Raw genomic sequence first — 288,358 nt, forward strand, 5'->3', positions numbered from 1 at the left:
GTGTGTGTGTGTGTGTGTGTGTGTGTGTGTGTGTGTATGTGTGTGTATGTGTCCTCTATCTGTTTATCACACTTGTTCTGACACTGTCTTTTCATGCATAAACAAAGGATTTACACGCATACATGAAATACACGAAGACACTATTGTCATAAATAACCAAATAACCAGATGTTGCCCACAGATTGCTGGTTGCATCAGGAAACATCACTTTTGACCAATTTGGAAAACTGCAGTATGGTTGATATTTTTGGGTCTATATGGAAACTGATGGGACCAAATGGATCTGCATACCAAGTAGCTCGTGTTTGGAGGATTTGAAGGCTGTGTAATGTTTCCAAGAATTCAAAAAAGTTACACAGCTTTAAAATCCTTCTAATGGGAAATACTTGGTGTGCAGATCTATTTGTTTCAATGATATTTCTTTAATCCAGCACCCATCCTATTGGGCATGTGTATTTGCATATTGTCTTTTTTACAGTTTTAATATGGAAACAGGGACATCAGGAATCATTGTACCTTTACTGTCTCTCTCTTACCCTCTTACTTACTGTCACATGCACATCACACACACCCACACACACACACACACACACACACACACACACACACACACACACAAAATGCACAGCTATATTTTCTTTCATAAAATGGGTGCAGAAGCACACAGCTCTTTACTGCATAGAGCACCTAGCATCTGGATTCTGGAAATCAATTTATACCGACACAGGACGCTTCTGCCTACACAGCCCTCCAGCTCAGGATCAGGAAAACACACACACACACACACGGAATCCTTCATTCAGATGTACGCAACAATGTGCACATATAAAGACGTCACTGAACGAACCATTAACGGAGATGAAGAGGCATACACATCTACATATACACCCTTTTCTCTACCAGGATGATTCATGTATTTTCAGGGTCCGCTGTTAAGTGTTGGTGAGCACATTATTGCAGATGTGCTAAGGAGTGGATTGGCGACAGCAGGGCCAGAGGAAAAAAAATGTAAAGAAGAACCATTACAACAGCTACAGTATTTGATACCAAATATAATTAATAAAAACAAGTATTTATTTCCATCCCTTCATCTGATTTGATCTTACGTAAAGCAAAAGGGAACTGATGTTGAGATCAAGTTATATTTTTCCTGGATATTGATAAGATTATTTTTTATGTTGTAATATTGCAGACCTGTCATCTCTTTATACAGCACTTTTTTTTTACATTTGTTGTGCACGATCATAGTCGGTCATAGTCATCAATCACAGCAACATTTAACCTCATAGGTGTTTAAATCAATACTGTTCTATCCATCACAGTTAATGTAACGTTAGTGTTGAGCACTCCTTCAATAGGAACCCCTCTGTAACAAACAGCACTCCAATCAACAGTTGGCAATTAAAAATAATTAACGCAACAAGCATGTGTTTTTTTTTTTCAGAACGGCCAGCAGACCAAACTATATTTGTCTGTAGCAGTAATGGTAAAATAATAAAAAACATTGGAAAGCAGTTGCTGCTGCCAGTTCCTAAGAAACTAAAAGTGTTTCATGCCTATTTCTGAATGTCTTAAGGAGCCAAGTTGAATGATCGATAGCCAATACCCTGTGCCTGGTGCACACTGGAGGATTTTCATATATTAACTCAGTGGTTCCCAAACTGAGCGCTCCCAGGGGGGGACCCAGCAATGCGAAATATAGATGAATAATGCATGGTTCTGCTGCACTGCTAGCAAATCATGGACAGGTTTGTGAAAGGACTACTAGGTAAACGTACTGTAAAGCAGACAATAAAGCTGCACCAAACGCCACAACTACCAAAACAAAGACAAAAAACATGTAGTGGTGACCACAATTCAATCTTTAATTGAAAATATTTTTACCTTCAAAAGGGGTGCTGTGCAGAAAAAGTTTGTGATCCATTGTCTTAACTGATTTTAAAAACATGGAAGACCACAGACACAATGACAGATGTAACCGTTTTTTTAATATATATTAATAATAAGGATGCACTCACCAATTCAGTCAAGACACAGGACCACCCACTTGGCGTTCTCCTGAACAATTTTAGAGTTGCGACAGGGACTTAAAACAACATGTAGGCAAACTGTCGTCATCAGATGGTTGCACTTGTGTGTGCGCTATGTTTTGCACTGGGGAAAAAAAAAAGGATGACATTAAACAAGCACTCATACTGTGTCCGTCATTCCTCCGAAGTTACTCAAAAATGATACGTTTTCTTTTCTACCGTCCATCTGATTGGAAGCCATGTTTCTGATTTACGCAACATCCGGTAGGTGACATTTACTGGCTCCGAGCCAGTCGGTAACATTAAGATTATATTTGTAAACCCCTCACACTACAGGATAATTTGGGCAGATAATCTGTTCAGACCAGCCTTGAATCGGAAACACCCCCGCAATTGTTGGGAGGGGCAAATCGAACCCAAACTCTGCAAATTATACAATACTATATAGTGTGGGGCCAGCATTACAAAACCTTGGATACCTCCTTTAAATGCTATTGTCATCAAATTGCAATCGACCAGGAGGTGGTCAATTCTCTGTACTGCTGGTCACATTAATAACACCATAGGGAATTCAAATGTCCCTTTTCCTCCTTCTCCGTCCTGTTCTCTCGGCTTCCTGCAGTTTCCTTAGAACTAATTACTGTGTTTAGGCTTATTTGCGTCTTGCTGTCCCGAAATATCGCCTTTCTGGAAGTAATTATGCAAAAACAGACAAATGCTCTGTCAAGCAAGTAGAGCTCCTTACAATAAAATGAGTTTTTTCCCTACACACCCTGGAGAATAAATACATTTGTTTACTTCATTAATCATATTTACTCAGTTTATTTAAAATTTTTTCAAAAGGAAACATAACTAAATTCACTAATTAATACGTGTTGGATGTCCAAGGCCTATTCCTAAATAAAGGGAAGTGGTCTGCAAATACTAGTTACACAGGTAATCTGTTGGTCTTTTCAGCCAGCCTCTGACGCACACTTTTAAAAAGCAGTCATCTCTTTCTTTAAATTTGACACCAGCTAACTACAGTATGTCTTTCTCAAACCTTATATTGTGGCTGTCGGAGGAGGTAATGAAAAGAATCAGCGGTTAAATGTAGTGCATTTTTCTCTTGATAGACAGTATGCCTTCTGCTGTGTAGGAAATTGTGTTGTATTTCATTTCTTAAAGAAAATTCTCCCACAGCAAGTGTGTTTTGTGGAAAATCTTTCTTATTCTCATGTGTAACTGGCTGAATGAAGATGACATGATTTCATGCTGAGGTATTTCTAGGACAATGACAACTACGACAAATACTTCTTCTAAAAAAACAGCAAACTTCGGATTTTGGTGTCATTACTAAGGCTTTTCTTATCAATGAAAATAGAGAAAGCTATGTCTTAAAATACTTTTGCAATACAAAACATCCCGCAAAAAAGTAGATTAAAGGAACACGCCAACTTATTGGGAATTTAGCTTATTCACCGTAACCCCCAGAGTTAGACAAGTCGATACACACCCTTCTCATCTCCGTGCGTGCTGTAACGCTGTCTGACGGCTCCAGCATTAGCTTAGCCCAGCACAGATCCTGCAGGTAACTGGTTCCAACTAGCCTACTGCTCCCAATTGTGACAAAAGTGACAAAATAACGCCAACATGTTCCTATTTACATGTTGTGATTTGTAGAGTCATAGTGTGTACAAAATACAACGTAACATGAGACACAGCCGTCTTCTAACTGTAAACAAACCAGGAACTATATTCTCAGACAGGCTTGCTGCGAGCATATCACTCCGCCCAAGTACTATATTCTTCCGCCTGAGAATATAGTTCCCGGTTTGTTTACGGTTAGAAAATGGCTGTGTCTCATGTTACGTTGTTTTTTGTACACGCTGTGATTCTACAAATCACAACATGTAAATAGGAACATGTTGGCGTTATTTTGTCACTTATTCGGAGCAGTAGGATTACTGGAACCATTACCTGCATGTTCTGTGCTGGCCTGATATCGCTGGAGCCGTCAGACAGCGTTACAGCACACACGGAGATGAGAAGGGTACGTATCGACTTGTCTAACTCTGGGGGTTAAGGTGAATAAGCTAAATTCCCAATAAGTCGGCGTGTTCCTTTAAGGTCCCAATGAGCAAACTGTTCATCAGCCCCATAATGAGTGATGTTTTATGCTTAAAACAGCACTGGGAACAGGCTTTTTAAAGTAGAAATGCTTAAAGTTGTAATTATTACCGCATTTGGTGCATCTTAAGCGAACCCCAACAAACTGATGATCTATGATTGAGCTGGATTTAATCTGACGGCTGAGGCTTTGTCCTTCTCTCTGCTTGCTGTAGAAGCATGTGGGTACCTCACTTGTACCCTGTGGCGTAGTAGGGGGTTTGATAAATCCCAGTTCAAAAGGGCCACATGTTTCCTCCCAGAGTGTAATCCTGCTCTGTGGCCGAGTTGTTTAATCCAGAATCAAACTCTCCTGAGGTGGCAAACATCACAGCGAAGCCTTTTATGAATTATTTCTCTGAGATCAACAAACAAAGCGACAGAGGGACCCATGGAATAACACGCGCTCATACAAACGGTATTTATGGAAGGCCCCAGCAGCCTAGGTGGCTGATTGACTTGATTAATGGCCCAGCGCCCCCTCAGGCGGGAGCAGCTGGGATTAAAAAAACTGGATGTTGGATTACAGCTGCAAAACAATAATAAAAATAGCCAAATTTTTTCTTAGCAGGTCTACAGTCGATGGGCTCAAACTAATTATGAACTCCTTGATTCAACACTTGCTGCTGCCCTTGATCAAATAAGTAGCTACACATCCAAAAGTTTTAATGCTGCAGTAGCTTCTCTGCTGTGGGGAAAGTTTACTGCTAAATCCTCCAAGAACCCTGCCTGGGATCTGTACTGGTTGAGTTTAAATTCTGAAAATGAAGTGAAAATGATTTGAGACTGAGCAGCAAAGAACTCCCTACAGGAAAAGTTTCCACCAGGGACTTTTTAAAAAATCAAGAGAGAGCAATCTGTTCATTGGCTTCTTAATGTCACCACATTGGACAGTCTCTCTCTCTCTGTAACTCTGGCACAGCTACTCATTGCCTTCATTCAATTATTTTTGCCTCTTACTGCCCCTTTATGACTGTGGTTATGTCACTGTTTATTTTCATTATCAAATATTTTGTTAGACCTAGTTTGCAAGTCTCCAAAAACAACAATAAATACAGTAATATTTGTAATATAGGCTGACTGCTTTTACTTTTATTATAGACTGGCAACATGTCCATGGTGACATACTTCTTACCCAGTGCATGCTGGGATATGCCTCACCTACATTATCCTACTTTAAAGGTATAGTTCCGTATTTGGGAAAATATGCTTTCTTTCTTGCTTTGCTTTCTTGCCGACAGTTAGATGATGTCCGGTCGCTGAGATTTTCTGGCTCAACCAAGAAATAGTTCTAGTATGTAATGTCATGTCATTTTTACATTGCAGTTCTTCACTGAGCCCAGCAAAGAAATAGTTACAGCAGGTAACTGGTTGAATATATTCATTCATTCATTCATTCTTAGAGGCAGCCTACTGGCATGGGGAAGTTTTAGCAGAGCCTGGCTAGCTGTTTCCCACTGTTTACTGTCTTTATGCTAAGCTAAGCTAACCATCTCCTGGCTCTATAGCTTCACATTTGGTGTACAGACATAAGAGTGATTGTCGATCTTCTGGACTTGTTAGAATCTTCTCATCTACCTGCAAAAAAAAGCAATTCAGCGTAGTTCTATTCTATAACTATTCTATGTATATATTTATGAAACAGAATATTATGTTTAGTAGATTAAGTGCCCTAAAAATATAAAGAAATTAACAACTTAAACGTGATGCTATAGACACGATACATAATATACAGTATAAAAAGCCATATAGTATGTCATTTGAAACACTACCCACCAGCAAAAAAAATAAAGAAGCTAATCAGTTATTCAAGTTTAGTTTTTCAGTTATTTTTTTAAATGTACTACAATGTGATTTTATTCAGTTTTTTTATTTATGTTTTTGCAGCATATTACAGGTATTCATGGATGGTTCTGTAAATCACTGTACTGTACTGGTCAATGTGCGTCTACAAACTTTAGAAGAAAGGCATATGTGAATGTAAAGTTCAGGTTTTTACAACATAATACATTTATGACATGTTATTCAGTTCACACAAGGACACTTTGATGTACAAGAACAGTTTTATTAAAGAATACTCTCTGTGGCTTTTGTAAAATACACATGAAAGAACAGTATAATTGTTTTTGATAGTATTTAAAAAGTAATTAAAAATAGTTTTAAAGGAACACACCGACTTATTGGAACTTTACCTTATTCACCGTATCCCCCAGAGTTAGATAAATCTATAGATACCCTTCTCATCTCCCTACGTGTTGTAACTCTCTCTGGCGCACGCAAATAACGTCACATGATACACAGCCATCTTCTAACCGTATACAAACTGGGAACTATATTCTCAGAAAGGCGAAGCACTGCTGCACCTCTGCTCCTCACCACGGGGCTTCTCAGGTGCTGCGAGCAAATCACTCCGCCCAAGTAGCAGAAGTAGCAGTGCTTCGCCTTTCTGAGAATATAGTTCCCAGTATGTATACAGTTAGAAGATGGCTGTCTCTCATGTGTCGTTGTTATTTGTACAAGCTGTGACTATACAAATCACAACATGTAAATAGGAAAATGTTGGCGTTATTTTGTCACTTATTGGGAGCAGTAGGCTAGATGGAACCGGTTACCTCCAGGATCTGGGCTAAGCGAGGCTAGCGGTGGTGGCGTCAGACAGAGTTACAACACGCACAGAGATGAGAAGGGTATGTATGTATAGACTTATCTAACTCTGGGGGATACAGTGAATAAGACAAAGTCCCAATAAGTCGGCATGTTCCTTTAAGGAGTGCTTCATGTCTTAGACGGTAACAACTGCCAACTGTCCTGATAAGGAGCACAGGAGGTGGATAATGTTTGACAGGACTTTTGTGACGACGGCTCAAAGGTCCAAGTGTGTTTTCCTGTCAGATCCACCTTCACACTTCAAACGGATTTCTGTCAGTGGGGGAGTGTAAATCTGATCCGGGTGAGTGTGTCTCTGAAAATACTTTTGCTCAATAATTCAGTGGATTTTGCTACTACTTTCCAACATATGTTCAATTGCTAAACCCAAAGGCTTTCTAGTGTCTGGGAGCATCCTGTCTTCAGCATCATGGTGGAATTGGCCTTCTACCCAGGGGTGGCACTGATGTATTTTTTCGGAGTGATGAAAGCCACACAGGACGATCGGGTGGAGCTGGATGACCGTGCGTCGATGAACGTGTTCTGTCTGTTCGTGTTGGCACAGCCGCTGTGTCTGGTACTGGGAGGATACACTGGCATGGCTACATACCTCCTCACAGCTTTAGTCTCGTACAACTTCCTGCCTTGGAGGAAGACAAAACAGCCTGCGAAGGGAAAAGAATCCAAAAAGAAGACAAAGTGAGAACAAGAAACGTACACTGTATGGAGATGACAAGACAGTGGATTCAAACAGGTTGTGAAAGTAAATAATATTTAGAGAATATTTAAAGAATAAGCATTCAATGTGAAAATCTTATATGAATAAATGATTGTGTTGCTCAACCATGCAGTAGTTATTTAACCTGTTTACACAAGGCTGCCACGGCTCCATTTCTTTTGAAAAGGGAATAATTTGTAGCCAACTTGGTGGCTCCTTCCATTTCAGCCAACAACACATATTTGTGTGTGCATCAGAAATACATTTGGGAAAATGTGGATTTTATGTACAACGATAAATATTTTTATGTGTATTGAAAATATTTTGTGGAGAGTCATTTATACATACAGTTGTGTTCAAAATAATAGCAGTGTGTTTAAAAAAGTGAATAATGCTCAAAGTCCTTAGAATAGCTTTTTAATTCCATAATATCAATGTTTGTGTTATGCCTTTACAGAATGTGAAGAAAAAAGAAATATTAGGCTGTTCAAAAAAATAGCAGTATTTGCATTTTTCTTTACAAACTCAAACATTTACTGTATAAACTGAAAAATGTCTCAAGGGTTTGCTTTACTTTGAATCACTGCACTAATATTTAGTTGCATAACCATTATTTCTGAGAACTGCTTCACATCTGTGTTGCATGGAGTCGATCAACTTCTGGCACCTGTGAACAGGTATTCCAGCCCAGGATGATTGAACTACATTCCACAATTCCTCTGCATTACTGGGTTTTGCCTCAGAAACAACATTTTTGATGTCACTTATGGGACTGAGGCCTGGGAATTGGGCTGGCCACTCCATAACATCAATCTTGTTTATCTGGAACCAAGACTTTGCTCGCTTACTGGTGTGTTTTGGGTCATTGTCTTGTTGAAAGACCCATTTCAAAAGCATTTCCTTTTCAGCATAAGGCAACATGACCTCTTCAAGTATTTTGATGTATTGAAACTGATCCATGATCCCTGGTATGCAATAAATAGGCCAAACACCACAGTATGACAAACCTCCCCATAACATGATTTTTGCACCACCATGCTTTACTGTCTTCACAGTACTGTGGCTTGAATTCAGTGCATGATCTTCTTTTATTTTCCTGGAGCTGATCATTGGTTGAGCCTTTGCCATTTTGGCTCTTCTTCAATCCATTCGAATGGTAGTTGACCGTTTTTTTCCCATGTCGTTCAGGCTTTGGATGCCTTTTCAAGGCATTTGAAATGATTTTGGCTGAGCAGCCTATAGTTTTTTGCACTTCTTTATATGTTTTCCCCTCTCCAATCAACTTTTTAATCAAAGTCCGCTGTTCCTCAGAGCAATGACTGGAACGACCCATTTTGCTAAGTATTTCAGTGTGAAATGCACTATAACCAGCATGCACAACATTTGTTTCCTTCCTTCCTTCCTTAAATATGGGCCATAATTGACGCCTGTGTCTTCACAGAATCAATCACCTCACTAAGTGAACACAACACTGCTATTATTTTGAACAATTACAGACTCGATTACACAGAATGAGCAGCATGCATGTCATGACTGTTGGGTCTGTTGGTTTTCTATGACTCAACAACACTTACTAGTAAATAATTTACCATGTAGAAATATCACTTCTACCAAAAAAATGGATTTATGAGGTTAGTGATGTTGGACTGCTATTATTTTGAACACAACTGTAAATCACAAAATAATTTGTGAATCCAACTCAATGGATACCTAGCTCAACATGAATATGACTGACCATTAAATGAATGAAATATCAAACACATTATACACATTCATGAGCATTGCCTGCAAATTTCACCCACAAAGACATAATTATTACTCACACTTGGGAACAAAAAAAATCTGCATTGTGTTTTTTAAAATTATTATTATGCACCGTATATTCATGAATGACTGTGTCCCTCTGATGTGCTTAAACCTGGTAGTGTGGAGAGTGTGATTGTGTGCTGTGTAAAACCGGGCTCAAAGAGAGAGTGTATGGGATTAGACAGTGTTATTAAAGTCGATAGTCCGAGGCTTTGTTCAGTGGTTGTGCAGATGTTCACTGTGTGCATCTGAAAAACAGCTGGATTTTTCTTTATTGAAGATGCTTGTGACTTCCCTCAGCATTAACATCCTCTTTGAGTTCATGTTGTATGAAGTAATTTTATAGGCCCCCACAGTATCGCACACTCAGTTTTCTTACTATAAGCATGAATTTATGTAGCGTAAATAAGGTATCCTATTGTCTCAAGCATTCGCTACAAAGTTTGCATTTCCATTGTTATTAGCTTCGAAATCCTGTTTCAAAGTTATAAGTCCACGAGAAAATGTTTGTTCGATCTCCTATACAAGCTGTACATGTGCAGTATGTTCTCAGTTCACCTTTCTTTATTGTCATGTCAGTGGTGCTGCCTTTTGCATCCTCCATTATTTAAAAATATTATAGTCTGCCCCTCCTGACCCTCTACTGCTCATTTACTGCCTTTTTTTTTAGAGCATTCTTCTTATTCCCCTGCCAGTCCTCCTACATCCAACTTTGTTTCCATGATGCTGCTAGTTATCTGTCTACTAAATGTATTTGTCTGTTTCAGTCTCTTTGCATAAGCTGATCTCATTAGCATTATCAGACAAGAGCTATATTTACCAATCAACAGAAAAGGTATTTTACATCCATAAAGTTACAAGCTAAAATTGTTACTGGATAATATACTGTCTTTTTCTTTTTATGACCGCTTTATCATTGTTATTTCAAGTTATATGGGGAAATGATTTTCAGGCAAACATTACATTTTGGACTGAAGTGGCGACAGGTGATTAATTTTCCATTTTCTGTTTGGGGAAGGTTTTTAGGCACTGTTTATTCACTTGAGCACTTAGCAAAACATTTACTTTCTATTGTAGTTATGTACTCTACTAAATCCTTTTTTTTAAAAGATTTTTTTGGGGCATTTCAGCCTTTAATGGAAAGAACAGATACGAAAGGGGAAAGAGAGGGGGATGACATGCAGGAAACCATCACAGGTCAGACTCGAACCCTGGACCTTCTGCATCGAGGAATACACCCATGTGTGGCTGCTCTACCGACTGAGATAACCCAGCCACTACTTTACTAAATCTAGTACCTGCACTTATGGTATTGTTACCCGCATTAGCTTTCAAGAGAAGTGTTAAGCAAGCTGTAACTGATTAAAAAAAAAACATTGGACTCATAAGTAAGGTTAACAATTAATTATGGCAATATTATTTCTAAAGAGATGTTTTGGCTACATAGTGGCAGCAGAAACAACCTGTAAACCAAAATAAATAATGATTTATTACATTACAATGATATATTACATATATTACTGACATTGGCATCCAAAGTAAATTGCATTATTTTTACTATTATTGGAGTTAAATTCATTTTGGTTTACTCACTAGTAAGCATAATCAATAGGGGACATTTACTATTCTCTCTGGGTATTTGGCTGAACTTCAAATTGATTTTTACAGTTACAAGGGAATTGAGAGAGTAGGACAGAGATTGATGGATCAGCAAGTAAGAACAGACTTACTGGAGCGTTGTCGTGTAATGAAACAGACAAAGACATTCAAATGGAATTTCAGGAATTTGTCATATTGAGAGAGCAGATGGAGCACATATAGCTGGGACGTGATAGGGTTTGTGTATGGATGTTTATTTGTTTGTGACGGGCATCTTCAAATGGTTTTTGCCTCCTTGGAGAAGTTAATGGCCGTCGTACATCACAGTGCTTGTGTCTCCCGTCGCGGCTGGGACATGCGCAGCCTGACACAAGTTAATGATCAGAGTTTGCAAGGGGAAATGAAGATGTATGAGTTTTGAGTCGGTTTCTCTAGTCTCTGAAGTAGAAATAAATGCATCTGGATGAAAAACATCTCCCCATGCCTACATATCATCCCTTACAACCGTTTTGCCCGTTTATTCTGAATGATCAATATACTCCTTGTCCATCTGCATGGTAAATGATCAATTTCTTTCTCAGCTGCTTTGGTCTTAACATTAGACAGAGGAGATCAAGAGCTAAATGTTTTAATCTGGCAAAAAGCTGGGTAAATACACACAAATCCCAATCAATCTGATTAAAAAACAAATCCCCTTAAGATAATCACAGGAGTGTGATCTGGTGAAAAAAACATCTCTCCTCATTTTTTCTTCATGATCCAAAGCACAATATGAAGTAAGTAAATCTAAATTATTCACACCAGAAAACACAAAAGACGGTGGTTTTTAACTTATTTATTTTCTTGAGGGAATGTTGGATCCTTCATTAAATATTTACTTACACCATTTACAGCAGTATATTTTACATGGCTTGGTATCATGCACATTGTCATATAAAAAAAACTGTACACATTTACACTCAATTAAGAGGGAGTAGTCTGTGCAATAAAAGGCACAAACCTTTGACCCTGCATTTATGTCTCATGATTACATATTTCAAGGACACTGCCACATATTGTGTTACCACATATGCACACCTGGAGAAAAATTACTTGAGCAGCTGCAAAGAAGACCTGTGTTGGTGTGTGTTGGTAGCAATTAGCTGCCGAGCAGCAAAGCAGTAAAGTGCCCTCTCCGTTGCGTCTAAATGTGATCCTAACCCCTCAGCAGCCTGCGGCAAAGTGAAAAGTATTTTCAGCCATGCTGATAAACTGAGCTGAGACATCGTCTGACTTACAACAGAGTTCCACAATCTGTAGGATAATCTACAATCATCAGAATAAGTCTGTTACAGATTCAAGATATTAAGTGAATGATTATCAATGTCCTACAAACACATTCTGTTTCTTTAAGGCAGTAAGGCCTGTTGGCTGAGGCACAAGGCTGAAGCTGAGCTGACTACTTGGTTTTTAATGTCCTAGTGGTCATAAGATGGTTGGGCTGGAAATGCTACAGATAGTAATCACACATCAGTTTGACAAGCAGCTCTCCTGTGGTCCTATATCTAATATCAGCCACTACACATTAAATATTTTTGCCAATTGACCATTCACTAAACAACTGTCCAGACAGAGCTTAGCAACCTTAACTAGTCACTGCGGACCTGTCAAGCTTTGGATTTCTCCACATGCTGCAGGTGTGCACGGGGCTCGAATATGAGCAAAACTCTGTCTATAAAGAGTTTGGAGGGCAGTGTTTTTTAAGCTTTTCCAAACGTTAGCATGTCTGGCTGACTAGCTACCTGCAGAAGTAAACCAGTGTTATTTTAAAAGCAAGATGCATGTCATTAAGTAACTATATTATTATGTTTGGTTACAGGTTAAGTCAGAAAAATATCTGTTCAGAGTTTAGAGTAACAATTGGCTCTTTTCCGAAAAGTTTACACTGCACTAACTCCAACCAAACTTGCATTACAGTAGATAGTACTATGTCGGCCAAACTCATTGGTTAGTCCTTATTCTAAAATCCTTTTCTTTTGTAAAAGTGGAGCATACCTATTAAAATAATACAATCATTAAAGCACAGAAGTGTGTATTTTGAGTTGCAAATCTGCCACTGTTGTTACTGTAAACTGCATACGTTCTGTGAAGGAACGGAAACTTTGACAGGGAGGTGGCTAAGTGAATGGTCATTGTATCCCCAGGTGAGATTCGTGGGTGCATTGTTGTTTGCCACAATGCTTTTTTATACTACCACTGGTGGCAACCAAAGTCAGACATTTTCAATTACACATACAGTAGCAGCTTTAAAGAGTGAGCAAGGCATCAGCTGTTGAAGTGATATTTAGCTTTGGTCAAACAGCTTTCCAATTTAAACTAGATGCTAATAGGGGCTACGGGAACCTTTTCTACAGTTGATTGTTGCAGGAGAAACAGATTACAGTTAGATCTTGTCATCCTGCATCTCAGATCATACCTTTCATAGAGTAATATGGCCAGTATTATTAGGACAAATGTCCAAATACCAGCTGACAGCCAGGGAAATAAGGCTGGAGATGGACTCTCCTGCGCGTCTAGGTGTGCATGCTGCTCTGTCATATTATCATTCTCAGGCAACATTTGCTATACAAAAGGGTGACTTTAAAGGCAGGGATATACCGGGGGTTTCTATGTCTTGACTGTTATCTTATATACTGTATCAGCACACATATTAATAAAACTGATTTCTAAACCTACTGCTGAGCTAAACAGACGTGATCCTTTCAGTACAATTTCAGTGCTTTAAGCCTCGTTTGAGACTCATAAACTCCATCTTTGTAAACTAAGTCTAAAAATAGGCTTAATACATATCTAGAAAAAAACAGTTCACAGAGTATTCACAGCAGTGTTCATTATCCAAAGTGCATGTAAATACTAACTTGCAGCGATTACGCTGTAGATTTCTCAGAGGCCAGCTGATGAGGAAGACGTCAGTTAACCTCGGCTAAATCTCCTATGTAATATTAAAAAAGGTACGACACACCTATTTACACATCATCAAATAATGAAGTGGTGCTGACATTGGCAGAATACAAGACTCAGAACTCGGGCCAACTTTGGGTGGGGGTGATCCAAGGCCAGATAATAATTTAGGTCTTCTGCTTGGCTATACTATATCTTTTCATCTTTTGTGAAGCACACTCAAAGTTACTGACTGTCAATGCTCCCGAATCCAAATAAATGGCCAAAACAAAAGATTTCAGTAGCAAATCCACTCAGGCGTTTAACATTAAGATTGACAATAGCAATTGCCTACTAAATTGCTATGTTTTGAGGTGACCAATCCATCGATGAGTACCACAAACAAAATGCATCAGTCAACAAATGTACAAGCACAGGGCACCAAAGAGAGTGCCTAAAGCTACAGTACTACAAGATCTTCTCTAGCAATAAGTAGGAGTCTGGAGAAGAGAAAAAGCCAGCCCTCCAGGCTGGCTTAGCATTCTTATCACATGAAACACACCACACAGCAGGTGAGAAGGGTCAGTTTGGCTAATGAGCACAGATATATACATAGTATACAGTGAAGGGCAGAGTGGAGTCTGACTCAAAGTCAAAGTATATAACCCATTATGTTATGGAGGTTAATTTCCCTACTGACCACATTATGTACACTCCACTTTAACTACTATACAATTACCACATTTATACATATTTTAAACAAGTAATTATGGTCAAAAATCAGTGCACATCTTCTCAGAGTTGCAAGACTTTCAGCTTTGGCCAGATTGGGAAGCTATAATGTAAGATGTGTACATTTTGTAGAGGAGAGCACAGTACATAGATAATAAGTAAAGGGAAACAAATGCAAAACCAAAACATGGAAATTAGTCTTTTTACAAAAAGGGGCGATACATAATAGTACCTTTTTTTTCTCAAAGTAAAAAAACAACAACTTTCAAACAAGGCATCTGGTCAAAGAGCTACCTTAATTCACAGGGTCAAGTACAGTAATGACACATGTATGACTAACATCCTTCATCCTTTACCTGAGTTGGCAGAATATTAAAACCAGGAATGCTTCAACTAATTTTGTCCATCCACACAATCACCCGCAGCTTCAAACTCTGTTTTATGATCCAAGCTTGGTTTGATTAAACTATAGGTTTCTGGGTCTTTTATACAAAAAAGTGCACTAAATGACCAAAGTATTTCTCAACAGGAGTGAGATTTCAGGGCTGAAAAAACTGTGCCGTGAAACTAACACACATTAATTGATTTTTATCAAGCTGTAAGACATAGATACTGTATGTGAAGGAGCTTCTAAATGCTGCATGACATTTTGAACTGATACAAAGAAAGCCCAAGATCATAAATTGAAAGTAATGTGAATGCCTCAAAATGCCAGACAAAAATGTTAAGACTTCGGTTATTATTACTGTTACCTGTAGGAGTGTAAAAGAGTGAGTGTTTGTGTTTGTGTGTGTGTGTGTGTGTGTGTGTGTGTGTGTGTGTGTGTATATACTGTGTATACACATATATCTGTGTGTCAGTGCATTGCTGCAGTGCTGAATTTGTTTCATTAAAGAGACACTAAATCAACACAGTGAGGGATGCCAAGACCTATCAGGCAAGATGAATAACCGAAACATCCACTGAAATCCTGTGTTTGTGTGTCCATGGTTTGTGCATACACATAATCTGCAGATTTGTACATCAGTGCACGGGTACCGCAAGTTTCTCCCTCTCTTTAAATGTAGCAGCAAAACGTGGGTGGAGGAAAATTGGGATTTTAATAAGAAATCCCTCTCAGTTATGACCTACTTTCACCCAAGTAATCTTGCCTGACAAGCAGCCGGTAGAGCTGCGAGACCTCTAATTAAATTGGCTTCCCAGAGAAGTTCAGTAGCTGGGAAGGAGGTGGACTCCTCAGTATGGCTGGTCAGTCTGATACAGTCGCTAACCTCAACGATCAGAGTGGAGCTGAAAGCAGGCAGGGGGGGAAATGGTGAGGCTCCTATTACCATTTGTGGAGGATAACTGGCAGGTATGGGCCACGTACTGTAGGATGGGCGAGATAATGGTCAGGCACTCAATGGAGTATCCGACTCACAAATGTCTCAGGAGTGTGTGCTGTAGGTATGTACTGTTTGTGTTATGTGCATCTGCAAGGGTGTTTTTTTTTTCTGTCGTAGTTAGCACTTTGCAGAGCAAATATTACAATGCAGGCAGAACCTCCGGGCCTTAGTTGTGCTACTGGATGTGTGCTTTCTTGTTTGCAGGGTCAGCAGCAAGACGGCCACAGAGGACACATCCTCACAGAGATGAAGAGCCAGGCATTAAATAAAGACTTCAAAATGCCAAGAACTAGGTGTTTGTACACAGAGAGACCCGTAAAAAATGTTCCCTCACGCCAAAATCCAAAACAACTGAGGTAGGGAAAAAAATAAATTAGTAAATGTCATTAAAAAACATTGACACGGCTTGTGGAACACAATAAAGCTTCAGTGAGCCATGTGAACTACATTACAAGTGAATGGAGGGCGTTCATCAAGTGATGGCGTTTTGTGTAATTGTCCAGTGATGTTTCAACCACAATTTTTTTATTGATCATCCACCACGATGAGCTTATCGCATGACCCTCCAATGTGTTCAGTATCAGAACAATCACAGCGCTAATGAACACTAATGGTCCTGAGCGGAGGAAAAGGAGGAAAGGGTCAGAGGTCCCAGTTGTTAGTTAACATCTCTCTGGGATTTAAATTCCCCCCGCGTCATGACTTTCATACAATAGATACACAAATGCATGTCTCTGAGCCAATTCATCGGTCGTTGTTCCACAATGACAGCAAAACCTTGGCGAAAGAACAGAAGGACACTTTTTATTGTCCTTTTAATACCAGACTGTGGTAGTTTTCATGCCAGGAGAGAGAAATTGTTCCGCCTAGTCTATCCAAGGCTGGGAAGATGCAGTTTATCTTGTCCAAGTAACATCACACCTGAATGGCACTTTCAAATTGGCAGTAAAATTTGCCTGAATACATATTCAACCTTGGCTTTGTCATGTTTCACCTTGACAAAGAAAAAAAAAACCTTGATTGCCTTGGAAACAGAGTTTTCGGTGTCACATCTCATTGCTGGAAACGAGCAGGTCAGAAAGTTGCAGCAAGATGGCCGACAAAGGAACTACTTCGGTTGTCACCTTTTCCTCCACACCTTTGACGACCAGATCTTCACTGTCTTGTCGCTAGAGAGAGAGAGAGAGCGAAATAGAGAAAGAGAGAGAGAGAGAGAGAGAGAGGGTTGGGGTGATGAGCAAAGGGAAGCAAGGAGAACACAACAAAGTGAGAAAATAACAGAACATCAATCAGGCAATCTCTTTCTAAACAACCCATTGTACATCAGACACAACGCAAAGAGATTGGCTTCAAAGTACACTTGACACACACATGCCCACACATACTTCATTAAAGACCCTTCTCATGGTGTCAGTTAAAAAAAAAAAACACCTCTCCATCCTCTCCAAAAAGTAGAGAAATAAGAAGAATTCATTACTGCAACAAGTAAATCTAATCAACCTGCCCACAACTCTAATCCCAACTAACCAGGCAATTTAATTTTCACTTTCCTGCACGTTCCCAGGGTGCTAATCATAACGCCTTGCACTGGTCAATTAGGCAATACCCAGGACAGCATCACGGTTCCCATTAACACTAGCTAAAGAAGTTGTGAAGAAGCCGTGCTCTTTGGTTGGTGTGGAGGAGATGCTAAATGTCAATTGAGTGGATCCGGTCTGAAAGGATCATGTTGAACATGTTAAATAAACAGTTCCATTTTGAGAAATACACTTCTTGCCCAGAGTTGGATGAGAACAGTGACACCGCGTCCCGTGTCTGTATGATAAATATGAAGCTACAGCCAGCAGGCTGTTAGCTTAGCTTAACATAAAGTTAAAACAGGGGAAAACAGCTAGCCTGGCTCTGACCAAAGGGGACATAATCCACCTACCAGCACCTCCGAACCTCACAAATTGTATCTCATTTGGTTAATCCCAATGAAAGCTCAAGTGCACAAATGTCAAGTTTTCTGTCTTAAGGGGGGTTAAATGCTGGGCTAGATAGCGCCAGGCTAGCTATTTCCACTGCTTTCAGTCTTAATGCTAAGCTAACTGTTTGCTGGCTGTTGCCTTATATTGAACAGACAGACATGAGTGTGGTATCGATCTTTTCATCTAAGTCTTAGTAAAAAATAAATTAATTAATAAATAAATAAGTGTATTTCCCAAATAAGGAGCAACAGACTAACATGATTTGGACATATGAGAAAAAGTTATTCTGAGCAAAAACTATAAATCACTTGTTTGGTCAATAAGAAGCTGTTTGTCTTAGCGGAGGCGGTGATCTGCAAACAAACCAGCAACCACAATAAAAACAAACATCAGCAGCAGCATGCTATTAAAAAAAAAAATGATAAAAGAATCGGAGCAAAAATGTAAAGAAGGATAGAAACAGAACAGACACAAAAACAGAAAGGTGCAGGTATTACCCAGGTAAAGAAATACAAAAGTAGGAGAAACAAAACGCAGCCGGGGGAAAAGGGTGGAAATTAGTTAAGAGAGTACCAAAGGAAGGGAGGGCTGCTGAGCGGAGAAGAGGCAATCATGGGAGGCTGGTGGCTCGGCCCTTGATGGCCAGGACCCGTCGAGGAAGACACGGGGTCAAGCCTGGCACATAGCTCCACAACTTCACCCTGCAGTCACTGGGGTCAGGGAGGACGAGGAGGAGGAGGGTTACGAACAGGAGGAGTGGGAAGGCAGAGTTTAAGAGACCAGACGAGGAAATACTTGTCAACAGAAAAGATGACGGTAGGCAGTAAGAGATGATAAAGAGTAAGGACAAGTGATGAAACAAGAGAGCAAGAAGAGGAGAAGACAGGGGAGTGATATAACTGTCTTTCCAAAACAATGCCAGACAAATATTCAGCCGGATTGTAATCTGGCTATTCTTGTTTTTTTCTGACGTTACGGAGGCCCTTCCTCCACATCAGAAGGCAATTATTAGAGCAGGCATTGTTGCAGATAAAAAAATATAATACTCAATTGGAAGTCTCCACTCTCCCCATGTTTCAGGAGGTGGCTCAATGAAATCCTTTCTATGGCTAACGCTTGATTTATACTTCTGCGTTAAATCTACGCCGTTGCTACGTACTTAGGTACGTGGAGACACGAACCTACGTAGGACCCTACGCCGCCATAGCCTGACGTGCACCTCTCAAAAATGTAACTAGACGTCGTGGCAACGCACGTCGCTCGGCCGTGGCTTGGTAGCGTTCCATTTCCCCCAAACTTCTCCTTCTCCATAAACAACATGAAATCGTTAACTTTTGCTGCTACATATTTCCCAGTGTAGTCAGAAAGCACAGGGGAGACACTTTGTTTCTCTCACTATGACTCTAGAGTCACTACTCGCTCCGCAGCTAATTGCCGTCACTCTCTCACCCGCTCTACTACACACTCCTCCCCCCCCACACACACACACACACACACACACACATGCCGGCCCTCCTGAGATCGCCGCACACACCAGCGCACAAGTAGAATAACTGTTCAGGCCACTTACGCGCGCTAGGGCGAAAGCTCTGCGTGGAGCCTCCGCAGAACCATAAATCAAGCGTAAGATGGAACAAAAGGAATTCACAAAAATACATTTTGAAGGTGTGGAAACCATTTTTGATATTGCTTGATGAGACCTAAATTTCTGATTTGTTCGTTTGCTGCTGCGCTACACCCTTCATCTGAGCAGCCCTCCACCTACAGTATGTGTGTGTGGCTTTTTTTTCCTTTTTGTTTCGTCTGTTTTTTTTTTTTTTTCTCTTTTTTATTGCCGTCTTGTCTAGTTCTAAATAAAGTATTTAAACAAACAGAAAAGAAGAGGAGAAGGAAGAAGAGGGAGTGGAACGTTAGTCAACGTCAGTGAAAGCCTACCAGCTGAATGAGAAGTGAAATGAAACTTAACACAGAATGTCCCACTCAGATACACGTAAACAGTAAACAAGCATTGACCCTGTCTGATGCAGCTATGAGCTCAGCAAAACACAGATTTGGAGAAAAACAGGATGTACAGTATGACCCTCTCTGAGCTACGGAGGCTGACACACACCTGCAGATTAATGTTTAAGATGAAACAAACATGACTCATAATGCAGCATTTCACTCACATTTTCTCTCTCTCTGTACCAGTTCGAAAATATAAAATATAAAAACATTATGTTCTCTGGTCCTCAACCTCCAAAGCCTCCAGATCAGGCTGGCATTATTCTATAGTTTTGCTATTGTCAACAAATTCCACAAAAAGACCACATCAAATCTCTAAATTAGTGCCGTCAGTTAAACGCGTTAGTAACGGCGTTAACGCAAACCCATTTTAACGGCGTCGATTTTTTTATCGCAAGATTAACGTTCTTTTTTCGGCCTAGCAAACTTTGTAGTTTTTTTCACATGCTGTTGCAACAACTAGTAACGTTAGAAAAACTACAACACCACACCGGATCTAGCTAGACCGGAAACAAAACAACAGGCACGACGCACACACTTGTTTGGGCTTGCGAGCCGGCCAAAGAGTAGTAGGCTAACGTTACGTTTTGAGTGGATGGCGAGCGTGAGGCGCTGAAATGGATGCCAATAAGATTCTGAATGGAAAGTTTACTTTTAAAAAGTTGCCAAATGGTTCCATCGACAAACCAAAGCGATCTGTGTGTTTTTTCGTGGTGAACTGAGCTATGGCAGCACGTCCAGTCTGAAATACCACTTGATGGCCAAGCACACAGCTGATGCCAATTCTCCGCCCCCTCGTCAAAGCCAGACGACAAAAGCACAAAGCAAGGCGATCCACTTTTCTATGTTGATAAGAGCATTAAAATGAGGAAATAAATAATGGGACAAAAATAAATCAAGGGACATTTAGAATAGATAAAAATGTGTGATTAATTGTGATTGAACTGCGAGTTAACTATGACATTAATGTGATTAATCGTGATTAAATCTTTTAATCGTTTGACAGCACTACTCTAAATACTTTCTGACTTCCCTACCCTGTCTATGGCTCTAAGCTCCAAGTCCATTTGTTCCTACTGATTATTCAAATCTATAAAAAAAATGTTACAAAAATGGACAGTTTCATTTTTTAAAAGGCCAAGTAATTTCCTAAAACAGCAAGGCACTGTAGTTTTAAGCACACATTACTCAAACAGGAGTAAACAGTGCATATGTTGGGAACTATTTTCAGGAGTGGATCAACACTTATTTGTTCTAATGAGTATTTACAGCAGCAGATGGTGTGCTGTATGAGAGACTGATGAACAATGTTTTTTATTACCTTTTGGACAACAATCAATCTCTATGACAGATTAATATGACATATCAGGCAGCCAATACGTGTAAACAGGATCCATTCATTGTTGGTTTTTGTCTTCACACAGAATTAATTGACAAAAAGAAAAATGTAGAATATCACCAGTCTTATCTTTTAATGCTTGTGTACGTATCAGTTAAAGGTGATGGTACTTTAATCTACACACACTTTCATCAGTTATTTAAATAATGAATAAATAGCATTTATTAAGACATACAAGGTTTCTTTAACTCTCAACAAAGGTAATAATATTCTAAAGAAGAGAGTCTTTTGGCCCATTAATCCCTTCACTACATCAAGAGAACGCTGGACAGATAAAGAACAAAAAAAAATTAATACCATTTGATGGACGCTTTAACAGTACAACAATAACAAACTAAAAATTGTTAGATTAGTGGTGGTACAGTCCACAACATGTCTTTTCTTACCTGGATGCAGTGAAAATCTGTCTTGAGTTGGTACATATGGCGTTAATGGGGCTTTCATGACCTCTGACCTCTCCTATGGGGGTGAAGTTCTCTACGTTCCACACCTTCAGCATGCCGCCCCGACAGGCGCTCAGCAGCATGGGCCGGCCCGGGACATATGCCAGAGCGCACACCCAGTCCTTATGGGCGTTGGGGATTTGCTGTTGAGTCAAAGCAGAGAGACATAAAGTCAGAGAGAGATGAAGATATTACATCATGTTTTTACATTAAAAATACAGGAATGTGAGTCATCTGGGTTATTGTGTTCTAAAAATAGCAGCAGAAAAACATACGTTTCATTTTTAATGGATTAATGTAAATCATCGTCAGTAAGGCAGTTTGTTTCTTGAATGGAAAATGCACATTGTTGCTAGGCAACATACACTAAAACTGTACTGAGACTCAATATTGTAGTTATTCTTAGCTCATGTGTCTGTGTGTTTATAATAATTTTACCATGGGTCCAAACATGATTTGTGAACTAAGAATGAAATCACCGGCCTTGTGTTTACCAAGATAACAACACTGGCATGGCAAAGAAATGGCAAAGGGTAAGAGCATTTGTGTAGAATCATAAAAGCCTGTACGAAGTGTTCCAATTGTCTTCATTTTTAATTACAGAGCAAGTATTTGGCAAACTGGGAAGGTTCATTTATGAGTAATTTCAGCCCTATGGGCAGACCTAATACATATGGCCTTTAAGAGATTTAAACAGTACAATTTGCTGCTGTTGTATTGGATTAAATGTTCCTGCAGCTAATCTCCACACTTCTGCTGCGAGGAACAAACCATAACACACGGACAAAAACATCTGACAAGTAGCTGCTAAACTGACATCATGCTTTTTAATCACAGTTTTGTATTCATTAAAAGAAGAACAGAGTGAACCTTGTCTATGATGACGCAGCACTGCAGAGGTGACATGTTAAACATAATCAGCATCTTAAAAACAGTGGTTCTCAAACTTTTTTCAATAATGTACCCCCTGAAGCCTATGTAAAGCGATACGATGCTGTGCCTGTTTAGGCTAAACAACCTTGTAATTGAAAAACAATGTTAGCCTAAATTTTAAATGGTTTGGAATCCAACACTAAATTCATTCGTTATTATAGTATCATTATTTTATTTTATTATGTACGCCCCGCAGTACTAGTAGAGAAACACTCTTAAAATACAGAGCATACAAAAAGCAATTTGGATCTTACACAAGGCTTTAATAAAACTTTATCACGCCGACACTGGGTTTTGATTCTGTTGATCTCAACCAACTGGGCTGCAGATTAATGTAGCTCGAAACAGAGGAACACATGCACAGGGAGATAACTTTTTTTTTCACATGCTGTTGATTAGAGATTAAGTTGATTATTTTTTCCTAGCTCCTATAAAGTAAATATGATCTGCATTTCCTTTTCGGTTGAAAAGTTGATATAAATGTATTTTTAAACTAATCATTTTAAATGGTTTAAAATATAGCACCATTTCAGTACAATCTATATGGAGCTCCCTCCGTGACAGCTGACAACAACCTAATTCCGATGGTCAGCAGAGATTTGTGATTCGTAGTTGGGATCTAGAGGCCAGAAAACGTTGACAAATTAGAAAGCCTTTCTCAACACAAAAGGAAAAAGGAGGAAACCTTTGGCGAGGCAATTCCTCCCCCGCCCCCGAATCCACGGGTAGTTGAGCGTGCAATAAAAGCTGAAGAAGGGGAATAGCAAGTACAAAAAGTAAAGAGAAAGTTCTCACATATATTACATCTAACTCGCTATCTGTAACAACTTAACACCAGTGGGTAAAAATGTGTCAGCGCTTTTCAACACCTCATAGAGAGCAACACCACCCTGCAGCAACAGTTGCATAAGCAATATATGAACCATATTTTTCAAGCAATTGGGAAACCTTAAACTACAGTGTTGAGTAATTATAAACAAATTGCTTCACATATTCCCCCAAGAAAACACACTATGGCGTATGCATTTTAACAGAGGGGTCGGAGCAGAACAGCTCGCAGCAGCAATCCTGGAGGAGGCAGAGTCTTCTGTAATATATTCTATTGTACCCCAAGCCACAATTTGATCCTATTACATAATAAGACAGGGACTACTGAGTTAGAGAGGCTGTGAAATGGATTGTGTTGGCTGCTTCACAAAAGAGGTTAAGGTCATATGCTGCAGACCACAGCACTGGCTAAGTTGATTTAATTCCACCTTTGAATGGAAATAATAATGGCTTACGTTCTTGTTTTCCATGTTCGGATAAACAAAGGCTAAACAGAACTTATGCAAACAACAAGAAAGTGCTGCTTACTATGCACATTACTGAGCATGCAAATGAGTAAGCCACCTCCACCCTCAAGGGATATTATTATGCACTATTAACATATGCAGCGGCAACAGAGGATGCACAAGAGACACCGCAGGAGTCAACACATGCATTACGAAGACACACACACACACACTCAGTGACTTTTCTCTCTGGAACCTGTGGCTCTGTTGCGTGTGGGCTCTAACGCCTTGATGTTGACACAGTGCTATCCTGCCACATTACACATGGCCACACTCTGTTGACTTTCTCCACAGAGAATCACTCTAGGTAAAGGAAGACATGAAGGGAGCTGTCCACCATCGGGCAGGCAGCACAGTTTTTAAGTGTCATAGCCAAGCCAGAGTCAGAAAACGAGTAAATTACAGTCTCTATCGGGACTGTATGGACACAGAAGGTATGTGTGTTTTTGTCAAATGTCTATACGACACCTAATGGTTATTTTCACTCTCAATTATTTAGTTCTTTAATTAATCATTTAAACATGTAGTCTGTAAAACGTCTGAAATAAGAAGACATCTTCAAATTGCTTTTTTTTTTTTTTTCAAGCAATGGTTATTTCTTAATGAAATAAACCAAGAACAGCAGCAAATTATCACATTTGAGAAGCTTAAACCAGCAAATGTTTTTGCTGCATTTTTAGCCAAGCTAGTGGTGTGGCTCAACAGCAGCAATGTCAGTCTGTCTGAAATATCTCAACAGCTATTGGATATGTTGTCATTGTGGGCATGTTAGCATGCTGGCATTAACATTTAGTTCAAAGTACTACTGATAGAAATTCTTGTTGCTTGATAAATTACATAAACTATCAACTGATTATCAAAATCAGTACTCTACACTAGAAGTAGTGAAGCTGTCTTTTAAATGTGGCATTCTCATCTTTTTTCCCCCACAATATTCTCCTATCGGCACTACATGCACCATATGGAAAGATTGGCATTGCTCACAAGATGATAAGGGTCAAGGGATCATGAATTAATAGCCTCAGAGAATGATGGACTCTGCATGCTCCTACCTGCAGGCTCATGGCAAATGATGTCAGGAGCAGCACTGAAGCACAGCCAGGGTTTTTGATGTATCCACATGAATATAAAATCATTGCTTCCTGCTTAACTCAACCCTGCTGACCTCACGCAAGCATACAACACATGCAGTAATTGTAAATAACCCTTCATGAGTGTCTGTATGTTTCAGCTTGGTGAAAGAGATGGGTTTTAGGCTTTAAGAAATAGCCTCTTCTTCATCCATAACGCAAATCTAAAAAAAACAACACATATTATACACGCAGGCACACACCTGAGTGAGTTCCTGCTGCTCCAGATCCCATTTTTTGATGCCGTTGTCTCTGGACCCGCTGAACAGCACATCTCCCTGTACAGCCAAACACTCGATGCCATCATAATGGGGCGGCTCAAAGTTATGAGCTGGACCTACATTACCCATAGTTCCCTCTGTCACGTCAAACACCTGAGGAAATAACAGGGAGCAAGAGACTGTAAAAGACGGTCATCTGTGTCACTCGGGTATGGTCTGAATGTGTGTGTGTGTGTGTGTGTGTGTTACCTTGACATAATGGTCTTTGGAGCCAGTGATTACTTGGTCTTTGCCCAGCAGAGACTGTCCAACTGTCAGACACATGACAGAGCCGATGTGGCCTGTCAGCTTCCCCATCCCTTGCATCCTACACACGCACACGCACACGCACACGCACACGCACACACACACACACGCACACACACACACACACACAGCAAAGGAGGTGAAGCAAAGCAAAGGTCTGTCTGTGAAATTCATTACTTAAAAGAATTTGATTTTCAAGGTTTCACTAAATGAATCACTAGCTATGCAATAGACAATGAGGATACTGAAGAAATGTTTAATACATTCATTTTTCATTCCTGGGGGTTGGTATGCATCATTAATTGGGTCTGAGGCCCTCAGCATAAACTGTCTGGTCCAATCTGTTAAATCATTTCCCTCTAGACACATAAAACTGAGGAGAAGACTGCGATGCCGCTGGATTTCAGAAATGGGTGCCTTGTAGAAAACATACTCATATACAAACCAGTGCTACGCTCCTGTGCTTTCTTTTCACATCCTTTCTAATCTCTTAAGTCAGATGTTAATCAGCTCTCTGGTTGATTAAGATCAACATGACAAGTAAATAAATACATCCACATCTAGATGAATTTACAGCTGGCTGCCATGAAACTATCTGCATGAGTGAACCAATGAATTCAGGTATGACTTAGCATACAAATCAGTGAAAGAACTCATGAATGCATAGATACATAAATGACGACTGACAATTTGATGAGTAGTTCAATGAATAAACTGATCTATGACTACATTAATGTATAGACAAAGGTACCTGTTGAGGTCCCACATGCGAACGGTGTTTCCAGCAGCAGCATATAGCACAGATCCTGATGGGTTGAGGGCTATCTGGTTAATTTGACACTCGCCCTGTGCAAAGGTTATTGTGCGGGTGGTGGTGCCAGCACATGCATCACCTGAAACCACCTGCCCCGATGAACTGCGGGGGTAAAGAGAAGCCAAAAAGTATAAGAGAGAGGGACAAATAGGAGGAGAATAAAAGAGGTGGAGAAACTAATGTCAGAAACAGAGACCAGTGTAAGAACAGTGCAGAACTGTACAGCTGTTATCTCCTCTGGATGCATTTCACATCAAATTCCCCCACATATAATTTGTCACTTTTCTGCAACTTAAAACACAACGTTCCATCTGGCTGGTTGCAGGGAGGGAACTTACGTAAGCGTGCGGACACACTTGGCAGAGTCACGGATGTCCCACACCTTGATGTAGGAGGTGGAGACAGAGAAGACCAGACAGGAGGCAGGACAATATTTGACTGACACCACATTGTTTGGGTGGCCTTTGAGGGTGACAATCTCTTGACCGGTTACTAGGTTCCACATCTTACAGGTGCGATCTGCAAGAGGGGAGAAGGGCAGTTAAAATACTTTCTTCGGTTTGACACCTGCATGCATATTATATTGTAATAAATGGATCAGATTATAGTATTCTTGCACATATTTTTGCTACATGCCTCATTGTCAGTAATCTGACTTTTTTGATACATTTACAGAAGAAAATGTATACCACTTATTGAAGGAATCATTTAGAACTACAATAGGTTTAATGCTAAGCCTAGACTAGTAGAAACTTTTTATGCTGAGCCTAGCCGGGAAAGACCCTGGAAGCAGGGGAGAACAGCTAGCCTGGCTCTCCTCAAAGCTCAACAATATCTCTAAAGTTCACTAATTAACACGTATGGCATTTGTTTAACCTGCACACAAAGCCACAAAAAAACAGAAATTGTCTGTTTTAAATTTAGGTTTGTGAGCGTACTTAAGGCATTGTTTTGTATTCTTGCAGTGAGATGAGAAGATCAACACGACTCGCACGTCTGAGAGTAGTATCAATCTTCTCATCAAAGAGAGCGAAAAAGCGTATTTCCCAAAATGTTGAACTAACCATTTAGCTCTGTAATTGTTTTGACATGAAAGTTTTTAAATAATGATGTTATTTCCTTTAACGTGAATAAAATCCATTTAAAAAAACTATATATATATATATATATATATATAATGTGAAATAATGTGAAAATATATTCACATATACAGTAAGTGGTACAGTATGTGTACCTTTAGATCCAGTGAATAGCAGCTCATCGGTAGCATCCACACACAGAACCGGCTTCGAATGGCCCTCGGCTACAGAAACACACTGCAGGGGCGCCGTCCGACCCCCCTTCACACCTCCGATGGGATTGATCACACCCCTAAAGATCACACACACACATAGTGTCACAGTCATATCAAAATAAATCAGTGAGGCTGATTTCTTCCCACATATCTACAGATGTATGCAAAACACAGGCTGATCACAAACATGCACACAAAAACACAAATATTCTATCCATTATACAGAGACAATACAAAACACATACAAACCTCACCGAATATATATACAGATGATGTATTCCCCTAAAATAGCTATGTACCTATATGCAATCAAACAACTTCCTGTTGATTCTCTGAGCCTAGCTGCTCCATCTCTCTTTTCTGCCTTCACTCCCCCCTCCATGCTTTCCTTTTGTTGTGGAACAGACTAATTAAGGCACTACCACAGTAGGAGCAGATTTCCTATTCAACTTGTCTATCTCTCGCTCTCTCTCTGTCAAACTCACACACACACACACACACACACACACACACACACACACACACACACACACACACACACACACATCTATGTTATGTGCACTCAATCTGTCTAGCTGAACCTTTGCACCCCCACCTCCCAATCTACAGTATGTCCCACTGACAGACCAGAGTCAGAGACCCTGGAGAGCAATCAGCAGAGTGAAACAGAGCAGACAGAGGGTGAGAAGAAGAAGAGGAAGGAATGTGGGGAAATTGGTCCCCCGTGGGCTTCCTAACAACGCCAGTGGTGGTCAGTGTGTATGTGGGTGCATACGGTATGTGTGAGAGAGAGTGAGGTAGAGAGCAAAACAGCAGTGAGGGAGAGCCAGAGGATGTGACAAAGGAAAAGAGAATCTGTGATTACACACAAAACTCGGGTCAGGTTTTGTTTCTGCACGGAGTGAGAAAAATATACAGAAGGAAGTGCTTGAAACTTGTCAAAGATGGCAACATGCTCCTCTTCTGTGCCTGCACGCACACTGATGAGCAACCAGACAAATACACACGTCAAATCAAAAATTAAAAAATACTGTGCATTGAAAAATGCCAACCAAAATCCAAAACTGTGAAAATGAAAAAACAATCTGTGAAAAAAATGCGCATGCATGTCTGCAAAGTCTCATGAAAACACAAAAGAAAATCGACTTGTGGAGCCACAACCTGGAAGACCAACCACACAAGCAGCCTGCAACTCAAAAATAAACCACAGCACAACGTCCTGAGACGTCATCATCACCACATGCAGCATCCATTCTCCGCCAGTCAGGTGGGAGCTGACACTCAGTTCAGCACCTCCACAGCCAATCGCCTTATGGGGCCCAGGGAAAAGGGTATGTGGGGGTTAGGTGGAGAGATGTAACAGCCTGATGACAGGTGTACGGAGTGAAAAAAGCTTCACAAACAATCTTTCTCACTCTCTTTTTGGTCTAATTCCAGTTTTGTAAAGGTTGATGATATAACTAAAGTATTTTTTTATTATTACAAAAGAGGGGAAATCAATACATATGACCGTTCTACTAATGTGATTTTTTTTTATAAATAGAGAAGGGAAGGAAAATTGAAAAAAAAAAATAGGAGAAAAGGATCTGAGGTGCAGTTTCATTTGAATGAACCTTGACACTCTGAAGGCTGTTAACCCTTTCATGTTGTCTGAGAAGGCCTTACACTCCACCCTCATTGGTCAAAATGGGAAGTCAGATGAAGTAAGGTGCTAAAGCTATTATATATCTTGTGAATAAAACATAATTTCTTTGACTGTATTGTATTATACCAGAGCCCATATACTTACAACCACTTGCATGCTACTTTGTTCACCTGCCAAGGAACCATTATGCTGCATGATTTTAAATACTTTCTTTAAACCTTCACTTAAAATTTCCTCTATAAAAACTGCCCATATTATAATATTGCTTAATGCAGCTCTCTATTTCTCACAGCACGGCACTGGTCCAAATGGCAGAAAGTGTTCCCATTCTATCAGCGTCTGTGGAAGATATCATAGTGTGCTGTGTTATGCACTATGAAAGGGCTGCTAATGGACTTTGCTGGGCCAAGCACCAAGAGACAAGCATAATAATAAAAACATGGAGGAGGGGGGAGGGGGGTGTCAGTTTGTGTCCTTTGCAATACACAAAAAAAAACAGACAGAAGGGCCTTGGTGAGAGGTGCATCAATTTGTGCATGACCGTGTGAGATAAATACACAGAGGAGAAATTTTTGTTTTTATCATTATTATATAATTTCATTTTTGTCTTAAATAGTTTGACATTTTGGGAAAACATTTTGCTTATTGGCTTTCTTGCCAAACGTTAGATGAAAAGGTGGATATCTCTTTGTTTGTACACTAAATTTGATGATACAGCCAGTAGTCAATTAGCTTGGCACAACAACTGCACACAGGTTAAAATAGCGAGCCTGGTTCTGCCCAATGGTAAATCACTTAGTAACTAACTCATTAACATGTTGTATTGCTTTCAATACATACAAAAACCGAAAGTATAAAAACTAAAGTCTGCTGTTTGCCTGGCAAACTCCCAGTGACTACACTGCACCCGGTCAAGAAACAGTCCTGCACATTACCCCCCACCCCTCACCCATAAAACCACAATTTGTGGTTTACGCTTCAGGTTTTGTACAGATTAAACAAACAAGATTATGTTGTTTATAAAAGTTTTTTTTTATTATTATAAAAGAAAGATTTTTATCTTTAGAAAGAGCCAGGCTAGCTGTTTCCCCCTGCTTCCACTCTTTGTGCTAAGCTAACTGGCTGCTGGTTACAGCTACAAATCTAAGAGACAGGCATGAGAGTCACATCAATTTTCTCATCAAACACTTGACAAGGAAGCCAATAAGTGTATTTCAAAAATGTGGAACTATTCCTTTAACTCATGTATTTCTAAACCTCTGTCAATACTGCAGCCTTTACTGGCAATGAAGTATCTAGGAAATTACTGATCGTAGTTTGTTTAAATAACGTTTGCCCATTTTAGTATTTGCTTCTTTGTTTTTCCTGCAGCCTGCAGAAAAGTGGTAAGGTTCATTCCGGTCTTGTGTGCGAGCTACACCACAGAGAAACAAAACATCACAGGTGGGAAAGGCCGGCGGGTCCAGAAAGCTGCATGTGGTTAAAACATGCACCACAGCAACCTCACCCACAGGGGGTGGAGGTTGGGGGGGGGGATGGGGGTGTTTGGAGGAGAGGCCAGGCGAGGCACTGACTACCGGTGGAGACCAGATGAGTTAACAGGCAAATGGGAAAAACAGAGAGTGACAAACACAGTTCCTCTACCTGAGCACCTCGGAGAGCGAAGAGTCGCTGTCATCCGACCTGGAGGCAGAAGAGGAGCAGGAGAGGGGAGGGTGGGGCGGGAAGAGGAAAGGGTTAACCACGCTAAGGAAAGACAGAAGGGTTACTGGCAAAGGGTTAATAGGAAGGAGTGACTGGAGGAAGGGTTTTTTAGATATAAAGCAGTGAGCAAACCTGCAGCAAAGCTCAGTCAAACAATAAAGCTTGTCCAGTGATTATCAGGCATGAAATGTGCTTCTTCCCAAAGATAACCACTGGACAGGCTGTATTCCTTAACCTCTGTCTGCAGATGTTTTCCTTGGTAGAGCATGTTTACTGTAGGTACACCCACACTGAGCAGCAATAGCTGTTTTTTTAGTGGACTTTTCCATAGGGCTAAAATTAAAAGGTTAAAGGTTTAAAGAAATTGTTCGACATTATGGCTTATTTAATTTCTTGCAGAGAGTTAGATGAGAAAATTGATACCACTCTTTTGTCTGTCCGTTCAGTAGAAGGTTACAGCCAGCAGCCACTTAGCATAGCGTAAAACATAACAGTAAAAAGTAACATCATTTGCCTATCAGTAACTCTAAAGCTCACTCACCTTTGCATTAAAATAATAATTTGTGGTTTTATATGTGGTTATGTGCTGGGCTACAACCACAGCTTGTCATCGTGTTAATTATTGAGCTTTAGAGGTGCTGACAGACGGATTGTATTACCTTTCGAACAAAGTTAGCTGTTTTACCCCGTTTCCAGTCTTAATGCTAAGGTAAGTTAGCCAACTGCTGGCTGTAACTTCATATTTGACTTACAGACATGAGTGGTATCAATCAATCAATCATCTAACTCTTAGCAAGAAAGTGAAAAGGCCTGTTTCCCAATATGTTGAACTATTCATTTGAACATGGCAGAAAACAAAGGTACTGAAAGGAAGAAGGAAGTAGTCAAGGACGAAACACTGATCCCAGGATAGTCATACACAGAGGTCAAAGAACTGCACATTAGAATTTCTACACTTTTGTAGCCCCAATGTACGACTCCCCTGATGCCAGTGTCGGCTCCCACATCTACTCTTTCCAGCCATATACAGGGAATTAGTACAGAAAAGAACATAAGGGACCGCAATCAGGGTTAACAGAAGGGAAAATCCAGAATGGAGGCTGAGGTTGTCGATCAAACTCACAGGTAGGCCTGCTCAAAGCTGCCGAGGGAAAAATCCAGACCACACCAATACAGTACCTCCACTATGTGTAAATGTGCAATAAAAGTGTTATTAGACTGTAAATAATTTATAACCTCAGGTTTGTCACCATAAGAGCCTGTGCCTTACACTCTGAGCATGAAATAATAAAATAAAATGGTTCTGGTTACAGTATGTCCGGAGGGAACAACTGTGTTAAAAGGTGATATAAATGTGCGGTTTCTTGGTATTTACTGCCTGCCACAGTGGCTATTAGCATAGTGATATCCTCTTTTCTTTCGGACTCTCAAGACAAAATCCTTTTAAAATGCATTGGTTTTGGAGGATGCAAATGTAATGTGAAGATTGAAAAATGGTTCTGGGATTCAAAGCCCCTTTATCCATCAGAAGACAAGAAAACATTGTTTGAAATTCATTTCCCTCATTCCCATGTGTATTTGAAATCCATGTCAAATGCCTGATCCCTGCCTCACAGGCAACCAATCTATTCATATTAGGGATAGAGAGAGAGATAGATTGACATGTATACGTGATACAAAAAATGTTCTTTGATCATGAAGCCGATTGTTACTGTTCAATTATCTGGTTTATGAGTGAAGTATATGAACTACACTGCAGACTGGCATCTCCACTCAGTGACGAACAGAGCGAAGGCTGACTCATATGAACGGATCCAACGTGGGTTCAATGCACATCCGTAGGTCATAGAGCTGGGCAATATAGCGATACTATATCAATATTGTGATATGAGACTAGATATCGTCTTAGATTTTGGATATCGTAATATGGCATAAGTGGTGTCTTTTCCTGGTTTTAAAGGCTGCATTACAGTAAAGTGATGTCATTTTCTGACCTTACCAGACTGTTGTAACTTTTCTATTATTTGCCTTTAGTCCTACTTAGTCATTATATCCACATTACTGAGGATTATTTATCAAAAATCTCATTGTGTAAATATTTTGTGAAAGCACCAATAGTCAACACTACAATATCGTTGCGGTATCGATATCGAGGTATTTGGTCAAAAATATCGTGATATTTGATTTTCTCCATATCGCCCAGCCCTAGTAGGTTATATACGTCTGGTGTATGAAATGTCTGTATGCTTACTGTGCAGCAGATTTGGTTAACTATGATAAACTAATCACATTTCCTGCCCGGGTCCAGGCACCGTCTCACTACCTCTTTTGGAATGTGTCCACATGTGATGCCGCTTCCCAGCATTGGACGATCGATGGGCTTGCCACTAGGCGGTGTCACGATAGATGATTGACAGGTGCCCTCCTTTTTCCTGGCTTTATTTCAAGCATTGGAGGGATAGTGGTAGTGTACTTGCTGCACCTGATTGGACGAACGCTGTCCCTCGTTGGCTGTCCAATTTCAAACCAGACCAACATTGTGGCTGGCTTAGAAACTGTCTCTTACATAACAAAATAGTTAAACATTTGAGGCAAAAAATAAGCCACGCAGGAGCTGAATCTGTCTTCTATTTAGATTGACAACAGTTAGCTTACACGTTTTTTTTTGTGAGTTTCCAGAGGCGGGGAGTCGCACTGCAATTATCTGCTGCCTTATGTTCGAAACTCAGCTCCGCTTGCTTGTTGAAGCAGCTTTGACCATCAGAGGGATGCTATCCTTCAGTGGTGTTGATAGACTAGAACTCGCTACAGACAGAGACAGACGGCTGCATCAAAACCAAAGAAGCACATTTCAAATTCATTTATTTTATCGGCAATGGATAAAAAAAATTATCAGATAATCATAAAATCCTGAATAAACGTTAAATGAATAACGCAGGCGATAATCGGTCGATGCTTCAGTCAAACATAAATCGGTCAAAAAACCGAAGCAGAATCCATCCATACAGTCCCACAAAAATCTCTTATTGCATTTTAATAGATTTTGTGAACTTGCAAAGATGCACTTGAGAACATCACTATCTTCATCTTTGCAAAGCAGACAGCTTCTTGCTTGACATCCAATTACACAGAATTCATGCAGACGATTCAGACTGGCTTTGCAATTACTTTTTAATAAATTGGCTCCATTTAGCTTTGAATTTACGCTTGTGATGATGAATTATGTGTCACAGTTACGTCAGTAATGTTGAAACCAAACAAAGTAAAAACTATGATTTAAATGATGAATCTTGAATCATTGTATCCAGTGTTCATTTCAGCAAACAATACATTTACCCCACACTTCACTTTAAGAAAAAATAAAATAAAAAAAAAAGAGTAGAAATGACAAAATTATGTTAATACCTTCCATCAGACTGCAACAAATGCAAATGCTGCCTGCAACAAAAGATGAAAGGAAAAACAAAAACTCCCACCATTTGATCCTCCTGCATCATGCTCTATAGGAAGGCTTCTCCTGTGGGAACTACAAACGCGACCCTAAACATAAATAGCCTCCCACACTGCCAACCTGAGTTAATTCAAAAGGGCTTGAATCAAGAGCTGCATGGAAAGATGACAACAGCCAAGTCATTTACCTACCCCGGCTCCACATAATGAGGACCCACAGGCTCCGACACACAAACATTCACACCTACAGCACACACAAACACAACACCCTATTCTCACAGCATTCTCGCTAACGATTAGGGGTCAATAAAACTGAGAAATGTTCCGGATTAATAAAGATTAGAAAACAAACAACTTTAGAGCAGAGCCAAACGATGACTGAAATTAACAAGCTGGAATTGATTGTGAAGTGCAAGGGAAAAGGGCTGTTATTCATTCCAGACTTTGCAAGTTCAGAGGCTGACAATAACATGCATCTCATATCCACATCGTGTCTCCATCTGATGTAGCTGAACTACACACTTACACATTGAAAAGTGTTCAGAACATTCTTTTAACCTTTATGTATGTAAATAGGATGAAAAAACAATTAAGAAAAAAAGGCCAATTCGATACCACATCTAAGTTACCATAAATGGGCGCCTGGGTAGCTCACCTGGTAGAGCGGGTGCCCATATATAGAGGTTTACTTTTTTTACACAGCGGCCGCGGGTTCGACTCCGACCCGCGGCCCTTTGCTGCATGTCATTCCCCCTCTCTCTCCCCTTTCAAGTCTAAGCTGTCCTATCAAATAAATAATAAAAAAAAAAATAATCTTTAAAAATTACCATAAATTTAAATCTAATTCTCTCCGACACGGTGTCAACAAACTTGAATTTCATGAGATAAGATTTATGGCAGGGCTGCTTTTTATTGTATTAGATTAGATTGTACAAGATGATTTCTCTTTCTCTTGCCCAAATGCATGGCATGCACATCATTATCACGCACATCACGTCAACTCAAAACAGACATACCGTATTATACCACAGCGTGCTGTCCCCCCCCCTCCCCACAACCACAATTATATTGACTAGAAACACACTACAATTACACCTTGTTGTTAGTGTTGCTAAATGCAGCCTGTGGTTGTGGTTTGCGTGGTCAGTTCTTCGATGGGTCTTGAGTGCACTACACCTGGATTCAATGAATGTTTTGCACCATCTGTTCTCCAAGGAACTACATTACTGCCAGATGAAAAGTATTTTTGTCTAAGAGGTGGGATTCATCTGAAGGTACAGTAAACAGTTGGAAAAGCACACTCTTACATCTACACCGCGGAAAAAAGCACTTTCCTCTCAAAAGGCCTGACCTTCAGCCTATATACAGTGCCAGTTAAGATTTTAAACCACTGAAGAGAAGAGAAGAAAGACAAAGAAAAGAACGATTCAAAGTGAGACTGAATTGATCAGAGAATGCGGGGACAAAAGAAGTGTGTGAGAGTATGTATCTGTGCAAGAGTGTACTCACTTGTCCAGAGCAGAACCTTGGGTTTGGTTGCTGGTGAGCCTTGAGAAGACGTTGCGGTCGTTCCTGGTCCTCAGAGGAGGGGAGGAGGGGGGAGTATAGCCGTCAGTGGGCCTGATAAGGAGGAAGGTGAAGGATGAGAAAGGACGAGAAGAGGTTAAGAAGGAGTATGAAAATTACACTACACAGTCAAAAAAAAATGGATCAATGTGCCAACAAAATAGCTCAAAATTGAGCATTACGGTGAATGTACCTGTACGCGCGGTCGTAAGATTTCCTCCTTGTTAGAGGGGAAGTGTCATAACCTCGAGACTGCCTGGGACTGACACACACACACACACAAAAGCAAACTAAGCAAATCTTTAAGGGAGTGCACAGGAGGACGATACACGAATATGTAATCTTTGGGGAATCTATAACTTAAGCTACAAGAATTGTATGCATTTTCTAGCAGACTAAAGCAACTGGCAGACTAATTTCTTTAAATAGCAAATCGCACACAACCAGGCTTCATATCCCAGAGGACTAATACAAATTTCATTGGCTTGTCCTTTTATCTCCCTGAAGCAGTTTTATAACCTAAAAAAATTTTCAGCCTCTGGCAGGTTTTCAGTGGTTGGTAACTTGAAAGTGTGCAGTAGGAAAGAGACACAAAAAATTCTTGACAACTTTATCAGGACATTTTAAAGATGTTCCGTTTTTCTTGTTGATTTGTGATATTAGTTTATGGTTATGGAATTATCCTTATGTTTCTATCCCGCGTGTTTGTTTATCTCAGCAACACCTCCTATGTTAAAATAGTTGCAAATGTTCCAGTTCAACCCATGTCAACGGCATTCAATGACTTCATTTTGCTAACTGGCAGTTCAGCAGAATACATGTTTACCAACATGGGGAATCGAGATGAGGTTCTCGAATTGAGGAGGACTCTAACCAACAGGCCACCCCGCTGGCCCACACAACAGCGCAGTGATTCCCAACCAGGGGCACTTGTACCCCAGGGGGCACTTCTGCAGTCGACAAGTGGTATTTTGAAAGATTTGTGGAGAAGCTCAACTAATTTGATAGCAGTGTTTCCTCTATGTTGATTTTGTAGTGGCGGCCCACCATGGCAAAATTTCTGCCACCACGGTATCAGAAATAGGGGTGTACAAAAAAATGTAGTCGCGGTTGCCTTTTAAATTATCCTGCCGACATAATACACCCCCCCGTTGGCTGCCGCTCACATTCCACATACTGTCGTGTTGATGTAATTTATTGTCAAAACGTTTGCTTTCTTCCGAGTCAACTATTAAACGAACAGCTCCACTAAAAACGTCACCGCTGTGGGTCCGTTCTAAGTGTAGACCTGTTGTAGATGTTAAGTGCCCTATAGTTCCTCAACAAATACAGTTCAAGGGATGTTGTTGTTCGGACAGACCTGCCCCCCACTGCTAAAAAAAACAAACAATGGATAGAATAGAAATTACAATTTGATTAAAAAATATATATCCACATACAGAGTCAGCTGTAATACCTGTTACACTGTTATAGTCGAAACAGTTATGAAAGTAATGAATAAACAGTTACAATAGTTAGGTAAATGTAATGGATACATGATTAAAATGGTTATTGAAAAGTAATGACACAATTGTGAAATTGCTACATGTAATGGAAAAATGGTGGACATACAGAGCTAAAAGTAATGCGATAATGGTTGTGAAGTGGACTACAAAGAGGTACCTGAGCTTATTTGATAGGCTGTGGGGGTACAAAAAAAGTTGGGAACCACTGAAGTGGAGAGTGCAAATACAAATGCTCTACCATCAGACACACTGCAGTTAATTGTTACTTGTGAGGTGTTATCATAATTCAACATGGCTTAAATACAACAGTCAAGTCTCCTTATTTCCCCAGGTAACACTTAAATCATATGTATTGTCCTAGATCATCTCAGCGGTCATTATATTCACTTACAAGGTGTGTCCCCTGACAGGTAGGCTGATGGTGCGGAACGCCCGGTCCCTGTGGTAGGGGTCTCGCAGGGCCAGGCTGAGCCCCAGACTCGTTGTCCCTAGGCTCATGCCGTCCTCCTGGATGTCTGTCAGCGAGGCCAGAGACTTGGTGATGTGCTGCTGCTTGCTGCCTGATGAGGAGTCCAGGATGGGACCCAAATACTCCGCAGACACCGCCTTCATCTGAGCTGACAGACGAGGCTCCATCTGGTTGTTGATTTGCGGACCATAGACGGGGGAATGATATAAGAAAAGGAGAAGAGATATGAAGGGATATGAAAAACTGAGACATAAAATAAAGATAAAGATTGCATTTAATAAAAAGCACAAGAGGAAAAACTTGAAAAGAGAAAGAAGCCAATGTGGGGTCAAACAGCTGGATAGAAAAAAAATAACATCAAAAACCCAATAAAGACAACAACTTCACACAGCATTAACAAGATGACAGGAAGGGTTGGTGTCACATCAGGGGTTCCTCTTCAGAAAATCAAACCAACACTTTAGTAAGTAGAAGAATTTTAAAGTGTTTGCTTATACTGCCACCTCATGGTTCCAAACAAAAATGGCAGCTGCTCTGACAGACAAACTGTGGCATGTGTGTTGACAGTGGAAATAGAGCAAGGGTCTAAACACAATCACACTTCAGAAAAAAAACACCAATTCCATCAACATGCAGTGCCATCATGATTCATAAAGGTCTGACAGGCTTGGCTACTGCAAGCCGCAGCACTACCTGATGTTTTAAACACTGACACTGTGTGTGGGGGGGAAATAGACCTATTCTGAGAAATAAAACATGGAGGTAATGTTGACATGTGGATCTAAAAAGAGGACGCTTTTGTTGTGTTAAGAAGAAGAATGAGGATTCTAACAGCCAAATAACAACTACAATATGCACTTCACCAACACAAATCAGCTGTACCTTTATTTTGAAATCATCTTGGCTGTTGGATTCTTTCATTTGAGATACACTGCGGAAAGAGAGGAAATGAGAGTTCGAGAAATATGCATGGATACAAAGAATTTTTCAGATAAAAATATTCCAGGATGAACACTAGGTTTTTTTGCACAATAAGACCAACTTTAGCACATTGTGGTAACTACTTAAACAAAAACAAAAATGGGTCAGAGTGAGAGGAGGATTTTGTGTGGGCGACTGCAGTCTCACCTGCTGTCAGACGCCTGGCTGAACTCCGAGGGCTCCTCGTCTGTGCTGGTGTAACCATTTTCTGGAAGCACACAAAACAAACCTTGTCGGCCGCCCGCACACCGTACGTACACTGCCACTTGCTAAGTCTGTGTGTGACAAAAGCTAATCCACTACCACGTTTTATACCGTGCATTTTTTTCGTTTTTAATATATTCTCTCAATCAGATTAAGTCAAGGGAACATACAGAATAAGGTCGTACAGTACACACTGCCACACAGACCCTAAACATAAACAAAAAAACACCACTCACCCTGCTGTACATTGTGGATGAGAGCCTGGAGCTCAGGGATGTACTCTGCTTTTTCTCGCAGGGCATCAAGGATTATGTGATTGTGAGATGAGCCAATCACATCTGTCTGTCTCAGCTGACCCTCCAGCAGTCGCACCTGAGCCTCCTTCTGAGCCACCTGTAAACTCTGTGTACACACAATGACAAATCAGACAAATCAAAAATAGTAATGCACACACAAACACACTCGCACACATGCACGCACACAACGTACTATAGGAGTCAACGTTTAGACTAGGGATTAATCTTACAACAGGGAATGAGACTATCTAGTTAATAAAGTGTTTTGGCTTTCTGAAAGGGGATTTGATTTTTTTTTTGCACCAAGAAATACACCCGTGACAACATCTTGCAGTACAAAGAGACACCACTGGATGGAACCACAATCCATTGTTCAGGGCACCTGCACTTTACTCTCTTCGGGACATTGCAACATCAGTACATACAAATAACATGATTAGATGTTTGCCAGTGGCATGATATGATAACGGTAAAAAACTAATTTATTTTACGGTATTTAAACACTTACAATATATGCTTTTATTTTTTTTTTTTTTTTCTTTACATATTTTCTTTCACACCTTCAAGAGTACGGATTTAAATAGTTTCAACACTATTGGTTTTACAAATGTTTCTAAGTCTGCAAGCCCACCTCCAAACCCAACCATATGGACTTTTAAGTTTTCATAGCCCCCACAACACCTTTATGATAACTCACTTTGTCTATGGAAGCCTTCAGGAAGTGGTCCAGCAGGTTGCGTGCTTCAGCCAGAGAGCAGGAACTGATCACCACTGAGGTGTCCACCGAGTCCAGCTCATCCTGCAGGACAACACAATCCTAGGCATTACTCCTCTCATTTCTCACAGCTGGACTGCAAACATTAGTGTGTGTGTGTGTGTGTGTGTGTTGTTTTACCTTGGTCTCTTCTATCTGTACGATGGTGGCCTGGCAGTCAGACAGGCTGTCATTGATGTAGTCTATGTTGGCGTTCAGCACCTCAATCTCCTCAGTAATTTCCTGAAGGAGGCGGTCCTCTGCTTCTGGTCCCTCTCCGTCTGCCATTAGTACCTCCCTCTTATGTGAGAGCGATTCCTGATGGACTGTCAGCTCCTCTCGCTTCTGACTCATCAAAAACACAAATGCACGCAAAAAAAGGTCAGACCTATACTTACGGTACCTATACAAAAAGATGCAAATGTTCAAGATAAGGACACAAAATAGAGGGAGTTACATCCACAATTATAAACTTTATTTACTATACACATATATATATATATATATATATATATACACACACACATGTGTGCCATACGATTTTTTTCAACAGTCTCGGTCTATGGAGAAAGGAGGAAGGAAGAGCCTCACTCACTTTGCCTTCAGTTGTCAACTACTTAGAGGAAGAGAGCCAAAAAAGTCACTAAGATGTAAATCTCTGAAACTAGTTCTGCTGCTGCCACTAGTATAAACATGTGTAATTTTGATTCCTCATCTCATGGTAGGGCTGCTCGATTAAGGAAAAAATCCTGATAACAGTTAGTTTGGTCAATACTGAAATCGATTGATATTGATTATTTAACACGATTACTCATTGACTTTTCGAAAGATGTTGCATTTATTGAACTTAAAAAACAGTGAAACAGTTAAATAAATCAACAGTGACACACCTTGAACTGTGAAATGTTCCTTAACACTTTTCCCGTTGAAATTTAAGAATTCCACTTCAGAACACAAGACAAAATAAGAACTTGCTAAATGTAACGTGCAATATAATTGTTTTTGTGATTGTTATGTGCCAAAATCGAGATCAAAATTTTATTGATTGCCCAGCCCTGTCTCATGGTGTATATTGGTTTTGGCTAATTGTATCACAAAACACTTTTCCACGTTGTCTCAAGTGATACAGGTCAAGACCATGTCCCGGTTTAACAGCAGAGTCCTGTGGATGCCATTTTACTCTATAGCCACCAAACCAAGTGTAATCCCAGTAACAAACAGCACAATTTCCCACCTTAATCTAGAATAAAAATGTGAAGGCCATTCCTACCTTTATAAGGCGATCCATGTCAGCTTCCACGTTAGCGATTGTCATTCTCTGCATGACAATGTCCATAATGCGACGCTCGAGCGCTTGCCACTTCTGACGGGCAGACTTGGAGAAGCTGCTGGCTCTGCCCGCCACTCCAGCGCTTCCAACGCCAGCTGGCTTACGCTGCAACTTCTTCCTACTGCTGGGAAGGGACAAAGGGAGACTGATTTTTTTCGGCCACTTGGCCACAACACAACACAACACTGACATACCATCACCTTTTAACATATATATTGTGAACCTGTTAGCAGAACAGTTTACTCATTTACTGAGCAACATTCTCATTCATTTGGTTGTGTTGTTTGTGTCCACCTGAGATAAAAACATCAGTCTCTTTAGCTGTCAAATTCTCAACGATGTTTAGTAGCCATTAGATGACTGTGACTGTCTGCTGTTTGGTGCTGAGCAGATATATTATATATTGGGTTTTTGGAGCTTTTTTGCTGCAAACAGCTGCCTGCTGCAGCTGAAAACGACACTATAAGAGCAGTGAGCACAGTAAAGTTGCGTCCGGACGGCTAAACAATGAGCTAAAACTCACTATAAAGCTCTGTAAAGCTGAGGGGAGCTCCAGATTTGGGTGATAACTCTCTGTAGTTTCATCACTACAAGTGACCCTTTTTAAAATAAAAAAAATAAAAATCACTTACAAAGACAGCGTTAACACATGCACATGTAAAGGAGAGGTCATTGACTACATCAACCCAGCTTACCCAATGACCCTGGTTCCATCCATGCTCCCTTCACTCTCTGCCAGATATCCAAACACATTGTTTTTGTTGTTCCACTGTCTCACCAGCCCACTCACAGTCCTCCCAGTCTCAGGTTCAGAGCTGCTCGCTGTGGTGCTGGCTGACAACTCTGCTCCAGAGTCTGTAACTGGGGGAGTCTGGTTCCAGCGGGCCACACGCCCCGCCACACGGTCTGACATGGGCTTGGCCAGGCGCCGCAGGGCGGTCACTTCCTGGGTCTTCCTGCGCAGCACCTGCTCCTGCTGCCGCTTCTGAGACTCCAGCGCTCGAATCTGGTACTGATGGACAGGACAGACAGAAAGAGCTCTCTCAACATGTTTGTTATTCATTTTTCCTCTACATTTTTTATATTGTTCTTCTAGCGTTAATTAGATCCCTGAGCTGAATAAGACTGCGCTTTGCACAACAGGCTGCACACAGGGAAGTGTTGATCAAGAGGGGATTTTAAGACTCAAGACAAAACCCTAAATAAAAAGGATTACAAATGAGGCCCACGGTATGACAGTGTAAATGTTTCCATGCTCATTAATAAGCCCTCTCCTCCAGGGAAGACAAAGATGTAAATGAACACATTCAGGGTATGTATGTGCTAATCTTCAACACGTAGAAGCGATACCAACAATCTGTGTGCAATATGTGCATGATCCATAAAAGCAGGGTTTTAAAGTGCCAGGCTGACAAACAGAAGGAAAAACCTCAATGCAAGCCACTCATCAGCATGAGTCATTCTTTAAATACAGTTGTGAAATTAGTGTTGTTGACAACAGCTGAAACATAGATTAAACAAGCTCATACTGTCTCACCTAGCACTCATTTCCCAATATTTCTATTTCTGCATGAGACATTAGAGGGTGCTGAAGCACATATGTTAATATGTGCTTCTGAACACTGTAGTATTGACTGTAGTTTGCAGCTTGCAGGGTCGAATATATCTGTCATAAACACACACAAACAGATGCAGTCTGACCTCTTGGCGGCGCTGCTCCTTCTTGAGTTGGGCGATCTCACGGTTCCTCTTTGCCTCCACCATCCTCCTCCTCTGCTGCTCCTCCTTCATCTGCTTCATCAGTGTCACCTGGGAACAGCAGAGGTCAGGCTTCCTAAACTGCACTAGTATTCCTGCTCAAACAATGGCATTTATCCATGCTCCCGCTCCTCCCCCATTGCTCTTCTTCCTCTTACCTTGGCTTTCTTCATATCGTTGACCTCGGTCTGGAGTTTCTTCAGCTCCCGTTCGTACCTCCCCTGGTTTTTCAGGAGACGCGCATGTTCTTTCTGTGCCACTTGCAGCTTCAGCAGGTCTCGATTCATCTCCTTAAGACGTTTCTCGTAGTCCTGCTTGATCCGGTTGGCCTTCTCCTCTGTATAGTTCTCCATAGACACTGTGTAGCCACGTAATAATGTCAAAGGTGCAGTAGGTAAGACTTATAAAACTAACATTCTGTCATATTTGCTGAAACTGACCCTATGTTCGAGTAGAACTACATAAAGCAGGTAATTTAAAAAAAAATCCGGCTCCTCTGGCACCTACAGTCTGTAGTGCGATTTGCAAAAATCCACCACTCCCTGTTCAGATGCACCAATCAGGACCAGGGGGCGTGTCTAACTGCGTGTCAATCACTGCTCATGCACACGTATTCATTCTCCCTTGTTTTGGGCTTTAGCGGAAAGGGGGGAGGGAAGTGAGAAGTTGTCAATGTTAAAAAATGTTGGCCAAGTCCTGGATCGTCGCAACCCTTCCTACAGCACCTTTAATGGTCTGTTGTCAGTAGGGCTGGGTATGGTTAAAAAATATTCAATACCAGTACTGATACCAATATCGTGACTTCAATGCCGGTTCCTAAATGATACTTTTTGCGATACCAACTTCATAAAACAAAAATAAATCGCAACATTGCGGCACAAATCTATTGTCTGAGCCCCGTCAGACAGCCGATCACAAACATTATTAGATGTTGGTAGAAGCATGCTGCATGCTTATTGGCTCACTGACGGTGATGAGATTTACTCCTTAGGTATTGAAATTGGGTATTGAATGACGAGGCATTTCTCAATTCACGATACTTTAGAGGCAATTCGGTCAGTGCCTAAAAAGTATTGAATTCGGTACCCAGCCCTAGTTGTCAGGATGCTTTACCTTTAATTACACCTTTTACTGATCAACAACTCCCCAATCCAGGTGTAATTTACAAATCTCGTGATGCATGAACTCACTGAGATTCTGCAGTACGCGGTCTCTCTCCAGCTGAGTGTCTCGGATCTTGTTCTGCAGTAGAATGAGCTTCTCCTCGTACTGCAGTTTGAGCATCAGCAGCCTCCGCTGGCTGTTCTCCAGCTCGTCCATCAGCTTCTGTTTGATCTCGATCTCGCAGGTCAGATCAGCCAGGTCCGCCTGGAAGTTGGCTGCAGGTTGGAAGGGAAAGATCAGACTGAGTGCCAAGAAGAGCTTAAATAGGAGTTTACATGAAATAAAAATTTAGGATAATGAAATTAATAGCAGGAAATGTCAAAAACACACCAAATCGGAGACTTAATTTACGGTTGTGATTGGCATCAACTTAAACCTTTGGCATTGGTTGATTCATGTGTTGCTTCTTTGTGCTTCTCTCAGACACTGTCCATAAGAGTGCACATTCAAATTCATCTCTATTCTATAAAATATCTTCTTCTGTCTTCATGGTAAACCATCTGACAAACTGCATAATGTCCTTAAAGAAAAAGGAGATGTAGGCAACCTTGAATAGGACAAGCAATGTTAGCAGCTCTGTGAGGCTGTACTTTATGACTTTGCTTTAAGCCAAAGGCTTACATTAGCATGCTTACATGTTCATAATGACAATGCTAACATGTTTACCATGTTCACCATCTTAGTCTAAACACAAAGTACAGCTGAGGCTAATGGGATTGTGATTAGTTTTGCAAATATCTGGTCATAAACCATAAATAAATTTAAATATAGACCAGTAGATGGTGCAAGAGGATAAGTCCGGGGATCATGGAAGGAATCATGGAAGGAATCATGAATGTCTATGTAAATGTTTGTTGCCAAGTCATCGGATACTGTAGCTGGGGGCACTAGAGCGAAAGACAGGGATCACCAAAGTCATGGGATTCATCCTCTGCACACAACAAATGTCTGTACATAATGTCATGGCAATCCATTCCATAGTTGCTGAGATACTTACCCACCGACCTACAGACAGACATTACCATCTATGGTCACTAGCATGGCTAAACACAGGACACAAAAAAGAGGGAAGAGGTCTGGCCATTTTGTAGCAGCAGCTGTCAGAAACACACCTTTCTCATCGGCGTCTGAGTCTGAATCCACCTGGCTCTCGTCACTGTCAAAACCGTCCTCCTCCTCCCTGCCCTCCTCTTCATCTTCCCCTTCATCTTCATCACAACCACTCTCCTCCTGCAGTGGGGACATGATATCCTACACACAGAAACACACAGATACATTAGACTTTGTTCTGTTTGTTTTTGTTTGTCGTCCGTATGAACGCCAACACTGCGCGTACCATACCTCAGTGTAATTGTCGTCTGAATCAATCTCTCCATTCTGTCCGTTTTGACCATTCTGCCCGTTCTCTCCATTCTCGTGAGTGTGCAGCTTCACTCGTTTCTTCAGACCTTTCTCCAACTCGGGACTACAGGAGCAGAAAAGCATGCTTGTTGAGCCAGGTGACAGTTGGCATTGAGAAAAGACACAAATAACGTCACTTGTCAATATATTTTTTATCATGAAATTATTTCCCTTTACTATTTTCAAATGTAGTTGATAGTCTATCCAATTCACGTACAGTAGCATGAGTGTTTTTGTCCATTACCATGCATTACAAACACTTTATATTTCATGTATGTGAGATCTCTCACCCTCCTAACAACCACCATTAAGGCTTTGGGAGTGTTGCCAAGTGAAATGCTCGAGGCAAAGTCAGACCTGTGAAGTCATTAGCAAAGTCTTCTTCAGCTCATCCTGCCCTCTCAGCTCTTTCCATTTGATTGCCAATTTTATTCTCCCCTTTGCTCCCTCTTTTACAACCGTCCTGCTTATCACCCGTACAATCTCTAAAATTCTCTTCTACCTCCATCTCTATCCCATTAAACCTCAATTAGCCTGTTAGGCTGTGTACTCTTCTCTCTCATGACCCACTGGCCGACTGAATGAGACCTTTTTGTGTCCAAGCCAGCGGTACTACTCAGCTCTGGCTGCATCCCAATTCTATTCAGAAGCTGGCCGTCCCAAAGCACTAATCGACTTGTGCTGTGGCTCTTAAGCTAGAAGAGAGAAGCAATGAGGAGGGAAGAGTATATGGGCATGAACAATGATGTACTCTTCATGCATCATTTATTGACAAGGGATTAGAGGAACGAAAGAGAAATAAAATTTACATCAAGCTGAGATGTTTGGATGTATGAGGACAGAAGAGCTTCCTGGAACTCTGTGGACCTGGCTCCTCCGGTGACTTTTCTCCGGATTTCTTTTATATTGTATGAAGTGTTCACATTATCACGTGATTCTCCCCTCACCTCATTCTCCTCTGCCTCCTCTCCTTCTTCTTTAGCCTCTCGATGTCCATCTTGGCCCGGCGCAACACGTCCGTCATCTCCGCCTCCATGGACAAGGGAGCAGGGGAGGAGCCAGGGGGGTGGCCCGGGGCGGGGCTGTGAGCGGAGGAAGGGAACGGGGAACGCGAGGAGAGTCGCGGCGCCTGCCGTCGCAGCGACTCGTTCATGGCCTCGCTCTCAAGAAGCTTGGTTCTGACAGAGGAGCATGAGAGAGGGAGAAAAAGACAACTCTTTAATCTAGCATTTCTTTCTGCTGGGTTCTGAGAAGGGGGGAAAAAAATTATTCTGAAATTAGAAACAACATTCAAACTGACTTAACACAAGCTAATTAAAGCCACTGAGTCTATTTTAGCTAACATTAGCAAATTTAAATATTGTCGAGTAACGGACATCACTGAGTCAGTTCACTGACCTTATGGCTCTTCTCTACTCTAATTAAACATTATGCCATTATTGTCATTTGTGGTCAACATTGTCTGCTGATCAGCTAAAGGGGTCCAACTACATACCGAACAGAGTAGCAGACATCATCTCATGTAACTCCCTACATAAGCATTTTTCCAAAAATGTCATTCCTTTAAACAACAAAGAATGCCCTAAGCAGGGACTGAAGTTAACTTTTTTGGCCACCAGCCACTGTGGCAGGTGGATTTTAAAATCCACTAGCCACACAGGAAATGCACAAGCATCGTTCTTGAGCTTGTTAAGACTACACATTTAAGTGCTGTCAAGTTATTAACGAAATCCATACATTTAATGACTCTCAAACATATTTTTTATCTTTTTATTTAATGATTTTTTATCATATATCCTCTGAGTCCACAAAAAAGGAGCAGACACACTCCTCTTCCTCCACGTCTTTCTCTGAGCCATACACACGACCGTCACAGCAGTACATTTGTTCTGTACTGCCGTCGTAAATCAGCACCTCACGAACCTTGCCGTTGTCGCCAACTGTCCACTTGGTAATAAAACGTCTTCTTTTACTTTTCTTTGAATCATCCTCATCTTTTTGTCGGTTGCTTGTTTCAGCCAGCCTCTTCACCCCAGTAATGTGCTACCACATTTTTAGCTCAAATCCAAGCAAATGGCTGACTTGGTTGAAATGTGAAAGAACAACAATTGCAAAAAAAATCAAGTCTGAATCACTCAATTCTCATTGGCTGCCAAGGTGGCAGGTAGATTGACCATTTTACCCGCCAATGGCAAAATTCACCCGCATTTGGCGCGTCGTCGGGTGTTCATTTCAGGTCCTAGTCCTAAATCAGGTCAAGAAGAGCGGGCGCACAGAGGTTCATGCCTAAACGCAGAAGGTCCAGGGTTCAAGTCCGACCTGGGACGATTTCCTGCATGTCTTCCCCCTCTCTCTCCCCCTTTCATTGCTTTCCTATCATTAAAGGTGGAATTGCCCCAAAAAAATAATCTTAAAAAAAAAGAAGTTTGTAAAGTAAGTGCTGTCCCAGATTTAGGTTTGATTATTTCAGTTAGTGTGCTGCTACAAGTGATGGCAGTAAATAAAGGCATCCCACAAGGTTTAGAGCTCTTACCTAAGTTCTTCAACCTCTCGGATGTAGTTCTGGATTAAAGCCCCGATCTCCTCATTGCCCTCACCTAGAAGTCAAAAATCAGGTTCGGGTAAGCACCCGATTCAAAAAGGATGCATCAAATAAAAAAAAATAAACGGTAACTTAAAGCAACACTATGTAACTTTTCCCTCTTCGGTCCCCCTACAGGTTGGAAGCGCAATTGTCCATTACATTACATTGTGCAAGGTTGCCAGATCGGGTCGCCTCGGATCTGTAGTTGGAATGAACTGGACAATGGAATGTAATGGACAATTACGCTTCCAACCTGTAGGGGGACCGAAGCGGGAAAAGTTACATAGTGATGCTTTAAGATAAACAGAGATCGTATGGTGTTTAAACATTCAGAGCAGTTACATGTCTCCCTCACGTACTTGACTTGGTCAGCAGAGCGCTGACCTCATTGGCCAGCAGATGCGTTACACGGGTGTTGAGGTGGTCAATGGTCTCCTGCATGGCCTTTACCCTCAGGCGCAGTGTGTCGCTTTCTCTCTGCAACATTGCATTCTCCTGGTACAGGTCGCTGAAGCCCTCTGAGCCATCCTCACCTGCCACACGCTTCCCCTGCGCAGAGAAGCAAAACAGTCAGCATGACCGTGACCCTGAACATCAGAAGCATTTTAGGGATGAAAACATTACCAGGGCCTAACGACCTGAAAAACTAAGCAGATTCTGAATCCACACTCTTGCATATACTTGATGTTGCAGTCCAACCAAACACAATGCTATTGTTTTAAAATTAGTTGGTCTGTCTGTGGCTCTTCAAGCAACTATTGTCATATTCGGAATGAGTAACGCTGAAAAAAATCCTGTTGTTTACGCTCCGAACAGAGAGTCACTGTCTAATCCAGTCGCGGCTCGCAGACATAACCAATCCATCCATCCAAACACTCCATTACTTCCAGACTCCAGTCACATCACATCCCTTATTAGCACATCGAGGTCAGCTCGCAGTCCCTGGGCATAGTTATGCGTTCACTTCCTTTTAGTAACCGTGGTTAAACCCTTAATCGCATAATAGACTGACAGCCCTGCTAAATGATTCCTTGCTTCTTGTGGCACCCGGAGGAGCGAAGACTCCTTGCAGACTTTCTTTAAATCTTCTGCCCATTTCTTGTCACATTTCCTTGTATCATTATTGACTCTGTCTTCTTACTGCAAAAGGGTCCATGTTATGTAAACCATGATACGAAGAACACATACACTGTAAGGGGCTTCTGTGTACATTCAGCTACGGGATCAATATATATCTGCATTACTTTGGAAAATGCTGACGTTTGCGCTGATTAATCTTCCTCATACTCTGCATGCACTATAGTAAAGGTATAAATGTATGTGTGTGTGTTCCAGTAAAGATCTTTGATTTGATATAAGAATTAGCTGCTGCAGCCTCTCATGCTGCTTTTCTTACTCGCCCTTCAATACCAACCTCACTCACTCCCATTCGTGTTGTCTTTTTTCTTCTTCTGCTCAGTTACTATTCTCAATTTCATCCATTATGTCAGCCCTCTCTTACCACCTCATTGCATCAGTTACACTGACAGCCATGTGTTGTCTTTTTTGTATTTTTCAACCTGCCACATTAAACATCTTCAACATGCCCCCCCCACCACTCCCCAGCTCCTTTTATCTTTTTTCTCTGAGCACCTCCTCGTCTTTATTTTTTCAAGTCTTTTTTTTTTCTCCATTTCTCTCCCCCACAATGTTTCCTTTTTCCTTATCGCCACCCATCCCTCCATCTCTCACCGCCTTGTACTCCATCAGTTCCATCTGAAGCCGAGCTATCTCGGCACGCAGGGCACTGATCTGCTGGCTGGTCTTGTCTTGGTTCACCACCACCTTGTTCTTGATGTTTCGGGCACGGTTGGCGTACTTCAGTGTGTTTAGTGTTTCCATGAAGTCCCGGTCTGACGGACTGATGCAGGCGATCATCAACGTGCGACTGGAGAGGAAGGAAACGTGAAGGTTTTTTTAGACGACTGTGCATACAGTATAACAATGCTAAGAATGTCTTGTTGTTAGCATGAACATAACAGAAGCCCTTTTGATAAGCAGGCACAACAACATCAACGGCTCTACAGCATGTCTTGTGTGTCCCACTGAGGGCTTAAGGAAAACTCTCGGACCTCTGTCAATAAGCAAACCAGAGCACTGGGGCTGCAACTAACAACTATTATTCTTTTTATTTACATATGGCATAGAAAAGCATAGAAAAGTCCTCACTGGAACCATCAAATTGGTGGCATTTTGTTTAGAAAAACTTCAGAAATGTAATCGACTATCAAAATAGTGGCAATTCATTTTATATCAACCAACTCCGTGTGTGTGTGTGTGTATGTGTGTGTGTGTGTGAGAGTGCATATACCTGTTGCCTCCCAGTGAGTCCTGTAGTAGACGAGTGAGTTTGGAGTCTCTGTAAGGGACGTGTCCTCCCTTCTTAGCCTGGTCTCCTAAAGCACTGATCACATTTCCCAGCGCCAGCTACAACACACACACACACACACACACACACACACACACACACACACACACACACACACACACACACACACACACACACACAGAAATTGATCACAAACTAGTTCTATTATTAACATGCTGACATTTAAGAAAGCGGAAGAGAGATAAGCATACTGTATCTGAGTACAGACAGACAGTGGAAGAGCTGGTGTATGTTTTGTCATGTTCTTTGTTTTCTATCATACCACCCACAAACACACACTCATTTTGTATTTCTGTCTCACCAGTCCACAGTTAATAGAGATTCCCTCGCGGGCTCTCTCTCCTGTAGCTCCTGTGCGTTTCAGCCTCTCAGAGCCAGCCAGGTCCACAAAGTGGAACTTTGCCATCAGAGTCTCGAACTCCGGCTGAGCGATGGGGCTGGAGTCCACGCCGTTCAACTCCCCGTTTTCTCCTCCTCCTCCTCCTCCTCCTCCTCCTCCTCCTCCTCCTCCTCCTCCTCCTCCTCCTCCACCTCCACCTCCACCTCCTCCGTTCTGCTAGCAGGGGTGGACAAAAAAACAATTGAAAATGAGTTCATGAACTTGAGCGTCTTACTCAAAAATTATTATTTCATCACCTTTAATGCTACTATGACTGTAATACTACATTAATTGTCTTTTTTTTTTTTTTATTATTCTCAGTTTTTTCTCCAGCCCTCCACTCCAAACACCAAATCTCACCATTTGAGCCTGCGGGCACACTCTCATCTGACAGAGGTAGATGGTGAAGATGGCGTGCGAGCGGGAGCTTGTGGCGTTCATCTGGGTACTGGCTGTGGTGCGGGACAAAGCACCGAGCTTCAGGCACTGCAGCAGCTGCAGCAAACACACAATATGGAGGACATTTAGTTAGGACTTTTTAGTTTGAACTGTAGAAGAGAAACCTATGATTAAAAAAAAAAACAAGTAGACAAAAACAAATGGTAATCGTTGACACCACGCTGTTTTGTTGGCTCACCGCCTGTGATCACTTGCTGATTTCTGAGAAGAACTCAACACCTGCGTCAACATATTTCATAAAGATTGGAAACTCATTTTGTTGATTTTAACCTTTCTTTAATCCGTTTTTTTTACATCCCTACACACTCAAAATGCTGCCAACCGCAAAAATGTTCTTATTTTTGTCCTAACTCCTTTTCTCTTTCCACGCTCCATCACCTCCACACTTCTATCTCCTCCCTCCCCCTGCTTTGACATTTTCTCTCTTCCCATCCACAGGAGTGCCCATCTGTCTCTACTTGTCTCTCAGCTATCTGATTTTTTGGGGAATTTAAAGCATGGATGACCTCTCCTGAATTCAGCCTTTTTCCTCTTCTCATTCTGCTTCCATTTAACAATCGGCGCACATCTTTCTTTCTACTCTGTCACCTATTTGAGAAGAAACCAAATAATAACAAGTGTCTTGTCCCAGACCGCATTTACCATAGCCCTCCCCCTAAATCACCACCTGACACCTCTGTTAACCTCTTTGTCACTGGCTCGTCACATCTCTAACAGACATTCCTCCTGCTCTCTTGAACCAATCACATCCTCCTTCTTCCATTCACTCCTTTTATCTGGCAAATTCTCAAGAAAGCCACCCTGAAACAGTCTGGTATCGCTCACACAAAATAGCCTGATGGGTTTAGCCAGTCTGGCTTAGAAGGCAGCATGTTAGCGCAAAGTCTCCCTTATCATCCTCGACCTATTTTTTTTGTTTCTGACTACTGACCACCAGATGGTTCATGCCAGAATTTTCAGGGTACTGGGGATCTCTGACAGCTCCCATGCTCGGCCTCAACCATTCATTAAAGTCTTCACAGTTAACCCTTTGCAATGCAACACTACTCTATGGCAACAGGAAACTTATCAAAGCATGTATGATCTGAGATTTGCAGTCGTTCCTTGAAACTGTTGATGCCAAGCACTTAATCGTAAACTTTAGCTGAAACAAAAGCTCCAGTTTTTTTTTTGTCATTTTGAGCTTCTGTGTAAAATTTAAAGGAACACGCCGACTTATTGGGAATTTAGCTTATTCACCGTAACCCCAAGAGTAAGACAAGTCAATACATACCCTTCTCATCTCCGTGCGTGCTGTAACGCTGTCTGATGGCTCCAGCATTAGCTTAGCCCAGCACAGATCCTGCAGGTAACTGGTTCCAACTAGCCTACTGCTCCAAATTGTGACAAAAGTGACAAAATAACGGCAACATGTTCCTATTTACATGTTGTGATTTGTATAGTCACAGCGTGTACAAAAAACAACGTAACATGAGACACAGCCATCTTCTAACAGTAAACAAACCAGGAACTATATTCTCAGACAGGCTTGCTGCGAACATATCACTCCGCCCAATTACTATATTCTTCCGCCTGAGAATATAGTTCCCGGTTTGTTTACAGTTAGAAGACGGCTGTGTCTCATGTTACGTTGTTTTTTGTACACGCTGTGACTCTATAAATTACAACATGTAAACATGTTGGCGTTATTTTGTCACTTATTCGGAGCAGTAGGATTACTGGAACCATTACCTGCATGTTCTGTGCTGGCCTGATGCCGCTGGAGCCGTCAGACAGCGTTAAAGCACGCACAGAGATGAGAAGGGTATGTATCGACTTGTCTTACTCTTGGGGTTACGGTGAATAAGCTAAATTCCCAATAAGTCGGCGTGTTCCTTTAAGACTGATGATCTCATTTTATTAAGAAAATCTGAAGGCATTTAAAATTGCTATACTGAAACTTAATGAACGCATTATTAAATGTGCTTTTGGATAAAAACAAAGCAAAAGAAAGCGATGAAAAAAGTACTGTGTTAGGATAAGCATAAAATATGATACAGCCCGAGCCATAGCAAAGCAGTGGGTTAAATTGAATGAAAAATGACCATATTTTAAATCGTTTAATACATTTTTATGATCCTTAGACCAAGAAACATTAGCAGAAGAATAACTGCTTCCAATATATTCATACAGTGTAAAAACACACTCCATGTTGAACAAGACTGAAAGAATTTAAGGACTACAGATGACGCACATGTGAAACCAACACCAACACACGGAAACAAGCACCCACCTCCTCCTCTGACTGCACCAGTCTGGACGTGACTCCAGTGGTGTAGATGCTGCCACTGGCGTCTTCATGGATCTTAATGTTGGACTTCCTGTTCCGACTCTCTGGATCTCTGGTTCCGTCAAACAAATCGAGGACCTCTTCATTGTACAACTGTAATACGACAGAAGCCACAAACACGCATGCATCATTATACAAATTATACATACCCTACAGCAATACTCGGTTTTTATCAGAACATAACCATTAAACATAATGATTTAATGAGCAGGATTTCCATATGCTCCTCATGTTCTCCCCGTTTCTCACAGCTGCTTCTTATTTACACACAGGTCAAAAGAATAACCTCTCAGAAACCAAAGAGGGCAAGGGCCACACAGGTCAGCTGTTCCCAGCTACTGCCAAACACACACACACACACATCTGTTTACCATCAACAGAGATAACCTTGTGACCTGAGAACGTACAAAAACAAACACACTAACAACAAAGAGCAGGACCGACAGAAAGAAAGAAAGAAGAGAAAGCTCCAAAAATGAGTGATTTTGTATTTATCTTATTATTACAGAAAGCTGATTAAAGTAATCAGATCATGCACCTTCACAAACACACCCAGAGACAACCCAAACATTTGCCTGCCAGAAAGCTCTGGAGGAAATGATTTCTTGTCAAATTATCTCATTGCTCCTACACAAGCATCCCTGCCTCCCTCCCATCCCTCGCTCTTATCTATCATCTACCCCTCAGTGATGAGGAATAATGTCAAAGGTAATGGACAACATTAATCAGGACCAACAAAGCACAAGCAGACATTCCTGCCCATCTGTCATTGGGTTGTCACTTCCTGTTTGTAGTAGAGGGGGTTGATCCTCTCGCCTCCCTGTTTTGTCCCATCTGGTTAGAGTTAATATGGACTAATATCCATCCCAGCACGTCACACCAGCACATTCAAGCAAGAACATCAATACTGCACTGTTAAAAATGTGAGATCAAGTGTGGTCGTTCATGTACATCCGTCCACATCTACACGTGTGTGTCGCCTACCTCTAGGAACTGGGCGCTGACTTTAAATTCGGGTGGCTGGCTGCCGGCCTCCTGGGCGCGCACCCTCCTGTTCTTGATTCCCTCAAACAGCTGGTGAACAGCCCGCGTGATGATGCCCTGCTCCTGCTGGCCCAGGCTCACATCGAAGCCTGTCCCCATGGTGTAGGTCTTCCCCGAACCCGTCTGAAACACATTTCATCAACCACAATGAAGTCCCATTTCCTGAGTGCTCCAAACATCACACGTCCTACATCTATGTACAGTAACCAGTTTTTCCGTGAATGTATTGGCAGGTAATTTGACTTGAATTAACTGTGTGTTGAGGTGTGTGTGTGTGTCTTTATTCAAACAACCCATTTAAGAGTTGTTTTGGGTAACAGAGCCTATGCATACACAGCAAAATTGCGATGTCATTATCAGTTTTCCAATAAGGACTAGACACATAGATAGCAAGCCCCTAAAGGATTGCTGAACTTCCTTGTAGAGACATTTCAGAATAAAAGTGCACAATAAAATGTAAAACAGTAAATATAACACAATATATATTATACATTATATATTATATAATATTCAATATTAGAGTTGGGAACATTAGTAAATGGTATGATTGTGACAGACAGTGTATGATGTATAAACCCTGTGTCACCCCCCACTACAAAGTGTTTCAATTAGCTGTAATGATTTTTCAGTTCCAAACGTAATATAAACTGATAATTTCATCAGAAATCAAGAAAACATATATAGTTGTTTTTCCAAGAAAGCCATGGAACTCTGGATTAAATGTCTATTGGGACTATCTTGACTGTGTGTTTAAGATGTGGTTTTGTTCCACTAGATTTGGGAGTAGAATTGGTTGGGTATTCATTGTTGTGTATTTGTTTGTTATCTTATAGTTCATATTAAAAGGTACTTTATTGTCACATACACATACATGTAGCAAAATTCATTCTCTGCATTAAACCCATCCCTCAAGGGAGCAGTGGGCAGCCATATACAGCCCGGGGACCAACTCCAGATCTGAGCCAGTGCCTTGATCAAGAGCACTGATAGGAGAACCTAGTACATGTTTTTTTTTTATGGTGGGGGAAACCGGAGCACCCGGAGGAAACAAACGCAAACATGGGGAGAACAAACTCCACACAGAAAGGCCCGGAATCTTCTTGCTGTGAGGCCACAGTGCTAACCATTGGGCCACCACGCTGCTCTAAAGCTATGGAACTCTATTCTATCAATTAATCAATAAAATTCCTTACATCAAAATCTAAGCATGGGTGACATACCTGACCATAAGCGAACACTGTGGCGTTGTAGCCCTCGAAGCAGCCCTCGATGAGCTTGTACACACAGGTCTGGTAGATGTGCTGCTGCTCTGAGTTGATGTCAAACACAAAGTCATAGGTGAAGGCCTTGTCTTTACCCAGGAGAACTTGTGGTTCTCCAGGTGTGACAAGCGTGCACACATGACAGCCCTCTATCTTCTCCTTGGCCATCTGAGGGCGAATCCTGAGAAAAGAGAAGAAAAGAAAGAGACAGTTAGTGAATGGATAAAAAGATGATATCATAAATCAAAATTGTAAAATGGGTGTCACTGATCAAATGTTTTCATGGTTTTATGCACTGTGCAGATCAAGTATAACAATCCATCATCCACACGCTAGACAGACTCCGCTTTGACCTTATGATCATTCCAAGGGGAAACATTTCAAGTGGGATAATGAAAAAATCCACATATAAGCCAAGAAAAATAATAATTTATTTGAGAAATAGGACCTTAGAAACACCATATGCTTTATTATAGTAGATGTTTAATCAAAGACAGCTCTGGAACGATTACTTCAAACTAATTTGTATTCAGTTTTTTGCTGTTTCCAGGATAATGAACTTAAGGACATTTTGAAAACTTTTATTTCCCCATGGAACTAAGTTCTATTGGAATCCATTAAAAATGTTGTGAATCAAAGCTTACTACAGGTTTTGTGAAGCTGGATCCGCAAACATCACTGCTAATCCACAGAATTATATCATTTTATTAAAAGTGTTCATTAATTTAGCGTTATACTCCTATAACAATGTCAAATTCCCGATGGACAGTAAAAAAAAAAAAAAAAGGATAAAAATCGATGCAGCGGGACCAGAGATATAGTATTTTATATTCCATACATTGTCAAAATCTTGCACCTGCATCCCACACCCACAATTCAACGATTCACTGTACAGATTTGGGTGTGTTTTGCTAGTAGCCGCTAACATAGCCTCAAGTCGATAGCCTGAGGCACAGATGAGGAGCAGACTACAGAGGTCACTTCTCATACTTTTAGTCTTCAGGCCTGAGCGACACTGATTCAAGTGAAATTACTTGAGGAAATGTATCCAACTTTGTGCATCTCCTTCTGGAGCCGCAAGAGGTTATTTACAAGTTTGTTCGCATGTGCAGTAGTACTACGCAACACCTGTAAACAGACTATGTAAAACATATTTTACATACTAATTTTATAGGAACCCTATAATAATGCAAAAAATGTATTACAAAAACCCATTTTCACCCTTTCATATCAAAGTCGAGCAGCGTCAGACATACCTTGGTCAGCTGCAGGGTCACAAAATAACACCACATATAACGTGTTTACCCATTCAAACAAACACCTCAAACACAGCTTTACCCGAAAGGGGCATTAAAATGAACCATCAATTTGATTAACTGGTAGAGGAAAGTAGATGAAGTGGTGTGTGATACACAAAAGACAAACAATACATTCACACAGCTTTATAGAGGGGAACTAAACAGCCCTGAATACAAAGCTCATACATAAACAACAGCACTTTTTGTTTGTGCTGTTGATTTAGAACGTCAGAAAATGTGTAGGAAATAAATAATGAGGCATAAAAAGGCCAGTTCCGGGAGAAACTAGTGAAAGTAAGGCCACTGAAGATGATGTAGCAGAATTGGCTGATTTCACTCATCATCAGCTGTTAATCCTGCTGCTCAGGACTCATAGTCCTGCTGGGCTTCCCATCCTGACAGTGAGTTCATTGCGGTTAATTGCCTTCACCTGACATAATAATTGTAAAATAATCCCTGATTAGATGAGTCTAAAGGAAAGCAGTTACTGCACCTGAACATATTTGAACTCAGTGAACGAGGGCTAAGTATTTAAATTTAGGATCAGTTGAACTTGTTTGCCAGCAGTACGACAGAAAGCCTTGCAGGCAAGGCGGCTGATTAGAGGAGATGTAGCTGTTAAAGAAGTGAGGGTACAATGTTCTTACATATCGTAATGTTCATAAAACAGAAGATCTGGAACACGGCACCGTTGTTAATCTCAGGCTTTCAGAGGGTCAATGTGGACACAGTGGGGAGGTAATCACTTTAAACTGCGGAAAAAAACTGTGAGCCAGCACTATCAGAGCACTCGGTCCACCTCCACACATGCTAACCCCCGTTAAATTTTCAGGGGATGCAAATCAACTCCCACTCACACACTGAGACCGGACCAAAGACTCCCTATGGGATGCAGCAACAAAGACAGACAGACAGACACACACACACACTATAGAGTCATTAAAAAGCAAGAAAAATCCCCATCCACATACAGCTGCCGTAGGGACAGTGGGCACATCACAAAGACACCCACAGTAACTCTAGAAACAAATACTGTACACACACAGTTTAAAAACAACCTACTGTACTAGCTCAGGTTCACACATGGTTCCTCTCAACCATGCATTAAGAACCACACCCACTTCTATCACTCACAATAATCCTTTCACCACACGTCGTTATGGTGCTACAAAAAAACACACACAGAGCTGACAACAGCACTTTTTGGCACTCTTTCAGGCCTTGAGGCGTCATTGAAGAGGGTCTTCCAGGAAGGAATTAAAGACATTAGAATAGTCCAATTCAGCGGCAGCACACTGACTCAGACCACCTTATAATAGACAGTGGGACATAGAACACAGCTTGCAGACAGATGAGTCCCTTTTATTACTGGAGGAGACCTTGACACGGAGGTTAAAGTATCTAAAACCACAGATCCCACATAAGCCAATTATTAACGTAAAGTGGATATGACAGGAGGAGGTGTGTGGGTGTGTGTGTGTGTGTGTGTGTGTGTGTGTGTGTGTGTGTGTGTGTGTGTGTGTGTGTGTGTGTGTGTGTGTGTGTGTGTGTGTGTGTGTGCGTGTGTTGCAGCTGTATCGTAAAAGGGTGGGTGGTCATTCTTCTGTACTTTTCTCTCCGTTTACACTCAATTCCGTCAGTTTATTGTGTGCAATATGTATAGGTCAGAAGTGTCATGTGTAACACTTGACAGATAAGAAATAACAAGAAAGTATGAAAGAAAGAGAAAGAAAGAAAGAAAGAAAGAAAGAAAGAAAGAAAGAAAGAAAGAAAGAAAGAAAGTATATACAGTATGATGTGGACTACAACATTGGTTGGCAATTTAAATATAGAGAAGAGAACTTAAGTATTTTAAGTTTAAGTATTATGACTATCACATCTACAGTATTTATTTGCACATTTTGCAATAGTCAGTCCTTCCCCATTAAGATATTTAACTTTTCGTTGTCACATACAGTAAAAAAAAAAATAAATAAAAAAAAGGACATCCCAGGAACACTACTACTGGATTTTGATTTGGCATGTTTCCTACATTTCTGTCTCTACTTTGCTAATGACTGACTTTACTGGGCAGCCACAGCTCTGTCTCTGTTGTCGAATCTCTGACACAGTACAGACACTTTGGTTCTTGCCAATTAAGAATTTTAACGTACTGTAGGCCAAAACAACAGTTCGGTTTTACATTTTTGTTTTTCAAGAATTCCAGATAGAGAACTATAAGGTATTTTTTGCAAGCTTGAGTTTAACTGAGACCAGAATGCTGTAGTATATTAGTTTTTAGCCATTCTAGCAGCATTGCTACGGACAGCAATGTCTGTTGGTTGACTGGTCCATTGGCTTGGTCCAGATTGAAATCAAACAATTATTGGAGGAATTGAAATTATTTTTCTAAAGACATTCATGGTCCTCAGAGGATAAAGCCTTCAGACAGACCACACAATAGGTAAAATTGTTGGCTGCTGACCTAAATATTGCATGACCAAATATGTGTGTCAACATTTAACGAGTATCTTCTCCATTATCACAGAGAAGTAAAACATTCCCAAGACAAGTATGGCTGAATTCAGAAAAACCCTGACAAGCTCTGCATGAAACAAGAATAGACAAATACACACACACACGCACACACACAACAAAGAGACACAAAAACAACAATGACAGCCTGTCAGTGAGCCACAGGGAGAAGAAATGGAACAGCTATAAATAATCAATCAAACACACACACACACACACACACACACACACACACACACAATCACTCATCTGGATTAACATTTGAGCCAGCTGCGCCAACAAAAGACGGGATCCATAACATTGATCGAAACAGCAAACATCTCACACACACACACAGATCCACACTCAGACCACACACTCACTAAAGAACATTAACAGCTAAAAATAGCTCAAAACACTGTGATTAAATGTCTGTATGAGACAGAGGCGTAGAGGGAAACAAAAAGAAGCAGATTGTGGATCCCTGATGCGGCAAATTAAGGCGTCTATCTCTTCTCATCTTTGCACACTAAGAGCAAAATTGTCTAAATACCCAGGAGACTAAACAGAGGCCCTGAAAGAAGCAACACACACACACACACACACACACACACACACACACACACACACACACACACACACACACACACACACACACACACACACACACACACACACACACACACACACACACACACACACACACACACACACACACACACACACACACACACCTTTTTTGTACTTGCGTTCTTTATATACAGATGGATGTATAGGTACGAACATGGTATCTACACTCATTACCCCAGTCTTCTGTCAGGGGTCTAAACTAGTTCTGTCAGTCAGACACACACACACACACACACACACACATACAAAGTCAGAAACTCATTATCCACAATCTCTGAGGGAATTCACTTATTACAATAATTATTGAACTCAATAGTGCTAATTAGGACCAGACTTAAAAACACACACACACACACACACACACACACACACACACACACACACACACACACACACACACACACACACACACACACACACACACACACACACACACACACACACACACTATAGCTGCAAAAGGCATTGATGCGTGACTTGAGAGTGAAGTAATCCGTAACATGAGGGAGGCAGCGGACCTCTCACAATACTGAACACAGTCCTCTCAACCTTCCTGACATTTGCCTTTGACATTATAAAAGATTTTCTTTTAAAACTCATCAAGCAAGTAGACAAACCGATGTATATCAGAATGAGGTTGAATGGGGAAAACATCAGACAAACCAAAAAGAACCTGTGCCTCTGAAATTTCACCAGCCAGGCATGTAATACGACAGCCATTACAGATCAGGACTTCAGCACTATAAAACAAGAATGGGTATGACTGGATTTAAATTAGACAGGGGTATTTGATTAAGAAACATTTGAAATTTTTGTGAAGAAAAGAAATCTAGTACTGTGTCCTATCCTTAGGCACGAGGTAACAGTAAGCAGAGTATCCTACAACTGCCATAGAGTGCCAGTGGGGCTCCATCATTCACACATGTAGCTTACATCACAAAACATACTGTGGATCAGAACCAGATTGGCCTCATTAAAGCACAATGAGGCACTGGTGCAACTGCAATGGGAGTACCGTGTTACATCCATGGAGTTAAGATGGTGTCACGTTTGTGTTGGAAGCATAGGTACAGTAGCAGTGGCTTATGGGAGAAAAATATGGGCTGGAAGAAAAGAGCAGCAAAGAGTCAGCCAAATGTGATGCTTAATGTGCTGCTCGTGTTTTGGACTGAAATCACAGTAAGTATTAAAATTGATTGAGCATTGATTGATGTTGGCATCAAATGTGTGAACATAGTGATATTTTGAGAATAAAGTCATAATATTTCAATACAAAGTTGTGGTTTTAAGAGAGAAAATATATTTTATAAATATATTGTAATATTTTGAGAAAAAAAGTCAATTCTGAAGTGATTTGGAAGAACATAATTAAAACAGAATGTTATATTGATGAATAGTAGAAATGTACATGTTACTGTATATTACTAAAAAGGTTTTTTGCTGCATCTCTTGCAATACTGTAAAAAAGCCTTTTCTGATATGAAGGAACCATTTCATTAGTATCACAATATTTTCAATATGGACACACTATGAATGCTAACAGAAATGGAGTAGTAGTCTACTTTCCTGTTTTTTTTTTTTTTTTTTTTCCTTCAGCTGGCAAACTTTAGGAGGGTCCTGTTTCCTTGGGAACTGCACACACTGCTCAGGGACTCCTAATGTGCAATGACTGCAAGTGTGTGTTCACACCAGTAAAATATATGATGGTATTCTAGAGGTGCAAATTACTAAATGGCAATGCCCCTAATTATACAGTAATACTTACCTGAAACCCCAATCACAATCCAGAAAATAGCCAGGACCAAATGCCAAGGCTGTTACCAACAAGCTCATAGTACCAATAAAATCAGCCCGCTGTGACTGCTGCCAATGACAGCGAGCGTCAGTAATGCCTGTGTGTTTGTGTGTGTGTGTGTGTGTGTGTGTGTGTGTGTGTGTGTGTTTGTGTGTGTGTGTGTGTGTGTGTGTGTGTTTTTACGGTCACTCAACCTTCAAAGAAGAGGCCGGTGATAGCCAAAGAGGCTCATTTCCCTAATGTAAACACTTCAGTAAAGCCACAGTACACACACATAAAGAGTTAATCGTATTCTCTTGAGCTGTGAGTGTTACAGAGCTCTGTTGTCTCCCCTCTGGCACTGAGCCAGGGGAGGAAGCCAGTCGCTGCATCCATGTTTCCTTTAACACTCTACGGTCTATTTATCAGAGGACAACATCTACTCTCATCAAGTTTCTCAATCAAGGACTATTCCATCGTTACCTCTCCCTCTCTCCCGGTTATTTGTTATCTTTTTAGCTTTATCATCACTGTACAGGAAAACGTCATTTGGCTCTTCTTTTGTTACTGCGCTCTTGTCCTAATGCTCACCTCTGCCAGTTCCGTAGCCCTCCCACAGTTTGTTGCCAGTGAAAACAAGCCTATCAGGACAAAAGCTTGAATGATAGAAGCAGCAGAGGGGCCTGTTCCATTTTCCCTTTCTCCTGATAACAGCAGAGACTAATCGCTAATGTGGACTTTTCCTCGATGCCTCACTTCCTCTCCCTTTCTTTCTATCGATCAAATATCGCCTTCATAATGGAAAAAAACACACACATCCATCATTTGGTGTGAGAAACAACACGCTGCGTCTGTTCCTTAACAACTGTTTTAAATGCAAACACACAGTCGGGTGACTGTGTGTCCCTGCTCCCGTCACACAGCAGATCCAATAACTGTTGACAGACAACTCAACAGCCAGTCTGCCATGCAGGAAAGGTAGCGCTGACAGGTAGATAATAAAAGCTCTACAGGTGACTAACTGTGCTGTTAAGACATTGATGGGGTACAGGGTGGAAGATACATTAGGAAACCACATTTGCACAGTAAAGCCTGTATAGGCTGTAAATTAGAAATTATTTTGTGTTTTCAGGTTTTACAAAGCAAATCAAATCCCCCAAGATCCTCTCATTTATGACGATCAGAGAGGCCGAACTCTCCTGATTGATGAGGGACAACAGACAAACAGACTTTTTGTTTCCTTACCCCTGTCTCATATTTTACCTAGCAGTTCAAAGACAGACACACACTGTTCATTGTTCTGATTAATGTCACATACATATGGATGTGTGAAGCAGATGAATGCAATCAAGCAGAACTCTGTGCTGATGGGAGCGTGTCTGCATATACAAAAGATTGATTTTCCACAGCCAAATGCAGTAAATAAGACAGCATCAACAGCATTAAAGCTGCACTAATCCTTTGTTTTAACATTAACAGTCATTAAAATGACTGTGTAATCAGGAAAGACAATTATCAGATAATTATCATCAAACTCTGCAGGCTCTCTAAGGTCAACATTTTACCGTCTTACAGTTTATTGCTTTGGTTTAACAGCCCCAAACTTTAATGTCTTGGTTCAGTCTGGAAACTTTGCGGCATTTTGGGGTGCACCGGCAGCTATTTTGATACATCTGTGCACTACAAATTCAGCTCTTGAAATTAAATTTTTTTATTAATAAGAGGTGGACAAATTATAGATACATGGTTTTCAAAGTGAAATATTTATGTCTCTTATTTGCTTCCATATATTTCCCTCAGGACTTGGTGGAGAGAAAAAACAAACTAAAAGAGGGGTGGATACTGGATGAACAGACAACAGTTCTCTGCACACAGCTTGCAAGAATAACTGGCTGGAATAAGATTGTTTTTGTACATATGTGTGTGGAGCAAAGACTAAACTTTTAATTCTGGATTAATGGATGCACTGCACCTGCATCCTAAAACCAAGCCCTGCCCGATACTGATGCCCTGCTCTCTCCTCTCTTCTCCACATGCGCTGCCAAAGTAGCAGGTGGTGAGACTTAATATCCTCTGTTGTCATCCCACTCATTACTAACCAGTCAGCAGAGAGACAAGTGTAAAACCTGTCATCGCATCCCCTCCCCTACTCTCGGCACCTCTCGCACACCTCATTTTCTTTCTGTAATGAGTGTTCACTTAGTGGCCATTGTCTCCTAAATACTGACCCAGCAGTGTCCATTACAAAATATTGTCAGTGGAAGATGGGTAGACAGCCAGGAGGAATATCAATGTTCTTTGTATATTCATGCCAGCCTCATGCATTTATGTTATTATGTCCTCCAGATTGAGAACACAGTGTGACAAGAACACTGTCCCTTTCCACAAAAACCTTTGGAGAAATGTTGTGATGGACTGCATTGCAGGTGAAGCCATCTTTAATTATTCTTCTAAAGAGCATTAACAGTGCTATATTATGTTGTCCTCTAATTCCAAGCCTGTCAGTGCGTGTCGGTGGTAGCAAAGTGGTTTCCCAAACTGCTTCAGGATGCATCCCTGCTGACTTCACCGCACCACAGCCCCACCACACTGCTGATGGGGTGTTGGCTCCACATATACACCACAGGCTTGATTTCTCATTAATGTGTACAGAACTTTGCCATGAAAAACACTTACAGCAGTGGCCTACATTTATCAAACAATTCACTGAAATTGATCTTAAAATGTACATGGATATAAAATTAGTCTTTATGCTGCTGCCAAACTCAAAGCTGGGCTTATGTTTAAATTGCAAATGAAAACCAACTACCAATGACTAAAGAAACAATCTTGAAGTAAGTAATCCACAGTCATATTACACACAACAAAATCACGTTAAAATGTCCAATATGTAATATATTTACTGTGTTATACCAAAAACCACGATATGTCACATGCTAATTTGAAATATTATTTTCTCTGACAACAATGCTAAAGCCAGTACTAGTACTTTGAAATTTCTGTTCCGTGACAGCATGTCTGTTTTAGTTTTAGCCTGTGTTATCGTCAACTGCCCATTTTGACACCCGGGTTGCTAGACATGAAAGGCAAACACGCTAAAACAACGAGCCATGGTAACAGCCACCAAACGAACTGGATTAACAGAGATAGATTAATTCTACCCAACCTAAAAGAAATGTGGCCTCTTTCTAAACATTTGCATCACCACAGATGTGGTAAAACACGGGTAGATATTGGAGATGCATTTAAAGGCCCCATGACATGGTGCTCTTTGGATGCTTTTATATAGGACTTAGCGGTACACTAATACTGTATCTGAAGTCTCTTTCCCGAAATTCAGCCTTGGTGCAGAATTACAGCCACTAGAGCCAGTCCCACAATGAGCTTTCCTTAGGATGTGCCATTTCTGTGTCTGTAGCTATTGAGGAGGAGAGGGGGGGGGCAAGGTGGAGGGTGGGGGTGTGGCCTTGACCAACTGCCACTTTTCTCGTTTGAAAGCCATGATGTCTCTCTCTCATGGGTGGGCAAAGCAGAGAAATGGGAGGTAACCTTGCTCCGTATGACCTCATAAGGAACAAGATTCCAGATCGGCCCATCTGAGCTTTCATTTTCTCAAAGGCAGAGCAGGATACCCAGGGCTCAGTTTACACCTATCGCCATTTCTAGCCACTGGGGGACCATAGGCAGGCTGGGGGAACGCATATTAATGTTAAAAAACCTCAGAAAGTGAAATTTTCATGCCATGGGACCTTTAAAAGATGGGGACAGCTTAGAGCCCAAAGGACGCCTAGTTGCTAATTTGCTCCTGAACAGGTAAGCATTGAGCTTTATGCTAATTTATCATGTCTAATGTTACTAGTAGGGATGGGCATTTTCATTAATTTCAACATCCGTGTGCTCGCGTTAAATACTTGAGTTAGTTACTCGCAAAAAAATTTAGACACAGTCGGTAAAGTGATCGTGACTGGTGCAGGCTAACGCCGCCATGCTAACACACTAGCCGCTAACGTTGCCAGAGGACTTTTTCATAATGGAAACATTTAACTTCGGCAAAACAACCGTGTAGCTTACATTCTCTACAGGTCGCTCCGCAATGTATAGTATGTTACGTTATGGAATACTGACGTTACATGGCCAGTTTCAAGGTTATGATATATTGGACAGTAATATGATTCCCACTTTGTTACAAACTGAGTTGTAACCATAATGTGTAATATAGGGTATAGACTAGCTACGTAAATTATTTTGTAGATCACGCAAAAACAAATATTTTTATATAACCTGGCAACCCCCATGAACTTGGAGTCTGGGGAGGAGTGGATGGCAGAGATGACTCTCTCCAGTATATGAACTGCATAACCATATTAAACGCTAGCTGTCAGTATTGCATATTGCACCTTTAAATGGCACCGGGTCAGTGACAAACATTTTTTCAATGATAAATACTCAAAGTTCTTCTTATTTTACTTCTGTTAACCCAGTACAATGACGTGAGTACTGGGTTTACAACCTGATGAATACCAAATACAAGCCACACCTTAACTAAATTTAGAAAAATTACAGTCTTTCAGCGTTATTTAATGAGCAGAACTGTTTTTTCCTTTCTGAAAAAGATTAACTTCATGCAACCAGCCCAACAGAGATTACGTAGACAGGAGCACAGTGTATCCATCTGGTTCTGTTCTGTTGCTTGTACCATACCTCCGATTAGTGCTTGTCATCGTCAGAGTTCAGATTAGGATTAACCCAACTGGCACAGACAGCGACGTGTGTGTGTGTGTGTGTGTGTGTGTGTGTGTGCCACAGACAGATATACACATACAGTATACATATACACATCATTTTCAGGTATGACAATATATTTTTATTTATATATAAAGACTAAAATGCCAGTATGACAAGACAAGCATCCATGAAGTCATATCGTCCTTTAAGTGACACATCAGTGTCATTTCCAAGATTAGAGTCCAAAGGAACTAAACGTCTACTGTGTGTTCTCTCTTTAACTTACCGTGACAAACCCAGTTTCGCTCTTATCACTGTCAATGTGAGCACGTCAAGGTCCCCATAGCAACCGGGACAAGATAACTCAGCAGATACTCAGAAAGAAGTTCACGAGTGTGGGAAAAAATTAAATGATTAGTAATAATAGTAATTTTTTTTTTAGTAAATGACATCAAATCTGGATAAATGTATATTCACCAAGGAAAAGAAAAGTAAAGGACAGGAAAGGAAAGGATAGTAAGTATAAGTCAGCATCTTGAACCTCTTTAGGACATAGGATGTCTTTGGAAGTGTCCTGCCAACATGCAAAAGTGTCCTCTGTCACACTGTACACCTGATACAAAACTTGTGAAAAGGTGTCGAGGTGGAGCTGATTAACGCACTTTGAACCATTTATCTCCCTGTTGCTCGCTCACTGTATCGGCCCCTATCTTGTTCAACTCTTTAAAGAGTCACACATAGAAAGACAGAGGAAACAAGTGAAAGAGAAACATGAGAACAAGAACAGGGAGGGGGGAATGATATGGCAATTCATGAAGATTTTCGCATGTTTGACAAGAAAAGCCCTGAGAAGCCTATTTTGGGCATATCAGTGACTGTGAGATGAAATGAGAGATGCCCTGAGGTGCAGCAATAGATGGATGGAAGGAAGACCAGTGGCTGTAAGGTCAAAACTGAAAGAAATGAATACCAGAGCAGAACAGATATGAAGAAGTGTGAAGATGTGTTTCAAGGTCAATTGATCAGTAAATTGTCCAAAAGTTATTAGTTGATAAGTAAGACTCACAAAGGGCTTTTAAATCTGTACTGGGAAAAGATTTATGAACGTTTGGTCTTTCCTCTACGGAACTGGGAATTCTAAGTTGACTTATATGCCACACAGTGTTAAATTGAGGAAAAAGTAGGTTAAACATATAATGCATTTTAAAAATATATTATACTGTATGTTAATGTCATTTCAAACACTACATTAAAAGTAGTCCAGAGTTATTACAATTCCTTCTGGGGAGGGGAAATGAATGTGTGTACCAAATGTCATGACAATCCATCCTAAATCTCAGTTTGGCACTAGGTGAAAAGTCAGGGGATCATCAACGTCAGTAAGATTAATCCTCTGGGAACCATGAATATCTGTACAAAGTTTAATAGTTATCCATTTATTAATTGTTCAGATATTTCAGTCTGGATCTAAGAGATGGACCGACAGACCAACAAAAAGTCAACTATATTCGGGTATATTCTAGCTCATCTAAAATATAACATCACATAACATAAATCTTTTTTTTTGCATATCATATTTCTCCAATATTTAAAAATATGTCACTAAATAAATGTAATCACAAACATCGTGAATACTCAGTAAATAGTGTTTTGCATACTAATTAGTCAGTGCAATTTTGTTGGCTGAGAAGAAATTTATATTTCTAATTGCAATTCCTCGCCTTAATGTAAATGTATTCAGCACTAATTAATAATTTCTCGTATCTCACAGCTCCCATTAATTAAAGCCTATTCATTAAAAACACCGTAATACCAACCCCTTCTGTAAAAACACCAGAACAGTGCAGCTGAGAGGCTCCATATTTTATTATTGAGCTACAGCAGGCATTTCTGTCCTGCTACCCATTTAATCAGTCCTCCCATTGATTTCCTGAATCAGCTGTCGGCAGTGATTCCGCACATAAAACCATCAGCTGTCCCTCCAATCCACCTTCTCGTCTCTCCGTCTTTATCCATCACAATCCATCTGAGACATTCTTTCCCTTAACGTGTGTGCCATGCTCTTATAGGTCGGAGTCGAACCCGAGCCCGCTGCGTCGAGGAGTAAACCTCTATGGGCGCCCGCTCTACCAACTGAGCTATCTGGGCGCCCTCCCAAATCGGTCTCTTGCCAATCCTCCACATAGGTCCGACATCACAGCAGGCTAACAGGCTGGTAGCCACACACACACACACACACACACACACACACACACACACACACACACACACACACACACACACACACACACACACACACACACACACACACACACACACACACACACACACACACACACACACACACACACACACACACACACACACACACACACACACACACACACACACACACACACACACACACATGTCTTTCTAAGGGGATGGCAGAAATAAGCAATAGGCACCGGACTGTGCCTTGTCCCTGGCAAGGTAGGTCACATTAGCTATGAATGAAATAAGCTGGCATCAAATAAAATTGAATTAGGGGTGAGAAATGGCATTTGGTGAGCCTTGGCCTCTGATTTATGAAGACAGAATACGAGGATAAAAAAAGAGATGAGTGGACACAAAGGCAGCAGGGTTCAGAGAGTAAATGGCTGGCTCGGGTAGGAGCACTGGAAGAGAAAGCACTAATGAGGAACACTTGGACAAAATGAGGCAGTGATGCATTAAGTAGATGGAGAGAAAAGCTGACTAAGTGTGAAATACGTAAATGGCAAAGCAAAGAAGGCAGCGCACATTATAAGCAAGCGTGTGTAGATGAAGTGGGACAGCGGTCACAAGAGGCTGGGAGTGGACAGCTGGCTCACCCAGGTGGTGGCAGGCCGACTCGGAGTGGACACCTTCTGCCACTCCCATTTGGCGTCTGTCTCGCCACACTAGTCTCACTTTGCCAGACCCTCCACCAAAGCACACTGAAGGGGAGTCTGGCTACTCCACATAGCATTCGGGGATGGGAGGAAAACGTGCTCTGGTTTAATGGCATTTCTTTACACCAATCAGAATCGTCACGGGCGCTGCTAAACTCCGCACAGAGCCACTGCAAAATAGTCTTGCGAGAGAAAACTGAGATTGGACAGATAGTCTAGCTAGCTGTCTCAATTTACCATGCAGAGATCTGAGGAGCAGTCAACAATAGTCCTCATAAATCCACCAAAATTAAAATTGCAACACAAAGAAAGTGAAAGGAAACGCAAAATACATGCATCCAGCGGAATTTCCTGCAGCACCGGAGTAATCCCCGAAGTGGAACATGAAGGATATAGACTACGCCACACTGACACACACGTGCTGATTCTCTCAGGGCACCATGGTGCATTTCAGTGTGCCACTGTAATGACCACATATTAAGAATGACATATTGTGGACATCACCCTCATGTTTACTTGTATGCAAGCTAGAGCTAAAATAATTAGTCATCATTTTAAGGACTCCTCGTCCATGTTGACTAAATGATTAACTGGTTAATTGAAAAAACTTGACAGATGAGTCAGCACTAACAGTGGTTGCAGCCCTACTCTAATGTTTAACCTACATCCCATGTGATAAAAACATTAATATCAATTCCATCAACTATATAATTCTATAAACTTGTGTTCAATCCCATCCAACATGGACACAATGAAAAGGCAACATGGAGAACGATAACTGAAAACACACATTTCTGGATTACACTGAAAGTCATCTGATACTGCACTAGCAGTTTATGCACCTCCACACTCAGACACACAATACACGCAAGCCACTGTTCATGGCCTTCATATTAACCTTGTCTATCGAACTAACCTCGGAGACTGGCGGCCATGTGGCCCGAGGCACTGTTGCCGATTGGTAACTGGCGAATAGGGAGAGCAGGGCTCACATATACTGTGCTCATTGGGTTGACTGGTTGTGTTAGCATGCTGTGTCGCGGACGCTGGAGCACAAATGAGCGAAGTGGTTCATCCATGTTAACATGAGCGTTTTATTAACTGAGCCCGACTTCATGGACAGAGTTGTCCTGCATTGTCTGAAAGGGCTAGGTCAACTGTTCCAGAAAGATCAACTCACTATCTCCACCAGGAATTTATTTCCAAAAAGACATACATACTGTCATCGTAAGTTTAAGGTCTGTCTTGATACACAACTTTAGCCTCATTGCTTTCTTATTTGTCTGTTGTCTTTGAAATCGAAAGATGAATAGACATCCATGTCCTGTGACAACAAACTAGTAAAGGCCAAGGCTTTAGAGTGGGATCTGTGGGAAACTTCTGGGTCTCAAATATTGCATTTTTATGCTGACTGTATCAGGTAAAGTGGGACAGAGCTAGCCATTAAACTGTAATACAACACAAAGTGGTGAACAACATCAGCTGTGAAAGACGTTGGCCTAGGCTTTAACAACCCGAGCCATCACAGATTGCATTTATTTACTGTCTGAACTTGTGTACTTGCCCTCGGGCTTTTCACACAGACAAACACTCCTCATACTGAAAGTCTGAGAATGGTAAGTACATAATACTATAATTAATTCATGAATAATACTGATAATAGTGATAACTGTGTACTAATAGAAGAATAATTCCAGTGCAATTTCAATTTCTTTTTGATCATCACAGCGTGAACTCAGTCAGTAAGCAACTAACTTCTCACCACTGTCAAAGACTAGTAACCATCATTCAACTTCAGATGAGCATCTCTCATTGTTACAAGGGCACATCAGTCCGCATCATTGGAGCTAATTCTGGGTCAATCCCCACCCCATTTCCTCATTTCCCCTCCATCCCCCCTCGTCTGCTCCGTCTGCTGCTCCATGGGGGGGGAGGTGGAGGCACAAGAAAGATTCAAATTAGCTTCCTTTCTTCATTTTTATGACAGACGGGATTGTCAAGGTCAGGGAGGTGCTAGCCGATTTCTGCTCGAGTCCAGTTAACTTCAACGGTCTGAAAGAGGAAGCACTGGTCATTAAGATAACATTCCTTTTTTTTGATGGATACTGGATGCTTTTAGTGCTTCTAACTACCGCCTCGGCTGTGTATTATTTTAGTATGGACCACCATGTGAATACTATCTGGAGAGTGTTAGTGATATACTCAACTAACAGACCACAAACTATGTTGCAAAATTGATCCATTGTGACACTGCTAAATTATGGCAGTGGCACTGAAAGACCCAGTAAGGAGTTCATAAAAAGGTCAAAGATTAAAAAGGAAAGTGGCTACAAGAAGCAGTCCTTAATAAAGACAAAGAGGCAAAAAATGTGGTTCAGGTCACATCTTGCTTTTAATTACCCAGGGTTTAGCACCCTTGCAAAGCACATGTGAAATAAATGTTTCCACATGTGAAATATATGTGCCTGTATCATGCACAGTGTTTTACATAAACCACATCAGTCGTGAGTTTTTTCAGTCATACATTTGATAAATCGTCCCTATATGTGAATTTATCACATGTAAAATTTATCAATGTAAAAATGTTGACATGTTTTGCATTTGACATGTAAGATATCTGAAAATCACATGGGGCCTATATGTGAATTATTTAAATGTGAAATGGTGTTTCACATGTTATCATATCATAGTTTAGATAAACAGGTCAAGACAAATAAAGACACCAACTGCAGCACACTCAATCACACAAAATACAGGGATCATACAATATTTGTATTTTTTGGTGTGTGTGTGTGTATATTAGAGCTGGGCAATATATCGATATTATATCAATATTGTGATATGAGACTAGTTATCATCTTAGATTTAGGATATCGTAACTTTGTGATATGACATAAGTGGTGTCTTTTCCTGGTTTTAAAAGCTGCATTACAGTAAAGTTATGACATTTTCTGAACTTACCAGACTGTTGTAACTATTCTATTATTTATCTTTTCCCACTTAGTCATTATATCCACATTACTGATGATTATTTATCAAAACTCTCATTGTGTAAATATTTTGTTTAAGCACCAATAGTCAACACAACAATATCGTTGCGGAATTGATATCGAGGTATTTGGTAAAAAATATTGTGATATTTGATTTTGTCCATATCGCCCAGCCCTAGAGTATATATAGACTATTTCAAAAATATAAAAGGTTGCAAATCAAAACAAACACACAGCTGCCAAAACCTGTGGCTGTGTTCACCTTTTTCATTCACACACAGTGTACAACACACACTACAGAGCTACAGACTGCTGCCATGACTGCTGTCTGTCTGCCTCCCTGGAGGGCCAGTTAGTATTACCACCAGCCCAGCCGCCCACTCTGTCATACAACATTTAGCATGAGCGCTAATGTAGCAAGCCACCGCATTGGTCTCTCTGAAGGTATGTGAACTTAGCCAAGGGGCTGAAAAATCTTGCTCTTCTTTCAGGTACATGCACACACACGTATATTCTCTTTAACTGGCTGCAAAACTATATGAGGTTAGGAGAAAAAAAAAAGTCTGACACTGGAATGATGATTATTATTCTGATGAACGGTGGAGCATACAAGATAATGTGCTACAGCTAAATTTAGCTAATGCTAATTTTTTTACCAGAAAGGAAGGGCTAGCTAACCCTGCTGTTTCCACGTGATTGTATGTTTATTAAAGCCACTTCCTGAATCAGTCTAAACAATTCACAAGCTGATGTAACTGCTAATTAGTAGAAAACTTCCTGCCGATTAGTAAATGCTGCATCCTATTGATATTCTATTGACTTTTCAGACCCTCTTAGCGACTCTATTTCTAAAAACCAGACCATCAGTGGAAAAGCAAGACATATTATATTGTAATTTATTCCCATGCATAATGCTCAGAGTAATCACAGTCCACAGCTCTTCTACCAACGGCACGGGACATCTCTCTCTCCCCTTTGAGCAACAGGTATTTAGCAGACACAACCACTAAGCTTTATGCAAATGACACGTGATGATGTCACGATGAGCGTTTGACTTCATCCTACGACTTTTAGCAACTTTTGGAGCTACTGCTGCCTACTTTCATTGGGAAAGAGTTGGCAATAGGGCTGGGCAATATATCGATATTATATCGATATCGTGATATGAGACTAGATATCGTCTCAGATTTTGGATATCGTCATATCGTGATATGACATAAGTGTTGTCTTTTCCTGGTTTTAAAGGCTGCATTACAGTAAAGTGATGTCATTTTCTGAATTTACCAGACTGTTCTAGCTGTTCCATTATTTACCTTTTCCCCACTTAGTCATTATATCCACATTACTGATGATTATTTATCTAAAATCTAAGTGTGAAGATATTTTGTTAAAGCACCAATTGTCAACCCTAGAATATCGCTGCAATATTGATATCGAGGTATTTGGTCAAGAATATCGTGCTATCTAATTTTCTCCATATCGCCCAGCCCTAGTTGGCAACACTGTGCACTGTATGGAATTAGCCAAAGGTGTAGGCTACAGCTTATACTGTCGGTAGTGACAGTCTAGGCAATGTCCTAGACTTTTCTATTCATATATTAAACAAAAAATTAATTACAGTGTGTTTGACTTTTTAATACATGCAAGAGTGTCAACAAGACGAAGAGTCTACTGCCATGTTAGCAAGCTGTCCAAGAGGCACAGTGTGCTAACATGCTTACAAAGACGATTTTAACATTCTGATGTTTAGCAGGTATAATGTTACCATGTTTGCCATTAGTTTAGCGTGTTAGCATACTAAGATTTGCTAATTAGCACTAAACACAAAGTGTGGCACATAGTTTTGCAGGTATGTGGTCATCAACCGAAGTACTGGACAAATTAAAGTAGATCATTTCAGTTCATCAGTTATTTACTGCTGAAGTCAGCCGTTTTAAAGCCTCGTCCTGCTGTCATCTCTCTCCATTCACACCAAACTACACAAAACAAACTCAGAGACACAAACTCCAGCAGTGATTAAGCTACTTAGCGCTGAAGGTGATTATGTGCCAGCTGGTCACACACTCACACACACACACACACACACACACACACACACAGAGGTCTGGCACAAATTCAGAGGTCTTCACATCTTTTGTTTTGTCTATAATATCTACACTTCCCCATCAAGCTCAATCAAGCTGAATATGAATACATCAATTTCAGATGGACACAGACAGAAATTCTGACCTTCTTACAGTGTGCAATGCTTCAGGAGACATTTCAGAAACTGAGGAAAGGTGTGTGTGTGTGTGTGTGTGTGTCTGTGTGTCTGTGTGTTTAGGTGAATGTTTAAAGAGACACAAAAGAGATAAAGTGAATAATAATGGCACACTCCTATCATTTGTTTACTGGCAATGTTATATTTCTAGTTCACAGCTTAAAAAAAAAGCAGAAGAGTATATAATTGTAGATTGTTTAGAAAGAACATTCAACATTTAGGGAAATATATAAACTCTACACAGTCTAGACACAACACCTCCATCTCTGTCTCTTCCTCCCTCGGCGGGTATATGGCAAACACGTGCAGCTGTGCCCAAATTATTTATACACACGATGCTCAGACGCACACCCTCACCCACGCACACTTCTACGCACACATGGACGCACCCAGGCTGACACGCACACACACACACACACACAGATGCATGTTTGGTTAAGGGCTCATATTTTGCACACTACAGTAGACCCTTTGACAATAGAAGAGACACTTGCTCCTTTTACCACTCTGCCCCTTTTGTCCCTTTTTATGTATGACGTACGCACATCTGTCCGTCTGTCCCATTCTTGTGAACGTAATATCTCAGGACCCCCAGGTGGGGAATTCTTCAGATCTGGCACAAACGTCCAGGATGAACTGATTAGATTTTGGTGGTCAGAGGAAACTGTGGCCTCAAAAAAACATGTTTTTGGCCGTAACTCAAGAATTCATACACTAATTATGACATTTCACACAAATGTCTAATAGGATAAAATGATGAAGTGATGACTTTTTATAACCAAAAGGTCAACTTCACTGGGACATCATAATTTTCTGTAAAAAAGGTTTTCCGGCCATCATTCAATGCCCTAACTCAGAAGGGGAGACATTTGGTCAGATAGTGAATTGGTGACACTAATCCTGAAACTGCGGGGATTGTAAAGATATTCTGTGCTGCCGAGTTGAATATGGGTGTGAAGCATCCATGTTTTGCCAGAAAATACACTTAATACCTTTTATTAAATTGTTTCAAAGTCGTCACTACATATGTTACATATGAGTGTGGACAGACATGGATGTAAACTGCTACTTACCTGGCTGGCGGAGGCATGCAACCGCAAGCCGTTAATTCTAGTTCTCTTTGATTTTCTTTGTATTTGTTTTGTTGAATTGCAGGAAGTATTGCTCTTTTCAGGGGAGGGAGCACAGTTTATAAAACAAAGACAACATCAGAAATTGACTTTGCGAACCTCTTTCTTTCGCCCCTTCCCGTTTACCATACTCTCTAAAAATATAGCGCGTTGTTCATCCCCATCTGCCCTTGCAGAGTGTCTTTAGATGCATGTGTGTGTGTGTGTGCGCATGTGTGCAAACTCAGCACAGAGCACAAAGACCTGCAGTGACATCAGACTCATTCACACTGTGTCCTCTGTTTAAGCTCACCCGAGAGGTGCTCGGTTTAAAGGGCCTCTGCTACTCCTCATCCCTCATCCCCCCTCACACACACACACGCACACGCGCACACACACGCGCACACACACACATGCACACACACACACACACACACACACACACACAGTGTTTTCCAAATGACCACAACAATGTCAACATGCAGATTGCAAATATGGTTTATCAAAATATGCAGATCACAGAAGGTCTGCAGATAAATGTATTTAACTCTCACCAAAATGCTAAAGAATGAAAAAATTAATTTTTCTCTGTGCTGACCACACAAACCATAAAAAGTTTTTTTTGTGTCCGAGCAGCATGAATGATTATAGTTAGGACTGTTTAGAAGGCCAGCTCCAGCTGACATATGATGAGACTCTGATTACAGAAAAATGCAAATGTCCAGACTGAAGCGCCTTTCATTCCTCACTGAATTCAAATGGATGAATTCAAATAAATACAGATCTGTGTGTGTGTGTGTGTGTGTGTGTGTGTGTGTGTGTGTGTGTGTGTGTGTGTGTGTGTGTGTGTGTGTGTGTGTTGGAATAGGAGGTGGAAGGAGCTGAGGAGGGGGGAGGGGGGAGAAAATTCCAGCATTTTGGTCACAGTTTCACGCTGCTTTATTTTGCCCACAGTGCAGAAGAGCTTGAGCAAGAGAAAATAAAAGGATGAGGCAAACATTAGAGGGAAGATTGAGATGACCTGTCGTCAACAGAGAACAAAGCACACCCGAGACCAATGTGTGTTTTTTCATTTTTGAGTCGGGAACAACAGGCCCCCTTTTTCTAAAGTAGGACTTAAATGGATGCTCTCATTCAGGCTACAGAGCAGAAGACTGATTCCTAGAAGGGTTTTTTAACGGCCTGAGGCTTCCATTTCCTTTCAGTATTACGCTCTCGCTGAGGATCCAGTCTTAACTGAATCGCGGCAACGGGCTCATCAGCAGTTCACGAAGCAGGAAGTGAGCAGGAAGTGTGGATAGTCCAGTGGCAGCCTCACAGGAAGTCATTCTGCAACAGCAGCACACCATTTGGGAGTGCTGATGCACTTAACGGGGAGAAGTTCATCAACAGACAAGTTGCACACAGCTCATTTTAATGCCAAAGTCTGTGCCAAGTCCCTAATATTTCTGATCTCATGGCAGAGCTATGGGGTAATAAATTCCACTCTATCAGGATCTATACACAAGCAACACTTCCCTGATAGTCAGGCCATTTCAGAAACACAATCAACAAGCTCCATTATTCACCAGTCATCAGATGTGTCACTGAGGAGTTGTGTTATTGTTTGGAAACCCAGGATTAAAAGGCGTAGTTTGGCAACCTCACTGACTTCTTTGTCCTGCAGACTTTTTTCACCTCCTCAGCCACAGTCTACTCGTAAAGCCCCTGAGCCTGTAGAGACCGATCATGCAACAGTTACTATAAGTGATGAGCAAAACGGCCAGCATTATTCTTTTTAAGCCCATTACGGTCATGAAATGTTCCGATTCTTGCCTTCCACTATGTCATTTGTTTCGAACATGATGTTCCTATCAACTTTCAGGTCTCATGTCACGGGTTTCTTTCATCTAGGCGGCAGGGACTGTATATACAGAACATACTGCACACACAATGCTAAGCCATTCAAGACAGGGAGCCTCAGTAGCACTCTTGCCACAAAAGACATGCACGCAAAACTGTTAGGTCTAAAAATCAAAAAACATGCAACCAGCAGGCCAGCATGAGGAGGAAGTGATGCACAGCTGTGGACACCGAAATTGGGTGTGTGCTCTGTCATGTTTCCTGCTCCTCTTCCCTCAGTTGAGGCCAAATTGCTGCTTAAAAACCAACTGGAACGGTGACTGTAAATCTGCGGCAAGCCACTCAATGGGGGGTAGATGTGGAGACCAAGTGCTATAATGCATCGCTGAGAAGATTACATTGCAGCACTACCCTGTGACTAGTACATGCACTGTAGGCTCACAGCCTAGTCTCACACACAAAACACACCATTTCCCACCAGAGTCCAGTCATTTTAAAAGGCAACCCCCCGGGGAGGTGTGTAACCCAGACAGAGCCTGTGTGGCAAACTGTTAACACAGACAGGAAACAGGCGAGACTGGTAGCCTACACAGGACATACGTCTGACAACAAAAAAACTCCCATTTAAAGCCTTTGTGTATCAGCTGTGAGGGGCCCCTTCCGCAGTTGTATTCTGCTGCTTCGGTTTTGTTTTGAAGCCAGTGTTTTGGTCATGGGGTGACCCTTTTTTTTTTTTTCTGCAAAGCACTATTTTTGAACTGGTTGATCAACACGTTAGCCGGGGACCAGGAGAGATAAAAGCTCATCTTCTTCTCAGCTGAGCTTTTATGTCCTTTAAGCTGAAAAGGCCCTGCGTCATAACTCTCCACAATAACCCGATCATCCACCTGTAGGGGCTGAAAAAACACTAGCTATTTTGTGCTCTATTTGCAGAAGATATTTTTTTTTCCTTAAATGTCACCACTAATGCATGAAAGCCACAGGACTGAGGAATCATTTATTGGTGGTTCCTCAGGTCGTTAGTTTTAGAAACAAATCAGACAGAGAGGAAAGCCTTGAGTATTAGTCTGTTAAGGTGGGCGCATCAAGCAGCGGTCACAAGGTTAAAGACGACAACAGCACTAAACAGATTTGCCTTTGTGTTTACTGATACACAGCTACGGACGGAGGCTGACTTAGCACTTCAGCGGAGTGACAAGAGTCGCTCGCTGGTCTGAAATGAGTAAGTGGCTGAGCTGCAGAGATCGATATGCAAATGAAAATTTACACACTGCACGTAACTTTCATGTCAAGTTACACCCAACACACATGCATACACACAAAAGCTGAATTATTGGCACTCATAGCAGCACATGCACGCTCAGAGCCAGCCCTAACGTAGAGCTTTCAATGTGGGGCGAACGCAGCACTCAACGTAACATCAACGAGAGGAGGAGGCAACCACGAGGTGAAGTAAAACCGCGCGTATGTCTGTGTGAATATGATTGTGAGCGTGTGTGTGTGTGGGGGTTCAAATGGGTGAGACTCAGGAAATGCATGGGGTCTTCTCATTCTTATAGCCTGTTTGAATCAGACTAAGCTGTTCTGTTAAGTGAATGCAGCTGTATAAAGATGAAACAGCCAGCCAGAAGCAAATCTAACAACGGCCACTTAGTCAGGAGTTACATTACATGCATCCCGTCATGTTTGACTTGACTGCAACCCAGAACCATTTACTTGTTAGTGTGTGTGTGTGTGTGTGTGTGTGTGTGTGTGTGTGTGTGTGTGTGTGTGTGTGTGTGTGTGTGTGTGTCTGTCATATCCACATCCATTTCTGAGGCAGTCAGGTTTGAATGCAGGATTGTAGGTCATGTCTCTCGCTATATGGCCATTGTTTAGGGAAGGCAGTGCAGACATTTAGGAAATGGATGCCGGCGACTCAGACTGTGTGTGTGTGTGTGTGTGTGTGTGTGTGTGTGTGTGTGTGTGTGTGTGTGTGTGTGTGTGTGTGTGTGTGTGTGCTGGCCCTCAAGACAACCTCATTGCCCTTCAAATCCATACTCACACACACACAAACAGAGTCCTAAGCTTTACGCAGTCTGCCCGAGGGCTGCCCAACAACATGGGAGCAATTAAACACCATCCTCTCTTATCAGCAGCCGACGTTCTCAATAAAAGATGTTTGGCGGTCATTGGGAAAACCATCGCTTATAAGGCAGGAAGTTATCCTTCTCCGTGTGTTTATGTGTGGGCTTCCCATTTCCTGTCAAACACACAGAGGCTTTTGGTGGCACTCGCAGGGCATGTAAATACACACACAGATCACACATGATGAAAAGGAGCAGAGCTAGCTCACCCACGAGCGCAGTCATGTAATTTCACAAACTCTGTTTAATAACAATGGGAAGTTTGCGCTAATAAAACTGATTAAAATGTACTGCTGCAATTATAATGCCCCCTGTGTTGATTTGACCCTCTTTTGCCGAGTTTGACAATATGCTTATCACACACTGATGATCATGTCAATATTGCATCACCAAAAAAGATGAGGAGAGCTTAACAAACAGAAGTATGTACGTTAGAGCTGGGCAATATATCAATATTATATCGATACCGTGATATGAGACTAGATATCATCTTAGATAGGATATTGTAATATCGTAATATGTGTTGTCTTTTCCTGGTTTTAAAGGCTGCATTACAGTAAAGTGATGTCATTTTCTCAACTTACCAGACTGTTGTAACTTTTCTATTATTCGCCTTTACCCACTTAGTCATTATGTCCACATTACTGATGATTATTTATCAAAAATCTCATTGTGTAAATATTTTGTGAAAGCACCAATAGTCAACACTACAATATCGTTGCGGTATCAATTGAGGTATTTTGTCAAAAATATCGTGATATTTGATTGTCTCTATATCGCCGCGCCCTAACGTACGTGTGGTGCGTGAGATCTGTCACCTTCACTCAGTAACACTTAGCTACACAACAAGCCGCTGCTCTCCACACTTCAATCAATAACTTCAGTTGAGCAGCAGCCACCAGCTGTCTCAGTGGCTTCTCCTTTCACCTTTTCTTGTCACCCACCCAACTTCCTGTTACAGTTGCCGCTGTGAACAAGCACAAAAGGAGAGTCACTCAACGGCTGATTGACAAGTGACTCTGAAACCTCCCCTGGGGAAATGGGGCCATCAGTTGTAAGGTTAATCTTAAAAAGGCTGCTCTACTGGGCCAACCCCCATCCTCAACCCCCACTAGGTTCAATCAATGGTTCCCAAACTGGGGTCGGAGGATCTCAAATGAGTCCTTGGTGAAGAATAGTTACATTTAGCTATTACTTTGTTGCAGTTGCTTAACTAACTAAATAACTAACTTAACTAACAACAGGATCAATAAAGTATGTCTTAATCTTTACATTTGCACAATAAGAGAGGGTGTAAGGATCTCTGTTTTCTTTAATCTCCTCACAAAGGACTCTTAGTATGACCAAGTGGGATTTATTAGCTGATGTGACCGACTCTGGGAGGGTCTGAGTTAAAAGGACAGTCTGTCAGACCACCGCCTCAGCCCCACACACTGCAAAATGAGCATGATTACCGACCCAGCCCCAATCACACTCAAGTCATGCCTTCCAGTTTTAGAGGCTACCCAGTGCCAGCACATGCACATTCATGTGATCTCTCTCAATCTGCATTTAGTCTTGGCACATAGGCCTACAATTGATGGGCTGCTAATATCTCCTGATACAAATCCTAAAGCTGCTCTGCTGCCCGAGCTTTTGGGTGCATTTCCAACAAAGGCAGTAAATGACACAGCTCTGAAGGAGAGCATGTCTTTGTGCTCGATTCATGCACAAGCCCCTGCTTTCCAAACCTAGTTGTGAAGCTAACTCAGCCATACACATGCGAGGTGCTCAATAGACTCAGTTATGATAAGGTGAGACTGCAGGTAGACTTTGCCTCTGAGAATAAATAAATCAAATTGGTTTGAGGAGAAACGCCCATTCTCCTCCCTGCACCTGGCTGCAGCTGTCCTTGTCACTTCACCCAATGTTAAATCATGAATGCAAGCTGCTGCCTCACATAAAACAGACCAATGCTGGAGAACGTATGCCCTCAAACATGAAAACAGTCATATGGAGATAAAGTGGTGCGGGACACATGCTTTGCATTATCAGTAGCCTACTGTGCAGCACCACCAATGTATTGTAAAACAAGGTGTAATGCTCTTTTTTTTAGTAACTGTCCCTACAATGAGCAGAGACAGTAAAGGAGTGTTAAGCAGTGAAATAAGACTTTAGGTGTGCAGGATGCATTTAAGTGATTGCCAGGAGGCACAGACACAATGTGGTCTGCTCAGCAGACGGACGTCGGAGTCTTACCTCAATGCTACCTTCACACAGCAGTCGCCCTGGTTCGCCATTGTCTCTTTTAAGGTTCACCGATGGGATGTGGAGTATTTCGGCTATGTTCGGTTTTCAGTGTGTGTAACCCGCGCGGGGCGTCTCAGGTCAGCGGGAGCAGCCGTCAAGACCTGCCGGCGGTGAGCTGCCTCATCGGGACTCCTCCTGTCTTCTTCTCCTCCGCTGTGGCGGTCATTGCTGGCTCACTGGTGTTTGTCACATCGCAGTGTTTAACCCGCTGTTTTTTTTCTTTTTTCTTTTTTCTTTCCGTTGTCTGTCTCAGTCGCTACATCCTGTTTAAAGTGCGTACGAGCGAAGCAGTTGAGCGCTCACCAGAAACCACACCGCTTCTCTGAGAGAGACGCGAATCGCGATCACGTTGAATCGGCGCTGAGACAGTACACTGGAGGGGGTAATGCTGCCTTCAGGGGCTGTCGGGAATATTGCAACTACCGTTATAGCGTTCGTGCCATAAAAATATAATGGAAAGAATGGCCAAACCCATTCAAATCACAACTTAGTAGAATAAGAGTAGAATGAAATGGTCAGAGCGACAGCCATTTGTGTACAATTGCCATGGTAACGTATACAAATGTAATGCTTAATCCACACAAAGCACATTGCTATCGCCAGATGAGTGACAGCTTTGTTCGTTTTCTGTGACCAGTGGGGTGCAGAGTTAGCAAGCTAACATTAGCCAACTAACAAGTCATCCACCCACTATGCTATATTGTTATATAAACTGGAGTATATAATGTGGAGGTATAATACAATATACTGATTATGATTCTGTAGCTGACAGAGACAAATACAATAGGCTACTTGTGTCTGAAATTGATGGGTCTTTGTAAATTATAGAGTGTGGTCTAGACCTACTCTATCTGTAAAGTGTCTTGAGATAACTTGTTGATACTATAAATAAAATTGAATTGAAATATAGTGGACTGGAGTGGCGGTAACATGAAATGTAAACAATTAAATAAAATACAAGTATCTCAAAATTGTAATTAAATAAAGTAAATGTATTTAGATAAATCCCACCACTGCACAAAGGTCACATAGGAAAGTGTTCTATGATGCCATAATAATACGAAGAGCCCCTGAAAGCAGCATAATCGCATTCGATTGACATGCAGTTGAGCCAACTGCTGGATTAGTTTCGCCTTTATGGAATACTAGAGACCAATCAGCGGGCTCGACGGGATTTTGTTGTCCCGCCCACAGCGGGCAGTAAAGCTACACACCTACAGCACACCGAGTGCTAGCGGCAACATCTGAGGTCCGTCTGCCGTAAACAGAGGGAGACTGTTCCCATGATGAAGAGGAGGGGCCACCGGTTTAAACGCCTTGAGGTCAAAGGTTGAAACTCATGTAGAGGTTATTATGTTCTAGCCTAGTTGTAATAGTCTGTGGTTCTAGCAGAAGATGGAGTTAATTTGCTCTGGTTTGAATGGGAAGTTGCACGCTGCTCACTTCCCTCTCCTGCTGAGTCAGATTTCTTGAAAAGGGGAAATTGAAATCCTTTCTTTTAGTTGCGTCAAACAGCATGCTCATCAAGGTTCCTCCTCAAATTCTCTCTCTCTCTCTCTCTCTCTCTCTCTCTCTCTCTCTCTCTCTCTCTCTCAATACTGTCTACTTGTCAATATTTTATATTACTTCAAACCTCTAACATTGACTGTTGATTTGTGTCTATGCTACCGTCTACTTTATTCCCTTCTAATGCCCACATTTAATGCTGTTTTTTTTTTAAACTTTATCCTTGCACTGCTATAGTTTTTATATTACTATGTCTACATCATTATCTTATAATGTCCATATTTAATGCTGGTCTTTAGACTTTATCCTTGCACTATTGGATTTATTTGCACTACCACCATGACACCTTACCATACATACTGAATCACAGGATCTGAGCATGAGCATGAGACTGCAAGTGTCTCATGCTTATACATCTCTTAGTACATTCCTGTGGATTTTTTATTTAGTATCTTTTCTTTTATTGTCCATTCTATTCATGTGGATTTGTTATTTTATCATCCTGTTTGTGATGTATGTGTATGTTGTGTGTGATATCTTTAAGCTACTAACTGGAACCTTGATTTTCCCCTTGGGGATCAATATATATATATATATATATATATATATATATATATATATATAATATCTTTTTTTTTTCTCAGTTTCCTCTCACAGCCATGTTTCTGTTGGATCCATGCAAAGTGACTTTACCACATGTTCTGTGCTACTGCAGCTGTCAGCGATGTTGGCAGTGTTTTGTCCTGGTTGGATTCAAATGTACACTTGCTGAGGAAACTCAGCCTTCTAATACCCTAATATGATTTATGTTCAATACTGACAGTTAGCAAATGGCAGTCATGTCTGAACTGCAGCAAGTTATTTCCCAATACAACACAGACACAGTTCAGTTAACTATTTCACAACTCCAGAAACATAGGCTACAACTTAATCTACTGTAGGTGGCTTCTTATACTTATTCTGTGTGACCATATAGATGCCAGCTCAACCAACTGTCGGTGTATTGATTAATAGGAAACACTCCTTTTTGTCTGAACTCAGAATAAAAGTCCCTCCAGTCGCAGGCAACAATCACTTTTATGTAATGACACACAGTCCGTGAATGATTGCATGAACTATAAACCCAATCCGTGTGCACAGAGGAGCTTATGACTCTATAAGTGTGTGTGTGTGAGTGTGTGTGTGTCGAGGACCAGGTGGTGATGCTAGCACCGCGCAGGCTACGTTCCCAGGAGGCAGTGCTGGATTCCACACAAGATTAACATCCAGTTATGTGGATAAAGCTACAATCCTCCTAGATCTGCTGGGAAACTGGCCACCAAACAACAAAACACACAAACATGAGTGGCGCACACACAAACACACACTCACCTCATTACGTCTGGTGAACTTTTAAGACCATACCAACTATTAAATAATTAGGCTGCATTGTGTTCCTAAGCATATGTTCGGTGCCTTTCATTCCTCTTCAGGCATGTTTACAGTTTTCAAATCCACTCTGGCAGATTTGTTCCTGCTTCTCAGCGCATTCCAATGTAAACAGCACATTTCATAACCGTACTGTGTGGGTTCTAAAACCCTGAAGATATTTCATTATTGCAACTGCCAAACTGCAGCATAATCCCTATATTTAGGGCTTCATATAGTCAAAATAACAGCATCCTAAATAATAAGAGGCGTTCAAATACAATCATTCCAGCCGCCCTCGGGTTCTGTCAGTCACGGTAAAGTCAGCAATTCAGTCTCCCTCCTTGGATCTGACACTTTTCTTCTTCCAGCAAACATACACACACCTCTTCATGAATATTACTTGATGACCCATCTTATCATTTCTGCAGCATGTAATTAGAGTCTAGCCTGAAAACAAAATGACTCATAACTTAAGAAAGTCATCTACTGCAACATTTTTGTTATTAATTAATATGCCACCATGTATACACTATGACGTGTAAAACCCATATCAGCCTTGTGTGTTGAATTATGCAAAGACTAAGATGCATTTAATGCCAATGAAGTCCAATGTTCTCTTCTCACTGCTCCAACCTGTGTGTCACTTTGCTTCATTCAGCGAAAAAGACCAGAAACGATACAGAGAGGAGATGGAAGATGAAACTGCACCCTAATGTATTCTCCATCCTTATTCTTTGATGTGTCTATAATCCCTCACATGCGTTTTCTATATTTGGCTTTGAATCTTCATCAACTAATCCCCCATTCTTTACCGTAACAAAACTGTTTGAATTGGCCGGGATTACACAAGCACGCATTTGACGACTCATCGGCTCACAGAGAGAGAGGTGCACCGCCAAAAAGTTGAATAATGCAGTTGTTTCCATTTTTTGCTTCCCTCCTACTCAGTCGAGTCTAATAAGTGTGTGCGCAGATGTATGATGGTGTCTGTGTTTTATGTTTGCATGTGTGTGTGTGTGTGTGTGACAGAGAAGCTACTTATGTGGTTTAGATTTATGTGTGTCAGCTGCAGTGGCATAAAGCGGAGCAGCTCCTTGCCAGTTCTTGGCAGGGCTGGACCCCCACTGTGCTTTGTCCCAGAGCTCCGCGGTCACCGCTTACAGTGGAAAGTAGTGAAGGCATGTCTTTATTGTCAGCAGTGATATTAAACATGACAAATATCCCAATATCTTTGATTCAAATCTTGATTTCAACAATGTGATGATAGCTGAGGTGGAGTATACACTCACCTAAAGGATTATTAGGAACACCCTACTAATACCGTGTTTGACCCCCTTTCGCCTTCAGAACTGCCTTTATTCTTCGTGGCATTGATTCAACAAGGTGCTGGAAGCATTCTTTACAAATCTTGGCCCATATGATAGGATAGCATCTTGTAGTTGATGGAGATTTGTGGGATGCACATCCAGGGTATGAAACTCCCGTTCCACCACATCCCAAAGATGTTCTATTGGGGTGAGATCTGGTGACTGTGAGGGGCCCATTTTAGTACTGTGAACTCTTTGTCATGAAACAATGCTCATGTAGGCTGTGGCATTTAAACGATACCCAATTGGTACTAAGGGGCCTAAAGTGTGCCAAGAAAACATCCCCCACACCATTACACCACCACCACCACCAGCCTGCCCAGTGGTAACAAAGCATGATGGATCCATGTTCTCATTCTGTTTACGCCAAATTCTGACTCTAGCATCTGAATGTCTCAACAGAAATCGAGACTCCTCAGACCAGGCAACATTTTTACAGTCGTCAACTGTCCGATTTTGGTGAGCTCGTGCAAATTTTAGCCTCATTTTCCTATTTTTAGTGGAGATGAGTGGTACCCGGTGGGGTCTTCTGCTGGTGTAGCCCATCCGCCTCAAGGTTGCGCATGTTGTGGCTTCACAAATGCTTTGCTGCAGTTGTAACGAGTGGTTATTTGAGTAAAAGTTGATCTTCTATCAGCTGGAATCAGTCGGCCAATTCTCCTCTGACCTCTAGCATCAACGAGGCTTTTTTGCCCGCCAGGACTGCCGCATCCTGGATGTTTTTCCTTTTTCAGACCATTCTTTGTAAACCCTAGAAATGGTTGTGTGTGAAAATCCCAGTAACTGAGCAGATTGTGAAATACTCAGACCAGCCCGTCTGGCACCAACAACCATGCCACTCTCAAAGTTGCTTAGATCAACTTTCTTTCCCATTCTGACATTCAGTTTAGAGTTCAGGAGATTGTCTAGACCTGGACCACACCCCTAAATGTACTGAAGCAGCTGCCATGTGATTGGTTGATTAGATAACTGCATTAACTAGAAATCTTACAGGTGTTCCTAATAATCCTTTAGGTGAGTGTATTGTGTCATGCATGCCAAGAGTTAGATGAGAAGATTAATACCATATTAATCTTCTTATCTAACTCTCAGCAAGAAAGTGAACAAGTTTATTTCCCAAAAATGTTAACTAATGTTTTAACCTAAAATAGTATTATATATTTGTTTAGTTTTTTTACTTTGTTTATTGGGTTTTCTATGAACATACAATTGTCATCAGATCATTTATCAAACTAGAAAAGTATATATTATATATTTTATATTTTTACAAAGACATTGTAAAAATATTACAATTGACGTGACCTTTAAAAAATATAAACATGCACTGCTCTTTTCTCACAGCTACAACTCATCAGTTAAGAAAATCACCTCCAGGAAAACAACATTTAAATAAAGATACAACAGTGGTGAGTGATTAGTAATGGGTCCTGAACACGAGCCCCTGTAGAGCAGACCTACATTCTAGCTTCCTTCCCCAGGGCACATGCTGACCCACACTTTGCTCCGTTTCTTGCCTAGGCTCTGATGCTGTCTGCTGGGCTGTGATCGGGCGGCGGCTGGGGTGGAGGCTGGCTCATAGTGGCTGCTGCAGCCTCGGGGGTTTCAGAGAGGTAGTGACACTCACTCAGTGCTGCATCACATGGCATGAGGCCAGTGTGTGCATCTGTGTGTGCGCGCGTGCGTGCGTGTGTGTGTGTGTGATGAGTGGAGTGGTTGTTCTTCAGCCCCCTGACCCAAGCCCATTGCATGCTGTTACTTACACATTTACAAAAGACTAATCGAGTCCATCTGTGACAGGTGACCCCACACCTCCCAACACTCCAGGAACAAACCCCAACAAAGCCCCAACTACTTCAAACATTAAAAAATATGCACGATACTCTGCATTACACGATACTCAAACGTTTGGTATTATATACACACTCAAAGTACATCAGGGTGGAACATACTGTATTACCCATACTACCTATGTGAATGTTTAACAATGCACATGACTAAAAGTCTTCCAAATTTTGGAATTCAGGAATAACATCCACTTCCTGAATCCAGAATTTGAACCAAATCTGACTGATTTGAATGGTTCATGAAGCTAGTTTCACTCACTCATTACTGTAGCAAACTGTCATTAAATTATTATCATTACCAAATTATCTGTTACTTACCTCAGCCTCTAAAGAAGGCAGGCAGAAGGGGACTGGAAGAGATGCTGAAATGTGCTCTCAGAGGCTTCCAGATCCAATAGGTTCATCACAAACACAACTTCCACTCAAGGCAAAATGGAAGATTATGCTGAATTCGCCCCGAAGCCACAGAACCAGAGCTCCATTGATAACTTTAAAAACATGTTTTTTTATGTCAATACTTTCTGTGCGCACCTTCTGTTAAAAAGTTTCTGTGGTAAAAATAGATTTATTTTCTTGCTCGTGATTTGCCGTCTTTTCACGGTTATGGAACATTATAGTAAAACACACAAGAAAAGCATTAAATCCCAGCATCCCACAAAAAGACACACACAATTCTGTATCAGAAAATTGGATCACTGCTCTCGAATAACTTGATTATAAACAACCTCCCTCTCACTCTGGGGTGGTATCATTTAATAAAGCTAAGTGCATTGACACGCTAGCGCCCACACTCATACACACACGTGTGCACACACACCGCTGCAGGTCTATATATCAACTTATTACATGTACCAGATCAACTGTAAGAAAACAATATTAAGTGGGACTTAAAACTATGAGTAACCAAACATTGCTAACAGGCCTCAGGGTAAATAATGGATTCTATAGGTCAAAAAATCAGGATCTAAGAATATTACATCATTCAGTCAGCAAGGAGCTTTGTGCACCTAAGTATTGGTTGATTAGGATCTAAAAAGGTCAAATATGTCAGCATTAGGCATGTGAAAGTGCTTCTTTAAGATCAGTACATTCATGTGTTGTTGCAGCGCAGCAGTATGTGGGCCAACACTGAGAACAACATTGTGGAACGGACATGGAAAAACACTGTGACAATGTAATGTGTTACGTTAGCCTACAGATATCAGCACAACTTTACTTTTTTTGTGTGGGAAATGTATTGTGAAAATAAACTGCATTTAAAGCCAATGTGTGACTGTAACAAAGCACCACCACAAACATGCATTTTTACTTGCTTTGTCTGACCTAATTTAATGCTGCTTGAATAAATTTAGCAGATGCGAGATATCATTTTGAACAGGACACCACACACATTTTGTACAAATAGGTTAATACACAGCATAACAATACACAGCATAACAAAAAAAGACAATAAAGTGGAACATCCCCTTACACTAGGCTTATAGGCCACTACATTTCAGAGGAGAAATTCTGTTTACTAAATTTATTTGAGAGCTATAGTTAATAGTCACTTAGTAGATATTACTAGAAAACAAATCATCAGCTTATTAAATATAATATTATAGTTTTAACTAACCAAATGTATATAAAGGGTTACAATTAGCACCTCGACCAGCTATAACATTTAAGTGCTTACACACATGCATCAGCAATAATAATAATAATTCAATAATGTATTACTAATAAAATTACATCTGAAAGTGTTCTCTCTCTGTGGTTCTTCCACCACTGACCCAGTAAGACTTTGACACCTACCCTCAACACCACCGCCACCTCCTAACATACAAAACTCCTGTGGTGTTCAACGGAAACATGTCTGGCCTGTTTGGTAGAGGTACAAGGTTCCAATACGGCCAGTTTCCTTTAGATTGGGGATTTGGGACTTGTCTAAAGAGTGATTTGGGGCAAAATGGGTGGTGATGCAGTTACACTGAAGCACTGTAGCTCCATCTAGTGAAAGACTGTAGAACATGTTACTCAGACCCTCCCACTGTATCGTATACAGTCATTGGTCTCTTTCCATCATTGGCTCAGTATTTACTTTTGACCGAAAGGGTTCACATTTCTTAAGTCATTACATATTGAAAAGAGTTGGTGGTTGATGCTGTAACTGTTCTGTCATGTTCCAATCATAATGGCTTTGAAGAGATCCCTTCTTAACACGATTGGTGGGGGTACAAAATCCACAGTCCTTGTCTTCTGTTCGATTCAAGCTCTACCGATTCAAAATCGATTCATAGAATTCCAAAAATATATTCGTGTTTAAAAATAAATATATATTATTATTTTTAAATTGTAGGTCTACTGCAAATCACATGGGAAAAGTAACTACATTTACATACTGTGAATTCTTTTTTTTTCTTAAATCGAGAATCGTTTCTGAATCGAATCGTGAGCCAAAAAAAATCCATATCGAATCGTGACATTTTCTGAATCGTGCACCCCTACTTTCTGACTCATTATGGACAGGAGGAACAATTACATGTGCGTTTTAACTCTTGTGTTGTCTTCCCATCAACCTTGGAAAAAAAAAAAAAAAAAAAAAAAAAAAAACGTTTAACGTTTTAAATTGTAAAATTTTTCTTCTACACATTTTCAGCACTTATTTCTACATCCCATATTTTCTGATATAAAACAAAAATTCAAAACGGGTCAATTTGACCCTAAGTCAACACAAGTTAAGTCTTGACACAATTAAAATATTAACCTCCACAATGTTTAAAACATACACATTAAAACATGAAACTAGAAGTAGGTCTGATCCCAATGCGTGGCTGAGTTACTGTGCATCTGTATGATTGTTTCTTATCTGAACGAATATTTTATGTAGCCTAAACTAAAAAAATGAATGAAGTCAAATAAAGGAAAGTGATTACGGCCTATGCCCTTAAGAGTAAAAGGAGACTTGCCTTGCTTGCCACGTGTGTTACTCTATTCTGCGGATCCTTTAACCATAAATCATTCATTAGGCCTACCTGAGACCCGCAGCCTTACCTGGAGAGGAAACACTTTGGAGACTAATGACTTGTGGTGACATGTGTAATGTGAAGTTATCAGCAGATAAACGTCTTTAACATACATACGGTCACAATTGATCCGGGAAACTAAAGGCGGCTCCTGTTCATTCTAACAGGTTTAAATAGAAGAAAGAAAATCCAAGAAGAAGAATATTTATCTCCTCTTTTTAGACCATCCAAGAGACATTTAAGAAGCCCTCCCTGTCGCCATGCTCCCGGCTCAGGAGGCCGCTAAAATCTACCACACCAACTACGTGCGTAACGCTCGGGCCGTGGGCGTGCTGTGGACGGTTTTCACCATCACGTTCTCCGTAATCACCGTGGTGGTGTTCATCCAGCCATACTGGATCGGGGACAGCGTCAACACGCCGCAGGCCGGATATTTCGGCCTCTTCCACTACTGCATCGGGAACGCGCTCACGTCGGAGCTCACCTGCAAAGGGAGCGCGCTGGACTTCGGCTCCATCCCGTCCGGCGCCTTCAAGACGGCCATGTTCTTCGTGGGGATCTCCATGCTGCTGGTGGTGGGCAGCATCGTCTGCTTCAGCCTCTTCTTCTTCTGCAACGCGGGGAGCGTCTACAAGATCTGCGCGTGGATGCAGCTGGCCTCCAGTGAGCACCAGGGTTGCCAGTTTGTAGCTGCACACGTAGACGTTTCTACAAAAGAGTTCCTGGCAGTTAATAGGAGTCATATACAAACATACATTTAGTTTTACATAGAGCCTATTACATTAGCATTATAATCCTACAGTAGGCTATTCGATCTTGTAGGCTGTATTTAATATGTAATATACAAAACAGAGCTCAGTACAAAAATATACAAAAATACATCAACTGTGTACTTGTTACAAAGTATTCTTACAAAGTATGGGTTGCATCAGTGTAAGGGCATAATTTGGGGTTCAACATAGGGGGGTGGGGGGTTGAGATCCCCACTTTTGAGCAAAATTGACATTTTGAATGTCAAACACTTAATTTCCTGCATTCTGGTGATTTTTTTTTCCTGCAACAATTTGTGCCTTTTCTGCAGCAATTTATGGTGCAAATGTCTTTTATTTATGTAAAGAAAATTATAATAGGTTGTTGGGGTGGGTTGCACTGGTCAGTTTTAATTATTGGAGGAGTTGTATCCCCCCATCCCCCCCTATAAACTACGCCTATGCATCAGTGTCTGGGTATATTCCTAAGTTTATGTTCATGTCTGCACACCCAGCACACTAGTGAGGACTGTCTCATACCACATTAGTTTAACACTTCCAGCGTTGGTATTGTGCTTAATTTTACCCCCACACCATGGATCCAAACTAATATCAGTTTCTAAGTTTAAAAGGAGTTGTTCAATCAGCTCTCTATCAGTCAAACTTTACAGACATAAACAGGAAAACCTTACTGGTTCTAACTGACAAATGAGCAATGCCACATCAATGTGAATATGAATGGAAACATTGGTGTTCAGACCTACATTGCAAATCCCACACTGTAGAAATACTTTTTCACAAGTAAAATTATTATTCCTTAACAATGTATTGTCTTAAAACACATTAGTTTTTTGAAATTCCCATCTGAAAAGAAAAAAAAAAACGCTGTGGAGTAAAAAGTCCAAGATTTCCCTCTGAAATGTGGTGGAGTTGAAGTTTAAAGCAGCATGAAATGGAAATACTCGGTGTACGTACTTTCGTTCCACCACTGGGTAGAAAGACAGAACAGTAAACCACACCAGATCTCAGGACACTTGGCCCCACTAATTGCAGGAAGTTATAAGCTGGCCCCATTAATTTCAAGCCCCTTTTTATACAGAGAGAAAAGATGAGAATGTTCAGGCCTCATACAGAAACAGAATAAAAGCTATGTCTTGTAAAATAGTCGGGAGAGTAAAATAGAAAGAGAAAGACCACGTCTAAAAAAAATAAAAATAAAAAGATTTAAGCTGGCAACTGCAGTGCAACATCATCTCATCATCTTCAGTAGTTTCCTTTACCAGACGCACACACTGATAGAAGTGGAACATGATTCTGTTTTTGAAACATGAAGCAGCTTGGGAACAGATGTAGCTGCAAGTGAAAGGACAAACCTGTAATGAGATTAACCTGGAGGTGTGCTGTTACACTTTCTCCTCTTCCTATTTTACACCTGTGTGTGTGTGTGTGTGTGTGTGTGTGTGTGTGTGTGTGTGTGTGTGTGTGTGTGTGTGTGTGTGTGTGTGTGTGTGTGTGCCAATGAATGCCATACTTTTTATGTCTGTACACACATACACAATATGCCTTTTTTTTAATCTATTCAGGCCTCTGAATTAGTTACATCTATGTTTGCATATTACTCACACAGAAGCTACCCAAGCCTCTAAATTAGTCTGAAAGGTTTACTTTGTTTACTTTACTACTAATAAATTATTTCCCTAAATTAGCCTAAGTGGAAGGATATTTGATGAGACTTATTCAGGACCAACTCAATATGTGAGGGCGTCACACTAGCGACTGAAACAATGTGAGTGAGGGGGAAATGTAAAACAAAAGCTGATGAGAAGTTGCAGTTTAACAATTATTTATCTTGAAATTAGGGAAGAGACTTGAGAAAATTGAGCATGAGAAGTTTGAGAAAGTGAAAGTGTGCGTTCGTGTGCTAACGTTTCACCTCGTCACCTGATAGTTCACGTGGCTCTACATGCTGAGGTGAGACGGCACGAGGGCGGCTGTCTTTCTGCAGAGTCAATAATGGATGAACAAGATCATCTTTCTGAAGATGAGATGCTCGGCAGTTGCTAGGCAACGTGTGTGTGTGTTGCTGTCTTTTTGTTTCAGCATTGGAGGTGGAGAAGGTGGTTTGCTCATGCATTAATGTGTAAGCAGTATTTTACTGTTATTGTTGGTTGAGGAGAAGCTAACTTTTAACTGTTTATATAGGAATGCAAACTAATGATTATTTGTTATGGATTAATCTGCTGATTATTTTCTCAATTACTGTAATTGATTGATTGATTGTTTGGTTTCTAAACCTTCTGAAAATAGTGAGAAATGCCATCACAATTACCCAGAACCAAAATTGACACCTGCACAATGTCTGTTTTGTCCAATCAACAGTCCAAACCCCTTAATTCATAAAAGATAAATTGAAATTATTAAAAGGAAGAGCAGTAAATCCTTACATCTGAGAAGTTGGAACCATGAAATGTTTGGCATTTTTACATGTAAAATGACTAAATGGTTGCCAGTTAATTGTTTAGGCTCTATTTGTATGTACTGTTGGGAAGTTGGTTTCATAAGCTCTTCGTATGTTTTGCATGCAAAAATCTTAATTTGTTAAAAAGTAGTAATAGTAGTACTAAAGCGGTCAGATAAATGTGCAATAAAAGGTGCAGCATTTAAGTAGATTACAAAGTGGCGTGAAAAGAAAGTATCTCAAATTTGTACTTGAGTAAATGTACAATTTGTAAATCTAACATTCCAAAGGTTTCCCACATCAAAATACGCCAGAGTTTGTGCATTCGAATAAATGGCTAAGAGTGACTGTTGATGTTGAAGTACCTGATTTAAAAACCAAAATTCCTCGTCCTTTGCCTCCCCTCTCTTAGGCACATGCATGGTGATTGGCTGTATGATCTATCCTGACGGCTGGGACTCGGACGAGGTGAAGCGCATGTGTGGCCAGCGGACCGACAAATACACCCTGGGCAACTGCACGGTGCGCTGGGCCTACATCCTGGCCATCATCAGCATTATGGACTCGCTAGTCCTGTCCTTCCTGGCCTTCAGCCTGGGCAACCGGCAGGACAAGCTTCTGCCAGAGGACTTCCAGGTGGAGGAGAAAGGTACCAGAGTGAAGAAAAAACGGTGGGCTGGGAGAGGAAGACACCTCCTGGACGAGGATATTTAGCTGGAGAGAAGAACAAGAGAAAGTTTTAATTGTGAGGCAAAGATGCAAGAGGAAGGATAAAGGGTGGATAACAGGGAGCTAGCAAGGGCCAAGGGGAAGGTTAAAGGCTTCAGAGGGTCTGGTGTAAGTGTTGAGAGCTGGATGGAAAATGGAAAGAGGTTGAGCAGAGGCTGGGCTGCCTCGAAATTTCACTCTCCGTATAAGTGATGAATCACTGAAGTCGGGTTAAACGGAGAAAAAAAAAAATGGATGGCAATGTTGTCCAGTCCACCGCTTTGGTGCGAACTGAAATATCTCAGCAACTATTGAGTGGATTGCCATGAAACTTTGTACAGACAAGCATGGTTCCCAGAGGATGGATACTACTGACTTTGGTCATCCTCCGACACCAGCAGGTCAAAGTTTTCACTTATTCAGTGAAATATCTTAAAGGTCCCATAGCATGACAATTTCACTTTATGAGGTTTTTTAACATTAATATGCGTTCCCCCAGCCTGCCTATGGTCCTCCAGGGACTAGAAATGGCGATAGGTGTAAACCGAGCCCTGGGTATCCTGCTCTGCCTTTGAGAAAATGAAAGCTCAGATGGGCCGATCTGGAATCTTCTCCTTATGAGGTCATAAGGAGCAAGGTTACCTCCCCTTTCTCTGCTTTGCCCACCCAGAGAATTTGGCCCACTCATGAGAGAGAGAGACATCATGGCTTTCAAATGAGCAAAGTGGCAATTGGTCAAGGCCAATTCGACTCTGTCTTATTGTATAGTAGGTGTTAAAATCCAGCTGAGCTACTGACATATCTAGGTCAGCGTCTGAATGGACAATTACAGTACATCTCTTTTAAGTAATGTTTTTTTTTCCTCAATTACAGATAACGCCTAGGCCCCCCGTGGACAACTGAGGGAAGAGATGGACGAGGCTTTACGAGGAGCACTGCCGACTCGAAGGATTTATATGTATTCCAAGGCTTCAGGACATAATTAAAATCGAAAAAAAAAAAAATAACTACAAGAAGTACTACATTCTGTCCTTGAAATTGTGCCAGCTAATCAACAGACTTTAAAAACATGGGAAGAGTCACTGTCCACCTCCCACTCAGAGTTTAGGATTTGTAGCGGATTGCTATTGTATTTTGGACTAAAACAAGTGAATGAACATGCTGAGCTGAGCAGCTCCTTGTTACTTTGGAGACAGAGTTGTCATAAATGCTAAGCAGACTGCCCTAAGTGACGCTGTTTATTTCAGTGCCAGAAAGTGTTTATCTAAACAGGTCACATTTTATCACAAAACAGGTGTTCATCATTTGACATGCAAACTAATAAGAGTGATGTATTTAAGGAGCATTTGGAGAGATTTTGGTTAGACATCCTAATAAAATATGCTTCCAGATCAGTTAGTACTCACTGAAAATAAAATCTGATCCCACTCTACTGTACCTGCCCTCTGGAGGTCCTGATGATGAATTAGGTTAATGATGTGTTTTAATACAGAATCTTTGGGGATTTACCTATTTATATGTCAGAGAATGGAGACACTGCAGTGGTGACTTATGAGGAAAATACAATCTAGTAAGGTTTTGAAAAATGTTTATTTATTACCTACAGAAAAAAATTAACAATCAAATGAAGAGCGGAGACATGAACAGAAGGAGAGGAGACTGTATAAAAACGAGCAAAATGGTTTTGAGGGGATTCAAAGCATTATTACAGCATTTGTTTTTGGTACAATCCATTTTCAAATCCAACACACCTCCATATACAGTGGAAACACTTGAAGTTTCAGTTAATACAACTGGAAATCACCTCAACATTCAAGGAATTTCTAGAAAGTAAAAGAAAAAAAGAAAGCTCAAACCTTTCAGCTTGTGCCTTCACCTTACATTGTTGACAGTCAGAATCTGTGCAAAGCTTTTTGCTGCATCGAGGGAGACTAGAGGCTGACTCTTTGGTGCACTGCACACTGGACGTGGATCCACATATAGTTTGATTTGACCGTAAATGTGGGAAACGTATGAAGCCTTTCTTAACATGCAAGAAGTGATCCAGGTATGAAACGGCACAAAGTTGTCCACTCGTGCATGAAGTAGGAAAGGAATCTGAACGTTTTTCACATCATTTTGTGTATACAAGTGCTTTTTAAAAAGACAACAATGCTGAAAAATTTAAAGATTAGAGTTTCGTTTTCCAGAAAAATAGTGAGTCTCTCAGTCTCCAGACCTTGACATTTATGCTTTCTGATCATGTAGTTCCACCTGTATACAAATGTACAAAAGATGTTTAGGATAAAGCCAACTTGACGGCGCTAAGAACATTACTAGTCTTTCATTGTGGCGGTTAGCATTAATAATTCGGGGCACTTTGCACACATTTGACAGCCTAAGGCATAAAAGCTGGAACGGCTAACATGACTAGCAAAGAAATATTTGGCTTATTATTGACCTTAACGATAACAGTATGTGGGTTTTGATGGCAATCTTTATGTTTTTGTCAACATCCTATCTTCTTCTGCATTTGTAGACAAGGGCAACCTTCTTTTTCAGTCCATTATCTAGAACTAAAAATACAGAGAATGAGGTGCTGCAGAGAAAGAGCTGGAGTCGGGAAAAGAAACAAGAGCAAGGTCAATAAGTCCTATACAGCCATTAGAAAAAGAGCCATTCATATAGGAAGAAGACCACAAGTTCACTCTATCCCCACAGTGTAAACCAAAACAGGTCAAAGACTCAGTAGCAGTCTCTTTTTATCGTACTCATGAAAGTGTGTGTGGGAAGCCTCTGAGCCATGACAGGAGGATGCCAGCACGATGCAGTCACAGGGTCTTGCAGACGTTAATGTGTTAGTTTACTCTATGTTTTCAAGCCCAGGAACTTCAAACCTAATGTATCCTTTCACAATATGAGGGTGGAGGTGTGCATGCCGGTCCTCTAGGATGTGAGCCATGGATGGGAGAGGCACTGGGCCGCGGTGGCCCTCCTTTCGGGCACAAGGTCCAGCATGGGCAGCAGGAACGTGCTGAAGGTGTGGGCCTCGTCTTTGGACCACTCGTACTTTTCTACCAACACGTCGCATAAACCCCACGGCTTCAGCCTGGTGATGTGACGCAGGTCGCCTGGGAGAAAATATAGGGTGCGCAATTATGGTTTGATACAAATAATGTGTGTTTTTGGTAGCCATAAATCCACTGCACTCTATGAACTGGAAATAGCTGCTATAAAAATGTAATTAGCAAGTTCTGCCCACAAACCGAGCAGATGGCTGATCCCTTGAGCCGTCAGGTGGCCGTCTGAAATAGAAACTTCTGCACCAAATACCTGAGCATATTTTAAAAGGATGAACTGGATTTAGCTACAGCAGACAGCCGGTGGCGTGTTTACCTTTCTTGGTGAAAAACTCCTTGGAGTATTTGCCTGCCAAGATCAGCTTCCGAGGAACTTTACCAAGCAGCTCAATGATCAGCGCTATGTGATCTACAGGAAGGCAGAGAAACACACAAACAGCTGATAAAGCACTCAGGAAAACAGAACCGTTTTAAGTAAAGTCTGAAATACTGGAGACATGTAGAAATGTACACCATTAAGGCCGGTTACACACCGGCTGCGTCATGTGAGCGTGTACGCTCCCATGTTAACAGGTTAGAGCTTACGCACTGCCTGCGTGACACGCACCTCTCGAAAATGTGCGCCTGCTAGAAATAGAACCAACGCCTATTTTTCACGCGACAAGCAAGCGTGTTGGAAGTGTTTCCAGGCAAAATATAATAGGAAAAGATGTTTGTGTCATTTAGACACAAATACGTAATAATAAATGACATGATGTTTGAACGACTCTAGGTTTTGATATAAATGCAGATATATAAATGTAATTAAAAAAAAAAAATTGCAACTGTCAATACAGAACGAAATATTCTGCAGCCTATTTCGCCGTCAACACTGCCGACGTTGCCTTTCCTGTAATCAAATCAGTATATATTTATGTTTAACATGGTATTTCATTTTATCAATGGGAAACATACATGTGTCCAGACAAGGCTAGCAGCAGCAGCACCGCGTCAGACACGGTTCTGGTGTGTAAAGACAGAAAAATCCACGCAGCTGACACGCAACAAAAACGCCACGCTCACGCCACGCAGGCAGTGTTTAACCGGCCTAAGGCTACAACTTCCCATGTGAACCTGGCATTCACACTCATCGCAGCGTGCCTTGTCGAATATAAACAATCTAATAGTTAAAGCCTGGCGTCTCAGGGGAGGCAGACACTGACCTTCATCTCTGGAGTAGTCTTCTCCAGAGTGGGGTTCAAACAGATAATCTCCAGTAGCGAGCTCAAAGGCCTGAAGAGAAAAACACACACATTAACTCAATAACTGGTAGATGGATGGCTTTAATCAAATGCATATAATCATTAGTGTGGTCAATGAGGTCAAGATCTGGACTCCCTGACTTCTGTTGTTTTCCTTTATCTTAAAGCATGCGAGTGTGTGTCAGTGCTGTCACCAAAACATTAAAAAAAAGGCTTTGCAAATGTTTTATGGCGTAGGATAACATGTTTGTATGTTCTGAAGGACACACACACACACACACACACACACACACACACACACACACACACACACACACACACACACACACACACACACACACACACACACACACACACACACAGTGTTCAAATATGGTAACAAATATTGATTACAAATAAAACTGTGCTTGATCACGATAAAAACTCTAGAGGCTTAAAGGTCCAATGTGTGGGAACTTCTCCCATCTAGCGTTGAGATCGTATATCGCAATCAACTCTCGCGCTACAAAAAGCCGGCATCTTGCTCTTTTCAATATCCTTTTTCTTTTTCTGGGCGAAGAAGACGACTCCTGTTCCTGAAATCTGGATTTTGAATACGTGTGGTCCTCCATGTTTCCTTCTTCCAACTTGCCGGGGCCGGGAAGCTACGATACCCATTAGCAGCACCTGTGAGTTTATCATGTGACAGCGAAAACGCAAAAGGCGCCGCAGTATGTCCTGTATGTCCCTTACCGGCTAACGTATTTCAAGATGGCGCATGAATATGGTAGCCTCGTGAGACCGTCCTGATCTCGCGAGCTCCAGTTTTCCACTCGCAGATCAGTCTGGCATCTTGAGATAGAGAAAATTTCGAGCCGTTCGCCAAACGACCGACCAATCAGCGTTGGTTTTGAGGCGGGTGTAGGTGTGACGCAACGAGAAGCGACCGTTCAGTCTGAACAACACGGCAGCTTCCACGGATGAGATGAGCGTAGCTATCGCGCAAGTTTTATCCAAATTAGAAAGTATTCCTTCATTGAAAGAAGATCAAAAAACGGCACTGGAAGCTTTTCTATGAGGAAAAGATGATTTTGCTCTTCTCCCGACTGGTTTCGGCAAGAGTTTGATCCGATTGGTTGATTTGGCCCGTCTATCACCAACATAGGTGGTGATAGACAGATGGTTTATCCGATCAGCTAACCAGTATTTTCACTCCTTCCCAAAAGTTCTCCAAAGGAAAGTTCCCAGATGGATATGCCAAGCAAATGTGAAGCAATCCATGTGACATCTGAGTCAGGTTATGAATATGGAGCGTTTACCCCAGTTCATGCAAGTGTAAATGTAAAATGTCAAGCCAAAATGAATACTTGGAATTGATGGTGGTGGTAAATATTCATGAAAAAGGACAAGTTTGTGAACGGGCTACACAGATTTTGATAATGAACAACTAAACACGTTACACACTGGAACTTTACAGAGTTAAAATAAGTTTCTATTTAGTTGATCTTTTCAGCCAATGTTAACGACATTGACAACTGCTCATAGCTGTGCAGGTGCTCTGAGTGTTTGGGACTGCGTGTGTTTTACCATGCAGGCTGTGCTCCAGATGTCTGCTGGTGTACTGTAGCCGGCTCCTGTCAGCACCTCCAGAGAACGATACTGCCGCGTCTGGATGTCGTCTGTGAAATGTTTGTTCTGCGAGAAGAAGAGGGGAATAATTGAGCCCGGTGTTTACAAAGATTTTAAAAAAAAAGGTCGGATTTAAAAGCACAGGTAAACTTGTCTGCCAACAAACCCTTCAAGTGTGCAATAAGAGTCCCTCATTGAATAATAAAAAGCTCTAATGTAAATCTGCACTCACCACCCAGCAGGCGTTGCCGAGGTCAGCAATTTTAACCTGCAGCTTGTCAGCGTTAAGAGGGTCCAAGGGGTTTACTAACATGTTGCCTGATGCTCCTGTTAAAGAGAGGAGAGGGAGACAGGGACAGAGGAGGGTGACGTAGTGAAGCAGGGGGAAGAATGGCGAGAAACATTTAGAAACACGGGAGACGACCGAGACAATCTAAGATGGCAGAAAGCTCATAACTGCACTGGGTCCTTCCAACAATTGAGAAGAACACTCCCAGGATCATAATAAATATGACAAACCTTTTTAACCCAAAGTCTGGGTTTGCATTTTGTTGCCACATTCAAACTCAAGAGTGGAGGCTGCTACTGTAGCATGTAGCTTTATTATGCCTCACATTGCAGTGTATCCTCTAGGTAATTGCTTATCAGAGGTTGTTAGTGATGTGCCGGGATAATTCATATGCATTAGCCTAACTAGCACTGATGCAGTCTGCTCATTTCCAGCTCTAACTGAAAACGGTTCCGCCCACGCCTACTGTGCCACTCCAGTTCAAACTATTGTGAAGTTGTTTTTTTCTCATTGTAATACTCGTGCGCTAATGTGCTATTTGACAATCACGTGGTGTTAAATGTGATATGAGAAGTGTGAAAATGTACTGTATATTCCACAACAAAACGGTTTACACACACACACACAGCTGTATAAAATGATGTACGAAACATCCAACATATTTTCATTTTAAAGTGATTTCATATCCAGAACACCACAGCATACTCAATATGAAATACTCACTACAAGCTTCATATGGCTTCATTAAATTGCTGAAACCAGAAGACACATAATTTATATAATGCATCATCATACAGTGTGTGAACAAGTTTAACTAACCATCCTGGCTGTCCACTTCTTCATCCCCTCTTTTGGTCTCCCCCTGAGTGTCCATCTTATCCTCCTTCTTCTTCTCCTCCTCCTCCTCGTCTCCCTCCTTCAGCTCCACCGTGACAGAGTCTGGGCCGAGAGAGGCAGGGAGCGGCAGCAGGGCCGAGGCCCCGAGTGAACCGTTACAGGTCTGTTGCTCTTCTTTGTTACTTAATGAGCCCTGGGTCTCAGTGTTACTCTCTGGCTGGTTTGCGTTCTGTTGGTCCTCCTGCTCCTCTGTCGTCTGCTTGGTCCCTTGTGCCTCGAGATGGGTCTCCCTCTCCGGTGTGGAAGCGTGGCCATTGCAGTTCACCTCCATCCCATTCTCCTCCTCGGCCGCATTCTCTCTCCGCTCATTTACCTCTGGTATCTGCTGGGGTTGCTCATCAGGAGTTGAGTCTGTGGTGAAACACACAGTGTGTATTCTTTAGCTCTTGACACTGCCAATAAATGACCTATAACTGCCTGGCGCTTAATCCAGATGCCACATGCCATTGGACATCCCATCTATTCAGATTTTATAAAAACCATAAACATTTTAACCTAAAAGGTTATCCGCTGTCCTCCATCTCAGTCTCACTTACCTGTGATAGTATGGTTAGCAATGTCTTGCAGCGTGGCAGACATGGAGAGGGTGGCTGTGGAAGTTGTATCATTGGCGGTCTCTGTTGTCGTCTCCTCATCCTCCTCCTCCTCCTCTTCTCCTTCAGCTGCTCCTCCCTCCATCTCCTGGATCCTCTTCTCCAGCATCTCTGCCTGCTTCCTCTGCTTCTTCTTCATCTTCTTCTTTTTGTTCTTTGACATTTTGGCCATCTTGGGAAAGAGAACAAGAGGAGAGGATCAAATCTAATTTGTATCCTGACTTTACTTGTATTCTGTTCCGAGGTCCTCAGATGACTAAATCTGGTAAAAATAAAAAATAAAAATAACTTACTGGTTTGGGTACTGGGGCTGTACTCACTGTAGGGAACAAGAAAAATCAGAGGATTGCATTAGTGAACAACATATGTGGCATATCCTTCGCCTCTCTATAATTAGTATTCTGAGCGGGTTGCTGAGTTGATTCACACCAAGCTGTACTAATAGACTGCCTCTGCAGCGGCACAAGGCTCAGCAGGAGTCACACACTCCTCTGAACAAGACGGTAATTTCCATAACCAATCCACTGGTGACTCATACTGACACACGGCTTAGCGCTCCTTTTTTTATTAGAAACTTCATAAACTTCATAGTTTTTCACGTCTCAGACACAGAGACAGAAACACAAAGACAGACAGACACATAGACAGACAGACACAGACAGACAGACACAGACACACACACACACAGACAGACACGAGGATTATTATTTTATTATTCATTATTAACAGTGCTGGAAAATCTTCCAAATTTATTGCCGGTTTTCGCCTCTTTACAATGCAATCGTAAAACTGAGTCCAATTAAAAACTAATACACCTAATCAATGATATGTCCTGCTTAAGTAGTATCAGTTACGGAACACCAATCACACCAAATAAGTAACACGTCAGTCAAACAGTGAAAGGCACTGGACCTGCTGATGAATCTTAACAGCAAATTCCCCGTTGTCTCAGCAACATGCCCATCAAACCACAGAAGTTGCTTAGTGGAGTGCTGAGGAAAAGAAAGGCTGTGACCTGCAGAACCCGAGGGAGGTGCCGCGCCAGTCTTCTGCCACTGCGTAGCTTCAGCCGCCATTTTCTTGATGTAGGGCTCGTTGACGGTCAGCAGGATGTTCTCCGGTTTGATGTCTGTGTGGATGATCTTACACTTGGTGTGAAGGTAGTCCAAACCCTGCAGAACCTGCAGTGCAGAAAAGTCAAGAGTGTCAAAATGAAGGATGTTAGGTAGTAAAGGTGAATGTTGTTCACTGAGAACGGTAAAATACATAATTCTCGACCAATCTTAAACATGAATAACTCAAATACTTCTGATGTGTCTCCTGATTTGTAAAGAACTGGTAACTGTCTCAGGAAGACACACTATTTGTTTTCTTTTTGCCAAAACAGGAAAAAAAAAAAAAAAAAAATCCTGTTAATAAAGATAACAAGAGATCAGGGATATTTTAAAAGACAAATTGAGCTGTACAGTACCTGTCGTATGATGCTTTTAACACAGGGCAGGGGGAGGCCTTGGTAATTCGACTTGATGATCCACTTCAGAAGGTGATAACCCAGCACCTCAAATACCATGCACACATCTGAAGAAATACAAGGTCAAGGACTAATAGAAGAACTTCTCAAATCTACACTGGACCTAAGCCAATGCAATTTATAATATCATACATATAAACATAACTACACATTTCTATTGATCAAACGGCAGATGTTTTCCATTTTCTCTGAGGGAAAGTACACAAACTTGTACCAGCTGAGCTCGACACTGATTTGACAACAAATAAACGTAGATAAAATTATGTCAATGAGTCTTTCCACACACACACACACACACACACACACACACACACACATATAATTGCCCTTTCCTAGGTACATACTTGGACTTCAATGACCTTTCTAGGTTTTGAAAAATCTTTCAGTATACACCACAAACATCCAGAGGATGTCTGAGGATGTCTGGGCCTGAGGGCACAGCTGTAGACTGGGTGGCGTGCGAGAGACAGGGATGGAGCCAGTGTTGGTGCATTGGGGACTGGGACGCTTCAAGGCGTGCCAAAGCACACAGCTAGCCAACGTCAGATGAACATCTGTGAACCCCGATTAGCAGGGCAGTGTGAATCTGGGGGTGTAATGAAATTGCTGGAGACTTTATATTGCCAAATGACTGGCACTGAAATTGCATCTTGTCACTGCTGTTAGCATTCAAACTCAATAATTATGGTAGAGCTCTGGCTAAGATATGTTCATCTTTAAAAGTAATGCAGACAAATGTGGCCTTCAAACACTAAATTAATGTCTGGTCTGAGGTGATGCAGTCTTAACCTTGGATGTTGAACACTAAAGTAGCTATTTGGCCTGGAATGAGTGTAATCAGTATATCCAAGCCATCACACTGAGACAGCAGCGGAAGGGAAGACAACATAGAAGAATGTCAAGCATTTAAATTGCTGTTGTTGCACTGTTCCCTTCCTTCATCGAACTATAGCACCGGAAAAACATTCTATAATCTTTTGGCTGACACAGTCAGAAAACTGGTCAGTATGCACCATTCACAGTTCATCTTATAAACATGCAAACAACCACCTGAAACTTGATCAAACGTGGACAATGATATTGTCTGTATTGCTTTATCGATCATTCATACTCAGCCAGTCTGATTAGATGTAGGGCAAAGTGAGTTCTGTATTTTACAAACACATGAAAGTTAACAACAAAGGATACGAGTGCCATTTATGCCAGAGATTTTGAAGTCGTCTAGAAGCTGCACCACTCTCTCTCTGCTGGGGTCACTGGGATCTGTGTTTCTCACCTGGAACAGACACACACACACACGTTGTGGGCACTGGAATCACTGGAGTGAAAACATTCATGTCATGGTGACTGATGGTGACTGGGTGCCTTACAGATTTGAGCAGCTTGATCTCATCCAGAGCTGTCTCTGTGTAATGTTCAGCACTTTTTACAACCTTCATGGCCACAAAGCGCTTCTCCCTGAAAAACACACACACAAAATTAGCGATTTAACTCATCAAAACCAAATAACAACAATTACAGTAACATTAAACCTCTCATGCATATATCCATAAAACTTCTAATAATGTCCAACAACATTATTAAAACTAAAAAAGGCACCAGGCCTTTAATAGAGCCTATAACCATGATTTATTATAGGCCCATGATACTCAATATGTGCTGCTCAGGGTTACAGAAACAGCATATACTCTATAAATATCACATATATAGGCAGCATCATGGCGAAAATTCCTGTCCCTCACGGTCGACCATTACATACTTCTGCACACAGCACTCCATAGCCACTGTTAAGAGCTCCCGACAGTTTCAAAACTTACTGGATGTCCCAGGCCAGCCACACAGTGGAGAAATGCCCCCAGCCCAGCTTACGGATCACATGGTATCTCCCGTGGAACAGATCTCCAATCTTCACATGGTGATATCCACCTGACCAAAGAAAGATGAAGATACACTCAAACCATGTTGTTCTATTATTGTATGTTGAGTGTACACACACACACACACACACACACACACACACACACACACACACACACACACACACACACACACACACACACACACACACACACACACACACACACGAAACTTTCCAATTTGGAAACTTGGGGAAATGGGAATTAATGGAAATTATGGGAATTTGGATGGGATGTAGTCCTTGGGCTCAAATGCAGTACTGTCTTCAATCGTTCTTCAATCTGCTGTAGAATGTTGGATTTTAGAAATGATCTGTGCAGTGGGTGTGGCCTCAATAGCCCTGCAGTAGGTTAAGTAGTAGCCCAAACCATTGTCCTTTAGCTTAACATATGAAGGTAGCTAGCATGCTGCCTTTGATTTACTATGGTTATGGTTATATGTGTGCTAAGCTAACCATCAGCGCTGTCTATTGTTTCCAGCCTATCAACAACAAGTGGGCTATAGAATTAACACACATAGCAATGGGTTATGTATTACCCCCCAAAAAAAATAAGTAAATGTTGGCAAGTATGTAGTAGCCTATGCCGATTACTGCGTGCGTGCATGTCATTGACAAATATAGTAAAGACATTCAACTGAAGTTGCATTAAATCAGGTTGTTTTAACCAAGATTATGCTGCAAGATGGTTTTTTTTCCCCAACTCCATTTAAGTTCCCTGTTATAGACTAACAGTATTATAACAAGCAATATTAAAAATATTCAGTTTATTCCCATTAATTTCTGTTTATTCCCATGGAAAGTTTCCAACTCTGAAAATTCACGGAATTTTGCAACCTTATGTACTAATACTATGTTCACACACACACACACACACACACACACACACACACACACACACACACACACACACACACACACACACACACACACACACACACACACACACACACACACACACACACACACACACACACACACACACACACACACACACACACCCCTGCAGTAATCGTTGGGGTCCTCCTGCTCATCGTCATCAGAGCCCAGGATCTCCTCGTCCTGCTCTGGGAGTGGAGAGTCTGCCTGGCCCGGCTGAGAACCGCCTCCACGACCGTGAGGTTCTGGTCTGAGTGAGGACGACAAACGGAGAGAGGGGGGGCGGTAAGGGACAGAAGACATTGAAAAGACAGACAGGAACATAAAAGACATGGAGGAAGTGCAAAGGGAGGGAGAATGAAAAGGGGTAAAAGACCTCGTCAGATTGGCTCAGAGAGAAATGGAAGTGTAGTTTCCATAATATCTTATTTTCAGGCAAGACATTTAATAAAAATGCTTACAGTGTTGGTCACCCACAAAAAAGTAATATAGTGGATTATTTCACCAAAAGTACAAGTAAACAAAGATCAGAGCCTGTTTAATATTTCAGCGACAAGATAGAACAGTCATGTAAGCACAAAGGGACAGAGAAGAAAGCAGCTAGAATCAATAAAAGGCAGAAAATAAAAGCTAATATACAGTAATTAAAGCAACAATGTATAGGCATAAACATCTCAAAATCAAGTTAAAGGCACTTATTCCTTGTTGTGTTGTCATGTTAAGATATTTCAAGCAACTTCAAGAGTACAACTGCAGAAAATCTTTAATCAATTTTTTCAACTGACATCCTCTTCTATGTTGAGAATTAAAACTCATGTTAGCAATTACTAAAAATGGGAGCTTGCACTAAAAGAGCAAAAAGTGGACTCAGTAAAAGAACACTTGTACATTTAACACTTCTCCCCCTGATTGTAGAGCATTTAAGCATATATACTAATGATATACAGTACAGGCCAAAAGTTTGGACACACCTTCTCATTCGATGTGTTTCTTTATTTTCATGACTATTTACATTGTAGATTCTCACTGAAGGCATCAAAACTATGAATGAACACATGTGGAATTATGTACTTAACAAAAAAGTGTGAAATAACTGTAAACATGTCTTATATTTTAGATTCTTCAAAGTAGCCATCCTTTGCTTTTTTGATAACTCTGCAAACCCTTGGTGTTCTCTCAATGAGCTTCATGAGGTAGTCACCTGAAATGGTTTTCACTTCACAGGTGTGCTTTGTCAGGGTTAATTAGTGGAATTTTTTCCCTTATTAATAAAAAAGCAAAGGGTGGCTACTTTGAAGAATATAAAATATAAGACATGTTTTCAGTTATTTCACACTTTTTTGTTAAGTACATAATGTGTTGTATGAATGTGTTCATTCATAGTTTTGAGGCCTTCAGTGAGAATCTACAATGTAAATAGTCATGAAAATAAAGAAACACATCGAATGAGAAGGTGTGTCCAAACTTTTGGCCTGTACTGTGTATCACACACACACACACACACACACACACACACACACACACACACACACACACACACACACACACACACACACACACACACACACACACACACACACACACACACACACACACACACACACACACACACACCTGAGATCAGCTACATGTTTTTTTTTTTAATCAGGGCAGCAGTTTTCAGATTACATAATGTCCTTAAATAATTGCAAAACGGTTCTCCAATGTTTCCTCAGTTAGCCTTTTAAAATAATATCAGATTAGTAAAGAGAATGTGCCTTTGGAAAATTGGATGAATGGTACCCCCCCCCCCCCCCCCACACACACACACACACCCCCACACTTGAGACGCACATTAAAAGCGCATTTCTGGAGTGGAATTTGAATTAATTTAAAACAGCGTGGATGAATACGATAGTGTCAATTTGACAGAAGTGAAGAAAAAGTGCATTTTAAAGCTCAATAATCTGTACTGTCAGTCTGCTACACAATAAGTACCAATGGCTGAGTAGGAAGTACAGGACTTCTTCGACCAAGACCTAATATTATTAAAGATTAATTGTTTTGTTGAATAACTGATGATTGCACAATGCTTAAATGTGCATGTTGTGTGAATCTGAACAAAGTGGAATGAATTATTAAGTTGTTCATATACTAGGACAGCTCATTGGAGAGTAACAGAGACCATGTTTGTGTCCATGTAAATAATCACACACAGGACTCAAGTTAGAAGTCAAACAAGTAAAACAAGAGGCCCCTGCAGATGGTAACGGTGCCTGGTGGTAACCACGTCCAGTGCTCCGGAGGAGAGCATCCAGCTTCCCAATCTATTCACTGGGAACACTGCATATGCTCCCTAAGTTCGTTATTAAAGCATGCCATGAGGGACACACAGTCAAATTATGTTCACGCATCATTTCTTCTTTGTTTAGTTATCTATTAAGTAAATTACTTTTTTTTTTTTTTTTTTTTTTTTTTTGTTTTGTTTCACGAAACAGATTTTGGTTTGTTATACCAACTATTCTCTTGGTGCTGTCCATGGTGCTGAAAGAAGAGACTGCACACTCACTGTCCCCCACTGAATCCAAACCACAGAGTAACAAACATGTCATCAATCACCAATGAATTTAGTCAACACTCTTCAACCAATTAGCAACTAGGGCTGGCCTAGATATAAGAAGTTCTTAGCCGACTAAAACAGTCATATGAATTTGTCGACTAATTGATTAGTTGATTTAACCGACAGATCTGTAAGACCAAGTTTCTCCACAAAGAATCATGCAAAAGCACCACTTTAAATCTTGTGTTCACCAGAGATTTGCTCAGAAGTTTCTTGGCAGTAAGTGACACGGGGAGACACCCCCTCGCCACAAATTGCTTTCTAATCTGTGGGAAACACTGTTTTACATAGAGCTGGGTATCGTTCAAAATCTTTCGATCCGGTGCTAATTTCGATACCTCAGTTTCGATGCCGGTTCCTAACGATACTTTTTTCGATACCATATGTTTTAAAATCCATTTCAACATTAACAAAAATACATTAAACACAGAGCTTTTATTTTCCACTTTAATTGTGAATCAAAAAACGGTTATCAGAATTAAAGAATTCTGGTAAAACTGCTCACTCAGAATAACATTATTTAAAAGTGCCTTGCTTTGCAAGCTCCGCCTGTCAGTCAGTCATCAGGGCAGAGAAACCACCGTTCTGCCTGCTTTTCTAAGAGGAAGTGTAAAGTCAACAGCACCGCGTTTGTTTTCGGCTCGCCATTAATATCATATCGCAGCAAACGCTGTCTGCGTGAAGTTTTGAAAAACTGTAACTACACTTGAAACCAACCGTGACTCTCTGTGACTTCAACAAAACTGCAGACAGTTTACTCCGTCCGCACCTCTCCGTGTGCGTGTGCGTGTGTGTGTGTGTGTGTGTGTGTGTGGTCGGAGCTCTGCTCTGTGTCAATATGCAGAGAGGACAGATAAGCCTGTGCTTACGCGCTTTTGGAACCGAAATTTGGCACCGAATAATAAATAATTCTTCGATACTCATAGGATTGGAATCTTTTTTTCCGTGCAATAAAAGTATCGACGTTCGGTAACCAACCCTAGTTTTACAATGCCTTGCAATGCCTAAAACAAACAACTTTTTGTTCACCTCAAACTTGTGATTTTAAAAATCACAAGTCCTTATGCTGCCTCACTGTATTACTGCAGAGCTCATGGTGCACTGTGGAGGTAAGAACAGCTAACAGCTCCCAGCAACAAATCATTTTCTCTGCATTGCAGTGCAGACAGAGGTTTACTTCACAAACAACATTGTTTTTCTTCACACCATTTCAAATAAACAGACTGTGGTTTTACATACAAAATCTCTTATTTGAATTTTTCTAAGCACTCATTTCAGATTCTTGTAGTCACAATTTGATTCTCGATTCCCAATTAAAAACCCATTCAGTACATATCAGGTGCTAATTTCAGGATCTACTCCAATCCACTGTGCATTAATAAAGACGGTGTAGAACATTTTGGCATGAATGCAGAGTAAAGTGCCTTTTAAAGTGCCAACCTCCTGAAGCATGATGGTCTCCACCCAAACCGACACGGAGCCAGGATGCTATCTGACAACATAACGACCACACTGATAGCACTATACAAGTGGATGAATCTGAAAATGTTTTCTGCAGGATAACATGTAGTACTAGTATTATTCCAGTAACATGTAGTACTAGTGCTATTCCAGTAACATGTAGTACTAGTACTATTCCAATTATAATCAACAACAGACCATACAAAGTGTGAAGCCCCCAAGTAATAAGAAGTTGACTGCAAACATAGTCAATTTAGCATTCAGTTCACGCAAGCCACAGCCTGTCCCAAAAGAAAATGAGACTGTGTCTGTTCCTCGACTAAGATCAGTTAAATCAAAGGTAACCAAGAGAGGGGCAATACTTAACAACCTAATTGGAATTAAAACTACCACTGCAATGATAGAAAAGGATAGGAAAATTAGATGTGGATTACTAAATATCAGATCTCTGTCTTCTAAAACAGTACTAACAAATGAATTGATATCTGATAATCAAATTGATCTATTCTGTCTTACTGAAACCTGGCTGGGCCATGAAGAATATTAGTCTAAATGAAGCGACTCCTCCCAGTCACATTAATACTCAAATTCCTAGAGGCTCAGGCCGAGGAGGGGGAGTTTCAGCCATATTTGATTCAAGCCTGTTAATTAATCCTAAACCTAAACTAAATTATAACTCTTTTGAAAGCCTTGTTCTTAATCTTCAACATCCAACACGGAAATCAGTACAGCCAATTATATTTGTTGTTGTGTACCGAGCTCCAGGTCCGTATTCTGAATTTTTATCTGAATTCTCAGAGTTTTTATCATGTGTAGTCCTTAAATCAGACAAAGTACTTATTGTAGGTGATTTTAATATCCATGTGGACGTTGACAGCAATAGCCTTACTACTGCCTTCAACTCACTACTAGATTCTATTGGCTTCAGTCAGAGTGTGCATGAGGCCACGCACTGTTACCACACCCTCGACCTTGTGCTGGCATATGGTATCAAAATTGAAGATGTATTAGTATTCCCGCAAAATCCTTTATTATCAGACCACTTCTTAATTACTTTCAAATTCTTAATACCCGATTATACGAAATTAGATAAAAGCTACTATACTAGATGCCTATCTGACAGTGCTATAGCTAAATTTAAGGAAGACATTCCAACAGCACTAAACGCATTACCTTGTTTTAATACAACAGAGGACCTTTATGTAAACTTTAGTCCCTCTCAAATCGACAATTGTGTAGATGGTATTACGGCCTGCCTACGGACTACTTTAGACTCTGTTGCGCCACTCAAAAAGAAGAAGATGAAGCAAAGGAAACTAGCACCTTGGTATAACTCCCAAACTCGTAAATTAAAGCAAAACTCGCGAAAACTTGAAAGTAAATGGCGCTCCACCAAAATGGAAGAGTCTCGTTTGGACTGGCAAGACAGTCTGAAAACCTATAGGACAGCCCTCAGACATGCCAGATCAGACTATTACTCATCATTAATAGAAGAAAACAAGAACAACCCAAGGTTTCTTTTCAGCACTGTAGCCAGGCTGACAGATAGTCACAGCTCTACTGAGCCATCTATTCCTCTAGCTCTGAGTAGTGATGACTTCATGAGCTTCTTTAATGATAAAATTATAACAATTAGAGATAAAATTCATCACCTTTTGCCCTCAACTTCTAATGGTTCACCTTTCAACGCAGGACTGCTAGAAAGAACGACTAGACCTGACATATACTTAGAGTGTTTTTATCCTATAGACCTTCAACAACTAATGGTAAAGGTATCTTCAGCAAAGCCATCTACCTGTCTCTTAGACCCCATCCCAACGAGGCTACTCAAAGAAGCATTACCCGTGGTTAACACCTCTCTACTAGATATGATCAATATTTTTTCTATTAACAGGTCATGTACCGCAGTCATTTAAAGTAGCTGTGATAAAACCTCTTCTGAAAAAAACCACCCTCGATCCTGAGGTCTTAGCAAACTATAGACCTATATCTAACCTTCCCTTTCTCTCCAAGATCCTTGAGAAAGTAGTTGCTAATCAGTTATGTGATTTTCTCCATAGCAACAGCTTATTTGAAGACTTTCAATCAGGATTTAGAAAGAATCATAGCACAGAGACGGCACTGGTGAAAATTACTAACGACGTTCTAACTGTGGCAGACAAAGGACTTGTCTCCATACTTGTTTTATTAGATCTTAGTGCTGCTTTTGACACTATTGACCATACAATCCTGTTACAGAGATTAGAACACTTAGTCGGAATTAAAAGGAATTGCACTAAGCTGGTTTAAGTCTTATTTCTCTGATCGATCTCAATTTGTTAATGTTAATGATAAATCCTCTAAGTACGAGTAAGTTAAACATGGCGTTCCACAAGGCTCAGTGCTTGGACCAATTTTATTCTCCTTATATATGCTTCCTCTTGGTAATATCATTAGGAAACACTCCATTAACTATCACTGCTATGCGGACGACACCCAATTATACTTATCAATCAAACCAGACGAAACAAGTCAGTTAGCTAAACTTCAAACATGTATTAAAGATATAAAATCCTGGATGAGCTATAATTTTCTGATGTTAAACTGTAAAAAAAAAATGAAGTTATTGTGCTGGGCCCTAAACACCTCCAAACTTCATTATCTAAAGATATAGCTACTCTGGATGGTGTTGTCCTGGCCTCCAGCACTACTGTCAAAAATCTAGGAGTTATTTTTGATCAGGATATATCCTTTAACGCCCATCTAAAACAATCATCGAGAACAGCCTTTTTTCATCTTCGTAACATTGCCAAAATTAGGAATATCCTGTCTCAAAACGATGCTGAAAAACTAATCCATGCATTCGTTACTTCCAGGCTGGACTATTGTAATTCCCTACTGTCAGGTTGCTCAAATAAGTCCCTTAAGACTCTCCAGCTGATCCAGAATGCTGCAGCACGTGTTCTGACGAGAACTAAGAAAAGAGATCATATTTCTCCTGTTTTAGCTACTCTGCATTGGCTTCCTGTGAAACTCAGGATTGACTTTAAAGTCCTTCTCCTGACCTACAAAGCCCTAAATGGTCAAGCACCATCCTATCTAGAACAGCTCTTAGTACCTTATTGTCCCACTAGAGCACTGCGCTCGCAGAATGCAGAGTTACTTGTGGTTCCTAGAGTCTCCAAAAGTAGAATGGGCCAGAGCCTTCAGCTACCAGGCTCCTTTCCTGTAGAACCAGCTCCCAGTCTGGGTTAGGGGGGCAGACACCATCACCTCATTTAAGAATAAACTGAAAACTCTCCTCTTTGATAAAGCTTATAGTTAAGAAGTGAGGAGTTGCAGCGTCTGCCTAACCCGGCCCACCTGCTTCTCTTCGTAGTCATCAGATTTATTGATCATATAATCAATAATATAGTGAGAGTAGAGGGAGGCAGGCCAGTACAGCCTCTCAATGTTTTCATTTGTTTCCTTTTATATGCATCCTGTCCCAGAACTGCTTGTTACTAACCTAGCTCTGGGGAGTTTACTCCCCGGAGTCCTTATGTTTCTTCTTCGCAGAGCTATGCTCTGCGATTCCCTTCAACGCCCGGCCGCATCCTGCTGCACCCACCCATGCTCTGCAGCGCCACGTTTCATCCCGCAACGTCCTGCTGTGACATCAACTACAACAACTACCTTCAAAGTCACCGTTCCACTATCTTTAATGCGACTATTATCGCCATCACACCCCCAACCGGCCCCGTCAGACACCGCCTACCAAGAGGCTGGGTCTGCCGAGGTTTCTTCCTAAAAGGGAGTTTTTCCTTGCCACTGTCGCAATAGCCACTGCTAATGCTTGCTCTTGTGGGGATTACTGTAATTGTTGGGGCTTTGTAAATTATAGAGTGTGGTCTAGACCTACTCTATCTGTAAAGTGTCTCGAGATAACTCTCTTATTTGATACTATAAATAAAATTGAATTGAATTTACAATTCTTTTTTACTTCAGAAAAGTTGTATCAACTGATTGCAAAACTGATAGCACACAAAGGCAAATCTAAGCATGCATCGACTAGGTAAAAAGTTATATTTCATCTGCAACTGTGTATTCAAAATGAGCATGCTTAAAGTAATGTGCCATGTGCTTTTGGCCAGGCAAAGCAACCTATATGTATTTTTTTTTCATAGAGGTGATTGCTTTGGTTGAGTGTACTCTGTTGTGATGTTAAAAGGTCATTAGGATTAGCATTCCTAGCTAATCAGTTCATTGTCTTAAGTCTGAGCAGGACCATTTTGGATGCATCATTGCTAAAACATGCGCACAAAGCTGTGTTATGCTTAGCCGCCTGCAGAACTCAACTGTTTGTTACCATTCCTGAGGGAGGGAAAGGCAATTAACGATGTTGAGTTAAAGTCAGAGGTGCAGGGATTATTTAATGAATTAGGTTACCATTATATTTTTGTCAGGAAATAACTGAGTTCAACCAATTCAGGGTTTTTGGTGCAGACACTCAACTTCAAAGAGTACAAAATATATTAACAGCCAACTTGTGCTTGCATATCTGCTAATATCACTACAGTATATCTGATATATCTGCAACATTCCAAATATGAACCAATAATACTGGCCTGATGATATATGCCTGGCTCATATATGAGTAGCGTGTAGGAGGCATCCTCCTAGGAGAAAAAGCTGAGACTAAAAGATTTTGAATATTATTCATTCTGTGATTATACTTCTACATATTCACCCATCTGCTGGGAGATTTTTCTCTCAAAAAGAAAAGGTGTCACTGGAGTGGGCACTCTGAATTTTTTTTAATTTTAAGGTCTAACTGCATGTCAATCACTGCTCATGCACACGCATTCAATCCTACCTATGGCACCTTTAAATATATCACATTTACTTTAAAAAATGTGAGGCCTCCAAACACACTGTGTGGCGAAGGCGAAACATCACTACATGTATTCATTTACTCGCAGGCACAAATATATTTAAACATTTGTTAGGTTGGTCTACGCTCATCCGTTATTCCCTTTGCTTCCCTCTCATGCTTTCTGTGTCTCAAATAGGGCTGTTGGAACGAATTCCGAAAGTTGAATATAATTCGAATAGTAAAAAAAAATCAATACTATTCAAATGTGATTTTTATAAATAGGTTGGCTAACGTTAGCTAATCTCCCTCTTCTCATGTCACGTCTGATGAACAAAAAGTTAGAGCATTAAATATTTGAATATTATTCTAATATAAAAAATGAAATTTGAATGGTATTATAGAGGAAGACTGACAGCTCTAGTCTCAAATACTCAAAGACACACAAGATTTGGAGCAGGCATCACTAATTGGTGACCCAGACTGAGTGACGTTATATCCAGACCCAAATTGAACACTTTTAAAGCTGGTTCGCCTGTTACTCCTGTTATTTCCTTAAAAGTAAAGTAGGATTTAAAAGGATATTTTTTTAAACCGAGTCCTGCACAATGCTCACTCCACATACAGCAAAACGCTACATTACATCACTTCCAGCAAACTTCAAGGAAAACAATGAGAGCAAAACGACATTGGCGATCTGTTTTAACCAGATAGTCTCTGGTCGAGCTAAAAACAACACCGAATCCATCCGCATGTTAGCGTGTTGTTCACTATCGAGCCAGTTTGTTACTGTGCCGACAACGTTTAAACTGACTTTAGTAGTTTAGATAACACACTTGACTGTCCTGCTGTTACAGACATGAACTAACCACAGATGGTTGCCTCGATCATGGACTCACAGTGGTGCCGTTGCTGCAGTTTATGGAGGTTTTGGCGTTATTGGGACAGGGGTTGCCACTGGCCTGGTGGCCACAATGACACAAATTGGACGCAATTTAGACATTATGTGGTTTGGACCTTTGTTGGAAGGTAATTTTAGTAACTGGACCTCTTTAAATGTTATTGAATACCCCCTGCTTTAGAATAATGATAACTACAATGAACAATCACATTGGTATCGGCTGATGCTAGCTGCCGTTGTGTGTCGGGGTGGCGCCGAAAAATCGAAGTGTGAAGATATTTTGTTAGAGTACCAATTGTCAACCCAAGAATATCGCCGCAATATTGATATCGAGGTATTTGGTCAAGAATATTGTGATATTAAGGACGATATAGGATTAAGTTTAAAAAAAAAAAAAAAAAAAAAAACTTGACACATGGACCTTTGATCCTAGGACTAAATCTAATTATGGCCTAGCTGGCAAAAACAACACTATTTTTAGTTAAGTAGGGAGTAGAAAGAGATGGAGGGAGAGAATGGTAGAGGTTACAGGGAAAATGTCAATGAGAGATATATGTATACTGTATAAGGGAGAAATGTTTAGCAAATATGCATGACATAAAAAAATGACATTTCGAACCCAACACAAGCATTCTCAAATTTAAGACAGTAGACGATTGTGCCTTTCCAGATCGTGCATTCTAGTTTTTTTTAAATCACTGCGGTACGACAGATGGACAGAGACAGTTTAATGCCCCCTGACGGCCAGACAACAACAACAACCATGAACAAAACGCAGGATACTTCAAGGACTTCTGCAACACTCAAAACACCTGGAGCTGTTTCAAGACAACCTCAAACGGCCTATGGTTGACCCGCCTGCACACGCACACACACCTCTTACCTGCAAGATGCACGGATGCCCATGGGACGTGATGGAGGGAGGACAGAAGAGTGGAGTTCTTAAAAGAAACCCTTTCACTCCATCCGCCACGAGAAAAAAAAAAAAAAAAAAAAAGGAGAGGGATGGAGAGCGAAAAGTAGAGTGGAGGAAGCGATCAGTGCTGATGACTGAAAAAGCAGAGATTGTAGAGGAAGGGGTGGGGGGAGTCTGCAAGCAGAATGAGAAGAGGGGAAAGAAGAGGAAAGAGTGGTGGGAAGACAAGTGCAGAGAGGAGAGGAAGAAGAGGAGAATCGTGCAGGCTTTGCTGCGGGCTGAACACTGAGGCTGAGTCCTGGAGCACGCTCGCGGAATCTCTCGCTCACTTTTTCTCCCTCTCTCTCTCTCTCTCTCTCCCTCTCTCTGACCGAGAACTCTCCTTGGCTGTCGTGAGCCGCTGGCCCGGCCCCCTTCACTGACAGCTGGGGGATGATTGGGTGATGTAGCCCAGCACTGCATTGCAGGTGAGGGACGACATCAGCCCCCACCCCTCCTCCTTGTCTGACCAAAACAACATCATTCATCTTTCCCCTCTCTGTCAGTCTGTCCATCATCATCATCATCATCACCCCCCCACCTCCCCCCAATTTGGTACGCCTGCCATACCAACAATGTTTCACTCATCTTATTTTTCTTGCACTGAAACAGCAATGCAGTATTCTCAGTATTTTTGTTGCACAGGCATTATGCTCCAGCAGTGTTTGCTCCTCATGTTATAGGGCTAGGTGGCCCATGTTAGCAGCTTCTGCTTCACAATCAAAATGATTTGAACCCCTAGATGTAGAAAAGGAATCAGTAGGGAACCCACAACAGTATAATTCCATGCTTGAGACAATGAAACTAGATTCATTATTACCATAAGTCAAAAGGGAAAAAATGAGGTTGCAGTTATTAATTTATTTTAAAAGACGTTTTGTTTTTCAATCTGTACACAAACCCTGGTTGTACAGAGGACAACCGCCCCCAACCAACACCAGAGGCATGTGCCCAAATGTTTGACCACCCTCTCAACTGAATCACTGTTGTAACTTCATTTATATAGTGATCAGGGCTGCCATTGTATACGTCTTAGGTGCAGTGCCTATCAGTTCATTGTTAGCTGGTGATTTCGTTGTTTGTGTTCTTCACCTGCTAGCTAGGTTGGACGTGGCTGTTGATTTGATATAATGGCAACTGTTGAACGCCCTTGCTCACGTTTGTATTTTATGTGCATTATTTACATGCTACAGTAGTAACACTGCATTACGATAATGTAATTAATAGTGTGTTTATTGTTATTATTTGCTAGCCTATATATAATTCCTATGCATTGTGCATGGTAGCCTTTACAATGTTATTTATTTACAGCATTTGACCGGCATAAAATCGGCATACGTCAGACTGACCGGCCGGTCATGGCCGAGCACGTGAAAATCAGCCAATTCCAGTCACCAGCCGGTCTATCGGTGCATCTCTACTTAATTCATTGTAAATGTATACACCCAAGACCAGTTTACTGATGCACCTCTACAAAGGAGCGGTATGCACCTGTACAATGCAACGGCAACAGATAGTGTTGCCGTACATCTAAATGTTCAATTTTAAAATCCCATTGCTAATCAGTATTCGATTTCATTTTGAACACATTAAAGGGCACACACACAAGTCAACAAGGATACAGATAGCATGACAATATAACCAGTGGTGAATAGTGGCCGTTTCTGCACGTTAGCACTCACTGTGCAAACCTGATTTGCACACATATGCAATCCTTGCTTAAGAGCATATCTACAGAACAATGCATACCGCAACACACACACACACACGATTTTGGGGGTAATGCATAGATAATAATAAAATAAAAATAACCAAGCAGTCGAATACTGATTTGGTAGTCGATTACCATGGCAACAATTGGAGCTTCGACGCATTCGGGTCTGCCCTAGTACAATGACACTAATGAGAACATGAAGTGTAGGAGAGAGCTATTTCAAAAAGATATTTACTGCAGCCTCACTTAGTCCTAGAGCCCTGCATTTCAACCAAAGCCCGACGGGGCCCGACTTATTTGCGGCCCTCATAGCTCACACGCGGGCAGGACAAGGGACCTGTATTAAGCTATGTTTTAGACGTCCAATAAATTACTACGAGATGTGCTGTGCTTGGTGGAAACAACACAAGACCAAGCTACCCCGACTGGTCTTGCAGAGTGTTTATTAGGCCTGGGACGATATGCTTTTGTCCCGATTCGATTCTGTCACGATGCATGGGTGCCGATTTGATTTGCGATTTTCATTTGTTAACTCAACTCTTCCAGCATGTGGCACACGTGCTGCTGACGAATAACGTAGGATGTGCGACAACAGTGAGAAATTCCAATCCAGCTATTTTGTCAACAGATATCTGATCTTAATATCGGATCGGTGCACCCCTAACTTTCTGCTTTTTCTGCTTTCGCTCCGTTTTGCTGGAAACTGATATGATGTAGTCGGGGTCGGCGGTACTGTATAAACAGAACATATTAAGGTCAATCATTGGTTTAAAAAAAAAAAAACAAAAAAAAACATCACAATTCTAAAGGAAAAAAATTGATTCTAAAATCTCAACAAAAAAAATAAATCACGACACATACGATTTTCGATTTTTTTTTTTTCTACACCCCTAGTGTTTAGTGTCCCGCCAGCATCAGCTAACATGACTTCAGCGCAGCTAGAAGAGTTATAGAAGAAAGGAGGACTGTACTAAAACCCTCCACTGTGGAGTCTGTAGCTTAAGGAGGCTAAATTTTTTCGTTTGGGGTTGGTCTTGGGTTTGGCCATGTTCTGTGGTGAAGCCTGGATTTTTTATGCATAGCCTAGGTGTAAGGTAAGACAACCTGCATGTTTTCTGTATTATTAGTTTAGATTGTATAGCCCTCCGTTGCGAGCAGCAGCCTGCCTCAGCTTGTCAAAAACGCCTTTTTACTGCGGTGGTGATAATAAAATGTTTAAACTGGCTTGAAGTGTTTTTTAAAATCTATGGAAATGTATTGGAGGCAAGTCAAGTGTTGATTTGAGAGGCTAAACTGATCAAACATGTGGTCAACTCACTAGCGGCTTGGTCGGCACTTGAAAAACAAAAAAAACATTAATTTAACAACAACAAAAATGCTCCAAACTTTTCTAAATTAACTTCATTAATAATTGAAACAAAATATAATCACGTTGCCATTAAAAATAAAACTGAACCATTTTAATGGCTGTAACAGTAGTATAGGCTGTGTTAAAGGGAGGAGAGAGCGGGGGAAAATAACACAGGCTCTAGTCTGGCTCGGGACGAGAATTCTGATAAGCTGCCGGGCAAGGGCCTGAACGTCTTGGGCCAGGGTCGGGCTAAAGCCTAGACTTTAGGCCAGTGGAGGGCTCTGCTTAGTCCAACAACAAAGATTCTACTGCCAAAGTCCCTGATATGCTTTAACAAAACTGGTCATACTTTTACACATTAAACCTTTTTCATAAGCTGATGCTGAAACTGTCTTACACACAAAGAGCCTAAGAAATTATCTCTTTAACTGCAGCCTGAGCCACATTTCCGTACGGGCCAGTGATTGTGCCAACGAGGCCTGAAATCTAATACAGAGCCACAACCACTTGACATCTCCATCACTCCTGCGCACACATCGGACATGACAGTGTGTCAGTGTCTCCTGGTTTCTCTTGGTTGTATTGCTTCCACCCATCCAGCCCTATCAGATCTTTACAGCAAAATAAACAAGGGCACAGAGTTGGAAAAAGCTCTTGGGGATGGAGTGTGGCCAAAAAGTGTACGTCCTCCTCTCCGCCTCTCCTCCCCCCCCCCCCCTCCAGACAAAATCAATGACAAGTGCCTGGGCAGCAGAATGAAAAAGCAGCACTAGGTAACTGTACCGAGGGTGCAATGCACACAGTGTAAACGAGTGTGCTGCAGCACCTTCACTTTAGCACTCCAACACCTGCTGAAAGTATGCATGTCTCATGCAAGAGAATGTTTTTTTACTTCCAAGCAGATACTGCATGACATAGGCTACTAAGAGAAAGAGAGAGGATACTGCAGCTTTGTATGCTACAGCACCTATTGAACCACTGCAGGTGTTCTTAGTAGGGCTGCCACCTCTTAGTCGACTATCGGTCGTTTTGGTCTTAGTCGACTAAGATTTCGTTAGTCGATTAGTCATTTTTTATGCTTATTCATGCTTAATTATTCATTTCCAAGAAACTTCTGAGCACATTTATGGTAAACACAAGATTTAAAGTGGTGCTTTTGCAGTATTAATTGTGGAGAAACTCAGTTTTACAGATGGTTAATTAACTACATTTATATTGTGCTTTTCTAGTCTTAACCACCTCTCAAAGTGCACAGCTCTGTCAATTAAATCAACTAATCGATTAGTCGACAAAATCTCATAAGTGTTAGTTGACTAAGAATTTCTTTAGTCGAGGACAGCCCTAGTTCTTAGTTCACAAAAACAAAGCTCTCTGCACAAAAAGCTGAAACACCAACATCTTCTGCATGGCCTGAAGCAACGCACCCCTTATTTACAATCAACACATGTAGGCTTATAGTTATAAGAAGGGTAGTGGTTCATCTGCAGGGTGAAGACAGAGAGCACTAGAGAAAATAGCAGGACACAGAGCTGTAATGGGTTGCCAATGATAAAAGATTATGTAATGAAATGCAGCTATGGAGAGAAAGAAAAGGGAGAGATAAGAGCAAAATGCAATACGAGTGCAGATGTGTGGGTAAATACTCTGCAATGCTGGCTATTCCTGTTCAGTCTCCTGAGTGCACAAGTAATCCTAAAATTACATCTGAGGCACAGAAAGTTAGATAAACGAGTGATTTCATGTCTGAAGTGATGCAAAATAAAGCAGGATATTGTAATGCAGTAATAAAGAGAAACAATGGGTGGGCGATAAGCTTTTTTAAAAAGATGGCAGCACAAATCAACCAGGTACATCATTAGTCCCATTCTCGCTTGCTTGCACACACACACCAAGCCAAACATGAGGAGGTATTCAGGTACCTCACAGAGCAGCAACAGTCAGAATCTGATTCTTAAATTTTTAAAAATGGATCAGCCCATCAATAAGTCAGCCAAACTGTGTAAACTGGCATCTGGCGCACTCACCAAAACACTACTCACTGAGCTGCCATCTTCATCATCACAGATTCAACAAGAAGTAGCCTACAGACACAAGCAAAGTCTGAGTTTTACTCAGAAATCTCTTTCTATCAGTCTTGCCTTCTCTCCCTCATACACAAACATGAGACTTATTTCACCACTCACTTGCATGTGAGACCGCTGGCTAGCTTCACCACAGCTGTATTGATGGAGAAAATCCAGTCCAGGAGCCACATGACCCAGAGGACACTTGGTTAAAGCTATTTTACACTAGTCTATACTGAACTAAACTTGGAAAAGGCAAGTGGCACTTTAAAAGCTAGGTCTGGTACTATGTCTGCTCTCCTCTCCCCTGGCTCTTCGACTGAACAGTGGCTGCTGCGTCCTCTCAGCAGCACAGCAGCCACAACAGAGAAAATGACACACAAGAGGGGGAGGGAAGGAGTAAAATGGGTGCAAAGGAAAAAGAGAAGGGGGGGGTTATTGACAGAAATCATGCATTTCCAAGTGTAAACTCTTGCACAGCATCACTGTCAAGAGGGGAGAGGGGCAAATATACTGCTGTGTAGGGTAAAGGAGACAGGTGCATGCTGGTGGGGTTAGTTAATGTAGTTTGGCCTGTATAATCAACACTGTTAGCAGTAGTATGAGCAGCAGCAGTTGCTGTGACAGCTCATGGAGGCAGTGGCGGTACTAGCCTACAGTACTAACAGCTGGAGAGACTAACCCTCCAGCTTTGAGTATTAATTTTGGATCTGATGAGGCTGCTGCGTCAAGCCATGCAGTTATTAAAAAAGCACTAGCTTTGGCCAAGAGATTAATCCCTCATTTGCCAAGAGACAACTGTCGAGATTGTTGAGCAACAACGCAAAAAATAAAGCTTTCAATAAAAAAAAAAAAAAAAAAAAAAGTAGGTGGACTGGCGTGGTGGTAGAGAGGAGGGAGATGAGGGGTATATTTAGTATATGGCTTGCTCCTAAGGAGTGAAATGGAAAATTTAGTGAAGCACCCACAGGCGAAGGTTGAGTCTCATGACATGTAAAGAAGAGAAGTGGGGAGGAAGAAGGGCAAATGGGTGAAGTAAAGTTCACCGCCCCGACCGGGACACAGGCGTTATCAGCGGGTAACCTCTGTATGAGTAGCTGTGTAATAAGCGAGATAATGTAGAGCGAGTCAGTCATTATTGTATATTAAACCCCTTCAGGCTGATTCAGGCATCACCCTGACGGGGTTCAAATACACAATAATGATCGACTCGCTCTGCATTATCCCTTACATATGTCACTGTTATAGGCCTTTCAGACTAAAAGGTGGCAACGGCACCGCTGCTCTCTAAAACCCATTATTACCACAACGCTTTGCACGATGCAGCAGCAGCAGCTACCGCCATGCTTAAAGTTCAACCTGGTTTAACTTTGAGCGCAGCGTGCTGTAGATGTGCACCAAACCCAGAGGCGAGCACAGCTCAAACCATGTTGTGTCTGAAAGGCCCATTATAGCAGTAGCTTTTGGCAGAAATATAGCATTTAACATTAGGGCTACAACTAACAATTATTTTCATTATCAATTAATATGCCGATTATTTTCTAAATTAATCAATCCTTTGGTCCCGAATAAAATTTCAGAAAATTGGGGGAAATGCTTGTCCCTTTTTTTTCTCAAAGTCCAAGGTAATTTCTTTAAATGTCTTTTGTCAGTCCAAAACCCAAAGATATTAAGGGGCGTTTTCACACCTGCCTCGTTTAGTTCGGTTGGATTGCACTAGAGTTCGTTTGTCCCGCTGGTGCGGTTCTTAATCAAACTCTGGAGTGGTTTGTCTGTGGTGAGAACGTGAACTGTACTTGAACCGCCCCAACTATATATACTCCTCCAGTCTGAGCTAATGTCTCCTGTAGTCAGGTGTGTTTAGCAATCTGCGATGCAGCAGAGCAGCAAACTGTAGCAGCTTGCAGTGTTTCTATCACAGAAATAGACTGCGGTCAAGCTTGCCGTCCGTCACTCGCATCTCCGTGGTCATGCCAGCTGCCGCTAAAATTGGAGACACCGCACAGCAGAGCGAAGTCTCGGTAAGCAGAGCAGACGTAGTAACGTCTCTCGCGAAACAATGTCTGATAATTTAAAAGGTCCCATGGCATGAAAATTTCACTTTATGAGGTTTTTTAACATTAATATGAGTTCCCCCAGCCTTCCTATGGTCCCCCAGTGGCTAGAAATGGCGATAGGTGTAAACCGAGCCCTGGGTATCCTGCTCTGCCTTTGAGAAAATGAAAGCTCAAATGGGCCGATCTGGAATCTTGCTCCGTATGGAGATCATAAGGAGCAAGGTTACCGCCTGTTTCTGTGCTTTGCCCGCCCAGAGAATTTGGCCCACCCATGAGAGAGAGAGAGACATCATGGCTTTCAAACTAGCAAAGTTGCAGTTGGTCAAGGCCACACCCCCACCCTCCACTCACCAACTGATTTGGACCAAAGCAAGCTAACTACAGGTGTGAAAACGCCCTAATTAATATCATATAAAATCTTGATATTTGAGAGGCTGAAAACTGCATTTTAATGTCATTTTCCGTTGCATCCCTATTTGACATTATCACTAGATTAACTCTGCCTCAATTATACACAGTGAAATAAAGCCCTGTTTTGCCATTTACTGGGGAGTTGTAATGTTAAATTGATTTAGTTCATATCGCAATAGCAAATTCCAAAAGATTTGTTGTTGTGGGGCACCTTGAGGTAATTTGCATTATTTACACAGGCTTTTTAATCCAATTTGCATAAAAGAGAAATGCCCCTGCTTTCCTGGTGTCTCAACATCTGCTAAAAAGACTATTTTCTTGATTATTCGATTAGTTGTTTGGTCTCTAAAATGTCAGAAAATGGTGAAAAATGTTAATCAGTGTTTCCCATAAGCCCAAGACGACAACCTCCTTTTGTCCACAACTCAAAGATATTCAGTCACTACTTGACAGCATCAACATGCTTTTAAATAGGATTAAATGACTTCCTTACCATCCATAATACAATACTTGAATACTTCAATGTCTATTATGTACTTTTGTGTAGTTTTTTGTGTGTCTTTTATTAAAATAATATTATTTTTTGGGCTTTTCCACCTTTAATTTGACAGGACAGCTAGGTGAGAAAGGGGAGAGACATGCAGGAAATCGTCACAGCTCGGATTCGAACTGCATCGAGGCATAAACCTCTCAGTATAGACGGGTTTCTTGTTTACAAACATTACAGGGTGCGTGCGCATACCAGGGGCAGAAAGCCAGATTGGTGAGCTGGTCCGATAATGCAAACGCATTTTTGTCTCAGTGCACATTGTCTTAGTCCCTTCATTTCGTCATGGCATTTATACAACACATACTCTATGGTCTTACAAAGCTAACGTTTTTGACCGATTACAATTTAATCATTTTTTGTGAGCTGGAGAGCTCTCGTTATGAGAAGTTAGCTATAGCTCTGTTTGCCATTCATTCCAATGGGGAAACCTCGCAGCTAGACTTTCGACATACATTGCATATATTTACACTTTGAATTTCGTAATGGTATTTATATAACACATACTCTATGGTCTTACAAAGCTAACGTTTTTAACCGATTACAATTTAATCATTTGTTGTGAGCTGGAGAGCTCTCGTTATGAGAAGCTAGGTATAGCTCTGTTTGCCATTCATTCCAATGGGGAAACATCGCTGCTAGAATTTCGACATGCATTCCGGTGGCGTATTCCTTTAAGCTTTCCTTATTGTTTGTATATAACTGCTGACTCAATAAAACATGATTTTAGTTGGATCCGTTTGTCGGTCTTTAATTTTGCAGTGTTATTACTGTGATATATATGTATGGCTATAATTATCATTTTAGGCTAATGTAATAGCCCGTGTTAGCAGCAGGGTTACTCCTGAGTGTACCCTTATGGTTGGTTTATGTCTTAAAATAATGGCCAGGATTTCTGGGAAAAGGTACGATATGTTAGTTTCAAAACATCACTGCAGGTTGATTGTTTTTCGCAGCAGAGGTTGATTGTGGGCGAGAGGGCGACAACACTGTCTTGGTTAGCTCGCCGAAGCTCTACTGCCACTGTCTCGGCAACGTTAGCTAATGTCCGCTAGCTAATGTAGGCTAACTATAGCCAGTTAGCTTTGTATGTAACGTAACAAAAACCCACCCATCTCAGAGAAGCGAAGCTTAATATTTCATTCAATAAGGTTATGTACAAAAGGAGCACTAACGCAACAGGTCCTATGTTGGCAACGTGGACGCAGATATAGCTAATAAACTCCGAAGGCAGTCGTAATATTTACCTAGTATGCTAGGCTAACACTGTTGCGCTAACGTTAGCAAAACATAGGCGTAGCTTTAGCTAGCTGTCTAAACTTGTCTCGAGTCCGGACCTTTAATTGTCTATGGTCCGGACTCGAGTACCACAGCCCTGACAGGTAGATATCACTTAGCTGAACAACCACAAGCAGCAACATTTCTGATTGAAACAATGGGAGCCTGACTCTTGAATATGACCCCAATCTGCCCCTCTTATGGCTTGAAGGCATAACCTCCGCCGGTTTTTGGCAAAAGCATGCTTCCCCCTAGGTATGTTAAACATCAGGCACCCATCACTGGCTCTGTTTGTACAATTAACTACGCAACAACTCCTTGGCATTTTGATTCACGCTATGCCGCTACTAGCTAGCTAGCTACACAAAACCATTGACATATATACAAGCACAAAACACGTCTTCTTTCTGCCCCCCGGTTGCGTGCGCAAGCAGCGATGACGTTGCCGAGAAACCCATGTATATGTGCGCCTGCTCTACCCACTGACCAACCCGGCCACAAACAATAAAATATTTTAAATGATAATGTAAAGGGGTTGTAAGTCACACAGTTGCAGATACATTGTGATGATGCATCCACCAAGTGGGACAACTCCAAATCACAACGTTGCCAAGTTTACAGCCAAGTGAGAAATTGCAGCTGCGCAGTGTTCTCATGAGTGAGCCTCCTGCTTTGTGTTTCCGGAACAGAGAGAGTAAACCGTAATAGGACATGAAAGAAAAAGGAAAAAAAACTTACTTTTTGCCAGGTTTCCTGGGCCTTGTCCTCTTCTTCCTTGCTTGCATTGCGAGTACTAAAAGTAGAGAGAAAACAGTTAACACACAGCTACTTAACTCGCTTTTTTTTCTCCAAACACGACAACGTGTTGTTTCTTAAAAGCTATTATGGTTATTTCGTGATTTTAGAGAAAGAGGACCCAGTAGTGTGTTCCGGGGCTGCAGGTGTAAAAAAAACCATCATGTTAAGGGTTACAATAGCAACTGTGAGTAGCTAGCAGGTTGCTAAGTTAGCTGGAGTAAACGCCTCTAAAAAGCTAGTAAACCGGCCTTTGTGGTGTGTTGCCCCAATAGAAGAGGTATTTTAAGTTAACGTTAGCTGCTAACAGTAACTTGGTAATTTTGACTGCCAATATCATACAGGTTTTGTCCATTATCATGCCGAGCCCTGGTAAATCTGTTTATAGTTTTGTTGGGGACAATGGGGCTTATTTTGTACTCTAACCTGGATAAAAGTTTTGGCGCATAGCTACTTAACACGATCAGATGCTAACGTTAGTCTGAGAACCTTAGCTAGAGCTAGCATACTGTTAACATACACACAGCAGAGCGCATGGTCCACTTTTACTTTTCATCAACTGTTACGCGGCTTGTTACAGTTGTTAACATCACTATGAGAATTAATTTGCCAGAGAAATGTCTTGAAGAAACGCGTATGTGTTTCAAGTACTATGTGTAAAAAGCATTTTGTAGTTAAGTTACAGCGTTACCTTTTCTTTCCATGCTGCTATCCAGTCAGGAGATACGCTGCGTTCACGAACTGTTGGAAATGTCTACTCTGAAGTAGCGCGAAAAGGAACAACTCAACAGAGTTGAGCTGTAGGGGGCGGAGTGTGTATAAACGGTTACAGTTAATGGTATTTGGGATGTATTTGCTATCATTTGGCGAATAAATTAGAACATTTGCCACATTAATATACAGTTTTCTCATATCCGTTATTTTGTCCAGAGATTGCCATGGCCACTAAGAGCTCTATATTATGTCTATGGGTAAGAGGCCCCATGGCTCTTTAAGAAGCCCCAGGGAAAATTGCTTTTGGGATCCTACTGATGCCCCTTCCACCACCATCTGTGTAGCATGTATGTAGCCTACATTGTTACCTGCATAGTACCCAAACTTGTGTGTCTAGTATTTATTTTATTTTATTTAAATTTGTATCTAGATGAATAAGCTATTTATTTCTGTTTTGCTTCAACTTCTCTCTCTTCAGGTTTGATCATTCTCACGTTGACCAAGATTTTGTTCTACTTGTGATGTGCTGCCGCCCAGTGGTGGCATATTGACTTCCAAAACTCACAACACACTGTTACAGGTTTGAAAAATAGTAGCCTTTATTTCCTAATGGTGGTATTTACAGGTGGCGTGCTGTCTTGGTACATGTGATAAAAGCACATAGTAAAAAGATATGAACACATCTCAGGCAAAGAAAGCATAACCAATAACCAAATTAACTACTGACATTTGGATATGGAAAAATTTAAATATCCTATCTAACGTATGCAGTTGTTTTAAAACTACAAAGAATGAAGCTTCAGCATTGCCCTTCAGCATCCAGTGAGTAAACTTACACTCTTTTCCATAAACATGTGCCCTGCTAAATTATTCAAATGAATGACAAGTACAGTTCTAGCATTACGCAAAAAAAACAACAATCAATATTAAAAGAATCACAGAATAACATCCAATCTTGATTTAACACAAAAAGAAAAAAATAATACATTAGAAAAAGCACTACATGAAAACTAGCTGTTGCAAATGAAATTGTGAAGACACTGATATTTGACTTTAGCCAGAAGAACCGTGGTTATAGCTTGTATGTCACAAGGTAATTTGACTCCTAACATTTTTTTCAACAAATGTTTGTAGTACACTTCAGAACTAGGAGATTACGGTTTAGTGGTTTGTATGTCAATACAAAATGTGGACATAGTTGTAATAAATATTTTTGCTTAATGTTTATTGAATTTATTTAAAGAATTAGGATACTTTCAAAGGGCAGTACCTAAATAATAAAGAAATGCTTAAGAATGGCTTAAAACTAAAGAAAAAATGAACTGAAACAACTCCAGAAATAAGCAGTTGATCAAACGGATTAAAACTATATGGTTGTTTGCAACATTTTAATAATATTGTTGGCTCTGACACACAAGCTGTAACTTCGGCTTAACTGACATTTGAGATTATTGAAGATACATTTGGTTTCTGATACAGTATGCGTTCCATAAATAATAAAAAAGAACCTTAAATTCTGACAAATAATATTCTCTTTTACATTGATATACAAACAACATAACAAAAGATCATAAATACAGGACAGACTGGTGCCCCCAACATTCAATAAACATTAATAGAACTGTGTTTTTATAAATGCAATGATTAAAGTACATTGTCAGTTGGTGTTATGGTGGGAAACATCACATTTCAATAAACAAATAAGCCAAATCTGGCTTTATCATGCAAAAGTATAGATTGTGATAATGGGGACTGTAACATTCTTCTGAAACAACAGAACGGAAGTGCTAAAAGAATAATTGATATGGAGAAAAGAGTAGAAACTAATGTTCAGCAGGTGAAATGGATACATAGGCTGAGTCTCCATACTCATATTTTGGTTAAAAAAGGGACACTGTAAGCCTTCAAATCCAACAATACGAAATATGAAGCCTTGAATTTGTAGAGGTAAATATTTTATATTCTTTCCTATCCTATACATACTTGTATTAAATCACATACTTTATCTTTGTATATGTCATTTTAGGCTAAACTCTAGTAAGAAAATTCATACTGTCAAAGGTGTCGGCTGAGGCGTGACTCACCAGTAATGACTATTACACAAATACGGTAACTGGTTTGAGTGAAGTACTTATGTACAAATACTGTTTGTCATATTTAAACAGTTTTATGTGATGATTGAAATAACATTTAATTTTAATGTGTGGAGGACTCACCGCAGTTTGAAACTCACTAAAAATATAAGGACAATTTAAAGTCTACCTTGGCGCCTTGGGATGCAGAGTAACAAAAACAGCAAAGTGGGGGACAGAAGGAACAGGATGTCAAGTCTTATCCCTGATTAAACAACGTCGCCCGGAGATGAATGATGGCAGGCACTTGAATGTTGTGTGTGTGTGTGTGTGTGTGTGTGTGTGTGTGTGTGTGTGTGTGTGTGTGTGTGTGTGTGTGTGTGTGTGTGTGTGTGTGTGTGTGTAGAAAGTGGTGGATAGTCACAAGAGACTGATAGTCCTTAAAGAGTGTTTCTTGGAAAACAAAAAGATGGAAGAAAGATGCCTCCTCCTCAGGATTCCATCTCATCTCCATCAAACGACTGTGGCTCGAAACTTACTACCTCCTCATAGGTTAACCCTGAGAGACGATAGTGTGAGAGGTTATTTACAAATGACTTCTGAAGCAATCTATTGGATACACAACTTGCATCTACTTATTTTCTTCCCAGCAGTTATAGCAGGATATAGCCAGGGGAATCAACAATGTGCCAACTTACTCTTCCATTCCTCAATTTCCAGCTCACGGCTTTCAAAGCTCTGGTCGTAAGGCTCTGCTTCAGGCTCGTCGTCTGGATCGTGGTACTGGGCAAAGTACGGGTGGGCCAGAGCTTCAGATGCCGTGATACGTTTGTCTGTGTCCAGCACCAGCATTTTCTCCAGCAAGTCCACCGCTTGAACACACCAACAAGAGAACAATGAGTATGTGAAAGGCAAAAAAACATCCGTCCAAACTTTTATCTATAATCCAATACTGCTGGATAGGTGTTAAAAATGGTTATTACATAACTGTGGTCAATATTTTTCATGGGGGATGATTTAAATTGCACAAACTTATAATAATTGAGGATAACCCTGACCAAAAATAAAATAGAAACAGTGATTTTATGATACCACTAGAGGGACTCAGTGAACCAGGAGTAGTGTCAGCCATAGTATGATGGTAAAAACAAGGGAACTTACCAAGAGGGTTGGCACCAATAAACACATCAGCAAAGTTCCTCTTGGGCATGTGGGGAAGTGAGTTAATGTAGTTCCTCGCCTGTGACAAAAGATGAACAAAACAGCTAAACTGTAAAAGACAGCACACGTGCTACAGTTTAAAATGGACATTGATGTACTACTTTTGCCTAGGGCAAAAACTATTATTGATGTACATCCTTCCAGTAAGGCATGCTTCAAGCACTTTAACAACCACCCAAACCACACTCATTACACAAACGTGCCCTAATTTTCATAATCAATTAAATGATTCCAGCTGGGGTGGGGAAGAGCAGGGACTCGTAGAAAGGTGGAGGGCACGTGTCTCACCTCGTGGCTGGGCATCCTGCTTATGAGAGAGGCTGGGGGCGTCCCAGTCAGGCGCATTATCTGCTGCAGCTGGTTTATATCTATAGCTTCTGAGTCAAGGGGCATCATAACATGGAGGTCAGCATGTCAAAGAGCATGGGTGGTTAGAATAGGTTGTGTATTGAGGGGTGAAAATGGGGGGAACACACACGCAGGTTGAGGATTAAGAAGATGTAAGAGGAGGAAGACTGTTGCGGAGCTTCAATATACAGCAATCTTCGTCTGACTATAACCAAAATGAAGTATCCAGGTATTTACAGAAATTGATGGACGCTGTAACCCTGCGCTGCACTAGAGGCCCATATAGTACATGCTAGAAAGAAGTGGGAATCAAAGCGGTGTGCTAAAGGGCAAATGAAGCCACTAAGAAAAAACACAATTTCAGGGCAAAACAGGTGTGGCTTTAGTAGCAATACAAAAGTAGTAAAGTAGACTGTAACTCTTGCCAAAGCAACACAAACACAGGCAGCCCAACAGAACTGGGCGGGATGGTAAATTACACTCACAGACTCCGAAGAGATTTTCATCAAGAGCTCGGGCCCTGGAGTTCCGACAAGCATCATTATAAGCTTCAACTGATCAATGTCTACCACACTCACATCAAGGAAAACAGGAGGGATGGAGGGTGTTGGATAAGGAGAGAGGGGTTAAAGTCACAGCTGTCATTGGTGAAGAAAATTGTCTTTCATTCAATCAAAAGTAAGAGAATTAAAAAAAAGTCAACAACTCAAATGAACTCAACTCATATGTGTACTGTGTCACACACTGTGATGCATAATTGATAGTTACTGATTACAACATTTGGAAGTTGAATAAAGACTGAAAGAACAAGAATCCAAAACTCCCAAGCTCATAACCACTATATTATTTATTAATAAGGGTTAGCTTGTTCTGTTTAATCAGGCAAAACTAAGGCTCTTTCTTTATTGCATGCCATGCAATATTAGGTCATTTTGCAAGTTTCCAGGCAAGAAAAAAAGAAGAAAAAAGGCAAGCAAGTAGGGCTGCAACTAATGATTATTTTCATTATCGATTATCATTGGTTTCCGCATATTTGGACTATGAAATGTCAACAAATAAAAAGTAAAAACAAAAACCAACCTGACAATGCATTTTTGCTTTAAAAATAAATATGATGGGCTAATTAATTAATCTGATTAATCTAATCGTTGCTTAGACAAGCAAGACACACCAAACATATAAGCAAACAGGCTAAAGTACATTTTTAAAGTCTTTGAACTGTTTGAAGTGATCTACTATACCAAACAAAACTAAATTTGTTATTTAAATTTGAGAATATCAGCAATCTTTAGTGAATTAATATACGTGTGACTTTATTCCTTGATTATGTTTGGATCAAGCTCGTGCGCGCGCGTGCGCGCACACACACACACACACACACACACACACACACACACACACACACACACACACACACACACACACACACACACACACACACACACACACACACACACACACACACACACACACACACACACACACACACACACACACACACACACACACACACACACACACACACACACACACACGGCTTGATTGAACATTCACAGCAGGAATCACAAACATAATATGCAACAGCAAGCCTGTGCTTTTGATTTTAAAGAGCACCATGAACTCAGTAGTGTGTGCCAACATCTGTATTTAAAAGTGTGTGTGTGTGTGGTGTGTAACACAGTGTCTTCCGGTGTGTTTTTGTATTCAACATTGTTATGTTCTGCTGCTGTGCATGGGAAGCTTTGTGGGAGGGAAACAGGAAGGTGTACTGTATTTTGAAGAAGCAGTGGAGACAACAGTGGGCAGCGCTGAGTCATAGACTGCAGGGGCTTCTTAACTCCCATAACATGCATGCACACACACAAGCTTCCTTGACTATTCTGGCATGCAGCTCACAAAAGTCAATACTCAGCAATGCTTTTGAGTCAGCTTGAAGTAGATATCATTGTGTGTGTGTGTGTGTGTGTGTGTGTAACACTGTGGTGTTAGCAACAAAGCAATAGCTAGTGTGAGAACCTTAAATGCAGGGAACAATACATATACACAAAAGAAGCATATGCATCCATTCACTACCTCTTCCAGATCTACCAAAGACCTACAGTACAGATTGACTACCAAGGAGCCATTTTATTTTTGCATGGTGATGCCAACGGTGGAAGGATACGGTCCGTGCCAGGGAAGAGCGTCTGTCCAGTAAGTAGTTCAGCCATGATGCAGCCCACCGACCAGATATCCACTATTACATGTAATGAAGAAAAAAATGCAGTATAGTGAATACTTTAGAATATGAAACAACTTTGTCTGTTTAAAATTCAGCATCCCTTACATTACATTTCCCCAAGGTCAAACTTTTCAAAAGTCTAATGCAGACCAATGAGGCTTCCCATTGGACTCATATGGGGATTTAACAATAAGTTGTATCATTTGTAATGTTTAATACAAGGGTCTTCAATACTTGTGGCAAATTCAACAAATTCAGCATTGATCTTTTTTTCAGAATTTCTTAAACATGCAGTGTTGTCATTGTTAAGCAGACATTTCTGTTTTTGTCACTGTCTAGTCACATCTGGTTAATTTCCATGGTACTGTACATCTGCTGCCAAACCACAAAATTGAGCCAAACTCCTTTGTTTTATGCTAAGATCTATGCATTTACATTTAGTGCACTAGTAAAACAAAAAATTGCTGATGGGGAAAAAAATGCTACACTTTCTATCTGGATGTATCATATTCAAAAAAATTATAAAGTGGAGCAAAAACATTATCTGTCATCAGTGACATACAACTGAAAAGGCAACTCATCTATTGACCAACACCACATACATGACAACTGCTTTGGCTGGTGTTGCACCTTAAAAAATAGAAAAGCTAGTTTTTCAATAATCGGCCTAATCATTTCTTGTGTAACAAACTCTTAACAAGTGACGCTACAGAAGAAACAGCTACATATACCTGGGGAAAGTATGTTTTTTTCTATAAATAGCAATGTATACTGCAGACAACAAAAACTTTCTTTTCATTATTTAATTTGTGAATTATGATAACCCCTAAACACAGATGTCAGCTGTAAGCTATTTCAATACAAGCTATTTCAATTGTGTGAAATTGCATGTCATGTTACTAGGGGTGTGACGAGACACTCATTACAAGACAATACAAGATATTGGGTTCACGAGATCGAGACGAGACAAGATTTTAACACTATTTTAAAGAAAAATTCAATGCCAAAATATATATAAATAAATAAATAAATAAATAAATATATATATATATATATATATATATATAAAACTCAAATGGCTTCTCTCCTGTATAACTAACCTCTTCAGACCTAATTACTGCGGCGTGAACTTCTACAGTAACTTCTAATTGAAGCTGTGTGTGACCTTCTAACTGAGCTACTTTAGTTTCTTCAAATAAAACATAAAAACAGTAAAAAAAAATAGAAATTAATTACTACATTTTTTTTGTCTTATTTTTTTAAGTGCAAACCACAATCAAACTACAAACAGACACTGACCTTTTTTTTATCTTCAAGCATGGTACACTGCTCAGCCTAACATATGGTCACATTTCACAGTGATTACGTTCTAAAGCACAAATAAATAACCATCAAACACTCAACAGATGACTTTTTCGGAGACAGATGCTCTTTCCTCCTGCTTTGCATTTCATTAATTGCAGCAGTAAACAAGGACGTAGCTACTCTAATATCGATTTATAACCATTTTAAGACAAGGTGAGAACATTTCTTTTTGTTTGATATCATTAAAAGTAAAGTTAGGCTTTGCTGTCGGCTTCCTGACTTTTGTCTCTGGAGAAAAAAAAAAAAAAAGGAGAGATTTGTGCAAGCCAGCAGCCCCACTGGACTGCAGGCTGCTTACATTCAGTTGTGGCCCAATTATGATTAAATCTCTGTGTGTACCTGTCATGTTGTAGTGCATCCAGTTGAGCATGATCTCTGGGGCTCGGTACCACCGGGTGGCTACATAGCCCGTCATCTCATCATCTGTGTGCCGTGCCAAACCAAAATCCAGGATCTGAGGGACAAAGTTGTTTGATGAACTCCACATGATCAGCTAAATCCTATACGGTGAACTCTGTTTCAAGACGACCATTTCTCACCTTGAGCTCACAGTCTTCATTCACAGCCAGATTACTGGGCTTTAAGTCCTGGGGAGAAAAGAGGGGCACAAAGGAAAAGTCAAGACAGGATACAGAAGCAACGCACAGGTATCCTGCTATCCGCCTTTCCTGGTTTAACCCAACACCATATAGGGTAGCTGATCTGGCATTCATTGTTTTGGCCTTTGTAATGAACACCTCTTCAGGAGGTTAAGCCATGTAAGAGAATCTATCAGACTTCATAACTAAAGTGTATAAAAAGGACATTAAACATATCATCATAACTTACTCTGTGGATGATATCTGCAGAATGGATGTACTGTGGGGGAAAGAATAATAATGATGGTTAAGCATATATTACACTCTCAATTTGAACACAGCACCACTGACCGTGTATTTATTTAGCTATTTTTGTACCTAAATCATAGTTTACTGTTTGTGTATGTGTGTAACCACATGTCGCAGCTACAGTTACCATACTACTGTTCTGCCAACCATTTTCGTACTAATCTCTTCTTTTGTGCTACATTTTAAATCTACAATGGACAATTCGTTGAGCGCAGTTCTTGTGTTACGCTGGGAGCTTCACTGACCTTTAAGCCTCTGAGAATCTGGTAGATGAGGAACTGGACGTGGTCATCAGTCAGCTTTTGACACTTAACGATGTTGTTGAGGTCTGCACCCATTAGGTGGGTCACCAAGTACCTGCAAATCATACAGCACAGCTGGTGATATGTGATCTCTAAATGTCTGTACATCTGTCTTAGTCTTCTGCACCTTTCTTTTTTTTGTATCTTCCTCAGCTTTCTTTAATTCATTTTCATTGGTTTTCTTACTACCATTGCTTATTGTGTTGTCATAGCTGATGAAGTGCTTTGTAACTTTATTGTGAAAAAAAATGCTGTTAAAATCACTTTACTTTCTACAACAAAGACATATGAAACACTGACTTCATTTACAAGTTGTTTACTATTCTGTGAAGAAAAGCCAGTGGTTCATGCAAAATTCATACACTTTAAGAAAGGATTGCGGGGGGACTGATATGAAAGGAAAATGTGTGATTGTTTCACTTATATTTTTTTGATAATGAAATATTTATACAGCCAACAGATCGGCTGAAGAAGGCCAAATATAATAAAAGTGCACATGTGAAGTTATTGCATGATACATCTGACCTCATTACGCAAGAGACCAGTTGTTGGCTCGCCTGTGAACATGTTAATGCATCTACTGCTCTTGCAGTGCGATGGAAAGATGAGGTTTCACAGTTGCGCCTGTCTTTTTTATTCTACTGGTCACGTGAAAGAGAAGTGTCACATCTTTATGCTGCAACTTCAGTGCTGGGTGTCTATTGTGTGTAGCTTCATCTCACATTTCCACAAATGTGCAACCTTCCGATGATGCCACACCATGCTGAGAATTCAAGGGCACTGATTGAGTATTCTGCGCACACACACACACAAAGTAACCCCAGAGACTGCCAGATGGCTGTTACCATGGAGACTAGCTGTGGTGCACAAGTTCATCCAAAACAATCACCTTAGTAAAACCTGCCACGTGCTGGACTCGCATGAAGTTATGAGCTGCGAGGTTATGATTCGTTTGTAACTCTACTTTTGCCATCATGTTGATCTTGCAATGGTCTGCTGATATGAAGGGTTTCATTGTGTGAGAATGAGGAAAGAAAGAGCTTAAGACAGAGGGGAGGCAGGGAAAGACACAAACACCAAGGAGACAAAGGCAGAGGAAAAACTAAAAGACCGGAGTAAAGGGATGAGAAAAAAATGTGACTTACACATCATTGAACTCCTCTAAGCTTGTTGCTGGTGTGAAAACATCTAATAGACCAATCACCTGATGGCAAAAAAGAGAGGACAAAAGGTCAGAAAACAGCTGTAGAAAATGTATTTGTGACAGAGATTTCAAATGAACAAAAACGCAGGTTTCATTTAGTGTTTGATAAACAACCATTTAATAAATTGGAGTATCAGCATGCATGCTTCTAATGCAACAATATGTTTGACAAAAAACTGACAATAACTATGACATTTCTACCATTTCCGAGATATGATATGTACAGTATGTTATTATTCTGTTCTGCAATATCTGAAGTATAATTTTATTAAGTCAAACAAGCAGGTAAGTCTTGCCTTGTTACACTACTCCAGTTACAAGGACTCATGCTAGATTTTATGTATAGTGACGTACACTAGGTTATCGTCGACTCTGTTTTGGTTACTGTGTGGTTTAGTTACATAAAACGGGGCTGATAACAACCACAACCGATATTATTTCAGAGGAAGCAGCGAACATTATCCTGTGAAGATTGTCCATCACACAGGCACCAGCAGTGTTATAAGATGTGTGTGAACAAAGGAAAATGTACATTTAACACACTTAAAAAGGCACAAAAGCAATGCCTCATATAGGATTGGGTTACATTTAATTGGTTTGACATGCTTGTTCCAACAACAGCAAGTTGTTTCTAATAGCTTTGAAATGTTTAATTGTGTTTGTTTTCATTAATTAACATTACAATTGCTTTAATTAGATGTTTTAAACATGCCTTTTAGTTGGTGAACATGCCATTTGCAAGATCTTTTCTACTACAATAGATAAGTGAGTTTGTGACTGCGTGACGGGAATACCAAAAAGAATGTGTGACAGTGACAATAAACGTTGATATTATGTGCACATAAACTTATTTTTAGGTTTCAACACAGCAAAACAAAAAAGAGAGATCAAGAGAAGAGAGACAGGAAGCACATTAGAGGATAATCACATGTGTATCTATTACAGTACTTATACAGTATATGCACACATTAATGCGTACACATGCATGTTAGCACACTGTAATAACACAAGAGCAGCCCACCCACACAGGGAACAAAACCACAGCTGATTGGTGGGCCGGAGCCACAACAAACAGCTGATTGGTCCACACAGGCTTTCCAAAATCGAAACCCAGGGAGTCTCCTGGCAACAGCATGAGCACAACACAGTATCCCTCTGTGTAAAGCATAGGTAGGTAGGTATTACAATGCTTTGATGATTTAAGAACAAAAAGCACAGCTTTATGCAATCTACCCTGTTATGATGAAACAGAACCTGGTAATAACATGCTCATTAATGATCACAAACGGCAATATAACCTTTTAAATGAGATGTCTGGACCACCACATTCACATAAAAACGTATTTTATTTTGAATATGTTGTCACTTTTTTTTTACTGACGTGTATATATCATTGATCAACATTTTGTATTTGGCACAGTGATATAGGCACTGATTCTGTATAATCCTAAATAATCTTAGGCTAGTAAACCCATGTAAAACCAAATGAATGCCTGAGATATTTTACCAGTAGTGTCCATGCACCATTCAACACTAATTCCTAAACTGCTTAACAAGAGAGTCCAAGCTGTTGTGTAGCAGGGAAATAAAACAGGATCCAGGAAAATAAATGTGTGAAAGCGATGCAAAATAATGTTCATATAAAATTATAATAAATTGCATGAAATGGGCTTTCATTTCACCATGGGATCTGCTGTACTGTTGGTCTTAAACTGCTGTTGAGACTTTTTCGAGCTGCAGTTTCTTTTTTCCTCTGTGTGCGCGTGTCATCTAAAACTGTTGACGATACTGGAGAAAGCACCAGTCCACCCTGTCACTCATCAGTGAGCTCTCAACAAGCTATTTCTACCCATTACAATGGCCAACAGAAAACTATTGAGTCAACTCTTTACAATGTAAAATTCCCCACTTTTCCCCTACAAAGAGCACAGCACCAACAGAAACATCTAGTCTTACTAACCCACTCATACTATTCACCAGTGGACCTGTGAAGCCCATCACCTGCACTCCAGCCTGAGATATCGTAACCACTGCGGTTACATAACACAAGAGGATCCACACTATTTGGTCAACGTGTTAGATGGATGCACCAACAGCACACAGGAAGTAGGAGCTGTGTTTGTCTTTTGTGTGTGGGAAAGTGTCTGCAAGTGTGGTACCTACCTACACATAAACACAGAAAACCAAAACACAAGCAGAGATTGCAGGAAGGGAAGTAAAGTCACTGCCCTAAAGTATTAAAGTAAAAAGGCATGAGCCAAAATTGCTGCATCGTCAAAATGAGATGACACCACAGAATGCGATGGGACTGCAGCTGTAAACCTGTTTGGTGACTCACGGCTCACTAAGCAGCGGAGCACAACATGCTTTGCATCACTTGCAGGGAAAAGCTCTTCTTACAGGACATCACACTGACCACAGTCCCCCTTGCTTGAGGCCAGTGTGCATTTACGCGGTCACACATAAAACTAAAAAGTTGTTGCTATTTCATAAATCCGCCTATACTGTTTTAACGCCTGGCAAGCACGGCGTATGTGTATACCATGTGTAGATCACATTACAGTCCCTTCAAATGGAGTTGTGTTTACCTTCTTCACATAAGAAGTCTATGTGAACAGAAACTGGAACCTTTCTGACACTCCCTTGCAAAAATGTTACAAAATCTTGAGCGGAACAGCCTGAGCTCTGCCATTACAGGTGTTTCTCAGTTGTGGTTTCTAGTTTTTGCTCCTATCAACTCCTAATTCACGTGGGTCTCCACACACATAGCTACAGTCCTGAGGGCAGATCTAAATGGACTGAAGCAATCATTATAAGCTACAAGTCGACAAGGATACAGAGAGTATGACAATGTAACCAGTGGTGAATAGTGCCTGTTTCTGCACGTTAGCACTCGCTGTGCAAACCTCACCTACACACATATGCAATCCTTGCTTAAGGGCATATCTACAGAACAATGCATACTGTGTACACACACACGCACGCACGCACGCACACAAGCCAAGCCCTGGCCAGAGATTTAAGGCCAGGCGGTGGAGGTGAGGGCGAGATGGTTGCAGGTGACTTACATTCTCGTGCTTCATGTGTTTGAGCAGCCGCAGCTCTCTGTAGGTTCTCTTTGCGTGGATGATGGACTGGAAGGGTCTGGACAACTTCTTAACTGCTATCTTCAGGCCTGTCTTCACATCATACACCGAACTGAAAGACAGAGTTTGAAACTGGTAAAAAAATAAACAAGTACACAGATTGTAAAAACACATTACATCAGGCTAATAATTGCCCTATCAAAACCTAAAACATTTCCCTTCATTTAACGGAGGATGAGATGTTTCACTACTGGACTGCGTAGGTTGCCTTAACCGAGTAAACAAAGCAAATAATTGCAGAACACCTTGGTCAAGTTTTGGTTCAAGTCCCCGTGAGGACCAAGTACAGACTGCGGAGTGGTGGCTGGAGAGGTGCCAGTTCACCTACTGGGCACTGTCAACTGTCAACAGCCCCCTCACTCGGACATCTTTCCATTATTGCATGTATGTGTCCTGGGCATGTGTGTGTATTTTGGGCCTGTGTGATAACCTAATAACTAACAGAGTGAAAAATGTAATTTCCCCTTGCAGGATCATTAACGTATGTCTTAATCTTATAAGAATGTGTTTCTATAACAAGAACGTAACAATTGAGGTATTACAAAATATTTCATGGAACAGAAACAAACGAACTAAATAACTGTCAACGGTGCCAATGCAACAGTCAATTCTAACATATCTAAGTTAACTAAGTTACTGTATGTCTAAGTTAACTTAAAATCAGCACCTCCCCTTCTGATGGAGAGGTCCATGTTGAGTGTGCATGGCTGTGTTTGCTTTTGTTATCATTCATCCTTTTATAATTACTTTATTCATTTTATTGTAATGATACTAATCTAACTGAATACAGCATTGTCAATGTGGAGGCAGAGTGAAAGGAAAAAAAGAAAAATAACAGGTGTGGCAAAAAGAGTCAAAGGAAGTGTAGCATAATTACTGTAATTGTTGGGTCTTTGAAAATTATAGAGTGTGGTCTAAACCTAGTCTATCTGTAAAGTGTCCTGAGATAACTCTTGTTATGATTTGATACTATAAATGAAATTGAATTGAATTGAATAAAAGCGAAGACTGAAAGTGCTCGGTTTCTATGGCTGTAACATTAGCAAGCCATGTTAAGCAAGCCCTGTTACTAAAAACAGTACAATATATTAACCATTTATTTGCCAGGATATAGGATTGATTGAACATTAATAGTCCACAGACAGACAGTAAGACATTTTGAGAGTGGTGGAAAGAGAGACAGATGGGCCTTGCCTCCCCAAGGAATTGTGACATTGCTGCATTTCCTGCATCTGTAAGGGAACACAACCCACTCACAGTACAATAAACCACATTCCTTCCAGGTCAATCACTTGCATCACAAATGGATGATTGCAAAATCAAGACGAAACAAATCTGTGCTCGGTTTGTGCCGAAAAGTTTTGTTTCCTCTGCTTGTGGTCTAAGCACGTGGGGGGTGAAAAATGTAAATGAGGGTTTTTCATCATACAGTTTTTGCAAACTACCGGATACACAAAATAAATCCAGAGGACCTGCAGGGAGTGGTTAAAACGTGTTCACATATTGGTGCTACAGACCCAGTCTCCGCTGCACTGTGGCCTTTCAGTTTTAAGAGCTTAGTTCAAGGCCATGTCAACAACATTATGTGTTACGGGAAGAGATCAGAGTCATTTCCTCTGGACATATTGCACAAACTAATTGAGAGATTTGAGCTGTCAACCTATCGACCGCACATGACCGGGAATTTAGCATATGCACCTGCGTTTCAGTGTACAATGCGACCAATAGTTGCATTAAATCAAATCTGCATTGGTGCACAGTTAAGTTATGGCCCTTAGTGCTGCACATTCATAAGAAGAACAGTAAGATAAGCGGTGTGTTTTTCCAGTAAATTGGAGATAATCTCCCACACCCACTGCACCCTATGTTCCAGGCTTGCAGAACAACTGGTATATGTGTCACTTGGGGAGGGAAAACCCATAGTCAGTAAACACAGAGTATACCAAAGCTACACACACACACAAACACACAAACACACACACAAACACACACACACACACACACACACACACACACACACACACACACACACACACACACACACACACACACACACACACACACACACACACACACACACACACACACACACACACACACTTTAAAAACTGCTGCTAATCTGCAGGACAAACAAGATGGGTCTAAACATACACTATCCAATTAGTCTGTAATAAATGGAAGTGCAATAATAAATGGCCATAAAAATGTGGGCTGTAAAAGGAGCGGTGTTATGAGACCGGGAGCACGGGGAAGGAGTGATCGTCAGCAGTATGTCGACTAAATGACAGACAGGGTGAGCAGACAGGCAAATGTGTACTTGAAATGACTAGCGGAGATGTCTGTAGTTAGTGTCATGTCCTTCCTCTTGCCATCACCTCACTTGAAAAATTAGGCTCACAAGAGATTAAAGAGACAAAAGGATAAAAGCTATCACATCATGCCCCACTCTTGAGAGCATAAACTTCTACACCAGTCACCAGAACAGCGATGCATTTGTTGTGCAGCTTAAATTAACTGGTGCATTCATGACATTTTTCTCTACCTTGTCTAATCTGCACATATACTAATGTAGATATAAGATTGCTTATCAGAGTCTGACATGTGGACGCATTCTTGCTGATGAACATGGCTGGCACAAGCATATACTGTACATGTTAACACTACAACATGCTGTATACCTTCTTTTTTTAAAACCTCTGTATACAAATTATTGATACTATGAGCATAAAATCTGATGTCAAAGTCAGCACCATATTGGAACCATATACTGACAAAAATGTTGAAGTATAACCAAATTATTATTCCTTCAGCACATATTTCAAGTTGTTCATGACTGAATTAAAAAACATTTGAGCATAGAGACACATATCTGTGCTGTGCTCGCTTTTTAAAGCCAACTTGATTATAAATTGCAAAGAGAAATAAAATTAAATCTGTCCATACAAATCCGCTCAGTCATCAGGGAAAGCAGGTATACGGGCCTGTAGTTATTAAGACTTGTTTTTTAATCGGTTTATGTTTATGACAGGAACTAACAAGTGTGAGATGACAGTCGGAAAGAACATTGTGGACTCAAAAGCAACATAACAAGTGGGGAGAAAGGGAACGAGTTTTTAATGAGTTTTTAGATGTCAAGCAGTAATCAGTTCCACGTTCCCTGTCATCTAGCTTTCCTGTAGCTAGGGGACATGTAATCAGAGCTCACTATCACGATGCACCTTAATCTTTAACAGTAAACGTTTTGTTATGCACACAGTGACCTAAGGCACACTTATGCTTCTGATATAGCTTGATTTCACCCGTTCCACTCACACAATACTAAAGGCAAATGGGTTTTAATGCGGACCTTTTTATCAATGTACACATGGCAAGCATAATGATCATTAATCCGGCTCTGTTTAAAGAACCACACATACTGTGATTATGACCTTAGTGAAAGTAAGATAAAATGGATAAGATGTTTACAGGGCAGTAGCAATAACGTCAGTATTTACATAATCCATCTTTAATTAAATCATAGGCCACATCATCATTTTCCGATCTGCTCTGCTAACCGTGCTACTGTATATTAAAAAAGATTTTATGGAGAAATGCATTGGTCATACAGAGTATATACAGGCTGATAAAGTGGAATTTACTCAATTGAATAGCAAAATGTTCTGTCTTTTACGCATCTCGGCACCCATGATGTCTGCATGCCAAAGACGTTTTGAGCCTGATCTAAAGCCTTATCCGTAATTTTGTACCAAAATGAATGGTTTTACTCTTCTGACATCACCAATGCATTCAGTCATGCAACTCACATCACTAAATGCTGGAGCTAAAGTCATTTCAAATTGCTGGTTTCAAACTTAAGCCTTCTTTTTTGTTTGGAGAGCTGACAAGTCAGTGCACATTTCTCTAAGGTTAAAACCAAGTGCGTCAGCACCTTCTCAACACATTAGCTTCATCATACAATCTTTTCTTAATCAGCAAAACACCTAATGCTGTATATTGTCTGTAAAGACAAAGTAACAAGGCTGTTATTGGACATAATGCAATAAACACACCTGTGAAAGCTGGCAAATATAACAAAAGAAGGAAATTACATTTGATCTAAATATATTTTAAAAAGGAACACGCCGACTTATTGGGACTTTGTCTTATTCACCGTATCCCCCAGAGTTGGATAAGTCCACCCTTCTTATCTCAGTGTGTGTCGTAACTCTGTCTGACACCCCCACCGCTAGCCTCGCTTAGCCCAACTAGCCTAGTACACGCTGTGACTATACAAATCCCAACATATAAATAGGACTATGTTGGCGTTATTTTGTCACTTATTGGGAGCAGTAGACTAGATGGAGCCGGTTACCTCCAGGATCTGGGCTAAGCGAGGCTAGCGGTGGTGGGGTCAGACAGAGTTAAGACACGCACAGAGATGAGAAGGGTATGTATAGACTGTATAGTCTAGAGTAGTATAGATTATCTAACTCTGGGGGATACGGTGAATAAGACAAAGTCCCAATAAGTAAGTAAGTAAGTAAGTAAGTAAGTAAGTAAGTAAGTAAGTGTATGTATATATATATATATATATATATATATATATATATATATATATATATATATATATATATATATATATATATATATATATATATATACACACAATGTTCAGCAACAAATGTTTTACTGGTCTGTGCATAGTTTATGCTATGTGTTAAAGGCTGGGGAATTATTGTTATGATTTCATCAAACCCTAAAATACTAATGTAGCCATGATTCAATTCCCTGCCCTAAGCTTAAAATGAGAAATGAGAAATTGATTTAATATGCATAAATGCGCCATGAGCTTGTATGGGTTTCGTGCTTGTTTCTTTTCAGCTGAGAAACCTAGACTGAACAACACAAGGCAATCAGCGCACAGTCCATACTGTAATCCCAGCCAGTGGCATTCTCTGTAAACACTTTCTATCCACAGTCAACCTGGATTGCCTCCAAATCTGGCATTTAGAAAATAGAACAAAAGGTCAGAAATGAGGAGAAAGTATTAGTGTTTTTCTTGCCAGAAGTCTTGTATCTTGTATCTGAGTGATAGGTTGATGAGGAAAATAATTGAAACCCCCACAAATACATGCTTTTCATATTTAAAAGTTGGGTACTAATTCCAGCCGAGAGCCTGAGGAACGTCATGGCAGCAACAACAAAGTCCAGTTGACCCAACAGCAGGGACATGCTGGAGTAGGTGCTGTGAGGTTATTTATACATTTCAGATACCTTCTGAAGGGTTTTAATAACACCCTGCTGTTTGGACCACTGTGCATGCAAAATGTATTGTAAGTTATTTATTGTAATTATTGTATTCTAAAGGCTTTGTGATCATATGATGTTTGGGGATGGATAGGATAGGTTGACAACTTTGTCAAATACCGAGTAAAACAGGAATTTCCTCGATGACAACTTCCAAGTAGCAGTGACAGAAAGAATGAGACAATTGGTCTTTTTTGTATGGGTGGGAATCTTTGAGAATCCTATGATTTGGTTAGGCAGTTAAGCTAACTGGTCACGATGAAGGTCACTTTCTATCCAGAAGCAGCTTTTTTTTTCTTTTTCTTTTTTTAAAGTTACTCGCATTAACTTGAAATCATGCTACAGTCTTTTGTCTGTATGAGAATAAAATTAAATGTGATTTACGGACCAACATTGGGGTTAAAATGGACATGATCTCTGTGACATCACCCATACATTTTTATTTTTTAAGATAATACAGACTTCATCAGGTGGTTGTCCCAGCTTATCATTAGCTTATTAAGGAAGGGTCTAACAGTATGACCCTTCTCTTCTAGGTCAAACTGAACAGGTGAGGAGTAGTTGGGCTCATGATTCTGACTGTCCTCCCTTGCGGGATTCTAAAAATCAAACTATTTTCTAGAAATGGTCCGATACCATTTTTTGCTTCCCGATACCGATTCAGATACCTGAACTTGCGTATCGGCCGATACAGAGTACCGATCCGATACCAATTTGACTATATTTATTATGTTTTAACAACTGTATACTACTATCCCTGTATGGATGTGATTTCTATCTTTGTTGTCGGTCTGGCTCAGGTTAAACTCTCTGTGAAACATGAACAAACACAAACAATGAATGCCACAGAACTTTCTTTTATTCTCCAGTTTGACAGTCAGTTATAACGGAAAAAGAACATAAACTACTTTAACGTAGATTTTCTTCAGGGCTTTATTACGCGGTATCGGATCGGTGCATAAACTCCAGTACTTCCCGATACAGATACTAGCGTTTTAGGCAGTATTGGAATCGGAACATCTCTACTATTTTCCATACTGCACTGTGTGCTCTTGGGCTGAGTTTTGCTTTTTTTCTGTTCAGTTAACATATCTTTATTAACAACAAACTTGATTTTTGGCATTTGTGTATCGATACAGAATTGTACAGGGATTTGTGATTCTAATGTGAATCGATTATTTCCCCCACCCCTACTTTTTTACACAAACTGTGGAGCACCAAGGTAAGGTAAACCACACTTTTTTCACTTACAGTAGTGCAGGTAATTAATACAAATCACAGTAATTAGTCTTACAATTCTATAATGAAGAAAGAGGCTGTATACATTATTGCCTTACATGTGCATTGGCAGATGTATGCCCAGTATAAGGTCATAGTATACCCTTCATTCACCACTAATAACTGCAAAACCCACACATACTCAACAGTTGAAGGTGTGGAAGTAGGGTCAAAACCAACAGTACAAGTTAAAATTACGGCACGATGCCATCCATGACTTTATGATGACAAAAAGGCGTCACAGCTGAGGCCACTACCTAACCTCGGGACTGTGAGTCATGGGTGTACCACAACGGGAGAAAGGATGACATCATTCTAGAGTCATCATCGTCGTCGGATGGGCTCCTGTAGAAAGCCCTCACTGTGCACGAGGGGGCCTACTTTCTGAAAACCACGTGACCTTCTGGTACTCTGCAGGCTGCACCCAACTGGAAAATGCATAATGCGTGCTATGTGCGGATGTGTAAAGTACCAGGTTGTACGTACCGGACGACAATAGTATTGTAGTGGAAGGCGATTATTTCGCTAGGTGCATGGACAGCAATGATCATCCTTCTTCAGAAGATCTGATAAACGATTAAAAAGCAGTCCGTCGGCATGTTTAACACTGGGGATCTAGTACAACTTGATCCTGGAGCTGTGGGTGTGCTTACTGGAAATTAGCGCTACATACAGGTGTTTACAAGACAAGACAGCAAAGCAAAAATGTGCACAACAAATATAATCCCCACCCGCCGGATAAATGCTACAGGCACTCTGAAGCGTGCACGACGTTCATAACAGTAGTATGAAAATGTAAACAAACGGCATAACTGATATTTTCCCCTTTCTTCCACTGGCACCCTTTACAGACTGATAAGCAGCCCGTGGAGAGGCAACTCTGACGGGCCTTTGTAGGTGGTGGGAACCCGTTTGGCCGTTGTGCAATCGTGCTGTGTGCTTTCGATAGTGCTCTGCAACAACTGCTTACCATACGGATCCGTAGGCACCGGAGCCGACGGGAGACAAGTTCTGGTACCGCTCCGGGACCTCCCACACGGTTTTGTTGAGCTCCTGTCTGTAGAAAGTGGGTCTCTCCTTCTGCGACATTCCTGCGGATTTACCAGCCGCGCAGCGACAAAACAAGCCAGCGGAAACTTCTGCCCTCTCTCCTCTCCTCCCCGTGTGGCACGACGTGCTGCTCCCGAAACCAAAAACGGAGAAGGTCCTCAATCACTCAAACTTCAGCCGCCCAGTCGTGCAAATTCGGTGCAATTGTGCAAAAAAAATCACCACCTCTCCGTGCACGTCGGGGTTCTTGGAGACAACTTCCTCCACAAAACGCGCTCGAGTCAGGAGGAAGCTCTGTCTGGACTAGCTTTCGCTGAATTTTTCGCACTGTTCTGTGCTGGTCTCGCTCATGTCTCACTTCGCTGCTGGCTGGGCGCGCGGAAACGTGAACGCGTACGTCCCTTCGTCACTGTGCGCTCCCGGCAATAATTATTTTCTCGCGAGAACTGGGTAGCTACTGGGAAACCCATAGACAGTAGGGGAAACCAGGGAATATCCGTTCTCTTATAATACATACATGGGAATATCCCAAAAAAGAACCTATAAAACAGGTCCCTTGCTCCTACTGAGGACATGAGTGGGAATCTCCCTCCTGTCAGTGCTGAACACTAAACTTCTTTTACTTGTTTAACGTTACATGTACCTCGGATATAATGACGTAATACTACAATCACACCAGTGATTAGATAAAGATATCTGACTGGGAAATCAGGTCACGACTGAACAATACATTCAAAAATACATAATGTACATTGCCTATAATATTGGACTTTATATTTTACAACTAAATCACAATGATGCAATTAGGATTTTTCAATACTGATCAACACTTAGGACTATGTAATGCCAAAATAACAATATATATAACATAATTGATTGCACAAGTATCAGTATTCACCCATTTATTATGGCACAAAGCTAAATAGGCCAAGTGCAGTCATTTGTTTTTATTAGCTAAACAATTAGTTAGAATAAAAAACACCTGTGTAATTAAGGTGTTGCAAGCCACTGTGAGTTGATTACAAGAAGGTCCAATAGCTAATTAGCCAATTTGTAAAACTCCATCTTAAGGACAAAGGAACATGACAAAAAGGCATTTTTCCTGAGATACTTTATGGTTTATCACAGTAGGAAAAGCACAGGTGTAAATAATAGATGCACGATGGCTGAATTCCATTTAGCTGCTTCCATTTGAAGGTCCTGGTATTGTGCTTACTGGGACACTTGAATGGAACAGAGCCATTGTTAATGCTATTAATAACACCTGGGCTTTTTCAAATGTGACAAGTCAAAATGTGTGCTGTGAAAAAGGTATATCCTAAGACAATTTCGAAAGCAGTGAAGTACAGAGTACAGTAAGGCAAATCATAAAGAATGGAAATATGGCACAGTTATAAATCTGCTTGGAGCATTTCAATCACGAGAGACTTTGTTGCAGATATGCAAAGATTTATTATACATATGCATAATATGAAATGTACAGAGTCTTTGAAGATTAGACTCCATTGTTATAAAATATTTTTTAAAGGGGTAGAGAAGCCAAGACATTTCCCCACCAATGGAGCCCAGACACTGGTGATGGTGGAGAAGGAACCCAAAGACCAAACAAAGGAGCTGTCTGCCAGAAGGGGACTCAGGTTGCCGTGGTTGACGATGACCAGAGGTGGAAGGGGAGGAGGAGGGTTGCATGTTTGCCTTAAAAGACAGCTGACAGCAACGGAGAGAGGACATTTAAAGCAGGATGTCATGCTGTGATTGAATCATGAATTTCGTGGCCAATTCTGGTTGGTTTACTGAAAAGTGAAGGCCTCTAAACAGCTGAATAGTTTTAGGAAGAGAGAGCGGTGATTGAAGTTATTAAAGTCTTCCTGAAACAATTTACACTGAGCTTCTTTAATGGCAGAAGCCACCAAGAGGCTTGGGTGTCTGGCAAGTGTAACGGAGGTACAGGGTTCATTGGGTGAGATGAGAGACACTGCATACACATACAGTTGGCTGTGCGCTTCTGCAAGCACAGTTGGTCAGAAAACAACTTCAATTGACATCTGTTCTGTTTGCAAAAAGTATGTGGAAGAATGAAGAAAAAATATGGAATAAAGTATTATGGCCTGATGGGACCAAAAAAAAGAAGAATAGACTATTACGCTACATGCTGTGTTCCGTAGAAGTCCGAAATCAGAAATATTGAATGGCCACCATGATGCCTGGTGGGGACAGCCATATGCTGTGGCTATTTTTATGGATTTCTCTGCAGCAGAAATAAAGATATATTGGAGGAAAACCTGAGAGGAGTTATTCTACAGCAAGACAACAACCCCAATCATGGAGTAAACGCTGCACATAGATGGCTTTAAAAAGAACTACATCAATGACCAGGAATGACTCAGTAATAATGCGACTAGACGGAGCTTCAGCAGTTTTGCAAAGAAGCAGACATGTAGGGGCCATATTGCAATACAAGTACAATTCTGATGCAGATCTATCCACAATACGAGAGACTCAAAGCTGACTCAACTAAATATTAACTTGAATAATGTGAATATGTATACATTCCATTATTTCATTTGTACTTCATTTTAATTGATTTGTGTCCTGTTGATTTGAGCAAAACAAAAAAAACAATTACACCCACTGATTAAATTTATTTTTAAACATGAAAAACATCCAAATTGACTGGGGTGAATACATTAGGCACTGAATGTTACTTGAGATGTTTTTTTAAATTATTTAAAGACAACAAACACAGAAATTGTGTGGTTAATGTTTTACTGAAAATTACATTGCATCCCCTATCAAAACAATGTCTTCTTTTAAAAATATGAAATAAGGTGGCAGAATTAAACAGAATAACAGTATGTAATTTATAGACATGAGAAGCACCGTCCCTATTTGGCATTGCATTTAAATATTCAGGCGGGTCTGATATAGCTATTATATTTTTTTAACAGTATGTAGAGATACGACTCTTTGAAATTATTCTCTCTGCGATACTCTACAGTTGTTGTAGAACTTTGAATCCTACGTGTCTTACAGTTCAATTTATAACAATTTGTGAAATGTTAACTATTATTAGATGGCAACGTTGTAAATACAACATACACCTGTGCAAAATGTGTATTTCAAACCTAAAACAAAGCTTAAGAGATGCCAAACAGCACTGTTGAGGAAAAGTAAGAGATCCCAGAAAAAGTAAAGTAGTACACAAGAACATCTTTATATATTAGCTTTGTTTATCTTCCCCTCACCCTTGACACAAGAGGTGATACAGAAAAAACAGCATAGCTGGGAGCAAGCAGAATAGATCATTTTCAGTTTGATCACACATAACCTCTGGCAAATCTCTATTGGTCATATCTTTTTCCAAATATATACAGCTAGGCTAATTTTAGGTTGTATACAGGTATACGGTACAATGCACACACTGCCCTTCAATCTTCTGCATCCTTTAATATAAATATGCATGGGGTGTGGATGGAGACAACCAACAGTGTTACCCTACAATACAATGATAAAAAGAGACCGAACTGGCTCTCTCCTCTGTAACAACTGCAGAGTTGATTCCGGATGCCCGTCATGTCTGTAGTGCAGTGTGCACACACATCAAGGGAGGAATTATGTACCCAGTCACCAGAAGGGGGAAGCACTGGCTAGTCTTTCACATGGATCCACAGGGCCAATGGGGTTTCATCAGTCACGTAATCCAAGAGGTTTCTCCCCAACAACGATTAGTACATGACCACAGAGAGGAGTCCATCCCCCGCCTGCACCCGTCTGGTCCTTTTTAGTCCAGTCTGACTGTATCATTTCAAGAAGACAATGTAGAACGCCATAGCCAAACAGGAAATCGCCACGGCAATGTGAAGCCGCGTCCCAATTACCGCAGCTGAGAAGAGAGATGGAGGATAAAGAAGATAAGTGAATACAAGTACAGGTCAACTACAACCATACAGAACAAGGACAATATAGCAAACCATGTAAACAGAGGTGTTATCAGTGAGGCAAGTGTTGTAGACAAAGACAAGAGTTTAACATTACAGTGTGGTCTGTAAATATTAATATTTGGCCAGTGCCACATTATCTGTTGTTTTGACAGAACACTATATTTGAAATGAAACAAAGATTGAGATTAAAGTTCTGACCTAGGCCTTTTCACAGTTTACATTCGTACTTGTTATAGCAAGAAGAGCACGTGGAACTGACATTGATGATGGCTTGGTTCCATTAAAGTATCCCAGTATGCCAGTTAGACAGCTCTCCCCAGAAATATACACCAACGATGTGAAAGACACTATTGACATCTTTCGCCCTTTCAGATTTCATTTCGATTAAACCACTCGTTAAAGAATGAGTTCTCAAGTTTTAGGTATTCCCATAGGGACATTTTCTGTAGAAATGATATATCTACCTTTATAGAAGACGCCCCACACTCCTTTCTTCTCTGACAGCAGCCAGCTGTTGAGGCGAGGCACCTTTTTGAGGTATGCACAAGTGCAGATGAACAGCAGGCCGAACACCAGGATGCCATCAAAAGAGTACACTATGGAAGAGGGGGAAGATAATATCACACAGTCTGCCTTACCTGCCAGTTAGCTGAATGCATTACTTGTTCACACATTACAAAACATGTTAGCTAAATTAAATAAGACAAAACAATCGCAAAAATAGAATACTCTTGAATATGAAAAAAGCATGAGATATCACCAGTCCACATTAATTTAGCATCATAGAATCTAAATGTACCCTGACTACAACCAGTTTCCAAGTAATCCACTTAGATTTCTCATTCTTTCACAGGTTAGTTTTAATTTGTGAATTTCTTACTCTTTGTAAGAACAGCAAAGAGACAAACTGAAGAGAGGGTGTAAGGTAACATATACTGCTGCTCCATAAACAGTAAAAACTGTGATTTTACAAAGATATGAGATATTCTTTTTATTGTACGGTGTGTCCGTGCTCTTACGTTGTTATGTCGCTGCTGCTTTATACGTCTGATATTGTCTCCACAATTGAAAGTAATTCAAACAGTAACATATAAGCCCTGTCTAGTTTTGGATTTTCACTTTACACTAACGTTACATGTACATTAACGTTACAAGCTGTGTTGTTGACTGGTAAGTCCAGAGTTGCTTGCAGCCACGTTCAAAATCTCGTGTAGCCAAATCAGCGATGAACGAGAACAGAAAAAGGTTGTTTTATTAAGGACCGACGTCAGTTTGCTTACATACTAACAAGTTTTATTGCCCATTTGAATTATTATTGTGGTCTAGCTAGCTATCTTGATTTGTTAGCATTGGCTAACGTTACCGATAGCCTAGCGTTAGCTAGTCAAAGCAAGTTAGCAAGAAACCTTGTAGCCGGATGAAGAGATAACATAAGAAAAAAAAGCTGTTCACAAACGATGGCACAACTATGCAATACATCTATAACGTTAATTGTAACAAACAAGTTATGTGTTAAAATTCGTACAGACAGTGTTGTCCAGGGCCACGTCTACAGCTGACCTAGCTAGCTTTCACGTTAGCCTTTCGTCCTAGAAGTAAAGTTAGCTAACGTTAGTTGCATAACTCAGTAAACCTACCATTTGTCATATTCGCAGTTTGCTCTCTGACGATTTATTATGACTGCTTCTTCCTTTAAATTAGCAATCCATCATTTTATAGAAAGTAGAGTTATAATGCAGTCTCTTATTCGCTTCGCAGTCACTCAGTTGACATGTCCGGTTTCACTGGCTTCTTCTTCTTCATGTAGGATTCCGGCAGTGTAGACGCTGCTATGCGTTTTACTGCCCTCCACAGGTCAAATAATAAATAAATAAAATAAAAGTTTGAACTAGATTCTTACATACAGTCAAATTATTTCTAATAAGGACCGGCTTTGATACAATCCTGTATCATGCACGGATTAATTGAAGAACTGCCTTGGATAACAGTTGATGTTTCTCACCGTGTCCAAACAAAGATAAAAAAGAAATTGCTTCAACTCCAAGTCCTGTCAGTCTAACTAATACTTTCTATTCTGACCTATACTAACTTTTTACATTCTAGGAAAACATGCTTCACTGTCTCAAGACTCCCACATTCACACAAGCCAGAAACATCTTTTCCTAAATGCGTTTCACTGGCTTACTTCTTCTTTTACGTTTTAAAAGGTGTGTTGTTGCCATCTACTGGTATGTACGAGCGATATTCTCCCTGTACGGCAGCCTGCTGAAATGTATCCACAAATCACTTTATTGATAAACAATAAAAATGCAAATATATCCAGGAAGTGTATCCTGAAGGATTGGAAGAGTGTCATCCCCCCCAGCCAAAAACACTGGGCTAATGAACTCCTGTCGTACTGCACACCAGAAAAAATTCTACATTATATCCGAGGGAAACTAAATGACTTTGAACTGATTTGGACTCCTTTTTTGAACATCCTGACCCAACTTGACATGACCTCAGACTAGATGTAAACCTATGCTTATTACTGTTTATTTTTTATTTTTATGAGTATTTAATATCTTGTCTTGCGGAGAGAGGGTTTTTGTAGTTTGAATTTGTTGTTTTCTTTTTGTATTTTGTAAAAAAAATTAAAACTATAAATAAAATATAAAAAAACAAAAAAATGCACATTTTATATCTCAGTCATCTGATAGTACTTATATTTTATGCACTCTTCCTGTAAATTTACATTACCATTTAACTCAGGGCAATCTTTATCTCGGTTTATACAGTATGCTTTAGGGCGGTGGCTCCCAAAGTGGGGTCCCCAGCAAAGAGGGGAATCATTTATTTTCACTATAATTCCATCCATAAGTAACACAATGACATAATGAATGACTATTATGGTCATAGGTTTCATACGCACACTTTCTGTAATAAAGCACTGGAACAAAATGTTATCAAATGGAAGTCCGTGATCTAATTAGTGTCAGTTTAGGGGTCCTTGATGTGAAAACGTTTGGGAACCACTGCTTCAGATGTACAGAATTAGCTTTGTTGTTGGGGAAAAACGAGAAATTGAATTGTAACATGTTTGCATATGATATTTCTCAAAGTAAATATGACCATGGTCATCATCTATAATGAATGCATTTATATTGTTTGGAGTATGTATTGCTAAAAAATGGACAGGACTGGTAATATCAACATACTACACATTGCTCATTTTTTACAGGATGTGGCCAGCACACTGAATTCTGCCATATATAACATGGAGGCAGCACCTACAGTAGAAGGGGGACAAGAGCTGGAGGTAGAAGGCAGTAGAGCGTGTCATCGGGACAACACTACCCCCCCGGGAGACATATACACTGGCCGACTCCAAAAGAAAGCCAGCTGTATCATAAAGGACCCCACTCACCCTGGACATCACCTGTTCTCCCCCTTGCCCTCTGGAAAAAGATACAGGACAATCATATCCAGAACCAACAGACTGAAAAACAGCTTTTCCCCCCAGGTAGTCAAAAGCACAAACCCTCCTTTCCATCTCCTCCCTCTATAAAGACCCCCAAAATTGAAAGTGCAGTAACATTATGTATATATGTGCCACCTCATTGTCTTTATTTATTTTGATGGTTATATTTTACTATTTAAATTTTATATTTTTGTTGTAATTTTATATTTTGCTATTTAAATGTTCTGTTTTGTTATTTTATATTTTACTATTTATATTTTATATTTCTGTTTGTCTGTGATTTAACTGTCATATTGAGAGCTGCTAAACTGCGTTTCGTTGTTGAAAACAATGACAATAAAGATCTATTCTATTCTATATTCTATTTACAATTTTCTCCAGACTAACCCATAAACCCTTTACAATTCATAGCATGTTTCAGTAAATATCTACCAGTTTATCTGTTATACTGGGCACATGCTCAGATAAACTCACACCGGCATTGTGGTCAGTCTGAAAAAAAAGGAACTGTTTCTAGAACAATATGATACTGCATGTTCAAATGTATCGGCATTCTGTACACACTCAAATTGAGTTGTGTAATGCATATGTAATGCCTATATGCACATGCCAAAATCTAATAACTGAATCTATACTTACTAACTATACTAACATCTGTTATACATCACATATGAATGTATTAGTCTCAATATACTTATTTATTTTCACTTGTTTAATTCTGCACATATTTTGCACCACTGCCACTATTTGGAACATCCTCTTATCTTTATCATCTGCATTTACATAGTCTCTCATTGCCAGACCTATCTGCACAGCGCTGTAAGTAAGTAAGTAAGTAAGTAAAGTTTATTTGTATAGCACCTTTCACAGATAAAAATCCCAAAGTGCTTCACAATAAAATGCAATACAACACAAGAAGTCACAATATAAGCAAATTGAAATACAAATAGAAAACATAACAATAAAACTCACTCGACTAAGTAAAAGCCTGCTTGAACAGCAGAGTCTTCAGCTGCTTTTTAATCTCTATTAAATGTGTTGTTGCAGGGCTGAAATTGTCACTGTCTCTATCTCTCTCTGTAACTCACATAATGTTGTGCCCAATTGTTTACTGTTGCTATACTGACCTAATTCCACCTCAGGACCATGAAGATTTCCTCATTGATCTCTGTTTTAGTATGTTAACTTTTACATCTGGAAGGCATCAGGACAGAATAAAATGTGAATCTGGAATATGCTTCCCTCCCTTCAGTTGGATTCACAAAGTAGAGATACAAAAGTTCAAAAGGTCCATGTTGCATTATCCTAATCATTACATTACATTATCCTAATCCCTACATGTTGCTAAGGGAACAAGGCTGGAATAAAGGGTCGTAAGACAGTTAATAAGATTTGACCACAGGACAGTGTAGCACACCTAGATCAGCCACACTGCAGCTTGCTGTGCACCCTGAGAACAACAGTTAGCTTATGCTCCTTCTTTTTTTCTGCATTTGCTTCTGCAAGAACAGATTTTAGCACATCTATCTTTTCAGCAATGCATCTCTACCATAGCACAAAGGTAAGACTGGTTTTTATCATTAATTCTGTGTTTTCATCGTAAGCTGAGAGGGAAAACGTTGCCTATTTAGTCATATTTGAGATGGTTAGTGTTTTTTTTCTGAAGAATGGAAGAAGCGCATTGGGACTTCAGACAGGACTTCCAAAACAGGAAGCTCACAATATATCCTTTGTATGTATGGCTGTAAATAGTCACAAACCATGTTGACTTTGCTTCTGGTATGGCTGTAGATAAGAGAAGTAGAATAAAAAACCTCATCATTTTTATCCATTAAACATATCATAGCTTCTTGTTTTAGAAAATATTCATCATTGGGCATTTATTTTAATGTAATGCACAACTCCCTACAGCAACTCAATGTGATACTGCTGTGTCATTTTGACGATTACTTGTCTTTATGTGGATACGAGCATGTCTGTTTGACAGATTTCAATTTGACGCTTACAGTATGCTGACGAAGGGCAGAATGGTCTGTGATTGCCATTGTGATTTGCATTTTGCGTGCTAAAAAACAATCTTTGCATTATTTCATTATTACATTTAAAGGAATTTACTTGCTTGCCTGCTGTTTTTCATTCAGGAATCACAAAAAGCGGGTCTTTGAAGAAAAAGAGGTGAGATAAAATCAAATAAAAGTCAAGTTTAAAGTCAAATTTCCATTGCTTTTGGTTTCATGGTCTTCACATTTGCTCTGAAATTGTAGCCCATCACTTTAAAAGTCACTCTCATGGCAACACATCATATCACTTTAAAATCAGCAGCATCATTACTTAACATTTAGCTACCAACAGAAGCTCTACTCATACTGGATGAAAGACTGCCAAAGATAAGTGACTGTGTGTGCTGGCTTGTTTTTATGTGTGTCAGAGAGACATCACTGCTGGATGGTCCCGCCACGCCAGCAGGTCACTGAGAGTTCACAACAGGAGGGCAGTGACCTCATCACAACCAGGAAGCTGCCAAATCCCGTCCTGGCTCCTCACCAACACAGAGCCCTTCACCGAGAGCTGCTATTATGCCACAGAAGGTGAGAAAACAATGAGCTCTGTACCTGCTGTCTACGATCAGGCAGCAGGAGTCAAGAAATATTTACCAGAGTTTTATACCATGAATCGATGCAGGTGAGGGGGGATTCATTTTTCCATGGAACATTTTTCAGGACTTTATTTATTTATTTATATTTATACTGTTTATTGATCCCCAGTGGGGAAATTACAATTTAAACTCTGTTTGTTAGTGTCACTACACACACAGGCCTGAAATACACACACACACATGCTCAGGACCTATTCATGCACAAATGGAGAGATGTCAGAGTGAGTGGGCTGCCAGTGCTGGACCAGTGCCCTGAGAGGTTGGGGGGGTACGGTGCCTTGTTCAGGTTGTGACTTCTCTCAGAAAGCAGTAGCTGTTAGGTTTCCTCCGTCCAGCTGACTCTGCGGCCGGGGAATGAGCAACATGTTTAGGTGTTGTTTAACACTGATCAAGTCAAAGGTACACCTTTGACTGAGATTACTGCTAATCTCTCTCAGGGAACCAGTGCTCTGGCCACAGTGTATCAATGTGTGTGAATGGTTCCTGTACTATGTTAAAGCGCTTTGAGTAGTAGTTAAGGGGAAATTACAATGTTTTTCCCTCTGTTATTACACACAGGTCTGAATTACACACACATGCTCAGTACCTATACATGCGGTAATGGAGAGATGTCAGAGTGAGGGGGGCTGCCCATGGAAAGGCGCCCCGAGCAGTTGGTAACGGTGTAATTTCAAACTATCTGCATTGATGATTAAATAGCACTCCAGGGAATAAGGTATGTTATTTTTGGGGTTGTTTATCTCCATCTATTGATCCATCATGTTATCAGTATTTTTTCCATGTGTCCTCAGTGGTCTACTGCCCAGAGAGAAGCCGGAGCTGCAGTGTGTGCTGGAACACAGACAGAGAGAGCAGCACAAGCAGAAGGAGGTGGCCCTCTGTCCTCCCTCCGACTTGGAAGTGAAGCTACGCACAAGGCTGCAGAATATACAAGTTGTGAGTATGCTATTTCAGAAGAAAGAAAACCACACAGCCGGAGGAATACAGCATTTATATTGATCCATTTCCTTTTTGGGCATGTGTGAGAAGCCTGCAGACATTGGTCAATCTTATTAGGGAGGATGTCCAAACAGATGTATCCTGTCTTGCAGTACGAGCTGGAGGAGAAGAAGAAGAGCGAGAGCCTGCAGAATGTTCCGGAGTTTGTTCGTGTGAGAGGAACCCTGAAACGTATCCAAACTTTTTCCTAGTGACAAGAGCAAAGGGACAAATACGCTTACTGTGGAGTCCAGACAAGTTCCTGCTTAATGATACTGTCACTTAAAAGGATCCTTGATTGACAACTGCATATATTTCAGATTGGAATAATAAAAATTCATCAGTATTATTTTGAGAATAATGTTTAAAGGTCCCATGGCATGAAAATGTCACTTTCTGAGTTTTTTTAACATTAATATGTGTTCCCCCAGCCTGCCTATGGTCCCCCAGTGGCTAGAAATGGTGATAGGTGTAAACTGAGTAGAGCCCTGCACGGGCCAAAAACTCCAGCGCTAACCCGGCCCTGGCCCGTGGTGTTCAAGCCCTACCCGACCCCAGCCCGACAACGCCTGCAATGTTTTCAGCCCGAACCCGGCCCGACCCCAGACCAACATCAATCACTTTTAAGGGCTTGCAGGGCTCTAAAACTGAGCCCTGGGTATCCTGCTCTGCCTTTGAGAAAATGAAAGCTCAGATCTGGAATCTTCTCCTTATGAGGTCATAAGGAGCAAGGTTACCTCCACTTTCTCTGCTTTGACCGCCCAGAGAATTTGGCCCACCCATGAGAGAGAGAGACATCATGGCTTTCAAACGAGCAAAGTGGCAGTTGGTCAAGACCACACCCGCACCCTCCACCTTGCCCCCCCTCTCTCCTCCTCAATAGCTACAGACACAGAAATGGCACATCCTAAGGAAAGCTCATTGTGGGACTGGCTCTAGTGGCTGTAATTCTGCAACAAGGCTAAATTTCAGGTAAGAGACTTCAGATACAGTATTAGGGGACCACTAAGGTCTATATAAACGCATCCAAAGAGCACCATGTCATGGGACCTTTAAGTGTAAGTATTTCCTCTAAAATCTGAATTGTGTAGAGATAATAAGCAAAAAAGTGTGTTACGCTAGAATCATTCCTAAATATGGCCATAGAAAGTAGGTTATTATATGTCGTAGTACTGTTAAAAAACATTTAAAGACCTCTTGGTAGCAATTCTGCCTTTTGTAGAAGATCTTACAACAATGTACGCATTTGACTAATGTATCCTTTCAAACAATGAATATATAAGAATAGAAATGACAAGAATACACTTAGAATTTTTAATAAAACATCCAGGGAGACTGACCATGTACGTAAAAACAAACACTGATATTGAATCGTAATCTGCTAGTGACAACAGTGAGAAAATAGTCATGTCATTGTTCACAAAAACGTAACAGACACATAAAAACGAGCATGGACGTACAGTAGCTCTTTTTGCAGCATTCCTCAACTGTTGGTGCTCCAACATATCGTACCCTTTAATCAACACTAGTGTATTTCACAAGTTTCGGGACACAGCTACTGACATCACACGGTAAGTTCAGAGAGCTTAACATCAGAAAACAAAAACAAGTAATCACTGAATAATGATTTATGGACTTTAAAACCATGTATGTGGTTTACCAAAGTGACCAAGTGACAGCTGGTATTCTATATCAAGTTTCTCAATCTGAATCTGTGGTGTGCTGCAAACAAACATTCACAAATAACTTGATATCTGACCTAAACTTTAAAGTGTGACTGTTTCCTTGGAAATGTAAATATCCTCACATAGGCTCCAGTGTAAGGAATAAGAAGGCCTGCTGAATACAACACATTCAACTATTTTCTCTCACACATTCTTTGCGCCTCCGAACACATGAAACCTTGTCATACAGACAGTAAACTCGTTTTACATTTAAAAAGTGAACATTTCCTTCCCATTAATTCTGTGAATTATACATGATTTCTCCCAACACTTTATAAATACAAATTTCCCTTGCAAGCAGCAACCACGGCCACTGTTCTTCTATCCCAATACCAGTGTGTTGTGTTTGCTGCAGAATAAATTAACAATAAATAAAATACAAAATTTAAAAAAAATGCTTTCACAAATAAAATTCAGACATCACGGCAGGTTAAGATTCTCCCGTCTGCGGTTCCCTGTATTATCTACTACACTGAAATAAGCGTAAAATAAAGAGGTTCAGCAGAAGAAGCACAGACAGAGGAGAGACATAGGCCACCGATGTAGTAAACTGGTGGGGACATGAGCACGGGTCCGAACAAGAAGGCAAAAGGAGTTTAATGCTCGAAGAGGACACAAGGCTGAAGTTGGCTTCCTGTTCTAGAGTTAAGGGGTAATATTTTTCAGCCCATTAAGTTACACCACTTAAAGTTGTAACACTGGTATTAGACATCATAGTAAAAGCTTTAATGTTGTTTAAAGTGCTCATATTGTGCTTTTCCCCCTTTCCTTGATTGTGTTATATATCTTTTTGTGCAAATTATAGGTTTACAAAGTGAAAATGCACAAATTCCACCTCAAAGGGACTTACCATCTTCCAGAGAAAACACTGTTCACCAACTGCTCCAAACAGCTCTATTGTAGTCCAGCCTTTACTTCCGTGATGAACGTGCGTCACTTTGTAACACACGTTATAATGCTCGCCTAGCTGCTAGCATGGCACTCCCTCATAGTCTGCAACTGACAAGCTAGCAGTACTTACTGCGCATGTGCGACTCCCAACAAAGACGGTACAGAAGTGAGATGTCTCACTCTGTAGCTAAAACAGAGAGCTCAACACACAGGGTGAAAAGAGGAGTTGCAGCAACAACAAATATATGGTGTTTTCTGAAAATTAAACCACATAAACCTATTCTGGTACAACCTCTAAATACAATTATGAACCTGAAAATGAGCATAATATGAGCACTTTAGACTGAAATGTCATTTATTTTCCTCTATCCAGACCACATTGGACCAGGTCCATATTTTTTATTTGTCACACCTATTCTAAATTAACATTAAAACTCTAAAGACTGAGCTTAGACCTGCTCCTGCGTGATGTAAAATCAGTGAAATTATCCTTCTTTGTTTTCACAATTAGTAAAAAAGGTTTTCCAAATCTGGAATGGGGTTTCTATCAACATTAAGGCATTTGCTTTGTTTTCTGGAACCTGTTACATAACTTTAAATTGTGCATCACTAGAGAATTGGTCGAAAAACATTATTCCCTTACTTCTTCCTGACCCGGAAGAATCCATCAGGCAAATCAGGAGACAACTTCAGGGCCTTGTAAAAAGGACAAACATTAAGGAATGCCATCCTTCCTTTGGCAGCACTGAGAGGGTGGCACACTCCAGTCATACACATAGGACAGCCGCAGCTTGACTTCCTCCTTGCAGAGCCTGCCATCGCGCTGCAGGGTCTGGTGTTTTTCCAACATGTCCTCCAAGCTCTGCTTATGCGTCACCAAGTATTTGTTGTTGCAACCACGCGATTTATACTCGGTGTCAAAGCGTGGGTCATGCGTCCGACGAACATCCACTGGCGCCAGCCAGGCGCCCAGCGACACATCCTCACTCTGCCACGTCTTGAAGTAGCCTGCGTTAAGATGCACATAACGTACTAAGTCAGCAGAGAGGACGTAGCCCCCACCCAGTGCGTAGGGCAGGTAGTAGTCACAAAGCTCCCAAGAGCTTTCCCGCCACTTCCCAGCTGTTTTCACTCGCCCTCTCCCTGAGAAGAAGCCCCAATAGAACCGGTTGGGCTCTTTCCCCTTTAGCTCCTCCTTAAGGAGTTCCAAGCGAGCAAATGTGTCATCATCTGCTTTAAGGACAAACTTGAACTCTACATTCTGGTCCAGCCAGGTGTACATGTGCAGCAGCTTGAGTGTTAAGTTCTCATAAGAATCTCGCAACTCAGGCAGTAAGAGCAAGTCCTTGTGCCTTCCGTGCTCTGTGTTAAGGTTCTGATGGTCCTCGTTGGAAAGTCCCTGAGTTCCCACCACAAACATAGCCAGAACATCAGAGTCCCGCTTGGCCAGCCAGGTGCTGCGGATGATACTCCTCCGCTCTGTGTACTTCGGCCCGGTTGTGATGAGGACCACAAGGAATGCTGACAATTCTTTGGATGTGGAAGGGGGATTGTGCTGCTCTGGATGGGATTGCAAAGCACTGGCATGAGGGGCTAAGCCTGGAGGATCCTGGTGGCCCTGTTTCAGGGTTTCTGAGGTACATTTGGCCAAGAAGACCAGAACGACAGCAAAGCTGCACACAGTGCCAATGACCAGGGCTGTCTTGTGGCGGCATACTAGACGTAACAGATTCATGGTGCTGAATCTGTGGTGAAAAAACACAAAAGACGGTTAGCGTTAATGCAATTCAAAATATCAGGTTAATCATCAACACAACCCCATTAAACTGCAGCCATACTTTCTGCAAGCATTATCAGAAAACGTGTATAAGGTGGCTGACAGAGAATGAGCAAAGAGTTTGTCTTATACTGCCAAATCTGCATGTTGTGTGTTTATCATAATGATACTTTACATATGTGCTTGAATGAAGGTGCAGTTAGTCACACTAACTAACACGAACTAAATATTTGCTTCGGCTCGTTTTAGGCTGTACAGACAGTACAGATGTAAACAAACATAAGCACCAGAAAATATGTCTAGTATGTTGTCTAATGTCAGTTTGTTTGTTTATAGTAGCAAATGACATTACATTGATCGTAGCACCTTCAATTCCTGTTTTTAAGTTTGTTGTAGTGAGGTCACCATTTTTGCATTTGCATCACAGATTTTGCCTTGAATAACGGTAGTTATGGAGCAAGTTAGCAAAGTTACCTCACCTCAGCTGCACACCCATGACTTTGTAGCACCACCTGCTTGCTAAGCTTAGCTAGTAATTGAACTGTAACGTTACACTGTGTGTACGTAAGCAGTAATAAATGACAGAGGATTTGTTAATTTACCGTAGCTAATTGAAAAGTACCCTTTGCCGTGATTGATACAGCCAGAGCGGGCCACAGATGGCAGCTGTGCAGGGCTAACGCTAGCTAACGAGATAAGACCCTCTGCGTACTTTGTAAGCTCACTCCTCTGAACGCAAACACACACAGGCTGCTCATATTGGTCTAAACAGGAGATGAAAAACACTACGCTAGCTTAGCGGCGTCGGTCAGGCAAGGTTACAAACAGCAGGTTAAATCGTTCGCTGGGCGAGTTGAGCGGTGTCGATGTATTCATTTTTTTTGTCTTTTCACTTTTGTGTGGCAGTGACGAAGAGGAAACGGAAGTGAAGCCCCCCGTAAGAAGGGAATTAAAGTGCCGCAAAATAAACACTCATATGGACAACTATTTTTGTTTTCTTTTTATAACTGATATTATTAGAACAAATATAAACCTACACAAGAGGAAATGGACTAACTCAAAGCCTATCGCTAACTTTAAAAAAAAAAATGTACTAGCCAAGAACTGATATGACATCACATAAAAAATAACGGAGCAAAGTGTAAAGTTTTCTTTGTTAAATATATCATGTGTAATTAGAAAAAGTATTTGGTAAAGGAGAATGAAAAGAGGGGCAGCAGTTTGAGGACAGCTGCCGACCAGAGCATGCGCGTTATCGCCATTGGTTATCGCCAGTGTCTAGTTTTTGCCTTTACGCAAATTCTTTGGCAGCGTCAAGTTTGGAGTCTAAGACCAGATGTTAAATACTTTTGCTTCAGAATAAAAGCACAGAAGTAGCCTTTTGGACTTCAGTTACGACTTTTGCCAGGTTGCTTAATTTATGTTTTTTTTTTGTACAGTAGGTCACAACTAAAAGAATACACATTGAATCGATGAATTAAACATGAATTAATGCATCAGAGTTTTGTTTATAAATGAAAATATCAAATTACCAATTAAAGAAAATAACACTATTAATTATTTTGCTATATGGTTGCGAGTTTAAACTGATTCTAGATCTGCACTCACTAACTCACATCATTAACAAGTGTGAAATGAGTGTGAAATGCCCACTTCAACAATGTTGAGGCATTTCACACACAAATGCAAATTCGTTAAATGTAACATTTTAAATAGCCCCATATCTTTTGTCTTTTAGCAGTGTGTGCATTATCTTAAATAGGCCCATATGTTATGACAATTTAATCGTAAGTAATGGCCAAAAAATACATAATTTACATTTGACATTCATAAAGAGCTGCCTGAGGATGATTTTGTTTTGAAATATGCAAGCGGAAGTTCAATGTTTCATTGCGGGTAGGGCATGACGTTAACAGATTGCAATAGCTAGAAAAATAATGGCCTCATCGTAGTTAAATACTAGCTAGTATGCCGTCTGTATTTAATTTAACATTTAAGAAGTCCACATATTAGCTTGCCATATTTGTCCGTTACAGAAAAGCTTTGTAACATTACTTCACGGGAACCTCGGTAACGTTAGCTAGCTACCTGACGTTAACGTTGGCCGAGGACGGTGGCAAGCGATGACGCTTAGGAGAACCAGCCGACATCCTCCTCCTCGGACATGTCCAGTTTTGCCAGCCATCTTTCTGCTAATTTTGAGTGTGCAGTTGGTGAGAGCAGCTTCTGAATATGACCCCTACAAAGTCCTTGGTGTCAGCAGGAGTGCGAGTCAAGCAGAAATCAAAAGGGCATACAAGAACCTCGCCAAAGAATGGTAAGTGATTGACATCAAGTCCCCTGACACGGTAGGCCAGCACATCTTGGCAGGAGCAGATCAGCCATATTCAGTTGACATGGTACATTTGACACCTGAACTGGTGCTTGTCATCTTAACCCATCACGAGCCTTTTTAACTCCGCATGCCCCGGCAATGACTTATGATGTCCTGTATGGGCTTTTCTTTAGGCATCCAGACAAAAACAAGGACCCTAAAGCTGAGGACATGTTCATCAAGGTTTCTAAATCATACGAGGTGAGTGAAAATTCATCACAACATTTCATACAAGCTCTAGCTGACATTCAGTATGTTTTCTATGTGGCCTACTCAGTCTGTTACACTTTCTGGATCATGGTCTTTGCAGTCATTAATAGACCTTTTTCACGGTAGACATGTTGACATGTCACAGTAGGAAAAGCACAGGTGTATTAGTGTATTAATGATGGCTGCATTCCACTTAGGAGAGGCCCTGGTATTGTGCATGCTGACTCACTGAAATACCTTACTGGGACACTTGATGGAATTGATCCATCGTTAAGGTTATCAATTTCAGCTGTGATTTTCCTACTATGACAAGTCAAAATGTCTGCTGTGAAAAAGGTCCATACATTAATAGCAAAGTCCTCTCACTTGTGCCTTTCATTCTCTTTTGCACACAGATTTTGTCTAATGAGGAGCGAAGGTCCAACTTTGACAACTATGGCCAGATGGATGAAAACCAGCCCTTCGGCCAGTCACAGCATCACGGTTTCCGCGGCTTCCGAAACAGCTTTTACTTTGATGAGTCTTTTTTCCATTTCCCCAGGTACAGGTTCAGATTTTTTTTTTTTAATCCATAAGCATTGTGACTGCCATTTAGTTAGGCAATAACTGGGTTAAATATGTCCTATTGTCGCACACTTGTAAAGACACTAGAGGAGTACATTGTCTTAGGACAGTCAATCCTCTTTTCAAAAATCAAAGCACCAGCCTGCTTCCCTTTCTCTGGCTCCTCTGACAAAACATTTCTTTCTCCACATTCCTATAACTGTTCCTAAATATGTATTTACCAGCATGCTGCTGTGTCCATTTCGTAGTGAGTGGTGTAGTGTTTGCTTTTGATATAATAATGACAAAAAGACCAAACTTAGACCACCAAGATTCTTAGTTGCAAGTAGTTATTGTCCCATTTCTAGATTTCAGTCATGTTTTGCAAACTGAACTGGTATGATAAAGTTCTGTAGTGTGGAAACATTAAGTTAATTATACAGCTAATCAACGACAGATTGATTAGATTGAATTTGTTTGCTGGCTATTAGCTTCTCAAATGTGAGGATATGCTTGTTTTTCTCCATTTCATGCTTTTCTTTATATTTTGATTTTGAGACCAATTGGAGGAGAAAAAATATTGCACTCTTTTGTTAGATAAAAAAAAAAAATGTGTATGTATATATATATATATATATATATATATATATATATATATATATATATATATATATATATATATATATAAATAATTTTCTCTCTCTCTCTCTACCGGTCAGAGAAGAAGTGACTGATCTACATTGCCCATTATCAGTAACCATTCAATTTTTAGTTACTAATTTGATATCATTTTAAAAGGCTAACTGAGGAAACACTGGAGAACCCTTTTGCAATTATGTAAGCACATAATGTAATCTGAAAACTGCTGCCCTGATTAAAAAAACAATGCAACTGATCTCAGCTGGTATTCTGTCTATAATGGAGTGGAATGGAAATTTCTAAGTGACCCCAAACTCATACATACAAACAAACAAACAAACAAACAAACAAACAAACAAACAAACAAACAAAGGCTCACTGTCTTGCTTCTGACCCTCCTCCAGGTCCAGGGACTTTGCAGACAGCAAGTACCTGCTTCACCACGCACAGTTTAACAGCGATGTCCTTCCAGACAGCCACAAGAGGCCGTACCTAATCAAAGTGACCTCTGAGTGGTGCTTTGCATGTATCCACATTGAGCCTGTGTGGAAGGAGACGGTGCAGGAGCTGGAGCCACTGGGTAAGTCCGCTGTCAAGAGACTCCCATCTGTCCAACCCCCCCCCTCTCCAACTCCCAGGATCAGGGTTGCTTTTCCTAAAAGCATCATAACATAAGGTTGATGTTTGCTCAGTTGCAGTCCATTAGGACAAATGTTATTCCAAGTGCTAAGATGCTTCACATAGAGCCAGCCATTTAATTAATCACAGTATTATTTATTAGGGTTTATGTTTTCTTCTTGGTTTCCTGGAACAAAGAGGAAAGCCAAGGGAGGAATTCAACCCAATGTAACAATTATCTGGCACTGGAGATGAATTTAAAGTTGTTGAGTTAGTTCGTTAATTAGATGTACAGTTCCCAGTCCTCTACCGACTCATTATTAGTACAAAATAACTAAATGGCCTGCGCTTGAAAAAACATCCTGCATATTAACTTCCCCCATAAACCTCAAGGTTGGTTACAAAAAGTGATAAAAGGCCTTTGATTAACGGGGCAAGACATTAATAATACACTAGTCTATATCCTTGACGTTCCACTTCCGGGATTGCTCCGGTGCCGCGTGAAATTCCGCCGGATGCATGTCTTTTTGTTGTTTTCCGCTTTTTTTGTGTTGGAATTTTAAACTCCGGTGGATTTATGAGGACTGTGTTGACTTCTCCTCAGATCTCTGCAGGGTAAATTGAGACCGCTAGCTAGACTATCTGTCCAATCTGAGTTTTCTCTCGCTTGACTATTTTGCAGTGACTCTCCGTGCGTTCATGGACATCGGAAAAACGTTTTTTCCGAGTGAAAACGTGACCATTCACGTAACGTCCTGTGGGAATCAGAGGTGGGAAACTCGGGCTGGATTTTGATAACCGAGTTTCCCCAGTTGGTGACGCGTTGTTGACAACTGACATTTGATAGAGGCGACTTTGGTTCACTGAACATATTTCAATGATAATAAACTGTTTGTTGTGGACAAATGCCTCTGCCAAGAAACATACACAGACATACAGTGGGGGAAATAAGTATTTGACCCCTTGCTGATCTTGCAGGTTTGCCCACTTACAAAGAATGCAAAAATCTACAATTTTAATCATATGTACATTCTAACAGTGAAAGACAGAATCCCAAAGAAAATTCCAGAAAATCACATCATATGAATTTATTAAAATTGATAACCATCTGATGAGGAAAAACAAGTATTTGACCCCCTGGACAAACAGCATGTTAATATTTTGTAGAAAAGCCCTTATTGGCCAGCACAGATGTCAAATGGTTTTTATAGTTGGTGACAAGGTTTGTGCACATTTCGGCAGGGATGTTGGCCCACTCCTCCCTGCAGACAGCCTCCAAATCATTCAGGTTCCGAGGTTGTCGCCTGGCAACTCGAATTTTAAGCTCCCTCCAAAGATTTTCAATCGGATTCAGGTCTGGAGACTGGCTAGGCCACTCCAGAACCTTGATGTGCTTCTTCTTCAGCCACTCTTTTGTTGCTTTGGCGGTGTGCTTAGGGTCGTTGTCGTGCTGAAACACCCATCCTCAACCCATCTTCAGCTCTCTCACTGAGGGAAGGAGATGTCGGTCCAGAATTCCACGATACATGGCCCCGTCCATCCTCCCCTCAATACGATGGAGTTGTCCCGTCCCCTTGGCTGAAAAGCACCCCCAAAGCATGATGTTGCCACCACCATGCTTGACGGTGGGGATGGTGTTCTTTGGGTTGTACTCGGTGTTCTTTGCCCTCCAAACACGACGAGTTGAGTTGAGGCCAAAAAGTTCTATTTTGGTCTCATCTGACCACATCACCTTCTTCCAGGCCTCTTCTGAGTCGTCCAGGTGGTGAAGGGCGAACTTCATGCGGGCCTGTACATGTTTCTTCTTGAGCAGGGGGACCTTGCGTGCGCTGCAGGATTTCAATCCATGATGGCGTAGTGTGTTACCAACCGTTTCTTTTGTAACTGTGGTCCCAGCTGCCTTCAGTTGATTCATCAGTTCCCCCTTGTGGTTTTGGGATGATTCCTCACCGTTCGCATGATCAGGGACACCCCACGAGGCAAGATCTTGTGTGGAGGCCCAGACCGAGGGAGGTTGGCGGTGGTGTGGTGCTTCTTCCGTTTCCTGATAACTGCACCGACAGTTGATCTTTTCTCTCCAAGTTGCTTTCCGATTCTCTTGTAGCCCATCCCAGCCTTGTGCAGATCAACAATCTTGTCCCTGATGTCCGTAGAAAGCTCTTTGGTCTTGCCCATGGTGGTGATGTTGGATGCTGGTTGTTTGGGTGTTTACAGGTGTCTTTTATACAGGTAACGAGGTGAGGCAGGTGTATTTGATGTAGATAATTGGTTCGGATTGGGGCTGTGTCTTAAAGAAAGACTAACTGGCTTGTAGGAGCCAGAATACTTGCCAGGCGGTCAAATACTTGTTTTTCCTCATCAGATGGTTATCAATTTTAATAAATTCATATGATGTGATTTTCTGGAATTTTCTTTGGGATTCTGTCTTTCACTGTTAGAATGTACATATGATTACAATTGTAGATTTTTGCATTCTTTGTAAGTGGGCAAACCTGCAAAATCAGCAAGGGGTCAAATACTTATTTCCCCCACTGTAATATGTTTAAAATTATTCATAAATAGGCCTATGTATAAAAAAACAACACATTATCTGTGTCTTTTCCCGTTGGTTGTCCTGCAGATAACACAAACACCTGGCAATGTGCTGTTTGGATGCTCGCATAAGAAAACAGCAGAGAATCTTCTGTTATTGTGGCCTCCATGTTTTCACAAACCTGATGCTCTAGGCTACTGCCAACTGTTGGTGGCCAGTCATGCAAAAAGTTGTTATGCCAAACGCCAATATAACAGAAGAAGAAGAACACTGATCCCGACCATGTGAACGATGATTGTGATTGGTTTAAAGAAATGCCAATAAACCAGAGCACGTGTTTCTCCCATGCCGGAATGGTGTGTGGCGTAGCCAGACCCTCCTCCGCTCCGCTGCGAGCCTAACAATACGCCAACGCGTATCGGCTTGAGCCTTCCTCAGGGTGTAGTGTAGGTTTCACGTTTGTCGTATCTGTATTGTTTTACTGCTCAGTTTTAATATGTGAATTTGAGTCCCACTTTCAACAACATCCATTGTGATGTTGCTGGAATATAGGTGCATTTTCTGACACATTAGACTTAGACACCTTAGACTCTTTTGAATAGAAAATAACTAAAAGTCTATGAGCCCAAAGTTATGTCACAGGTGTCAGTAGGGAGACAGCTCTCTGTGTTAACATGTACTGCTTTAGTTGTCCTAAATCACTGGAATAACACAATTCAATTGTATGCAGTACAATAGCAGTCTGTTTTTACTATTACATCAGGTGTTGGCATTGGCATTGTGGACCTGGGTTATGAGCGTCGCCTGGCCAACCAGCTGGGAGCTCACCGCGCTCCCTCCATCATCGGCCTGGTGAACGGCAGGGTGACCTTCTTCCATCAGGCTGTGGTACGGGAGCACCTGCGACAGTTTATTGAAGACCTTCTGCCCCAGAAACTGGTGGAAAAGGTAAACGCAACTGATGTAAATATACTACTAATAATACTACTACTACTACATACTGTATGTGTGTATCTTCAAAGCTCAGATAATAGGAATTTTATTTCTCAGCTCATTATAATATATTTTTCATTATAATTGAAGATATAGGCTTGATGTATGTTAACATATATTTTCAAGTATTACTCATCAAGTGTAGTTTGTAAGTGTTGCGCTGTGTTATTTAATTTAGCAAGAATACATTTTGAACTAATTGCTATGGTTTCATCAGATCACAGATAACAACTACCTGCCTTTTCTGGATAGCTGGCATGTGGAAAATAAGCCCAGTGTTCTCTTGTTTGACCAAGTCCCAATTGTTCCCCTCCTCTTTAAAGTAAGCAATGGACACACACACACACACACACACACACACACAGACACAGACACACAGAAAGATGTTCAGTTTGGCTCTTTAAGCTTGTTGATGTTCTGAGATCTGCTGCAGTTTCCACCAATACACAAGAGAGCAGAAAGATTACCCCGGCGGCAAACTACAGAGGCATCTGTGTGAGCAGCTGTTTGCTAATAAAGCAATCTTTCCTCCTTTGTTACATGGACCTGTACCTTTTTTAACCTATCACAGTCAAATGTCCTGGCAGAGAGAGAGAGAGAGAGAGAGAGAGAGAGAGAGAGAGAGAGAGAGAGAGAGAGAGAGAGAGAGAGAGAGAGAGAGAGAGAGAGAGAGAGAGAGAGAGAGAGAGAGAGAGAGAGAGAGAGAGAGAGAGAGAGAGAGAGAGAGAGAGAATTGGAATCATGTTGTTTGTGTTTTTTATTTTTTTTTTTATGGCTGCAGCATGGGTTAGAGAAATTTCCCACCTTGTGGGACAATAAAGATCCTAGTTATAACTATCTAATGTATACAGTTATAGTAGAGTTTCTATAAAAGCAGCTATCAGTCTGCCCAATTGTCATGTTTTTTAAATCTCCTTCTATTTATTTTAATGTATTTATTTCGTCTTCCCACTCCACTCTCCAGTTAACCGCTTTTGCCTTCAAAGACTATGTGCGTTTCGGCTACGTGGACCAGGGTGACACACACAACACTCGGCTACTGCGGCAGTTCAACATAAACACATACGCCCCCACCATGCTGCTGTTTAAGGAGGATACGGAAAAGCCCGTTGACATCATCCAGGTACAAAAATAAACAAGTGACCCCTCTAACCATTTTGAAACGGGAGTCTAAATATGTTTGTAATAATAAATTGTTAAATTACTGAAATGGCTTAAAAGTCTGTTTGGTCATTTTTGCTAAATTTCACACCTGCTCTACTCAAAACGTTTCTTGCTTTACGCCATTCACACCCCCCTGTGCTTTCTCTCTTTCAGGCCAGAGGGATGAAGCGGCAGATAATGGATGAGTTTGTCTCCAACAACAAGTTCCTGCAGGTGCCACGGCTGGTCAACCAGCAGCTTTTTGATGAGCTGTGCCCTGTCAAGCAGTTCCACCGACGGAGGAAGTAAGACATTCTATGAGCGGAGTCCTTAGCCTCTGAGCCTGTACTTTTAGATTCAATTAGATTAGATTCAACTCTATTGTCATTGTGCAGAGTACAAGTACAAAGACAACAAAATGCAGTTTACGTCCAACCAGAAGTGCAAAAAGAACAGAAAAGTGCAATGTGATATACAAGTATAGACAGGAAACGAAATATAGTGCAGTGTAGACCGTAGTATACAGTTGGTTTACAGATGGTGGTTTAGAGTAATATAAATATCTCTTAAATTAATCTCATGTGTAATAAGACTAGATCAAAGGAGGCGTCTCTCTACTGCTTGTCTACTCTTGCTGAGTGGTTGTAGATAGGAAAGGGGGGAAGCAAAGCCTGAATTTGTCTTTGAACATCGTATGACAGCTAACGTAAGAAGCTGAAATCCAAACCGAACAGTCGGGGCAGGCATTACAGTGGTTGTCACTGTGAACTTAAATGTTGTTGTCTAGTTAGGCTGCTGCAGCCGGTGGATTGACTGTGTGAATGGTTTGCAGGTACTGTGTGCTGCTGATCACAGGGGAGGACCAAGCCTTTCTTCCAGGCAGTAAGGCCTTCCTGGACTTCGCATCAGTTAACAGAAAAGACGTTCTGCGGTTTGCCTACGTCTACCAGCGCCAGCAGCAGCCTCTCTGTCAGGCACTGCTCCATAACCAGGCTGCACTCGCCCCTCAGGTCAGTGGCAGAAACACACGTGCATCAATAGTATGCTCGTCTTGTACAGAAACTCACTTAACACAAGCCTAAAATCAAATGTATGCCACAAATGAACCCATCTGGAGAAAAATAATCATTTTTCTGTCATCCAGTACAAACTACCATCAAGGGACAACGTGCACTTGCTGCAAAACCTTTTTATATCCAGAACATCCAGAATTTGATATGTGTCAGATTACCGATATGTGCATCCCGAGACTCCGCATAGCCTCAATGTACAGTCAGTAAAAGTGCGTTTGAACACCACTGACAGGTGGTGATTCTTGAGAGGCGGAGCCACGGCGGTAAGGTCATGTACCGCTCTGTGAGTGGTGGCTGGAACGGCAGTGAAGAAGATAAGTACCGCCTCCACGAACAGCTGGAGCTCCTTCAGAAAGACCCCACCTATCTGAGCTCAGACGCCACCCTGCCAGAACTCAACAACGAGATGGCCCCCGTAAGACACTGCAGACACACACTCACCTTAGTTCTGAGAGCAGTGGGCTGGGGCTGCTGAGGCTGACAAAAATGTGAACCGGAGGTATTTTTGGATTAATGTCATTGTCATTTTCATTTTCCACCTCCCCAGATTTTCATTGTTCAGTGGATGAATGCTGCCTATGACTACATCCTTCAAATATACGATGACCTTCTCTACTCAAACTGGTAAGACAACACTCCCTCCGAGAGACTGCAGCCTTTAGTGCAAACAAGAGAGAGACCGACGCGGTGGCGTTATTGGTTGATATGGGCTGCTGCGTGTTTTCTCCTGCATGTTTCAAAAATAACACTTTTCTATCCTCAAGGCGCGAGATGATGCCCATCCTGTCGTTGATCTTCTCAGCTCTCTTCATTCTTTTTGGCACCGTCATCATTCAGGCCTTCAGGTGAGAGCAGCATGACCCTTTTTCATTCTGCAAACATTTGAATCATATGCTCGAAACATTTGACTTGAAATTACTATAACACTAGAAAGGCCAATGGGTAAAATTTACCGCCTTGCATTTTTTACTGCACTAGCTAAAGTTATTATAAATATATTCTTTATTGTCGGCTCATCCAGTTCAGGAAAGAAGTGTCTGTGCGTGTGTGTTTGTGTGTACTTTTTGTTTTTGATCTGTGATGAAAGAGCGTAAAGGCCCTAAACTGACTTTTAAATAGTTACTTTGTCAAGTCATACTTATTGTTTAAAAAAAATAGATAAAAATGAATAACTTAACTGTTACAAGAAATGGCATATTTGCGAGTGCTGGCGCTGTTTCAGGTAAATCTTACCCGCTCAGTGGTTTTAGGAGTAAATGGAATGCTGGCCTTTCTAGTGTTAATCAAAAAATGTCTAATACCAAATGATACTGACTATATCTACGATATAAATGTGTTATTTACTAGGGGTGTGCAAGAAAAATCGATTCGTATCACGATTCAAGCTCTACAGATTCCAAATCGATTCATATTTATTTTTTATTATTTTATTTTTTTCGTTTTGTAATGGTGTGTATACTATTGTCCTGAAATGAGTTTAGCTTGCCATTCCCATAGATGGCGCTGTGTCGAATTCACACTGACGCCTGGGCACTCTTGTCATAATCAGAAGAAGACTAGTGCAGCAGAAGTAGTTTAGTTGGCGCAAACAATGGCAAACCTCACAGAATTATTCAACCTGCTCCATCCTCATCGAAGGCGAGAGTTTGGGCACATTTCAGCTTTTATAACCTCGAGGGGAAGACGGAACTTGAAAGGAATCATGCTATATGCAGGCTTTGCAAAGCGAAAGTTAAGTATTTTGGAAACTCCACAAACTTGAGAACTCTCATGGTAAGCCATCACCCAGAGATTAACAGTAAAGACGTGGATGAAAAACAACCTCAAGTATCTAACATGCCAGTCAAGCAACGCACTCTCTTTCAATGCTCTAAATCCCACTCCCACCGAACTCTGAACAAAAAGTACTTTTTATTTAAGTTTTATTTTATACTTTTATTTAAATGTATTTGAAAGCTGGCCAAAGCTTGGCACTTTGCAGTTTTTAGTTGCAAAAGTTTTTATTTTTGTATGAAAACATAAAGTAATATCAAACTACATTTAATTCGTGGTTTCTTTTCTTTTAAATTGTATGTCTACTGCGATCACATGGTGAAAGTGACTACATGTAAATGTAGTTACTTTGAATTGAGAATTGTTTTTTGAATCAAATCTTGAGCCTAAAAATCAATATCTAATTGTGACATTTTCTGAATCGTGCACCCCTATTATTTACCATTTGCTTGTCTTATTTGTTTTCTAATTCGAAATGACTATCCCTGGTTTTGACTCCAGGTGAGGCAAATACTGGCTGGATGGCATTGCCCCAAAGGAGTCCGAGTTGCTGGTGTCCACACTGATGATTTCCTTTTTGTGGTGCCTTTTTTTTTTTTTTTTTTTTTTTTTAGTGAGCCAGGTGAGAGCAAACCCCGGAAACCAAAGCCAAAGGAGCAACAGCAAACTGAGGAAGACGCATCAAGTAGAGCCAGTACTTCAAGGTAATGCAGTGAAATGAATTGAACACAAGATGGACATAGAATACAGCAGATAGCACATCCGCAGCCAAAAGCCTGATTTTTACGTCTGCAACCTACTTTACTCACAATATGAGACACAATAGCAGAAAATAAGGGCACCAAAGAACAGTTTAATTCCCACACAGACTGCCTGAATGATGGTTTTTAAAACTTGTTTTGCAGTTGATGGCTGTTTATCAAAAAGGCAGGACCATGGAGGGGCTCTAACTTAAGCACGTCCTTGAGTTGTCTAAGCCCCATAAGAAATGTTCTCAGTAATAGTTAAACATGACTCCGCAGTATAGTGTTAATACATTTGTATTTTCTGTCATGTAGCCAACGGGCGGATGCATAGCGATTCATTGTGACGATCAGGTGTAGAGTTTCACACCCCCATCTTTGCTTTACTTGTGCTCTATCCACTATGCAATATTTTAAACTCATGAACTCTCAGTGAGTGATTATAATTTATCTGCTGAAGATAAAACCATATTGCCTTGATAGTCACTTTATGTATGTATCTATGGCGCAATTCATTTATTGCAAACACAAATTGTTGTTGAGCTGGTTTGCATTTGAGAAAAAGTGGCAGCTTTGTGCACCTCACATGGACCTGTTTTATAAGCACAAGACTCACATGCCACATGTACATTGAGAGAGTTATTCTAGCTGTAATCATTCCTCTCCTCCATACTGGCTGCGACGCGATCCCCTCCTAACACAATTAACACTGAAAAACAAATAAGAGACAAAATCCATTTATCCATTTGAAAGTAATTCCCTCTTTCGTTTTCCCTCCCTGTAACTTTCCTTTTCTGTTCTTGTTGGTCCACGCAGCCGTCCTCCCAAGAAGGACTTTGTGGAAGTGACGGAGCTGACAGACATCACGTACATCAGCAACCTGGTCAAGCTGAGGCCTGGCCACATCAACGTGGTGCTGGTGCTCACCAACACCTCCAAGAATGCCCTGCTCAGGAAATTTGCCAAGGAGGTTTTTTCTTTCTCCGGGTAAGTCTCAGCACTGCAGGACAGTATTTATTTATTTTTTTTAAAAAAGGTCCCATGGCATGAAAATTTCACTTTTATAAGGTTTTTTTTTAACATTAATATGCGTTCCCCCAGCCTGCCTGTGGTCCCCCAGTGGCTAGAAATGGCAATAGGTGTAAACTGAGCCCTGGGTATCCTGCTCTGCCTTTGAGAAAATGAAAGCTCAGATGGGCCGATCTGGAATCTTCTCCTTATGAGGTCATAAGGAGCAAGGTTACCTCCCCTTTCTCTACTTTCCCCACCCAGAGAATTTGGCCCACCCATGAGAGAGAGACATCACGGCTTTCAAATGAGCAAAGTGGCAGTTGGTCAAGGCCACACCCCCACCCTCCACCTTGCCCCCCCTCTCTCCTCCTCAATAGCTACAGACAAAGAAATGGCACATCCTAAGGAAAGCTCATTGTGGGACTGGCTCTAGTGGCTGTAATTCTGCACCAAGGCTGAATTTTGGGAAAGAGACTTCAGATACAGTATTAGGGGACCACTGAGGTCTATATAAAAGCATCCAAAGAGCACCATGTCATGGGACCTTTAAGTTTCTATTATTATTTGTTTCTATCAGGTTATTCATATAAACAAATAGCCTAAATTGGCCTTGTGAATGCAGACTATGGCTAAACACTGTTTCTGGTTTTAAAAGTACATTTGTGTCTGCTTGCCTTAGGGATGTTGCAGTAACTTGCTTTGAAAAGACAGAACCAAGGGTATATCATGGAATATTATTAACATAATGTACAGTACTTCAGTATCTATCTTGCCACTAATAGTGCGTTCCATTTACCTCGAGACTCGGAAGCCGGAGCTGGGAATGACGTCACACCGAGTTGAATCGATCCATTTACAAGTCAGACTTTTCATTGTGGGGTTAGCTCTAGCCAGGTTAGCTATTGTTAGCAATACCACTAGTTAACAACGCTTTACGCCGCGTAGCAACATGTCCACAGATAGAATTTGGACAGGACTGTGTGTACGATTGATTAAGTGAGACACAAATAAGACAGATGTGCTAATAACTGTATGTTACCACCGCTTTCACAACTGTTGATGCACGGGGCAGCCATGTTGGATTTTGAACTCTGGGTACTGCGATGTGGTGCGAGTTCTAAGCTCGGAAATCCGAGGTCATGGGGCGTGTTTCCAACTTTGACCTCGGAAAATCTGACTTCCGAGTACAAATGGAACGCTCTATAAGATGCCCTGATTGCATATTTTTCTTCTTTGACCAATTCTTGGTCCACTTAATAATTATGAACCTCTTTGCCACTACAGGACTCAGACCCTCCACTTCTCTTTCCTCAACGCTGACAAGCACCGCCACTGGATGCCATCACTCCTTCACTCAACCTCTGACTCGATGCGGAGCGAAGGCCATTCGGACGTGGACGAGGAGTCACCGGACTACGCTGGCCACGTCCTGGCCCTCAACGGCCACAAGAAATACTTTTGCCTCTTTAGACCCGTGTTCACAGGGGACGATCCCAACGACTCCTCGTCTGAGACCTCGTTCTCCTCTGACAGCAGGAGAAAGTCCCGGTCCAGGTCCAGGTCCAGCTCCAGCTCCCACTCTCGATCCAGGTCCCATTCCAGGGAGGATGGGGTCGGACCCAGGAGGGGCTCCAGTAGGGCCACAAGCATAGAAGTCCACCACAAGCTCGACAGGCTGGGACTGTGGATGGAGAGGCTAATGGAGGGCACCCTACCCAGATTACAGGTGCCTGCATGGCCCTCTCTGGGTGAAACCACTAACTCCTCCACAGAGACCTGAGCTCAAAGTAAGAAAGGTTGGAACGGTAGTGGATACACACGTTGTGGGCTTGCCTCAAGATTAAGTTCATTAGCAAGAAAACTGCAAAACGATGATGCCATTTTCAAATAATGATTTAAGTTCTCTGTCACAGAGGGAGGTTGCCGCGCTGAACTGTTGTGACCCGTTTACAGAATGTCTTGTTTTATCTGTGAAGCAGATGGGAAATGATGGCGTAGAGTGCTACCACAAACCTTTTTAAAATGAGCTCATTGAGGCGAAGGTAAAGGCCACGCTGCATGATGCCGCTTCATGTCTTCTGTACATAGACCGAAGGAGGCAAAAGGAGAGACTATAGGAAAACAACCAAAGCTGTAGTACAAACATTAACAGTCTGTCTTCACACACACAGGTGGTGTTGTAGGCGGTGTACTGTCCCTGGTTATAGGCCAATAAGCATCATGGTACAGACGTCCGCCGTGGTTAGCTGTGTGTGTGCCTATGACTTATGTGTATGTTACAGATTAACTCCAGTTCCTACTGTTGTTTCCCTCTCTTTTTTAACTCGTCTCTCTACATTTATTACGTGAATTCATACAGCTCGGAATAACGCAATTGTTTTGCTCTACTTTGAGCCCTCTATAGCCTCTGTTAGCTTTGAGCCTGAACACATCTTTACAATTGACAACCCTCGTTTTATGAGTTTTTACTTTTACGTCAGTATGTGGAAGGAGGTTAATTCCAGGCATTAACATATAGAGTATTTCACAGCATCGTAAGCAAATTTAAGGGATTTAACATTAAATATGCTACCACCTAAGTTTAAATTCTTTTGGATAAGTAGTACCCAAAATGTTGAAATCTGCCTTTTTATCTTTACACTTTGTTTCCTGATTTCACTTTTTTTTTTTCAATTGTCTGAATCAGGGTAAAAAGATAAATCCTACCATAATATACTTGCCCATTTTAAGCCTGTGCCATAAACGACTGTAAATATCAATGCATGGGATACGTAGACCTAAAGTCACTAATAAATGTTTTAGTGAATTTGCACTGGCAACTTAAATGCTTCACCCTGTCTCTCTCTTACTTTTACTCTGTAATTGAATAATTTGCTCCTCAACAAATACTGTATGCGGTACACTGTAACTTGTAATCATTCTTGTATGTCCTTTGAACTTCATTTGTGTCTATATGTCAGAAATGAAGTGTAAATTAATAAAAGAAACTGTTAAAAACATTTAAAATAATGTTTGAGATGTCATTTTGCATCATGCTTCTTCAAACTAAGAAATAATTGTATCTACAACAACACCGCATTAAATATGTTAGTGTAGGTAAATCAATCACTAAGGCACAATGAATTTTCCAGCTTATAGTCTGGCAATTAGCTTGATGCATATATTAATAACAATACATTTAAGTACATCACACAAATCAAATCAGCAGATAACAAGAAGAAATATTTACCATAAATACAGCTGCTGCTAAACATGAATACGTTTTCAGCATTATGTTATACACGGTACATGTACTGGCAGTTTAAATAAGCAACGTGTGCGTTCTGTACTACAATACAGGCTCAGTATCATTAGGAATGTCAAACACTTTCTTCAGGGACAGTTCTTCAGGGCCAAAGGAGACGGGCAGCAGCTCGTCCACCTTCATCTTCAGGTATGAGCCATCAGGCTTAGACAGGTACACATCGCAGTTTGATCCAAACTGTGAAGGAAATTAGAAAATGTAGACAAATCCTCTTGCAAAGCAACCCTTTTTAGTGTGTGTGTGTGTGTGTGTGTGTGTGTGTGTGTGTGTGTGTGTGTGCGCGCGCGCCTGACAATGAAAAGTTATAAGAATTTCATTACAGACAGAAAACTAAAAGCTCCTTGGAAATCTTCACCACACCAGTAAAGCAGCAAAAACTATACCTCTCTTATGAACTGTCTGCAACCACCACACGGGGAGATGAACTGGTCATTCATGTCACTGCAAGAAACATACGAGGACAAACGTAGAACTGTATTAATGTTGAACACAAAGACCTTGTGGCCTCTGATTGATGTTTTGGACTGATGCCAGTGTATCACAGTGTTACTTTTATAATGAATCATACTGTAGCTTCCCCAGTTCTTTGAAACATTCCCCACTGTCTCCTAATGATTATTTACTCTAAGTCTTCTTATTTCTTCTGATTCTCTGCTCTGTTCAATACAGTTTTCTCACAGCTTACGGCTTATATAGACCTTATCACAAGACGTTAAAGCTATAGTGCATAGTTTCTGTCTCCCCCATGAGGAATTCTAAGTAATGACAACACTGTCGGCGCGTCCACATGATACATGTTGTTTAGGTGACATGTCACAGGTCAGGGACCAAGAAGATCTATTCGGCCATACTTCATTACTAAACCTGTCCTGTGTTCAAATATGAATTTTTGTCTGTCTCTAGAAGTTTAGGGAGTCAAAGCAGCTGCATGATAAGGGAATATAGGGTTCCAGGACCGTCTCCTTTGAAGGTTAGTGGAAAACAGGCTAGAGAGCCCCACACACCTTACCGACAAACACATACACCTGCAGATAGCCTATTCTCCAGAGAGAGATAGACTGAACTTTAGATATTTGCACAACAACAAGATTTTGTTGAGCACCTATGTTTGCATTGCTTAAGTTAGTCAGCATTAATATCCGTGCACAACCCAAACTTAACAGCTTCAGCGGGACATAAATGCCTCATAGAAATACACATATCCTTAGAGTTGTGATTGGCACCTCATTGTGGTTAAACTGTACTGTTTAATCCTAAATCTCTTCATCAAATGTTTCTGTGTAAGTCATCAAAGTCTCCTGAACTTTATTCACATATCCAAAACTCAGCTGCTCCTGATTTTTCCTTGACAAAAGACAGAAATGTATCCTGATTTGGTGTGTTGAAATGTGTTACTGATACACAGATCCACTATCAGGGTCCAACTTTTTCTCTCTTCGCGTGTTAAACTGTGGAAGTTGCACTTAAGACAGACATGTGTTGTGTGAAGTAATGGGGGAAGGTTTGATACGGTTTTGTGATGTACAAAATGTGAGCACAAGTTAAGTGAGTTGTGGTTTGGTAACACGTGAATGATGACTAACCAGATGGATGCTTTCGTTTCATAGGAAATACAGAAAGGTTATTACTAAGACGGAAACCTTACCTGGCAATTGCAATTGCCTTGAAACTTCTGTAGCCTTCAGAAACTGCCTTTGAGATAGCATTCCTTTCAGCACACACACCCAGGTTGTAACATGCATTCTCCACATTGCAACCTGCCGGGGACACAGGTATAATCATCAGTATATGTTAGTGTATTCGCTTTATTGAAATGAAACTGACAAATTAAGGGGGCGTGGGGAAGCTGGAGTTGCAGGAAGAGGCCTTTATAAGGGTCTGTCTATTTACTTAAAATCTCCTGGTAAAAAAGTAACTCAACAGGTCTTTGCACTCAGCTGTTTGTTTGCCAGCTATGGGCCCCCCAGACATTCCTGCTGAGGTACACGTGACTCGCTAAGCGTTGAATTGCCCAGCAACATAAACAGGAGAGTTGCATCTTTGCCTTATTGTTGACAATTATTTAACATCCTTGTCAATGTGTATACAGTGCTGTTGACTCAAGTGACACAATGACAAAAGGTAAGCTCAGCAAAGTTAAGGGAAAGTTAAGATTTGTCGATCCGGAGAAACGTGATTTTATTCAACCAATAGGTCCTTTTCACAGCAGCCATTTTGACATGCCAAAGCAGTGCAAACACAGGTGAAATTGATCAAATGAATTATGGTCCCATTCTATTTAGTATGTCACAGCCATTCCAGTGAGCAGGGCCTGCATGCTAGCTCATACCAGGAACTAAATGGAACAGGGACATAATTCAGATTATTAATTACACCCTTCTTTGCCCTGCAATGGCATGTCAAAATGGCTGCTGTGATAGGGCATATTGGAATGATAAAGACTCATCCTGTGAAAGATTTAACAATGAGCAGCTGTAGGGAGACATGTTAAAATGAAACCCTCACTGAATCTAGTCATTTCAACTGTCTTTTGTCAGGTAACAATTAACATGTAATCATTAAGTGCAATAAAATTAAACTGATCCGGCAAATGATCTATTTCTTTGTACTTTTAATGAAATTCTGTTTCTCCCCCCCCCCATATGTCAAATGATCTCAAACAGCAACAAGGCAGCAAGAAAAGACTCAGAGTCACAAACAAGTTACACAGAGCTGTGGCTCTTTCTTTTAGATGTACGGCATATCATTTTAAAGTCTACTTGCTGATAAGGGCAAATAAATTGATAGATTAGTTTTAGGAAAAAAACCTAAACAATAAGAATGCAGAATTTAGTATTGATACATAATAGTAGTGTACTAAACTAGCTTTCTTCATCCCAAATATGTACTCTAATAAAAAATTCAGATACGTATGTCTTACCTGTAAACACACAGTTGTCTGGAGTCAGGAGAGCAGCTCCCACTCTGAATTTGCTGTAAGGGCAGTAGGAGTGCTGCTTTGCCTCCTGAGACTGGTGGATCAGCTTTTTAACTGTTTCCTGGGACAAGTGTGTGGAGCCACGGTCCTTAGTATGCATCACACCATCGCTGAACTTGGCTTGGTCCATGATTGCTCTTGGGGTTTGTAAGGTTGTTTTTGAGACAGTGTATGAGTCTATTGTAGATCAGCTTTGAATGGTAATGTGTCAAAGGGAAGGGGGAGAGTGAGCAGTCACGGCCAATCACTGGCTAGGATTCCAGCATGCTGTCATGAGGCCATCGGAGGCCGTTTTGTCAGGCAGGATGCTGTGACTTACCTTTCTGACTAAAATGTTGTGTGAAACAATTTTCCTAATTGCTTTTCTAATTACTTTCCTTATCTATTGTGTATTAAGCTGTGATAGATGACCAATACCAGTGGAGACAGTTTGAGAAAATACTGTTATGTATCTTTATTGTTAAGTCCAGCTTGTATTTGAGCTCTAAGTCAGTAGAGAAATGGAGGCTTCAAAGACCAAAATGATTCCTGAAATGACCCCCAAAATCTGTGGTTTTACATCACTTCTGGAAAACATTATCAACACAGTAGAATACCTATAAAATACAAAGTGCTTTTAGTTGTAATAGTATATGTCAGAATTTTTTTCATAATAAAAAAAAGTAATAAAAAAGGTTTTCTCGCTCAAGTGATATTCACCCAAATAAGTAACTTCACTGTGTATTTATGTAATTTTACCTGTGTGTGTCATGGGGTGTATGATACAGATAATATATTTTTAACCAATGTATTATTGTTTATATTAAAGTACTGTATAAAAGACAACAAAAAATATCCATTAAGGCCTCAGGGTTCATTGGGATCCATTTACATCTTCATCCCAGTAGAGTATTTGGTGAGCAAGTTATTAAGAGTCTGATTAGTTGTTCTGTGTGACCAAGTTGATCCATCCGAGGTAGTTTCTGACCTTGGTGTAGACGCCAGGGTAGTAAGCATCGGCACAGCCGATGCCCCAAGATACAATGCCCTCATATTTACCGTTACAAACAAGAGGTCCCCCTGAGTCACCCTGGATGCAAAAAGAAACAGATACACATATTTGTTCAGATTATGTGACAGCTTTTAAGGCAAAATACTCCCCAAAATGTTTTTTCTTAGCTGAAAATGTGTGTCTTGGAATGGTTAGTGTAAAAAGCTTTTAAAGCTGCACTAATCAACATATATTATGTATGTATGTATGTATGTATATATATAACCTTTCAGTTACCGCAGCTACATGAAGCATTTCTTTAAAAAAAAAGATCTATAAACAGCTCTTATAAACCTTGTGTCCAGGAGCAGCAGGCAGTTGTTTTCAGCAAAAGAAATTCTAAAAAAATGCATACACTATGTGCCCACCACCAAACAGCACACAGAAAAAAAGCCTGATTCTTTTTCTCAGTTGGTGAGTTGGTGAAGACAAACACAGAGCTACAAGGAGAATGAAGATTGGTCTTAAATTTGTTCCACTTTCCCCAAGTGGCCAAAGAAATATATTAATGCAGCTTTTAACAGTACCAGAAAAAAATAACTCAGATGAATTGTTCTTTGCTGTCACTCAATTTTAGTGTAAGACAAGTTTCAGTCCTGTGTTTTGAATTTCGGTGGTGAAGCTGGTGGGACTCCTATGAAATATTGTAGTGAATGATATTGTAGCAACCTCCACCCTAATGTGACATCTCATCATAACAGTTCATGATCAACATGGCCTTTCATTTAAACCTTAAATATTGCCTAATAATGTTACATTAGACTCCTAAGTATTTTTCAGTATTACATATTACAGAATCAGCCATCACATGTTTACTGCCATATTTGTATTTCATTTTGACAACTGTAACATTATCTGGAGGTATTCGATTATCAGTTCCTATGAGAGTCAAAAGAAATCTCTCGAACAAACACTTAACTTTGGATGCCTCACCTGACAGGAGTCTTTCCCACCATAGAGAGAGCCAGCACAGACCATGTTCGCTGTGATCCTGAAGTAGTAGTAGTACCAGCAGTTGTTGATGATATCCACATCCACAGACCTCAGTACAGGTGACAATATGTAGCTGTTGAGCCAGGTTACACCCCAGCCGCTGACTGTACACCGGGCAAGGTTGGCCAAGGGTGGTGAGTCCGGGTCTGGCAAAGAGGCTGGCTTGACCCTGGCGTTGATGATAGCTGGACGGTCCAACTGACCCACAGAGAACATATCCTTTAGTCAGTCAGTGGTGGAAGAAGTATTCAGATCCTAATACCACACTGTAAAAATACTCCGTTATAAGTAAAAGTCCTATATTGAAAATGTTACTTATGTTAAAGTATGTATCATCAGGAACATGTACTTAAAGTATTAAAAGTAAAAAGTACTCAATGCAGAAAATCTCACTGTTTAGAAACGGGAAACAATCTGTCACAGTTCTGTCAATCAACTAAGTGTTTAATCGGCTAATCATTTCAGTTGTAGGTCTATAATTTATAATAAACACATTTTATAAACTACGTGTGTTTTGTGCGCAAAAATCTTAATTGGTAAAGTAACTAGTAACTAAAGCTGGCAGATTAATGTAATGGAGTAAAAAACAATATTTCCCTCTCAAATGTAGAGTAGAAGTAGAAAGTAGCACGAAAAGAAAAGACTCAAGTAAATTACCATTACCTCGTTACCATTACCTTAAGTAGAGTACTTGAGTAAATGTACTTAGTTACATTCCAACATTGCAGTCAGTCATCACAAAAAGCAGATGCTGACAGTAGCATTTAACATTTTCTATTTGCATGACCCACTCTGCTGTCTGTGCTATTGAGTGATGACTCACAGAAATGTGTCACCGTATAAAACAAAATACAATGAATAAAGACGGAGGCAGAAAATGATAAATAAGTACATTAATGTGAATCAGATTATGTAATAAAGGGGTTGAATGTAACTCTATCTCAAATCGGGCCACTAGTTCAACAGGTAGTAGGGATCACTTGTAGTGTGTTGCAATGGCACAATTGATACAGTGCACTGGAAATTTGGTTTAAATGAAAATCACCAATAGGTGCAATTAAAAGCAATGAGTCAGTGTTTACTGACTGGAAGTGAAGTCACTTGACTTCTAAAGGAGCCTTTACCAAACCCTGAAACTACAAGCTGGCTGTCAGAGACTACACATTTATAACAGACAACCTGCATTTCAATCTGGCTGTGTGGAGTTTGAAGTGCATGGGCATTACCTGGGCAGGGAAGGTCCAATTAAAAGACACTATTGAATTGTGTTATGGGAAATACAGGATTCAGCTTTTTGGAAATTTGACCTTTATAGAGATCAAAAGTCAGAATATGTTGACCACTACCGGACCATTCTTTTTAAACTCTTTCCCCTGACTTTATGAAAATGCAATACTAAATGGCTTGAGTAGCCCTTTAAGTTGAATTTAGTTCTTCCAATTAGTAAGCAAGGACACTATATGGCTTATATAATTCATACATCAACATTTAAAATGTAATGAATTGCATACATGTTTACCATAATATGACACATCTGTGTGAAGGGTCCTATGGCAGACCATGCATTATTTAGAAATGTACATATTTGTTCAGCTATTTAGGCTATTAAAGAGTTTGCATGGTTTATTGCATATTCGTCATGACGTGTTTATGTATAGTTTGCCTCCAAATTGTGCTGCAGGCCACTGACTCATCAATGTCAATCATTAACCTAATCAGTGTATGGCATTTGTTTCAACTCAGGCCCCAGATCACAGGATCTATATCAAATCCATACCTGTATCAAAACACAACCCTATGTCATAATCATCCCTTACCTTAAGCAGCATGATATCATTGTCAAACATCCAGGGTTGGTACTGGTTGTGCTTGACTGCTAAAGTGACGTTGAACCTCTGTTCAAAGCCCTCCACCTCGATGATGTTGTGCTCACCCAGGACCACTTGGATCAGCTGACTCCTAAAAGAACACAGTGGAAGGCAAAGGAGAATATTCTTCCATCAACTACAGATTAGACAATCCAACACTTTTTTAAAAAGTCGCGTAGTTGTTCCAGATCATTCTAATATTCGTTTTCTACAGCTTTGAGATTTAAGTGCAAGGTGCAGCGTGTGCTCCCATGCACAGGAGGATTACAGTATGAGACGATGGGCTCCTGGGCAAGGAGGCATACAAGGCCGCCCCACTCCCCCAAAGACAGGCACTTTCCTGCCTGACCTGCAAAAGATCTGCTGTATGGCCATGCAGTTGCACTCTAGTCCTATAGATAAACTGAGGGGATAAACACTCAAAATGTATCATGATATCATCTTCAAAGTGATTGTTTAGGCTACTTCTTCAGTTTTCAGGACTTTTAGGGCTCCGTTATTGACATGTATGACAAAGCCCTTTGATTATGCGACAATAAATGCTAAGTTAATAACAGCAACTTCACACAGAGGCACTGGCTTAGGGGCCATCTGCGCCCTTGGGCCCGGTACGCCCATTCGGTAATCCAACCATGCTTCGATGGACGTTAAGGAAATTTGGCCCTGTGAGGACCACATGTGTAAAACTGCAGTAACTTACGGTCTCCAGCAGTGGGCAGCAGACACCACCCACTGCGGGTGGATGAGGGTGCCTCCACAGAAGTGGTAGTTCGTGAACTGGAGGGAGGCTATGTGCTTGATGGAGTAGGGCTGTACCTCTGCACCCCCGATGATTCTGTCCTGGGACGCATCTAAGAGCCGAGGAGGGGATTAGACACAGAGACAGAGAGGTTCTATTCTATAACATAAAATAAACTCATAGCTTTTAGTTTTTACTCAGCTAGAGTTACATGAAGTCAGCCCTGTGTGACTAAAGGTTTAAAAGTTAAGAAAACAGTATGTACTGTAAATGTATTGTCAGATGCTTCACCTGATAGGTTTGCAACGAGCAGAAGGAGCAATGAGAGGTGACAGGATGGAGCCAGGCTCATTTTAGCAGCTACCAAAAATAAGCAAACAAACAAACAAACAATAAACCGGCTTTGTTTTGAAGATAGTATTATCAACCACAGTAACCAAAAGGTCAGGCAGCATAAATGTGTTCACTCCTGGGTTTATTCTGTGGGATCCCAGCAGGACAAATCAGTGCATCTTACCGCACACCAAAATGTGTCCAGAAATTATTCTTGAATTTACAACCTTTGAACTACTATAACTAAGGTCATTTTTGTTCAGTGGTTTACATTTTATAATTACAGCGCATAGTCAGAAATACAGTATAAACAGGGGCATTGCTTCTTCATAGTCACTCAGAAATAAGCACAAGTTATGTTTTCCAACTGGTTTCAAGTTCCAATTGATTCATTTGAACTGATAAAACTCCTTAATCCACAACATTACACAATCAAAGTCAACTCAATTTGATACGAAGATTTCTCACCTTATCAAGAGTCAAGTGAGAAAACAGTCCAAGCATCCACACACTGGCACTCACACTCACATCTTATACCGTGAAATACAGTAAAGCTTGATAACTCTCAAGCCTCTTTTATACTGTAAGCATAGCTGCAACTTTCATTGTTCCCATTGTCCGCCATATATCTAAGTGTTTCTCACACACAGAAAGCCAAGAGTGTGACCTAGTACATCATTTTTTTAAACAGCAGTCTTCTCTTTCATTACAGCTCTCTTCCCAAGGCATATGTTCTCATAGATTCAGCCTATTGTCCAGTAGTGGAGACAAAGTGAAGCTTTACGGAGATGAAACCCAACAAGCCAGATAAATGATAGACTATACTAGCCAGACATGTTGTTAGTGTATCCAATGATGTTACAGAGACAGACAAGCAGGACAAATGATGTGTAAGTATGATATATTTGCCCCCAGTGCACTATCAACCTGAGACATAGCAGGCCAATAGCATGTATTCTTGTTGAACAAGGAAAAACCTTTTCTTAGAAATCTCTTTGGTTTGACTGAGAGTTAGAGTGGCTGAATATCTTTTGTACTTCTGTTTTCCCCTCACGTTAACTTAACAATCAAAGCAAATAGTGTCAAATCAGTGTCACATCTTGGCCTGAATTCACACGGATAAATCTGATCTTGTAACTCTTGTCTGCAGTGTCCTTCTTCTCCTCTCTCAGCCTTTTCCCATCTCTCCAGGTGTCACCCTCACTTAGTTTCCCAGCAGTTTGTTTTTGCCATTCTTAGTTCCCACACATAGGGGCGTTTGGTCTGTAACTCATATAACTCATAGCCTCTATACAGTTTACACTCCCAAAGGTGTCATTCCAACTGTTAGGGTGAAAGGTGATAGTGTGCTCCGCTCTCCCTCAGGTGCCCAGCTGAGATAACAAATAGGATGCCTTTGTGTTTGCGTGCGTGCGTGTGTGTGTGTGTGTGTGTGTGTGCGTGAGAGACAAAGCAAGATAGAGATGCCTTGCACAGAACTGCATGTGCGGTATTGACAAATGAGTGGTGAGTCGGAGAGGAACGTGTCGCTGAAATAGTCAGTTCACAGAGACTTGTTTGCCACAACCAGACTTTTGTGTTGACATAAAAAAGACTGAATGGGTCTTTATTTCTCTGCTCATTTAATCTCTATATTCACATTATGTTGTGTTTTCATTGACAAAGCCACACTAAATTATGGATGCATGGTTATAAAACAGCCATTGACATTGTGAGAGTTTGAGCTCTACCAAATATAAATGCTGTGTATTTAAAGGCTTAGTTTACCCATATTGCAAAAAAACATAGTTTCTCATTTTTTTCTATAGCCATACATGCTGTAGTCTTGGAATGTCTGCATCTACTCCAAAACAGTGAATGTAATATAATTTGTGGTACTCAAAATAGCGGTAATATTTTACTTTCTATCCTGATATTGTTTCTGTAAGTTTCTGTAAGATTTATACTAATCTTGCATCGGTCTGTCGAAGCTAATGGTTAGCTTAGGAAATGTGTAGTTTAGCTTAGCATAAAGACATAAAGCAAGAAGAAACTGGCCTGGTTCTGTTTCTAGGGTTAATAAAAATCTGCCTAACCGTTTGTTTAATCTGTACAGAAACTTAAATGTAAAAATAACTAGTTGTGGCTTTATGGGATTTTCATGCTGTATAATTCTAGGCCAGGAGCAGTGACTTCCTGAAAATATAGAAAAACTATGAGATTGGTATAAATGTTCTCATCTAACTTTTGAAAGAAAATATGCCCATTTCCCAAAATGTCAAACTATTCATTTAAAAAAAAATTAATGGTAGTAAAGCAAGTAAAGTTTATTTACATTCTAGATTAGACGTCACAAAGTGCTTCACAATAAAAGATTAAACCAAAACATAAAGCAGAGATACAATAAAAAGGTAAAGAATAAAATAGAGATAAAAGTAAATAAAACTACACAAAAGCAGGTCTAATCAGGTGACTCTGCCAGACACATTAGTCTGGATAATCCACAGACCTGGCTGTCAACAGTTTTCATAGGGGCAACTGGTATTAAGTCATGTTTCATTGCTATAAAATGAAATTGCATTCACCCCCACAGGGGATAAGGGAAAAAAAATATGTTTTTGTAACTTGCTTAAACATGCCCTTAAAAATGTCTTCATATTGTAAAGACAAAATTCAGGTAAAATATTTCCATTATATTTGCATTTGTAATAACCTGATGTTTGAGGGTGATTGCCTGTTGGTCCAGGAAACACCTGACAGTGGGAGGCCACACAAAGCCGTCTCTCCCATTCTACAGGGTGAAGCATCAATTATTCAGCTCGCTCTAAATGTGGGACAATAGGAGGTCAGGCCAGATTCTCCTCCCATGCTGTGGATGACGCTGATTATAATAGTGATGATGATCAGGCTGATGATAATGAGTTATTATTATTGCAGACATGATGATTCATACTCATACAGAGGAACACGCGTGCGTCTCGGCTGCGTAGAATACCTCTGTGTTGTCTTTCCCCACAGCTACAAAACAAAGGCGCACACACACACACACACACACACACACACACACACACACACACACACACACACACACACACACACACACACACACACACACACACACACATATTGAAACATTTCAGCACGGATAAGCCTGGATGATGACACCAACAGAGCTTGCTGATACAGTCTAGATGAACCCGCTCAGCACAGTACTGTGTTGCCATGGCAACATCATAAGGCTTTTCAACAAGTCAGGCGGGTCAGGAGAAAGAGTTGTGATATTGCTGGGATGGCAGAAAGAAGGGGAGGTAATTTTTGAAGGTGAACTTTGTTCCTCTCTTTCCTTTTCAATCAATGCTACAGTGTTGGACCATGGTCCTGCATGTCATGGTGAAGGATGAAATTAAACTCGAGGACAAAGGTTGATGTGACTGACTCCTACTGTTTCCAGAAAGGAGTGGATGCCCAGTGCTGGGCTGGCGGACAGGAGCAGAGGACACTGGTTGTCTGGCTGCAGTGGTTCAGCTGCTGGTACAGTATGGTGTAGGACAACGAACTTAAACCTCCACAGCTATGATGAGCCTGCTCATGTGTTTATGTTGTGCGCTACTGGACCTCACAGCAGTCCACAGTGAGTACATGCTTTTCAGTTTTGCTAACAAAATATGTGTTGATTTATTTAATTTTAAATGTTTGATTCTGTTGCAGTGTAATGATCTTAGCTTTTTATTTAAATAATATTAAAGAGGTGGATATTTTAAAATGTTATTTCAAGGTAATACTTATGAAAGGAATATGACAATTTGGGAAATATGCATATTCGCTTTCTTGCTGAGAGTTAGATGAGAAGATCAGTGGCGTAACGAGCCGACACCGGGCCCCTATGCAGGATTATCAAGGCGGGCCCCTCTACTACAGCACGTGATGACGTCGCAATGTCCACGAGTAGGCTACCATGAATAGGACAGGATCTAGAGACACAGCATATAAGATATGAGATGACTGACAAAATCAGGAGTAGCCTACGTGCACAACAACAACAAAAAAACACTGGTGAATGCGTACCATAACACATGAAAAAACACACAAGGGCAGTCCTTCCAGGATTTCACGGCCTTTTTTTGGACATTGTTGCGGCCCAAAATGCCTGATTTCACGGGAGCTTTTGTAAAAAATAGCGATAAAAATTGCAATGTCTTTTGTATGTTTGTTGCAATGAAGTTGCAGAAGACAATGAAAGTCGTAAAAAAAAGTTGCAATTTTTTTTATAGTTCTTTTTTGGGGAGAATAATAATTATTACTATTAATTAATTACTCTGGGCTGAGACTTCCTAGGAACCTTACCAAAAAGGCTCAGGATGCTGCAAATGTTGGTATAATATGAAAATGGCTGGTGGATTTAAGACAAACAATAATAATTTATTGAATGAATCAAATATGAACATATATGTCACGGTCAGTGGCTTGTTGATCTTTACATGGTTAGTTAATTTCCTATCCTGGCCACACACACACACACACATTCATACGGTTTGATAAAGTACTTATTAGACTTAACTTGTCATTGCACTTACAATAATGAGTGTAGCTGTCCTCAATTTAGGTCATCCTGTACGTCTCATCTGCGTTTTTTCCTGCATCCACTGTGTGTGTGTGTGTGTGTGTGTGTGTGTGTGTGTGTGTGGGGGAAATGGAGCAGCAGCCCCGCCCGCGGCAGAGAGCTGACAGGATTGAAACAGCAGCCACTTCAGTGACTTTATGGTGAAAAACCGTTACAGCTACAGTGATGTTAAAATGTATACAGGTTGACAGGACGGTCTGAAATGTTTTCCACGGTCTTCCGCTGTAAGTTTTGTTGGTAAATGTGAGATGTTCGAGTCACACACACGTCTCGTCTTCATAACATAAACAAGGAAATTAATTTGACCCGTTCTCACTCCCGCTTGGTCAGTTGCTGCACGTGGGACTGCTGGGATTGTCACGAATAATGAAAATGTGATAGGTTGATTGGTCCGGACCTGCTTACCGATAGTTACGCGTCTGGAGAAGATGAATACCTCTCGCTGTCTGTGCAGTGAATATGAGTATATTAAAAAGGTATAGTGGAGGATTTTCCCGAATTTCAGAAAAGAACCGTCCTCTGTACTTTTGGAAAAAATGCACATGCGCAACACTCTGCCTGCTCCCGAGAGGGAACGCCTATTAAACGTGTGCACGAGATTGCACTGTTTACAAGTTGCTGTCGGCATGGCTCATACAAGCCTACTTTCCAAAAGAAGATTTGCACTTTTTCACAAATTGAGATGTTTACCGTGTGTTCGCGGTGCGTGACTTGTGCCAGGGCTAGCATAATCATAGCTTACATCAACTTTTACTAGCAGTGATTTTAAATGGATTTCTCCAAATAGCATGCCAAACTTTACCTGTGGAGTAGAAACTTCACGACTGAGGCATCAGTGGGAAGCCCAAACTGCGATTTTAGCGCACGCCAGCGTGTGAAATATTCTCCCAAAAGCTTCAATGCTTCAATGAATGGCTGAAACCGTAGCTCAAGCTCACCACACATACTCACCTGAAAGCTAGGGACGTGCACGTACGACGGCCTTACGTAAACATATCACCAGAATGATTGACAACTAGGAGGACCAATAGTCTTGATGATCCACCCGGAAAAAGAAAATCCTCCACTATACCTTTAAGCCAGCAGCCAGTTGTTTTAGCTTAGCATAACGACTGAAAACCTCTAAATGACAATTCAATGTTTTACACAACGGTTATTTGCCAGACTTCTCGGCTGGGAGCAGTAACTTCCTCACACACACAGATACAGACACACACCCCACCCCATACAATGGTAAAGTACAGTGTTTGTACGGATTCAACAAAAGAGATTGTGGCAAAAAAGCAAATAAGCAAATATGCACTAATCATTTCACAGTGTCAGTAGTTTGTGATTACTCCTTAACTGTGTTCTTAAAAACTTAAAAAAAATTCTTATATATTTACACCCATGGTTACAGCAATGATGTATAGCTATTTCCAGGAAATAGTCTTTATGGTTCCCGTCATGTCTCCTACTGTATAGTCTGAAGCCAATGTACAGTAGTTGAGCTGTTGCATAGGGCAGGGAGAGCCCCCCATTCTAATGTTTGAGAGCCCAAAGTGAGGTGGTGACACTAGAAGGTCAGGTTATATTGGATTACCTTTTAAGCAGGGCCCTCCAGATGACAGAAAATCACTAATTGTCAGGCTGGGTCAATGGGCTTGAAAGGGGGATTAGGAAGACCTCACTCTTTATGTTATGATGGCTGTTTTATAATATGGACTTTTTAAGCGTGATTGAAATCCATACCTCTGGAGTTGGATGTTTGGAGTATTTAACATTTTAGATGAAAGCCTGAAGGAACCATTCCAGTATTTTATGAAAACATGATGACATATTTGTGCCATGTTAAAAGTATGGGGAAAGTGGTTTTAATGTCCACTCTCCATCAGCTTTGTGAGCAACAACTTCAGCAATTGTCAGTCTCCACCAGTCAGTCAGAACTGAAAAGGCTTTTTCGGATGAGAGGAGAAAACATCTACAGTACAGCAATATTAAACTACTCTAAATCGATCTGCCATAGCTCCTTTTTACGCTTTGTCCTGTAAATGTTTTTGTTTCCATACAGGCCATGTGCTCATGCAGGGCCGTATAGTAGGTGGTCACACCGCTGCGCCAAACTCCATCAAATACATTGTGTCACTGCAGAGCACCCGGGGCCAACATTTCTGCGGTGGATCACTGGTTCACAGGTACTGGGTGCTGACAGCAGCGCACTGTAACATCGGGTAAGATTTTTCAACAGTCGTCATCAATAAGCTGTTAATCCTTTTTGCTGCTTTTGTTTGATGAAAAATCACAAAACCATGTTTTGTGACGTTTTTCCTGTTGGGGAGGTTACATGCTTGTTTATGTTTTTTGATAAAGCATACTGGCATATTGAGATGAAGAACATGATAAACACAATACTCATACTGACATAATCCCTCATAAAGCTAAAATGTGACCTGACAGTGTTTGAACTTCGCTCAAGGTAAAGGTCAAACTGTTTCTGAAACACTTTGACATTCTTCTGACATTCTCATAGTGGACTCTGTAGAAGTCACTGTGTAGAAGCAAACTTGGCATGATTTTATATTGTGAGCAGATGGTCCCAACAGATGCCTAAAAGCAAACATCCATTCTGCTACGGGTAGGTAACGTCAAAACGATGCCGCTTGATCATGACGCAAAGTAAACCTGTATACAGGCCACTCAGAAGTCAAACAGCACTCAGATGCGGTCGAGTCAGCTGACCTTGGCACATCATCAGTGCGTGTGTGTGTGTGTGATCTTGTCTGGATCCAGGAAATTGGCCATATTTCTGTTATAATGCCCCGGCCCTGCCGGCACACAGTAAGCCATTGTTCCCTGACGGACAAACACTTCTGGCTTTATGTGTCTTTCTGACTTTGAATCATGAGTCCCAATTTGTCATGTATGTCATTTCACATCACTCCCACCTTCTCTGCCTGTTAACATACTATTCAATTCAAAACATACTATTCAATTCAACTAAGATCGAAAAAATGTTTTCGCAAATATAAAATTAAATTAATTTATGATGTTGAAAACAGGCCTGCATGTGTTGATGTGTCTTCTCTGTTTCCCTTTAAAACTGGTGAGTAACGATCAAATATCAAGGCCCTGATCTACCTAGTGCTGTATTTGTTGATACCTGTGGTGTAAAATGGAAACGCCCTGTCTTTTAGGGCAGAGCACATGATGATAGTGGCGGGCGACTACATTGTTAATACCTTTGAGGGTACTGAGCAGTACGCTAAACCCCACAGGCTGGTCACCCATCCCCACTACAACAGGAGCACCAACAATGCTGACATCATGCTCATTAAGGTACTGCAGACACAGTGCAGACATGTAGCCACACAGCAATGCTTATCAAACTTCACAAATCTAGAGCGTTACATTTAAAATGTATTGATTAATGTGTGTCGTAACATCTATTTAGACATATTTTGTTATTGAGCCACAGTTTGTCTTTTTGGGCTTTGTTCAAATATTTTAACTGAACTTTCAACCTGGGACATTAACCTCTTATTAAGGTCTCCTAAATCAATAGTTCTAAGCTCTTATCACTAATGGTGTAAAGGTTTAAAACAGCACCAATGCAAAGGAAACAACACGTTCTGATTGCATGGTAAACTACTGATGTTGGAAACACTTTCATCATGTGAGTGACAATTATGAAGACATTATTATCAAGAGGAATATTACGTCTTTACTTCATTAGTGTTCATACTCAGAGGTGGGACAATAATTTATGTAACTCATATCTCAGTGATAAAAACACATGTCTACGGAGTGACCTCTAGCTCACCCAGTAGAGTGTGCTCCCCACGTAGCCTGAGTCCTTAACAGCAGAATCTGACCCGCGCCCCTTTTCTGCATGTCGTCCCCCCTCTCTCTCCTCTTTCCTCTCTTCAAGCTGTCCTGTCAATTAAAGGCCATAAAAAGCCCAAAAAATAATAAAAAACACAAGAAAAAACATGTCTATCACACCACCACACCATTTATATTATCTTAATGACGGAATTGCAATAACCAGATGCGGCCATGTAAAAAAGCACCTTTTGTTCTTTGTGACTCAGTTGTTTGTCACTACAAACCCATTTCTTGTTGATCCACTGTTAATATAAAAATACTGTCAAACGTTTATTAATAATTGAGATAATATAGCATATATGAATAATATTTGACAAGATAGACATTTTTTCTTCACATGCCCACTCTGAAACTCTCCTCTGTCCAGTTGCGGGCCCCCATGGTGCTGAACAAATACGTCTCGCTGGCACCTCTCCCCAGGCAAGGGACAGGAGTGTTTGAAGGCTTGGTGTGTCGGGTGTCCGGGTGGGGCTACAACAATCTAGATGGAGGCCAGGCCCCCTTCACCCTGAGGACGGTCACAGTACCCATTGTTTCATCTGCAAGGTGTAACAGCAGCGAATCCTTTAATGGAAACATCACGGCAAACATGATCTGTGCTGGCTACAGGACTGGAGGAAAAGATGCATGCAAGGTAAAGGGGACAAATATTATATATCATAAACTCTCTCAATAGTACTTTTTTTAACAGTTTCTACTATGAACTGCTAGTGGGCATTGCACATCAGTGGCTGCCCAATCTGCCCCATTGTGACACACATGATCATTTGATCATTGAAAGGCTATTAAATACATTTTTAAATAATAAATTCTCCAAGGTACCAGCCGTGTGTAACGCAGGGTGATCCTCTTTTCATCAGCTCACATCAGAGCAAAACAAATTAGACAGTTTTGGGAAGCTCATCACCATGACAGTATATGAGGATACTGTTCATCATATCAGTGTTGGTCCAGCTACAAGCTTTTATTAAGCATATGTGGCAGTCCACCCACAGTAATTGTATTAGTTATTATAGTTACAGAAGGGATAGAAAAGCATCCTTAAAATAGCACCAGGACTGAAAACCTTGCCTTAATTTTGAGGTACAGTCATTTGCTACAGACAACAGCATGCTCTGATTTGGCTATTAGTATCATGAAAGAATTTCTGCCCCAACCTTTGACGTGAGTTGAAAATTACATGAAATCCAATGTGTGATATACCAGTAGGCTATATTTTGCCTTAAGTAAAGAGCTGAATGACTAATTAAAATGTGCTATATTTAACCCTGCCTGCAGTATGCAACTTTGTGTGTTCGCATTTCCAAGTGGCAGCTAGAGATTATGATTTGGTGAATCCAATCCACACCATCCTGTGAGAAGACAGTTTTGTTTTTTCACGTGTTTGTCTTTTTTCCCGTATACGTAAAAAACATCAATGCTGTTTGTACAAAAATGTGACAAATCCACAGTTACGCTAATGTGATTAGAATAGCATGTCACATGATGAAGGCACATGCCATTTTCTGACATTTCACATGTGAAAGATAAGATAAGATCTAATTGATTAAATGTCTTGCTTGAGACAATAAAGTAGTGACCTAACGTGGCTGGGACATCTAGACACAGGATGCAGAAATTCTTCTTAAAACTACTCTCAGTATAATTTAGTGTAGCACCAATCAAGGACATTGAAATGGTTTTTCAGTAAACTATGGGAAACTTAGATCATTTCTTTTTTTTATGATAACTGATGGAGGGTGTTGTCTTGTCCTTGCAGGGAGACTCTGGCGGGCCACTTGTATGTAGAGGGTGTGTCTACGGCGTGGTCTCCTGGGGCAACGGCTGTGGTGATGCTAAGTTTCCAGGAGTCTACACGGCTGTGTCCAAATTCCGCCGGTGGATAGACCAAACCATCTACGGGTCATATCTACGCTGTACCAAATACTGAAGATGAAGATAATGATACAACTAAGATAATGAAAGTAGCCATTTCCCTGAAAATGTTTGTGCTGACATGGACCAAAGGTGGTTCTGTGGAAAATATGCAGAGCTTCCTCTGACTCACTGCTCTAATTATTCTGAAAATGTTTTCAATACCAATATAATGGTGATGCATCTCATATTCTCAAATAATCTAGCTGTAGCTGGTCTCTGCCTGCTACAGCCATCGTAATATCCACTACAGTGGGCACTTTATAAGCCTTCTGTATATGTAATCCAGTAATGTCAAGTTCATAACATGTACAAAAAATACTATTTTATTGCAATAAATGTTCAAATATAGAGAATTTATGGAGTTGTGTCAGAGTTGACTGGTGAATGTCTACAGTCAATTTTAAGTTTGAGTTTTGCACCCATAGTTCATCAATTCTTTTTTATGAATTTGTGCACCCTAAAGACACTTCTTACTTTGAGCAGTGATGTCATACATTAGACAATAAGACAACACCTGCCAAAGTTAGAACAGCTTTGCTTATTTTACACATGAGAGATTTCTCTAGCCTACTTGAGGTTTTGTCTGTCAGTTGTTGCCTGTAGATGCTGTCATTTGTGTATATTTTGCCAGGCCACTGTCACTCAAACCACAGCCATGCAGGCCTGATGGAGAAAATGATCAGATTTTTTTGAGTATTATTCTTAGTCACGAGTATTTAATGTTATAAAGAAATACTTAAAATGGGAAACAAAGCACGACGCGAGTGTACCCTTTATCAAGTAATACAGCAGGAAATTTAAAGCGAGACTACTGTATGTATCTATTGAAAGAAAAGACACATTTTTGCTCTTACAGATGAAAAGTTAAATTCATAGGCAATAAAACACACCCTTGCTCAATTCCATACACTCAAGGGTTTGGCTGTTACATTTTGTACTTAGTTTGGTCTAGTCTCACTTCCTCCACCGCGGCGCTGCGGAGGAGGGTCTGGCTAGTCCACACAGCATTCTGGGATGGGAGAAAAACGTGCATTTCTTTAAACCAATCACAATGGTCTTGGGCAGCGCTAAGTGCTGTACGGAGCAACGGCGCCTCTGCAAAATAGCCTCGGGAAGGAACTTGTTTTTGTGGAACATGTGTACGTTCAAAAGTTGTTTTAGTCGTGCAACAGAAAACTCAGATTGGACAGATAGTCTAGCTAGCTGTCTGGATTTACCCTGCAGAGATCAGAGAAAAGATTAACCATAGTCTAGTCTATATCCTTGATGTTCCCCTTCTGGGATTGCTCCTTGCCGCCGGAAAATCCGCAGGATTTCACTCATTTAGGCCTGATATCCGTTGCCTTGGGCTTCCTTTGTGTTGGCATTTTAAACCTTGGTGGATTTATAAGGACTATGGTTAACCTTTTCTTAGATCTCTGCAAGGTAAATCCAGACAGCTAGCTAGACTATCTGTTGCATGACTAAAACAACTTTTAAACATACACGTTCCACCAAAACAAGTTCCTTTCGAGCCTATTTTGCAGCGGCACCGTGGCTTTTCTCCGGTGCTTAGAACCGCCCAAGACAATTGTGATTGGTTTAAAGAAATGCCAATAAACCAGAGCATGTTTTCCTCCCATCATCCCCATCATCCCAGATATCAGGCCTAAATGAGTGAAATCCGGCGGAATTTCCGTCGGCAACGGACCAACCCCGGAAGTGGAACGTTGTGGATATAGACTAAAGTTTGGTATCACCAGTAGCTTATGGTAGCTAATGTTAGCAAACTTTAGATAGATGTGTCATTGACATTACTGAGTCAGTTCACTGACTTTGTGACTGTTTTTCACTTGTACTCTTACAATAGGTTTTAGCATCATCTAATAATGGTCATTTGTGGCTGCTTTCTTTATAAAACTGCTAACCTTATTGTGATGTGATGATGAAATGTTGGTGGGTCCTGTTTTGCTCGAATGGCATTTTCCGTTGTTGTGTGGGTTCTTTGGTTTTAGGGTGTAGACATTTGTCTGTTTTAGGTTATTTTTTCCCATATTGCTTCTTTTCTTTCCATCACCTCCTTTTTCTCATTCTTTTTTCTTGTTAATTCTCATACATGAAGCGCTGCAGCCAATTGTTTTGGTAAAAATAAATATATATATAAAAAGTAAATTATCCATGTGCATCTACAATGTTCAATATGGGCAGTTTTGTTATGGCTTACTAATGGATTAAAGTAATTAATACAGAAGCCAATTCTTATGACAATATAACCACACATGATAAAATTTGTGAAACTGAAAGAGTTGAGATCATCTGATATTAAAGGGGAGCCTCTGATAAAAATCATGGCTACTGTGAGTCCACAGGGAGTAGGTGTGTCATGTCTGCACCTCCTCTATGAATAGTCGACGGCATATCACAGTTAGTTATGCTGCAGGCTCAGATATCACCTTTCGTTTCATTGTCAAAGTAATGAGAAAGGATAGTCTATGTCAAGACTTGATACCTGTCCATTGCTCCGTGTCCTTTACTGTAGGCTATCTGTTTGTTTCGTAAGATCCCTTTGTGCTGCTGTCTGCTGATTTACCTAAACACAGCAGACAGGGTGGAAAACTTAAACTGGATCCTGTTAGGTTTGTGGACATTGAAATGTCTATTGTGAATCATCATCTTGTCACTTAATGTCATTTTAAGAATAATGGAACTGATATAATCAGTTGTGTTTAAAAAAGAATAAAACATCTCAATAGGGTGGCTGGTAAGCTCAGTTGGTCGAGCAGGCGCACATATGCAGAAGTTTATTCCTCGACGCAGAAAGGCCAGGGTTCGAGTCCGACCTGTGACGGTTTTCCTGCATGTCTTCCCCCCTTTCTCTCCTTTCATATGTCAGCTTTCCCATCCAATAAAGACAGAAATGGCCAAACATTTTAAACGAAACAAAACATCTCAATATGACGTTTTACAAAGTAATCTGAATAATTTACTGAGTAAACCTGAAACATCATCAACATGGATTGATTGGATTTGACAAAGCAAATATAGCCTAGAGAGAAGTTTCCTGATTCCCAGGTGTAGCATCTTCAACACCCATCCAACACCTCCATATTGATATTACTGTTATCTAGAAATTGAGGTAAGGACAGTGCAGGCCCTCAGTATGAAACTGGAGCGCCATGGGGTCCAAAAGTCACATCTCGACTCATATGAAAACACTGCCATCCTCTGGTGAGCTCTGACTCAGTGGACATATGTCATGCTCAAAACCTCGCGCAAATAAATCGCCAAATTTGTAAAATTGTAAAACAGGTTGGAAGATTTCACATCTGTAGCCTTGCTCTCCGAGTGGTGGCGCGTAAACGACGTTCTCCATAGATCTGTATTGGTTTATGTATGTGCCATCCCTGAATATAAAGTCGCCATTAGATTGCATCTAGACCCTGGAGAGTGGAGCATTGGTAAACCGCGACTCCAACTGGAAGCTTCTCTGGGCTGCACCAGAAAAACCCCGTACAGTTCCCTCGCCAGGGCTCCCCGGGATCCGTGTTTTGCATCGCTCCTCAATTTGCATTTCTTCCTCAGATTTTCCGTGCGACCGGTTCAGCCGCTCGAATCCAGCGGGCGCTCCACGGCTCTATTGACGTGCGCCTCCATTTCCAAAGCAATACGCGCGGAGAAAAAAAACCCCTCTGGAAATTTTGAATAACGTTGCCGAAGCTTCATGAGTGGGGGAAATTGAGGACATTTTGATTTAGCCTACTGTCATTTCTGTTGCGTACCTGCGGAGACAGACACGTGTCTTCGGGGTAAACACGAAGGGCTAGATCGTGTCTGCAGATAGCATTATTTTTCTTCACTCCTTTTGTTTGTTATAGACGAACGAGTTCACGCTTGGCGACGAGCTATACATTTTAGTTTGTGCGCCTTGCTGATAAAGACGCATTTGGAGATGTCGGAAGTGCTGCCTTTCAACGAAGAAAAAATGACTCATTATGGAGATGAGGGCGACGAGGGACACCTTTCCTTCACCTGTCGTCTTCAAGACACCAACAACTTCTTCAATGGATCACAGAACAAACGTCCGCCGAAACTCGGACAAATAGGCAGGAGCAAACGGGGTAATTATACAATTAAGGCGTTTTCGTTTGTATGGTGATGTGTTGAATGCGCACAAAGGTTACTAGAGGAACATCATTAAGGATGGCTCCGTGTAAAGCCAGAACGGCAACACCTTTTCCTTGACACGGTCTTCAGTATAGCGTAATTTCCTTTTGTTTGCATGCGTGTGGGATGTATAGGTTTTAAATATTCTATTCGCATTGCAACACAAGTTGGATGCGCAGTGCGTGTTGTTAAATGCCTTCTGAATGCTGCACAACATACTTGTGCTGAATGTCCCCTCCACCCTCAATGAATGGTTGGAACGATTGAGATTTATATGGTTTTTAATTAGTTAATATTTTTGTGTTTGCATGATGCATTCAGGCTGTTTGTGTTTTGGCTTTTGTGTGTCCTGCATTCCTGATTAAAAAAAACCATGAGATGGTCCTTGAACATTGAGGCTCACTTGTGGTGGCACATGCAGGCACAGGCAGACGCACAAATGCACGTGTAGTGCACTGACACAACATGGACTAACATGGCAAACACACGGCCAGACACGTAAGAATTGCATCTGTAGGTGCCCAGCAAAACCATGCAGAGAAATTGCACATTTCACAAATGTGCATCACACATACACACACACACACACACACACACACACACACACACACACACACACAATCACGCTCATGGTTATCTTTCTCTTTTTGTATACTCTTACTCTCGCATGCACACAACACTTCTGCTTATACAGTGCAGTGCTTATGGTTCTGGCCTTTAATGCCCGTCTGTCACTTTGTGGTGAATGTTGGAGACGCCTCACCAAGATGAGCCTCCCTCATTAACTCTCCCCTGTCATCCACAGTTGTGATTGAGGATGAGAATGGCGACAATGAAGCACTGAAAAATGGAACAGAGAAGACCCCGGCAGAGGCTTAGAGCGCTCAGCTCAACACCCCCCCCAAAAGACACTCTTGAAATTTTTTATGGCGATATTTACCAGTTTTAATCCAAAGACACTGTATATAAGCACTTTCTCTCTTGTGGCAGCAAGCAGCACTTCCACGCCCTCCTCTCCCAGTCAGTCACGGCCATCCGGGTGACACACACTGGCAGGGGCGGGAGATGGCAGCGAAGGAGACCCCCAGGTGGACCCCCCCTCCCCCCGACACACACAAACACTCACACAAACACACCCTCGATTGCAGGGTTTCGCCATAAATCCAAAAGTGGGAGAAAACAACAAGAGGGGGGTAATAAGGTGGTGGAAGGAGGGGATGCTGTCGAAATGCAGAAATCAGGGACAGGATACAGAAATGAATCTAATATAAAAACTAAAGCACACACTTCTCCTATATCTTATCAATCAAACAAATGGTACCATTATTTCTGCTCTTCATTTTGATCGAGGGCAAATGAATAACAGTTTGTAAATATGGAAAGGGTAGCCCATATTTTCTTGCACAAGTGGAAAGCAGTAAACTGGTTTGTTCTCTGTGTTGAAGACTTTATTTATTGATCCTTTGGAATATGTCTTTTGCAGTGACTTAAAGCCAGAGGGAGTGGTCTTTTGTATGTCGAGAAAACTTGAGTGAATGGGACTGACATTTTTTTCACTTAACAATTCTAGATGTTGCCTGGGTGTTTTTTGCTAACATACTTTGCAGCTAACGAGTCATTTATATACAGTGTCCCCCAACTGTTTGTAAGCTTCCCAGGCGTTTACCTGGATTGGTTGATACTGTAACTTGACTGTGTACACACCCTATTGATAAACTATTTATATTGCATTGTGCATTATCGTGTGTGCCAAATCTCATGAGGAACTATACTGTACCAGACAACTTGTTCGTTTTTTGTGCTTTATACATTTAGTCATACAATTCAGTTGTTTTGTTGGGTCGCCATTTTTTTAGGGCTCTTTCTTAAAACACTGAGATACCAACTCATGCATGGCAAATATGAAATCATGCATGCACGGCAGAAGTTCTGAAACTCTTGTGTATTCTTGAAGCACCTCGTATACAGCTTTGAATGACAAACCTCAAGAAACCGTCTTAATTCTGCATTGTACTGTATGATTCACACTGATTTGTACAGTGTACTAATATCTTGTAATAAAGATTATGACAAAGTACTATTAACTGTTTAGTGTTGATTGTGGTGTAAAGAATAATGTACTTGATGTTGCTTTTTTTTAACTGTTTTAAAAACTGTAGCAAAAACATGAAAATATAGTTTTGTATCAGAAAGGTGAATACACTAGCAAATAGCTTGGCTGACCTTTGCATATGTACTTTGTGCATTTTCTCCTGTTGTTATTAGATTGGCTATCTAGCTGCCAAGGAAGGTCAGGCAGCAGTTTCCACTGTGAGAAAGTAGCATCCCATTCTTTGGAAATATCGCATATGGAAGGAGACAGAAAATGGGAAGAAAGATGAGCAAATAATCCCATCAAGAATTTGAAATTCACACTCCTGATTTGTTTAAAGGAGAGTTAAGACACTTGGCTTGGACAACTGCGCAACAGACTACGATCTCAGAAAGTACAGTATTGCAAATGCTTCTGGGGGGCGGGATGTACAACACTGCTTCCCAATGCAATAAATGTCTGTTTGCATCTAAAATCTCAGCTCCTCTCTTTAATCAAGTCCTCTCTTTAACTCCGTTGCTAGAGATGCAAATGGTGCAGGGGCACCAAGGCGTGAGGAACACTAATGAGACGTGACATTTCCAACTCTGCTGTGGTGAGTAAATGATTCATGTTGTGTGACGAGCCTCTGTCAGCGTACAACATCTTAAACCCGGACCGCCGGGATGTGTGCTGGGAACATACATGCCGCAAACACACACACACACACACACACACACACACACACAGGGGCACACACACACAGGGGCACACACACACACACATCTGTTTTAGCTCCAACTGCAGGCGAGACTAACATATTGCTAGTCTCTTTCCCTCCCCAGTCTTGACAGACATGAAAGGGGCTGCCTGGGCTGGGTACCATGGTAACAGATGCACCTTGCACACTCAATGGGTGCTGCGGTGGGTTTCGGTGCAGAATAGTCTTCCCTGAGCCTCGGCTTGATACCATCGCTATCTTTAATGGAATGTTCTTCTTTCTCTTATCTCTGCCCTCTTCTCTCAAGACCCCCTATTCACTCAGTGGCGTGACCGCATTATCCTGCCAAAATAGTCCCCTCTTCCAAGACAGCAGTCGAGCATGACGATGGTGCCTACTGCAGTCCCTCACACAGAATGAGAGGATGTTACATTTATGGAGTGATGTGGTCTCTGTGTAGTGGATCCTTTCATCCAAAATGTTGAAGTGAAGGCGTGATGTGATCGGACCGAGCTTGGCTCTGATCAGACTTGGGTCTCACGGTCAGATAGTATTCACATACAGGCAAACCTGTAGGACGTCACCAGTAAGATTTTTGAAACTCTTCTCCTTTCTATATTGCGTAATTCCTTTCATGATAAGGAAAAAGTAGTTCATGCCTACATTACATCCAGGCTGGACTATTGCAACTCCCTTTATCACAGCCTTCCCCAGTCTTCTTAGGTTGCCTATAGATGGTCCAAAATGCAGCTGCAAGGATGTTGACTGGTATACTAAAAAATGTAAGCACATCACCCCAGTGCTAGCCTCTCTTCATTGGCTCCCCGTCAACTTTAGAATCCAGTTTAAGACCCTGCTGATTGCTTTCAAGGATCGTAATGGTCAGGCACCACCTTATATCACAGATCTTATTCAAAGGCACTCAGCCCCGAGGTCTCTTAGATCTGAGGACAAATCTCTCCTGTACGTCCCCCGATCTCGACTCCAACTAAAAGGTGACCGAGCCTTTGCAGCTGCTGCTCCACGACTGTGCAACCAGCTGCCTTTAGATATAAGATGTGCTCCCTCCATTTCTGTTTTTAAATCTAGGCTAAAAACACATTTTTACTCACTGGCCTTTTTAACACATATCTTGTTCTGTTATCATGTCTATAATTCTGTATTTGTAAATTGCTGCTTGTTGTTGTCACTTTTAACTTAGTGCTTCTTGGCACAGCACTTTGGTCGGCCTAAGCTGTGTTTAAATGTGCACTAGAAATAAACTTGATTTACTTACTTACTAAAGTTCATCACAGAGTATCCAAAAGTGCAGCTCTTTATTTCTGCCTGAGCCACAATCTGCTTATCTATTTTATATCCATTTACATTTTATTGATAAACAGGTCTAAGTGTCAAAGTGCTGAGTCAACTTCACAAAGACCTCCTCACTGTCACATCTCCCTCACTATTGACAGCCTCCTCGTGCATTTTATCAGTGATAAACCGGGAAGACATATTTCTCAGTTCATTTAGATAATATAGCACATATCCAGCTGACATACACAACACGTTCATAGATAAACATACAGCCGTCTCAAATGCAGGTTATGTGTTTATCACACAAACCCCCAGACAGTAGCTGCACACTTACATGCTCGAGTCCTAATGCTGTTATCACAGAGATGCAGCAGATGTTGCTCACCTCAGGCTAAACAGATAAGTTCAAATTCAAGCTCAGACGGGTGCCTATCTCTGCGAGAAGAGGCTCAAAATTACACTGAAAAGTGAAGAGATCCCCATAATTGTAATTTATGTAAAGGGAAGCTCTCTATATTACCACGGTCAGTCACTGTTTGGATAATTTTGTGGCAAATGGGTTTTGTAGTGAGGACTGATGAGAGGCTAATTACTGGTGCTGTGAAAGGGGGCAGATGGAAGTCAAGATCTGGGTAGCTGTTGGTTACATAAGCTCTGACAGGTGTAGAAGAAGAGAAAGAAAGAGGAGGGATGAAAAGGAGAAATTTGAAGGAGTGAAAGAGACAAGGGAGATAGAGAGGTGATACCATTCATTGGTCGCTGACACAAGGGGGGAAAACCTCACCCTGCTAGTCCCTATTAGCTGCACATACACACAAGCTAAGACGCTGACTGTACGCACAGTTGTCATTGAGAAAACCCAGTGCTATCGCTTCTTAGAATCCTGAATCTGACCTTTGCGTCGCCGCAGGGAAATACCCGCAGTGACCTCACATGCTGAACCACTCTCTGGGAAAACCACCTCCTCTCTTTCTTGGCTCGGATCAATGGGCTTTATATGATGCAGTAATAATATGTGTACAGCATGCAAATGGTGAGGCAACATTTGCATTTCATTCTACTACATATGTGCATTTTGTGTGTGTGCGTACATGTGAAGATGTTGGTGTATTTATTCAGATTTTTTTGTGTGTGTGTGTGTGTGTGTATGTAAACTCAATTGGCATTGGGATCAGGTATTCTCTTGCTCATTCAGACTGCTGGGAATTCACAAGGGCGACAGCTGATAAGAGGGAAAAGGAAAATGCAGTCTTGGTTGCAGTACTGGTTGGAAAAATAAACGAATGTCCCTTGATATCCATTTACATTTTATTAATAAACAGGTCTAAATGTAGACGCCACACCAGAATATTCTCTCTGCTCCTGTGTGGGGTTTTTCCCCCGTAAAGTTTGTTCGGGCCGAGCTGAATCAGAGAGTTTGACCAAAAAAACAACCCGCCTATGATGTGATGGTAAAACCCACTTTTGTTGCAGCTAAATCGTGATTGCAGATGACGTCAATCTTTCAAGCAAGTTCCCTCTCAGATATCAGTCCAGCTTTTACTTATCTCCAAAGACCCGAACCCACATTTTGACACTGTCCTCTTTGTTCCTGTCTGAAAAAGGTTAAGAGTCCAGGTTTAACAGATGGGACTCTCAGGAAAGAATTATGAAAACGGATAAACAGACAAAAAGACAGGGGGCACTCCACATTAACATTAAACACACACTCTATCTCTCTCTTCCTCACTGTTTTCCAAGGAAAGTGAAGAGAGCTGGAGGATGGAGGAGGAAGGGCAGCAGGCAGGCAGATCGGAAGAGAGTGGGAGAGCGGCACGAGAGGGAGATGAGGAGATAAGAGAGATGCAGAGCCAGGAGAGAAGGAGGAAAAGAGAGGGATAAATAAATGTGAGAGTAGAGAAAGAGAGAGAAAGAGAGACAGAGGCTCACTGTGATGAAATGAATGCCAGGGAGAAACAGTTCAGACCCACCTGATGGTTACTATAGCAACCACATCCCCAGTCTCTCTCCTTCTCTCTCTCTCTCTCTCTCTCTCTCTCTCTCTCTCTCTCTCTCTTTCTTTCTCTCTCTCTCTCTCTCTGCCTAGTTGCTTTGGTGCTGCTTTAAGTCTGTGGAGGGAAACCAACGGCTGAGAAAGACAGCCTTTTACATTTTGGTGCAGTGGCATTTACACTTTACATACTTATGTTCCCACTTGTCTACATTCAGTATGATGTTATTTATTGCCCCCTGGTTGATGATTTCTGTCAAAAATACTAACTGATGCAGTGGTTTCTTCCCATGGAATAATTCCCTGCAAAAGCTTACGTATGTCGGAACGACGTCTATCTCACCCGGCAGAGCACCCCACGTAGGCTGAGTCCTTTGCAGCGGCCCTGGTTCGAATCCGACCTGCGGCCCTTTGCTGTGTGTCTCTTCTCTCTCTCTCTCTACACTATCTAACAAAATGAAAAATGCCCCCCAAACATTCTTTAAAATATATTTTGAAGTGTTAGGAATGATTAGCCATGCATTGCAGTGTATTTCAGCAGTGCATGCACATGAATAGTTCAAGGAAAAGGCACCATGCAGCAGTCTCATGTGACCAATGCCATGTTTTACCTATATAACCATGCCTTACTCACAGACACACAGGCATCTACTGTATGAACAAATGTGTAGGGTTTGTATTGCGTGTGCATTGCTGTAACCACAGCAGACAGATTGAGATGCTATAAGCGTTCTCCTCAAGCTCAGCAGCAGCGCACTACAGTTTCATACACAGAATGAGCATCGGATGTCTCCATTGAGATCGTATTCGCCCCTGCAACGAGCAAAAAACCCAATTAAACACACTCAGGCATATGCATGTTTACAAATGCAAGCCTGGCACTGCGCATGCACACACTGCACACACTGCACACACTGACACACATTCACAGACACCGGCTGGGAAATATCCAAACTGGGATACACAACAAAGGGAAGAGCTTGTGGGCCCCCCAGCTAATCTCATGCATGGAGATCATTTTCAAAACAGAACAAAATGGTGGGCCATCTCTCGGTGGCAGAGTGGGTCTCCGCAGGGCCCCCGGGGCGGGATAGCATGTAACTGTGTACGCGTGCCTCCTGAATAAAAGATGCTGACCTAGATGGAAATCCGCCATTGGTCACTTAATTTGTCCTACATGCGTGATTGGCTCGTGCTCATACACACACTATAGCTGCCCAATTGGCCGAGAGCGGAGGTCATGTATGTGTCGTAAAAATGTCGCAAACTTCTCTTTACAGGTTTGCACAGAAATACTGTCTTTAAGATACAAAATTAAAAATGTAATAATGTGGGAGATAGATTTAAGAATGTATCAGTATTGTTAATGTTTCACACTTGTATTCATTTACTAGCTATTTGTCCTTGCTTTTCATATCAGTGTCTTTATCATATGTTGTTCTCTCCCAGCCCAACCTTTAAAACCAATTAAAACCAATTAAAAGCTTAATTTTTCACCTGTGGGGGCTTTACCCTGCTCACATTTTCCAAAGACAGAATCACAAGATGAAGCATGATAAGCATTTATAGTTGCTCCATCATCAACTAACATACACAGCTCACTGATGCAGATTGGATTCATGCAATGTGCCAGCGCCGGACCACATGGGACTAAGTACATATGTCTGCAGGTCTGTGAGCATGAATGAGCCCGACTGGTGTTTTGTATCAACATTGTACTGAGTCCTTCTACATTATTGATATGCAATTTGACTGCCCGCCATTAATAAATGATTAAAGAATTGAAAATTGTTGAGCTGGGGCTTGACAGCCTTGAAGCTCTTTGGCCCCGGCCTGATAGATGAATGAACACGTCCTTGTGGTCGTCAATGACTGTTGAATTCCAAACTGCATGAGAAAAGGCCTGCTTTTTTTCAGCTTGTTCAAAGGACTCAGGGCTACTTAGCCCCCACCTTGTGTTATGTAATAATACAGCTGTTTACTGAGGGAATTGGTTGGGTTTAGTAAGAGCTGGGTCTCCCCCGGAGAAAGGAGGGAGGCTGGTTCCAGATGCTCATGGTTGCCTGGCCAACCTTGAGACTGAAACTGTTTTCAATCCTGGAGGCTCAGCCTGTGTGAATCTCAACATTACTTCTTACATCTGGAACCTTAATATAACCATATAAACTGATCTTTGGGATCATTCACTAGAAATGTTTAGAGGAACTCACTAGTGAATTATTCAAATGGACCACTGACAAATTTCTTTTGTGTAAACATTTACTACAATGACCTAACATGACGCAATATCTAACCCTGATGTTTGACAGTCACCAGACCAACAGGTGTGCCCAAACCTGCAGAGCAGTTATAAACCTTCAAAAAGAGATCCATTTGTATAACAATAGTCTGCCAATAATTGTAGCAAAATAAACTACTCAATAGTTGAACGTAATTATTGTTGCCCTTTAGCAGAACATTGTGAAGGTACAAATTTATAGAGATGGTCCGATACCATTTTTTGCTTCCCGATACCGATTCCCATACCTGAACTTGCGTATCGTCCGATACCGAGTACTGATCCGATACCAGTGTGTCATATATTTGATTATGTTTTAACAAGTGTATACTACTATTCCTGTATGGATGTGATATGATTTCTATCTTTGTTGTCGGTCTGGCTCAGGTTAAACTCTTTGTGAAACATGAACAAACACAAACAATGAATGCCACAGAACTTTCTTTTATTATGCAGTTTGACAGTCAGTTATAACGGAAAAAGAACATAAATAAACTACTTTAATGTAGATTTTCTTTAGGGCTTTATTACATGGTATTGGATTGGTGCATAAACTCCAGTACTTCCCGATACCGATACCAGCGTTTTAGGCTGGTATCGGTATCGATACCGGTATCGGAACATCGCTACAAATTTGTAAACAGGACTTATAGGCAGATGTTGGTCTCATCAGTTACTGCTTTTGAAGGCTAAGCAGCCTATCCAAGTATTGACCAAAATGTCTTACTTTGAACATTTTTGTATTTTTAAGATACTGGACGGATTTCCATTATATAGATAATTGAATTAATTAATAATATTGAGTCCCCCATTAATCCCTTAAAGGGATAGTTCTGATATTTTGAAGTGGGGATGCATGACGTAGTTTTCATATCATATAACATATATATATATATATATAAAATATTTGAACTATCTCTCTAACATCCAGTTTCACCCATTTTATTTCCACTTAAGTAGCTTTAAGGTTGGTAAATGATATTCATGTGTCATGTATTGTGTATCATGTTTTTGAACATTTATTATTTAAGCTATATTATATTTAAATCCAAGACTATTGTTATGGCTGCAACAGCACTCCCTTCAAGTATTTGTGCATTTGTTTGTTTTTTTGTGTATCATTTCTCCCCAAATTTTGCCTGACATTTGGAATTTTTGGATTTTCCACTAGAATTTTAAAAAGTAAGACATTTCCTTCTACATTGAAATTCCTTAGTGATGTCCACTCTGCACCATCAGCCTCTTTAGCTAAGCCTCAGGAATACCAACCAGCTGTCAACCCCTTTCTCTCTCTCTTTCTCTCTCTCTCTCTCTCTCCTTCTTACCATCTCTCATGCTAGCTCACTTTCTCTCTCTTCCTCTGTATGCTCTCTCTTGTTGACAGAAAACAAGTGCTGCATCACCATTTTAATTCTGGCATGGGCATGCAGGTTCTGGTTTTTTTTTCTTGCTAGAGATGCATGAAGCAAACAGTGAGGAGTCGGCACAGAGTGAAGGATCAGGGGTATGAATCTTAATGACTTCTACCAGAAGAAAGTGGGGAGAATCCGCCCTTTATCTCTATCTCTCCCACTCTGCTTGTCTCTCTCTCTCTCTCTCTCTCTCACCTATGGACCTGAGAATGCAGCTCGTCTGTGTTTACAGGATTTGTCTGCCTTTGATTCTGATTAATTAGCTGACGATGGACAACCGAGGACCTGAATGCTGCCGTGTAAAGACAGAGAGAACAAGACAGAGGAGACTCCTACTGCCGTATAGCTTTACACGCAGTGTTACCATCACTGCACAGTAGCATCACAGCCAGCACTTATAATGGAATTATGTTGGTAGCCATATTGAGTAAAATGAATACATTAATTAGAGGTAGCAATGTTTTTGTGGCTATTAGACCTTTCTTATTCAGACAAGTGTTACAAGTAAAAGACCTATGACAAGTAGGGGGCCCCACCCTAGTTAAAATTCATTCACACTAAATGGCCATGTTTGGGGCTATTTTTTCATGGTTTAGGCTAGGCCCCTTAGTTCCAATTAATGGGAATCTTACATCTTGATGTCTTGTTTAGTCCAAACAACAGCCCAAAACCCAACGCTATTCAGTTTATTATCATGTATGACAAAGAAAAACATCAAAATCCTCACATTTGAGAAGCTGGAACCAAGAAATATTTGGCATTCTAGCTTTAAAAAATGACAAAAAGGATTAATCAAATATCAAAATAGTTTAATTTTGTGTTGTTTGATGTGTGTGTGTTTTGTTTGGGTGACCATTCACAGTGAATATGTAGTATTGATTCCACCACAGTATTTGTAAAGAGACGTTGACCTTAATTATGACTATAACATATCAATGCCATAAGTTATGCATCACACCATATCTAAAGCAGCATATTTCTAATGGCATGACAACTACTTCAGTTCAGTTCATTCCAATTGTATTTATATAGCACTTTTACTTTATAGCAGACTTGTCATTCTGGACCTGCCCACCAGTTGTCACCACAGAGTCCCCACCTCACCTGTCTCGGTCATCTGTCTGCACAGCTGCTCCTCAGCCCCAGACAGTTATAGCGCTCACTCTCTCCCAGATGTCTATGCCTGCTGCCTTTTGTTAAGTTCTGCTTGTCTGTACTTGTTATACCCTCATGCCAGCCTGTTGTTTAATGTCTGTCTGCCTTGTAACCCTTATTGTGACCAAGAAAAACTGTTCCTTTCCTGTCTTTTCATTCTGCATTTAGGTTCATGTTACATCTAACCTTATACAGTATATAATCGAAACCATCTGTGGTTGGCCATCACACAGTGTAAGAATGGTCCACAATTATGTTTCATTCATTCTCTAATGAGGGACTTTCAGAATAAAATCACAACACAACACAATTTTACATTTGGCTCCTAACTAAAGGCACACCTGGCCACTGGTGAACTGCTCATTCACCCTTTCGCAGTTCAAAACCGTCTTGAGGCAACTTGCCTGTTCCAAAATTTAAAAAAATAAAAAGAATGTAACACCTTTTACGCAAAAAAAAAAAAAAAAAGACATACACAGGCCAATAATTAAACACATTTTTTCTTCTGTCCATACATTGCACACCTCAGTTGGGAACAACTAACTTATAATTTTTGAAAATAAATTGACAAAAAGGTTTAAATTATACCAATGAACAACAGTAGATGCTAAGAAAAAAAATAGTAAAAATATTTGCCTCTTCTACCTCTTATTCTGTCTACATTCTCATTTAGTAATGTTTTTTTTTTATTGCATAATATTTTATTTTTAACTGGAGGCAGATCTTCAAGTATGAGCTCTTGTTGTGAAGCCCTGCTGAAGTGTTCGTGTATACATTTATGGAGTGCAAAAGAGTAAATACTGCCTACATGAACTGTGACATACTGTATACTCATGAGCATGGAGTAGTGTTTGAACGATCTTACATCATGTATTTATGGGCTAAATGTTTACCTTTCTTCAGATTGTTCGCACAGAAAAAATGATTTCTACTGCAACCACTCTACTTTGAAATCTTCACATCATCATATTCAGCGCTTGAAATGAGTCCTTATGTGGAAATACAAAGTCCTTCTCTCAGTCTCTTCCAAATTCTCTGGAGACCTCAAGCCTTACTTTTACTCTTTCAGTTGCCATGGATACCTCCGGCAAGGCAGCTGATTGGAGGCAACAATAAACGCCGCTCTTTCAAGCCTTTGACAAATTTGTCTCCAAACTGACGATCTAAGAGACTCCCTATATCCTCTCTCACATGCTGACACACACCAACTAACATATGTACACATACATGTAAATAAACTTGGAGTAACGCACACACAGAGCGGCGTTGACCGTTGGATGACAGCAATCAATGTAATCTCCTTCAACACAGTCCAATGCCACTGTCATGATCTATCTATCTATCTATCTATCTATCTATCTATCTATCTATCTATCTATCTATCTATCTATCTATCTATCTATCTATCTATCTATCTATCTATCTATCTATCTATCTATCTATGTATCTATCTATCTATCTATCCCAGTGGAACAGGGGAAATGTGTGATATCAATTCTGCATTCATTTAAGGAGTTGTCAACCACAGCCGTCTGGCTCCAGAGGTGACCCCCTTTGCTCCTGCATGGTCCCATGGAGTGGAGGCCAGCTCTGGTTAAAAGCCTGGTATTTACTAAAGCACCAGACAGAGATAACTATGCTGCAGCACATTACCTTGGTAAAGAGCAAGAGTAGAAGTTCTGTACTGCACACTTAAAGAAATAGTTTGACATTTTGCGGAATACGCTAATTTCCTTCCTTGCCCATAGTTAACTGAGATGATCGATACCACTTTCATCTTACTCTCTGCAAGATAGTATTTCCTGAATAACCTATCCCTATTTTTTTATCCTATCATTAACCCTACCCTTATCCTTAAACATAACATTATGGGGATTTGTATTTTGTCCCCAAAAGACACATTGTTTGTAAACAGATCTATGTCCCCACAACGTAATACATACTCTCTTACACACAAACAGACAAATACACACTTGATTAGTCCCACTTGGCTCTTCTATAGAAAAGTAGCTAATGGAGAATTAAGGCTTCACTGGCACTCATAAAGTGTCAGATCCTTTACAAATAGCTCAGGGTTCTCCAAAACATTTAAAAAAAAAACAACTACATTTATTAAGTGGCTCATTTGTGCTTCAATATGCTTTTTGGAAACCTAGTTTAGAGATTTGTATCTATAAAACTTGTTCACTTGGTTTAATAATTATATGCTGATTTTTTGTTTCACCCAGAAGTTGGAGTGGTCAAAAATATACATGCAGTTCAAAAATCGCACACTTTTTTTATGTGAGTTTTTCCACATGGGATCCTGTTTCTCTCAATCTGTACTGGTTGTTACTGTTTAATGATGATGATACACAGATTGCATCACAGAAGTTGAATCATCTGTCTGAGTTTCTTAATTTTGGTCTTGATGTTTGGGGTTTTCCTCCTCTTTATTACAATAAGGCTGTTGATAATATTGTCCTTCTAAATATATAAGCCTTTAAAACAACAATTCTTTTGTGAAAACATGACAAAATTATTTGACCCCAAAATGTTTGTAGTGATCTCAGTGAACGCTTAGAGAAGGTTTCCTCTTAATGCATGGTTATCTAAATAAGGGGGAGATGATGAAACCATGCTACGATTATAAGAGAAGAATGTATCAATGCCAAAAGAGAGATCCTCATTACTCCAATGTGTCTCTCCGAAAAATAGAGGAATAATTAAAACAGCAATACAACAGACATTCACGTCTGCCTTTAAACAGCGCAATATTGTAAATAATGAAACACTGAAAACATGTTTAAATCCAACATGAATCTATAGGGCTCCACTCAATTCATTTCAGCACATCTGACTGCTGAGGCTGTCCCCCCAGTGCTTCAATGTTTGTAGGACTATGTCCTGTCTTCAGGCTTGGATTAACCACTAGGGGGCCCTGGTGCAAACATGAGCTGTGAGGCCATCCATGTGTGGTGCTCATACTCCAATCCCCCCCCACACCAAAGCTCCAAATTGCGATAATTTGATTACATTCAACTTTATTTTGGAAAATGCATGGTGTAAGCATGATAACTACATTTTGTAAAATACATACATAAAAAGAGCTGCATCTTTTTTGTCAATAATTTGATTGTGTGTGTGTGTGTGTGTGTGTGTGTGTGTGTGTGTGTGTGTGTGTGTGTGTGTGTGTGTGCGTGATTGCGTGCGTTGGGAGGGTGCAGTCAGAACGTTTTGGCGTTTGGCTAACCCTAACCTTCGGTAGAGAAGTTTCTTGAGATTAATTTCTTTAATTTCGCAAATCGTAACAAAAAAAATCAATTTTTTTGAAAATAATTTAACTAAAATATTATGTTGGAATGTTGGAATTTAGAAATAAAGAGTCAGTCATCATACCTGCTGATTTTTGTAAATCGGATGGGAACTTTTATCGGGGGACTCTTTCATTTTACCCGGACATGTAAGCGGTTGCACAGGTGCCCAGAATCAGTTTCGGCACGCCATTGTGGAAAATAGTTACTTTCACATTACTGACTCCTCACTGTGAGCTTGCTTTCCTAGTTGAGTTATCCCGAGCATAATAACTAAATAACAAACTGTTCCACAATGGCTACGGACTCCTGGGCACAGGCAGTGGACGAGCAAGAAGCCGCGGCGGAATCGGTAACGTTAAACCTTAATTTAACGTTACGCAACATGAGCTAAGGTGTTGTTAGCATGCTTTGGCCTGTTCGGGGAAACTAAACTTAGCTAATCAGCCTCATTTCTTACAGAAACTGTCCAACGACTGCGCTGCCAGTGAATAAATTTACTCATGTGACAGTTTGTCTCAGTAACGTTTACATGAACTTAAAAACGAAGCTACCGGGTGTCTTCGGGATGTCGTGAAAGCTAAGTTAACTAAGGTTAGCTCCAACTGAGGTGCTGCGTGCTCAATGAGTTACTAGCTTTAGCGGTTAGCCGGCTAGCAAGCAAATGGTGCAAGAGGCTTTAAAATAGCTATACCAATGAAGAAGTAGTCGTGACTTTTTCCCCAGTTTGTGTCTATCGTGTATTAGCCTGTCCTGTCTTATATCACGGCAAGCATTTTCTTTTAAACAACTCTGTAAACTTCCTTATGTGTCTCCTTACAGATCGGTAGCCTCCAAATAAAAGACAAACCGGAGGAAAATGGTAAGTTCGTGTGTGCAACATGAAGCGTAAGAAAACCAGTAATCTCCCAATTGTTTTGGATGTATATGTGAGTATAATTTTTACTATTGTAGGCACGACTGCAAATGCAACAGACTCCAGCAGTGCAGCTGCAAAGTCAGAAGTTGAGGGAGAAAACAAGGGTACAGAAGACGATGACAACGGTGGGACCTTCTAATTATTTACATGCCCCGAAATATTCATCCTCTGCTATCGCTGTCTGACATTCTTGATTGTCTTTGATTGAGATGCTTGGTTGTCTCTTGAGTTGTAGTAACAGTCATTGCAACATAACTTGATTTTCCAGAGGACAAAGCTGCGCAGTCATTATTGAACAAGCTGATACGGAATAATCTGGTCAATAACACGAATCAAGTGGAAGTTCTCCAGAAGGATCCCAACTCTCCGCTCTACTCTGTCAAGTCTTTTGAGGAGTTGCGACTGTAAGTGAATCTATAATTCGTCCATTGATCTTTCTTTTTGCCCTACAATATTGGAGCACCACCAGATATCAATTATTAATCCGTTATCATGCCTAGTGTTAATGACACATGCATCTAGTCAGAAAGGATGGTTTTGAGCCAAAAAGTTAACACCAAGACCCAGACATAAACCATACATGCTCCAGGAGGGTTCCTTCTGTTGCCCATTTATTGGTAGATATTTTAAGTCGTGTGCGCATCCACACTGAAGTGTATCAAAACGATGAGATGTTTTAAAAAAAATATCTGTTTTGTCTTCAGACTTTGCTAAAGATGTGACATTTGACTATTCTCTCTGTGTGCAGCAAACCACAGCTGCTTCAGGGCGTCTACGGCATGGGTTTCAACCGACCATCCAAAATCCAGGAGACTGCCTTACCTATGATGCTGGCCGAACCGTGAGTATACTTTGCACTGTACATAAACGTTGTAGAGTCCTCTGGCAAGGCAGTATGTCTCTTAGGGCTTACTGAAATCTCTGACCCTATGATATAACTTTGAAATTAATTCAATCAAACCTCTCTTTTAATTAACTTTAAAATGTCCAATTAAATTAATAGCCCCTTGCACCAGGAACTAATAAGTAGAACCAATAACTATTTGCTGCCTTTGTCTGTGATCTTCTAATTCTTTGTTTCTTCCAGTCCACAGAATCTGATTGCCCAGTCGCAGTCGGGAACAGGGAAAACAGCTGCCTTTGTCCTGGCCATGCTCAGTCATGTAGATCCCAACAACAGATTTCCCCAGGTTGGTTTTCACCTCCCTCCGTGTTGTAGAACAGTGGTTCCCAACCCTACTTATGTCTAAGAAAAGCTGAGCCCCCCTCCCGAAACCGAAGTTGAGGTAACTCTCGAGATAGAGCCTTACTTTCTTTTTTGATACAGAGCAGTTATCAGGACTTTTACGTTTTTCCGCCATGTTTCATTCATAAAATAGTGATGCCGTGGCGGCAGGAAAAACGAGGATGATAGCAGCTAGCAGCTGACCTGATGACAGCAAGGGTCCCAGGTTAAGAGGTCCCGGAGGGTTGGCCTACTAAGTAGCCTGTCTACAATTTTAAGCGAGAACAAAAATATTTAGTTTTTATACAGACTTTTGTATACATTATATATTATAGTGTATTATCATAATTTGTTTAACATGTGCAAACCTTTTTTTTACCTCAACCTCAAACCAGATAAAGACTTGCGCACCCCCTGTGATCTTTGCCGCCCCCCTAAGGGGTGCCCGGACCCCAGGTTGGGAACCACAGATCTATAATTAAAATCTTTTGAGTTTCTTAAATGGTGAGATATTTTTCCGCTTCCTAAATCCTTTTTTCACCCATTTAATTTCTCTCCATCAGTGCCTGTGTGTGTCGCCCACCTATGAACTGGCACTTCAGACTGGCAAGGTAATCGAGCAGATGGGCAAACATTATCCTGAGGTCAAACTAGTCTACGCCATCAGAGGAAACAAATGTAAGCCATCTCTGCTCTCTACAATGCAATAATAGATCATATAAATATTTTCAAATAGAAATGTGTCTAGTATTTGAATTGTTCCTAATGATGAAAACCTAAATGCGACTGACAGATGGCTCTGTGTGTTGATGAGTGCTTGTTTTTTGTGAATGTTCCAGTGCAGCGGGGCATGAAGCTGCAGGAACAGATCGTTATTGGCACACCTGGTACCATGCTGGACTGGTGTGGAAAATTCAAGTTCATAGACCCCAAGAAGATCAAGGTGTTTGTGCTTGACGAGGCTGACGTCATGATTGCCACACAGGGTCACCAGGACCAGAGCATCCGCATCCAGAGGTCAGAATAAACGCAGACATGGAGAAAAACATTCTTAGCACACACTAAATAAAAAGTACTCGTGTGAGAAAGTCTCTGAAAGAAAAATCTTAATGACATCATGCACTATCACACATAAGCTTTTGTTCTTGATGAAATCCACATAAATTATCCGTCATTTACCTTTTTTAAATAGGATTTTCTGGAGTTTCTGAAATGTGCATCTCCACATTTTGACCACTTTTACCTAATTTTTTTATTTTTTTTATTTTTAAATCCACAACTACCGACCCTTCACTCATCTCTTCTCTGACACACAGGATGCTGCCTAAAAACTGCCAGATGTTGCTGTTCTCAGCCACGTTTGAAGAGACAGTGTGGAACTTTGCCCAGCGTATTGTGCCTGATCCCAACATCATAAAGTTGAAGAGAGAGGAGGAGACGCTGGATACCATCAAACAGTACTATGTATTGTGCAACAGCAGGGAGGAGAAGTTCCACGCGCTCTGTAACATCTACGGTGCAATCACCATCGCCCAGGCCATGATCTTCTGCCATGTGAGTTCGTTCAATTCACATTTACACAGGCCTACATGGTCTGTATTAAAACACTGACTACGTTTACATGCACATAATATTCCGGTTTTTGCCCTTATTCCAAAAAAAGACGATATTCCGACTAAGCTGTTTACATGGCTAATGAAAGCGAATATTCCACTGATATTCCTGTTTACATGTAGCTGTGCAAAATACGACTTTTTCAAAGTTTACCAGCAGCGGTGAACTTGTTGGACCGTGCCAACACAGCGTCCCTCTTTCATTCCTTCAACCAGCTTCTTGAAAAGGTTGTCATAGCGATGTGTGCGCATATCCAAAAACCTGTTGATATCCAAGTCTTTTGATAATGTTTTAAAGTAGCTGTGTTTCTCCTTCTTATCGGGTCTCCAGCCTTGCAAACTGTTGACTGGCTGGTTTGTGTGCAGCAACCATAGCAACGCACAGAGCTAACCATAAGCCTGCGGTAAAAACCAAGATTGAGACGCATATTCCGAATGCGCTGTATACATGTCCAAAGAATGCCTCTAAACCCCAAATAATATGGGAATATCCCACGTCTTAATCGGAAAATGCTATATTCGGAAAAAGGCCTTATTCTGAATATCCAAACGGAATATGCCGTTTACATGACATGTATCAAATTCGGAATATTGTCATATTCGGAATAATGGTGGAATATTGGTGTGCATGTGAACATACTCTATGATTCTCACTTGGACCTCCAATTTGTTTTTATAGAAATAAAGAAATACAAATTTTGCTGATTTTGAAACCAGCTTTGTGTCATGGCAGTGTGTTTAGACTGTTCACCTTAACACACTGCCCACGCAAAGATGACACAGAGCTGGTTTAAAATCGGCAAGTATCCCTTTAAGTTTCTCTGAGAAGGGACATCAGAATGTCCAGTAAACCTGCTGTACTCCAACTTTTGTTTTGCCTTTTTCTCTGTGTCGCCCTTATGTGAGAAAATAACTTTTCAACACTATCTGACTTACTGTTTTTTTTTTTTTTTTTTTTTATTGCTTATTTTATCAGCGCTTTTAGAACAGGACCTAACTCGCACCTTAACTCTTCCTGTAAATCAGCTAGTGTTGCGAGGTTGTGTTTTCCCATTTGGTCCTTTTGTTACATGAGCACCTAGTTTGCTGGTGAAGTAGTGAGAGCACTCTCCCCTGTGTGATCCAGACAAGGAAGACTGCAGGCTGGCTGGCGGGGGAGCTGTCCAGAGAGGGCCACCAGGTGGCGCTGCTTAGCGGAGAGATGCAGGTGGAGCAGAGGGCTGCTGTCATCGACCGCTTCAGAGATGGCAAGGAGAAGGTCCTGGTCACAACAAACGTTTGCGCTCGAGGTAACGGGCAGAGTCAACATCATGTCGTCATATGACTTTCTATTAAGCTGTAGCATACATTGAAAAGGCCATGTTTCCCAGATTTGCACTTGACTCAGATCTCTTAAGTAGGATGTGTAGCACAGTGAATGTTTGGATTTAGAAGTTGAGAAAAATGTCGGAGTAAGGTGTTGTTTTTTATATCCAACTTTGAAAAACCGCTTCATGCTACCTGGTACAAACATTCATGACTCTAGCTCTGCCTGTGCCAGTGACTAGAGGGATGGTGGGTGGGACTGCTTGTATGGTAAAACCAACAGTCCACAACAAATAGCTGCATGTCACTTTGGCCATTGAAAGGAATAAATGAAGACAAGAAATGGGGAAAAGATTCATATTGGGTCAAAAGTGTGAGACTTTTATCGTATGATAATCATAAAATAGAAATATTACAGTACTACCCAGGGACGTTGCTTTTATTGTAATATTTTATATTTCTCTCCACTTTTCTCACATTTAGGTATCGATGTCGAGCAGGTTTCTGTGGTGATCAACTTTGACTTGCCAGTAGACAAGGATGGTAACCCAGACAACGAGACATACCTGCACAGGATTGGCCGCACAGGTCGATTTGGCAAAAGGGGACTGGCCATCAACATGGTGGACAGCAAGATGAGCATGAACATCCTCAACAGGATCCAGGAGCATTTCAGTAAGTCGGGATCAAGGTATACCAAGGTTTGAAAAAGTCACGGTTTCAAAACCACAAAAAAAAAAGTCTTCAACGACCGAAGTGCAGTTTAGAAATCCCTCTCCCTGCCAGTGTGCAGCGTGGTTAAAAATAAAATACATTGTGGAAAAAAGTTTTAGAAAATAATACATTTATAGCTGTCATTGCAATACCGTGTAACCGTGTTATTTTCGCTGAAGGTTATCATACTGTCAGAATCTCATACCGGCCCATGCCTAGGGGCAAGTTGATGTCTGTTTGTGTTGGAGTGTGAATATGTTTAACGGTTGTTTTAAAACCGTTTCTCCTTCTGCAGGTAAGAAAATTGAAAAACTAGACACAGATGATCTGGATGAAATTGAGAAAATCGCCAGCTAAAGAGGGCGGTGTTTATCGCATGAAGGACGCCGACCGGACTTCCCTTCCCCTCTTGGCTCTCCAAGGACTGTACGCTCCTACAGTGTTTTATGCTTTTATTTTTTTTAGCCGTCGGAGAAAAGAGCAAACCCACAAACGCAACATATGTTTACATGTGGATATGTCTCCTCTCAGACAAGTGTTTTGTAAGTCTCTGGAACATACCCCATTTCACTCTTTGTACTTCTTTGAATAAAGTCTATAAGTTTATTGCTGTGTATCGTGGTGTTGCAAAAGCGACTCTGTTTTACTGAACACACATGGCGTTAAACACTTTTTGGTGTTGGCTGTAGAGTTGGCATTATACAAGCTATTCTGTAAGATTCACTAAAAACCCTAATGGAAAAATAACCATTTCATGTTCTACAAACTTAAAAAAAAAAAAAAAAAAAAAAAAAAAAAGAAAGTATAATTGAATGTAACTGTATCATGTAGACTATTACAGCATTTATTGTGCTCTTTTATTGACTACAAAACCTCAGTACAAAGGGTGAAGTTGGGTATGCTACTCCAAGCAGTAGTTTAATTATAGATTGTTATTGAGATGGTGATGGTTGGGTTTCAAGGGTCTATGCAAACTTATCAACCTGTGATAGCTATTCTCAAATACTATCAACCTGTATTCACATGACAGAAATTAACCTCAGCTTTAGCATCAGGGTGTGTAGTCAAATGCCACAACCGGCTGCCTAGAGTGATGATACGCTACTAACTCAAAGTCGTGGACATTTAGATATTTCTGTTTAGCCAGTAATCAATCATCAGCCAACCATACATCTCTCATGCGTGTCATTTATATCATTTTAAAACCGATTGCGGCTCTTATCAGGACAGGCTTGGCGCCACCGCTGAGCATTTATCATTCATCGTTTTTCTTCATCTGTATCGTAAAACAAAATTGTAATTCAAAATGTGGCCATTAAGGTCTGATGTGATCAGTTTCCCTTTGTGTCTCACTGTCCCACAATCTTTTCAATCAGGGTCTAAAGTTTGACTTAAGCTCAGCTACATTCTTCACCCAGACTGTGCTGTTATTAAGGATTGTGAGTAAAAAAAAAAACAATGCCTTCCTCAAGTGCATTATATACACATGATTTTGTTTCTAAGACAGTGGGCTTAATATTCTGGCAAACACTTGAAATTTTGATTATATATTGAATTATGAGCATCTTTAGGAGGTGTGAATTATCTTGATCTATGCCAATCAGACTCACTGTGTTGCTCCAACATGGTCGCATGAATAGAAAACGTGTACTTGTGTACATATATAAAAAGATTTAGGTTAAAGAAATAGTGTTACTGAATTATTGAGTTGGTCACTTCTAAGAAGTGCAAAAACCATTCCTCATGAGGTTCAATTTTGACAGACGCAGCACTTTGAATAAGATAAATCAGTTAACCTGGTGGATGATGGCACCAAATTATGGAAACGGTGTGATGTCTGGTGTATTTGATCAATGCGCTGGAACGTTAAGGGCAGTGATTGGTCAGTCTGAACCTTGTACAAACCTCACCTGTCTCCCACCGGCATCAAGAAGACTGCTGGTGGACGTCCGGTTTTAATGGACTGTTTACAGACAGCTTAGCCGAATTAGAAGCAAGTGAGTGTGCTGAAAATCCACGAGAATGCTCTGTGAAGACTTTTGGGTGAAGAACCAATGTATGCAGTTTTTTTTTTTTTTTTTTGGACATTTGGATGTATCAGTGAGAGTGTGTGCACTTTGTTGATCCACAATGTAATACCACTGTACGTGGGGACACAAAGCAGTTTTGGCTATAGAACTTATCACTCGTCTCCACATGTATACCTTGTTTGATAATTGTCAGGACCTACCAAAACCCAGTTCATACACGTATACATAGGAGTAATACTGCCTAACTAGGCTTAAAGCAAGTTGTCTGTTGTAACCCGGAGGTCATGTGTAGACAATGATAGGTTCAAGGTGTGTGGTATTCTGTAGCTGAGCTGCATTCATGGACACAGTTATGTATTCTTAATATGTTGAATTAAAAGAACATGTAGACGTTCATCTGTATGTAGTCAAATGCCTATTTTTTGTGTGTAAGTGTGGGAAAAAAAACTACTGGTGGGGGGGGGGTCACTGACTCAAAGTGAACCTGCCATGTTCTGTTTTAAGTAAAACAAATATACTGTACACATAAATATAAAACTTTATTACAACCACTGCATATAGTAGTATAGAAATATAGTTTTATCACCATGACTGAATGAAATAGAATTAATCCTCTGAGTTTCCACTGGAGACAAATTGCTCCTCTGATGTCGGTTGTGAAAACAGCAGGTCTGAGGAGGCAAAGAAGAGGTAATACATGATGTGAAACATTACCTTTTCAGTAAAAGGACTGAAATATTTCAATAAACTGCCAGAGAAAGCATGTCTAAATTCAACACCTTACTGACAGTGTAAACTAAAACTACACTACGCTGTGTGCTTCGCAGGATAAGCTGAAAAGCCACTGTGAAAGGCAACTATTTTGATAATCATGAAATGAATCATGAAATCTATCTTTTTTTTTTTTTTTTTTTTTTACCAAACACACCAAACATTAACTGACACTTAGAGCAAATCAAGCCACTGAGCACATTTTTTGCTTTTATAATAAATAGATGTATAATATGATACAGTATGATGATGTGATAATTGATATTGAATCAAATTCAGCCTCCTCACCTGTCTGTCTATAGTCCACCCTGGTGAGGAAGAGGCCATGGGCCGGAGCAGCCATGCCCTGAGGGAAGGCAAGAGAGTCCCGAACCTCCAATATCTCCTGCAGCTGGGCCACTGAGAGCTGCCCCCGTCCTACAGCCACCAGGGCCCCTGTCATCCTCCGCACCTGGAGCACACGATATTTTAATGGTCCCTTTATGCTGAATGAACCTTATTTATGATCAATATATTTTCCAGTCTTTACCAGCAGATGGTGCTACTTACTAACAATGAACTACAACACATTTACAGGTAATAGAGGACAATAAGAGGAACGAACCTGCTTATAGAGAAAAGATCTGCTTGTGAAAGTCAGCTCCCAAAATGGTATCTCTCTGGAAGAAGAATTGCACAAATGTGTGAACAACATACTGGTTATATATACAACAATATATATATATACACACATACATACACACATACATACACACATACATACACATACATACATACATACATACATACATACATACATACATACATACATATATATATATATATATATATATATATATATATATATATATATATATATATATATATATATATATATATATATATATATATATATATATATATATATATATATATATATATATATATATATATATATATATATATATATATATATATATATATATATATATATATATATATATATATATATATATATATATATATATATATATACATATATATATATATATATATATATATATATATATATATATATATATATATATATATATATATAGGGCAAAAAAGGTGCACATAGGGTTTAAGGCACATTCCCAAAACTTCTCATCAAATGTTATAATGATACTACTATCAGCATCACTGACTGAATGTGCCATACTAAAGAAAGGTAAATATTGCCGCTGGGATTAAAGGTCCAATGTGTGGGAATTTCTCCCATCTAGCGTTGAGATCATATATTCAAGCCAAAAAGAATACTTGGAATTGATGGTGATGGTAAATATTCTGTGTTGCCCGTTTGTGAACGGGCAACACAGAATATTTACACAGATTTTGATAAAGAACAACTAAAAACGTTACACACTGGACCTTTAAAGTGTCACTTCAGAAGCAAAACAATATCTTATATAGTTGTCGGATGTAATACAACTATATGGGAGGAGTGTGGATCCAAATGACACCTATTGAAAACAAATAAATTAAAACATTTCTTTAAACATGTATTTCACCAGACCTAACCATGTTCTAAAAATGAATTATTCATTTCAACTGAAAAGGGCAAACATTAAGACGCGTCGCTCCTTTATCTCGCTTTTGTCGGATATTTCAATGCTTTCCCCCACTGTGCGGACAGAGTTGGAGGTGGATGTGACATTCATGCTCATGCCACACATCAGATAGAGTCTGGGACAGATTTCTTTAAATGTCACATGCTGAATACGCCACTGCAGCTTAGGCCCAACAGGATTACATGTAATGCCATAAAAAGAAATTTGAATCTGCTTCTTTTGCAATTTGACATAACATTTTTCTTGTTGTTTGTTTTAACACTTAAGTCACAGCAGCCATTTCCCCCCAAAAACGGTCGGACTTTCTATTTGGGGGAGGAAAGAGTCAACTAAGCAGGCACATGGGAAGAATTGGGTCAAATGCAAATTTGATTCAGTGCTTGCTGTCTGATTACATTTTATATGTAAGGATTGCAAAGACAGATTTATACAGCAGGCCTTTTAGCTCAAGGACTCTGGTGATGGACAGTATATTTACATGGATAGACGAAGGCTGTGTCTTATGTTGCACAGTCACACGTGCATCTGTGCGTGTGTGTGTGTGTGTGTAATGATAAAAGCAAGGCGTCCCGTTTAGATGGGGTCCTTCCTATGTTCCCAGGGTCATAGGTCTTTTGATTTAAACTAACATTGTTAAAGGGTTGGTAAGGGCTAGCTTCACAGTTCGCAATTGCAAAAGAACGAAGAGATTTTTCAAATGCAGTTTGAAATGGTAAAAATCCATTCAGCCACTGTGGAGTTATCAATGTCACGACAAGAAAACTTTAGACATTGTCTTGCTCACAAATTTGAGGGTGTAGGCTTCAAGCATAGGCTGTATAGGAGTATAACATAAGCATCATGCATGACAACGAGATAAAAAAAAAAATCTATATATTTTTCATGTCAAGCAGATTCCACAGAAATCAGCTCCACATACCACATCTCCTTGTTATAGGATCAAAAATTCAGCCCAACCTTTTGCTTTTCAACAATTCAACACTCAGTTCCTTCTGATTTTATCACTGTAACTTAGAATAGAAACCCAAATCAAAAATTAAACACAAACTCAACTGCAGGCTTTCATTAAAGGTCCCATGGCATGAAAATTTCACTTTATGAGGTTTTTTAACATTAATATGAGTTCCGTCAGCCTGCCTCCAGTGGCTAGAAAAGGCGATAGGTGTAAACCGAGCCCTGGGTATCCTGCTCTGCCTTTGAGAAAATGAAAGCTCAGATGGGCCGACCTGGACTTCAGATACAGTATTAGGGGGACCACTAAGGCCTATATAAACGCATCCAAAAAGCAGCATGTCATAGGACCTTTAATTGCTAGTTTAGTAAAAAAAAAAATGCAACCATGGACACTTGCAAATACACTATGTTACAGATCTGTAACCCTGATGCTCACAGCTTGTTAATGCACCACGTGGGTTGGGGTTAAGGGACTGTGTGACATTTACTCTGAGAACTGCTAACAGTCTGCCCATGTCCATATTGTGCACCATATTTTCAGGGCAAATAATGAATGCCCATGGAAGTGGTATTTGGCATGCAAACTGACCCCCGTGGACGTGTAATCTCCCAAAGCCCACATGGCCCTCTCTCTCACACAGCTGCCCCACCTCCATCTCTCCTATGGATAATGTTGCCTCCTCATTGTCTTTTACCTGTATGATCCAACATGACTCACAGCTGGACATCAGTTTTCCTACAATAAAGCAGTACTTCCTATGATGTACCTTTTTTTTAAATTTAAATTTTTAAAGATTAGTTTTTGGGCATTTCCGCCCTTAAAAGGTCCCATGGCATGAAAATGTCACTTTATGAGATTTTTTAACATTAATATGAGTTCCCCCAGCCTGCCTGTGGTCCCCAATTGGCTTGAAATGGTGATAGGTGTAAACCGAGCCCTGGGTATCCTGCTCTGCCTTTGAGAAAATGAAAGCTCAGATGGGCCGATCTGGAATCTTGCTTGTTATGAGGTCATAACAAGCGAGGTTACCTCCCCTTTCTCTGCTTTGCCCGCCCAGAGAATTTGGCCAACCCATGAGAGAGAGACATCGTGGCTTTCAAACAAGAAAAGTGGCAGTTGGTCAAGGCCACACCCCCACCCTCCACCTTGCCCCTCCCTCTCTCCTCCTCAATAGCTACAGACACAGAAATGGCACGTTTTGAGGAAAGCTCATTGTGGGACTGGCCCTAGTGGCTGTAATTCTGCACCAAGGCTGAATTTCGGGAAAGACACTTCAGATACAGTATTAGGGGACCACTAAGGTCTATATAAAAGCATCCAAAGAGCACCATGTCATCGGACCTTTAATGATAAGAAAGCAATGAAAGGGGGAGAGAGAGAGAGAGAGGGGGGAAGACATGCAGGAAATCGTCCCAGGTCGCACTCGAACCCTGGGCCTTCTGCTTCGAGGCATGAACCTCTGTATATGTGCGCCAGCTCCACCGACTGAGCCATCCTGGCCACACTGATGCACCCTTTTTTACACTTAAGTAACTAAAGCTTTTTATTTTTTTACATTTCAATTGGAAAAGATTAGTTTTTAGTCCAGATCAAAGTCTGCTTGACCTGTGATTCACCTAAATATCACAATATATATAATATATACCAAACACGCCACAGAGTCTGACTGAAGCTTGAAAGGGACATTTTCAAGGCTGTAAATGCAGTGGAGGCACTGTAAATGATTCAAATCTTTGGCCAGCTTCTTAAGCACCAGTTGACGCAAGATTGAGAAACACAAGATTGATCTTTTTGGAGTGGAAAAGCACATGCATCATTTCTTTATTTTCTTGGCTTTTTTTCCCTCCAAATCTGGAATAATCAGTTTCCCCTGTGTTACAGCTAACTCTACTGTTGGCCTGGGGAGGCTGCAGAAAGCCACGTGCTATCTCTTTGAGAGCCGGCTGCTTCTTTTCACCTGCCAGCTTTCCTGGGAGGGCACAATGGGCTCAGAGGTTCAAGCTATGCCCCCAACTTTTCACACTGATTTTCTCATTCATTCATTAACTCTGCATTTCCCCGCAGCTAGCTAGACATAGAGCTTTTGCTCACTGTTTTAGTTTTAAGGCCTGCAACTTTGCAATTTTGGTTCGCTTCCACCACGCTGTATGCTAGCTGCCTAGCACCAAAGAGCAGTCTGACAAAGTTAGCATCTAGCTGGTGAACATAGTGGAGCATTTAGCAGCTACAGAGCCAGATATTTCCCTCAGGAGTTGGTGGAGAGCAGAACTAAAGAAGAGTGAACAAACACAACTCGAAATGAATTGCTAATGTTGCTACGTGTCTGCTGTATGTGTAAATAAGCAACTGTTCGCTAACATTAGGGCTGGGCAATATACCAACATTATATCGATATCGTGATATGAGACTAGATATCGTCTCAGATTTTGGATATCGTCATATCGTGATATGACATAAGTGTTGTCTTTTACTGGTTTTAAAAGCTGCTTTACAGTAAAGTGATGTCATTTTCTGAACTTACCAGACTGTTCTAGCTGTTCTCTTATTTACCTTTTCCCCACTTAGTCATTATATCTACATTACTGATGATTATTTATCTAAAATCTAAGTGTGAAGATATTTTGTTAAAGCACAAATTGTCAACCCTCGCTGCAATATCGATATCGAGGTATTTGGTCAACAATATTGTGATATCTGATTTTCTCCATATCGCCCAGCCCTAGTTAACATGTTCACAATAACATCTTTGTAAGTCAAGGATATTTCAATTCAATTTTTTTTTTTTACTTGGCCTATGTGCTGACTGCTAGTAGCCATTGTGATCAGTCTACCTAAATATAAAAGGCCTACCTGTGGAAGTGTGAGTGTACGAAGGAGCTTCCTGGCTCTATGCTGGCCACATCCAGCGTCTTCACAGGGCTTTTAAATGGCATGTCGGCGTTGACTGCCCTGAAGCTGCTGAAATCCTGAGTCCCGACCAGCAGGGCGGCAGCCTCTCGCATGGCTCCCACATCCAGAGTCCTGATGAGAGACAGAAAAAGGAGACATTTTTCTTTAATAAGTGATCACAAAAAAAATGCTAGATTTTCTATGGGTGTTAAGAACAGGTAGCTGATGTCAACAGACTTCTTACATAAACTTTTGCAGGCTCATTGTGATGCTGAAACTTGACCCAGAAGTGACCTGCCTGAACAGCGAGGTCAAGCGGCTAGGAGGTGGTGTACACACTGAGTACGACGGGTTTTCAGGGCTCAGGGCTCCAAGTAGAATAATGTATTGGTTGACTTATATAACATGAACTTTTCTGACGCACATTGCCACGTGAGGGAGCAGATCATGTTGACGACCAGCTCATTTGAGAGAGGAATTGAAAGTGGGCCCGATACTCAGAGTCTGTATAGTCTAATGCTTCTGTAACTGCTTAAATATGATCTGACAGAGAGCGAGAGAGAGGGAGAGATACAGCGAGCAGGGAAATGGGCTCAGTGACTCACTCATTAAAATCTTAATGCACCAATTTAAAATCTTGAACATGAGTCCTGAATGAAGATATGGTGGAGCGCTGCAAAAAATGACAGCTGATTCATTCTTAAGTGTCTTTTTTTTTTTTTTAAGAAATGCTTGATTCGTGCCAGATCAAGTCAGCCTACAGTTTATCCTTTCATAACTTCGTGCTTAAAATCTTCCAAGGGAAAGTTGGAAAATGGCACACAGTAATAAGTCATTTGTGTCTGACAACTGAAGCATAAAACGAAAATATATACGATTCAAATATAATCAAGATTCAGTTCGATTTATTTAGTACTGTGGTTTATGACAAAATACCTATGAAAGCACTGACATTCCCATCAGCATCATCAGCTGTACTTTGTGTTTAGTGCTAATTATCTAATTAGCTAACCAATTTATGTCTTTTTTTTGTGGAGTTCAGAGCTGAACGATCAATTAACTGACCAATCATCCAACAAAAAAATGTATCTGCCATTACAAGTTTAAGTTAATTATCAAGCTGTCAAATGTTCTGTGGTTCTGCCTTGTTAAATGTGAGCATGTCCTGCTTTTCTCTTTGTAAAATCACTTTAATTTGAATATCCTGGGGTTTTTGAGTGTTGGTCAGACAAAACAAACAATTGTCTTGGGCTTTTATAGATTTAATATTTAATTGGAGTGTGTGTGATTGTGTGTGGGAGAGGCAGATCAAAGAGAGAGAGGAGAGAGGCTGTGTGAGGCAGAGACGCTCAGGGGTGGATGGACGAGATGGATGCTGAAAATGAGAGAAGGGATAAAGGAAGAAGAAAAAAAGCAGACACCAGAGAGAGAGAAAAAGGGAGGGAAGGAGAAATAAGTGTAGAGAGAAGGAGAAGAACGGGAGAGGGAAAGTCAGGTTAATGTGCGTGGGTGTTGTTCTGCATGCATATAAGCCCCCAGCTTATCTTGCCCTACTTTTCCCCAAAAATAGTGGAAAGAGAAGAGCATACAAATGCTCATACGTATGCTCTCTGAAATATGATTCTTCACACTCCCTCCTTCCAATCACAGCTAAAAGAACATCCTCTAAGCTAAGAGGCCATCACTGTTCTGTTTCTTTCTCTCTTTCTGTACTCTTATCCATCCTTATCCCCGTCTCCGTTTTCTCCCTCCTTCTCCTTTGTTTGTTTTTGGGATGCCAGCTCAGATAAAACACTTTGTTTGACTGGCCCTAATTTACAGTTCTGGCTTCTTACATGTGTTTAGCATGCCATTGTTTCTGTCAGGCTTGGCATGAGCTTACTGAGGATGTGTCTGCGTGTTTGTGTTTGTCTGGACCTACCTGTTGGATTGAGTCTGAGCTCGATTTTTTATTTCTTAAACGTACAATATGTAACTTTCTGCCGCTAGGGGTCTCTCAACCAAAACAATGGACGGTTAAACTGGACTTTTGATGACGTTGGGAAGTTGCGTGGAATTATGGGAGTTTTTAGTGTTAAGCACATTCGCTGCCAGTTAGAATGCATCAGTTCACGAGTTTACCCATTCAAGTTTATTCACGTTACATTTATTCATGGTATTGTAATACAATAGCTGCAGTTTCCCAAACATAATTACGTTTTTCTTGATTAGATTTTTATTTGTAGCTGACCATTTAGCTAGTGAGCCAGCAAGCTAACAGTAGCCAGCAGCTAAAACACAAAATATTTCACATATCAATGTCACCTTTTGGATGGTTTCAACACCGGGGCGGACGCAAAATTACGAATCCCACTATGGCCACGCCAAGACCCGCCCTACGAAGCAGCTCGATTGGTTGGGGTTAGGCATTTCACCTCGAGTGGTTAAGGTTAGGGTTAGGGGATTGGTCAGGGGATAGGACCTGTACATGTAAGCATGGACGCCTGGCCAATAGTAGTGTGTGAATGCTATTGAAGGGTGGGTCTTGGCGTGGCCATAGTGGGATTCGTAATATCGCGGGGCGGACACGTAGCTAGCAAGCTACTAAACGAGGCTGAGAGATGGGTGTGGGTGGGAATTCTCGGAGAAATCTCTGTGACAGCGAGCCAGGACGGTCGATGCCTGTTGTGCAGCAGCAGAACATCTCCCAGCTGCCCGGAATGATCTCCCCTTCACTTTTCAGTAATCTTAACTTTTCGTTTTGGTGCTTAACCCACCTTTTGTCGGGTTAATTTAGCTAACGGCGTAAAGACAGCTAAACGCGAAGGGGGGAGAAATTCGGCAGGGAGGAGATTTTCGGCACACACACCGGTAGCGCTACGGAGATGTAGCTACCGCTATGGATGGCCGCTGTTGTGACTCGGTGCTGGGTCTGATATAGTCTGTTTCCCGACGTTTAATTAAACTGCCGTTAGCGTCGTAAGCACCAGGCACTGGAGATAAGTTCTGGCCGGTGGGGGTTGCTGTAATGAAAGTAGCTGGCTGATAGCTGACTGGGGGCTAACGGTAACTAGCTAGCTATATGTCCCGGGGCTGTTGTCAGCTGTCATCCCGACTGAGTCTCTCTGCGCCGGGGGAGTGAGGCAGACAGACCTGGGTGTGCTAGCTGGCTAAATTAGCATTAGATTAATCGTCTATCTATACAGCTAACGTTAACGTTACTAGTGAAGTTATTCGTGGGTTAGCTCAGTCCTTTTAGCTGTGGTCGAAACAGTCATACTAAAAATAACTATTAGTGTGTTGAACAATGTTGTAACCTCATAATGTTACCAAAGAATTTCTAATAGTTACCCACAAAGCTTTAGCATCAACGTTAGCACATTGTAGTAACGTTAAGCTGGTATCGATATTGAACTTACAAAATAGATAAGGTCTCTGTTGTATTACTGTGATAAAAAGTGGGATGTAATTAATCACAAAATGATGCTGTATGGCAAAAAAAAAGCAGTATTACGGTTACAAGTATTTTTTTTCTGTGACATTGTATGATTTACAATTACTCCTGAACGTATGATCTTGGTGCCAGTGTTCTGACGGAAGTTAGAGTAACTTGAGGGTGAAAGGTTATATGACGCCAGTGACGGGCGACTAAAGGAAACGTGCAGTGTCTGAAAATAAAATCTAGATTTCTGTGGGTTTGACATTTGGTGGAAACATTTGGGATAGTGTAAGAACACAACTCATAAAAATATATAACATAGGAATGGTCGTTTTTAGACATTTTAAAGCAGAAATGTTACATATTGTACCTTTAAGGGAAATCATCAAACAGAAGGATGAGTGAATGAAGTGGGAGGGGGGAGGGGTATGTACTGGGATAACTCACGTGTTGCGGAGGTTCCAGCAGAGATTGTGGTCTGTGAGGGGAAGCAGAGAGTGGTTGGAGATTCCCAGGGCGATCCGGTAGACGTAGGTCCGAGACTGGGCACGGAAACGGGCATGGAAATCATCAGGCATGCGTAGTGCACGGGTGATCCTGGCAGAGTGACAATAGAGTCGTTAGAGTGAAAGCTGACATCCATTAAGGCCTGAAAAGCTGGAAATTTCAGCTCTATTGTATGTCTGACATTATTAACGTGCAGTAGTGATTCAAAAATCACAGAAAATAATATTAAACATTTCAATTCTGGTGGATGTTTAGACAAAAACCAAACAACCAGACATCAGCGTTTCATTCATTCCTCAGTTTGAAGCGGTTTCCAGACACAGATGGTGTTAATACTCTCATTTTGAACTGCCAGAAAGAACAACTGTGCACAAGTCATTGTCCAAAATGCCAACGTCGCAGCTTTTTACAAACGAGCACATCCACTGTCAGAGCCCTAAAAGGGCTGCCAAGAACCCCAAATAGCAAAGCGCTTCTTTGCTCACAGTTTGCATCACAACAGACTCAGCGGCTGGAGATCTTTGATGCGACTCCAGTGAGGGCGCAGCCAACACAGGACACTTCCTGTGTATCTGAGCACGGAGAAGCACACAGGCAGGGATAGATCATAACTCGAATGCAGTCAGATCAAACTTCCTTGTACGATTAAATCAACCAGCGTGGATTAGTGTATGAGTGTGCGTAACATCTTAAAATAGACTGAAGAATGAAACTGGCCTTTCTGATCAGAGCTCTGCACATGTAATTGAATCCACTTCCTGAAACAATGAACCACATTTGTGTTGTTTAACAAAGATTTACAAAGAATTTGACCCAAAAAGGATTGAATATATTTGGCTGTGTTGTTAACTTTTCAAACTGTTCAAGCTCTTGCGATAATTGGTTGTAACTGGTGATTAAGTGAGAATTCCAATTATCTTCAGCAATCAACATCATTCAGCTTTTATTGAAATCTATTATTTCTAAAAAAAAAAAAAAAAAAAAAAAAAGTTATAATGGAACTCCTAATAGTAAAGAAATGGGAGCGAGAGATGAGCCCGCAGGGGAATGTAATTAATTGGGAGACAGTTTGGGACAACATTTCCCACTGTTCCAAGAACCCAAATCACCAGCAGATCCACTTAAACATATGCTATAGGACATATTGGACACCTCAGAAGAGATATGTCTCTAAAGTCATTTCCACTCCCTGTTGCACGTTCTGTCAACCTGAACAAACTGGAACTTTCCTGCACATGGTCTGGGAGTGTGAACAGGTGCATGAGTTTTGGAATAAAACAACATCAATAATATCTGATGTGATAGGATGTTGACTTCCTACTGACCCGATTGTTTTGTTACTTAATGATGACTCTAAATTACATCTGCTTGGGAGGCAGAAGAAAATTTGGCTAGCCGGCTCAACCGCGACCAAGAAAAGGATAGCTCAGCGCTGGCTCCCCATGGATCATAATAAAAAGGTAAAATGGCATATGGCACATCAGTCACTCTTTGCTGCAACAATTTACTATGTTTTCAATCAAATTAAATAAATTACAGCATATTCAGACTAACCAAACATTCAAAAGCCTCACAAATAGAAACTACATGTACAGTACATGTAGATGAAAATATAAAAATGTAATAGGTATTGTACTAAGTAAATCTGAATTCTCAATAGCAATAAAAAAACAAAACATGCCCAGTCTTTATAAATACAGTATGCCCACATTTAGAGCTTTAATCTAAAGAAATATATGGGTTACATAACCACCGGGCTTCCAGGGAGGAGGGGGTGGGATCAGAGTTGCTGTTGTTGCAGCATTTTCTTTTTAAAAGCTCCAAATTATAACTAAGCAACATAACACCAAACTATTGTCTTTTACTGGCCGGTTTCACTATCATTCTTTATATGTTCATGGTCGATAAAGAAAGTACAACTCCACACCATCTCCCTTCAATGACGCAGAGATGTATTCAATTGTACAGTAATAATAGAGTGACGAGTGGGGAATTTTTAATGCTTACATCTGTAAACTGAAAGAACAAAGAGCTGCAGCCAGCTGTGCTAGTGTGATTGCGACCTCACAAACCCTAGCACCCTGTAGTGTTTGTCTACACATGCCTGTGCATGTATAAAGAGTATGCATTCATCCATGCGTGCAAGTGTGTTGTGTTTTAGAGAAAGCGGAAGGGGACAGAGGGGTTAGCATGCATGGGGATATGGAACTATGAGAACAATGCTCAAATATACACATCCCATGTATGTGCACAGGCATCCCGCTTTTCTGGACACAGCAGTGCATGTACAGTCTATACAATATGTGTGTGTGTGCCAGTGCACAGTCAGAAAAAACTAGGTTATGTTTCCGGGGGGGGGGGGAATGGGTGCGACACGTGGCAGAGGAAACCCTTGCGTCTGCCTTCAGCGCCTGCTCCAATGTGAAGTGACAGCCTTTTTGCCTGGCCCCCAAATCCCCCACACACACACACACACACACACACACACACACACACACACACACACACACACACACACACACAGACACACACACATTAAATTTGCATTAGCAGTGTACAAAGCATGGCCTCGCACATTTGGGAACTGGGGCATTGTTTGGCATGGTTTCCCCTTATTGGAAAAGGGCCATTTATTATAGGCGTATGGAGGCCCTTTTTTTTTTTTTTTTTTTTTTTTTTTTTTTTTTTACAGTGTGCAGGTCTATGTTTAAACCGTGCTTTTTGGCTCTATCTCAGGAGGCAGCATACCAAAGCTACAAGGCGGGAGCCATATTCTGATTGTTGCTGTAACAAAAACTCTTTTTGGTTACCTCTCCCATCCAAATACAATGTGAAAAGACAGTCTGGGGTGCCAGATCCGACAATGTATTTTCATGACAGACCAAGAATGAAAACTTCTATCCAATCTGAATATAGGGGAGTGTGTATGAACATTACTGGTGGTTTAATATTTTGTCAATGTATATATAAGGTAGTTAGGAGGCCATACATAATTCTGCTTTATGAAGATACTGAGGACGAGAAGTGTGTTTATACTGTTCTGATCTGTAATTTCAATTTAGATAAATGAGTGTATCTGTGTGTGTGTGTGTGTGTGTGTGTGTGTGTGTGTGTGTGTGTGTGTGTGTGTGTGTGTGTGTGTGTGTGTGTATTAATGGATGCTATAGACCAAAAAGCAGAGCAGGAATAATCCTTTCTAACCTTCTCTCTGCAGGTTTAGGGATTAGCAGGGAGCTGGGAGCTTCCCTTTCCTCCCTCCTCTCTTCTCTGTCCATCTCCCAAATGGCTCGCTTTGTTGCACACTCTCACTCCTCGGTCTTAATTCAGTCTGTGTCAATATCTGTTTGGTGCTCCTACTTTATCTTTCCTCACCCCCCTTTATCACTCACTATCTCTATCTATCTCTCTCCTTTGCCATGCCCTGTTTGTTCCCCGTTTGTGTCTCTTTGCTTTCTCTTCTTCTCTCTCAGACAGAAAAGCTGCTGTCTAAATACCACAAAGTGTCTCAGCAGTCCAAACCAAAGTAGTCATAAAATAGTGACCATACGGATTGGATGGAATAAAAAGAGAAGGTGAAGAAAAGCACAGTGAGAAAAGAAAAGGAGAAGATGGGACACTAGATGTACAATTTGCATGACCCTGTGTTGTCACCTGATGATCACCTCTACTGTTGAACTTTTGAAATGTCACACGCATCTAAGGACTCCTGACTCACCTGATTTGCTCTGGCCTGAGGTGGAAATTAAGAGCCTCAACAAGAATGTCTTCAGTAAATGGCGGCTTATCGTTCTTGCGTTGGAGGTCGAAATGGGCGGAGTTAGATAAGGCGTGGACACCTGCGTCTGTCCTGCTGGAGACTGTAAGAGACACTGGGTTGAGCGGCCTAAGCCTACTTATTGCATCCTGTACACAGACAGACAGATACAAAAAAACAGATAAGTTACATCAAAACAGAGACCAAAAGGAATATCAAGTAGAGCTTTGCACAGTAGTATGACGTTAATAGAAAGTGTGATCTTATTTGCTGTGTCCTCCTGTGTGTGTGTGTGTGTGTGTGTGTGTGTGTGTGTGTGTGTGTGTGTGTGTGTACACTTTGCTTCTAATAAAGTGTTGTCCCTCTTCATGCCTTCATTAAAAATAGAGTATTAGATAGACAGTAGAGAGAGGTGATGGGGAGTGACATGTGACAGGGATCACCAACATGCAGACTGATCTGAATAATGGGTTGTATAGAAACACCAGCCAGTATAACACAATGCATTTTATCAGCGCCACAAACTGCAGCCTCCAAAATGATAATACAGTTGAATCAACACCACTCTAAAACAGTTTTAACAAAAGCTGAATAAGTTGCATTCATTGAGGAATGTATTGCAGAACTGTTTTGTAGATTCCATTAGTTTCATAAAGGTGTACATAAGTGTAACGGAGTGTAATTCACACAGCAGTTTTCTGTGTTTGCAGAACTACAGTATAACTGATGTTGGAAAGAAAGAGGTAACATTTCGAGGATAAGATTACACGATAATATCAGTAAATAACATCAGTACAACTTACTTCCAAGTGGTCCTGGACCCCTTTCCTACCCAGCTGATGTGGAGGCACTTTCACGACACCCCTGCAGAAATAAGGATAATCAAATAATACACATATAATAACACACTTTAAAAGTGTAACCGCTTATCCTGCAGCATAACCAAACGTCACCTGTAATTTGTTCCAATGTATTGGAAAAAGATGAGATAACGTGCCCAGTTGGACATGGTCTCTCCAAATGTCTTTGACAGTTAGGGGTCATATTGTTCGCGTTCAAAAAAAATGACACGTGGCATTTTAAAAACAAATCCTTTCTACGGGTACAACTCGTACAACTGTGACATACACCGCGACGACGGTTGCTGATGTGGAGTCAGGGAAGGACGATTTTTGCAAACCCGTGAAGCACTCATGTGTTTATGGGACTGACCAAATGCGACGGAAGCACACGGAACGTCAACACGAGCCGCATTTCCGGGTCGGGTTTTGTAGTCCGGAAGAATATCAGAGAGCCCAGTTGCTGTATGAGCATTCTCTTAATACATCCATGAGTATGAGTTGAGTTGCAGCATTCAGTGTTTTTTTTTTGTTATACATTCTATGGTTGCAGCGTCTCAGTTAATGTAGGCCTAGCCATATGCACTTCTAGATGTCTCTATCTATCTATGGTCACTGCATGTAGAGCGTTCTCATAATACATCCATGATGTAGTCTGACTAGTCTAAACCACACAGATGTTTAGGCAAAACGCTTTTTTCTTCATGTCTTGACTCTAGATTGTCGGTCCCTTTTTGATTGCGTTATTATCTACAGATCTCTGCCTTGAGATCAGAGACTATAATGTAGTGGAGATGGGTCAGCTGCGAGAGGGACAAACCGAGTCAACACGAGCAACAGACCGGTTCAAGATCATCGGAAGAGGGTTAGGACATGAAAAAGAAAAGAAAAAGAAAAAAGACTGCAAAACAAAAATCTTAGCACGATAATTACATTGACCGAACTGCTCTTATGTTTCTCTTCATTATTGCACAATGATAGGCTAAGTCAGAAGTCTGATTTCGATTAAAGTAACAAAAATAATTCATCTTCATATAAAGGACATTAATCGTTAGACTATCAAAATGTCAAGCGTCAGATACTCTGCTTTTCTGAAACTGTCAAATGTTTTAGATATGTGGGTTCATAATGCCTATATTTTATAGAAACGTGGGCAAATTATTAAGGTACCCCACATTTGGAGGAGACGGCATTTATTTACTGAGCTTCTATCTACTGAGCTTTTAATCATTCTAAATATTGTGAAACAGACATCACAGATATTAGGTTTTTATGTTATATTGTCTGTAATATTGATGTAGCCTACATTGCTTTAATTGACTTTATGTGGGGAGACTTTTGTTCAAGTCTCAGCTAGCTGGTTAGATCCGCCTTCCTCCTCCCATGGTTCTCTAAAGGTGTTACGGCGGGTTGTAACTAGTCGGCGCTCTCCTCTCCTCTTTCAGTCTCTCCATACTCCACGGTGCAGCTACGCCTCTCGCCTGTCTCGGCAGCAGTGGCAGCAGTGTAGTAGTAATCTGCCTGCCGCGCACCGAGCTCGCATATTGTGTCACGGTGCCACCGGGAGAGGGGCGACAGACTGCTGCGCGTCAGGGGACACCAGTCACCATCCGGACGGTTCAAGCTACATCGCGCCGTGGGCAATGACATTGGCAGACTGAAGTGGGAAAACACTAGAAAACGCAACAATGACGGTGGACTTTGAAGAATGTATAAAAGATTCACCCCGATTCAGGTAAAGCTGCTCCTCGCAGGAACATCACAGCGGTGCGCAAAAATGGCACACCTTCTTTTACGCATGATTAGTATTTTTTTTTGTAGATGGGGAACGCTTTCCGCTATTGTAGAATTTCTGGTGGTATCAACAGTGTAAATAATACAAGATGTGGTGAATGTCTGATTCGCTCCCGAGTTCAACAGCATGGTGGGATTTTTCTTTCATTTTGGTCTTTTTTTTTTTTTTTTTTTTAGCATTTTTGATTTTGATATGATTGGGAAATTTTCAATCATATTCCCTGGATTTTTTTTTAAATGTCATATTAGTTGGTTAGTAAAACATTTAGTTGAATTGTAATACATTTGCTGGAAGACACGCGTCAGTAGTTTCAATATGATTTTTGGGATGTAACGTTAGCTCAGTGCATGTGAGAGGAGGGACACTCGTTGCCACGCACAGTGAGGATCCATTTTGCTTGAGTGTAAAAATGATAAGAGATTTTCAGAATACTTTAACCAACAACCTGATGTGCACTGAATACAAACCCTTAATCCTAATTATTCAGTGCATATCAGGTTGTTGCACTCCTTAAATGTGTCTTTATAACACGTGAGAGTGTATGATGGGTCCCTCCTGTGTGTGAATGAGTGTTGCAGCATGGCATATACTGTAGGTTGGGTGCAGTCTTTTCATTTGCTCATGGAGGAGGCCCTGTCACCCTGTGGTGGTAGGAGACTGGAGATGAGATGCCCTTGCAGCAGCAGCAGCTTTGGACTGTCTGACGAAGAGGCATCAGGGAGAGGAGCACACTCTCTCTCTGCAGGGACAAAGCTCGTATCCTGGGCACACATCCAGCTGTTCGGCCTCTTGCCCGCCACACTCGGTCCACGTGCCAGTCTGGCACTCCTGTGCAGGCCGATGGGAAACTAGCAGAGAAGATTCATGTAGGCCAGGGATCTCTTGTTAATTATGCCAGGGAGATGGGCTGGTTGTGCCATTTAGTCAGTGTTTTACTGAGAAGGAGCAGAGTGTTGGATTATTCTGTATAAAGACAAATATGTTTGTTCTGTTTCTCCATGTCAGCGTCTGTTTGCTCTGTTCTCTGTGTTTGTCATTTTGTTGCTTCCCTCTTCCTCTTCCTCTCTCTCTCACACAACTTCTATCCTGTCTGTTGAATGTTGAGCCTGTTGTGCCTCGCAGATAATTTGTGATTTGAGTGAGAAAGCACACGGTGGAATGAAAGAAAGACAGCTGAGAGAGTTTGCTGCTCAAATCCCACCTCAGTGATCGAAGGCCACAGGAAGAGACATTTTCTGCCTGGTTCACTTTCCCATGGTCTTATAAAGACTGTTATTTGGAAAATCCCAACACTGACAAAGGAAGCTGATGTTTCCTTGTGTTTACAAGCAGTAGGGAAAATGTAATGTTGCGCAATACTGTGATCACGATGATGGTGATGGAACTCCTTATCGTGGGTTGGATCATATTTGGATTTTATAACATATAACATGGAGCATAAGATAACTTGGTTTTTTTTATTCCCCTGTATATATGAAATTATCCAGGTTTCTGATTATCTGTCGGTGCAGACGTTTCTTGGGTTTGGTTTCTAGCCCGACTGGACCCTCTACTGAACAAGGCTCAGGATACTTGTGTGCATCTAAACGGAAAAAGAAAAAGAAAAGTAAAAGTTGAAACCAGAGTACAGTTTTACCTCCTGATATTAAGAAAAGAAAAAATCAAGAAAATATCCAGAGCTATTCTAAATGCCTAAAACAACTATTAATAAATGCAGAAGGCATTGTCCATATGACAAATTCATGTGACGCAGCCATCACTATAAACTGCCATTTAATAAAAGACAAAGTCTTTTTCATTGCAGAAAAAGTGGCCGGTATGCCAGGTTTCTTTCTTCTCCTTGTTGTGTCATTCTGGAGAAACAGAAGTAGGAAGAGCAGAAAATCGGACCTGTCTGTCTTCCCACACATGGTGCTTAAACAGATCACACACACCCTCTCACAGCAGGTCTGAACTTGTGCTAGTCCTGTATGTGTGTATGCATGATTGGGTGAGTGTGAAAGAATTTTTAAGGTATGTCTGGGTACTCTTAAAACACTTATTGTTCAGTCTTCCTCTCACTCGCACTGTATCCTAAAGTCTTTTCTTCTTCTCCGCCCTGCCTTTTATTCAGCACTCACCTGCTGCATTTGTTCATTAATTTTATAACAATACTTGAGGTGAAGCCATGTGCACCTGCTTTTAGTTGTTTGTTCTAAATGGATGTAATCTGATTCCGTGCAGGCACTTTGGGTCAGTGTTTGGCTCGTCTACACTGAGAGTTTAGAGGCGTTATCATGCTCGTGCTTTTATTCTGATGGCAGAACAGAACTGTAGTCGGACAAGTTTTCAACAAGGTCATTATTGTAAACTGAAACCAACTGACTTGAACATGATATTTTGATGAGCAATGCTCGGGTGTAGTGTGTTACTGTGATTTTCTTACCCATCCACAAACAAGTGTAACACATTACTGTTTAATTTTTGTAAATCACCTCATAGTCATCGACCTAGTGAAGCTAAATGCAAATATTACATGATCCTTTTATAACTTATTTTTAGTGCTTTCATTGACGACATTGTTATGGTATAAGTATTAATATGCATGTGTGGGTGTGAGCTGTTGCCTAGCAGCCACTGCTGTGAGACAAATGGGAGCTCGGAGAAAAGAGAACAGAGAATTCAAGAATGGAAGAGGAGAGTGGGCACTGTCATTAGTTTGAATTTCTCATACAGAGAAGAGTTTCATTGTGATAAGTAGGTCCACCTACTTTCTGTTTGGGTACGTTTCAAAGTAAAATAGTAAAATTATTGCCAATTGTAATTTGATTTATTATAGTTATAAGTGTAGTTCCTGTAAGTAACTGTGGTTCTTGGTGGAGTTGATGAGGAGCCAGAGTCAGATGTCGAATCTTTGACTTAGCGATACTATCAAGCTTGCTGCAGGTGTGTCTCCAATGCATTAAGGCATCGGTGTCATATAGACTAATAACACATGAAAATACTGGATATGGAAGAGCATACTGAATGTTGTCTCTAGTGATGGATGTCTCAGGTCAATGAGTTTACAGCTGGGGGTTTACAGATCCGGAGAACCAGCCGCACCTGTCGGCCTCTTTCTGTCATTTTTATCCCACCCACATACAATACACAGAATCATGCTATCAAAACAGGCTGAGTTAGCCTAGAAATCTAGACGCACACTAGCGGCAGCAAATTTAATTTTCAGCCAGGGGGGTCTAGGCACTCTCCGTTGGCTTGCGAGCTGGAAAAACCAAACTCTGGTCAGGCCAATCACATCGTGTATAGAGTCGGTGGGCGGGCTTATGGCTGCTGCTGCTGCTGGGAACAGCGGTCTTCTGGAAGACTTGGAGTTACGCTTTTCTTTGAGAAAAGAACAAAGAAAGGCACAGAAATCATCCTTAAAAAAAAGAAGATGTGTTCAGAGTTTTGCCGACCGGATACGGCAAACTTTAATCTATCAGCTAGCTTCGCTACCTTCTTCTTCTGTGGGTCTGGCTTGTCAGGCTAAGGTTGAGTGAGTGAGTCAACAAGATTCAGGCAAAGTAGACACAAAGAATGTTAGGTTGCAAATGTGTTAGGCAACATAAAACAGTATTATATTCTACCTTTTAATAGCCACAAATATAGTCTGGATCAATGGAAGCCATGCACTGGATGTCAGGCTTTGCCCCTTACCTTCCACTCTCTGTCTGCTGCCGTTATCAAAATCCCTTCGCTATGGGAAACAACAAAAAACTTCGAGCTAGCAAGCTACATGCCGAAAATCCGCAACAAGGCAGGCCTGCTTGGTACCTTCGGGGAATGATTGTAAAGATTTACAAAGAATATGTTTACGGCATTTATTATCTAACTGGGACATTTTGGGACTGGCTGATATCATTAGCATATATTTTGCTCCTGTCAAGTGTGTACTTCCCCTGTCGTTGCCATGGTTACTTGCAGGAATAACATATAGGAGGTCACAACCTATCAGTGCAGTTGGCGTGCTGTTTTTGATAGAGGCAGCTCTCAACCCCACATTATGTGGGAAAGGTAAACAAACTAGGTATGTCTTATTATGTTGACTGATCCAAAGTGATTCTTTATCATTCCCTTCCTTGGCACCTTCTCTTACTTAGACATACACGCTGTTATTGCTTGTGCAGCTTTTCCAGTCCCAGTTGGTTAAGTTTCATAATCAAGTTAAATCTGTAGCCTTGAAGAGTTCTCGTTATCAAATGCTATTGAAAATCTAGAGAGAGACAGTCGGCACATCATGATATATTCTTAGATAAAGGAGGTTCAAGAACATATATTTATATAACTCTGTAGTGAACTGGATTTGGTAAGAGATTTGAAAGCACTATGTAAAAAAAAAGGGGCTTTTGGCCCATTTTATATGTGATTTCCTACATTATTTTAAAAGCATGTCTCCATTTATTGGCAGATTAAAGTGTTTTTTGATGCATTAGATCTTTGTCTGGTGCCCTGGTTCCTTTTAACTGTCTGGAGTTTTATACCCCACCTGCGTCATCATCACCCATAATCCTCCTTTTACACACATCATTATTTTGCTGAGATAATGCATTCCTATTGGTCAGCAGCCTGTGGAATATGTAAATATGGACCACGTTGCCTTCTCTTGTCAGAGGGAGGAAAGTATCATTGCTGTTGCCAAGGGTGACCAGCTGCTTTGGCGAGCAAGGCAACTACCTCTCATTCTGCCTCTCCCGACATGAGAGGCTGATATCTTTTTTGCAGAGTAAATGGAATGGTACATGGTGCCATTGAAACAGTGCAGATGATTTTATAGTAGAGCAAAAAATGCATTAGTGCTGAATAAGATTACCTGTTGCCTAAGTAGGCTGACATTGATGTATTGCATGTTTGCTAATGCAATGATGCCTGGAAAGTGTCCCAGACCAAAGCCGTAAAAGTATGAAGTGCCAGCTTTCACCCAATGTCCTTGTCCTTGATAAAACCTCTTTCAGAGCCAACGTGACCCTCTGAACTTAACCAGAAATGGATGCTCTCTCCAACATCAAGTCCTTGGCAAAATGTTTTGAAAAATTCCAGACCACTGACATTAACTTGCTAATGTCAAGACATTCATTCCCAACCACTCTCCCTAATGCTTCTGCATACGCAGGAGATGTGCTCTGACAGAAAGAAAATGACTTGCTTAGATTACCCTCCATATATGGAGCTTCTCCATCCATGTTAAAGCTTTTATCAGACCTGTTTTTTGTTATGCCAAAGATGACTTTAACAAAATTACTCTGCTTAAGAATGATGTCTCTTCTCTAACCCCAGAGCTTCTATCAGTGTTTACTGGCAAACACCAGAAAAAGCAAGCAAATCTCTTGCATTTGGCACTTAACTTGAGGGATTTGCAATAAGCTTTTCTTTGAAAGTATAGGAAGGTCGAACAATTTATGTATGCTCGACTTAGTTCCACAGAGGATTTATTTATGTAGGTTTAATAGCTATATGGTGAGTTTTTAATCTGGACAATGCAGCCAACTGAAAATGATGTAAAGAATTGCTAAATTCACTTAACAATTACATACATGTTTGCCATAGTGAGATGCATAAACATATAGTGTGGTATAGACTATTACATCTTAGCAATATGAATAAAAACTTTGATTGACTTTATTTTATATCTGAATTTGTGAACTCTAAATATGTACACACTGGATTTTTTAAATTGACTTCTGAAATTTCTAAAGAGGGGAATTCAGACCACATAAATTCAGACAGATTGTTTTCAAAGTAAAATATTTCAGTCCTATACATTTCAAGATTAAGAATCCAGTCAGCAATTAAGATAGCAACACTGTGCTTCATATTTATATGTTAATACCGGTTGTAACGATACACCTGATGCAAGTCTTGTTACTAACACACTACTGTATTCTGGGATACACACTCTGACAGGTTGGGCTGCAGTAGATCGAGGATTAGGGAGACAGTGATAGTTTTTAGTAAACTCCTGATGATGATGGTGGTGGTGAGATCAGTAACTGTCCTCCCCAGGAAGCCACCATTTAACCACCAATTGACCTTTTAAACACTCATAACCTACAAGTGTCACAAAAAGACAACGCAGAGCATCGGGGCTCGTAAAAGTATCTGACATCGCCCATTAGTTCACATAAATATTTTAGTTCCCACTGTGTTTGTAAAGGTAGAGGCCTTGGTGGAACGCTCCGCTCCGACTGTGAACTGCATGAAACACGCCTTTCATGTCAGAAGCATGAGAAATGTTGGTTAAAGGATTCAAAGGAGCTGTTTCAGTGGAGATGTGGTGTTAGTGGGCAGGAGGATATTGGTTACTAGGTTTGGTCCTTAAGGCACTCCAGCATCTATGTCTTGTCTAACCCTCTAATACAAAGGTTTGTGGTGTGCTTTCTCTCCTCAACAAAGGGAATTCACTGTTGAAAGACAGTGAACAAAGAGGTCAGCCCCACCCTTGTTGATTTGAAAGCATGTGTGTATCGAATCGATGCCCCTCAATGATGTCAGATAAAATGAGCACACTGCTTCTGTAAAGTAGAGCCATGTGGCATCATGTGTGACCTAAAGAGGTTTAAATGAGAAAAGGTAGAACACGGTACTGCCCTACAAACGCAAAAGACCTTAACTCGCTAGAGTGTGGAACTGAGAAAAATTACTTTTTTCTTTTTTCTACTTATTGCTATCCTGTACCGTAACTCAATTTGAGCGTTTCAAAAAAAAGTCAAAGAGCGGTAAAGATGTTACGGTGTTCTGCCTTGGTTTCTCCTGGGCTTTTGGAAGTTACTGACAACCCATTATTCTCTTGAAAAAACAACAAAATTGACTCAAGATACTTATCCACATGATAAAGGATGTCTTGAATGTCCCAAAAATATCATTAAATTGTTTCCGACCAAAAACAAAGTTACTGCCTTTTGCCTTTGCAGGGAAGAGTAGCTGTCTGCAGATGTTTGTTGAATCCAAAAATCTTGGAGCCAGTTATAATTTTTCAGGAAGTAATTGAGAGTTTTTGACAGCCCCAGAGCTTGCAAGCTGCATATTTGCTCACACAGCATGTTGTGTGCCTACTGACCTGTTGTTTGAAACATGTGTGCAGTGCATGGATTGCGATTCCTTCTCTGCTTACAAATGTGTAATTCCTCTCACATGTGATAGTACTTATCAATACACAAAACCTGATGGCTTGATCCAGATTGATCATTCACACAGAAGCCCAAATTCTAATTAAATAATATAATAATAACCCATATGTAGACTTAAGAGGAAATAGTTCACATAAGAGCAGGTTCGTCACACTGTGGTTCTCCTGTCACTGATGATTGATTGAATTAGGCCTTCAATCCATCAAGAAGGTTGACAAGGATTTCTGCCTTATCAGAACCCCTCCACCCACTACCAATTTTTAACAATTGTTCAAATCAAAGCTCAATCAAAGCTATTTTTGTTATCAGTGCTGCTTGTACCCATCCTTGGAGATGCTACATGCAGTAAATCCCTCAGTCAAATTTACTTTAAAATTGATACATAATTTTAATTAGTACGTTAATGTGCATTGACCAAATTTTAGCAAATGATGATTGTTACAAGCGCAGTAATTGGACCCTATATGTGGTTTTCACTGTCTTTATCTGGTCTGCTTTTGTGTTACATGTGCATGCATACATGTGTGCACATAGGCTAATCATATTTTCATATTCCTGTCTCTTCCTGCTTGTCAGGCATACAGTAGTTTGACGTGTTCAGGAGAGAGCATCAGTCTAGCACGTGGACACTTCCACACAATCAGCGGTGCAGCAGATTTTCTGCGGCTCTGCTGCACGTGTTGCTGGCGGATTTAGTGCGGGGCCCATATATGAAATAGGATTATCAGTAACCACGCTCTCTGATTAAATCAACTGGATAGCCTACACACCCTATTAAAGCTCACACACTATCAGCCTCTTACCCTGAGAACCTCAATACAATTTCCCTCCCCATTCAGCAGCAGTGTGCAGGATAATGTAGAATTTCAGATATTGGTTTGACACAGTGTATGCCTTATTGCAGTTCAAAGGACTTGTGAGTCTTCAATCGATGTTGCAGGACTTCTATGCTTGTTGGGGAATATTAATATTTTGCCAGTTCAGGTAGCATTCGCCGTGGCTTCACGGGTTTATCCATAATATCAATCTGACCTTTAACCTCATCTTGCCTGGGTTATTTTAAGACCTGTCCTCGTGGTACAAGTCATGCTTCAAAGGAGGATGTGTGAATCACAGTGCAGTTTAGAATTTGCTCTCATTTTTCAAGATTAAAGGGATACTTTGCCGATTTTCTACCAGCTTTGTATCATAACAATGTGGGTAGTATGTGTAAATGAACTATGGTAAACTTTCCTCCCTTTTGTCAGCGCCAACTTCTCTGTGCCCATTCTCCTTTCTCTCTTAAACTCAGACTAAACTCCGATTAAACTGTAAAAGTAGGCAGTGATTAAATATAAACCAATATTATTTTACTGTATTGCATACTTCTCACCTAAAATGTTATGGTTGCTAAGCTATGACTGAATAGGTGTATGTCAGGAGAGAGGTTTAGCTAGCGCTCATTTAATGGTCACAACTGTTATGCCTCTGTACTCAGTTTTCCAGTTATAGAGCAATGATTGTGTTTCAGATAGACTAAAGGGTAATACGCAATGAGTTGAAACACCTCATTAAAGTAATGACTTCTTAAATGAAGAGGTTTACCATCATCAGCAAGAGAATGCACTGAAAAGAAAGCTTGAGTATTTTTCCCTTACATTATTCACCAGTCAATCTAGCTCAAATCAGGGACATCAAACATTGTGAAAGGGATTCTGGGTATTAAAATCAAATGACCTTATAAACCCAATCACAATATTTGTTTTCAGTAACTTCCGTTTGGAAAACTCCTGCATCCAATACATATAATTTAGCAGCGCTGAGCATACTCTCATCTGATTTATCTAAAATGAGTTTGATGCTTTCACATGTCAGCAGTTGGACTGATGTTGGGTTTGTAGACCTAATTTACCTTTTTGGCCACAGACTTGAGAAAATGACACCACCCAAATATAGCTGTTAGTCCAACCGGCGGTGAGATGTTGTTGTTCGTAACGTTAGATTAGGTTTGGATCAAAGATGCTAGCAAAGCAACACAGTACAGAAAATAAGCACAACAGAAATGTCAGATAGATCGGACCTATAAAGGTTACATTTATGATTTAAAATGACAACCGAAACATACAAGTTTGCCAATTTAACATATCAACGGCCAGTTGTCCACTCGGAAGTGATAGTGACTGTTGTGTCGGGACAGTCAGTTAGGCTTGCGGCAGATATAGCGGTACTATCCCAGAACAAATTTGATTCCTTTCATGGGATACAGGAGTTAAAAATGTGGCACAAATTGCACATTCTCACAGGTCTCACTGCAATCATTCATCCTCACTGAGATCAGGATTTGGAGGGGAGGTGGTTAAAATCTCTCAAGGCCTGTTGAAACTCGAATCAAGACTAATAAGTAAATTGCCTGCATCTTGTTCCTGGGCTGCTTTCTTCATCTTGGCACTAACTAGTATTTTCTCAGTGGGAAACTTTGTCTATCCCTGGTTGTCCTGCCCAGTTTAAATACTTCTTTTGTCTTCACTAAACTGCAGATTTCAAGGCTTTTCCAGTTTCAAAAACCCTGTTTGCTGGTTTGGTATCTGTTATCATAATGACTGACTGACTGACAAACAAGCAGACTGACTTTTGGTTTAGCCAGACAGAGTTTAAACGCTCAAAATGTCGGAACTGTGAACCCCAAAACTTGGCGGAAACAAGCAGGATCAGCCGGTGTGTAATATGTGGAATGCATCTGTGGTGAGCCAGACTTTTGTGCTGACTGCCACACATTTAGCCATGCATGAATAAACCCCTCTCAAGACATTAGAACATGTATACACACATGCACAAAGCTGTTAAACACGTAGCAGCATGTGTGGCTGCCTATACAGCACACGCATTAAATACATGAGGTGCTATAGTGTCACATAACTATTTATATGGCCGTATTCTGCAGAGTGAAAGGGTCAATCATCCAATGGGTTCTTACACTATAGAATCAAAAGGTCCTAGAGGAGAACAGAGTGTCTCCATACTGCTTGATACATTAACAAAAGTCTGAAAACAGTGAGGTTTTTGTCTGCAGAAACAGAACTTTCAACTTCATGGTGGCTTTCTGTTTGTTTTGGAATTTCATACACAATTTTGCATTTCTGTGAATGATCACTATATCACTTCTCATCCTGAAGCACTTTTTGGTACGGGTAAACCATTTTAAAACTAAACTCTACCATGAAATATCAACTGCAGTCCTCGTTGTTTACATCCTGTTCAAGTGGCTCACGTCAAGACTTAGAAATGTATTTTGGGACAAGCCAGTTCCACAAGACTGTCTGTCCATTACACACACACACACACACACACACACACACACACACACACACACACACACACACACACACACACACACATTCTTCAGTTGTTTATCTGTTTCTGTTCGAGATCATATTGGTCAAAGATATCCCTGCCTCTTCCTGTAAAAAGAAACATTTAGCTGCAAGTGGATGTTTGTTATCCACACACAATGTGGGTATTATGTGCTGTCGCCGAGCCATGCTCGCCATTAAAAAACAACCCAACTGGTTTAAGAAAAGACAGAAAAAGAGTGAGAGGTCTTTTCATCTCACCCTCTTACTCTCAGTGATTCTGTGTTCTGTGTGCACACATTTGTCTTTCTTTTGACATCTATCCTACAGGTTTTATGTCCTGTTCTCACCCTTTTACTTTTCTTTCTTTCTCCTCCTCCTCTTCCTCCTCCTCCTCCTCCTCCTCCTCCTCCTTTTCTCCTTTGGACAATTATTGGTAAAATATATATATATATATATATATATATATATAATGCGGATGTGGGATGGAAATGAATTAAATTTCAAGGCTGCAGCAGCAAGGCGGGTTGGGTTTCAGTAGATAACCTGAGTCTGTCTGTCTGTCTCTCTGTCTGTCTAATAGAAGGATGCAGGGAAATATGGCTGGAGGAATGATAGATGGCTGACAGGATAGGGAAGGTAATTGATGGTGAGAAGGAGCATAGAAACAGAAGGATTGATTGATTGATTGATGGTGGATGTAGGACAGAGGTTGGAAGACAGGGAGTGAAGAAGGATTAATGGTCACCACCGTTACTGTAGTCCTGGTAACCTGCCTGATATTTCATGCACTGAATACGTCATTAGTTGCATTGTGGGCTGGACACACATCCTGGTAGCAAAGCATAAATGAAAACACACATTGCTGGTAAATTAGCACAAAAAGAGAGCTTGAGTCCAGTAGAGGAAGTGAACAGCTGTATTGTCAAATGGCGGGTGATCCTCGGACACAGCTTCCCTGAGGTGACAAATGAAATAGTCATGCGGCTCACTCTGGTTCATTGCCGTCCTATGCAAACTAGGAGGCGAGATTGTGTGTGTGTCTGTGTGTTTGTGTGTGTGTGTGTGTGTGCTGACTCCCACTCTCTCACATCTGGGATCCAGTTGAGCAGATGGTTCAGATTTGGCTCAACTTGCTCTGCCTTTTTTTGCGTTAGTTCTGCTCTCTTTACCCTTATTCCACCAAAATTAGCGTGGATACTGTATGCAGGATTTTTAAACATCTATTTCTTTCCCATTGCCAGTAGACGAGTATGCCTTGCCGAAAAACAGGGTTAGTAAGGAGTAGAAAGAAGCATGGAGGCCATTGACAATGTTACGGTGGTTGCTTTGTTTTTTATATCTGTTACTTATTCAGTCTCTTTTTCAAGTTCGGTGCTGACTAATTTGGAACAATGTCTGGGCGCTGCTTGGGCAGAATTGACAGAATTTTGGCCGGGATGACATACATGTCATAGTATTGCACCAGAAAAGGGGCCAAAATTAGCGTGTCCATCCGGTTGGCGAGATTACTTTTCCTAGGATGGCAAAGGCATGAGTTGCCCTACTCTGCCTCTGATTGGCTTACCCTGGTATTCTTACCCGAACCCTAACCAATCTCACTCCTCATGCCTAAATCTAACCAACCCAACCAACGAAGGCAACGAGTACTAGCGAATCAGAGGCAGAGGGCAGGTCATGCTTTCGCCCTCCTAGGAAATGCAAATTTTCCTCCCGGTGTCACGTTACCATCACTGCAGATCGGAGCTAGAGCCGATAAATACCCATGAATACTGCAGAGTAATTTGTCCCGGGAATGAATGCCAATTGTAACCTTTCCAACAAAATAAAAAAACAGATGTTAGTGGGTTTTTTGGCCAGTGAGACCGGGGCTTTATTTTTGTGCACTATAGTTTTTTCATGTTGTTTTTTTCCTGTTTACTCTTCAGTGCCTTCTTCAACCCCTTCACTCATCTCTTTCTCTTCCTCCACCCACGTTCCTGTCGCCCAGGGGTGAATGTGTGGCTCTGTGGAGGAAGTTAAACAGGATTGCTTTAGAATGTTGGACCACTGACTAACTTCCGGTGTCTTTACTAAACACCATCATTTATCACCATTTATGTTTGTTTAAACTTTTTTGATTTGTTTCATCCTCTCAGTTGCTCCTTTCTAAGCCCGGCTACAGTGTTTTGAGACATTCATCATCGATCGATCGATCCCTCACTGTGCATTTGGCAGACAACCAGTCCTGATCCTCACTGAGCAGGGCTGAAACCACAAGTGTGACTGACAGGCCAATCTTCCATGGAGACATGAGTAAAGACAGGAACACTAATTGCTCTCTTAAAAACTGATGGAATCCCTTTACATTCCCCGTCGTTACATTATTCAGTGCAGCCTCTCCTCAGATCCCTGTGGAATTCCTTGCAACCAAATGAAAACATTCCCATCTGCCGTGTCAGCAGTCCCACACTTTCTTGGATCCAACGTTCCCGCCCCCACAAAGTCACACACACACACACACACACACACACACACACACACACACACACACACACACACACACACACACACACACACACACACACACACACATGCATTATTTCGCATGGGGAATGCCTCCATCCATTTGTTGGATGGATTGCCCATTGCATACAAGTGGAAAAAATCAGAACAGCTGAAGCAAAGTCACCGGTCGATAATGGACAATATGTCTTGCAGCAGGAAGGAAGGATGACCATGCTCAATATACCATAGCTTTAGTGTGTGAGTGTAGAATCATGGTAGGAATTTGTGTGTGTGTGTGTGTGTGTGTGTGTGTGTGTGTGTGTGTGGGTGGGTGTGTGTGCGTGCGCGCACGTGTATGTGTGTGTGCGTATGTCATTGTGGAGTAGACAGATGTAGCTAGCAGAACAGGGGGGTTCTGTAAGAGAGAGTTTGACCGGAGAGAAGGGAGATTAAGGCTCAACTGTGTATGAAACAAGCATAACTGAAAGTTTCATGGGGACTGCAACTTGTGGTTTACTTTGGATAATAAAACATGTCAGAGCATGGGCAGTTAAGTCTCCATTTTCAAAATATTCTTCAACAGTTGTGAAACTATTTGTGTAAAATTATAAAGCAACTTGAGTTAGCCAACATCAGGTTACATGTCATAGGATTTACTAGAAGGTACATGTGACATGTAACTGTAAATGTCAAAGAAGGTTCCTGGAAAGGATTATGCAATGTGGTACTGATTATAGGGAAACTAGAGAGATTGTTTAATTCACATCCAAGTAATTCATTCCAATTCATTTCTAATGTAATCTGGAGTTTCTATTGCGTGCACAAATATTTAAAATTTGTCCATCTATTAGTTTTCCGGTCATTGAAATTTTTTGCAGTTTTTTCAAGGAAATCCTCCTAAATATTAACAACTGCTTCTAAACTCAATGCAACTAAGTAAACTCAACTCATCAACCGTCTCAGAAAATTGCTTCTAATTACCCTATCATTAGCACCATTTTACATAGTACTTTTCAGGAAATTTACTAGAATATGATTAGGAAACTATGGGACCTCTAAAATAAAACGTTACCTAATGTTACATTTATCTCATGTAAGATAACATTAGAACAATTATTTGTTTCTTTTGCTCTTGTTCAGATGCACTATTTTATAAAATCCTTCCAAGCTAAACCATGACACACTGTAACAATGTGTCCACTATACGCACACATGCATACACACGTGCACTTTGAGAGTAACTGCATACATGTTCCAGACCCCAGCTCTCTGTCCTGCATGATTTGCTTCTCTAGCTGTCTCAGTGTGCGGGGGTCTTGCGTAAGACCACCTCTTGTGTTAATGTAAACCTGTCTCTTCATTCTTTCTCAACCCCTGAACTGTCCTTCCATTTTCCATCCAGCCTCTCTTTTCTGCCATCTCACCTATACCACAAGTCCATATAATCATAAATTAATACATCAATTCACAATCATATTACATGGTGTAAGACATAAATGATTGATAGCCATCATGGGAATCTGAGAAAGTGCTTGATGTTCAGTTTTGGAAATGAATTTCTGGCCATTGTCCTCAACTGTAAATCCTTAATCCAACATTCAGTGATACAGGCTGTACGTTGGAGTCAATGAATCGCCAAATCATGCCAACAGAAACTGGACATTCACAATTACAAGATGTAATTGAACTTGTGGTATGGTCCTAGTGTTCATTAGATGTATAAATGTTATCCCAAACTAAATACTGTCTGGTATGTGAGCTCTGTGTCCCAGATTGTCTACGTGGCCTCTTCAGCAGATTCCATTTCCTTTCTTACATCACACACACACTCGAAGATAAGGAACTGTTTGTGTGTGTGTGTGTGTGTGTGTGTGTGTGTGTGTGTGTGTGTGTGTGTGTGTGTGTGTGTGTGTGTGTGTGTGTGTGTGTGTGTGTGTGTGTGTGTGTGTGTGTGTGTGTGTGTGAGAAAGTGAGTGCTTTATTGAACAGCCATTCATTGAAAACATTTGGGTCTGCGTGCCTTTTAAAAATGTGCTGATGGGTCGTTTAGGATTTTGAGAATACGGTCACTGTTTGTTTTATTATAAAGTTAAAAGAGTAATGGGTTTAGATGCAACAATATAGATTTTTTTTTTCATTACAGAACTACAAACGTAATGGTGTTTTTGTAGTTATTTTACTCTATGACACTCACATTCATGCATGAACCTAAAATTACATGAGTAACCGGGTTCCTCCAGAGTATAAATATCAGAAAAAAAGTCCTGTATGTGCAAGGGCAGTACTGTATATTAGTGAACCACAGCTAAACCCAGAAAACCCAAACCAGACCTCAGATTTCCTTTTTGGCCAAGATCTGATCACATTGCGTGAGTGAAATGTACACGATCAGATGATTACCTAATGCCAACCAGACAGCCAGAATGTGCCTCTTCCTGAGTTTCTGGCGCTGATGGACCATTCTTAGATGGATAAAAGTGTAAATCAGTGGTTATTTCCTCTTTGGCAGATCTGACTGCGGTGTCAGCAGGAGACTTATTCCGCTGATGTTCGATCAGGACTGCCAAAGATAACAGGAGGCTGTTGTGCAACGCTCACTTCTTTCTTCTGGTACACGGCTGGTTCAAAGCAGCATCTCTTCTCTCTCACATCACACAGAGCCATAAATAGACTTAGTACATATTATATTTAGCTCTGCTACTGTAGGTTTGTGTGGGAAGAGGGGTATAATCAAATATTAACACATACTGTGTCCATACTAAGCCATGACCTATTACATAAACCTCTTGCTTGGAGGACTTCATGGGTAATATTTGTGTCGTTGAAGAGAAAAAAGGCAAATGACCGATCGAAACTTTGGGAAAAATCATTAGAAAATCATTAAATTTAGTTTTCAACAATTATATAGAGAGATGATAAATATTAATATTGATTTATTGCCCAGCCCTAAAAGACAGCATTTTGTAAATAACTTTTCAATTATAATCACATCAAATGTGCTGCCGTCACCACATGGGATCAGGATCTGACTGACAATCAGCCAGCTGTATGTGTTTGTGTATGCATGTGCTTATTTGTTAATGCAGTATATACTCAATATAAATATACATATATTGTGTATGTGTGTATTTCAGGACTGAAACATAAGGCAGGCCTTATCTTTGCCAGACATTCTTTAAGTAAGAAGTCATTCTCTGTGCTGAGTTAATAGAAACAGTGTCTCCTTGTGCTTAGAAAATCCGAGGTATGCAGATTTACTTTACCTAAAAGTCTGTATCAGTCCATTAATATATGTATAATTATGTTGTCTTCAGTTTTGTATCAATGTTTTACAAACCAGGTAGGAACAGTGAAGAATACCCCATGCTGCCATCCTAATGTACTATGTACCTGTTTTGATGGAAGAAAAGGGCTGAAATATCCTAAAGGATAACATGCACTTTCATTCTCAATTTATTTTCTCTTTCTGGCTCTCAGCTGCAGGCGTGTGGGGGTTGTGATACATAGCTGGGTTAGTCATTGGCATCACAGCATCATTATATCTCTTGAGCGTTGTAAAGTTATCCGTTTATGGCAAGAATGCCAAGTGTGTTTTCATGATAAAACTTTGCTTTTAAGATATTATGACACTTTAGTAACAGCTAATAATGACATTAAAAATCATTCTTTTTCCATTTGGATGAATTTTTACTGTGCATGTTCCTCTTAGAAATTGGAGAATTGATTTCTCCGATGTGAAGAGGCAGCTGGATACAAATTCAAAAGACACAGTAACTTCAATTCATGGCTTAACAACAATGTAAAGACATATACTGTGAGCTGTATACTGATAACCTACTGATCCTTTGTAGATCATCATCAGCTCAGATGAACTGTTCTTTTTCTCTGTACAATAGCCGATTGAGCTACTGTATCCACTACATATAGCCTCTTGTGTCTGTCTGAAAAAAAAAGTCTCACTAAGACATACATGCATTCCCTTTCAGAATTATACATAGATGTGATGTAACTATTTAGCTAACTCAAGACTCAATATACTATACAAGGCATTGCTGTCTATCCCACACTTTGTTTTCTGGACTGTAGATAGGATAATCTTCCAGTGTGACTCCATTTCTACACTGCACTGCTCCTCTGTCATTCCTCACAATCAGCTGGCTGTTAGTGGGATGGATGCAAAGAGGACAGAAGCAAAAGAGTCCTGGGAACAGAGTGCTTACACACTACAAGGGGTCTTCTTCCTCCCCTGTGTTTCTCATGCAAGCTGCGTCTGTGTGCGTGTCATCTGCTGCTCACAATCCACTGGGAGGTCAGTGGAGGTTAAAGAGGTTGGAGTATGGGGTGAGCCCCTTTCCCCTTTTCATGCTGTCTTTTTTTAGCTTCTCGTTGCTTTCAGTCAGTGGTCGGAACTCAGCTGTGCAATCACAGTTTTTTTAACTCACAAAAATCACAAAAAAGACACTCAACACAGGGAGTGTTGCTGTCATGTTGCATCAAGTGATCTTGACTTTCCTCTGATCAGATTCGTAGATGCACTGTCTGTCCATCTCTTCATCTTTCAACTATTTCTTTAACCCCCTAATTTGTGAAGATGAGGCCCATCATTTAAACTATGTGTGGAGTGACTCTGTGAGTGCACATTCCTCAGAGTGTGAGTGGAGCATGATCAAACACGCTCCCATGCTGGTTCAACACCAAAAAACTCCCAACTCCACCCACGGAGGGCACAAGGCTCTGTGGGCTCAACTTGTGCTATCTTTTGTCAAATTTAAATCTTACCTGGATGAAATTCCAGATGTTTGAGGTGCCTGTCATCAACTTGTGGTTGCATCTCTTCTTCCATTCCTTCTTTTGCAATTTTTAAAATCTGCCAACATCAAAGAGGTGAATAATGGCCAAAGCTAGATGACTTTTTACTGATCACCAAATAGAGCCATAATATTGGAGATCAGTACTGTTGCCTCCTGCTGTGAGGATGCAGCGGAGATAGAAATGAGCCCCCCACGGTCCACCATGAACAACATTAAGAGGGATTTTTTTTATGGTAATCAGAATAATTTAAGATGAAAATGTGCTGAAATGAAGTGCCATTTAAACAGCATGTATATGTGTGTGTGCATATATGTGTTAATATAGGACACTTTAGAGTTTGGTGCAGCAGATCATGGTTTTTTAAATGCATAACCCGCTGTATCTTATGCTCACACAGGTTTAAGACTCTCTGGCAACAGAACAATTATGGTAACTTGATGATGATGTAATCAAGTTGCATTTCTCTAAGTCAGCAGAGCGACTTCCTGTGGAAAACAGTCACTGAGTTTTCCCTGTTTTACTCTCAGTCCTTCTCTCTTGGCAAGTGAGGAGTGAAGTATGTTGTATATTCCAAGAAAAAGCAGTCCCTCCTGGCTTGAGTTGCGGTTACAATACATTGGAGAGAAATAATTTCTGTCTGCTTTGCACTCTGAAGCTTCCAACACACTTCCTGTTGGCCTGTTGATGGAATGTTCTTTGGAATGATATAATGACGTTCCCACATCCCAGACAGCTCGACCAGACATATTTATATGTATTTTGTTTATAGAGAGTGGTGTACAAAAATTCTGCTTATGAGTAATGATAACAAAGATGCATCACATTTGGCCTTATGGTCATTCCAGCAGGCAGGTGGTCTGACAGCTGCTGGAAACCAGAGAAACTGTATCTACTGATCTATAGTGTGTTTGTAGTATGCTTTGTTGAATTACTATATAGCTACTGCACAGACAAATGTGCAGCCACTGTAAGCCACATTACCCTCTGCTGCTCATAAGATCATTCGTACTGTACATAACTCAGTCAAATATCCCTGACAGATTTTCCTGACAGTTTGATACAAGAATCCACCAGCATGGACAGCCACGCCCTCTGTTGGAATAATGTGCATTAAAACACAGACTCATAGATTCATTGTTTAAAAAATGTATCAAACAAAAACAAGCAGATTGTGTCTTTTAAATGTAAAGACTTGCTGCTTTTCTCCGTTTTATAAGATTTTCAATGAAATATTGTGTGGAAAACAAGCCATTTGAAGATATCACCTTGTAATGGGCATTTTTTTGACAAAACAAATAATCGGTTAATCAAAGAAAAACGTAGGTGATAGATTGATTGCTTGTAATTGTTAATTGCAGACCCTGTGAAAAAAAAGATCAATCTTACACCACTTTCTTTCTGAGAGATATTGTATCATATCAAATTTAGCTTAGCATATAGACTGAAAATAAGGGGGAAAGCTAGCCTGGCTCTGTCCTAAAGGTAACCCCTCTACCAACACCTGTAAAGTTCACCAATAAAGACGTTAAACCTTGTTTGTTTAAAAACCAAAGTATAAAAAAGACACCTTGTGGTTTTATGAGTCTTCTCTGGTCTCCTGGATAATTAGTGACCTTTAGAGGTGTTAGTAGGCATATTTTGTTTTCTTTGGACAGAGCCAGGTTGCTGTTTCCTCTTGTTTTAAGTCTTTATGCTAAGCTAAGTTGGCTGCTGGCTGTAGACTTATATTTGCCGTACAGATATGAGAGTTGTATCAATCTTTAGACTAACTCTCGGCAAGAAAGAGAATCAGCTTATTTTCTTTCTTTAAATATAATTTTATCTCGGCGGAATAGTTCAGCAACACATCCCTGAATGCAATGGATCGGCACATTACTTTATCTCAGTTGTTCCTGTTTGGTTTAACGTCGTTAAACTGAGGTATCAAGGACACAAGTAATGGTCCTTTTTGTCAGCATCATGTTTGGTCTCTTTGTCTCATCAGCCATCTCGGCACAGGCAAATGTTTTTTCAGGGAATGAGTGTGATGTTTGTTGGGAGTTTTTTTTTTTTTAGGGGAAGCAGTGAAGGCGTCTTTGTTAGCCACACATAAGACACTTGTTTGGTATGGCTTGATATTGGCGTGAAAAGGCAGTCTGTTTAGGCAAGTGTATGTTTTTTGTGAGAGGATCATTTACTGGAGGCTCTTTTGATAGAGTCTGTGCACGTGCATGTGCTAATAGTGCTATTGACTCGCTTGACAAGTTGCATTTTGTTACGTGGATGACTGAACTGCTTGAACACTTACTGCTATGGAAATGGAGCATTTTAAATTAATATATGTTCACCTATGCATTTGTAATTCTCTTTTTGTACACTTGTAAACAGTCTCTGTCAAACACACAGTCCTCGGCTTCACGCCAGCAGCTAATGAAGGAGGGTTACAGATAGACAGCAGGGAGACACTGTCAATTGGATAGACGGAGGCGTCAGTGAAACAAAGAGAGATGGGGGAATAGATCATTTTAAGGGGGGGAGAAAGCTCTTCTGGACACAAATTAGAGCAAAACATTGAGAGGATTTAACAACATGATGACACAGACTCGTAGAGAACCCTTTCACGATGGAGTAGATTGATGTAAAAGCTGCAAATGTTTGTTTGAGGTGACCAAAAATTGTTTTTTTTAATATAGGGGCTGGATAAGTGTGGTTTAGAATGTGAGAACAAAGAGATGAAGGATGGACTGCAATTACTGTCCCCACCTCAAACCCACCTGCACCTGCTCACTGTCAGACAAAGACAACCAGACATGTTATTTACGCTTATTTACGGTTTTAAATCTTTGGAATCGACAAAACTCAGTGAGCTGATTTTGTTTCCAAAATGTGATGATGTGACAAGTGATGGTATGTAGAAACATGGGACAATAAATGCTGATTGCCACATCGTTAAAATTAAGGAAATGTCTTTATTCAAGAAAAATGTAATTCAATACAAGTAAAAAAATCTACATGTGTACACTAAGACTTACATTTGAGACTTGAATTAGAGAAAGACATCTTATGATTGATCATTTTGCAGTGAGCAGGACTGACCATAGAGCCTTTGTAGCTTTTAGGCATCAATATTCTACTCAAGGGCACTTTCCTGCCAACAGAGCAGATGCACCACAAGCCACACAGCTACAGCCACTAACTCACCACCGTAATACACTGGCCTGTCCGTGATAAAGATTGTATCAGCAGGTTGTTTTGTTTTGGCTGATTTTCTGGAAAATTTGTGTTTCTGTATCAGAGGAAGCTGGTAAGACTGAAAGGGAGACGGACGCATCAGACAGAGAGGAAATTGGTCAGGAAAAAAAGCGTGTGTGATGCTGATGCCTGTTGCTATGGTGATTGGGAGTCAATAAAGGGTTGCCATGGAGCTCGCTACTTGGAATTCTGGGAAGGGGATATTTTTACGTGTGTGTATGTCTGAACTTGTGGGTGGAGGATGATGAAAGCGTGTATACATTATAAATGAGACTTACTTACAGTGCAGGCGGCTTAATAACAACAAGACACTCTCCTGTTTATATTGTCTTTTAGTAATACAAAGAATTACAATGCACGCTACAGTAAATCATGAATAAGCCTAAATATCTAATTTACAAAATACAAAATTATATTGAGATAAGTTAGTGGAAATAATCACTTTTTGGCCACTTAATTTCCTACGGTAAGGTTTTAATGTTTTAGTGTTTATGGTGCTACATGCTATGTCTATCATTGGTAAATGTAATTGTATTGTGATCTATCATGATATTGTGCATTTTCTGGAAAATCTATTGAGAAACTGACAGGAATGTCTGTTTTATTGTAAATCCACTGAGTTAAATATCTTAGCAAATCAAGAGACTTTATTACATTGATGCTATAATCCATATACTGTAAACATCCAATGTTTCCATATAGAAGCCCTGCTTATTGTTAACTGGTACAGCATTCCTTTATATCAGATGGTTGACACAATTGCATTTATCTTCCTTATATCTTCCACCCACGTGCCATGTCTGACATGTCTATTCTCGGTGATGTCGAGGATAATAGTGTTTAATTATATATGTAATGTGTGTTTGTGTGTTTCTTGAGGGCACGGCGCCATAAGGCATGCATGCATACATATAAGACAACAGTTACTACAGTAAAACATGCATGGTTATGCTTTTAAGACCACTGCCGTTCAATTTCTTTGAGGCAGGAAAATGTTGTTTAAGATAAATGTTCCAGCTGTTTCTGAACAATTGTTCACACAACAGCAAGACCGCCATGACTTATTCATCCTCTTTGACTCCACTTGGAAGGAACTAAATTTGGCAGATTTAGTGTTTTACACGTAGCTTTGGCTGGTGTCACAGCAGAGTCTTCTGATGAAAACCATGTATTTAGTAGGTTTTTGGGTTAGCGTGTGTGTGTATGTGTGTGTGTGTGCAGACTACACATTATACAATGGATTTGCTTTCCATCCACCTGATGTCAGTAGAAAATGAGGCCATTGCCCATCACAGCCCGATTTGCTGAGTCAGCTCGCAAATAAAAGATGCAGGCAGAATAACATGAGAAACTGTTGATTATACAATAAACTTTTGCCATATATTAGTAAAGTACAGTATGATTGTATTCCATAAACACAAAATGCACATCTGTCACACACACAGATTAGGAAGCACCACAGAAGAGGTTGACAGTAAATAAAGATTTATCCAGGGCATGTTTTCCAGTCATAGCTTGTTTCCTGTTGCTCCTGTCCCCTTGCTTAACATCTTGTATCATACTCTACACAGTATCATGTCATTACCAGTGAATATCTTCAATAATGTCTAGTTGCATGTGGGTATTTTAGCCATTGGGATCTGGGCTTGTCTGGTATTAGAGGACTTAAAGTGATGCTGATGTGGATGTGATGCGACACATCGAGTCTGGAAGACATGGGGAGCTCAGATATGTTTCTGGGCTTGTGTGTGTGTGTGTGTGTGTGTGTGTGTGTGTGTGTGTGTGTGTGTGTGTGTGTGTGTGTGTGTGTGTGTGTGTGTGTGTGTGTGTGTGTGTGTGTGCCCGCGCGCAATTCGCTCTTGTGTGAAGAGATGCGAGAGGATAGCCATGCAAGCTTCATGCTAGAGTACACACACGGTATGTGGGACAAGAATAGATTCTTTACGCTAGTGTGGATGGTTGTTGGGGCTTATGGGAGTGCACGTGGAGTTTGTGCACGTGAGGTTCCCCTCCCCCGCCCTCACTGGTGATGTCAGACTGTACAGTATGCTACCACTGGCAGCGAGTAAAAGCCCATCCCCCTTCCTAACTGGGCTGCATCATCATCAGAGGAGCAGCTTTGGGGTGTTCCTCCAGCGTTTCAACACAAAAGGAAGCAAGTGTCACTGAGACCAAATTTTGAAACACACACTCATCTTCTTCCTCGCTGCCTTGGCATCTTTATGCAACCATCGTGTCTTGCAGCATTACTCATAATCCTCATTTGGAGTCTATCTTTCTCCAATTCACTTTAATCTCATAACTCTCAGGTGCACTTAGTTTTGGGAACACATTAATAGCTGAGATACTGAACAATGTAGGGGGTATTGATAAGGACAAACATACATTGTCAAGCTTACACACTGTCAAACACACAGATTTGGCTCTGTAGTGCTGTTTCTTTGTTATTTAACCTTGCCAGAGCTGACAGCCTTCTTAGTGTATTGATTTTCAAAGCTCTGAATAATTCCCAATGTACATACACGCACAAACATGCATTTTAATTCAATTCAATTCAATTTTATTTATAGTATCAATTCATAACAAGAGTTATCTCGAGACACTTTACAGATAGAGTAGGTCTAGACCACACTCTATAATTTACAAAGCCCCAGCTATTCTAATAATTCCCCCAAGAGCAAGCAGAGCGACAGTGGCGAGGAAAAACTCCCTCTTGGTAAAGAAACCTCGGACAGACCCAGGCTCTTGGTAGGCGGTGTCTGACGATGCCGGTTGGGGATGTGATGAACAGAGACAATAGTGGTCACTTTAAAGATAAGGAATAGTGACTTCAAATGATAGTCGTAGTAGTTCATGTCATATCAGTGCGCTGCAGGGCGTTACAGGATGAAGCGCGGCACAGCAGAGCGTGTTAAATGCATACTGGGACAAAAACACTACATGCATCCAACCTGCAACACAAAGCACAAATACCACAGTCTTCATATTTTCTGAAGCCTGTGGTGAACTTGAAAACTTGGATCAAAAGGGAATCGGACGCTTCTGTATTAAACATTGTCTGTGCATCCTCGTCATCAAATGTAAGTCACTTATTATTGGCAGCGTGTGCTGCCCGAGACATGACAAGCTTGTAATGAGCTTATCCTCTAGATTGAACAGCTGTTTGACATTAAACGTGTTTGATTCACGGTGACTTAATGGAGAAAATGATGCTGTTCGGAGTGGAGCTTGGATGTGCAGTGTTGTATTTCTAATTGACATGTAGCTAAAGAGCAGAAACTATAAGCCAGTTTGATGAGTTACACTGCATGCCAAAACAACAATACTCAAGTGCAACAAATTACTCAGATGGCTTAATGTTAACTCTGATTTCCTGCTCTCTTTTTTCTCTTTGAAACAATATAAATCAGCCTTCTGTGCAGACCACACACATGCCTGCCTGCTGTGTCAGTGTCATGTTGTGGTAGAGAAAAGTGCAGTCTGTATAAACAGTGTGCGTTCTGGATGAGAGAAGAAGACAAGTGCAGGACTGACACAAGTCAAGAATTAGCTGAACATCTGCAAGCATTGTCAAAAAAGCTCAGGAGCAGAAAGGAATTCTGGGAATGTTATTCTCCAGAGCAGGTTCTAAAGCTGCAGACTGACATCTCAGCTCCCCCTTCTGCTTTGTACGTCCTCTCTAAAGCAGAAACGGATTGAGTCACAACCTTTATAACATAAACTAGCCGAGCAGGTTGCTTAATTGTTTACATGTTCTTCCTCAAACTCTGTACAGAATATCTGCTATGATGTCAAAGATCAGCTGTCAGGCTCGGAGACGAGGGTGCGGTTGGGATTGTGTGATGAGATCATCTTCTACCAGAGTTTGGGGGGTTACGGCCGACATGTTGCAGCACATGCAGGGTGTGACGCTGATCCTTGGCTAGATTGTCTATAATAAGCTCCAGCTCATTCTTTTTTTGTTAAGATTATTTGTTGGGCTTTTCCGCCTTTAATTTGACAGGACAGCTAGGTGAGAAAGGGGAGAGAGAGGGGGAAGACTTGTAGGAAATCATCACAGGTCGGCTTTGAACCCTAGACCTCTGCGTCGAGGCATAAACCTCTCAGTATATGTGCTTCCCGCTCTACCACTGATTCAACCCGGCCACGCAGCTCCAGTTCATTCTGAGGACTGGAAACAAATAGAGGAATAGGCTCATATCTATTTTATGTTGAGGAGATATTCTGTGTAATTTTCTTTTACAGACTTATGTTTGAGCCTAATGTGCCTTTTTGGTGTGTATAGGTACGTGTGTCAGAGGAAACAGTGTGTCTGTGTATGTGTAAGCTTGCACACTAATGGAAGAAGATCCCAAAGGCAAGGATGGTACTGTAAAGGCTACTCGCCCACCCAAACCACCGAAAACAAACACACACACCCTGCTGAGGGACATCAAGTCCCTTTATGTATATTTTTTGTGTAGATTTAAAAAAACATAAAATAACACCTAAATCTGGAGTACTTTACTACATTATTGCTTTTTTTGTTTATTAAAGTTGCTGGTACCCAATAAAAAAACCTTTTGTGTTGCTAATGCCTCTTTTAACCGCTCACCTTAAGATACTTAAGTACCAGTCTATGTCTCTGCATGATGTCATTCATTGATTTTGCAGCTGGGCCGTGGCCACTAATCTTCCAGAGCGATGCCTTTGTCGATCCAGTCATTAGGATTAATGTTCGAGTCTGTGAGACTGTGATGTGTTGTGACTGATTGCAGCTTAATTTTCATTGGGGGTAAAATACAGATACTATTAATGCTTAGATGGTGTGGCTCATGTTTGAATGCACAGACAGTACAGTACAATATACCTTTACACTGTCAGTTTGGTAATTTTACTTTCTTCTTCATCTCTCACTCCCTTTTGTCCACTTTGTCTGCTTTTTAAGATTTCACCAACATGGTTATTGTTACTAGTCACTGTGACATGGCGGCGTACCACTAATCCAAGAATATCTCCCAAATAAGAGTTTGAATCTTGTGGTTCCTCTTCTCAGAAATGGTGTCTGTTTTTTTTGTTTTTTTTACAAAGCCTGGCATAATTAAGAAGCAGATCTGATTAACTGTGTGGCTTTGTGTTCTCTCTGCAGGGCTGGCATTGATGATGTGGAGACGGACGTGGTGGAGATTGAGGCAAAGCTCGACAAGGTATGAACCATGCATATCTGTCCTTTCTGTAGACTGTGTTGCTCAACTTGAGCGATATACTACATGTCTATGTTGCTTTTTTACTGGTGTTAAATTGTGTCGCTGTCAGATGTTGACGTTGTCTATAAACAGTATTTTCTTTACACACTGTGAAACTGATCATAGAGCCCTCTGTCTGTCTGCCTGTCTGTCTGTATGTCTGTCTGTGTGTATGTTGCTCTCTCTGTAATCGTGTTTCTCTTTTCATTTTTTATATCTGTCTGTCTTTCTCTCACTTTCTGTTATCTAAATGTCAAGTCTATTTAAACCAAGAAACACTGCAGAATTACTCTTATTAATAGGTTCATGCACTGCCACACACACACACACACACACACACACACACACACACACACACACACACACACACACACACACACACACACACACACACACACACACACACACACACACATACACACACACACGGTGAGGCAGCAGGTTTATATTCTGTAGTATGAAAGCGTCACACAGAGCAGCCCTGTGTTGTTGTTGTCTGTTTAACCAGAGGAAATGCTACAAGCAATACAACAACAGCTTATCATTAATTCTTAGTGTTTGTAAGATATGAAATGAAGCTATTTACTGTAAGCTCATTTAACACCCTCCACCATGGAGACACATACTGTATGTTTAAGGTTTCAATTACTCTGCAGTCCATTGTACCTGGATTATTTTCAAAAAAGGGTGTCTTATTTGTTCATGCACATATTACATGTTCATATTCATAATTTTTGTTATAGCACTAGCAGTCTGTCAGTTCTACAGCCTTTTACAGTGAAACAGTGGTTGGTAAAAGCTTAAAGAGGTAATATGGATAAACTGCACTCACCTAAAAAAAGCTGCACTTACCTAAATCATTATATATATATATACAATTTACTCAATCATACTTGACTATATATATATATAGTCAAGTATAATTGAGTAAATTGATGGCTAACTAAGTCTATGAGCTAAGATAATGCCCCTTTAGATAAACTAATAGACTTGTAACTCAGAGGGCATTTACAGGATGAGATAGTGTTAATGTAGTTAAGTGGTGACCGCACCTTCTTTCTTCTTTTATCTCCCTTTGATTCAGTTTGTCTTTTTCAGGGTTTTTTTATACTCTTGCACACTCTACTCATGTCCAAAACAATCTGCGTTTTCGCACAAATTCAAATCGAGGTCACTTACAAGCATACAGTCCGTCTTGTGCAACCTAATTAATGGCCTTTGTAAAGTGATAAAGTGGTTATTTAGGTGATTGTGATATTTCCCGGTCACTGCATTCTATCTTAGGTTTCTGAGTAGGTCCACATTGTTACAACCCCATCTCTTAAATTAGCGAACCAAGAGGCGACACGTTGACATTTTAAACCAATGTCCATACCCTCCACCCCACACACACACACACACACACACACACACACACACACACACACACACACACACAAATTCAAATTATTCCCCCACAGGTCAGGACCTTCCATTGAACTTTGAGCTCCATTTGAACAACATGGAAAGATGAGCAGGGTCGGTGGGGGGGGGGGTTTCCATCAGGGTGATTTGTTCTGTTCAGCAGGGGTCCTCACACTGCCCTGTTAGGATGCTCTGAAGCTGCCTGAGGACATTCTGGCAGCAAGGAAGACTCCTAGAACATTACAGTTTTTTACGATTGCTAAACGACAGTGGGCACAACTGGAGTCACATGTGCAAAACTCAAACTACAGTCTGCACTACCAACAGTCACATGAGCTAAACAGTTCACATCACCTGCAAAACAGGCTCAGTGCAGCCAAACACTATGCACAAGCCTCACTGAGATAACACAGATACACACACACACACACACACACACACACACACACACTGAGATAACACACACTGTCACTCAGAACACACTGAGGGTAAAAACACTAGCGTCAAACACCAATACAGAAATTACAAACTTTTTCCTCTTTACAGTTTGAACAATTTGAGTGACTTGACACTACTCAATAGTTTATTTAAGTACAAAATATAGATTGTATAGCATACCAATTTTTACATAAGGTAAAAAAGAAGGAATGAAAATCAGCAGTTTTCTTCAATATAGTATTTTGTCTCTAGTAATTTATGGAATTACTGGGGAAAAAAAACTAAAGGTACATACGTAACAGTACCAAAGAATAGTGTGACTAAGGGCGTTTTCACACATACCTCGTTTGGTCCGGACTTTCGGACTTTTTAGTTTGATCCAAACCAAAATTACAGGTGTGAAACCTCCTCCGGACCGCGGTCCGGATCAAAAGACCAAATTTTGGTCCGATATAAAAAGAGGTGGTCTCGGTCCGGTTCGTTTATAGTGTGAAAGCATTTTTTGGATGGTTCGGACTTTTGGACCAAATACAAGAAGCTCTGGCAGGCTCTCCTCGTGTTACAAGACCGGGGAAGCTCCTTTAAGGTGCTTAGTGAGAGAGAGTGACGGTGAATGCGTTCAGAGAAGACAGCTGTCGGCTATCAGAGCAGAGAATACATCAGCAGTTTATTTGTTAAGTGGTAAATGTACAGCGTAGGTTTCAGTTTGTCTCTGAATAAATGCTCCAGAAAGAAAGTTCCCGTGTCTTTCATTCTCAACATCACAACAAAACAAAATGGGCCGCGGCAGTAGGGGGGAGAGCAGCAGTCAGTAGGGGAAGAGCAGCAGTCAGTAGGGGGAGAGCAGCAGTCAGTAGGGGGTGAGCAGCAGTCAGTTGGAAAAACTGACTGAGGATATGAACAGAGAGAGGATATGAGAGGACGAGGAAGCCCTTCAACAAACCAATCAGTTAGAAGTATCTGGAGACGTAGCTCACGTATGTGATGACGGCAGGACGTAGGTTTGTCACATATAGATCTTTAGTGCGCTTGCAAAACTGCAGTGTGAAACCACAACTTACCGGATCAAATGTATACAATGTAACAAAAACATGAACCTTGGTCCGGACCTTGGTTCAGACTTTCATGTGTGAAAACGCCCTAATTCTGCCTCTCTCCAGCATCATGTGGCAAGTTTTCTTCATCACATTGGATGTCTGCATCATCTCTAAATAAAAATTAATGTGGTGTTTCTATTGCTTTCACCGCCATTACTTTCTGAAAAACAGTAAGAACGCAGTTTTTACTATTGTAAAGATATAGTGTTTTTCACTTTTTTTATAGCTGTGTACATAACCTCCGACATCTTACCTGGACATATTGGTATCTTTGCTCTTTTACCTGTTTCTCTCAAACAGTACAGTGTATAATTGTTTCATTCTTATTTCGTGTTTGTATTCAAAAAAAGTCTTTCTGAGCTTTCTCTGTATAAATACCGTATATGTTTACTAACTAGTCTAAAATAAGACACCTACTTAGGCTTTCAGCTAAAATTGCAATCAGCAGTGTTTGATAGGCACCAGACTGAAATCTATTCTGTTTTAAATGCGTGGTTAACCGTTTTGACAGCAGTGTGTTAGCATTTGAACAAAGTGCTGTAAATCTACAGTGTTGTGCACGTTGTGGTTAAAGTCATGGGATAAGTGTGTAGAGTTCTGAAAACTGTGTTCAAGCAATGAAAAACGATCTAGAGTTTGGTCCACATGAAGTGCTGCTGTGCAGACTGTAGTTAGAGTTTTGCACATGTGACTCCAGTTGTGCCCACTGTCGTTTAGCAATCGAAAAAAACTGTAATGAGATTGATGATTGCTGAACCTGCCTGCATTGATGTTGACCGTTCTGATCGGTGTGAAAACATTTAATGTTGCCCATTGTAAAGGTGTCAATCCCTGCTAGCTAGATTTTGCAGCGTACTATTGTAATGGAATAAAATATTTACTTAATTTACAGTTTTTTATAGTACCACAAACCACAACTAGCAAAACCATCACTGCCATAGACCATTTTATAATTTGCCCCAAATTGAAAATGCCTATCCCATACTTCATTGACCAGCAGGTCCTCTGCATTACACTGTAACTGTTTCAGTCAATTAACAGAGCGAGGTCTGTCATGTGCTACCAGATGTGGCATTTTGTCTCCGAGTGGACCCCTGTGGTTCTTCCAGCCCATTTATCAACAAATCCTGACACATATACTGTGCCTTTAATGGCCGTGCTCAGACCCTGGGGGCTCTGTACAGCACATGATGAGATCAGATTCCCCCATATTGGCCGATTTGTTGACAGATATGTTGTCAGATATGTTGTCAGACCAGCCTGGGAGCAGCAGCAGAGCAGGAATTATGCTGCCTTGTCTTTTGGATCCACAACAGCGTCAGTCATGTACATGTGAACTTAAACATGTATACTGCGTGTTGCACATCAGATAGCTATGTTTACACAGTGTGCACACTGTACATTTTGCGATTCACACTCACACATCTTGAGCCAGCAGCTCATTTCAGCAATGTTCACATATATATTCCAACTGTTCATTTTTTTAGTCATGCTGTCGTAAATCGTGCAGTTATCCGTCTTCACTCCCTGGTTTCTCATCACCGGCCTGTCAGCTACCCAGAAAACCACACTCACATAGCGACAACCTTGGGAACTCCTGCACCACATGAGATAATTAAGGGTTTACTGGGCTCTCTCTTCTGCATAACCCCTTACCAACACACACATGTTCTGATCCTGTCGTACACACAGCTGCATCAGTGCAGTGGTAATGACAGTGTACCACTCTGTAGCTTATCATATAACCCATAAAGTTGGAAAGTGCAGCGGTTGCCAGTTCATGTGGTGTTTAAAAGAGTACGTACCATTGCTGTAAACTGTCTGAACCTGGTAATATATTATTATATATTAACGTGTACAATTAGGTTTTTGCTCTCATATGGCTGCGTCTCAAATCAAAATCTGTTTGTTACCACACTATACAGTATGTGAACTATATTTGTGATTTCTAGTCATGCTAGTGACACTGTTCTAGGGATACCAATGTCGGTCTGTCAGTCGGTTGTCCACCACTTTGGTCCAAACTAAAATATCTGAACTATTAAATTAATTCCTTTAATGGTCCCATGACATGGTGCTCTTTGGATGCTTTTATATAGACCTTAGTGGTCCCCTAATACTGTATCTGAAGTCTCTTTCCCGAAATTCAGCCTTGGTGCAGAATTACAGCCACTAGAGCCAGTCCCACAATGAGCTTTCCTTAGGATGTGCCATTTCTGTGTCTGTAGCTATTGAGGAGAGGGGGGGGGCAAGGTGGAGGGTGGGGGTGTGGCCTTGACCAACTGCCACTTTGCTCGTTTGAAAGCCATGATGTCTCTCTCTCATGGGTGGGCCAAATTCTCTGGGCGGGCAAAGCAGAGAAAGGGGAGGTAAATCTTGTTCCTTATGACCTCTCGGCCCATTTGAGCTTTCATTTTCTCAAAGATGGATACCCAGGGCTCGGTTTACACCTATCGCCATTTCTAGCCACTGGGGGACCATAGGCAAGCTGGGGGAACGCATATTAATGTTAAAAAACCTCATAAAGTGAAATTTTCATGCCGTGGGACCTTTACAAGTTTGAAAAGACGTTCATGGTCCCCAGAGGATGCCACTAACTTTGATCTCTTCACTTTTACTCTAGCACCAGCATCAGGTTTACATTTGTGGTTTTACATGAAATCTCTCAACAATAATTATGGGGATTGTCATTATATTTGGTTTATATATTAATGGTGCCCAGAGGATCAATCCTCTGATCTTTCTTCTAGTGCCACCAGGAGTCAAAGTTGTATCCTTATTCTTTGAAATATATCAACATCTACTACATGGTTTGGCATAACATTTTGTACAGACATTCCTGGCTCCACATGACAAATTCTACTAACTTAAGTGATCTCCTCACTTTTCTGATAGTGTCAACATGAGGCTGAAATGTCTCAACTGCTATTGGATGGTGAAATTTGGCACAGCCATTCATGTTCCCTTCAGAATGACTTGTAATAACTTTGATGATCCCTTAACTTTTCATCTAGCGCTATCAAAAGGGTCATGTGCAGTCTGTGTGCAGATTTGCAGATGATATTGACCTTAAAATAAACAATTAATAAACATTTTTGCTAAATGTTTAAATGTATTTCTTTAGCTTGGTTTAAAAGTAAAATAAACTTATATATTAGCTTTGTAGGGACAAAGAACATGCACTGGAACACGCACACATGACACGCATTGCTTCTGTTTTTCATTTACCTTTCATAGTTGCTATAGATTTGTGGCAAAGTTGCATCTAAAAGCTTTTGCCTGGAGATGAGGCTTCTGGCATATTTAACAAGGGGTTTTAACACAGTGATTTCAATGTTTATATTACAGTGATGTGGTGCAAAATTGTGATGATTGATTGCTTGAAGTGTCACTATTGAGTAAACTATTAAAAGTTTACTATGGAGGGAGTGAATTAGTAAAGGAGGAAGTAAATTTGGACACAGCTGGTCTGCTGTGAAAATTATGGAAGATACCGAGATTATAAGTCCACATGCTGCTGATCATATAATTAATTTGCCTTTTTTAAATAGGCACTTCTACCAGAATGCTTAATAAATACTACATTTTTATTTGGGTACCAGACACACTAGCTTCAATAATGCCTGCACAGGCCTGGATTCAGACATGAGGATTATTCTAAATTTGAGCATCCTCCTGGATTCTGCATGTGACCAGAAATTCTTTTGATTTAAGTCATCACTGTAACTAATACTGTCCTTGCATCACACGGTCGTAAACGTGACTCTTTTTTAAATAGACTATACCTTTGTTGTGTATCTAAAGTGATGATTTTTATGTTTCTCCGTCCCGACTAGCTGGTGAAGCTGTGCAGTGGGATGATCGATGCCGGCAGGGCCTATGTCAGCGCCAACAAGCTCTTTGTTAACGGCATAAAGGACCTGTCCCAGCAGTGCAAGAAAGAGGAGATGATATCGGTGAGTGGAGGTCGTGCTGTCTTTAAAACTGACCTCAAATCTGTAAATTCACTAAGGAATGTTTGAGGATCAGCATCTCAACAAATAAGCGCTCATCTATCTTTGCTTGGATATTCCTGTGATTCCCCACATGAATAGTAGTACGATAAACAGTATTGTCCAGACACCGAGTCATCCAGCAGTTTTAAACGTGACAGATGTGACCACATGCAGACAGGAGATGTTTATGCTGAAAGTTTACATGGCTCGAAGCAGAGACATGAAACCTGCTTTTTGGTTTTTCTTCTAGAAAAACATTTGGACTAGATTTCCTGTCAGTACGGGTGTCGCCCTCGTAGCTTTGGGTGAAGCAGTAGAGACACAATTGTTTCACAATCAATGTTAAGCTAGGTCCAGATCATGCTTTGTGGACAGTTTAGAAGAGATTTAAAAATGTTCTTTGAAAAAGAAGTTTATGTTCATATGGCAACCTGTGTGCTTAAATTATACGTGTGTGTGTGTGTGTGTGTGTGTGTGTGTGTGTGTGTTTCGTCAACATTGCAGGAATGCCTTGAAAAGTGTGGAGAAAGCCTCCAGGAGATTGTCAACTACCACATGGTAAGACACACACACACACACACACACACACACACACACACACACACACACACACAAATTAACTGTGACCTCACTCAGTGACGGTGAATCTGTCACACAGACCAGTCCACATGTGTGTCTGATTCAAACCATATGCTTCGGCAGATGTGTACAGCAGCTATAATGCAAAAATATGTATGTGTGTGAACAAAAGGTGGAATCATGGTTTGGACCATGAGGGAGGGAAGGAAAGTGAGCTGGGGAAAAGAGAGGGTTATGGGAAAAAAGAAGGTGAAAAAGGAATGAACAGAAAATCAATCAAACAGTCGCTACAAATCCAGGTTTTCCCTTTTAGACACATTTTTCATGATCTCAACTATTTCTTGTGGCGTGGCATCATTTTGGTCTCATAGCAAAAAGCTCCAAATTTCTTTTGAAAAGCTTGTATGTTTGACAAGACCCACATCTCTTAAATAGGACTTCAAAACTCAGATTGTTTTTAACAGAGACCCTCCCATAGCAAAGCCATGCACTGGTTTGTATCCTTCTTTTTTTGGTTTATTTGTTTTCGTATTACTGATTTTTAAAAGTTCTATGGCTGGTTCCTGTCTTTCTGCCGGACTGTGACTTCTTCAGTCTGTGCTGTGGGTGTATAATAGTATCAGGAACTCTTATCTTCCCTTTTCACCTCTATATTGTGCTTTGACCTCGTCAGAGACTCTTATCTTCCCCTTTCTGATTTTACAATTCCACTGCTATGCGCCTGCTACATTATCTAAATGCACTCATGTGCTACAATACTTTATCATACTGTCCGTCACGCTCCAAGCCTTAGATCAGGGCTCGATCTAAGTAACGATAGTTGAAGGGCATTCAAACACTGCTCTCTAGGTAAAGCCCTACAAGTTAACACAGTAAGTAACAAGCAAACCATTGAATATAATTAAAAACATATTGATCCTTCCATATTGTTTTGTTCTTTTTCCCATATTTTACATTCATGCCCCGTCTTCATTGACTGTGTCAAGCCTTTTTTAACCCTCACTAGCATTAAACATTTCAGCCAATGCAGCTTGCGGCCATGCTGATAGGTTACTTTCTGTGTTGTTGTTTTGTGTTGTATTTGTCAACACCTGTTTCTCTTCCTCTGCCCCTCCATCACCTCTCCATACATCCTACTTGTACCCTCTTCCCACCCCCACCCCCCCCCCCTCCCCCCCGTCACTTACACTTTACCACAGGCGTCCCACTCCGCCTCTCTAACACCCAGGAATTACACTAATAGCTTGTCTGGCAGACAGTATGAAAGAAGGGATGGAGGGAAGGGAGGGAAAGACATTATAGTGAAAGGAAATCTGTCTTTGTTTGACCACCCACTGATGCCTATTTCTGCACCTTCTCAGCTTTCGTCAGCCACAAAAGAAGCCATTCAACTAGGAAAATAAATATCCCAGTAAAAGAAAATGTGTGTACTTCCAAACATACATCATTGGTACTCTTAATCTTGACAGATTGAGAATCATATCACAGTGGATTTGAACATATTTGTGTGAGATTATAGTGCTCAATTAACTTTAGTGCAACTTTCTCTGTTGTGGTAGAATTTTTCCTGCAAAATCAATATGCTGGTTGTGTCTCTGCAGTTCTCGTGCAGAATAGATACAGGGAAGATGACTGATGGGTCTTCAACAGTAGCAGACGTTGAGGATTTTAGAAGTAGAGATCTTTTGGGGCCAAAAGTGCAGGGGAATTGAGTGTAAACGTGCTGTAGTGTGGGTCATACCCAGGGTACCATAATCCAGAACTGGTTTGGGTGGAACATTTGGATTAGTTTACATGTGGGTCCAAAGTCAATCTGATGAAACTGATTTAGATTTAATTCTTTGCTGTAGAACTGTCCGGTTGTACCACACTGGAAACTACCAATCCTTCATTTTGCACAGTACACATTTTACTTGTAATTCCTGCTCCATTTAAAGAGGGGTAGTGGATGATTAATATTCCCACAATTAGTGCAGTGTACATTTGTGAAAATGTGTGAACTGCCATTTAAAGCAAGAATTCAGAGTACCAGCCTGTGAAGTCATCAGGCTCTGGAGGAAAGTCATATGGATGGAAACGCACGCACGCACACACGCACGCACGCACACATACACAGTCACATTTTAATCCAAGTGCATTTTGTGTGTGTGTGTGTGTGTGTGTGTGTGTGCGCGAGTGTGCGAGACCAACAGCAAGACACGTCCGTCCACGAGACACATTTTCTTAATAAAGATGGATGGTCTGCTCAACAGCAGCCATTCAGGGTTCAATATACAGTATTGTATATAGAGTGTGGTCAGAAATATAAAAATGGAAGAGAAGCCCTTGTCTTGCTCACCATGCACAAGAAACGCACACACACACACACACACACACACACACACACACACACACACACACACACACACACACACTCTCCCATACTAAGGCAATCCTCAATGTGTATTTTTATTAACTAGGGATTGCTATGGAACATTTAATCCACAGTCTACCAACAGTGATTGTTCTATACATTGTTTGTGTATGTGGCTATGAAACAATCACATTCTAAAAAGTGCATTTTGTGTGTGTGTGTGTGTGTGTGTGTGTGTGTGTGTGTGTGTGTGTGTGTGTGTGTGTGTGTGTGTGTGTGTGTGTGTGTGTGTGTGTGTGTGTGTGCGTGCGTGCGTGCGTGTGCAAGACAAGTCCACGAGACCCATTTTCTTAATAAAGATGGATGGTCTGCTCAACAGCTGCCATTCAGGGTTCAATATACAGTATATAGAGTGTGGTCACAAATATAAAAATGGAACCCTTGCCTTGTTCACCATGCACAAAAAAAAGCGGGAAACAACATAGAAGGAAGCAGAGGACAGTTGAAGGTCAGAAGTGTGAGATGAGATAAAAGAAGGAAGAGGAGAAGTGGAAATCCCACAGGAAAAGTATTCTGGGATCCTTTAAGGCTAAAAATCTGTTGAGGCAGCAGCTGAGTGAGTGCACATGTGTGTGTATATCCTCATCTCTCTCTCTCCATTGCTCTCCTCTCCTCTGCCTGTGGCACAATCTGCTTCAGCAATAATGTGGAAGGGTTCGTATTGTCATCTTGTGGCGAGATGTAGCAACTACAGATTTGAAGACTTAATCCAGTCGTCGTACCAATTGCTGTGCAGTGTAGCTCATATTCTAATATTAAATGCTCACACCTCTGTTTCCTTCTCTATGCACAGATATTGTTTGACCAGGCTCAGAGGTCAATCAAGCAGCAGCTTCACACCTTCATTAAAGAGTGAGTATCTCATCACAATTATAGTAGCTTCCTCCTGCTGTTCTAAAGAAAGATGTAACCCATGTTTGAGTTTATATATAATGAGGAAAGACTGGTGTTGTGATGAATGTGCACATCTTACAGCAGAAAGTGGCCAGTAATGCCCAGTAATAACACAAATCATGCATTTCAAAATAAAAGACCCACATGCTCTTGTGATTTGGCATGGACGTGGACATGGACATAAATTAAACTCTTTGTCTCTACTTTACTGTGCCTCCTTCAGGGATGTGCGTAAATTCAAGGACACCAAGAAGCAGTTTGACCGTGTGCGCGAGGATATGGAGCTGGCCCAGGTGAAGAACGCCCAGGCACCCAGGAACAAGGTGCACGAGGCTGAAGAGGCCACACAGGCCCTCATCCTCAGCCGCAAAGCCTTCAGGCACCTGGCACTAGACTACGTACTACAGGTGAAAAACACACACGTACTAACACACTCCAGATTATATTACCAGTGCTGTCCTTTAGGTGGCGCTGACACTCAACAACTGCTGAGCCCCCGACAAAATTCTCAACACTCCTGAATGCAGAAAAGGAAACACTTGTTGGCTTTAAAAAGTGATTAAATCATATATAATCTCAAACAGGCAGCCTAAAATCTGCATTTTGCTTTTCCTCTTTGTTTCAGATTAATGTTCTTCAGGCCAAGAAGAAGTTTGAAATCCTGGATGCAGTTAGTAGCCCAGATATATATCCTCTAATGTCTGATTCACATCTTAACATTATTGTATTGTTTTTTTATACGTATGCGTGTCAAATATGTGCATGTGCCTCTGTGGTGTGAGAAGGATTAGTAACATGGTTGATTTAGAACCATCATTGTCTCTGTGTGTCTTCTGCAGATGCTGTCCTTCATGCGTGCCCAGTACACTCTGTTCCAACAAGGCTTTAACATCTTGGACGAGATTGACCCCTATATGAAAAAACTGGCTGCACAGGTAAGATGAGAGGAACTACATGGAAATACATGTGCACTGTTCCAATACTTTTGTTACTGTATTTGCTCAGCATTCCCTTATGAACAACAGCTCTTTTTCCAAATAATCGACACACTGGAATAATCCGTGCAGTCTGGTTTTCATTGACATGTCATTTAAGTGTCTGTGGTCGTAGAGTTTTAGATGTTTTTTAATTAAATGCATTAAAATGTCTTACAGCAGAAACTATGACTTCATATCGAAGTTATATTCTAGATTTAGGTTTATAGAGGTTTGTTTAGTCATAGAAAAATACTCTATCAAGCCAAACAACGTGCCTTTGAAATAAATTAAATTATTCTTTACCAATCAGTTTTGTAAAATATGTTTTCCCTTTAACATAAGACTAAGTGTTAAGCGTCATATTGCCTCTGAGGTGTAGGGTTCATCCTACGGACTTTCCCTATCTTTCTGGTCATTTAAAGATATTTAGGCCTTGTGCATACAAAAAAAAATGAAATATAATATATTTATTATTTGTTGACTACAATAAAATTGTTATAAGATGACTATCTAAACACACACAGCAAGGATATGTAAATGTTACAGTGTGTACAAATGTGTGTGCATAGTTTTCTGTCTGTCTATTGTGTTTCTTTTATTCGCTCACACTTTAGTTGACCTGTTTAATTGACTCTGCTGTCGTATGCTCTGTGCAGCTGGATCAGCTGGTCATCGACTCGGCCATGGAGAAGAGGGAGCTGGAGCACAAACATGCCCTCATCCAGCAGAGAGTGAGACAACAACACAACTCTTCTCGCACTTTTGCAATTTTGATGAATACATTACAAACTTGAACAAATAATCTCATCTATTTACATATTAACCCTGCTGTTATCCTCAAATTTACTAACATCTGTTATCCTTGGGGATAACAGATCAATTTGACCCCAGGATTAGAAACCTCCAGAAAATGTTGGTAATTAAAAATCTTTTACCAAATTTTTATGTTGATAGCCTCAACTGGCAACTGGAAAATGTTTTCAGAGACATAGTGGGGAGGGACCATAATCATTTTTCATTTTTGGAAGGTAACATATTTACCATCTTGGAATCTAAAATGCTAAGAGTAGGTGTGGTGTATGTTATGCTTGTCAGGGGGAAATTAGATAAGTTTCCTAATTGTTGCTGAACTAGATTTTTTCTCCTGACACAAAAGCATTTTTCACGTTCACTCAGCGTAGCATTTTCCCTTTTCAGTGGAAGAAGCTCAATAAAAAAGATGGGGTTTGAAAACAGGTATCTCTGTCTGTCTGGAATCTAAAATAGGTATTGTCATAACAAAAACTTATCTTATGCCAACATCAAATGTCTTGAATGTTTAAAAAAAGCCTTTCTGCCGAAGCGTTGAATTATTTTTACTGCGTCGGTTTCGTGACTTGTTTTCTTTCCTTTCCTTTTTATTTTTATTAACAGAGGTGCCAAAAGCCTTTCAAAAATTATGAGAATAAGTTGAATAAGTGTTGCATGTAGTTTTTTCTTCACACTCAAATGAAGAATTTAATGGAAGAAAGCAGTTTCCACAAAGACAAGTTTGATATTTTTATATTATGGGTCGCTCAGCTGAATAAAACCAATTCTTTCAAACCCTTGCCCTGCTCAACAGTCACACAAATGCACAGATGCACAAAAATCGTCCATCTGTTACTTGAAGAGATGCCAAAAACCTGGCAGTTCTTCTGCCCAAGTTGGCCCTTCCCTCTGATCGATTTAGTTGCCAAGTGGAGGCATCCTGCCAGACACAGCACACAGCTCTGTGCCGACCTAATGGCCTTTCAGCAACACTTCAACTTTAATCTGAAAACCTTGCACTGAGTGATGCCATTGACTTCATTTTTGATTATTCTGTACTAAACAACAAGGTGAACACGTTTCATGTCTACAGTGCTTTCGCTAAAAAGTTAGATATTTTCTAATGAGATAAAGAACAACTATTTCCTGGAGGCCTTGTGTGTTTCAGGAGCACTCTGAACTAGCAAGCTAATTGCTACTTATGTAAAAAAAAAAGACCTTCTGGACACTGATTTGGACCGATCGCTCATAATAACAACATATTTGGCTTCAAGTAGGGAAATTCAATTAGTGGTGATCTTGTATTAACACTTTGATTTCTTTTTCTCTCTCCACCCACATTCTTCCTCCAGACTCTGATGCAGGTGAGTTTATATTTTTACACTTCTATCTGAAGCCTTAACTTCCACAACCTGCACATTACATGCCATGTACTGCAGTGCAAAACATTGACATGATGACAATCCTGCCAAGTTTTAGAGGTTTTAAAAGGCATTTGTGTGTGTGTGTGTGTATGTGTGTGTGTGTGTGTGTGTGTGTGTGTGTGTGTGTGTGCGTGTGTGTGATAGTTGTTTAGCAATGTAGAACAGATTGAGTGACTGATGTATGGAGTTTTATAGCCATGCTGTGCTGGCTCCTGTTGCAGGAATCAATAGGCTGTTTGGAACTCGTGTGTGTGTGTGTGTGTGTGTGTGTGTGTGTGTGTGTGTGTGTGTGTGTGTGTGTGTGTGTGTGTGTGTGTGTGTGTGTGTGTGTGTGTGTGTGTGTGTGTGTGTGTGTGTGTGTGTGTGTGTGTGTGTGTGTGTGTGTGTGTGTGTGTGTGTGTGTGTGTGTGTGAGAATATGTGTGAATGTGTGTGCCGGAGGGGTGTGATTGTCAAGTCAAGTCAAGTTTATTTCATCCGAATAGAAATTAGAGTGCTCATACCCGCCTTAACGGCCATAAAAGGATAGAGCATAAATACAATACAAATAGACCATAAATACAGTAGAGAAATTATACAAACAAAAAAAGCATTAGACATACGATCCACTATGTTCTGATGTTCTACATCAGTATTCACCTTAAAAGACTGCAAATTCCTCATACAATATATACATGTGGATTTCATTTTTCCATCAATAAGTCAACATGATCAGACCATGTTAGCCTATCATTAAAAACAATGCCCAAATACTTGTGTATGTGTTCATCCTTTCTACTACTGAACCTTTGATTTCCACTTCCTCAGTTGTCATCGTATCTCTCCTGTAATAAATTACTAATTATTAGGTTTTTTTAATGTTCTTAATGAGTTCTAGGAAAGAAGTGTCGCAATAATAGTCAGAGGTTCCCTGGAAGCACCGCAACCAGAACATTGTCTGTTAATGCTGGCTGGTGCCGTAGTGAGTCTACATGCTTCCACCGAACTACTGTGTGTCCGCAGGTCACACATCTAAGGAACTTTTATTATACAAACCCTTCAAACGTATTTTTTTTGAAAGATTTTCTTTTTTGGGCTTTTCTGCCTTTAATTGATAGGAGAGCTAGATGAGAAAGGGGAGAGAGAGGGGGGGGGGGAAGACATGCAGGAAATCGTCACAGGTCGGACTCAAACCCTGGACCTCTGCGTCGAGGCATAAACCTCTCAGTATACGTGCGCCTGCTCTACCCACTGATCCAACCCAGCCATACCTTCAAGCATATTTTTGTCTCTCCTTTGATGTTGTCTTTGTTCTCTTGTTCTAGATCTCTCAGCTTCTCCTTCATTTTTCTTTTTTTAAAAAGAGAAAAAGACGTAAAAAAGGAGATCAGTTTAAGATCCATGAAACAAAATAAAACTAAAGAAGAGACGCAGTCTCTGTAGTCACTTCTTATAGAGTAAATGTCCTTGATGTAAAGAATTAACTTAATTATCCCTGTTCAGTTTAATATTTGCGATTTTCCAAAATGACTTGAGCAGAAGCAGACTAAACACTGCGCCTATGAGGAAAAGCATTTTCCACAGAGTCATCAGCATGGGGATCATGGGAAACCAGACGCACAGATCTTTGTTGGTCGATTATCAAAGCAAATCAGTGATAATGCCCTAGAAAGTCAAAATTTCTTCTGTCTCCTACCACCTTACTTTGTTATTGAATCTGTGAAAAAAACAAAAAAACATTTCACAAATAAAAAGCCTTTAGAAAGAAGAACAAAAAAAGGCAGGCAGCGTGAAATGATTCAGGAGAGAAAGTTGCCATGATCCATTTCAGATTTTCTCCCTTTCTCTTTTTTTAAAACTGCCTGTGTCGACTCGTATGCAAATGTGCGTGTGCAGGAAGCAAAGCAAACGAGACAGCAGAGTTTGTGAATTATAAATGGTAGACATCCTTTATTAATAGACCATTAAGTAACTGCAGTAGGCATACTCAGAAGAGAATAAGATAGCTTCATCATGAATGTAGACTAAACTCAATGTCACTTTGGGTGAGTCATTTTTCAGTGGGAGGAAGACGGATAACAGAAACGCAGAGGTACATGAAGTAGAGTGGACAGCCACTGTGTGTGAAAACATTCTCATGGCTTTCTCGCGAACATGAAACTGGAACAACACTCTTATCAGCAGTGAGAAATGACTTTAATTATCCCATCTCTGTTCCTTCACAATATTTTGCCTCTCTTCCTCTTCTTTTTATGGTGCTCTTAAACACACCTTTACTTTCACAGTTCTTGGTAAATCTGCAATTGTCTCGACTACTCCCTCCCCTTCTTTATATTCCACATGCTTTCTTCTCTCTCTCTATTCTTTCACAACATGTATTTTATGTGTGCAGGACTTCATTGTGGCTCTCAGGGGGATTGTCGCCTCCGCTCTCCCATCCTCCATTGTTACAGCATTTGGCTGCTGTACAAGTTTTTAAGTCAGAAATGGACAAAAACATAGAATAAAATATGCAAGTGCTGTAAGAAAACTGTAGTGAGTGGGCGAGGAAACATTCTATAAACCAAATTGTGTTTATTGCAATGTAGATTACATTTCATCACTTTGTGTCAGTTCCAATGGTTGAACTAAACTATAACCTTAATCTGTTCATTCACGGTAACTGTGTTATAGTGTACATGCACACTGTTTGTAGCCTATACGGTATTACATCAGGGCTTTAAATAACATTTGTGTTAAAACACGGCAGCTGTATAGTGGTCCAAACATACCATCACAACATCTTTAATTAGATTCAAGCTGGGAGCCTTTGTTGCATGCTGTCTTCCTCCGTCTCTCCCCACATTTCATGTCTGTCTCTAATGTCAAATTATAGAACAAAGTCCAAAATTCTAAATAAATAAGTTAAAGCATGGCAACTAGTCCCAAACTGTATCCCAGACAGAAGCAGTGATTTAATGTCACTATTATTTCACTTCCTTAAACCTCGTATGCAGTATTACTAGGGGTGAACGCAAAGATATAAGCACCTATAAAATGTATGTAATTCAATGCAGCACATTACTCATATGATATTTATGAGGCTGTATTGTGCCAGTGTTTTATTGGATTGGATTATTGAACAGGTGTGTCTGTTCACCCAGTGGACTGGACACACATACAACACCACCTAAAAATACTTTTAGCCTAATTGAATTAACATTTATGACGGTATTTTAACATATTTAAGAACGATCAATTCTGCAATACAAATATATTTTGTTGGCCCCTGGTTTAAATATAGGCCGTGTTGCGGCATCCTGTGCCTTTGGACACTTGTGTGCTGCAATCCTCCTCCATGGTCCTGGTTGATTTAAAGTGGGAAGAGGGGGATCTGGGCTGGTGTTTGGGGAGCAATAATGTCAGCTTGATTAAGCATGAATAGTGTTAAGAGCCGCAGACAGATGGAAAGCTGACTCCTCCAAAACGGTGGGTACTAGGATACTTCAGGATACATAGAGGGGAGGCACGGTAGGCTACGCCCGTTTACGCGGGCCCCCGCTGTAAAAATGAAATGTTTGATCTCCGGCAGCCAAGACGGGGTCATCGGGGCACGCGGACAGCTGTATGATAATGAGCGCTCGCGCCAGATTCACGCGGTCTGAGCAGTCGGCAGGTGGCGTCGAATGAAGAAACGACACGAGCGCGCTGCTGTTGACAGTCTCTCATCTGGGCTCTTGTGGGATGCGCGTGTGTTCGTTACCGGTTCGTCCGCTGCTCCAACTTAATAACCTGTCTTTTAGAGATGCTATTTTCTCTCTGACAAGCATCTTTTACATAATTGAATTACTATTTATTTAAATTCTTTTATTATTGAGTTTGAGATGCTGTTGGATGTCAGTGTGATTAAGATGAAGATATTTGGCAGGCTGGACTATACACTGGTGAGGAACGTCATTTCGTCATTACGTTTCGTTTTGTCTTATAGTTTTCTTCAGTCAGTTTTCATGAATTTTTCTATTATCATTGTTTGTTTTTAAACAGTCTCTATATGGATGTTGGTATGTGTGTGTGTGTGTGTGTGTGTGTGTGTGTGTGTGTGTGTGTGTGTGTGTGTGTGTGTGTGTGTGTGTGCGCGTGTGTGTGTGTGTGTGTGTGTGTGTTTCTGTGGACGAAACACCTGAATGCCTTGACAAATTGCTGTCACATCCCACCATGTTTTGCTTCACATGGCCTGCATGTTTTCACACAAACCTGGTAAAATTATACAAGATGATGCTTAAAATAGGCTACATTTAGCAGTTATATTCTGGTTATATACCAATGTCACACACTGGCACGTTCATCTACACAAAGCAGCCAAGATGATCCTTCTGAGTGGACATTTCTAACAATATAAAATGAAAAAAGCTATTTGTGATTGTTTGTGTCATCTGGAATGATCAATGAAAACACCCCAATACTTTTGACAAAGTAAAAAGTGCATAGAAAGTGCATGATGACATCAGTGTGCATATACAGTCAGTGAGGTTTTCAAGGTGTGTGTCTCGCTTTCTCTACCTCTCCTCGAAGACATGCAGGAAATCGTCACATAGTGTGTGTGGTCATCTGCCATATATTACTTTGCACCCAAACCAGAGGCCTCCTTAACTATAGTGAAACCATAAC

The 288,358-nt window shown here is 40.8% G+C and overlaps 15 protein-coding genes and 1 long non-coding RNA gene across 24 annotated transcripts in view; 8 read left to right on the forward strand and 8 right to left on the reverse strand.

Moving 5' to 3' along the window:
- Positions 1-11,809: 11,809 nt before the first annotated feature.
- kif21b (kinesin family member 21B) lies at positions 11,810-83,364 on the reverse strand. Its single transcript, XM_028575637.1, has 34 exons — positions 82,941-83,364; positions 56,502-56,724; positions 55,222-55,404; positions 54,181-54,330; positions 51,810-51,944; positions 51,372-51,527; positions 50,993-51,108; positions 50,374-50,569; positions 49,002-49,191; positions 48,592-48,655; positions 47,006-47,236; positions 45,999-46,122; positions 45,770-45,908; positions 44,684-44,872; positions 43,652-43,851; positions 43,437-43,544; positions 42,431-42,747; positions 41,676-41,859; positions 40,547-40,750; positions 40,349-40,450; positions 39,592-39,757; positions 39,299-39,359; positions 39,053-39,101; positions 38,093-38,337; positions 36,390-36,458; positions 36,140-36,250; positions 31,121-31,159; positions 27,772-27,908; positions 26,876-27,056; positions 26,475-26,639; positions 25,667-25,784; positions 25,400-25,570; positions 21,743-21,942; positions 11,810-17,152 (listed from the first exon to the last, which is right to left on the reverse strand). The coding sequence occupies exons 1-34, from the start codon at positions 82,979-82,981 to the stop codon at positions 17,104-17,106; spliced, it is 5,013 nt and encodes a 1,670-aa protein (XP_028431438.1). The 5' UTR covers positions 82,982-83,364; the 3' UTR covers positions 11,810-17,103.
- Positions 83,365-84,235: 871 nt separating this feature from the next.
- LOC114554770 (uncharacterized) lies at positions 84,236-88,873 on the forward strand. Its single transcript, XR_003692461.1, has 3 exons — positions 84,236-84,320; positions 88,616-88,680; positions 88,793-88,873. It is a non-coding gene; the product is annotated as an uncharacterized LOC114554770 (long non-coding RNA).
- A 3,151-nt stretch (positions 88,874-92,024) lies between these two features.
- lhfpl5a (LHFPL tetraspan subfamily member 5a) lies at positions 92,025-97,393 on the forward strand. The gene is made up of 3 exons (XM_028576240.1): positions 92,025-92,786; positions 95,743-95,979; positions 96,912-97,393. The coding sequence occupies exons 1-3, from the start codon at positions 92,384-92,386 to the stop codon at positions 96,920-96,922; spliced, it is 651 nt and encodes a 216-aa protein (XP_028432041.1). The 5' UTR covers positions 92,025-92,383; the 3' UTR covers positions 96,923-97,393.
- Positions 97,394-97,609: 216 nt separating this feature from the next.
- On the reverse strand, positions 97,610-129,836 carry srpk1b (SRSF protein kinase 1b). The gene is made up of 16 exons (XM_028576219.1): positions 129,705-129,836; positions 128,957-129,011; positions 108,173-108,300; positions 107,074-107,182; positions 106,627-106,714; positions 106,445-106,532; positions 105,197-105,303; positions 104,741-104,906; positions 104,019-104,044; positions 103,669-103,897; positions 103,055-103,483; positions 102,179-102,273; positions 101,905-102,012; positions 100,300-100,369; positions 99,414-99,506; positions 97,610-99,148 (listed from the first exon to the last, which is right to left on the reverse strand). The coding sequence occupies exons 1-16, from the start codon at positions 129,715-129,717 to the stop codon at positions 98,964-98,966; spliced, it is 1,989 nt and encodes a 662-aa protein (XP_028432020.1). The 5' UTR covers positions 129,718-129,836; the 3' UTR covers positions 97,610-98,963.
- A 465-nt stretch (positions 129,837-130,301) lies between these two features.
- mapk14b (mitogen-activated protein kinase 14b) lies at positions 130,302-150,487 on the reverse strand. Of its 2 annotated transcripts, none has more exons than XM_028574990.1 (12): positions 150,028-150,487; positions 142,416-142,545; positions 139,289-139,347; positions 138,087-138,198; positions 137,783-137,812; positions 137,494-137,541; positions 137,294-137,408; positions 135,533-135,604; positions 133,309-133,388; positions 132,961-133,039; positions 132,498-132,671; positions 130,302-132,358 (listed from the first exon to the last, which is right to left on the reverse strand). In XM_028574990.1, the coding sequence occupies exons 1-12, from the start codon at positions 150,144-150,146 to the stop codon at positions 132,291-132,293; spliced, it is 1,086 nt and encodes a 361-aa protein (XP_028430791.1). In that variant the 5' UTR covers positions 150,147-150,487; the 3' UTR covers positions 130,302-132,290. The 2 variants fall into 2 exon arrangements, with proteins under 2 accessions (XP_028430791.1, XP_028430792.1); XM_028574991.1 differs by lacking the exon at positions 133,309-133,388 and adding an exon at positions 133,854-133,933.
- Positions 150,488-153,297: 2,810 nt separating this feature from the next.
- On the reverse strand, positions 153,298-156,267 carry tmem167b (transmembrane protein 167B). 2 transcript variants are annotated; one of them, XM_028576056.1, is made up of 4 exons: positions 156,051-156,267; positions 155,686-155,889; positions 154,513-154,644; positions 153,298-153,990 (listed from the first exon to the last, which is right to left on the reverse strand). In XM_028576056.1, the coding sequence occupies exons 2-4, from the start codon at positions 155,693-155,695 to the stop codon at positions 153,908-153,910; spliced, it is 225 nt and encodes a 74-aa protein (XP_028431857.1). In that variant the 5' UTR covers positions 155,696-155,889; positions 156,051-156,267; the 3' UTR covers positions 153,298-153,907. The 2 variants fall into 2 exon arrangements, with proteins under 2 accessions (XP_028431857.1, XP_028431858.1); XM_028576057.1 differs by having other exon boundaries at positions 155,686-155,894.
- Positions 156,268-159,953: 3,686 nt separating this feature from the next.
- LOC114553739 (protein FAM107B) lies at positions 159,954-161,354 on the forward strand. The gene is made up of 3 exons (XM_028575080.1): positions 159,954-160,096; positions 160,956-161,100; positions 161,256-161,354. The coding sequence occupies exons 1-3, from the start codon at positions 159,954-159,956 to the stop codon at positions 161,352-161,354; spliced, it is 387 nt and encodes a 128-aa protein (XP_028430881.1).
- Positions 161,355-164,046: 2,692 nt separating this feature from the next.
- On the reverse strand, positions 164,047-168,163 carry b3galt6 (UDP-Gal:betaGal beta 1,3-galactosyltransferase polypeptide 6). 4 transcript variants are annotated; one of them, XM_028575941.1, is made up of 2 exons: positions 167,838-168,163; positions 164,047-165,502 (listed from the first exon to the last, which is right to left on the reverse strand). In XM_028575941.1, the coding sequence occupies exons 1-2, from the start codon at positions 167,894-167,896 to the stop codon at positions 164,473-164,475; spliced, it is 1,089 nt and encodes a 362-aa protein (XP_028431742.1). In that variant the 5' UTR covers positions 167,897-168,163; the 3' UTR covers positions 164,047-164,472. The 4 variants fall into 4 exon arrangements, with proteins under 4 accessions (XP_028431742.1, XP_028431744.1, XP_028431745.1 ...); XM_028575943.1 differs by lacking the exon at positions 167,838-168,163 and adding an exon at positions 166,009-166,498; XM_028575944.1 differs by lacking the exon at positions 167,838-168,163 and adding an exon at positions 166,137-166,497.
- On the forward strand, positions 167,411-182,186 carry dnajc16l (DnaJ (Hsp40) homolog, subfamily C, member 16 like). Its single transcript, XM_028575940.1, has 15 exons — positions 167,411-167,851; positions 168,043-168,109; positions 168,514-168,659; positions 169,705-169,880; positions 173,215-173,399; positions 173,662-173,766; positions 174,409-174,567; positions 174,762-174,892; positions 175,420-175,597; positions 175,893-176,075; positions 176,208-176,284; positions 176,425-176,505; positions 178,048-178,137; positions 178,993-179,163; positions 180,472-182,186. The coding sequence occupies exons 1-15, from the start codon at positions 167,658-167,660 to the stop codon at positions 180,965-180,967; spliced, it is 2,439 nt and encodes an 812-aa protein (XP_028431741.1). The 5' UTR covers positions 167,411-167,657; the 3' UTR covers positions 180,968-182,186.
- Positions 182,187-182,496: 310 nt separating this feature from the next.
- Positions 182,497-185,610, reverse strand: cdab (cytidine deaminase b). Its single transcript, XM_028575946.1, has 4 exons — positions 185,412-185,610; positions 184,137-184,248; positions 182,875-182,932; positions 182,497-182,668 (listed from the first exon to the last, which is right to left on the reverse strand). Exons 1-4 carry the CDS (start codon positions 185,596-185,598, stop codon positions 182,516-182,518), a joined length of 510 nt encoding a protein of 169 aa, XP_028431747.1. The 5' UTR covers positions 185,599-185,610; the 3' UTR covers positions 182,497-182,515.
- A 297-nt stretch (positions 185,611-185,907) lies between these two features.
- On the reverse strand, positions 185,908-190,649 carry LOC114554405 (trypsin-like). The gene is made up of 5 exons (XM_028576233.1): positions 190,390-190,649; positions 190,060-190,210; positions 189,309-189,450; positions 187,432-187,689; positions 185,908-186,537 (listed from the first exon to the last, which is right to left on the reverse strand). Exons 1-5 carry the CDS (start codon positions 190,448-190,450, stop codon positions 186,388-186,390), a joined length of 762 nt encoding a protein of 253 aa, XP_028432034.1. The 5' UTR covers positions 190,451-190,649; the 3' UTR covers positions 185,908-186,387.
- Positions 190,650-196,164: 5,515 nt separating this feature from the next.
- Positions 196,165-200,825, forward strand: LOC114554766 (trypsin). The gene is made up of 5 exons (XM_028576789.1): positions 196,165-196,264; positions 197,082-197,241; positions 198,205-198,346; positions 199,263-199,529; positions 200,655-200,825. Exons 2-5 carry the CDS (start codon positions 197,093-197,095, stop codon positions 200,823-200,825), a joined length of 729 nt encoding a protein of 242 aa, XP_028432590.1. The 5' UTR covers positions 196,165-196,264; positions 197,082-197,092.
- A 3,409-nt stretch (positions 200,826-204,234) lies between these two features.
- Positions 204,235-207,419, forward strand: camk2n1a (calcium/calmodulin dependent protein kinase II inhibitor 1a). Its single transcript, XM_028576162.1, has 2 exons — positions 204,235-204,909; positions 205,761-207,419. Exons 1-2 carry the CDS (start codon positions 204,741-204,743, stop codon positions 205,832-205,834), a joined length of 243 nt encoding a protein of 80 aa, XP_028431963.1. The 5' UTR covers positions 204,235-204,740; the 3' UTR covers positions 205,835-207,419.
- An 11,854-nt stretch (positions 207,420-219,273) lies between these two features.
- On the forward strand, positions 219,274-227,373 carry LOC114554709 (ATP-dependent RNA helicase DDX19A). The gene is made up of 12 exons (XM_028576695.1): positions 219,274-219,523; positions 219,994-220,033; positions 220,126-220,215; positions 220,359-220,494; positions 220,839-220,931; positions 221,178-221,280; positions 221,879-221,993; positions 222,155-222,332; positions 222,632-222,869; positions 224,055-224,217; positions 224,717-224,908; positions 225,243-227,373. The coding sequence occupies exons 1-12, from the start codon at positions 219,467-219,469 to the stop codon at positions 225,302-225,304; spliced, it is 1,467 nt and encodes a 488-aa protein (XP_028432496.1). The 5' UTR covers positions 219,274-219,466; the 3' UTR covers positions 225,305-227,373.
- Positions 227,374-227,497: 124 nt separating this feature from the next.
- On the reverse strand, positions 227,498-242,084 carry pusl1 (pseudouridine synthase like 1). Its single transcript, XM_028576528.1, has 8 exons — positions 241,814-242,084; positions 241,664-241,724; positions 240,822-241,009; positions 237,047-237,196; positions 233,143-233,313; positions 228,353-228,407; positions 228,037-228,199; positions 227,498-227,648 (listed from the first exon to the last, which is right to left on the reverse strand). The coding sequence occupies exons 1-8, from the start codon at positions 241,867-241,869 to the stop codon at positions 227,584-227,586; spliced, it is 909 nt and encodes a 302-aa protein (XP_028432329.1). The 5' UTR covers positions 241,870-242,084; the 3' UTR covers positions 227,498-227,583.
- A 1,078-nt stretch (positions 242,085-243,162) lies between these two features.
- Positions 243,163-288,358, forward strand: part of acap3b (ArfGAP with coiled-coil, ankyrin repeat and PH domains 3b) — a 59,014-nt gene continuing 13,818 nt past the window's right edge. For all 4 annotated transcript variants that reach the window (XM_028576403.1, XM_028576404.1, XM_028576405.1 and 1 more), the window contains exons 1-10: positions 243,163-243,434; positions 269,627-269,684; positions 276,499-276,618; positions 277,162-277,215; positions 280,443-280,501; positions 280,767-280,950; positions 281,169-281,213; positions 281,383-281,478; positions 282,177-282,251; positions 283,662-283,673. In XM_028576403.1, the coding sequence (XP_028432204.1) occupies positions 243,388-243,434; positions 269,627-269,684; positions 276,499-276,618; positions 277,162-277,215; positions 280,443-280,501; positions 280,767-280,950; positions 281,169-281,213; positions 281,383-281,478; positions 282,177-282,251; positions 283,662-283,673 (750 nt within the window). In that variant the 5' untranslated portion in view covers positions 243,163-243,387. The remainder of the gene's footprint in view (positions 243,435-269,626; positions 269,685-276,498; positions 276,619-277,161; positions 277,216-280,442; positions 280,502-280,766; positions 280,951-281,168; positions 281,214-281,382; positions 281,479-282,176; positions 282,252-283,661; positions 283,674-288,358) is intronic.

The sequence above is a fragment of the Perca flavescens genome, chromosome 4 (genome assembly GCF_004354835.1).
Source record: "Perca flavescens isolate YP-PL-M2 chromosome 4, PFLA_1.0, whole genome shotgun sequence".
NCBI lineage: Eukaryota > Metazoa > Chordata > Actinopteri > Perciformes > Percidae > Perca > Perca flavescens.

Bases quoted from the DNA above. Each gene is read 5' to 3' on its own strand.
- kif21b (XM_028575637.1), bottom strand. From the start codon at position 82,981: ATGGCGAACCAGGGCGACTGCTGTGTGAAGGTAGCATTGAG. The intron at 48,656-49,001 runs GTACGTGAGGGA...TTTGACTTCTAG, and splicing joins CGCTCTGCTGACCAAGTCAA to GTGAGGGCAATGAGGAGATC. The intron at 44,873-45,769 runs GTGTGTTTCTGA...TCCAACCTGCAG, and splicing joins CTCAGACGCCGATGAGAAAG to CCAACTTCCAGGCGGACCTG.
- lhfpl5a (XM_028576240.1), top strand. From the start codon at position 92,384: ATGCTCCCGGCTCAGGAGGCCGCTAAAATCTACCACACCAACTACGTG. The intron at 92,787-95,742 runs GTGAGCACCAGG...CCCCTCTCTTAG, and splicing joins GTGGATGCAGCTGGCCTCCA to GCACATGCATGGTGATTGGC.
- srpk1b (XM_028576219.1), bottom strand. The intron at 102,013-102,178 runs GTGAGTGCAGAT...TTCTTCTCGCAG, and splicing joins TCGGCAACGCCTGCTGGGTG to AACAAACATTTCACAGACGA. The intron at 99,149-99,413 runs GTAAACACGCCA...ATTTTCTCCCAG, and splicing joins GGAGTTTTTCACCAAGAAAG to GCGACCTGCGTCACATCACC.
- mapk14b (XM_028574990.1), bottom strand. From the start codon at position 150,146: ATGTCGCAGAAGGAGAGACCCACTTTCTACAGACAGGAGCTCAACAAA. The intron at 138,199-139,288 runs GTAAGTCACATT...TATGATTTGCAG, and splicing joins TTAGAGGAGTTCAATGATGT to GTACTTGGTGACCCACCTAA. The intron at 133,040-133,308 runs GTGAGACACGTG...CTTTTGTCACAG, and splicing joins GCAGGATGCCCAGCCACGAG to GCGAGGAACTACATTAACTC.
- tmem167b (XM_028576056.1), bottom strand. The intron at 153,991-154,512 runs GTAGATATATCA...CTCTCTTCTCAG, and splicing joins GTGGGGCGTCTTCTATAAAG to CTGCGGTAATTGGGACGCGG.
- LOC114553739 (XM_028575080.1), top strand. From the start codon at position 159,954: ATGGTCCCGCCACGCCAGCAGGTCACTGAGAGTTCACAACAGGAGGGC. The intron at 160,097-160,955 runs GTGAGAAAACAA...ATGTGTCCTCAG, and splicing joins CTGCTATTATGCCACAGAAG to TGGTCTACTGCCCAGAGAGA. The intron at 161,101-161,255 runs GTGAGTATGCTA...CCTGTCTTGCAG, and splicing joins GGCTGCAGAATATACAAGTT to TACGAGCTGGAGGAGAAGAA.
- dnajc16l (XM_028575940.1), top strand. From the start codon at position 167,658: ATGACGCTTAGGAGAACCAGCCGACATCCTCCTCCTCGGACATGTCCA. The intron at 173,400-173,661 runs GTAAACGCAACT...TGGTTTCATCAG, and splicing joins CCCAGAAACTGGTGGAAAAG to ATCACAGATAACAACTACCT. The intron at 173,767-174,408 runs GTAAGCAATGGA...TCCACTCTCCAG, and splicing joins TTGTTCCCCTCCTCTTTAAA to TTAACCGCTTTTGCCTTCAA.
- b3galt6 (XM_028575941.1), bottom strand. From the start codon at position 167,896: ATGTGCTGGCCTACCGTGTCAGGGGACTTGATGTCAATCACTTACCAT. The intron at 165,503-167,837 runs GTTCTTGTATGC...TTTTCACCACAG, and splicing joins ACTTACCATTCTTTGGCGAG to ATTCAGCACCATGAATCTGT.
- cdab (XM_028575946.1), bottom strand. From the start codon at position 185,598: ATGGACCAAGCCAAGTTCAGCGATGGTGTGATGCATACTAAGGACCGT. The intron at 184,249-185,411 runs GTAAGACATACG...TGTCCCCGGCAG, and splicing joins AGACAACTGTGTGTTTACAG to GTTGCAATGTGGAGAATGCA. The intron at 182,669-182,874 runs GTATAGTTTTTG...TTTCCTTCACAG, and splicing joins GCAGACAGTTCATAAGAGAG to TTTGGATCAAACTGCGATGT.
- LOC114554405 (XM_028576233.1), bottom strand. From the start codon at position 190,450: ATGAGCCTGGCTCCATCCTGTCACCTCTCATTGCTCCTTCTGCTCGTT. The intron at 190,211-190,389 runs GTGAAGCATCTG...CTCGGCTCTTAG, and splicing joins GCTCGTTGCAAACCTATCAG to ATGCGTCCCAGGACAGAATC. The intron at 189,451-190,059 runs GTAAGTTACTGC...GTGTTCTTTTAG, and splicing joins GCTGCCCACTGCTGGAGACC to GAGTCAGCTGATCCAAGTGG.
- LOC114554766 (XM_028576789.1), top strand. From the start codon at position 197,093: ATGCAGGGCCGTATAGTAGGTGGTCACACCGCTGCGCCAAACTCCATC. The intron at 198,347-199,262 runs GTACTGCAGACA...TCCTCTGTCCAG, and splicing joins CTGACATCATGCTCATTAAG to TTGCGGGCCCCCATGGTGCT. The intron at 199,530-200,654 runs GTAAAGGGGACA...TTGTCCTTGCAG, and splicing joins GAGGAAAAGATGCATGCAAG to GGAGACTCTGGCGGGCCACT.
- camk2n1a (XM_028576162.1), top strand. From the start codon at position 204,741: ATGTCGGAAGTGCTGCCTTTCAACGAAGAAAAAATGACTCATTATGGA. The intron at 204,910-205,760 runs GTAATTATACAA...TGTCATCCACAG, and splicing joins AATAGGCAGGAGCAAACGGG to TTGTGATTGAGGATGAGAAT.
- LOC114554709 (XM_028576695.1), top strand. From the start codon at position 219,467: ATGGCTACGGACTCCTGGGCACAGGCAGTGGACGAGCAAGAAGCCGCG. The intron at 221,994-222,154 runs GTAAGCCATCTC...TGAATGTTCCAG, and splicing joins CGCCATCAGAGGAAACAAAT to TGCAGCGGGGCATGAAGCTG. The intron at 222,333-222,631 runs GTCAGAATAAAC...TCTGACACACAG, and splicing joins CAGAGCATCCGCATCCAGAG to GATGCTGCCTAAAAACTGCC.
- pusl1 (XM_028576528.1), bottom strand. From the start codon at position 241,869: ATGTCCAACTGGGCACGTTATCTCATCTTTTTCCAATACATTGGAACA. The intron at 241,725-241,813 runs GTGACGTTTGGT...TTATTTCTGCAG, and splicing joins TACATTGGAACAAATTACAG to GGGTGTCGTGAAAGTGCCTC. The intron at 241,010-241,663 runs GTAAGTTGTACT...GTCTGTGTACAG, and splicing joins GGGTCCAGGACCACTTGGAA to GATGCAATAAGTAGGCTTAG.